The sequence below is a fragment of the Ascaphus truei genome, chromosome 18 (genome assembly GCF_040206685.1).
Source record: "Ascaphus truei isolate aAscTru1 chromosome 18, aAscTru1.hap1, whole genome shotgun sequence".
Classification (NCBI taxonomy): Eukaryota; Metazoa; Chordata; class Amphibia; order Anura; family Ascaphidae; genus Ascaphus; species Ascaphus truei.
In genome coordinates this window covers 23,477,632-23,765,989 of record NC_134500.1, presented here as the reverse complement: position 1 = coordinate 23,765,989, position 288,358 = coordinate 23,477,632, and the positions used below count along the sequence as shown (strand labels likewise).

General features: G+C 44.1%; 2 protein-coding genes across 18 annotated transcripts in view; both read left to right on the top strand.

Moving 5' to 3' along the window:
• The first annotated feature begins 54,197 nt into the window (after window positions 1-54,197).
• On the top strand, window positions 54,198-232,008 carry TRPM1 (transient receptor potential cation channel subfamily M member 1). 15 transcript variants are annotated; one of them, XM_075575877.1, is made up of 28 exons: window positions 54,198-54,331; window positions 157,837-157,916; window positions 160,247-160,442; window positions 162,203-162,416; window positions 163,809-163,933; window positions 164,880-165,051; window positions 167,976-168,150; window positions 168,464-168,587; window positions 179,278-179,350; window positions 181,418-181,518; window positions 182,795-182,965; window positions 184,540-184,674; window positions 187,165-187,215; window positions 189,882-189,917; window positions 192,529-192,669; window positions 193,763-193,792; window positions 195,434-195,726; window positions 197,485-197,713; window positions 199,732-199,854; window positions 200,207-200,338; window positions 203,711-203,839; window positions 205,170-205,421; window positions 210,105-210,297; window positions 216,981-217,001; window positions 218,510-218,654; window positions 226,490-226,692; window positions 227,918-228,050; window positions 230,017-232,008. In XM_075575877.1, exons 1-28 carry the CDS (start codon window positions 54,320-54,322, stop codon window positions 231,308-231,310), a joined length of 4,983 nt encoding a protein of 1,660 aa, XP_075431992.1. In that variant the 5' UTR covers window positions 54,198-54,319; the 3' UTR covers window positions 231,311-232,008. The 15 variants fall into 15 exon arrangements, with proteins under 15 accessions (XP_075431992.1, XP_075431989.1, XP_075431990.1 ...); XM_075575874.1 differs by lacking the exon at window positions 54,198-54,331 and adding an exon at window positions 79,728-80,046; XM_075575879.1 differs by lacking the exon at window positions 54,198-54,331 and adding an exon at window positions 149,718-150,321.
• A 15,358-nt stretch (window positions 232,009-247,366) lies between these two features.
• The window catches only part of MTMR10 (myotubularin related protein 10), an 86,410-nt gene continuing 45,418 nt past the window's right edge, over window positions 247,367-288,358 (top strand). For 2 of the 3 annotated variants that reach the window (XM_075575863.1, XM_075575862.1), the window contains exons 1-4: window positions 247,367-247,698; window positions 248,042-248,102; window positions 281,825-281,961; window positions 284,251-284,323. In XM_075575863.1, coding sequence (XP_075431978.1) covers window positions 247,642-247,698; window positions 248,042-248,102; window positions 281,825-281,961; window positions 284,251-284,323 — 328 coding nt within the window. In that variant the 5' untranslated portion in view covers window positions 247,367-247,641. Of the gene's footprint in view, window positions 247,699-248,041; window positions 248,103-273,264; window positions 273,323-281,824; window positions 281,962-284,250; window positions 284,324-288,358 lie in introns of those variants that run through there. The other variant, XM_075575864.1, reaches the window with a different exon arrangement.

Here is a 288,358-nt window from a genome sequence, read left to right as displayed (position 1 = left end):
TACATGCTCCGGTCCCATTGCGTACGTTAATGTGGGGTATGCCTGTATATGTATATATATATATATATATATATATATATATATATATATATATATATATATATATATTGTGACAAACGCCCCTCTTTTGTAGCGCTGACGTCTGTCTGGGTTCTTCCCGACACAGTCTTCTAGGGTTATTTATACAAAAAAACAGGATCATGCAAAGTATTATGCTGCTTAACTCAGGCTTCTGCCTGCTTTATTTTCACCCAAGTAAGGTACTGCAGCTTTAACAAGTGTAGATTAGAGGTACTCAGATACTTTCATTCAGCAGTTCACTTATTTCAGTGTTACAGTATTTCCCACACTGTTATTTTTAAGAAATAAAACCAAAATCATTTAAACAAAATCCTATCCCTTTCAGGGATCTAACTACACATCAGAATCAGTCTCTCTAACAGCTGCTGGCCAACTAACCTGGTTCCCCAGCTTAAAACAATGCTCTCTCATTTACGGTCACTAGATACAGCACAGTCTTTTAGCAACAGCAATAACCATTTGTTTTGTCTTATCTGTTCGTGGTGGGAACTCGGTCGCAAGTGTCCAGGCAAATCCTCTGGTACTGTGATACTTGGAGGGGCCGTCCACCCCGAACTGGATTCCGGGGAGCAGCGATACCCCCAGCCTCCAGGCTCTAAGGAGAGAGAGTGAAATGCAAAACCTCTCTGCTCTAAATACCTGTGCATGTGATTAGAAGAGCAGGTGAGGGAGAACTAGAGCCATTGTAATCTGTGGTCTGGATTTTCCATCCAGCTGCCTGAGTTAATGGGAAGCTGTGGAACGGATCATTTTGAACTATTCCTGCACTTTCTGACCTAAAATGGGGCAGAAAGCTGCCTAACATCTTTGGACTATGTCACAATATATATATATATATATATATATATATATATATATATTGTGTGTGTGTGTGTATTTGGGGGGTGGGAGGGGTAGTGTGTGTATTTGGGGGGTGGGAGGGGTAGTGTGTATGTGGAGGGGGTAGACTGTGTGTATTTGGGGGGGTCGTGTAGGTGTTTTGTGGGGTGGGGGTAGTGTATGTATTGTGTATTTGTAAAGGAAACTGTTTTGCACAGAAAAACAATGAACAAAATGAAATAAAGGGACTTATTATTGTGAGAGGCATTTTATTCCCCCACATATTTTGTCGTATGTTAATGCTTATACAGTATATACCTAATAGTGTGTGTACAGTATATGTATGTGTTTGTGGGGGTGTAATATTCATGCATGTGTTACGGCTCTCTGAATATTTCGGAGAAAGACATTTTTTATAAATTGGCTCTTCTTCCTTGAGAGGCTGCAGGCCCCGGGTCCAGGACAATTAGCGTGTGGATTAGAGATTAAAGCCGCAGTCCAAGCTGCTGTTTTTATTCTTCCCTTTAATATGTGCATCAATACAATCCACACAATGATAAGGAATTGGCTAAGTTGCCGATCGATCCGTTCTCCTGTGATCGATCGGCGAAAATTCGTCTCTGGGGTTCACTAAATGGCTGTCAGTGCAGCAGAAGAGGACCAAAGATGCAAAGTTGTGTGGGGAAGATCATGTGACCAGGCAGTCACTAGCTACTATTGGTCCACTGCTAGAGAGAGGACAGGACTCAAAAGGGGTGTGTCAGAGCCTGTTTCAGAAGAGGAAGGGGATGTGACTTTGTAAATGGTTACTATAAAAACAAAAAATACTTGTTACATTATAATGCATAAAAAATTCATTCAGAATTGTTTTTTTAAATGCTACAAGTATTTTCTCATGGTACAGAACAGATTTCTTTAAAAAACACACACATATAGGATATTGCTTAATCTGCAGCTTTAAGACTAAGGGGGGTTAAGGTTATGGTGTTTAGGGAAAGGAGTTAGGGTTTTTAGGTTACGGTTTGGGTTTTTAGGGTAAAGGGTTAAGGCAGGGGTCTCAACTCAGTCCCCGGTTTTGAACCGGACAGCCCGGTATTTTCCCCCTGCGTCCAGTATAAAATGAAAGGTTATACCGGATATGTATGTGTCCGGTATTACCTCTCTCTGAACGCACGGTGGATGTGGGGGGGCGGGCCGGCGGCCGGTCAGTGCAGTTGCCTCCATGTCTGACTCTCCCCCTCTGCAGGCTTCTCTCTCCGTGTCTGACGTGCGCCGGGACCTCTGACGTCAGCGCTGGAAGTCAGCTGGGCTTCCAGTGCGCGCCGGTGTGAGTGGGATGCCCAGAGCACGTCGGCCTCAGACACCTCGGCGTGCGATAGACAGGCAGAGAGAAGCCTGCAGCGGGGGAGAGCCCGGCATGGCGGCAACTGCACTGACCGGTCGCCGCCCCCGCATTCACTGTCCCCCAACCCTCCGCATCCAATGTCCCCCCCTCGCAGCCACTGTCCCCCCCCCCTCCGCATCCACTGTCCCCCCTCGCAGCCACTGTCCTCCACTCTGCAGCCTCCGGCCCCCCACTCCTCTCTGCAGCTACTGGGCCCGACCTGACACCATACCCAAGGTAAGTCTGAATTTTATTGAGGAGGTGGGGGTATTTTGTATATGTATTGGGGAGGTGGGGTATATTTTATATGTATTGGGGAGGTGGTATTATATGTATTGGGGAAGTGGGGGTATATTTTATATGTATTGGGGAGGTGGGGGTATTTTGTATATGTATTGGGGAGGTGGGGGGTATTTTGTATATGTATTGGGGAGGTGGGGTATATTTTATATGTTTTGGGGAGGTGGGGGTATTTTGTATGTATTGGGGAGGTGGGGGTATTTTGTATATGTTTTGGGGAGGTGGGGGTATTTTGTATGTATTGGGGAGGTGGTATTATATGTATTGGGGAGGTGGGGGTATTTTGTATATGTATTGGGGAGGTGGGGTATATTTTATATGTTTTGGGGAGGTGGGGTATATTTTATATGTATTGGGGAGGTGGGGGTATTTTGTATGTATTGGGGAGGTGGTATTATATGTATTGGGGAGGTGGGGGTATTTTGTATATGTATTGGGGAGGTGGGGTATATTTTATATGTTTTGGGGAGGTGGGGTATATTTTATATGCATTGGGGAGGTGGGGTATATTTTATATGTATTCGGGGGAGTAGGACATTTTTTTTTATGTATTCGGGGGGCGTGGGGGTCTCATCTTTTACCATTGTGTCCAGTATTTTTGGACAAGCCACCTGGCAGCCCTATTCTCAGGTCGTATTAAAACAGGCAGGGGTATGATAAGTAAACAGATTATTTGAATGTACGCTTTAGGAAATGTGCATTGTTTGCCAAAAATAAATTCTAGCGAAAAACAAATCTACAGCAAACCTGCCCCCAAAACATATTTCCTTTTCACTTAACACAAAATGGATGAGCGGTTTCCCAAAATATAGCCACATTGTCCTTAGTCTCAGGCAAAATTAAAAGAGGGACGGCAGTGTTGCAAACAAAATGGCCACCATCACCTTCCTCTTACGGGAGCCAATCAGTGACTCCGATAATGGGAGTACAAGTTGGTGATTGTAAGCAAGGCGATCCAATCAGTAACTGCAGACTTTTTCTGCATCAATTGAACTCCTGATAATAGCAATCTTTACATATATGTATCTCTGGAAATGTGGGACTCTTAGCCCCTTAACTGATTGTGTCATATACCTAAAAAATCCCTAGTGGCGATTACAACGATAAAAAAATCAAATAGGATTACTGTTTGAAATCCATCTCATTTTAAAAATGCATGTCTTTGCACTGAATTATTAGTCTCTGGTAAGAAGCAATCAAACAAGACTGGCAGCTCATTTGCTAAAGGACATTAATGCTGAAAAGAGCAAATGTCACATTCGTAATCATTTGCATGCTTGCTTTAATTAAATGCAAGAGCCTGAGAGAGCTTTGCATGTTCCTTTCCAGCACATCTATAAAGAGCGAATAACAGAAAACATTGTTCAGCTGCTACTGTAATGCCATCTGCACCAGGGCTTCCATTTACCCTCCCACACTCAGGGTCACATGTGGGTTTTACGAGGTCACACTTAGCAACATAAACTGGAGTAATCACGTCAAACACTGAGTTACTTCTAGTAGCTTAACTGTTATTTCATCATTTATTATATGTATCAACCCCACATTAAATCAGTTATGGAGGGTAAAAAAAAAAAGTGACATAAACCATACAGCATACAGCAAATAAAAATATCACTTGTGAGCACATTCACAGGTCTGCAGCTCTGCCTTTCCCCATTATCTCTAAGGCCAGGTCCCCGCTGGCTACTGCAGCGCCCGCTGTGGCGGACGCTGCAGGGACAAGAGCCGCCCCACAATGGGGCCGGGCCCGCTGCGAGGGGGGGGTCGCCGTGCGCCGAGTTTTTCAGGAACACCTGAAATGGAGATGGCGACGGAGAGCTAGGCCACGCCCCCGCAGCGGTTCAGCCGATGAGGACGAACCTGCCCGGTGACGTCATAGCCGCGCCCCCGGCACGCCCCCCTGTCTTTCCCCCTGCAGACCGGGGAATTCAACTGCACGCGCCGCCAACCCCGCGGGCGCGCGTGCAGCGGAGGCACTGGGGCCGCAGCCTTAGCATACAGTGCTTCCACTGCCACAAGGAATTCTGGGAAGTTACATGCAAATGAGCACACTGTGTCATCTTTTGCTTCAAATCCGTTTATATGTATCCAAACTTTAGTGCTAATAGCAACCAAAACATAATCGATTTAGTATATGTACTAAGGGGAAGGAGTAGATCAATTATAGTGTCACGGTCTGTAAGTGGGAGACCAGTGTAGCACTTACGCATAAGATAAGTAAGGCTGCAGCCCTGCTGCACTGACCACGCTGAGTGCGCGGTGCTTGCCGCTTTTACTTGCATAAATGTATATGTGCAAGTCCCCGCTCACGCGGTGCGCGCTCGTGCGCACGCCCGCTCAAGCTTGGCGCTTGAGTAAACAAAAAAATTTAACTTTCAAGCGTGCTCAACTTGCCCACAATGCCCCCCGCGCGCGCTTCCGAAACAGCGGGGACACCCGGCGCTCATGCTTGGAGAGCTGGTGACGTCACCACTCTCAAGCATGAGCGTGGTCAGCAGCCTAAGGCTAAGGCCCCGCTCCCAGAGTCAGCGCACCCGCATTGCTGACAGGTGGTGCGCTGAGATACACAGACCGCGATATGCGGTCTGTAGGGAGCGGGAGCCGGAGCGGGAGGTGGGCGGGGGGTGGGAGGTTTGACAGGGAGGGGGGGCGTGGCTTGAGCGGAGGGACCCGCTACTCTCCCCCCCCTCCCTCCACGGATCATCTATTCCTTCTGTTAACATCTTGGGGGGATTTTGCGGGTAGCCGCCAAGTGTACATACTCACTCTATGGATTTATTCACGGGATCATATATCTGCCGTGGGTCCGCTTCCACTACCAGCTGGGAATTGTCAGGTGATTGGACGTGATCCAAAATTACTCCACAGCACAGCCGCTCACTTACACTGGACTACGATGCTGCTGCTACATGCAGCAGGGATTTAACATATCAAATACATAAGGACAATATTCTCCCCCCACTCCCTCCACGGGCTGCAGGAGTGACCCGCTACTCTCCCCCCCCCTCCCCGGACTGCAGGAGGGAGCTGCTACTCTCCCCCCCCCCTCCCTCCCTCCCTCCACGGACTCGGGCTGGAGCACTCATACATACACACATACACACACACACACAGGCAGGCACTCACGCACTCATACACACACACGCGCGCACACACATGCAGGCACTCACGCACTCAAACACACACACAGACAGAGGCAGGCACACACATACACACACATACACACACACACACAGGCACGCACGCACTCAGACACACACACAGACAGGCACTCACCTGCTTTCACTCCACACTCCTCCCCGCTCCCCGAAGCCTCTCCTCCTCCCGCAGCCTCCCCTCCCCATTGGCTCACAGTCACACCACGTGACGCGTCAACGCTAGGAAACACCATTCTCTTGTGTCTCCTAGCGGCTGACGCGCCACAGCGTGTAGTCAGCTGTGCCGCCAGGGGGGACCGGGACCGGCTCGCGAGGATTCCCCTGCTGGTGGGGAACTCGCGACATGGCCGCCCGCGCCAACGATCGCAGCGGGACCGAGGCCTAAGCTAGAGTTTAGGGTCTCACAATATGAGGGGCCTCAAAAATGGAAAGAAATTAATGCATTTCAAGTTTTAAAATCGGTTGATTAATAAAAATACAAAAAGATATGGGGGAAAAAGAAGATTCTCTATAAATATGGACATTTTTGTTCAAATATGACCCGAAGCAAAATGTGCATCGGAAGTGACAAACTTCCTAGCTTATCATTTGAATACGTCATCAATGATTTTGCTCTCCCAAAATCACGAAAGAAAATGTTTTAATATTAAAATGAACGTGACGTGCAAACACTGTTCATTTATGCTTAACTCCGCCATCTCTGTACAGTATATAACAATGCTAGTATAATGCTTTCATTCATTTCAGTTTCATGTTTATATTTTCAATGGTCCCTTGAGTCAGAATGGGAAATCTACTTTACATTTTTGGGGCCTCTTAAACTTGACCTTGCTTAGGGCCTCAGAAGGTCAAAGTTCGGCCCTGGGATGAACACTCCATTAGAACAATCCTAGTGTCAACTGCTTGTGACCTTGGCCAAGGGACCATCTCTGTGCCTCAGGCTCCAAAATTATATCATAAACTCTAGCTCTTCTTAGGCTGAGATTATATTCACAGCGGGTGCACGTGAGTGGTTCACACCTCATTGGCTGAACCGCGGACGTGACGCGGCCGACGCTTGAAAAGACTAATTGTTTTGTCTTTTCAAAACGCGAGCGCGCGCCGTCATTTGAGCGCGCACTGTGGGCGCTATCGTAGGGATTGGTAAGTATATCCTTGTCGCGCCAGCAAGCAACAACGCGAGGAGTATAATCTCAGCCTTATACAGCGATACGTACACAAAATGTTGGCTCTGCGGTCTCCAAACGTAGAAAAAGTATCAGCACGGCGGAAATGTGCAGTTAAGAATTTGCACACAAAGCTTTATTTATTTCACTTTTAAACTGTATTTTTCACATACAATCTCTCATGCTCTGTTTTGAAAGACACTTTGTTGGTTAAAGCAGCAATTTCTTCTGCTTGCAATTATCTTCTTTAAATATTGACTTTTCACATTCCTACAATGCATACTGACCAATGCGAGAAAGCTCCTTTCAGGGAGAAGACATTCATAGAGCAGCATTAGAATGAGGGAAACATTTGCAGGGAGAAAGTTGCATTTGATACATTTTAAACCTCTCTCACTGACTGCCCCTCACCTCTGGAATGCCCTTCCCCTTAATATCCGACTAGCACCCTCTCTATCCACATTTAAGGCCCACCTCAAAACACGCTTAAGGAAGCATAAGAGTAGCTCCATGGCTGATAATTAACACCTCATACATTAACCTTTGCCCCTCTGCAGACGCACTTACCAGAACGCTCTATTACTGTCTCTGTACGTTTTTCCTTCCAACAAATTAGGTTGTAAGCTATTCGGAGCAGGGAATCCTTTTCCTAAATGTTACTTTTATGCCTCAAGCGCTTCTCCCCCTTATGTGTTATTTATATTATTTATTTATATGATTGTCACGTACTGTATATATTACTGCTTTGAAGCTGTGTACATTAATGGCGCTACTGTATATAAATAAAGACGTGGGCAGGTAAATGGCAGATGAGGTTTAATACAGATAAATGTAAGGTTATGCATTTGGGATGCAAGAATAAAAAGGCGACTTTCAAATTAAATGGAGATATATTGGGGGAATCTTTGATGGAGAAGGATTTAGGAGTGCTTGTAGACAGCAGGCTTAGCAATAGTGCCCAATGTCATGCAGTAGCTGCAAAGGAAACAAGATCTTATCTTGCATCAAACGGCAATGGATGGAAGGGAAGCAAACATAATTATGCCCCTTTACAAAGCACTAGTAAGACCACACCTTGAATATGGAGTACAATTTTGGGCACCAATCCTAAGAAAAGACATTATGGAACTAGAGAGAGTGCAGAGAAGAGCCACCAAATTAATAAAGGGTATGGACAATCTAACTTATGAGGAGAGGCTAGCTAACTTAGATTTATTTACATTAGAAAAGAGGTGTCTAAGAGGGGATATGATAACTATATACAAATATATTCGGGGACAATACAAGGAGCTTTCAAAAGAACTATTCATCCCACGGGCAGTACAAAGGACTCGGACCATCCCTTAAGGTTGGAGGAAAGGAGATTTCACCAGCAACAAAGGAAAGGGTTCTTTAAAGGGCAGTTAAAATGTGGAATTCATTACCCATGGAGACTGTGATGGCAGATACAATAGATTTGTTCAAAAAAAGGTTGGACATCTTTTTAGATGGGAAAGGTATACAGGAATATTCCAAATAAGTATACATGGGAAGGATGTTGATCCAGGGATTAATCCGATTATTGGAGTCAGGAAGGAATTAATTTTTCCCCTTAATGGGTTTTTTTGTTAGCCTTCCTCTGGATCAATAAGTAAGTATAGATATAGGATAAAGTATCTGTTGTCTAAATTTAGCATAGGTTGAACTTGATGGACCTATGTTTTTTTTCAACCTCATCTACTATGTAACTACTGTATGTAACATACATACAACAAAAAATCAGGGCGTCTACTTGATAAACACAGAGATGCGTCTACTATGTGTAGCTGAGCCCATTTAGTTTATAGAGTAGTCCAAATTTGCAACATTTTGGGGACATAAAAATAGCCACTAATATTCCTATGAATGAGGTGGGAGATGGCTTCATGTGCTTTGCACAGAACTATTCACGTACAATACACAGTCTGCTGTACCGGTGGTTGTAAAATTCCTACTTCTCAGAGTACATCTGTTTAGGATAAGCTATGCTTCTAAAGGGACAGGTTTTAATGTCACTTTATACTAAACATTTTATACTATCTTCAGTGATTCTTACTTTTCTTTTCACAATGTCCCACTCCAGAGATGTCTGGGTATACAAAAACTGTGTTATATATATATATATATATATATATTGATAAATGTTATGTTAGCTCAATATGCAGAATATAATTTCTATGGCGAAATTAACAGCAATACAAACAAGAGTAGTGATCATTTTACTTTCTAGAGCAGGAGTGGCCAACTGCAGTCCTCAAGGGCCACCAACAGGCCAGGTTTTCAGGATATACCTGTTTCAGCACAGGTGGCTCAATTAGTTGTTGACTGAGCCATCTGTGCTGAAGGTATATCCTGAAAACCTGGCCCGTTGGTGGCCCTCGAGGACTGGAGTTAGCCACCCCTGCTCGAGTCCTTCTACAAGACTGATTCTGGAAGTATTGCAAAGTGATGCGTTGCTACAAAAGGGTTAAAAAGGGTTGCGTTAAGCATGCTGACCAGTAGGATTAGCTGAATAGGCACCCAGCTTATATGTTTAATGAAGACATTCAAGTGTAAACTCCTGATGACATAATGTCGGTTTATGTGCCAGGTGCAACCTGACTATTTGCATTCAAATCCCCATCTGCTGTGCAGTCTTCTTACTGCCCCCTCCCTAAAGCAGATCCTAAATGTTCATCTCTATAGGGTCTGCACTCTGCGGTTAATGACAAACACAATGCTGCTTTTGTTACATCCCCGAGGCCAGAACGAGGCAGACGGAAGAGGGAACGGGAGGATGATGCAAGAATTGACTCAGTATCTTCATCATTGCAACAATATTTTGTGGTTATATTGATTCCCAGGCACTTAACAACTGAACTTCAAATGCAGCCACTTCTGGGGTGGAATGAGAATGAGCATGTAAGTAACTGAGGCTGGAATCAAACCCACAGGCTTATGTATTAAAAACCAACATTCCTATCACTACCCAGTGGCATCTCATTTAAAGCGGCAATCCATGCACTGCTTTTCAAATAAATATATATTTTAACATAGGATTGAAGCAAGGGACCTGCAGAGCTGAACCCCATTAATTTGGGGTGAATTAATTGTTTCTTGTCTAATTTTCAATCCAGGGGTCAACTCAAAAACTATTTGGTCCCCTGGATCAAGAGCCATTTAGCTTTTATTTTCCCACATAATTTGTATTCAGGAAAAACAATATTGCATTGGAGGCTAATATGTGACAACTTACTGTTAAAGCAGCAGTCCAAGCTAACGGTTTATTTTTTATATATTTTTTCCCTTTACTATTTTTAAGTAAAACCTTTGCTTGCTTTATTCATTGTAACATCGCCGAAAGAAGAGATCAGTGTATTTCAAAAGCTCGGACAAATAAAAGCATTTAGTTAGCCACAGAACGGTATCGTCTATTCATTTTTGATGAATATATATATCAGAATAAATGAGCACTTCAGTATTAGGTGATACCATTTTTATTTGGACTAACAATTTATGTCATATGTTATAGGACAAGCTTTCGACAAGCTTTACTGGTTTACAAGGAAATCTATGACTTAAACAGAGGGTTGGAAAGCAGAAAAAAACAGAGATTTTGATAAGGTAGGTGAGAAAGGGATGTTTGAAAAGGTGACAAGTAACAGCATGGAGGTGGGAGGGGATGCTGGGGGGGGGGGGGGTGTTGTGGATAAGAACATTGGCAGAGAAGCAGACAAGATGATTACAGACAATTGTGATAGTGTGTGTGGAAACCCCATATCCGCATTAAGTCCCCTTGTTTTGGTTTCAAAGAGTCTTATCATTCAGAGTGAATGACCTCCACAACTCCAAGTTTCATCCCACATACAAATCAAGGTATACACAGCCAGGCTATAAGATACCACTGCATATGCTCTGATACTGAAGACAGAAACAGACATCTCACAACCCTGACCAAATCGTTCAGACAGAAAGGATACAAGCCAAAGACTATTGCCAAAACTATTACATCTGCACTAAAAGCTCCATGAGAACACATGCTACAATACAGACAGAAAGAACCTACCACACGCATACCACTAGTGGCCACATACAACCCTACCCTAGAGGGAATACGAAAAATAATCAAAGATCTGCAACCCATGCTGGCAGAGGATGTGACATTAAAATAAATCTTCCCCAAACTTCCCATTCTTGCGTTCCGACAACCACCAAACCTCAAACAGAAATTAGTCAACAGAAAACTTCCTAACGAACTTAAAGACTCTGATAATGGCACAAAACCGTGCAACAACAAACGCTGCAAACTCTGCAAACATATATGCCAAGATCCCACGGCCAGTCACAACCATGGAACACTCAATGTTAAATGATCATACTGCTGCACATCCAGGAATGTGGTATATATGACTCAGTGCAACAAATGTGACCAAGGATGCTACATTGGGAACCAGCCAAAAACTTCAAGGCAGAATGAATATGCACAGACACTCTATGCCAGGGGTGCGCAAACTGGGGGGCGTGGGCGGTTGCAGAGCCCCAGCGCTCTTGCCCACAGCATTTAAATTGACCCCGCAGCGTAATTTGACACGGATACCAGGTGGGGGGAGGGGGGGTGGGTGCGAGAGCGGGACAAGGAAGAGAGGGGGGCGCAGCAGGAAATGTTTTCGCTCCCCTGCTCTATACAACACCATGAAGAAGGAAGATACTGCTCACCAGTGGGACATCATTTCTCACTACCAGATCATTCCATAAATGATTTTAAAAATCAAAATCCTCAATGGAATGTTTAAACGCACTCAAGAACGGAAAACATTTGAACTCAGAATGATAAGACTCTTTGACATCAAAACAAGAGGACTTAATGTGGGTATGGGGTTTCTCACACACACTATCACAATTGTCTGTAATCCTCCTGTCTGCTTCTCTACCAAAGTTCTTATCCACAACTCTCCCCCCCCCCCCACAGCATCCCCTTCCCCCTCCATGCTGTTACTTGTCACCTTCTTCAAACATCCCTTTCTCACCTACCTTATCTAAATCTCTGTTTGTTTCTGCTTTCCAAACTTCTGTTTTAGCCATAGATTCCTTTGTAAACCAGTATTGCCGACCTGAGGAAGAGAGGAGAACTCACAAAAGCTTGTCCTATGACATAAATTGTTAGTCCAAATAAAAAATGTAACACCTAATACTGAAGTACTAATTTATTCTGCACTATCGCAACTGGGCTAACATGGCTATTTCCGATATATAAATATATATATATATATATATATATATATATATATATATATATATATATATATATATATATCGGATGTATGTATGTATATATGTATGTATGTATGTATGTATATATGTATGTATGTATATATATATATTTTATATATATATATATATATATATATGTATGTATATATATGTATGTATATATATGTATGTATATATATGTATATGTATATATATATATATATAAATATATATATATATATACCACTATTAAGGTTATGGTGGGTAAAAAAAGTGACTAAAACCCTCCACAGTAAAGCATGTTGCTTTATGCTTTTCTGTGGAGGGTTTTAGTCACTTTTTTTACCCACCATAACCTTAATAGTGGTGGTGATTACCTACTCTGATCTCATTTGAGCAAATGTCAGCAAGCCAACCTCACAGTGATGATACCCATCAAGGTTGAAACATGTCTGTGAGTGGGTTAACTGACTTTGCATCTCCCAAGTCCTTGCTTAAAAGCTGTGTTTAAAGCAGCATGCATTGGCTAAGGGTTGCTCATGTAATGTGAGCATGAGATAAAAAGTGGCACTGTGTGCTCATTTGCATGTCATTTCCCAGAATCCCTTGCTGCAGTGGAAGTGCTGTTTGCTGGGTGATAATGGTGAAAGACAGGGTTGCAGACCTGTCTAAGACATGCAAATGAATACACAGGAATATTTACAGTTGCTATATATATATATATATATATATATATATATATATATATATATATATATATATATATATATACACACAGACACACACACACTACTTACTATACGGCAGCACCCTCAATGTAAAATATAATTTATCTATATTGTTAGGTGACCTATATAGACATACAGGTCACTTCAACACATCGGTTGTGAGTGTCTGGGAGTCTTCCTGGCACTAGATATTAAATTAGAAAAAAATTGGCATTGGTATTTGGCACGTTCTACTGATGCTCTGACGCCAGATGGATAAGTAGGTTGCACAATTACATCCTTTAGTCATGTTAACCCTTTCACTACTCCAGCAGTACATTGCCATGTAGTTACTTCAGTAAGATAATTAGGTGCTAATTATTCAGACACCATATTTTGCCATATTTACCCCGCTGCATTAAGCGATGCAGAAATGTATAGCCGTCTGCTGACCTGTGGACACAATACCCATGTACATCTGAGTGAGTGATCGAAATGTCGCGTTTAGTGATGTAAATGGGGAGTCATGTAGCGGACCCCCAAAAAATGAAACATTTTAACACTTTAGCAGTGTAAACGGCTTCCTTGAAAATGGTCAATCCCCCTTCACCTAATGATCAGCCCTGACACGGCTTAAGAACTTGTCCGGTCGGAGCGGTCAGCGGGATTGAAACGGAAGTGGAGCACCCTCCCCCGGTGTTTCCGGCGCCCGGGGCCTAGACACGTCGTGTTATATTAAGAATATCTGTTTTCCTTGTTCTTCGGGTCGGCTGAATTCATTCAATTTACCTTTAGGATTGACAGTGTATTTTAATTAACAGAGATTAGATAAAAACAACAACAAAGTGTTTGTTTACAAGGGATGTCTTAAGACCCAATTGTACTGAATGGTGCTATTTCACGAGACACCTTATGTCCCATTCAAATAAGGTTTCTTCCAGTGCTAGAAGGAATCGCATCGCTTAGTACATGCCCTAAAAGTTTTTAAACAATTATTTCAAAATGCATAATAGTCCGATTACATTTTTTACAGGTTATCAATTACCTATGTTCAACCTAATACATATCTCACCGTTATTAGTTCAATTTGGTCCTAGGAAAGACCACCCCTTTAACCATTGAGTGCCGATGGGGACATGGGACCAGAGGGCCACAGCCCACTCCTTGGGATCGATAACATGGTCGCCACATCACTTGTGACACAATCCGAAGAGTGTTTTATTCCGTTTGCTGTTCAGTCAGATCGCATTCAGCACTGATCTCCCCCGATAACTAGCAAAAAGCCCATGTTGTAGTAATATGTCGTAGGACCCCTGGAGTGCCAGATCTCACGGCGTGGTACCTACATCAAGGGGATTAAAGTGAGACTTCAAGATTGCGGACTGAAAAATTATGCTAATAGTGAGTGAGATAGTCTTCCAACAAGGTAAACAGAACCCCAACCTCATCTAATAGCACTTCTGTGATTAGATGCATTTTAAGGAACCCCAACCCTCTCTAATAGCGCGTCTGAGATCAGATGCATTGTAAGGAATCCCAACCCTCTAATAGCGCGTCTGAGATCAGATGCATTGTAAGGAACCCAAACCCTCTCTAATAGCACGTCTGAGATCAGATGCATTGTAAGGAATCCCAACCCTCTAATAGCGCGTCTGAGATCAGATGCATTGTAAGGAACCCAAACCCTCTCTAATAGCACGTCTGAGATCAGATGCATTGTAAGGAACCCCAACCCTCTCTAATAATGGCTATGAGATCAGATGCATTGTAAGGAACCCCCAACACCCTCTTATACAGTAGCACATCTGAGATCAGATGCATTGTAAATTCTTCTGTACAGTATTTGGTACAATTTTCAAATGACCTGAACATTGAACGGAAACCCCTTAAGGGATATCTGGAACCCAAGACTTCCCAGGAACCCTGGTTGAAAAACACTGCTGTATAGCCTAACATGTCAGTGTTCCTTTGTTCTTGTCCACAGTAATATTACATACAGTATACACGACATACTTTGCCTTTTCCTAATAAACTGAAGAGAGAGGCTTTAAACTATCACCATCTTGGTTATGGTCCCAACATGTTTCCACACTGTATATTGTACAATTCATTTATCTTGCATATGAAATGAAATGTACAGTGCTGTATAATCTGTAGTTTGGTAATAATGATTATCCTGTTGCAGAAAGAAGCCAACTCCCTCACCATAAGCGGCCTAAAAAAACGCTAATGGATGCAAATGCTGTTCTAAGCAGCCTACCCTCAAATAGGGAACCACAAAGCTTTTTGATTGCCTCCAACATAACCTCCCAATGAAATTGGCCTCCTCAAATCAAACCTTTGATTCACTTCCAACCCCTACTAGCTTCTTAACTAGCAAGTGCTTTGTGTGCTCCCTCCACCTAGTATACAAATGTAACACCCTTTCCCTATGCCTAAGGGAAACCACGGGTGATTACGCGGGCTGCTGTTACCTGTGAGGCTCACAGGAGGCCAAAGCCTCCGCTTCTGGAGAGCCTGGGGTACTATATCTCGCAGTGCAGCGCCTCCACCTATGAGGATTCCAGCGTGAGCGGGATGACTCCTCATAGGAACCAATACAAAGCAATTACCACAACACACACAGCAATAGTAATAACAATATCTTTTACCAGTACTGTATGTCCCTGCTCATACACACTAACAACGAACATACAATAGCAATAGCACCAGTGTAGTAACCCAGTGTCCCTCCCCCAGTCCCAGGAGCAAACCTAACCCCAAAGTGTGTGAAGGTAGCGCTACCCTCCCTGAAGTGTGGTGGTGCACGGAGGGTACCTTCCTGGCTAAACTCCCCTCACGCCTTACTGCTGGTTGCCATGTGCGGTTTCGTCCGAAGGCTACAGGTTGCTGCGCGGACATCTGTGTGGTGTGGTGTGGGTTGTCAGCCTCTACTAGGGAGGGTCCCTAGGACCTTCCCTACAATACTGGTCTCAGTAGGGATTGGGACCTAACTGGAGCCCAAGGGCAAAGTCTGGACTAGTCTAGGGTCTTACTCATTCCCTGGACACGTCCGTCCTCTTTGCTGACGACTGACACGTGGGCTCCTAGTCCACGAAGGAATTCCTGCTTCTAAGGTCCTCCTCTTCCGGTGTCACCAAACCCAACATGGCTGCCGCAACACAGAGTCCCATAGAGTTGCATGACGCCAATCCCAAGATGGCCACCGCAACTTCAACCCGATCCTCGAGAGCAACAGAGCAGTTTCCCCCTTATAGGAGGTAAGGAGGGGACCCTGCTACACAAATATAAAATTATATCCCACCAGCTGTTGCTCCATCAAACTGTCTGACACATGTTCACTAAACTTGGCTAGCAGGAAACTCACAGTAGCCCGAAAGTAAACTTCTTCGGAATCCACTCTCCTTGACATGCCCACAAATGTCTGCCACACCAACCAGGCCCTCACATACACCACCCATATCATAGGCGCCAATGACTACCTCCATCAGTCCTCGAAACCCATGTCATAGTCACCTTTACAACCTCCATCAGCCCTCGAAACCCATTCACCAATGCGAGCATAGGCAATCCAATCCCACTGAAGTGGCTCCTGGAACCAACATCTGGAACCATCAACTGGTTGAGGTTGCTCCCAGGGTCTTGATAACATATAAACCCCCATTCTTTTAGGTTTAAAGATAGCAAACACATTAACAGGCCCAACAATGACAACACTGAATATGTGTAACTCATACCGGACAACATGCTACATACTGTATTACAGTTATGCAGCACTTATCATCTGAGATCAGACTCCAAAAGACTGTTCATGGTTCCAAAGCTCACCAAAGTATCCGGCTGCTCCTCCTTCTCTTACCATGCACCCCACAACTGGAACAACCTACCAGAGATTCTCACATCCACCACCAGTTTAAGTTCTTTCAAAACTTAGGCTGTCTCACATTTTAATCTGGTCTGTAACGGTTACGTATGACTATAATATATATTTTCTTTAACTGTGCATGCAATGTCTTGTATATAATGAATATATACCCTGTTCATTTATGTAACTGTATTTGTAACCATGTATTAATTGTCTTAACTCTATGCCCAGGACATACTTGAAAACGAGAGGTTACTTTCAATGTATTACTTCCTGGTAAAACATTTTTTAAATAAATAATATTATCAAATGATAGGACTCCACCAGATTATTTTATAATTAGCTTACCAATTATAATTGACCCTCTTATCACACGATGCTGATCTTTCCACAGATGTGTGCACCAAATTATAATACCTTATAAATGGTCACCTTATCGTAGTCCCAAGTCCATAAGAGCTGCACATCTCCATGTTCTTATCAGGTACATGAACAAACGGTAGAAATATGTATAGTGGCATTAGATGTCTTTGTGCAGTCAACATTGTACATTCATTTGGGGCTGGTATATTAAGTAATTCTTAAATTCTGAAAATTTTCCTCTAATAAGGCAGTACAATATATCAAGTTAAACTGAATAAACTTGCAATTTTCAAGAAATTGCCTTAATTTGCTCCAACACACTCCCTTTACATGAATATAAAGAAACGTGTACGTGAAAAACACTAAGCATGACACTTAATAGTACAAAAAGCAGGATAGGACACACTTCTCATACATTAAGTGTACTACAGTATATTGGAACACCATGGCAAGCTGGAAGTGGATTGTAGCAACAGAAGGGCTGATCTGTTAGCATCTGCAATCTGAGCAACAAACCGCCTGAACTTTCCCTTAGCCTGTGGTATCTGCAAGTCAGAACAGAGTGCTCCCAAAAACATGACCAATGTGATATCCAATATGCCCTCTGTGAATGCCTTCAGATTTTCAAACTGCCCTTAAAATCCCTCAAATGCAATTGCTGCATGAATAATACTGCCAGACAGAACTCGGATTAATCACAAATGCCCCACAGCAAGCGAGCTGAAACTAGAGGTGTCCCTCCCAAAATGATTCTAATGTTGTGTATGTTAATGCTTGTGTATGTCCATCGCCCCCAACAACAATTGGCTCTTGCCCTCCTGGCCCAATGGCTTCACCCTACTGGCCCTTGGAGCCCTGCATTGCTCACCCACCAACCAACCAATGGTAAGGAAGCTACTCTTGCGTTCTTCTTATGAGGCGTCGGCACCCATACTGAAGTTACGGTGACCATCTTGCTTCCTGGCAATTGCTATTCTACTTCCGCCCACACTGAAGTTTCTGATGACCATCTTGCTTTCTGGCAATTGCTGTTCTCACTTCCGCCCACACTGAGGAGACAGTGGCCATATTGGTTAATGGCATCCTGCTGTGAGGATTGGACCTCGGTCCCACCCTCGTGACGCATTGGGTGATGCCCCTCACGCGAGCGCCACAGTACTCCTGCTGGCATCGAACCTAGGCTCCACACCCGTGCCACAATGCAGGACGCTCCTGTCTCCACTACACATCTGCATCGCATGACCAGAAACATTCGAGGGGTTAACAACATTATTCCAAAGCTGCGATACTCTCCGCCCCTGCCTATCAGTACACAGTCTACCGGTGATGACTCATTGCCTGCAGCCTTCCCATTGGCTCTCTGTTCTTTATATGCTCAGCTAGCCCTTAGGCAAATTGGCTGAGCATAAACTTGTGTTTATGTACTAGTGCTTGCCTCAAGCATCCTGCTGCCCTGCCGTTGCTCTGTGCATTCTGCTTGATCTCTTGTACCTTTTAACCTCAGCTTGAACCCAGACCTCTACATCCTCTACTCCTGGACCCCGGCAAAGCACAACGACCATCCGACTTCTCCAATCCTAGACCACGGCGAGTATAAAGACTATCCTGACCTCTCCTACCCTGACCCAGCTACACGACTATGACTCTGCAATCCGGACGCGGTTGTTGGTCGGTGTATTCTAACATCCCCACCTCAGCCTTCCCGTCCCGTCCTGTTTGTGGTGAGCACTCGTTACACCCGCCTATAAAAAAGGCAGTTCTTCTTCCAAAAGGTTGCCAGAGCATGATTTCATATATTCCTGTTTCTTTGCATCCAGTCTTGACCTCCACTTGAGTAAGTGTGTTACCAGCCTAGCACACCAAGGGAACAAAGAAATGCATTTTACTGTGAACATCAAACACTATATTACATGTAGAGTTACAGAACACGGTCATACATTGTAAAACACAGGTTTTTGGGCCAGATGAGACACAGGCAGATGGATCTCCAGGGGAAACCCTGCAGATCCATCAGATAGGTAGGGGCAATGGCTGGATTAACCTTTAATATGCAAGCCGTTTTGCCCCTACCATTCAATACAAAAGTTAGTGGCAAATTTGATTAACGCTGAAAAGTCAATGGGCGTTGCATTTTCTATTACTTTAACTTTCAAAATTCAATCGAACGTGTAAAAAAAAACAAGTATATTTTTGCCACTTTAAAAAAAGCGAAATACCAAAGATTTTAACAGTTTGTGGGCGATTTTTTGGAATTTTTGAAAGTTGGATCGGGAACTGCAGAGAAGCGAATCCCGGCAAGTTTGCACATCTCTATATTGAAGCCTCAGTGGTCCTCTGAACGTCAACAGTTTCACTTAAAGACAGTACTTTAATCCTTTCACTGCCATACTTCAAAACTGTGGATCAAGGCCTCTCTGGTACGGTTAATAATGATGCAGTGCCATGTGGGATCAAATAGAAATGATGATAGGTAATCTGTTTAAAAAGCTACAACTAGACTATTGAGGCTTTTAATAAAATCAGAAAAGTACAGTATAAGTATTTCAATTTTTTTCGAATATTGACAATATTCCTTTGTTTTCATTTCCATTGGTGACTCTTAATGAGCGGACCTGGGGCAATGCACCTTGATACATTGATGCAGTCAAAATGATGCAGTTTGCACCACGGTCATGAGGTAAAGAAGGGTATAGACGTACAGAAGACAAATATAGTTACAGCTACAACCATTTTAGTGCCAGAACGCAAATCAGTGGATTGAAGGCCCATTTATCATTAAAGGGGTTAAGCAGCATGTTGTTTGTGATATGCCCGGCCAACCCCTCTTGTCTGGGAGTACATCCCGTCTCAGGGATATTCTTAGACACACTGCGTCACCACAGAAGGGAGATTTCAGTGCCAGACACACGATGTGAAGCCTCACGGAGACAGCCAAGAGGAGGACCGCTGATCACACACACAGCAGAAACCTCTTCAAAGTCTTCTGCCCAGAGGTCCTGGCAGGATCCTTCCACATTTAGCACCATCTCATAAATATTAAAACATCCAACGGTTGTCCTCTTATGTGAAATTTTTTAGGTGTTTTACTTTTGTTTTTTAATGCGTGGCTTGGATGTATTAGGTGGAGGGATAAAGACTGATTGTTTGACATGTTCATTAAAAATAAATAGATATGGGGAAATACAATTTAAGGGGATTATTATTTATTTATTTTTAGATTGTGTTTTGTATGTGCAGGGTTTGTTTAGTATATGCAGGGTTAATTGTATATGGTTGCCACGGCCCAAGCATTTATGCGGAACATCAGAGGTTGGAGTTATGTTCTTGACATGGCGTGTGTGTGCAGGGCTGTGATTACTAGTGGAGATGGCAATAGTGGTTTCATCTTGGGCCTCGACATCGAAGATGTGTGATGTAGATAATTTGGGAAGCTATATAAAGTGATATTGTGATGATGATTCTTACGTGTGTGTGTATGCTCAGAGCCTGAAGAAGCACTGGAGAAGTTGTGAAACAGTACACGTCAAAACGAATGATAGCCTTGTGCAGCTGTTCCATGTCTTATAATATATTTTGTGTTATTTTTTTCCCCCAATCTCTCTTGAAATGCTATATACCCCCCCCCCCCCACACACACACACACTGCTTGAGATAAGATTAAGATAATGCATTGAACAATGAGTGTGGATGGTTCATTACTATTTTTGGATATTATGATTTCACTTTTTTTGTTGTATTTTTTTAAGAAGATGGCTGTTGTTTGGGCACCATAGATGAACTTTGGAAATATTACATTGTATTAGGGTCTGGTGGTGATCTGCTGATTAAACCACGTGTCATAGTTTTGCCCATATTAGGTATATCCTCAATCTCCTGGCTGCTCTAATTAGCTGAAGGTTCTGAGCTTCAACCAGTTGCAACAAGGAGACAGACATCCCTCCCAAACAAGGTTTTTCATTGTTTCTAAACTCCAGCAGACTTTGCAAAACAACTTTTGTATAATGCAAGGTAATGTCACGTGAAAGATCCTACTGACTCAAAGAAATCGCAAGTGGTCAGGCAATCACAGTTAACATCTTCAGTGCCAGAGGTATCTGAAATGCATTGCTTTGCTAATAAACATTTGCTGCAAGAGGGGCCAGCAACTCTTTAGCCCATATTTACTGAGCTGTGCTATTTCGTAAGACATCTTATGCCCCACTAAATTGAATAGGATGTAAGGCGTCTTATGAAATAGCATCGCTTACAGGGATTGCACTCTATTGCATCCCTCTTAGGCACTGGAGGGGTTAAAATGGCCGATATATGCAGCTGTTAGTACTAGGAAGCAGTGGTGTAGCTAGACATATGCGGGCTCCAGGGCTCCAGGGCTCCAGGGCTCCAGGGCTCCCTCTCATGTATTTCTCTCTTGCACTTCATTTTCTCTTTGTGTCGCTTCTTTCCTGTATTCTTCCCTTTTCATGTCTGTTTTTACCCCTGTGATTTAACCCTTCCCTCTCCTTCTCGCATTTCCCAGCCTCAGGCTGCAGCTCCAGCCCCGCCCACTGACCGAGGCCCCGCCCCTTCCCCCTCCCTCTCACCTTTCCCAGCCTGTCTCTCAGGCTGCAGCTCCAGCCCTACTTGAGGCTGCTCTACTTGAGGGCCCGCCCCCTGACCTAGCCCCCACCCACCTAAGGAGGCTCTGCAGAGGACTGAATTTCCCCTCTGTCCTCCCTACCTGCATCTCAGGGCCCCGCCCACCTGCAGAATAAGGGATTTCCCTGAGTGCTTCGTTCCTGCATCTCGGGTCCTGCAATGTGCCGCCCGACGGGGAAGGGGGGAGAGAGAGCGGGCCCCCAGACTGCCCTGGCTATAGCTACGCACCTGCTAGGAAATATGAAGTACGACTACTCGTTATATGCAAACCCACAGTGCTACGTCTTTTTTTTAAGTATTTCATTTATGAATGCTCTATCAATTTAGAGCCAATAGATTGTGTTAATCTTTCTAAAATGAGGTCCAATTAGCTTTTCTCTATTGTTTAACAAGTTTAGAATTGATTTAAATGAAAGACTACAACTATTTTCTTATTCACTTCGACTCCAGCTTATATGCACTATATTACATGTATGTACAGTGGTGTGAAAAAGAAAGTACACCCTCTTTGAATTCTAAGGTTCTACATATCGGGACATAATAACAATCATCTGTTCCTTAGCAGGTCTAAAAATTAGATAAATACAACCTCAGATGAACAACAACACATGACATATTACACCGTGTCATGATTTATTTAACAAACATAAAGCCAAAATGAAGAAGCCATGTGTGAAAAACTAAGTACACCCTTACTGCTTCCATAGGAATTAAGATGCTAAGTAGCAGACAGGTGCTGCTAATCAAATGCCCTTGATTAATTGATCATCAGCAAGTGTGACCACCTCTATAAAAGCTGAAGTTTTAGCAGTTTGCTGGTCTGGAGCATTCAGGTGTGTGTTAACACGATGCCAATGAGAAAAGACATCAGCAATGATCTTAGAGAAGCAATTGTTGTCTGGGAAGGGTTATAAGGCCATTTCCAAACAATTTAAAGTCCATCATTCTACAGTGAGAAAGCTTATTTAAAAGTGGAAAACATTCAAGACAGTTGCCAATCTTCCCAGGTGTGGACGTCCCAGAAAATTCACCCCAAGGTCAGACCTTGCAATGCTCAGAGAAATTGCAAAATACCCAAGAGTTACATCTCAGACTCTACAGGCCTCAGTTAGCATGTTAAATGTTAAAGTTCATGACAGTACAATTAGAAAAAGACTGAACATGTATGGTTTGTTTGGAAGGGTTGCCAGGAGAAAGCCTCTTCTCTCTAAAAAGAACATGGCAGCACGGCTTAGGTTTGCAAAGTGGCATCTGAACAAACCACAAGACTTTTGGAACAATGTCTTTTGGACAGATGAGACCAAAGTGGAGATGTTTGGCCAAAATGCACAGCGCCACCTTTGGCGAAAACCAAACACAGCATATCAGCACAAACACCTCATACCAACTGTCAAGCACGGTGGTGGAGGGGTGAGGATTTGGGCTTGTTTTGCAGGCACAGCACCTGGGATACAAAACAGATATATGATCACCTGTGCTTCATCCATGTTAGGAGCATGCAGCTAGGCAAAACAATTGGCCATACAAATGTGAAACAGAAAGTGAATCCCTGCGCTTCTGCCTAATGGGTTAACAATATATGTGAAATAAATATATATTCATGGTGTGCAAATCTATGAGATAAAGGAGACTTTTAGTTACATCCTTTGATCAAATAATGCCCAAGCCTGCCACCAAACGCCAAGGTAAGTCTCATAGGCAGGTCCCTACACTGACTGCAACTAGTGTTATGTGAAAATGCCCCAAATGGGGTTAAAATGTCCAAGCATGTGCTTATATATCTAGTGCAGTTAAAAACTGGTTAATACCAGTGAGAACACTTACATGTGAAGTGAATGGTGGTAATCCAGGGACCATACTGAGAAAATACCTGGAAAAGGGAGAGGTTAGTCTCCCACAGTTGCTTATATACACTGGCGACACACTTTATTCGAGCTCGGCTAGTCCCACGAATTCGGGTATACCCGGGTGTATTGAGGTTTGTGACTGTTTTCTGCCCGAGTGCATTGAGGTATTTTCCAAGCAGGGATTGAAGCATTTTATTCCCGCTGGCTGCAATACTGCACAGTATATATATATATACTGCATTACAATTCATGAATTTATGCCATCTGGTAGACACGCGAAGTATTGCAGCCTATTAAATCCTAATCATTATCATTTAACAGATCAGCCGCCCGTCAGCCAGGCATGAACCCAGGCTGGGAAGGCAAACGCAACGGGGCTTGCCAGAGGTGAGGAGCGGCGCATTCCAGGTATCTGCCAGGTACATACTGGGTATTTGCTCGAATAAAGTGTGTCGGTGCAGTATGCACTTGCAGGCAATTAGGCCAAATATATTTAACCAGTTTTTAACTGCACTAGATATATAAGCACATGCTTGGACATTTTAACCCCATTTGGGGCATTTTCACATAACACTAGTTGCAGTCAGTGTAGAGACCTGCCTATGAGACTTACCTTGGCGTTTGGTGGCAGGCTTGGACATTATTGATCAAAGGATGTAACTAAAAGTCTCCTTTATCTCATAGATTTGCACACCATGTATATATATTTATTTCACATATATTGTTAACCCATTAGGCAGAAGCGCAGGGATTCACTTTCTGTTTCACAGCACCTGGGAACCTTGCAGTCATTGAGTCGACCATGAACTCCTCTGTATACCAAAGTATTCTAGAGTCAAATGTGAGGCCATCTGTCCGACAGCTAAAGCTTGACCGAAACTGGGTCATTGTCACGGTGAGATTATGGCAGGCTGTATAGGTCACACATAAATATATATAACAGATGATATATATTTATCACTGGGTCTGAACTGGGACGAGTCTTAGATATAATAAAGTATATTTATTCCTTTGGATAGGTGAACACACGAATAATACAGTAACAAACAAGAAGTACACTTACTTTGGGGTTGGGGAATGAGAAGTATATAGCATAGCAATTCTCTCGCAATCAGGTAGCATTCAGATGATAAATTGAAGACCAAGGATACAGGGTGGACATCAGTTTATAAACCTTTTGTGCCCTATCCTTAACATTGAGTACCGTGAATTGGTTTTCAATTAACTCTAGTCAGTGGTTAACGTGGGAAAACTTTTTGACCCATGCCCCCGGCTAGTTGGTATATGCGCAGTAGAGCTCTGTGGTCCCATTTCTATAACCCCTCCTCTATATCAGGAATGCCAGCTAGTCTACCAAATGGAGTACCTGGCAGGAAATCCTTTGTTGTGAGGTGTGAAATGGAACACTTGAAGACTGCTCTGGTTTGAGTAGTCTCCACCCTCATGCAAACAGTGGAGGTGACAAAATCTTTTGAAACATACTCAGGTCCTAGACATTGGGTCGCCTTTCTGGCCATATGCTACCCTGGTATGCAAAGGGATTTCCTCTGAGTTTTACCCATATCTCGGAATACAGTATGTTGGATAAAACATGAACATATTAAAATATCCGGTTCCTTTGGGTCCAGCAGGTTCAAACTTCCCAGTTCTCAATGCCGGAACTGGGACACCCTATGGTCCAATTTGCGACCTGCTACGACCTGGGAAACCGGAGATACACAAATACACTTAAAACCGTTTTACATTTTAATACACAAATCTCCGCTGTAAATTAAATCACGGTTTTTCACTAAATCCCCATTGAAAACAACGGGTTCCGCCGCCATAGACTTTCAATGGCAAACCGCCGCCGTTGGCGGCTATGGGAATCCCCACCATAGACTTTCAACGGGGCGATGCCGCCGTTGAAGTCAATGAGCGTTTTCCGCCGTAGCCGGTCAATGGGGTTTGGCCGCCATTGGAGTCTATGGGAAAAATCCCGAACTTTCAAGGGGGTCCATACTCCGTCGGGTTGGTCCAAGAGGGTCAAGGATGGTTCTGCAGCGATGCTGGAGCAGTGGCTACAGATACCCCAAACCCCGACTCTCTGGACCCTCCGGAACCGGAGCTATGGAACACCAAATTCAGCATTTGACACTTAGCCGTTTTCCTGAGCTGTTTCTGCCGCCGCCATTGGAACCTATGGCGCGGCCCGCTCTTCTCGGTTCGACCTTTATCGGGGGTCCAGGATACGGGGACCCGGTTGTGGTCGAGTGGGGGGAGGTCTAGGAACTAGGGACATAAAGAATTTTATTCCTAGGGGCCCTAGAACTGTTTATTCCCACGCCACTTGTCGTTGAACTTTACTTGTAAGTGATCAAAGCTCTCCTATTGAAAATGTATCCGCTTTGCGATTTGGACGGCAGCCAACTCGTTCCTGGAAAGCTCTCTCGAGGATTTCTCCATTGAAGTCAATGAGCCCATTGACTTTCAATGGGAAACCGCCCATGACTTTCAATGGGAAACTCTCGGACGCCATCTGCTGGTCTTCTCAGGAACAGGACTCCACAGTAAGATTAGCCATTTTAAAGCATTGAGCCCTAATGGCGGCCTATGGGAACCTGCAAAATGGTGCCTGAAAAGGCGGGAAAGTTACACAAAGGGCTATAATCACTATACAACTATTAACCCTTGTGCTCCTGGATGGATCCCAGTGTGTGCATGCTGCAGACCAGATGTTACAATAAAACAGGGGAAACGGGAATACACATTTACAGGTTATAACAGGGTTTGAATCACAGTTCTGGGTCTCAGCCCAGTTAACCCCTTGTCTCCCTGGTGAGGTCAGGGGATGGACAAATGGGGTGTAACCACTTTAATCCCGGGCACCCCCTTTCTCCCTCTACAGTCATGCAACAGGACAATGATCCCAAGCATACCAGCAAATCTACAACAGAATGGCTGAAAAAGAAAAGAATCAAGGTGTTGCAATGGCCCAGTCAAAGTCCAGACCTCAACCCAAATGAAATGCTGTGGGTCGACCTTAAGAGAGGTGTGCATAAACAAATGCCCACAAACTTCAATGAACTGAAGCAACGTTGTAAAGAAGAGTGGGCCAAAATTCCTCCACAACAATGTGAGAGACTAATAAAGTCATACAGAAAACGATTACTTCAAGTTATTGCTGCTAAAGGTAGTTCTACAAGCTATTGAATCATAAGGTGTACTTGGTTTTTCACACATGGCTTCTCCATTTTGGCTTTATTTTTGTTAAATAAATCATGACACGTGTAATATGTCATGTGTTGTTGTTCATCTGAGGTTGTATTTAACTAATTTTAAGACCTGCTAAGGTCTTAAATGATTGTTATTATGTACTGATATGTAAAACCATAGAATTCAAAGAGGGTGTATTTCCTTTTTCACACACCTGTATGTATATCTTTATTTATATACACCTGACCTCAAAATATAACACATCATGGAAATAAGCCCTTCAGACATAAAAGTAACATTAGGAAAAGGAGTCCCTGCCCCAAAGAGCTTACAATCTAAGTTACATCTCAATTTACGCAGATACAATATAAGAGAGTCTGCCCAAAGTATCCTATTACCTGAGAGGGGATGCTGCAGACTCCAGATGCCATATACCTGTGACACTTCCCCACTCACTAGAGAATGTGTATCCGGGCTACCATATATCAGGCGACACCCACTGCAGCCTGAGCCAGAGGATGTGTATGTATTATGTTCATGTAACCCCTGATCTGGAGGATATCACATAACACTGAGATAAAACATACAATGGTTCCTCTCCAGATCTTTCCTCTTACTCTTCCCAGATGTTGGGCAACAACAAGTCCTGTAATCTGTCAGGAACTGTGAAATACCCCCTGGGACCTGGGTCACTAGGAATAATAACCATGTAGCTTTGTTTCAATTGAGTGTGAAAGGGTGAATGTATCTATACATTTTAAGAAGGGTTGCTGACAAGGGTGGGGGGGGTGGGGGAGGAGAGAGACGAGACAAGTGTCCCGGGCCGGAGGCTGTGGTGGGGGTGAGGGGGAGAGAATGGAGGGATGGGGAAGAGAGAGAATGGAGGGATGGAGGAGAGAGAACGGAGGGATGGGGAGAGAGAATGGAGGGATGGGGGAGAGAGAGAATGGAGGGATGGGGGGAGAGAGAATGGAGGGATGGGGGAGAGAGAATGGAGGGATGGGGGGAGAGAGAATGGAGGGATGGGGGGAGAGAGAATGGAGGGATGGGGGGAGAGAGAATGGACGGAAGGGGGGGGTAGAGAGAGAATGGAGGGATGGGGATAGAGAGAGAATGGAGAGATGGAGAGAGAAAGAATGGAGGGAAGGGGGAGAGAGAGAATGGAGGGATGAGGGGATGACAGAATGGAGCGATGGGGGGAGAGAAAATGGCGGGATGGGGGAGAGAGAATGGAGGGAAGGGGGGGAGAGAGAGTGGAGGGAAGGGGGAGAGAGAGAATGGAGGGATGGGAGGTAGAGAGGAATGGGGGGAGAGAGAATGGAGGGATGGGGGAGAGAGAGAGAATGGAGGGATGGGGGGAGAGAGAATGGAGGGATGGGAAGAGAAAAAGGAGGGATGGGGACAGAGAATGGAGGGATGGGGGGGACAGAGAGAATGGATGGATGGGGGGGAGAGAGAGAGAATGGAGAGATGGGGAAAGAGAGAATGTGCGGAGATAGAGAGAATGGATGGATAGGGGGGAGATAGGATGGGTGGGGGGCAGAGAAAGTGGAGTGATGGGGGGGAGGAGAATGGAGGGATTGGGGGGAGAAAATGGAGGGTTGGGGGAGAGAGAATGGAAGGGATGCGAGGGGGGATTGAGAGAATGGCAAGGTGGGGTTGAGAGAAAATGGAGGGGAGGGGGGATAGAGGATGGGGTGTGTGTGTTTGTGTGTGAGATGGGGGAGGGCAGAGAGGGGCAGAGAGACATAAAGGGGAGTGGCACAGTTGGTGATGTCATTTGTTTTATAAATATTTTTTTAATATGTCCCGGTTTTTACTTTTTAAAATCTGGTCACCCTACTGTACACAAAGGGAAAAAAAATAAATTCCTTCCTGTCTCCAAGAATCGGCAATCAGATTACTCACTAGATCAACATCCTTCCCATGTCAATTTATGTGGTATATCCCAGGTTTATTTGGTTTAGCAAGAGTTTGCTCAGCCAGAGCCCCTCTCTCTCCTCCCCTACTTATCTCTGTAAACCTTCTGATAAGCACAGGGTGGAAAATACTCCCCTATTCGAGGCCCTCAAGAAATACGACTTGTAATTAGGATCTGTAAGAGCGGCTGTGAGTAAAGTCCCTGACTCTGAAAACAATGACACTGAGTTTAATAGCAGGAGAGCCTGGTTTAAATCATGGTGTGATCTCTTTGGGGAAGTCACAGTGTCTCCCTGTGCCTCAGGCACCAATATTAGAATCAGGGCCGGCCTTACCTTTGGTTTTAGGGTTGCCAGGTGGCTTCTCCAAAAATCCTGGACTCAATGGTGAAAGATTCATCAAGTCACTATGTCTAGGAAGGAAAATACCGGACATACACATGTCCAGTATTACAGTACCTCTCATTTTTTACTGGACAGAGTATCCAAATACAGAACAGTCCGGTTCAATACCGGACACCTGGCAACCCTATTTGGTGGGCCCAAGGTGGCATGCCGCTGAGCCCCTCCTCCTGCAGCAACATCCCCCAGCTACACACACTCCCTCCCCACCTTTGGCTGAGCAGTACGGTCCTGCACTGGTTCCGGGCGCCGACAGGAGGAGGGAGCGAGAGGCCCCTGTGGGTGAGATCGCGATTTGCCATACCTCTGGGAATTACTGTTTTTTAACCGGTTTTTATGCCTCAAAGAAGGGGTGCACAAACTGGGGAGCGTGAGATTTTTCTGGGGGGTGCGGCAGTTGCAGAAGCCCCGCGCTCTTCCCCAAGGCATTTCAATCAAATGACGGGGGACCGCGTGAGGCCTCTGCAAACTAAACTTACCAAGATTCAGCCGGCTACTAGACGCGTCTCCATGGAAATGCAGCGTGAAATGATGCCGCGGTGGTCATGTAATGTGACGTCACAAAACCCGCCGCGGGTCACATCTCGACGCCGCACTAAGGTAAGGGGAGGGGGGTGAGGGCACGAGCACCAAGGGAGACAAGACGGGGGCGCTGCAATAAAAATTTGCGCACCCCGGCCTTAAAGAATGACCTGTGAGTGTTGAATATGGGGGGCTTCTTCAATTTTGATATAAAGTCTATTTGCTTTTAGATACTGTCTGCACTATTATTGTGCTTTCCTCTCTCCCGAGATCACCAACCCACATGAGATCACTTTGCCACTGATTGTGAGATGCGCATTTAACACCACTTACATGTGAGCAGAACCATTGGAGGTTACACAGCACTATTGTCGTTTCTCAACATTGCAATATTACACTATTTGTGTTCTCTCTGTGTCCCCTTATTTCCCTCGGTGCGGCCCCCCGCTCCCCTTTTCTGAGACAGTTTCTATTGTAAAGGTTGAGTGTAGGAGTGTTTTTTTTAAATATATTTTATATATTATTTATTTTACACACCTTTTTGGGTTTTGGCTTTATTGTCTGCCTGTGCACTCTTGTATTTCAATGTTTCTGAAGATTTATAGCTGCACACACTTGGGGCCACAGACAGATTTCCCCAGTCCCAGGACTAGTTACTTTTGGGGGACCCCGTGTCGGCAGTATTGCGAGCTCCCCCATTTCACACCTCACTAGCCCCCTCTATTTCCCACCTCTTCCCATGTATTTATCTCTCCTCCGCCTCACTCTGACTCCTTCTTTTCCTCACTCACCCCTTTCCTTACCCCCTCTCCTCTCACTCGCCCCCACCTTTCGTCAATTACCCCACTCTCACTCAATCTGCCCCCACAAAATACATACCAAAACTCCCCACCCCAATACATAATAAAAATTCCCCCACCTGCCCCCCAATACATATTAAAAAGACACTCCCCCAATACATATTAAAGACGCCCCCAATACATATTAAAAAGACACCCACCGCCCCAAAACATATTAAAAAGACACCAGCCACCCCCCCTCAAAACATTTTAAAAAGACAGCAATACATATTAAAAAGACACCCCCCAATACATATTAAAATGGCACCCCCCCGAATACATATTAAAAATACACCCACTCCCCCGAATACATATTAAAAATACACCCACACCCCCCCAATACATAAAAAATAAACCCTCCCCCCCAAATACTGTACATGTTAAAATGTACGTATGTACAGTTAGGTCCAGAAATAATTGGACACTGACACAATGGATTTGAAATGAAACAACCGAGATGCAATAGAAGTGCTGACTTTCAGCTTTAATTCAAGGGATTGAACAAAAATATCGTATGAAACGTTTAGGAATTGCAACCATTTTCATACACAGTCCCCTTATTTCAGGGGCTCAAATGTAATTGGACAAATTAACACAATCATAAATAAAATGTTCATTTTTAATAAAATATATAGAGTAGACTGCACTCTCAATGAGACCGCAGGGTGCCAAAGGAACTAGAAAGACCCAAAAACCCCTAACCAATAGTAACAAACAAAAGTCCCAGCACACACTGTCTAAAAGAACAGGGGTACTATGAAAATGCCACTAGAAAATAAGGATTTAATATAAACACAAGGTAATGCAGGAAGTAATGCAGCACAAATGTTTCAGAATCCAACAACAATAAAGTGGTGATTGGGGTAAACACAGTAGGGAATAAGGGGGGAAAAACACAAAACGAAAAGGGGGGTCAACACAACAGGGGTAGGATAATAAGGGGGGCAACGTAACGTTTCGGGGGATGCCCCTTTATCAAGCCCGTTCCCTCAGGTCTAAGAAGACCATAAGGTACACCATTGGAGACAGAGAGTTGTCGTGTGATCTTGTTACCAGTTGGTTTGAGCTTTGCTATTGCTGATTTATTTTGGTGTATTCAGGACTCGCTTTGCTTACTATTTGAGCTTTTCATTGACATTTTGTTTGGGTCTTTGAGGTTTGCTCCGGATATTGGGGTACTAGGGTAAAAGGGAAGTACCTTATGGTCTTCTTAGACCTGAGGGAACGGGCTTGATAAAGGGACATCTTTTTGTGTTTTACCCCCCCCTTTTCCCTACTGTTTACCCCAATCACCACTTTATTGTTGTTGGATTCTGAAACATTTATGCTGCATTAGCTTGTGTTTATATTAAATCCTTATTTTCTAGTGGCATTTTCATAGTACCCCTGTTCTTTTAGGCAGTGTGTGCTGGGACTTTTGTTCATTTTTAATACTTTGTCGAGAATCCTTTGCAGGCAATCACTGCTTGAAGTCTGGAATGCATGGACATCACCAAACGCTGGGTTTCCTCCTTTGTGATGCTTTGCCAGGCCTTTACTGCAGCTGTCTTCAGTTGTTGTTTGTTCATGGGTCTTTCTGCCTTAAGTTTTGTCTTCAGCAAGTGAAATGCATGCTCGATCGGGTTGAGATCAGGTGAATGACTTGGCCATTGCAGAATATTCCCCTTCTTTGCCGTAAAAAAAACTCCTGGGTTGCTTTCGCAGTATGTTTTGGATCAGTGTCCATCTGTAAAGTGAAGCGCCGTCCAATCAACTTTGCTGAATTTGGCTGAATCTGAGCAGACAATATATCCCTATACACTTCAGAATTCATCCGGCTGCTTCTGTCTTCTGTCACATCATCAATAAATACTAGTGACCCAGTTCCATTGTAATCCATACATGCCCATGCCATCACACTGCCTCCATCGTGTTTAACAGATGTGGTATGCTTCGGATCATGAGCCGTTCCAAGCCTTCTCCATACTTGTTTCTTCCCATCATTCTGGTACAGTTTGATCTTAGTTTCATCTGTCCCTAGAATGCTGTTCGAGAACTGGGCTGGCTTTTTTAGATATTGTTTGGTAAAGTCTAATCTGGCCTTTCTATTCTTGAGGCTTATGAATGGTATGCACCTTGTGGTGAACCCTCTGTATTTGCTCTCGTGAAGTCTTCTCTTTATGGCAGACTTGGATAATGATATGCCTACCTCCTGGAGAGTGTTCTTCACTTGGCTGGATGTTTTGAAGGGGTTTTTCTTTATCATGGAAAGGATCCTACGATCATCCACCACTGTTGTTTTCCGTGGACGTCCAGGCCTTTTTGTGTTGCAGAGCTCACCAGTGCATTCTTTTTTTCTCAGAATGTACCAAACTGTTGATTTGGCCACTCCTAATGTTCCTGCTATCTCTCTGATGGATTTTCTTTTTTTTGCAGCCTAAGGATGCCCTGTTTCACTTGCATTGAGAGCTCATTTGACCGCATGTTGTGGGTTCACAGCAACAGCTTCCAAATGCGAATGCCACACCTGGAATCAACTCCAGACCTTTTACCTGCTTAATTGATGATGAAATAACAAAGGAATAGCCCACACCTGTCCATGAAACAGCTTTTGGGTCAATTGTCCAATTGCTTTTGGTCCCTTGAAAAAGAGGGGGCTACATATTAAAGAGATGTAATGCCTAAACCCTTTCTCCAATTTGGATGTGAATACCCTCAAATTAAAGCTGATACACTGCACTTTAAGCCCATATTCATTATTTAACTGTAACTTGAATTTATTTTGGTACACAGCCGAATTAACAAAACATGTATCAGTGTCCAATTATTTCCGGACCTAACTGTATGTATGTATGTATGTATGTATGTATGTATGTATGTATGTATGTATGTATTTAGATGTCCAGGTAGTTCAGGGAGAGCGAATACATGGTACAAAAAAACCACACAGACGATTGTGCAATATGTTTTGAAGTGAATCTAATGAATAAACATCATCAGTAGTCCAATGAAATTTGTACTCACAAATTTCTCAGTATTATGGTGCATATAAAGGTTTCTTTGTAATGCAGTTCTGTGGTATCCGTGATGTCATCACATCTAGGAGCAGTATGTATGGGAACCCTCGTAGCATGGAACAAGAAAGGCGGACATAGTACAGACTGCTAAAAAAACTTTAATCTGCAGTAAAAATAGTAAAATGCACTCACATGGTGTTAGAACAATATGCGCATTTAGATCAAATGCTCAATGCCGACAGTTGAAGCTGTGGAGCGATCTCTTTGCTCTGGTGCACTGTAGCACTCGCGCCGTCCGTCCACCGCACTTCCGGGTTGACTCCCCGGATGGAAGACCACAAACGGCTATGGAGGAGCAGGTAACACTGCGTGGAGCCTCCCACTAGATCTTCACTGGGTACTGGATAGAAAAAACAGGATATTCAGCGCTCGTGCTGTGTGATGGTGTGGATGATCCCTTTGCAGCATGTACATAAAGCGTCTCCCCAGAAACTCTCAAATCTAGGTGAACCCCCCTTAGAAAGGGGGGAAGGCACCCTGAAAAACAAGATAATAAAAAATGCACAAATGCGCACCAGGGATTAGTGGAAGGTAATTTATAAAAAAATACACAAAAACTGAGGGGATCCAACCCCACCTCAGAACAGCTGTGCAGCTGGACGGCTAAGTACTACCCAGGAGAACACCTGATGGTGACTAAACCCTAAGCTGCACAGTATACAAATACAGAAAAATTTATATAAAAAACACGAAAGAAAAAAACAAACATGAAAACAACCTATCAACAGATTTGTATAGAAACCGCCATAGGGTTGGGCACTGGCAAGGGGAAACGGACACTCACACTGAGACAGTCAGCAGACTCGCGGTGGCTGCACAGGATCCGGATCTCAGCACCGCGGAGATGGATAAAACCGCTGCTGTCTCCTGCAGGCTCCGTCTCAGCTTACCAGCATACACGCGCAGGATGACCTGTCGTGACCTCTACGCGTTTCGTACCAAGTACTGCTGACTGTCTCAGTGTGAGTGTCCGTTTCCCCTTGCCAGTGCCCAACCCTATGGCGGTTTCTATACAAATCTGTTGATAGGTTGTTTTCATGTTTGTTTTTTTCTTTCATGTTTTTTTATATAAATTTTACTGTATTTGTATACTGTGCAGCTTAGGGTTTAGTCACCATCAGGTGTTCTCCTTGGTAGTACTTAGCCGTTCAGCTGAACAGCTGTTCTGAGGTGGGGTTGGATCCCCTCAGTTTTTGTGTATTTTTAATAAATTACCTTCCACTAATCCCTGGTGCGCATTTGTGCATTTTTTATTATCTGGGTACTGGATAGACTACGCATTTCACCTTATCAAAGGTTTCATCAGAACTCCTGTCGACATTGATCATTTGATCTAAATGCGCATATTGTTCTAATACCATGTGAGTGCATTTGACTATTTTTGCTGCAGATAAAAGTTTTTTTAGCATTCTATACTATGTCCGCCTTTCTTGTTCCATGCTACGAGGGTTCCCATACATACTGCGCCTAGATGTGATGACATCACGGATACCACACAACTGCATTACAAAGAAACCTTTTATATGCACCATAAAACTGAGAAATTTCATTGGACTGCAGAAGATATTTATTCATTAGATTCACTTCAAAACATATTGCACAATTGTCTGTGTGTTTTTTGTTACATTTTTTTTTTACATGTATTTGCGCTCCCTGAACTACCTGGATATCTAAGAATTACGTGGATTGGGGAAAGCAATCCATACACTTTATTAGATTTAAGCGATATTTGATAACACTCTTTGGTTTTCACATGTACAGTATGTATGTATGTATGTATGTATATCTTTATTTATATAGCGCCCAAAGTGTACTCAGCGCTTCACAAAGAATACAGTACATGGAATTATAATAATACAATAAGCGCAGCAAAATCAGACAATAGGAAAGGAAATCCCTGCCCCGAAGAGCTTACAATCTAAGTGGTATGATGGGAGACTTCCAGAGACAGCAGGTGAGGGAATAAGTGCAGTGGATGGCAGTGCTTGGCCACAATGGTTGGTAGGAGAGACTGTAGGTGTGGGACAGTAGCCATGAGTGCAGGCTGTTGGGATGCTTGATTTGTGAGGTGAGTTTTAAGGTTAGTCAGTATTAAATCAGAAGTTTAACACCATTTATATTGGACGAGATGGCAGGGAGGCGTGGGTGAGAGAAGGTGTGTTTATGTTCACTTCCCCCCAATAAATACAAAAATACCGCCACTCCCCCCAATATATATAAAAAATACCCCACCACCCACAATACATATAAAAATACCCCCACTGTCCCCCAATACATATAAGAATTCCCCCACTCCATATAACAATATCCCCACCCCCAATAGATATAAAAATACTCCCCCAATACATATAAAAATAACCCCACCTCCCTAATACATATAAAAAAATACCCCCCAATACATATAAAAATACCCCCACCTCCCCAATACATATAAAAAAATAGACTTGGGAATATTCAGGCCGGGCCCGTGGCTGTGGGGGGACGGACGGACGGCTCTCCCGCACCTGCAGGCCTCTTCCTCACTCTGTCCCACGCCGGGCCCTCTGATGTCAGTGTGCGCCAGGCCTCCCTCTCATGCTTACTTCCAGCTCTCTGATGTCAGAGTGGCCCGTCGCGCGCCAGCTTTGGAAGCTGGGCGTGGGACAGAGTGAAGGAAGAGACCTGCAGCTGAGGAACAGCAGGGGCCGGGCCTGCCCATTAGTTGGGCCCAACTTGCAGCGCCGGTCGGGCCCCCAGCAGCCACCGGCGGCCGTGTACACACTAGTTTCACTATTATCAATTAGTTTCACTTGAATATTTTTTGTGGGAGTGCCACCCTAGGAGTTTTTGGGTGTCACGCTGTGCTCACCACAAACAAGGCAGGACCACGGTGCTGAGCTGGGAAAGGATATTACGCCACCCACAGCCACGGGGACACGTCTGGAGTGTAGAGTAAGTTGGAATAGCCGGGTTGGGGTTGGAGAGGTACGGGTCGTCGTTATACTTCCCAGGGTCAGAGTAGGAGAGGTACGGAACGTTGCAGGTACTATTAGCCGGTCCGGGATTGGAGAGAGTAGAGTCATCATGGTCCATTTGCCGAGGTCAGGGTAGGAGAGAGCAGAATGGTCGTTAGTCCGGATGCCGAGGTCAGGTTTGGAGAAGAGCGGATGGTTGTGGAAAGCCGGGTCGGTACACAAGAAGAAGCAGCAAGGCAAGACAAGAAAGACTGTGGAGGCAGAGAAGAGATGAGTTCAACGCAACAAGAACTATGCTCAGCCAAAGTGCCAGTGGCACAGCTGAGCATATGTAGGTGAGCACCCAATAGGAAAAGTACAGCGTGGAGGTGTGTGCAAAGCGAGGCTGCAATAGGAGGCCGGGTAACAAGGCTCAGGTGAGCTCCTTGAGATGGAACTTGTGTGTGCTGCGCACGCGAGTTGCGCGTGCCCCCCGTCCTCGCGAAGGGACGACTTTAAGGGGCTGGAGCGGGTGCGCGCGCACCTAGAGCGCAATGGCCGCAAGAGGACCGGCGGGACCCGCGGAGGTAGGAGCGGGTCACAGGAGAGTGCTGGCCACCGGAGCGGGTGAGCGGGGAGGGCGGCGTGGCTCACCGAACCTTATATTGGGGTTCTTTATGGGATTACGCCTATTTAACAATTGTTCTTATGGAATAGCACTTCTTAGTAAATATGGGTCATAAAGTATGCACATTAAGAATAGTTATAGACTAAGGCCCACATTAACTTAACTGTGCTACCACCAGGCACCTCCGAGCATGCCAAAGTAAATATATAGTAATAATTAAAAGCAATAATGGCCCCAAAAGAACAATTTCATTATGCTCTAGCCCCCAGCTATAACACTCATATATGATCAAAGTCACAATTCCCGTGTAGTATAAATATGACTTTATCATGAAAGACGTGTAGCCGGGTCCCCCTCTGCTCGGCGTCCCCCACCTCGTTACCTCCATGCCGGGAGCAATGGCGAGTGCTGCCGGCGCCAAGCGGCAGACCCGCCAGAGGTTCTGGAGGGTGGGGGCTGAGCAGGTAGCGTTTCGGTGCGCCGGAGACTCCGCGGCGGCCCGACAAGGCAGGGCACCGCCATATCGTTCCTCGCGCATGCGCAGTGCGGCAGGTAGCGGCGGCGGCCCCTAGAGTGCTCGCGCATGCGCAGTGATCGCCCGAACGGCACGGCCAATCAGCAGAGGGCTCACAGCAGGGACTACATGTCCCATGAGCGTTACGGGACTCCACGTGATGCCAGGGAGCCAATAGGGCTGCAGCATCTCCCTGCAGAGGAAATTAGTTACATTTCGCGGGGTTTTTGCAGCGAGGGAGTTGGCGTCCGGAGCAGCTAGGGGAAGGAGGTAGGGTGCAGGAGTCAGTGACTCTCTGCACTAGGCCAGCAGCCCCCTAGGCCCCAGACAGCCCTGAGCCACCAGTAGTATTGAGTGTTGTAGGGATAGGCCCCAGGTTAGGGACCCTGCCCCCTTACTATCCAGAGCCAGTTAGGGACACAGCGGACGCTGCGCTTCCTTCCAGAGGCTTGGGGGGGATCAAGCCTGCTCAGCACAGAGAGCGGAACCGTACCAAGGGTGGACTGCCCTCACAGATCTTCTCACTGGAGGTACTGGACGTCGTCCTAAAGTCATCTGAAGTTTGAGCCACCAAAGAAAGCACTAGCCAAACCTACAGCTGCCCAACAGGCAACAATCAGAGGTAGGAGTGCAGAATCAAAGCCAGAAGAATCCTTAGCTGAAGAAGCTGAACTGGCGACTCCGTGGTGTGGAGAAGCTGCAGAAAGACCACTTCAAGAGCAGAAAACTCTAAGGGCTAGTCCTAACTGCTCTACAACTGTTGCCATACACTTTGTCTACAAAAAGAGGAGTGCCCGACGCAACAGAAATCTCAAGACCGCGCACGCGATAAAAAGACTTTCAGTGGAAAAAGTCCTCCTCGAGCGACTGAGGAGTGCTGATCTCAAGCATCTTCGGGAGGAGACAAAAATAAACTGGAGAAAGGGCTCCAATCCCAGCGGGACAGAGGGTTCTCTTCCTCCATCCACTCTCATTCAAGTCACAGAGATATCTAGAATGAGAGTGGAAGGATGGGCTCTGGCCGTGGTAAGCCCGAGCTTCCCACAAACAGGGGAGGTATGTAACAGGGGACTTATCCCTGTTCAGTAATGTGCCTTTAATCCAGCAGTGTTGTAGTTAATTACTAAACACCACCTGCCTGATTAGATTGTTTACAAAAGCCTGCCTTTGAGACAGGAAGTGACTCCTTAGCTCTGACTGAGAGCTGACCTTTGGTTTATCACAGTCACATGTCCATGGAGAGGAACCCGGTAGGGGGCAGTGTTCCAGTGTTGCTTGGCCTGCACAGGGATTAAATTTACAAGTCACAAAACGGCCACTTACACCCACGCAGCAGCCTGTGCTACATCTCCACTGTTGTTGGCCAACTCTAAATTGTCCGCCTTATGTCTAATACAATTGAAAATACAAGTGCATAGGCCATAAGGTGACACACAGTTTAACACCATCTTAAATATGCCCCTAAATATCTGCTGGTAATTGATTTGCAGTCCATGAGAAACTCACGAATGTGGCAACTTTTGCAGAAACACCAGAAGCTTAAAAACCACCGCCAAAAGTCACCTTCTACATTTCCTGGATTTTTTTGGAGGGGAATTTCATGCTTTTGGTGAAGTTTAATTTTTTTTTATCAACGTTCACTATTTGTGAAAAAAAAACAACAACTTAGTAATGTAGAAAAACGCACTAAATATCCATAAAAACGTTGGCAATAAGAAACCATGATACGTTTGCTGTATTAACACGCTGAGTCTCCGGATTAGAGAGACTTCAGAGGAAAGTTACTTTATTTAGGGAGAATGTATAAAGTAAATTAAACTAATTCAACTGAGTCCTTTGAGTGCCCCATGACGTAACCATCATGTCATCATGTCATGGTGTCCTGCACGCTAGGGGCCCGACGAGCTAGAACAGGGGTGGCCAACTCCAGTCCTCAAGGCCCAGCAACAGGTCAGGTTTTAAGGATATCCCTGCTTCAGCACAGGTGGCTCAATCAGTGGCTCAGTCATTGACTAAGCCCAGGGCCGCAGACCCAGTGTCGGTGGCCGTGCAAGATCCCCTCCCACACACCGCCATCTCTTCCCTCCCTCTCCCACACCCCCATCTCTCTCCTCCCTCTCATCCTCTCCCTCCTTCCCCTCTCCCCCACCCCTCCCTCTCTCCCCCACCCCACCCTCTCATATCCCCCTCTCCCACCCACTTCCCCACCTCTCTCCCTCCCACACCCAGCTCGCTCTCTCCTATACCCCCACTTCTCTCACACAACCCCCACCTCTCTTCCACCCACACCCCCAGCTCTCTCTCTCCTATACCACTACCACTACCTCTCTCTCACACACCCCCACCTCTCACACCCCTCCACCTCTCATGCATCCCCATCTCTCACACCTCCCCACTTCTCTCACACCCCTCCACCCCTCACGCACCCCCATCTCTCACACACCTCCCCACTTCTTTCTCTTTCTCTCACACCCCACATTTCTCTCTCCCACACTAAGCCCACCTTCCCCAATACACATAATAACCCCCCTCAATTCACATAAATACCCACATATACATACCCCCCCCATACACATAACCCGCACACACATGATAATGTCCCCATACACTCAATGAGTAACGACACTGACTGGCACAGAGTTTGAAGCAGGGGAACCTGGTTGAATTCCCGGTGTCGGCTCCTTGTGACCTTGGGCAAGTCACCATAAACATAGATTGTAAGCTCTACAGGGCAGGGACCTGTGTCTGCAAAATGTCTCGGTAAAGCGCTACATAAAACCAGCAGCGCTATACAAGAACATGCTATTATTATTGTAACACATAATAACCCCCCTTCCCCAATACAATAACACACACCTTACCTTTGGGATAGAGCCTCCGGTGTCACACCGATCCCGCGGGCGGAAGTTGGGCCCACAGCAGGGGACTGAGGCTGCTGCAGTTAGAGAGAGCGGGGGGCAGCAGCCAATAGAGGACGGCAGCTGGACGCGGATGTTGGGCCCGACCTCTGACCAGTGCCGGCCGGCTGAGCCCTCAGAACAGCTGTCCCCCCCTGTCAACAGCCCTGAAATGATCTGAGCGTTATGTCATTTTTTTCTAAATGTAACTCCACGTATGTACCAGTTTGCACTATTTCATATTTTATTTTGTACAAAATGCTGGAGGTTCTCAATCCCCAAACCCCTCCCCAGACTTTTTTGCGAAATAGAATATGAAATAGTGCAAATTGATGCATAATGTACGTGGATTTAAATTTAGAAAAAATTACGTAATGCTCTGAGCATTTATAAATAACATACCTCCCCACCGACATTTCGAGCGCGCCGCATTTTTTACCAATGTGTCCAGTATTTTTGGACAAACCACCTGGCAACCCTAGACGGCACATCATTGGCGCTCTGCTCATTTTCTAAGGGAGCACTGTACATGATCTGGCCAGAAGAGGAGGACTCACGTGGCCAGAGGGGCTGTGCCGTGGCCCCTACAGCACTCAAAGGGTGAACATACCAACTACTTGATAGGTCTTCCTTGTTTGTAATGTTTTCTCAAACACTGATAGAGACCATTAAGGGGCAGGCAAAGAGGGGTCCGGATCTGTAAGTAGCAAGACTCTTCATATTGAACATATACATTGTTATACTCAATGCTGCTTCATATTACTATCATTCCAATACAAACAGATTTGAGGAAGGGGACTTCATGCCGTTTCCTGCAGTATGGTTCTGGCTGCAGTTAGCTAGTGATGGAATGTGTGATATTTAAATTGGCTTCCACTGGGAAACATGGGCCTGAGATGGTATATCATCTGTTGAGAGAGTTAACATCTGGTGTACTGTACACACAGTAGAGTTGTATAGGTTGTTTAAAGATCCAGTCCCACTCCAGAAAAGATCTTGAATTTGCCTTGACTTTTCCTGTTCCCTCCTAATCACTCACGCTACTTCACTGCCAAGAGGGTTAAGAATTAGTCTGGTGTTAATGTCCCTGCCTATGACGTGGGAGCGCCGGGTTTAATTCTCCATATTATAGTCCTTGAGGCCACGGCCAAGTACTTTATCTCCCTGGGATTTGAGACGCCAAAAACTGTAATTGTAAATTTAACGAGCAGAGACTTGTGCCTTCAATATTCTCTACACGGCCCTGTTTCCCCTTGTTTTCTTCAATTTCAGGTATGTAATGCAGAGATGTCAACCACTAAGGAACAGAATCTGAGATTTTGGGTGTGTGAACCACAAAAATAGCATTTTAATGCAAAAGCATTGATTTGTTATCAGTAAACACCCATTGAAGTCTATGAGGCAGTGTTTGCTAAAAAGAAATCATTGAGATTGACTCCAGATCATTGAGACTCAGAAAATCAGTGACGTCTGAGAATGAGGTCAGATCCTTTTGTGCAGGGCCCGTTTAAAAAGCCAACATGAATTTGCTTTGGCTTCCCCGGTGTCCCACCCTTAATCCCTGCATCAGTCTTACCTCATTCAGGTAATTCCTTTACTGACCCGTAATGCTTTCATTATTTAATATGACATCAAAGTCTCTCAGCTGCAAAACTAGCAGAGGCGGAAAATCCCACTGGATTCAATGAGGAACATATTTTCTTGATACATTTGTTGCCGTTTCGTAGTCTCCTGTTTTGCAGCCGGGAGACTATGATAAGGCGCGAGCTACGTAGCTCGCGCCGAAACAAACACTAGGACTCCAATGCATGTGTGCGCACGCTTGGACGTGCACATGCGCTGCAAGGAGAGCGGCGCTTCGCAATACAAACAAGTTTGTATTTGAAGCGGGACACCGGGAGGAGGGAGCATGGAAGCAAATTCAGTGTTCTCTGTCTCTCTCACTCAGTGAGAGAGGTGTGTTCTATCATCTCCCCTCAGGGGAAGTGGGATGTGTTCTGTGCTGGTTCCAGGCCTTCCCTCCCGCAGGGGAGTGGAAGCACCTATCCGATACTCCACAAGGGCGTGTGGGAGACAATGAGAGGCACCTGGGGCCTCGAGCTACTGGAGTTGACTACAGGGACACAGAGAAGAGGTTGCTGTGTATGTCAAGATGCTGTTGATGTATGAGGGGAGCAGAATAAAGACCACTGTTATGTTATGCCTGGGGCTGCAGTCTTTCAGGGGGAGGGAAAGAGGTTTTCCTGCAGGGAGTGAACTATCTGATAGGCCTTGTTGGAATGGAGGCGCTACACCGAAGATAAGAGCTACAGATCTGAAAGCCTGTCCTTTCTATCCCCACTAACACCGACGGGCACTCAGAATCCTGTAAGGCTAACAGGTGAGCAGCACTACACCGGTAACCAGAACCAAATCTCCCTTAGGGTGGGGGAATAGGGGTTACATTTGGTGGCGCACCTGAGATCTGAGCAGCAGGCAGGCTTTGCCCTGTGTCGGTGGAGTTGTGCTGTTTTTGAGCACTGAAGGCCACCGTAGCCTCTGAGGAAAGCTTCTGTCATAGGCCTTGCGACTGGACGCGGGAGCAGGGGGCATCCTAGAGGAGCTAACACAGAGGTTTTCAGAGGCTGGATGTGTTTAACCCACATGTAAGTTCTGTATACTTACTTTTATTTATAATAAAGTATCGTTTTTAACACCTATACATGTGGATGTTGCCCCTATTCTGGAGTGTGTAAAGAATGACCACCCCATGAGAGGGATCTGCAGTTACCCATTACTACCCCAGACTGATCCTAGATGCTATGGGAATCGTTTGGAGGAGTGATTTAAAGATACTGTGATAGGAGTGACTCACACATGCCCGTGTGAGTAAAGCTGCTATTAGCTACTATCAGCTTTCTGTCTATTATTTTGTTATTTCCCCGTGTGTATGGTTGATTATTTAATTTGTATTTACTTTCACTTATATATATATTTTTTTTTTCATCTCTTGCCTATCCCTGTGCGCTCACCACATCTCTACAATCACCGTCTATTGAGGGTCAAGGAAGGATTCCTCCTTTAGGTTGAGCTGCAGTCCGGAGGTCACGGATTAAGGGATAGTATTTTATTGTTTCACTATTTATTATTTATTATTACTATTATTATTATTATTGTATCTACTAAGAGTTTTTACGGGAGCGCCGTAGTTTTCTATCTGTATCATGCTTTGCAGAAGAATGGATCTTCCACAATGCCAAACTGAGAGGTGCCTGAAAAACACTGTACCAGGGCCATATTTTGCGGAATTATGGGTAGTGTACCTGGGGGCTCTTGGGATCCGAGGGACCAGAACCCCCTGAAGGGGAAACTATCACATGAACATCCAAAACTCCCTGCCAGGCTGAGAGGTGCTTGATAATCCTTCTGGTTATCGCCCTGATATGGTGGTTATGTGTAGGGTACCCGGGGCTCCGGGGTCTCAAGGGACCGGAACCGCCTGAAGGGGACAACAACATGACTTTCCTCCTTGAAAGTGTTCACAGTATGCGCGGGTAGCGTCCCAGTGTGGGCTCTTGAAATTCGAGAGGCCAGAACCTCCGTTAAAGGAGCTGCAGCAATACAACAGCGGTTCCCGCCAAAACTGGGAACTACGTGGTAAGTTTTGCAAGGTGCAAGCTTTTCTCTGTAAACGTGTGCAGGGCTTGCTGCGAAAGCTGAAGCCGCGCCCCTGTAATGTGCTTGGCTTGGCATGAAAGCTGGAGTCGCACCCATCTTTTAGTGCCTGGACTCCTGGATCCACCATGGGGAGGAGGCACTGAAAGAACTTATCGCTGTGTTACCACCAGGGGCGTAGCCAGATGCAAAGTATTGCACCCTAAGGCTAAGGCCCCACTGCACGCGCCCGCACGGCCGCCTTGCTTGCCGGCGGCACGTGCAATTCACTGCACCGTGATCTGCGGTGATTTTTTTCCGTGAGAGGGGCGTGGCCAAAATGGGGGTGTGGCCAACATGGGTGGGGGGGCGCGGCCATGATGTGAGGGGGCGGGACCATCACACAGCCCCACAGCACAGCGCAGCCCCACAGACCCTCACACACTCAGCCCCTCACACACTCAGCCCCTCACACACTCAGCCCCTCACACACTCAGCCCCTCACACACTCAGCCACTCACACACTCAGCCCCTCACACACACAGGCACTCACACACCACACAAATACACATGGGGGGGGGGTGAATTGGAGCACGGGGGGATCAGAGCAGGGGGGGGATCGGAGCAGAGGGGGGAAATCGGAGCAGGGGGGGTGATCGGAGCAGAGGGGGGAATCGGAAGGGGGGATCGGAGCAGAGGGGGGAATCGGAATGGGGGGGATCGGAGCAGGGGGGGGGGATCGGATGGCTGCCTTGTGTGTTACGTGACGCGGCACTCGCCAAAACCACAAGCTCCTTGTAGCTCCGGCTGGCTGACACGTCACAGCACGCAGTAAGCCACGCCGGAAGGAGCCAGAGGGGACATCCAGACCGGAGGTAAGCAGTTTGTGGCTCGCGGCCGGCCGCAGCGGGACCAAAGCCTTAGATGCACGTGGTGAATCAACGGAGCAAGACCTACTCGAGACTGCTCCCTGTGCTAGTGCTATGATGGCTGAGAAAGCCGCTACCCAGTATACACTACTACAGTGGTGCGCAAACTGGGGGGCGCGAGACTGCCTGCGGGGGGGCGCGGGGTTTACAGAGGCCCCACGCGCTTCCCGAAGGCACTTAAAATAAGTGCCGGGGGAGCTGCAAGGCCTCTGTAAAACTTTACTTACCTTGGCTCCGGCGGCTTCCTTCCAGCGTCGCCATGGCAACGCGACGTCAAATGACACCGCGAGGTCATGTGACGTCACGTTGCTATGGCAACGTGAAGTCATGACGCCGGAGCGGAGGTAAGTGGGAGTGAGGGGAGGGCGCAGGAGTGAGGGGACCGTCGGCAGGGGGGCACAGGGGAAAAAAGTTTGCGCTCCCCTGCACTGCTACAAACTGACACACACACTGACACACTGACACACATACACACTACATAGATCTGGAAAGTGTCTCCGTGTAACACGGGCTGCTGACTAATCTCACTGACCGGGGCTTCCGTGTAAACAAACACGGAGCTCAGCGAACAGTCACCGAACATAGACAAAAAACAAAAGAACAAGGCGCACAACGCACATAGTGTATTAAAGTATAAAATGTGACTTTATGGTTAAAAAATAAATAGTTCTGCGTACATCAAGTAGGGAATAAACAAGCAGTTGGTATATAGGTTTACCACACCAGGAGATAACACTGTGCGACACCCTCAGATGGATCTCAGCATTCACTGGGTCAGCAGTCGTCTCATCAGTCTCTTCCAGCGTCCTCTGTTAGGGGATGGTAGGTGGATGAGTCCCTTGTAGAGAGAGCCCCACAGCATACAGCTCACAGGTAAGTAAAGACGCCGTAGGATTCAGCATCCATGGAACACTGCAGCATTTGCCGCCACTCCTCGTTGGGCGCTCGGCGATGACGTCACTGGTCGCACCTCTTAAAACAGATTTAATTCAAGTACATAATCGGCGCATGAAAAGTAGAGCTTCTGGAAAAGAAAAGCCATAATTAGATACAAAGCAATAGCAAATCTAATTATGGCTTTTCTTTTCCAGAAGCTCTACTTTTCATGCGCCGATTATGTACTTGAATTAAATCTGTTTTAGATTAAATGAATTTTATACAATGTTTGTTAATATGTTCTGTGAGACAGAGTATCACTAATCAAGAGCATTATGCTGCACCTGTAATTAATGATGTGGCAATTAGACACCGCATTTGTGATTGGGTGAAGTGTAGTATATATATATGTACATGCCCCTTCACTATGCATACATTCCCTGAAGAAGTAACCTAGTGTTACGAAACGCGTTGGATAAGAGGTGTCTATGCTCTTCTCCCCCCATCCTTTGTGATTCTGGACATTGTTTGGACACTGTTTATTAGTCATTTGCCTGGCGAAATATCTCTCCCCGCTGCCTTACAACTTTGGATTGACACGCACGCTGTGCGTTCCATGAGAAGCATTGCGGAAGCGGAGGTGCGACCAGTGACGTCATCGCCGAGCGCCCAACGAGGAGTGGCGGCAAATGCTGCAGTGTTCCATGGATGCTGAATCCTACGGCGTCTTTACTTACCTGTGAGCTGTATGCTGTGGGGCTCTCTCTACAAGGGACTCATCCACCTACCATCCCCTAACAGAGGACGCTGGAAGAGACTGATGAGACGACTGCTGACCCAGTGAATGCTGAGATCCATCTGAGGGTGTCGCACAGTGTTATCTCCTGGTGTGGTAAACCTATATACCAACTGCTTGTTTATTCCCTACTTGATGTACGCAGAACTATTTATTTTTTAACCATAAAGTCACATTTTATACTTTAATACACTATGTGCGTTGTGCGCCTTGTTCTTTTGTTTTTTGTCTAGTGTCTGGGGTGTCGAGCCACCCCTAAGAAAGGCTGCAGACCCACGATTAGTGCAAGACCCACGTCTAAGGTCCACAATATTGTTTGTTTAATCACGGTGCACTGTTCACTTGATATTTGTTGTTCACTAGTTATTAGCTGCGCACTATCACCTTTTTTTCCACTGTAGTCACCGAACATGCTGGCAAAGCGGCAGGGACTTCAGGCTTTATTTTTTTTCACTTGTGCAGACTCTTCTCTCCTCCCCTGTCCCCTCCCAGAGAGCTGGGACCAGCACCGGTCGGGCCCCCTGTAGCCGCTGGCCCCAGGATAGTAGTCCCAGCTCTCCCCCTGTTTGTGGCTCTGCTTTAAGGGATAACGCCTCCGACATGGCTGCATGTTCACTTGGGACATTGAGGGATGTTTTCTAGCACTAAAGTTTGATCCGGTAGGGGGTTCTTGATATGTCCTAGCTACAATACTAGGGCAAAACACTACCTAACAATAATAGAAACCACCGAATTTACAATACTTATGTGTTTCCGGCTCTTTAAAGGCCCAAATCTAACAGAAAAGAATACAGACCTAAGCGATTTTTTTAAAGAAGCAACACACGCTGCTCGCCATTTTTTTCTTCTTTTAATTTATCTGAACTGGGGAGTTTGCAAAGTGGATCCATGGTCCCCCAACTTCTGAGTACCCCCGAGTGCCTCATCCCAAAGAATACTTGCCTGGTGGACACAAAATAGCCAGGGGTCAGGGCTCGCTACTGCGGGCCAATAGAAAATTGCGGTCATCAGGAGGCGGCCATATTTGTAGTTTTTTGTGTCAAAACTGGCACACAAAAAAAAATGACAAGCAACTCGAGGAGCAGGGGGACCGCAGATGAGCTCTGAGGACCCCCTAGTTCAGTTAAGGTAAAAAAAAAAAACTATTTCAGGTTTTTGTCGCTTTAACCCTTTGAGTGCCGAAGACGTATCATGAACGTCATAAGGGCCTTATGAAGTATATGGCACGTCATGCTAGAAATGGGGGTGATCATGTTCACGCAACCAGAAGCAGAGTATCCTCCCCTTCCGTTCACATCCTTCTGATGCCCCCCGCGACCGCCTGATCGCTACACCAAGCAAAGTTCGTGCCACCACTTTTCCCCGGTGCTCAAAGGGTTAAAACAAAATCGTTTTTTGCAGTTCTCCAAAAGGACTTAGATGAACCTACAGTATGTCAGTGATATGGGCAGCCCCATCAATGCTAGTCAGGGCCTGCAATCCATTGTTGTTATCTCCTCTGGCACAGAAGGATTATTGGGTTATTTCTGGAGGATTAATGCTTTCTGCACATGCATCTCGTATTTTGACATCATATTTTGAAGTTAACTGGTAAACATGGTAAGCTGATACATTGGAGCAGGAGCGGCCAACTCCAGTTCTCAAGAGCCACCAACAGGCCAGGTTTTCAGGATATCCCTGCTTCAGCACAGGTCGAAGACTGAGCCACAGATTGTTCCAGCTGTGCTGAAGCAGGGATGTCCTGAAAATCTGGCCTGTTGGTGGCTCTTGAGAACTGGAGTTGACCACCCCTGCATTGGAGGGTTTGGGGAGGTACTGTATGCAGCTGGGCCTGCTCCCTGCACAGAATAAAGAAGCATTCACAATAACAGCAGGTACTGTATCTTGCCACGGGTGCATGTCGCTCCAATCAAGGAGAAGATTAATGCTAAAGATGAAGGAGATCAAACGACACTCCACTGGCCTTAGAAAAATAGCAAATGTATGTCTAGCAAAATATAGCAATGTTTCAGTCAGGATACCTTGCATCTATGGAGCTGCAGACAGATTTCCCGGGGCCCAGGACTACAGTTCTGAACGCCCCCCCCCCCCCCCTGTTGGCCCCATTTCACACCTCACAAGCCCCCTCTATTTCCCTCCCTCTTTCCATATATTTCTCCCCATCTCACTCTACCCCCTCCATCAATTACCCCACGCTCACTGAATCCCTGCCCCCCCGCCTCACATGTATTTCTCTCCCCTGCGTCTCACTCTTACTCCCTCTTTTCCACACTCACCCCCTCTCCTCTCCCTCCATCAATTACCCCATGCTCACTCATTCCCTCCCCCTAACACAATTCCCCCCACAAAATATATACCAAAAAACTTCCCACCCCCAGTGCAAAAAACTTCCCACCTCCCCAAATATATACAACCTCCCCCACCCCCCCAAATACATACAAAAAACCCACCTACCCAATAGATATAAAAAAAACATATAACCCCCTATACGTACATATACACACACACGTGTGTGTGTGTGTGTGTGTATATGTATGTATATATATCCCACCCAAATACAAAAATAAATTAAAAAATACCCCAATACATATAAAAATTCCCCCAAGCCCCAATACATATAACAATTCCTCCAAGCCCCCGAATACATATTAAAATACAAACTTACCTCTAAACGGGCCCCTCCATCCTACAAGGCTGGAAGGGTTGACTCCCTTTCCCTCTGTTTTGCTCACTCTGCCAACCCCAGGCCCATACCTTTACCCCCAGGCCTGTATACTGTACCTCCTATTTGCGCCCAAGAAATATGTTAGTGCTACAACTCCACTATTGTTAGTCAATTCTAAATTGGCCCTTTAGTGTCTATGGTGGAGCACTGCGTAGTAAATATGACCCTGTGTGTTCGGCAGAATTTGTCTGTCCCTCTCCTTACCAGATTCAAAGTACAGGTAGTCCTCGCTGTCCAACGCTTCACTTTACAACGAATGCCATTATTCGAGGCTGAATGCGTTATCCAAAGCTCACTGCCACTAATTAACATGGGACTCACTTTACAATGGTTTCACTATCCAACGCTACTTCCAGAACGTGTTCCGTTGGATAACCGAGGACTGCCTGTAAAGAAGATGAATCAGAGCACTACGGGTTTTCTTTATGCAGGATTTATTGTGCCAAAAAGAAACACGTGTTTCGGCCTGTAGCCGGCCTTTATCAAGTGAAAGTGGCATCCTCTCCTAACTGGACTTCTGTCACAGGTGATCTAAGGGTAGATAAAACACTTAACTGATTATACAACCTATCCCTCAAAAAGAAACAAAAGCAGGCTTCACGGGCGATTTACATTTGTTTAAGGAAACCGATTAATTATTACATCATTAAGTTATTTACATAATGCTTTTTGCTAATCTACGTGGGGGATGCCCATTTAAAACATGTTTCTATTGATCATTTCCTGAAGTAAAAGAGTTTACACGTTCTGTGTGTATTATTAATAACTTGGTGTCATTTGGAGAGGGAAAAAAGAAGAGTTCGTCTCCACCTAATTCTAACAGCCTACAGGTTTCAGGCTTTAGTATAAGTATGTCTGCGAGTGTCTGAGTTTCAATGTATGTGTCTGGCTGCTTCTGTTTGTATGAGTGTCACTGTATCTGCTGTTACTAACAACATATGAGCATTACTATGCGTGTCTGTCTGGGCTTGTGTTGGTACTGTATCTTTAGATTTAGTACAAATACAGACTGTACATATACACAAATGTGTATTTAACCCTGTGTGTATTTGCATAGACACAAAGGGTAATTTTATACTCAGACATAATTATTTTTTATTTGATGATATTTTCTTTTGACAGATCTGTGGAACGGCCATGGGCACGAGGTTCGCCCCTAGCTATGCCGACCTTTACATGGGTTTTTGGGAAGAACAATCCGTGTGGCAACATGCGGGTCTCGGGGCGGGCTTCGTGTTCTATGGCTGTTTCATAGATGACATCCTTATTATTTGGGAAGGTGAGGAGGTTGTTTTACAAAACATTCTTAGTTGATGTTAATGACCTAGGTTTGAAATTTACATTTGAAATTAGCTCAGCTCCATGGTCTTTCTAGACTTTGTATTATCATTTGACCAAGCGGTAACTATAGTCACTGATACTCATTTTAAGCCTGCATCGGTCAATAATTATGTTCCTGCTCGGAGCAATCATCATGATAAATGGCTAAATAATGTGTCTATAGGCCAATTTCATTGCATCAAAAGAAACTGTTCCCGGGAGAGCGACTTTCTCTCACAATCTCAGGTTCTAAAGAAAAATTAATAAAAATGTATTGATAAGGGCTACAATCATAAACTCATTGCTGATTCGCTCAGTAAAGTCCAAGCTTTGGATCGATCTACCCTACTCGCTAAATCTAGGGCTAAAAGAACAAGAAGTTTAAAATGTGACATCTCTAGAGGTCAAGAAAACAGGGGTCTCATAGTTCCTAAATGTATCACCACATTTAACCATATAGGTCTATACAGACGATTCTAAATAGGCACTGAAAAATACTCAGGTGTGATCTCATCTGGGGCCTGCATTGCCTTAGAGGGCATTTATTATATATAGAAAAGCTAGAAGTATAAATGGAGTTTTATCTCGAAGCAAAATCAGGAAATGTGTTGCACCTAACTCTGCCGCCTCTTTGAGTTCCTTTGGGAGCCACAGTTGTGGCAGAGGCTGCTGTATCACATGCAAACATTTAGTAACAAATTTTTGTTTGACCTTCCATAAAAAAGGTAGTACATTTAAGGTCTAGCAACATAAACTGTCTTAGCACATACATTGTGTACATGCTTTCGTGCAGTTCTCGCCCACAATATGTTGGCCGCGCTACACGACCACTTAGCACTCGTTACCTTGAACACAGATGCAATGTTCTAAATGGGAACAATTCACAAAGTGTATTGAGACACTTCAATCTCATGCACATTAGGGACCCTATATCGCTTACTATCATAGGATTAGAACTAATTTTTCCCTTCACGTTGGGAGGCAATAGATTCAAGTTCCTGTGCAGGATAAAATCATATTGGATCTACCAGCTGGGCACTCTGGCCCCTGGTGGATACAATGAGTGCTTAAACCCGAGCACTTTAGTTTGATATACTTCTGTTCTCTTCATCTGCTCATTCTGCCTTCTGATGACTATGTTTCATCTTATTCGTCAGTCTGACTCCTCTATCCCAAATATGAGCTACTTGCTATAGGTTATTTATAATCATCAAATATACAAAAATACTCTCTAAATGATTTACTGTATATATATGTTCTAGTCTAGAAGACATCAGGCATGTTATATATTCTATTGTCCATCTTCCCTATGCATTTAAAAAAAAAAATATTTTATTATGTATGATATACATGATATATTTAAACATATTAAGTTTTATTAATAACAGCAGGTGCGCAAATTTAATCAGGACATGGAAGAAAATAAAGACACCCAATAGTGCAATATTGTCTGGTTCAAGTATTGATGAAGACTCTATAGATTTTTCACTCACATATTAGACGTGATGATCAGGCAGTGTGGTTATTATAAGTTACCAACATTTCTCCAAACAGGTACTCCGTGTTTACACAGGTATTATCCCATGGGAAGGGAGGGAAAATCCACATATAGAAAAGATAACGCAAAAAAACATAAAGTAATGCACTTACATAAGTGACTTTGTGGTGAGCATTTAGACCACCCTGGGTCAATTTGGACGAACAGCACTTTACACAGCAACAGCTTCTGCTTCACGGCTGATACAGCATCCACTGGGTTAGATAATGCAGTCCTCCGTTTTCAATTTCCCCAACAAAGTGTCCTTCAGCAGTGCAAGACTCCACCCTTCACAGGAGCTTCAGCCAACGGGTGTAGCTGAACAACAGTCAACGGCAGTCTGCTCCAACGACGCCTTTCGCCTCCGCGTGGGGTGGACTCCAGCAGTAGCGTCCCACCATAGACAGTCTCTGAACGTAGGTGGTCTGATCCCAGACCACAAGTTACGCGTCACCGCGTGGTGTAGACCCTGTGTCCCTGATACTGTATTACTGTAGTAAAGCTCTATGTACATGGAGCGCCATAATATATACAAATCCATATTTTCTCATGTATAACAAGTTTTTTTTTTAAATAGATATACATGTGAGTTTTGTAATTTATTACATCCACTATTATCCACAGCAATAATGTGATGCACTTATATAGATGGAAAATATATCTAACATAATTTACTATGAAATCCGGTATATAAAGGGTTAACATGTGCTATTTACGTTTGGCAATCGGTTGCCAGGCAACATTTGGATATTTAAACACCACTTTAGATCTTCCCATCATCCTCTGCAGGAGTCGACATCTTGTGACGAAATGCATAAGGATTACGATATTACGTCATCGCGCATGAGCTCGACGAGGCCGGTTCCTGCTCGGAGTATCTGTGAGGCCGCGATCCCCGGGTACCTGTCTGCAGCAGGACTCTCACTTCACCTGACCGTGACATTTTTGGTTTGAGTGCCCAGCGGATCTATCGTCAATATTCACACTGTGAGAAAGAACCCGAGGACTGGGGACTCCTGATCGGAATCATTGCTGGCGGTGATATATTCACAAATTGCTGTTTTTAATTCTATCCTTGTGAGTGAACTTGTTTCCCTCCCCTTCCCCACCCATTAAATGTTATACTTTTTTACACTATGGTGCATGCGCTTTCTTATGTGTGTATATATAGTTGCATGTCATTTCCCAGAATCCCTTGCTGCAGTGGAAGCACTGTGTGCTGGGTGATAATGGTGAAAGGCTCGGTTTCAGACCTGTCTAAGACATGCAAATGAGCACACAGTAATATTTCCTTTTGGTGTGTGTGTGTGTGTGTGTGTGTGTGTGTGTGTGTGTGTGTGTGTGTGTGTGTGTGTGTGTGTGTGTGTGTGTGTGTGTGTGTGTGTGTGTGTGTGTGTGTGTGTGTGTGTGTCTGTGTGTGTGTGTGTGTGTGTGTGTGTGTGTGTGTGTGTGTGAACTTGGCACTTGAGGGCTATAAATTCAAGCATCTTGGCTAAAAAGCTAGGAAAACTCCCATTGCTTTTAATAGGATTGTTTTTTCTTTAATTAACCTTGTGCTGTATCTTCCCGATTTTGGAGCTGGGAGACTTGGAGAAGTATCTCCCATTGACCACTTGGTCTTTGCCTATGCATCTCCTATTGACCACTTGGCCTTTTCCTAAGTATCACCCATTGACCACTTGGTCTTTTTAGGGACAGAGGTGTAAAAGTTATTTGCTTCTTTTAATCACTGTTAAGACCTGACTGACCTGTGCTACAATATATCACTGTCCACACAACGCTGTCACCTCAGAAGTCGCTTTAAGATAAATAAAGCCTGTAGCAGCCTTTGGGAGCAGTGAGGCTTAGCTGAAGGAATTAGGAATTAGCTTTTCTTAGAACAGCAGCAGAGCCGGTTACTCTTTTCTATCCAAGAGTTTAAAGACCAGCCAGGAATTAATGGCTGCTACGATAATATTACTTTTCATCATACACCTTCTTAATGGATAGAACTAATATATCCTGAGGATATGTTGCTTTCTCTATGTCTGACAAGGTAGGTCTCTATCTTTATATTATAAAAGAATTCAATCTGATTTAGGCAGTGAGGTATAAACTAGTCCATATATACAAATGACTTGGGTTTAACCTGCATAAATTAAGGATAATTAGAAAATTCTGAAATTGAAATATTGTAGACATCAATCCATTGAATGTGGTTTTGTATTTTAAAAACAAACTTTTGATTATTTTCATGTCTGACTTTTTTTTTGCTGTGGTGTAGAGTAGCACAACACCAAACAAACACAGAAACTAGTGGTGTGTTTAAATGCCAGGAAGGGGGTTACACATAGTACATAAAGGAAAAATACAACGTGCTTCTTATGCTGAACAAAGTGAAATTGAAGCCTTCAGACCCCAAAATGTTTCAAGCGCAGGACAGAAAAAATTCTCCTAAAAATGTTCAGAACGCATTGTTTTGTATTCCCTCTAGAATTTTTTTTATTTGTTCTTTATAATGTAGCATTTTCATAGGTCTATAAATCGACTTCACAACCTGCATACACAGTCATGACCCCGCTCTCCTTTTCTCTCTGTAGTGCCCTTGTTCAACATGCTGTGAAGCATCTTCCCTATACTGGAGAATGTTTTAGTCCCATTCACAGCATATTCATTGCAGACCTATTTCTCCCAAAATAGCACTAAGGCCGAGCTCACGGTGGTGGAGCGGGGCGCGCGTTTCCGTGCGTGCCCCTGCGCGCATTCCTGCAGCCCCAGCGATCTGTGCGCTAGCTGCAGGAGATGGGTCGCGGCCGATCTGGGGCGTGGCGGCCGCATAACGGAGCTGGTTTGCCCTCATTGGCTGAACCAGCTCACGTGACGCGACTGCAGCCCGAAATGTCAATTTCGGTTGTGGCGGCAAAATGTCGCAGCGTCGGCGCGCAACGTCGGCGCGCAGCGCCACGGGCACTTGAGGAATTCGCATAGGCAATTAGGTAAGAGTCCTTGAAGTGCACGCGGATGCAAGTGCATCATTGTAGCGACGCCGCCACCGTGAGCTCAGCCTTAGATTGCATCTATTTGGGGCAGGGAGTCATTTTCCCCAATATTTACATTTGCCGATGTTCCCTGTATTGTGTCTAGCATAATATCTCTGTAAAGCACTGCATAGATTCTTAGATTGTAAGCTCTTCGGGGTAGGGATTTCCTTTCCTATTGTCTGACTTTGCTGCACTTATTGTATAATTATAATTCCCCGTACTGTATTCTTTGTGAAGCGCTGAGTACACTTTTGGCGCTATATAAATAAAGACATACAATACAATAGATAGTTGACGCTATATAACACAATATACAATTGACTTAAAATTACTTTTTTTACATTTCAATAGGGACAGTAAAAATGTACTTTCACTGCCCATTACCTATGAGAACGAACTGGCAGCCATTTCTTACACTCTTGAAAAACTTTGCAAAAGGAAACAATCTATGTGGACATAAGAAGCATATTAACTCCATCCCATTTAAATTATTTCCCTCTTAGAAACCTCCTTTACTTTTTTCATCCTATTTGCATGCTGTGCTGTACACTCCAGTCCCCTGGATGTTTTAAGAGAAATACTAATTGCACAGAATGTATGAGAGGGGAGCACTTGAATGTCGCCACCGATGGGAAATCTTTGATAAAACTGTATTATAACTCGACCTCAATCACTGCCATTTTGGAATCCTTTCAGTATTCTTGACTCGTGTAGGTGTGATCCCTTAACGAAGCCCTAAGGCTGAGGACCCGCTGCGGTCGGCGGCACGCACGGCCACGACACTCGCCAGCTCGTGACTTCCTCCCGAGCCGGCCCCAGTCCCTCCTCGCTGCACGGCTCACTACGCGCTGCGATGCGTCAGCCGCCAGGGGATGCAAGAGGATTGTGATCCCGAGCGGTGATGCGTCACGTGGTACGCTGGTGAGCCTATGGGCACCGGGGGCTGTACTTTCCTGGAGCTGTCAGAGCGTCCCCCACCTCCAAAAGGTAGGAGGGGGAAGTGTGTGTATGTATGTGTGTATATATATATGTGTGTGTGTGTGTTGTGGGTGTGTTTCGCATTGTGTATCTCCCCCTCCTATCTCACACACGGGGGGTCCTCCCAGACCCACACCTCCCCCCTTCCTCTCTTGCGGACCCCACAACCTCCTCCACCCCTCTCCCTGTGCTCAATGGCTGTGCCCACCCGTGCCGAAAAAAGTTCACTGCAGACCGCAGATCGCGGTGCAGTGACTTGCACACGCCGCCGGCAAGCAAGGCGGCTGTGCGGGCTCGTGCAGCGGGTCCTCAGCCTAGCAGTAGCACTATGTGCTTTACATTTAGGATGGGCGGGTTTAAAATCCGAACTTCCCGAACGTTGAAATTCGAACTCTGGAATGAATTTTCCACTGTGAGCAAAGTTTAAACCAAAACCTGAGAGACTCATCTTTGAATTCTTTCATTTTTTTCTAATGGACTGGGCAAACCTTTTGAGTTTGCGAATGAATAAACCCGCCAGCTTTTGCAAAAAGTTTTAATGTTTGTAAATGTATTAAAAATTGATTTAGGCTTTTTACATTGTTTTCCATACTCCTTTTCATTTGAGTCTTTCTGGGCAGCGACATTGCGTACCAGCGCACTCACCACGTCTTCCATCTTGTTTGGAGAGAAAAAAACTTTTTTTTTTCTTTCTTTTTAAAGTTCTTTAACCCGCAGACCTTTTAGTGTTCTGCCCGCATTCTCCACCATATGTGACAAACGGCTTACTCCGGGGCTCCGCCGTCTTTCCGGTACTGTTAGAACACGGTCTTTTAGGGTAGGTTAAATGACGAGACGTCACGTGCTGTTCCTTTAAACAGGCTATGTCTGGTTTATTCAGTCCCAGGCACTGAGACTGCCACAGTGCATACAACAGAAACACAAGCAAAACAAAAACCTGCTCACCTGAGCAATAACTTAACTTAGGTTTTCCTTGACTCAGGGTTGAAGTGGCTTTTCCACTTCCAACAACAAAATAAAGAACTTTGCAGTTTTTGGCAAAAAGAACAGAATGATTTAACCTGTTTGGGGAGAGGCTTTTCCCCTCTCTGCTTCCAGCAGACTTCCTGCCTCCAGGCTCTTGGGGAGAGGGGAGAGGAACCAGGAAATCAGTCTTAAATACCTGATTTCTAATTAGCAGGACAGGTGACAGAAATCAGGCAGCAGACAAACTCTGGTCTGGATCCCTCATCCCTCAGTTCCAGCACTTGCCAAACTGTGGGATGGAGTGCATGTATTATGAGGCTGCACTCCCAGGCCAAACAGGATAGAAACTGTTCAGTATCCTGGGAGCCCTATATATGGAATTTATTACCATCCCCTGGTTTCTGTCACAATATATATATATCTTGATGTGTGCTTTTTAGAGTTAGGCTTCAAGCCTAAATTGGAAAGCTTTTAAACATGGAAGGGCCACTGTATGTATCATCAACAGGATCCCCTTCAGAGGGCGAGTACGGGGACATTCGACCTGTTCTCCTGGCGAACAATGGGGATGGGGGAGCGGCAGTGGGGGAGGGGGAGATGATATTGAGAGGGTGATAGTGAGATTAAGGGGAGGGTGTCAGAGAGGGAGGGAGAGGGGTGGGGGAAGTGTATGAGAGAGGGGGGACTGTGTGTGTGTGTGTGTGTGTGTGTGTGTGTGTGTGTGTGTGTGTGTGTGTGTGTGTGTGTGTGTGTGTGTGTGTGTGTGTGTGTGTGTGTGTGTGTGAGAATCAGAAGTGTGTGAGAGAGAGGGGTGTGGTGTGTGTTTCTTTTAGAGGTGGGGGCGGGGGGGGGGACTCGCAGAACACCAACAGGAGGTATTGGAAAGCTTCTAACCCAACCTAACCCGGGTGGAGACTCTAGTCCTATTGGTGGCCCAGGGTAAAGGCAATTTTGTTATTTTTCTTTATGCGTCAATGTATCAAGCAATTTGCTCCACTTTTTGTCCTATTTATGTAAACTTGCGGTTTGGCATAGTGTAAGAAGAAGTTATGGAGGATGACAAACCGTTTATAATAAGATGTACCAAATTGTGCTTCTTTATCGATTTTTCCTTTTTCCTTATTCCATTGGTGTTTTTAAAAATATCAAGTAGACATTGGTGCAAATGTCTTCCTTCTGCACTAGTTGTAATAAACTGTTTCTTACATTTGATGCCACTGTGGTCCAAACAATGGTGCAATGCATCAACACACTTTCTTTTGTCCAACATTTACTTGATACATAGTCCATCATTTTGTGCCTCGAAAGAAAACATTATTTACTAAGTGATGCTATTTCATTACACACCTGCCGGAAGACACCTAGAATAGCACCACTTGGCTAATATTGGCCTACTCATCTGAAAAAAGTACATGTCATGAGATTTTAACTTTATTGCAAATCCTATACAGTATATGTTCCCGCTCTATTTTTTTTAAAATGAACATTTAAGTGCCCTAATGATGTACATGTTATAGCATGAACCCTGGCACATCATTGGCCCTTACGACCAGGTCATTTGACCCTTGCTTGTTTTCTAGGGGGTGATCGGGCTTACCTCTCCGATGGAGTAGCCGGCTCGATCGAAACAGATGTGGAGTGCCCTCTCTGTCAAGCATCTCGGGCCTGGTTGTGTCAGGTGATCATTACTGAAGCAATCACATGACCCGATGTTTTGGCGGTCCAGTGGCATTCTGGCTCTCACAGCACCCTACTTTTAAAGAGAAGTTATTAGGATACAAACCTTGAGGCTTTAGCCCAAACTTCCAGAGATGAGCAGTGGTATTCCTAATTTTACACACTACGGGCCACTATTTAGTACCTGGGATGCCACTTTCAATGTCTGTAACATGAAAAAAACAGGGAGACAAAAAACGAGCAGTGAATGCTGCAAGGAAAAGAATATATGAGGGTGAGGTGGGATTTGTAAGAATAGATGATAATTACAGGGTGTGGTTGAGATGCTTTAAAGGCAGGGAAGAGTTTTCAAATAAAGAAAGGCGATGAAAGCTATTGGGCACGTAAAACCGGAACAAAGCACTTTATATGTGTATACAATATATATATTTAAAAGGTGAATGCCTGCAATTGTGGGCATGGGATCAGTCTCCTCCTCCTCCTCCTCCTCCTTTATTACCTACTTACTCACTCTCCTCATCATTTGCAGTTACAAATACCGCCCCGCTGCTCTCCACCTTCCCTGGCATTTTCCCTTGGATTGCCCTTATTACTTAGCCATAATTTATTGTCAAGCAACGTCAAATCAACCACCTTCCCATAGACATTAGATGGGATTTGTAATATTGAGATCTAAGGAAGTCCCTCTGAAATGTGCAGAGTCCCCACATTGTACTAATAAGTGTATCCTGCTGAAAGGGTTAAAACGACTTGATTCACCTAGTTTTAACATGCTAACTATATCACTGACACGGTGCACTATGAGCCCGCCCACTCCCATTTAACTTAAATGAACAGACGGGAATACATTATCTGGTGGAAAAATCAAGCTCACAATTTTAATTATTATAGGCTGAAGCAGTAAAATTCCGGGCATTATTGAAAACCCTGCTCTCTGATTGGTTAAAATTCCGGGCATTATCCAATCAGTAATGCCCGGAATTTAAGCAGCTTGAATGTGTAGTTTTCAATGTGTTTATTTCCAGCCAATCAGCTTTCAGAACAGCTGAGACAGGGCAGGGGATTGGTCTGAATGAAGTAACAGCTCTGAGACAGGGCAGGGGATTGGTCAGGACGTATCAGCCACGGGTTGACTCCTCCCCCTCCCGAGCTGACTGAGATTTTCTGAGCAGATTCAGTTGAATTGGGGGTGGGCGGGGGGGGGGGGGAAGGGAGTCTACAAATAAGTAAGTGGCTGTCTACAGTTTCTTTGTGGCTGCAGTTTGTGTGTGTGTGTCAGTAGCAGTGTGTTTGTGCTGTGCTGTTGTATATCTGTGTAGAGGTGCTGTGTATAGAGCTCCAGTGTGTGTGTGTCAGTGTCAGCAGCAGTGTTTATGGGTGTAGCATGTGTGTGTAGCAGCAGTTTGTGTGTGTGTGTGTGTGTGAAGAGGTACTGTGTTGTGTGCAGAGGTGTTGTGTATAGAGGTGCAGTGTTGTATATGTGTGGGGTGTGTGTAGAGGTGCTGTGTTGTGCTGTGTTGTGTGTAGAGGTGTGTGTGTGTGGGGGGGGGAGAGTGCAAAGTTTAGTAAGTGGCTGCATTTTTTATTGTGGCTGCAGTGTGTGTGTGTGTGTGTGTGTGTGTGTGTGTGTGTGTGTGTGTGTGTGTGTGTGTGTGTGTGTGTGTGTGTGTGTGTAGAGCTGATGTGTGTGTATGTGTGTGTGTGTGTGTGTGTGTGTGTGTGTATAGAGCTACTGTGTGTGTGGTGTGCTTGTGTGTGTAGAGCTGGTGTGTGTGTAGAGGTGCTGTGTTGTGTGTAGCTGCTGTGTGTGTGAGTGTGTGTGTGTGTGTGTACACAGAGGGGGCGGCAGTGTGTTGATATAGATACAGTATCTGCAGTGTAAGCGTATATAGTGGTGGTTTCATGTATTTACCATTTTATTTTAATAAAAAAATCTATTTAACTATACAAAAGTGTCTATTATTTATGAAATAAGCCTACATTTAGCCTCAGGCCTTCAACTCTTTCAGCCAGGGCATTATTGGACAGTAATGCCCTGTTCTGCGGGGATTATTACTTAATTATAGGCTAAAGCAGTAAAATTCCGGCCATTATTGAAAACCCTGCTCTCTGATTGGTTAAAATTCCGGGCATTATCCAATCAGTAATGCCCGGAATTTAAGCAGCTTGCAATGTGTAGTTTTCAATGTGTTTATTTCCAGCCAATCAGCTTTCAGAACAGCTGAGACAGGGCAGGGGATTCCTCTGAATGAAGTAACAGCTCTGAGACAGGGCAGGGGATTGGTCAGGACGTATCAGCCACGGGTTGACTCCTCCCCCTCCCGACCTGACTGAGATTTGGGGCGTGGGGGAACTCTGCAAAGAAGTAAGTGGCAGTCTGCAGTTTCTTTGTGGCTGCAGTTTGTGTGAGTGTGTCAGTAGCAGTGTGTTTGTGCTGTGCTGTGTTGTTGTATATCTGTGTTGAGGTGCTGTGTGCTGTGTGCTGTGTGTGTGTGTGTGTATAGAGCTCCAGTGTGTGTGTGTGTCAGTAGCAGTGTTTGAGTGTAGCATGTGTGTAGCAGCAGTTTGTGTGTGTGTAGAGGTGCTCTGTTGTGTGTAGAGGTGCTGTGTTGTGTGTAGAGGTGCTGTGTATAGAGGTGTAGTGTTGTGTGTGTGTGTAGAGGTGCTGTGTTGTGTATAGAGGTGTAGTGTTGTGTGTGTAGAGGTGCTGTGTTGTGTGTAAGAGGTGGGGGGGAGAGTGCAAAGTTTAGTAAGTGGCTGCATTTTTTATTGTGGCTGCAGTGTGTGTGTGTGTTGTGCTGTTGTATGTGTAGCAGTAGTTTGTGTGTCTATAGAGCTCGTGTGTGTGTGTGTGTGTGTGTGTGTGTGTGTGTGTGTGTGTGTGTGTGTGTGTGTGTGTTGTGTGTGTGTGTGTGTCAGTGTCAGCAGCAGTGTTTAGGGGTGTAGCAAAACTAAGGCTGTCTCACATTTTAATCTGGTCTGTAACTGTTACATAAGCCTATAATATACATCTTCTCTAACTGTGCATGCAATGTATTGTATATAATGTATAGTGAATAAAACAGATAATGCGCTCATTAGTGATAAATATAGGTTAAGTGATATTGTGAACAGATTAATATACAACCTTAATAGGGAGGTTTTATGCTGCAGTTTCTGGGGGATGGCTCAGCTGTCCAACTAATACAGAAAAAAGAGAAAAACAGCGCAAAAAAAACCTCATGGTGTAGTATTTAAAGAATATTTATAGAATAAAAAAGGTGATTATTGCACGTACATCAGGATAAAGCATATAACAACAGGACATGTTTTGGACATGTTACCACTCTTGGAAACTGCTCCGTGTAGGCTCACTGTCTCTCTGGATGGTCCTCTTATCTTCAATAACCGTCCCAGCAAGGGGTGCGCACCTCATTAGGAATTCACCCCACAGTGTGAGTCTCTGGTCTCCGGCGGGAAGTTCAAACCTCTGTGAGCATATTTCCTGCACATGTTTTTGGACTTTTACCGCTTACATCGCTTACAACATCCGCGAGCAGGCGGGAGTGAGACCAGGACGCCGTCTGATGACGTCAGGACGACTGCGGCTCAACCCGGAACGGCCTGTGTGAACACAGCGTTTGTTGCAATCACAGCTGACGGGAGATCCCTCACAGAGGTTTGAACTTCCCGCCGAGTGACCCGCCGGAGACCAGAGACTCACACTGTGGGGTGAATTCCTAATGAGGTGTGCACCCCTTGCTGGGACGGTTATTGAAGATAAGAGGACCATCCAGAGAGACAGTGAGCCTACACGGAGCAGTTTCCAAGAGTGGTAACATGTCCAAAACATGTCCTGTTGTTATATGCTTTATCCTGATGTACGTGCAATAATCACCTTTTTTATTCTATAAATATTCTTTAAATACTACACCATGAGGTTTTTTTGCGCTGTTTTTCTCTTTTTTCTATATAATGTATACCCTGTTCATTTATGTAACTGTATTTGTAACCATGTATTATTTGTCATCTTAACTCTATGCCCAGGACATACTTGAAAACGAGAGTTTACTCTCAATGTATTACTTCCTGGTAAAACATTTTTATAAATAAATAAATATGTGTGTAGCAGCAGAGTTTGTGTGTGTAGAGCTGCTGTGTTGTGTGTGTGTGTAGAGGTGCTGTGTTGTGTGTGTAGAGGTGCTGTGTTGTGTGTGTAGAGGTGCTGTGTTGTGAGTGTAGAGGTGCTGTGTTGTGATTGTAGAGGAGGTGCTGTATTGTGTGTCTAAAGCTCCAGTGTGTGTGTGTGTGTGTGTGTGTGTGTGTGTGTGTGTGTGTGTGTGTGTGTGTGGTGTGCTTGTGTGTGTAGAGGTGCTGTGTTGTGTGTGGTGTGCTGTTGTGTGTGTGTGGGTAGCAGCAGTTTGTGTGTGTTGAGCTGCTGTGTGTGTCTGTAGAGGTGCTGTGTGCATGTGTGCGTGTACACAGGGGGGGCGGCAGTGTGTGGATATAGATAGCTGCAGTGTAAGTGTATATAGAGGTGGTTTCATGTATTTACCATTTTATTTTAATAAAAAAATCTATAGAGGCAGTCCTCGTTTTACAACGAATGGCTTAACCAACGCTATGCAATGCATACCTATATTCATTTTTACAACGCCAAAACGGCTTATCCAACGCTCATATGACGCTTTGCAAAGTTGTTTATGCGTACATAATATATATATTATACTATATTATACTATATTATTCTATATAATATATTATATTTTTATATTATATTATATATTATGTTATATTATATATATAATACGGTATATGCACTATATAATTTATGTGTGTGCTGCGTATCTTATTGCCTGCGTAAAATATTTTGTGTATTTTAGCATTAAAAATGCCTTCAGGACACACAGACACACACACACACACCCCTCAGCTTCGCCTCGGGCCTTCAACTCTTTCAGCCAGGGTATTATTGGCCAGTAATGCCCTGTTCTTTGGGGATTATTACTTAAATTTAACCATTCAGCTAACCAGCATGTGACTGTTGGGCTGCCAGTAACTGGTTCAAAGTCAGAGAACATAGCCATAGCTCACAACCACCACTGCTGTCCATCCTTGGGATAGCCAAACTGACCTGTCAAGCCCTGTTAAGGGTACAACCATACACCGTGTATGTGTGTGTGTATATATATATATATATATATATATATATATATTATATATATATCACCCACGCAGGAAACTTGGATAAAAGACACAGCACATGGAGTATCTTGAATAAAGGGACTTGTATTGTGGTCCAGAAATTATACCACAGTTTAAGTCCGCTGTGGGAACTTCATCAGGGTTGGTCCCACAACAGACCGAAACGTTGGTATAATTTCTGGACCACAATACAAACCGCTTTTTCAAGATACTCCGTGTGTTGTATCCTTTAACCAAGGCTCCTGCCTGGGTGATCTATATATGGTTGTATGGTTGTTCTTTATATGTGCATACACTGTACTCATTTTTTTTGTTGCTAATGAGTGCCCAATTCCATTTTGACTATATATATATATATATATATATACATACATACACACACACACACACACACACACACACACACACACACACCACACTATGTGCAGTGTAGAGGAGCGAGATGTCTCTGCAAATGTGCTACAAATTATAATGGGCGGGCAGTGTTGCGGAATATAATATTAAGTGTTTCTTTCCTTGAGAGGCACTACTGCTATCTCCAGAGACCATAGAGTTGATTGGAGTCCTTCTCTGTGAGGTTATTATCCTTATTTGGGAAGAACACCTTGGAAGGGACCAGCCAAGTATACCATACTGTACGTCTCAATGACAAAGGTGTCCTTTTATGGACTTGGCAGATGACGTCAGCCACCATATATGGACTAATAGGGAGTATCATAGCGCTGGGTGCTGATATTACATTGCTGCCACTTCTTGTGTTTCATTGTTATAAGCAGGATAGTGGAAGTGACTTGCAGATTGTATCAACTATAGATATTGATGGTAACATTAAGTTGAGTTTAAAAATAATTACTGTATACAGTATTACAGATAGGCCGTTCTTGCAATCTTCAAGGTCTTTTCATGAAAATGTATGGATATAGCATTGTTCCAACTATAACACAAGTAGGCTTATCGGGATTAAGGTTTCCTTGTGAGTGTATTATTAGTGCTACATTTACAACTCGCCTGGGAAGCTTGTTTTTAGTTTTAATATACTGCTTTGCACTTTATGGTTATTGGTAGTATAGCTTATATGCCGCTCCTGGTATAGATGGTGCGTATAGGATTGATGTCATTGCACTAGGGGGGAGGTACTTGATGGGTGCCCCTTTTTCAGACACTGAGGTATATTAAGGGCCAGATGGGGGTTGTATAGTCAGTCTTGAGAAAGGTCGCAGGGGGGACAGAAATGTTAATGTCAAACAGCAGTAATAAATACTGTATATACTAGGGTACAAAACGTCCAAAAAGTAATACAAAAACCAAAGGAAGGACGGCCATTCCAATCTGCTAAAAATGTGAGTGAGAGAGAGAGGGACTCTGACACTGACTCTGTAAACAATGACACTGACTCTGTAAACACTGACTCTGTAAACACTGACACTGACTCTGTAAACACTGACACTGACTCTGTAAACACTGACACTGACTCTGTAAACACTGACACTGATTCTGTAAACACTGACACTGATTCTGTAAACACTGACACTGACTCTGTAAACACTGACACTGATTCTGTAAACACTGACACTGATTGTGAATCAGGGGAATCTGATTCACTTTCCGGTGTCAGCTCCTTGTGAATTCCTGGTTCCTCTTTGTTTCCGCTGGAGGTGCAGAGACCGGTAACTTCTCCGGTAAGTATATTGGGAACTGGGGAGACCCCAGAGTGGAAGATAATGCTGTTCAGATCCTAGGGACCCGCTAGTTCCAACGATGCTGCTTTAATAACTATGCCCCATCATGTCTGTACGTATCATGCAGATGTTCTCATACATAGAGTCTCATAAATGTTTTTGTGTGAAACCGAATGCGTTGCCCCCTGTATTGCATGATCGTACATGGCTGCTTACATTAATTACCGAAATATAGACGTTTAAGAGGCCTGATGCAAAATGTAAGTCTACAGATAAAAGTAAAGTTAATTTGACAACAAGATTATGTTTAGCTATGGAAACATTTGAATACGCGATATGCAATATAAAGTCCATTGTTAATTACTCAGACTCATCTTTAGTATCCTGGAGCCAGGTCACATCCCATTGGAGACCACCTGTGTGTATATTAAATAATGTTTATGCAGCATATATACATACGGTCAATATGTGTATACCCATATTATGTTCATTTTTAAATTACAGAGCAATACTGTATATTCCTCCCTTTGTGCTCTTGCACTGTAATAAATATGTACAGTAGCTACCAAAACAGGTATGGATCACTTTATACTGAAATGAGGCACAGAACCACTATATTGCATAGGCTTTTATTCTTTACACACACAAGTCTATTTGGCTGCAGTCCAATGTTAGATCTGTTTACATTTACATTTCACTAAATCAGCACCCACTGGGATTTGATTTACGTGGGTCCTGCTTCTCATCCTCTGACGCACCTCGTATTTAATGCTCTGAAAGATACATTATTGTAGAGGGATCACGTGCTGTACTCAGAATGTTTCTCAATGAAACAAATGAGTAGTGTTTGACCCACAATGCCAAACTTCATTGGTTGAAGAAACACACATTTGGCACAGACACAAGACAAGAATCCCACCGTGTACTTCCATAAATATTTAGATTGTCTTGAATTACTGACATTGGTGCAGCTCATTGTGCAGTTTCAGCATCTTTAACATTACACTGTTTTTGTTACTGTTAAAAAGCCAGGGAAGAGACAGCAATAACTGTTCAGTGGGCAGCATTTCCAGGCCTTGATTACTCTTACAAGTAAGGGTTCTATACACTGCATTAGTCCAGGGAGCCCTGGACCAGTAGGAGGAGGGGTGTTATGATTTGTGTAGAGAGACCCCTCCCCTGGGGGCTGTGAGGTGAGGATAATGGGTGGGGGATCAGAAGGTTGTTTAAGGAGGAAAGCATGGGGATCTTACCTTTTCCTCCTTCTGACCCACCACCAGAGACATTCCCGCTCACCCTCCACTCATACACTGATTGCATTGGGGTAAGGATGTTGGGCGAGTTGGGTATTGTAAATATAATTGTCGCAGCTTTGAATGGATTTTATGCTGTGATGTAGTGGGGGGGAGGGTGGGGTGGGGAGACTCGGTCAGTATTGACTCCTTTAAATGAGATGTGTTTGGACTACCTAATTGGAATTGATGGGGAAGGCAGTGTCATGCATAGCTTGGGCGTTCGGAATGATAGTGTCCTTCCATGTATATGTAACTATGGGACATGTGGCTTGGGCATCTAGTGGCGATGTGGGTAAGAGTCAAGGGTATCCCTCGGGCTCTTGTGTACATGATGACGGAGGAAGCTGGCTGGGACCCTAGGCTCTTTTAATAGTTTGTTTAATATGTTTGACTTGTTTCTAATAAAGCTGTGGTTTATTTTTCCCAAGAAGTTGTGGGTCATGGTTTTTGGGAACCTGGGGGAATAAACCATGGAAAACACTTGTGGTCCAAAACTAGATGTTTTGGGCATTTTTTATTATTTTATGTTCCGACAAGAGCAATTTTATTAGAAGAAAATGATAGAGCAGATCTTCCCTGTAACAGCACTGTGTTATGAAGGGGTCTGGATCAATAATCTTAATTTCTTAATTTCCTGCTGTAATTTTTCTACCTTTTTTCTGTTACGATACAATTTGCCCAGTCTATATAACAAATATGCATTGAAACTAAATACGTTTCCATCACCCTCATTTGGAAAGTGGTTACTGTGTGATTGTTCTGGTCCAAGCACACCCTGATAGATGCGTAGGGACAGGCAGGTTAAATCAATCCCATATATCAAGCAATGGGACGTTCTTACTTGCTGAAGTGTTTATTTGGGGCAACAACATACAAATAAAAAGGGGGAAAAAGTACTGAGGGACCACTGGGACATGAGAGCAATGGAGGGGAAGGGAAGCTGTGAGGGAAGTGGGCTAAATGCAAGTCCCTACCGAGCAGTAGCAAAATCTTGGCATCTTGTTCTTTTGGCGGGATGCGGTCAGCCATTCCCCTAAGGGAATGGGTGATGATGTGCCACGTGTGTGTGGGAATCTCCGCCATGTGATTGCACTCTGTGACTGTAGGGAGCGGTATCTTTACTCTGCTATCCACGGAATGTATGGTATAGCCATTTGCTCTCCTCCCTGTTGTCTCAGTCAGTCCTGCGCATGTTCTGAGTGTGGGGTGAGGCATTGTCTTGTGTGTTGAACAAGCTAAAGAACTCTGACTTCACTAATGATCTGTTGCTTTGATAATCGATGATTGCGTACATCCTAATAGCCCTTTCAGGTTGTCCCTTGGGGTATACTGCAACAAGGCATATTTTGGAGCAGCACCTTTGGTCACGTCCTTCTTCGCAAACCTCAGTGCACTGGGATGTGACAGATGTTGACTTCTCTTCTCCTTCCTCCCCGCCATGCTTTGCCATGGAGGAAGGGTTGTTGAGTGAAGTGTCAGCGCCTCTGGATATAGAGATGTTACGTGCTTGTTACTGTTGCACACTGTACATTTGATGGCTTCTTTACAGTCTTTGAATAGATGTGTTATGGAAGCGCAGCACCTGAAGCAAACTCCAAATTCTCTGAGTAGGTTCTTGCCTCTATGGGCTTCATCCTAAAACCAAAACACCTGTTAAGTGGGTGTGTCTTCTTTTGTATGGGGCATTCCCTGTTTGGGTCCCCTGTCTCCCAGCATGGAGCGGTAGAATGATTGGGACGTGAAGATGATTTAGAAGACACATCTGTCCTGTGGACCAAGATAGGCTTTCTGGTGCTACCATATCTTGTCACCGGTCTTTAATTCTTTAGGTTGCTTGCACTGGGTGCGGTTGGTGTACCTAGGATGAAGCTGGGAGGGGCGGAGTGGAGGTGCGGCCTCAGCGGAGGCAAGGATATGTGGAGTGATGCAGGAGACAGGTGGGCGTGATGAAGGTAGTTGATGCGCAGCAGGGAAGTAGTGCACACGCGTCACGTGTGCGCGCCTTGCGACGCTGATGCGTGCTGCAAGCAGGGGGCGGAGCCAGACTTTGCGACATCCACAAAGCTCCTGCTTGAGCGCGCGCGCGCTGTAAGGACAGCGGGGTTGTGCAAGGCATCAGATAAGGAGGGAGTGTGCCACTGGGGACGCGCTCCCCGATTCCTTACAGTTTCATACTTTTTGCGGGCCTTTTGTGTAAGAGTAACTGTCCGCTTAGGCCTGGCGCCTTCTTGCGTCTGTTGCAGTTGTGTAGCGGCCTTAGCACCTGAGTGGTCACTCTCATGCATGGTGTCTGGTGAGGGTCTGAGTTCTGCCATGCTGCAGGTATATGTAGGCCTTTAGCCAGTGCATGTGGCGTGCGGTCTGTTACCTGCGTCAGCGATGGACGAGTGTCTCAGATGGTGCCGGTCGGTGTCCTGCAGCGATCAGTGTAGAAATAGCTGTTCTTACAGGTGTCCGTGGCTCTGACCCGTGTCCTGGTGGATGTCTGGTGTCATGGCCCTTGGCAGCTCTAGCCGTGGGGAGGTAGCGCAGGGGTAAGTGTGATGGCTGTACCTCACTGTGTAGCTGTGCAGAGCTGCAAACTCAGGCAGGATAGGAGAGTGACAGTGTTGTGTATAATGCACGGATCTGTGAAGCAGTGCTGCATCTTCTATGTCTGTGAAACTGTTTTTAAAGCTGTAGGCTCTGTATCGCTGTGTAGAGCTACTTGCTCTGTATAGCTGTCTCAGCCTGTCTCCTGTAGAGTTGATTTTTACTGTTCTGGCCCAAGCACACCCTGATAGGGACAGGCAGGCAAACACAGTCCCACATATCAAGCAAGGGAACCTTTTTTCTTGCTGGTGTTTATTTGGGGCAACAACATACGAATAAAAAGGGGGGAAAGTACTGAGGGAACACTGGGACGTGGGAGCAATGGAGGGGAAGGGGAGCTGTGAGGGAAGTGGGCTAAATGCAAGACAGGGATAGGTACAAATCAGTAACTTTACCAGGAAAGGAGAGATGTCTGCTCAAGATGGCTGCTGGTACTAAAAGACAGCATGCTGGTCTGGGCTGATGGGGAATTAACTGGGACAATACCACCTGGCAAGGGGAGGGGGAGCAGTCCATCTTTGTAAAAGGCAGGGGGGTTGCCAAGGCAACTGGCTGAAGCCAAGAAACCCACAAGGGATCACAACATTGTTGCAACAGCTAGGCTGAGGAGTGCTGGCAGCCTGAAGACAGGGAAAAAACACAATCATGTGCCCAGACAGTGATGGTACTACAAACCAATAGTCACCACCACTTATAATTTCTAAATGTACAGTTCCACTACAGTGTATCTGTTTAATGAACAACCACATATTTCTTTACACCATGAACATTGTACAAATCGTTCTAAAAGTTCACAGAAACAGCTGTCTATGAGTAGGTTTTCTGGCCATGCACTTCTTTATCCCAGATTTTGCTTCAAAAGCTGTTTAAAACATCAGGCATAAGCTTAAAGGGATCCACAAAGCTCTGGTAACTCACTTAGGGGCTTATTCTATATCCGCTGAAGTCCATGGGGCATTTCGTCCAAAACAGCCTGAGCGGCCCATTCCACGAAAATACAGAATATCACTCTAATGTGACATTAATAGAACTTAGAAGAGTGGCAAAGGGGTAAATAACATAACGTTGTCATGCTTTCTGCTGTAAAGAGCATTGCGTTAACTATAATGGCCGTTAGTGATAATCTTTTGTATCTGTCTGCCCTTGTTTGTCCTTACCTGGTATGTCATTTGTATCACTGTGTACCCCCATTGTACCAAGCTGCGGAATATGCTGGTGCTTTATAAATGAATGATAATAATAATAATAATAATAATGAGATGCATATATGGCGTTATAATAACATTGCATATTCGCAGAGGTCTGTTAAGGTTGACGTGAGGACGTAACGTTATGTTACTTAGGTCATACCTAAACTTGGCGTTCCTCAAATCCAGACCCTGAAAAATGCCTTTTATAGGGTGTGGATGGGTGTAGCACCACAGTTAGGCTTCAGTTCCCTAGGATAGCGTTATCCCCAGCATTATTCCCCCCTCCTATTCTCCTTCTTTGCACTTCAGCACAAGCCCTATTTCAGGGTCTGGTTCTGAGTTACGCTGAGATGTATTTCACATCATGTTACTGGAAGATAACACAACGTTATGCTGTAACAAGGTGATGTTCAGCCTATGCTAATGAGAACTGGCTGTGTTTTTGCATGTAATTAGCTTTTAGGTTATGCGTTCACCTCAGGGAGCACAACGTCCGTTCCTGTTATAACTTAACGTCATGTTATGATTCCTGATCTAACGGAGCTCCGTGGATCTGCACCAATGAGTGCTCATTTGCATGTCATTACCCAGAATCCCGGGCCGCAGTGGAAGTATGCTATGTGACTATGGGGTAAGGGAGGCTTAGTGACCTCTGAGATGTGAAGGTGCTCATAAAAGTAAAGTACGTTAGCATTGCCGTATATTTTTGTGAATTTGTTCAAATGCTTTTGGGCCTCAATTCCCAAAGCTAGTAAACATATATAAAATTATTTTAAAAATAATAATTGACCTTCCAGCAGTGAAGGTGTTAATAGAATCCCCACTGTATATGGCTAGATAGGATTGAAAACGTAAAACACCAACTCTTGTTTTTTTCAGCCAGTCCTTTTGCATTATCTACAACTTCCAGTAGGTGGTGCTATTGATATGCAAAATTTCAAGTTACAAAACAGTTTACTGTATTGGTCACATAAGGACAAGTTGGTACTTGGATAAGCATAAGACCATGAGTGATGTGAAATGTTATGTCTAGTACAGGGCGGTTCTAGACATATTGTGCTTCATCGGGGTCTCTATGTTAAACCCTATTTTCCAGTGTCTTGTGATTTTGTGAGCAAAGCTTGGATCCTATTGTTCAGTCATTCTGGGTCTATTTTTGTTGTTGTCAAACTTGCATAACACTTTAATCATCAGTGAGATGGCGAATCATTAAATAAAAAGGTTTAAATATGTAAAATTAGGTTTTGCAAACATTATATTAAATTTTGTAGAAAGTTATCAGAACAATGTCTACCACTTTAGGGTACCGTGGAGATTGAGAACAGGCAGGTAAAATATATCTACATAAATATGTGTCTGTATATCTGTCATCATCTTCAGCCCTTGTTGATCCACTGCTGGATGGTGGCCTCCCCAATGATTTTCCAAGTGCTCCATTTTCAATCCTCTCTGCTCCATGTTGCTCCAACAAATGTCCTAATTTAATCCTCCCAGCTTTCGTTGGTCATCGTCTTGGTCTTTTGATACCCCTCGGAATGCAGAAGAATACTCGTACTCGTTGCTGACCATTCCTTTAAAGAGGCAATCCATGGGAATGGGATGGATAGTGGCCTCTCTCCTCCTCCCCCCCCTGTTATTTTTGAATATTTTAATATTTGTTGTTATATCTCTGGGTGATCCCGGATATATTGTATCGATAAACTTGAGACCGGAGAGAAAGAACCTAGTAAGGGCACTCTAAACACATAGGTGGTATGGTGAACACTTTAAAACATACACTTTATTCAAATAATTTAAAATAATGGGTGATAAAATAAGAATTAAACGTTTAGATCCTTCATATGAACACTGAATGTGGTGTTCTGGATCAATGAATGCTGACTGCAAATATCCTCTATTAATGTATGTTGCAGTTTGGACCAGTGAGCATGGTGAGTCACTGTCCAAATGAACCAAAGCACCCTAAATGTCGCTGCTGTAACAGTATGTGCCAGTATAAACAATCCCTAATACGCAGAATATACAGCACTCTAGCATACATAAGGAACCCTAGCCAGGTCTGCCAAAAACAGTGAGGTAGTGTGACTGGCGGAATGAATGGGATCCTGGCTAATAATATAGCTAGTACAGAGCTAGGAACACTGTAGATAGATAATAGAACATAGGGGTTGTATATAATCAGCTCAATATCACTGGCTATGAATATAACCCTAGGAGAAGTGATTATGAGTCTACTGCTGCGACACACTTTATTCGAGCAAATACCCAGTATGTACCTGGCAGATACCTGGAATGCGCCGCTCCTCACCTCAGACAAGCCCCGTTGCGTTTGCCTTCCCAGCCATGGTTCATGCCTGGATGATGGGCGGCTGGTCTGTTAAATGATAATGATTAGGATTTAATAGGCTGCAATGCTTTGCGTGTCTACCAGATGGCATAAATTCATGAATTGTAATGCAGTATATATATATATACTGTGCAGTATTGCAGCCAGCGGGAATAAAATGCTTCAATCCTTGCCTGGAAAATAACGCAATGTACTCGGGCAGAAAACAGTCACAAACCTCAATACACCCGAGTATACCCGAATTCGTGGGACTAGCCGAGCTCGAATAAAGTGTGTCGCCAGTGTAGGGAGCAAAACAATAAGTCCCTAACCACAATGTGGGTATAACATACTAGGCTCACATACATAGTAACAACGGTAGGGCTGACTCAGATCAGGTAGGTATAAAGTCTGTTGTAAGAGTATGTGCCAGTATAAACAATCCATAATGTGACTCACCATACTCACTGGTCCAAACTGCAACATACATTAATAGAGGATATTTGCAGTCAGCATTCATTGATCCAGAACACCACATTCAGTGTTCATATGAAGGATCTAAACGTTTAATTCTTATTTTATCACCCATTATTTTAAATTATTTGAATAAAGTGTATGTTTTAAAGTGTTCATCATACCACCTATGTGTTTAGAGTGCCCTTACTAGGTTCTTTCTCTCCGGTCTGTTGTTATATGCACTTACCTAGGGAGCACCGACACATTTACATTTAGACAGTTGCGGGGGTTCCCTCTTTTGTTATCAATAAACTTGGCCCAACCAAACTGTCTTTGGACATCTATGCATATAGAATATGGACAGCTGCAAATTCCCGTGTCGGTATTGTTTATCACTGTTATTTTGTTTGTGTTCTGTATGTAAACATTGGGGGTTTTTTGCCTTTTAATTTGCCTTTTTTTATCTTATGCTGGAAAACTCAATAAAAATGTTTTTTATTCATTTTTTTTAAATACAAGATTGAAGCATGGGGGTTTTCGGAGCTGAACCCAGTTAATTTCAGCTCAGGGGATCTGCTTTCGGAGGTACTTACCTCGGTAGTGGGTGCCGGTAGCTACTCCATGGTTCATGCTATGGCGCTTTTCAAAGCTCCCGAGCCCTGTGGGCCAATAGGAAGCCGCAATGTCACCTGCTGCGGCTTCCTATTGGCCCATGTCACGAGGGAGCTTTAAACGGCAGAAAACTGCAGAGATACCGGCACCGCCTTTGGAGGTAAGTATCTCTAGAAGCAGGGGGTCCTTTATTTATGGAGCTCAGCTCCGGAGACCCCCTGCTTCAAACCTGTATTCAAAAATGAAAAGAAAAAATAGCCTGGATTGCTCCTTTTATGTTTTCTTCTGTCTTTCTTCTCATTAGGATGTTATACTCTGTGTGTGTGTGTGTGTGTGTGTGTGTGTGTGTGTGTGTGTGTGTGTGTGTGTGTGTGTGTGTGTGTGTGTGTGTGTGTGTGTGTGTGTGTGTGTGTGTACATATACATATGCTGTATATATTTAATTTTATAATAAGCCTTTCGTGGTGCTGCATTTTGGAACAATGATATAAATCTACAATAAATACAAAGTTTGATCTGGATCAGTGTTTTCAATTAAAGCTGCAGTTCAGTCTTTTTTTTTTTTACATTTATTTTTTTACTTCAATAGTTTCATGTGTGCAATCTCTAATTACCTAAAGAACTGTATAGCTGCCGGTCAATTCGTTCTCCATGTATTGATAGGTTGAAATTTGGGGACATAATTAGTGAAGGGATCTGTTTATATTCTGCTTGTCTGTTAGTGGAAGCTCATGAATATTCATGAGCAATCCTGCACTGACATGTGCTAGAGGGAGGGCAGGGCTGACAAAGGGGTGTGCCAGGGCTTGTGACAGGACATGAAGGGGCAGTGCCTTAGCAAATGGCTGTTAAAATAGAATACAAGAAAATTGGTCTTTCAAAGTTGTTTTTTTAAAAACAGAAAATGCTAAAAGTATTTTTTCTTACTACAGAACTGATTTATTAAAAAAACCACACATGCAGGATATTGACTGAACTGCAGCTTTAAATATATCAATCACTGAAAAACTGCTTTTATTTTGAGTGTACTTTAAAACCGTAAAGTTTCATGCAGTGCTGAGCTTGACATAATACCATATGAAGTTGTATTTTCCCCAGTGCAGAAGGAATATAATTGCTAATAGTCAAGACAGTAACCAGTGATTAAGATCAGAGACACTGTGCAAGTGCAAAGTTAATTGTATAGATTTTATTACAATTGTGTGTGTTACTTACAAGCTACAGTCATCTCAGGCACTGTTCTGTATCCTGTCATGCCACACTGCTGCCTGGCAGGGACGCCGACGGGGTGGGGAGAGAGGGCCGGTACAGCTGTCCTGCCCGGCCTCTCCTGACCCGGATTCTCCCCCATTGTAGCGTGTCTGGCCTAGTTGAGAAGTTGAGCTGCACATACGTGCCACCCCCGCGCGCACCGGAAGTTGCATCTGCCTGCAGCCAGCGGGATCGGCGTTGCACAGCACTCTACAGTCCAGCAGTCTCCAAAACGAGGAAGTTAAGGGTGGGGGTCATTGTATGTATATGTATTGGGACGGGACACGGTTATTGTATGTGCTGTATATGTTTTGGGGAGGGGGTCATTGTATGTATTGGGGGTTATTGTATGTATATGTATTGGATGAGGGGTCACTGTATGTATTGAGGGAGGGTTATTGTATGTATATGAATTGGGGGAGGGACACGGTTATTGTATGTGCTGTATATGTTTTGGGGAGGGGTCTGTAGGCGGACGCTCACAGAGGTATGCAAGGGAGTCTGGTTATAGTGAAATTAAATAAGCCTTTTATTGCGCCTTTTCCTTAACATCAGGAAACCATCCAAACAAGGGGTAAACAAAGCTTCTATTCACTTGGGAGTATTTCTAGTGAAATACTATGCGGTTCACAACTCCCTTAGATAAGCATGTCTCCCAGTCCCAAACGTATAGCATGAAATAAGCAGATATAGAAAGTCTCATAAATGAAAGTCTTATCTGTTCCTTGTGGTTTGGAGGGAAAATCTTCTCTGTCCCTGGTTCAGCTCCCTTTTCCCCAGGGTGTGTCAGCATTCAGGTTTAGAAGTTTCCCCTGTGTCTTGAAAGCAGCTCTGCTGTTTCTTCTGGCAGGGCTCAAGACAAGTGTCTCCAAGTTCAGCTCAGGTGTGAGCTAAGGAGTCTCACTTCCTGTCTCAAAAGACAGGCTTTTCTAAGCAATCTAATCAGGCAGGTGGTGTTTGTTAATTGACTACCAGCAGTTAACCACCACACTGCTGGATTAGAGGCACATTACTTGAACAGGGATAACTCCCCTGTTACAGGGTCATTGTATGTTTTGTGGGTGGGGGTCATTGTATGTATTGGGGGTTATTGTATGTATATGTATTGGATGAGGGGTCACTGTATGTATTGGGGGTGGGGGTTATTGTATGTATATGTATTGGATGAGGGGTCACTGTATGTATTGGGGGAGGGTTATTGTATGTATATGTTTTAAAACTACGAGAAAGGGCCCCCAAAGTCACGTGCTTTGGGGCCCCCGAGGGTCTTAATCTTATCCTGTCATATAAATAAACATTTATGGAAAACAAATACAAAAACCCTGCACTCCTCCTGCATTTTTGTATGTGCTTTCCTTTTCCATAAATGTATGGCCAATTCCCTTTCCCTAGCACCATACTCCATAAGGTGTTGACAATTATATAGTGCTATTGATCAATTCTGTAGTAGGGGTAGGCATGAGCTCACCTAATTCTGTTTTGCTATATAAAGAAACAGGTTATGATGAAAACGTTACCATCCCTTTAATAGGAAAAAAAATAAGTAATCAACGTCACAATGAAGGGCTACTTTTAAAATACACAGGGCCAGTCTTTCGAACATAATAATAATACCATGTCCTTGTATAGCACTGCTAGTTTTACGTAGCGCTTTACAGAGACATTTTGCAGGCACAGGTCCCTGCCCCGTGGATCTTACAATCTATGTTTTTGGTGCCTGAGGCCCAGGGAGATAAAGTGACTTGCCCAAGGTCACAAGGAGCCAACACCAGAAATTGAACCAGGGTCCCCTGCTTCAAACTCTCGGTGCCAGTCAGTGTCTAATCACTGAACCACTCCCTTTCCACGGACACATTATTTAAAGCAGCAATCCAGCCGAAAAATTAGATTTATATTGTTGTATCTGAATGGAGAAATTGCACCAGCTGCAAAAAAAATCAATATGGCTTCTGGGGCCATCCAATGGGAAGCTGCAATGTTATGCCCTAATTACATTGCAACTTCTTATTGGCTCACGGGAGTAAGGCTGATCTGGTGGCTATATTGATTTCCCAAGAGGAAATGATAAGCAGCAAATGTAAAGGCACATTTTTCTGGAATTGAGAAGGGTGTGGTTTACCTCTGGAGGATCCCCATGATCTGTTTATGAAAGAAAGATGATTCAAGTTTAATAAAGAGTATGGGGGAATGCTGCTTTATCAAAATATGATCACAATACTGGGCATTTATTATCAAATGAACATGACTTGCCCAGTCTTGGATTTTGTCCCCTCTTCCGAACCTTGAACAAACACATTGACACCAGAATTACTGGATATAAATTGTCACTGCATTTATTAAATAGGACATAACAACCAATACATCACTTAACATTTGACTTCCCCAGGGACCTGCCTGTTTTCTCTGAACACCACACACCAAAAGCCCACAGGATACTACCCGTTTTCTCTTGAACCCCAAATCGCCACCACGAGCCTGATCACACTGTAACATACACATTATTTGAGAGGTCACTCCCATACCTACCATATTAGCCTCGTATGACACCACCTCCCCCATTACTACACTACACCAGAAGTGGTTCACCAACCTCCACTAAAGAGCCAAACCGGCATGGTCCTCGTAACAAACATAACACCACCCCGCCATGAGTAAGGGCATTTAACTGCCTTAAAGTGGCCTTGCCGCTGCCAACAAAACCGCCCTTTCCAAACTGCCCTGCAAACTTAGATTGAAGATAAAACACCCAATATCCAAGTGATGCCCCCCATCTCCCCTGAACAAACCTGCCAAACTGCTCTCCATATCTTTGTGCCAAATCCATAATCCACCCAGCACCTATCCATTGCCTTATTTATTTTCCTTCTTTACCTCTCAACGGCCCTGTCATTCCTTGCCCCTGCGACACTAATCTTGGAGACATTTCAAACCAAACCAGGAATAGATTATTAGACAATGTATAATTCTACATTTACTCCTAAACTGGCAACCGTTCGGTGCTCCTGATCAGTGCATTCAAAAAAACAATTAAAAATGGCATTAGGAGTTAAAAAAAGAAAAAATACAAACGGTATTATCTAATACTACAGAACTGGTTTATTTAAAAAAATATGTAGGATTTGTCACGTTTTGCTGGTTTAACGGAGCTTTGTGGATCTGGGCCGTAGGCCGCGTCCATGCTTATCATGTGACCGCGCGTGCGGCGTGATCAAACACATCACAGTGTATGTGAACGTCCAGAGTGCGGACATGAGCGATGGCGCAGCTGGTTTTTCACAAGACAACGTTTTTTATTTTGTCTCGCGATGGCCGGGTTACGTGAGCGGTTCGCCCAATGAGGGCGAACCAGCTCCGTGACATCATGGGCCACGCCTCCGACATGCCTCCCCATCGGGAGGATCTGTAGTCCACAGATCGCTCGGCTGACAAGCGGTCCGGCACCTGCATCACGCACCATGGACTCAGCCTTAGATTGTTACATTGTTTACAGTATATTGTTTTTTGTCCTACTGCGTAAGATTGCACTTTTAAGTAAGAATGAACCTCTGAACAATGGGGGTTTCTTGTGCCTACACAGTGCTGCATACTCATGTCGTAGTATATGATATATTGCTGTTATAATATATGCATATCTCTATCACTCGGCATTAAACGAAGAGCTCCCTTGTTTGAAAGTATTTATGTATATCTTTATTTATATAGCTCCATCCAGGTACATTGCGCTTTACAGCACACATGACATATTATAACACAATGGGAATAAACACTTCTGACATAAAACAATATGAAAAGGAGCCCCTGCCCGAAGGAGCTTACAATCTAAGTGCGTGATACACATCTTGTCTTTATCAGTAGATCTGCTGTAGACACTTTCCCTTCACAAGCTGCTGGTAACAGGTCACTGTGCAGGCTCCTAGCTTCTGGCCTGAAGACCATCTGCTCCAGTGATACCAGCATTATTTCCATCTAACTGACCCATGTTTGTCTTCTGGGGGGGGAAAAAAAAACAACTTTTTGGGATGAAGCTTCATAAAGTAGATTTACCTTCAATCATCATTTATTAAATCTCCATCCATTAAAAACCATAGCTTGCTGGAGCTGCGTGCATTAAGCCTGATTATAGAGGCTGTAGCGTGGGGGGGTGGGGAGTAACAGCCTGTACCCATGTGTTGCTTGGTTTTGCTCCTGCCTCATGGTAGTTTATTACCTCCCAGCTATGTCTACGAGAGCTCTTATATTCGGGGACTTTTACATTTATACATAGATGTGATGTCCACTTCCCTGCGCTTCTTTCCATGCTTCCAGCCGGCTGAGCTGGCGCTCCAGTGAACCGCAGCTTAGACTGTGTGAATGAAACTGAAGTTACCCTCAATGGCTTGATGCTAGGTTAAACATGGAGGGGAAGGGACAAGGGGTTAAAAGAGCTACTGGAGCTAGAGGAGGGAAGTTCACAGGTTCCTTAAGAAGAATGAGTGGGTCCTTCAAACGCACATCGCTCAAGGGCTCTTCGTCTGGATCACAAAAGGTATGCCATTTATTCTAAGTAGCAACTGTGTGTATAGAAAGACATGGCTTGTTACTCACTGGGTACTTTATCTTGTAACATTTCAACTCCTTGTTGGTCCAATGAAAGGTATCATACCACCTACTCCCTCTCCCTCCTTTGCTACTACATGTGTACTTTTCGCAAACATGGAGGTGCCGTTTTCTCTTCCCCTCTATTTCCCTGTTATAAGTGGCAAATATGACTTATTTTTAATAACGTTTTTAAAACAAGGGGATCCTGGAGGCAATTGCCATTTCAGTGGAAACGTCTTTTTATAGTTATATTATTTTATTTTCTTAGTTATTACTATTGGTAAAGGACGTAACAAACTAAATGACACTACAGTATTATGCTACTGTAATGATGAATTAAGTATCTTTGCTGCATTAACAATTGTTTCTTTATCTACGTTTGTTTTCTAGTTAACTTAATGAGAAATTAGACGGGATTACATGATATGTTGTTGTTTGTAAGGACAGACATGTATTGCAATGTTCTCTTTGTGAAATGTTTTTCATAGCAATATATTTGCCATGATATAACAAGGAGTGAAACTAACAAGTGCTGTATTAACTTGTTTGTTCCACATGTGTTACATTATTTTATAATCAGCAAATAATATATATGTGTGTGTTTAGAATGGAATTCATATTCTAAAATGTTTAAATAGGTTATTTCCCTTCTAATATGGCTTAGTGACGTATAGTTACATAAGTCCATAGGGTTCATGTTGGGCCATATACGTTTTGGCTTTTAAAATATAAAAGCTGGAAATAGTCATGTCGTTTTTAACTTAATCAAATTAGTGGTTAGTACATGATGCGTATTAAAATGTGTGCTAATAGCAAAGAGAAAATACAGTCATACCAATATGTAGAAGTATTAGCTTCTTGTATATGGCACAGATGTTCGACTACCGTATGTTTTTTTTCCTGCTGATTCTGCAGCACTTATTTCATGGAAGCTCTTATCAATAACTCTCATACTTTGGTGTCAAATTGATTAATATTGTTGGAAAAATCTCCAGCCACTCCAGGCTTGTATTTTCAATACAAAATAGTGTTTATTTGACGTAAAGAACAAACAACGTTTCTGCCACAAAGGGCTTCATCATGTTAGTTTGATTGACATTAACACATGCCATAAACCTGACTAATGCTGCAAACTGCTGCAAAGCACAGGCACAAAGGCAAACAATGACCTAATTCATTGTGGTGGCTTCTTACAAAGGATTGCAATGTTTTATACAAGCCAGGCCTATGTGCCTGCTTAGTAATATCCTGAGCAGTAGACTCAAAATGGTTTAACATATTGAAAGGCCTTCCTCCCGTTCTTTTGCAGTATTGCACACAAGCTGAAGTACTTTAGTGCCCTGTAAACGATCATATTAATGTGTATAATATATATATATATTTTTTAATAGGTACAATATTGCAATTGGGTGACTATCAATGGAAAAATGTAATTGTTTTGCTCGCATCTGTGTTGCATATAGGTGCTTGCTAACCCACGTTTATTAGCCAAGGAGGTGAGAACAGCTTTGACTAAGGAAAAAGCAAAAAAATTATACTGAAATATACGTCCCCTTATCCAAAGTATCTTGTTTAATTCTCCCCTAACCTGTTCTTTTGACAACCGCCACATTTTTAGATGATGAAAGGGGAGAAAAACCGATGGTAAATACAGTACTTATTGATTTATTGATGACAAGATATATAGGATGAAAATGCCTCTTATTCTTAGGCCCCTTTTCAACAAAGTGATAAATATGTAAATACACAGTTAACAATGGATGGATTCGTACGTATTGCATGGAAGCTGATGTATAATTACCCTGATTCTCATCATATTCAAAAGTCGAGTCAGAGACAACTTAAAATGTCCTTGATACCCATTCCCCATTATTTTATATTCTCTAAATTGCACTTATTTTGTACCGTTTTCATACTAAATTGGATTATTATTATTTTTTAAATCAAAAGAAAGATTAATAGAGAGAGCATATTTAAAAGTTTTCCAAAACGTTACCCATATTCTGTAGTTCAGAGCCCTCTCTAAATTTATGATTGCTGCTTTGAGGCCCCTGTTGCAATCTCTGCGTTGTATCTCATTTTCATGGAGAACGTCAACCATAATCTAAACCAACGGTGCGCAAACTGGGGGGTGCGACCCCCATGGGGGGCGCGAGACTGCCTGCGGGGGGCGCGCGGTTTACAGAGGCGCCGCACAGTTCCCGAAGGCACTTAAATTAAGTGCCGGGGGGAGCTGCAGGGCCTCTGTAAACCTTTACTTACCTTGGCTCCACACGTGTCGCCATGGCAACGCGGCGTCAAATGACGCCGCGAGGTCATGTGACCTCATGTTGCTATGGCAACGTGACGTCATGATGCTGGAGCCGAGGTGAGGGGGGGGGGCGCTGGGGTGAGGTGACTGCCGGCAGGGGGGCGCAGGGGAAAAAGTTTGCGCCCCCCTGAATTGACATAGCTGATGGTTACAAGATTACAAAGAAGTTAGGGACAGAAAAAAGGTTTGGGTGGGACAGAAAAGCAACAATAGTCCATACGAAGGCCGTAATTCATTATACTGTAAAGCTGGTTTCATTGTGCTGGAGAAAAGATCAGTTCCATTCAAATACTGTATGTGACTAAATTCTACTCCAGGTGACACTGTGAGCTCATTTGCATGTCATTTCCCAGAATCCCTGGCAGCAGTGCAAGCATTGTATGCTAAGGGCTGTTATATAGTGTGTGCGGCCTTGCGCGCGCGCGTGCCTGTGCAAAGACGCGTGCATGTGCCGCACACGTTTTGTGAGTATACTGTGCGTGACTGTATGTATGTGTGTGTGTGAGTATGTGTGTGTATATATATTATATATATATATATATATATATATATATATATATATATATATATATAGTGCAGAATAAATGAGTTCTTCAGTATTAGGTGATACCTTTTTTATTGGACTAACAATTTATGTCATAGGACAAGCTTTCGAGAGTTCTCCTCTCTTCTTCAGGTCAAGCAATACTGATTTACACAGGAATCAATGGCTAAAACAGTGTATAGAGAGAGAAAAAAACCCAGATATTTACTGTAGATAAGGTAGGGTGTTAAGTGTTTGAAGCCAGGAGTAACACGGCTATTTTCTGCTTTATATATATATATACAGTATATATATATATATATATATACAGTATATATATGTGTGTGTGTGTGTGTGTGTGTGTGTGTGTGTGTGTGTGTGTGTGTGTGTGTGTGTGTGTGTGTGTTTTCAAATAAATAAATCCTGTAATAATTTTTTAAATAATGTTGTACATACACACACACATATACACACATATACTTACATTTTCAGCAGCGGTAGCAGCGCAAATTCTCTCTTTTTTTCATCTTTCCCCATGTCGGCCGGTTCCACTCTCCTTGTCGTGCGCGCTAGAATCAGCCTAAGAGATAAGGGTGAAAAGCAGGGTTGCATACCTATCTGAGACATGACTGTGCTCACAAGTGATGTTTTGATTTGCTCTCCAGGATGGGGAAGTGACTTAAAAAAATGTTGGATAGTGTCCCAGCAGTCATACTCTGCTTTTGGATATTTTTATGTGACATTCAGCTGTTTTATGCTTGTCATTGGAGTTTACAAGACCTTGTAGCCCAGTTTAACTAAATGGTGCCTTGGTGCACCTTAAAATCAACTGGGCTAAAAGTGCAGTTTGCCTCAGCAATGCTTAGTTAATCCGAGTTATATGTCCCTCTGTCTCACCAGAAGAATAGTCACCCTACAATGCTACAAGGAATGTATTGTATATATTGATAAGCAAATCATATTCCAATGTAAATCGAACCCAACAAGCAACAAGAGATGTACTTTATGAATCTGAACACAATATGCATGTACAAAAAGCAATATAGGGCGATTCAATCACCCAGGATTATCCTGAGTAGGTGTCTTAGAAGAGCCAAACTAAAAGAGCATTAACGTGCCAGTAAGTTAACCATGCAACCCCTACAAGAAGAAAACACAATGCCCCAAAGTCATCAAAGCACGATCTGCTGTTAAGCACCTGAATTAGCGATATCTGCCATTAAATTAATTGGATGATATTGCCCATTTCGGTGTGATACAGCGGATTGCACGTTGATAACTTCAGGAAATGTCAGAGTATATTGTAATGTTCTTGGTATCGGGTTTGCTGTTGTGTTTGTATATAAGATCATGTCCCCTATAAACTTATTAGGACATTCTAAAGTTTAACATTAATATATGTACTGTGTGAGCTGTGTTTTCTCTTACAAACTAAAACCGAAATACCTACACACACGCCAAGATTGGCCAAACTCTGATGTGCGGTATCACACTGCAATCCCACTTTAACTGCTATTACCTTGAATGGTAGTTGACGCAGGATCGTGGTGAGATGCATTGGCGCTTTGTGAATCTCCCCCATAGTTAATAAAAAAATGAAAGAATGGCGTAAACATGATACTGTAGCTAGACCCTAAACAGTTGAGGGTTTCAGAACAAAGTTGGTGCAACATTTAGACAAATATGGGACAAAAAAAAAACTTGTCCTGGAGAAAGACATTATTTTTAATTGAAAGCTATAGTTTGTTTTTGTGATGCAATGTGTGCCCCAGAATTGTTTAACTTTTGACACATTTACCTCTTTATATCTACTTGCACCATAAAACCCTCTGTACCTGACACAATGCACAGCCAATTAAATGATGTCCTCATGAGTAAAGCTGTGCAAACATTTCACCCAAGTTCGTGTATCAGTTTTTTTGCAGTTTTTAAAGATCGCAAGCAGATCCGAAGTTTGGTTCTGTAAGTTTGAACATCTCTACTCATGAGTTTAATTTCTACTACACATAAAAAAAGAAAGGTCTGATCAAATATCACTCTTTCCTTGTATATCAAATAAACCACACATATCCACCATAAATACATTGATTTATAAATACCTTTACCAGGAAATACTTCAAAAGGAGAGGTACTTCTCAATGTATTATTTCCTGGGCACAGAGTTACGTTGACAATACATGGTTACATTAAATAAACAGCGGTTATACATTCAATTTACAGATGTATCATGGACAGTTAGAGTGTAGCCAGAAAGTGTAGCCACAAGCCAGACGAGACCCCGGGACTGAGGTGGAAAGGAGTAATACCACACACCTAACAGTAAACGGGGGCACAGCCGGAGTGTGGAATAGCGTAGATGGTCCAGGTAACAAGTTAGAGAGGGTACCGTTCTTGCCAACTCCAGCGGGGAAGGTAAAGTCTGTAAGCCAATGGTCGTGGGTTGGAGAGAGCAGCGTAGTAGAGTGTCCGTAAGCCTGGGTCGTGGAGTGGAGAGAGCAGCGTAGTAGAGTGTCCGTAAGCAGTGTCCAAGGGATGTAGAAGTCTGCAAGGTCGAAAGTCCAAAGCCAAATCCAAGGGGCTCCAGAGAGCAGCGTAAACGAAGTCCAAAGCCAAAGGTCAATATCCCAGGGAGGTCAGCAGAATATCCAGGGACAGGAACAGGAACTGAAAGACAAGAGGGGCCAGGCAACAGCAGACAGCACCAAGGTACAGAAGCTATGCAGAGCAAAGAGAAAATGGCGAGGGGAGACTAAATAGGGTGCTGGGACCTATCAGGGGAAGGGGAGTAACGGAGGTGCGGCCCGAGGGAGGACCTGATAGGGGAGAAAAATCTGGGAAGCTGGGGCCCATCCGAGCAAGGGGAGGAGCAGAGGAGCGGCCCGGGGAAGGACCTGATAGGAGAGAATGGCCTGGGGGGCGGACCTGATGGGCAGGGAAGCGTGTGATGCGTGTGCTGCGTCAGAGGAGGCAGAGTAAGGCGCCAAGCGCCAATAAATTGAAGCCTGGGTCCGCGCGCGCCCGTAGGGGTGACGCGAGCGACCCGGAAGTGCGGGAGCAGCCGTGGAGGAGGCCGCGAGGAGAGAGGGACGCCACCAGGGAGCCTGGGCAGCATGGAGAACAGGCAAGGAGGCGCTGGAAGCGGGTTTACCCACAGCGCGGATCCTTACATAGAGATAATATATAATTATGGCTGCATGAAGCAGTTGCAGACAAGATGCAAATGTAAATTGCTTAAACTGTAGGCGGTTTTGAGAGTCTCTGGTAGGTTGTTCAAGTCGTGTAGTACACGGTAAGAGAAGGAGCCGCGGTCGGATTCCTTGTTGAACCTTTGGACCATGAACAGTCTTTTGGAGTCAGATCTAAGGTGATAAGTGCTGAGTGTGGTAGGGTTGAGGAGTTGGTCCAAACAGCCGGTTAGCTTGCCAAGAAAGACTTTGAAGGCAAGACCAGAAAAATGTATTTTGCGTCTGGCCTTAAGGGATAGCCAATCTAGTTATTTGAGCATTTCGCAGTGATGTGTGTTGTAGTTACGTTGTAGGACAAAGCAGCATATTGAATTGTAGAGGGTGTCTAGTTGGCTGGGGTGAGTTTGGGGTGCTGTACCACCGGTGCTGCACACCGCACAAAGTATTCATTGAATGCATTTGCAATGTCAGTGTGATTTGTCAGAATAATATCATCCTTTTGAAGTGAAACTTCTTTGCTGGCACCTACCAAAATTTCGCTTGCAGTAAATCGCCCACATGGTGACGGAAGTACAGTAACGGAAGTGACATCACTGCTGGCAGAAGAGGCCGTTGGCAGCACCAGTGTTTGCAGTAGCTGCCAGCATGGCGCGTGCAGTAGCCGCCGGCTTGGCGCGCCTTCGCTGTAGCCACCGAATTGGTGCGCATGCGCAGTAGCTGCCGGTTTGATGAGCCTGCGCAGTACCCACCGACAGCACCAACCCAGCCACACTTGGAGTCAACACACACACACACACACACACACAGAGAGACACACAAGGAATTCACAGTTACTATAAACATAGAAGTGCAAAACCTAAAACAGGAGTTGTGTGCCGAGCACGCGCGTTCTAAGTCAAACTTATTTGCATTTGTCACTGAAATTGTGTTTTGATTTTTAATTAAAAACATCACCATCACAAATACAATTTCTATGACAAAACAGTGACAAAAGACAAAGAAGTTTTACTTAAAATGCCCGTGCTCAGCACACACACTTTTTTTTTGTTTTTATATTTAATGGTTGTTGATGGCTAGAAGGCCAGAATATATTGTTGATGACCTTCCAGAAGTTTGCTGGATTTGATGTATTTGGTAAAGATTGGCCGAGTAATCTTGGGCTTTTGCTATGCTTGTTTGCCATGTTCATGTATTCCGCAGGCACCTGTAGTTAATATCCTTAATAATGCCAGTTACTTTGTAACTTTTCCACAAGGCATCCCTAAAATGGTAAATGGCCATAAACTCTGTTGTAACCCATGGAAGGTCCCCACCTCCCCCTATACTCTTATACTGCATAGTGGGGCATAGGTATCACTGAGTTTTAAGAACTCTGCTTGGAAATAAATAAGTGCAGAATCAGGGTCAGGTATCAGGTTGATTCTGTACCAAGGGCAGTTGGTAATATCAGCCAGAAATTGTTGTTGGTTAAAGTGTCTAAATGTTCAAGTGAGTATAACTTTTGGTCTTTACTTGGGTGGTTTGATTTTCCTTACACAGTAGACTGTTGCTTGGTCACTGAAAAATGTCCGTTAGTATACCAGAGGATTGGATTCTGTTGGGACATGAGGATAGAATCCATTCTAGCAAGGAATAGGAGCCAGATTTTAGATTTGCCCGTGTGGGTTGGGAAATTAGTTGGGTTATGTTTAGTGTCTTGAATTGTGTCCGGATGTTGTTGTTTTTAGGGTCAAGCCAATTGAGGTTGAAATCACCAAGAACTAACAGCTCACTCTTCCCATTCAGAATGAAAATTGTGCAAAGAAAATGAGTGGTATCAGTCAGGGACTGTAGTAGGGTTTTAGGGGTGTGGTAGATGCCAGCAATAAGAATAGACTTGGAGAAGGGGAAGCCATTTTACCAACTATGATTCTAAAAGACAATGGGCTTGGGGAGCAATTTAGCAGTGTAGGAGTCTTCAATATAAAATAACACCCCTCCTCTTCTCTTTGACCTTCCTTCCTAAAATGGAGTATCCCTTAACAGGGATAGATCCATCAAGGGTTTTAGGATTTAATGTTTTAATCCAGTCTGCACAATTTATTTTGTATTACTGCCCCGGTTATAAACAGGGAGACCATCCTGGTCATGGACATATTTCAGTTTTGTGATCCAGTCCCTAGGGATACTTGGGAAATGGAAATATGGCTGTTATCATCTTCCTTCTTGGTGAACCATGTCAGCAGAAGTTAAATGCTTTGCAGTGACATCACTGTTCCAGATGGGCATACCCACAAGAAAGTTGCCAATGGCCATTTTGTATTTAATGGCCTAACTTTTTTCATTTTTATAGATATATCTGGAACTTCGGGCTATTCCAGTGTAGCAGGGTCCCCCCTGACTACTATTTTGCCCAATGGGCTGGCAGTAAACCCTGGTACTATCAGGTTGCCAGTAGTTGGTATGGGGCTTTCCCCCTCCACTTTGGTACTGCACTTGAGTGACAGCAGAGGATGGTACATCCTGTTGTAGCTGGGACAACAGGGTGCCCGCCTCCTGGCTGTACTTATGGGCAGGACCGCCCTAAGGTTAGGTGTGCCTTCCCTCACTTGAGGAAGGCAGATCAAACATTGGAGAGGCTGCATATTGGGCCTACTCTATTCCTTTTCCCCTTGAGGGAGAGTGAGTGTGTACCCTACCTGCGCCTCCGCTATGGAGGTGGGGAAGAGCTAGGACGACTGCGGGTGCCCTTGGCCTGTAGTGACCATCTTCAATGAAAGCTGACCTGAGACTGTATCCGGCAGAAGACTGCCGTGTAGCTGTTACTGCAGAGTGTAGTAATAAACCCGTTCCTGTTTGCAATATATCTCCTGCCTGGTGCGTGACCTTACTGGGGGGAGAGGTAATAAGTTCTACAGTGGAAAATCACCTTCAGTTCCTGGAGTCCACGGCAGATGGAGGCGCTGCACTGCTAAGGAGATATGTGGGGTATGAACCTAAGAAGCCTGTTCCTGTGTCCCCACTACCATCGGTGGATGACTCAGCCCTACTGTTGCCAGCAGGTATATGCACCATACACCTTGTAATGGCCCCTATCTGCGATTGGGTGGGGGAAACACCGTTACACCAGGGTATGATCACAGTACCCAATCAAGATATGATCAAGATACTACCTCTTTAGTTCTGACTAAATGAAAACCGTGACTGTGTCCTAGCTGTATGTATGTCTTTATTTATATAGCACCATTAATGTACATAGCGCTTCACAGCAGTAAAACAGGTGACAATCATATAAATAACAAATAATACAAATAACAGATCATGGGAATAAGTGCTTTAGACATAAAAGTAACATTTAGGAAGAGGAGTCCCTGCTCCGAAGAGCTTACAATCTAATTGGTAGGTAGGAAGAACGTACAGAGACAGTGGAAGGGCGTTCTGGTAAGTGTGTCTGCAGAGGGACTAGCTTTATGTATCGTGTATAGTATTAGCCACGGTGCTACTTATATGCTTCTTTAAGCAAGTGTGTCTTAAGGTGGGTCTTGAAGGTGGATAGAGGGGGTGCTAGTCGGGTATTGAGGGGAAGGGCATTCCAGAGGTGTGGGGCAGTCAGTGAGAATGATTTAAGGTGAGAAAGGTTTAAACCGTAATTTGGCTCCGTCAACGCAGGAGGATAATATAGCCAGCAGTAGTGACGTTCTTGTTATAGTTTTGGCTAAGCAGTGTTAACATGACCATGCTGAGCCTTGTAAAAGTATATAGCCAGGGAACCAAGGGTATAATAAGGACCAGGGAGATTGTGGTTTGTGTGAGACCCCTGGAATCAGTTATGCTACAACTGTAATATTATTAAAGGAGCAGTGGCGCTTCTAGAGATCATTCTAATCTTCTCGTTCAGATCCCACAGCTGTCTGCAGCCACTGGTGCCGGTGCAAATCCGTAGTGCAGCGTCAGCACATTCTTTATATTACATCTACTGATGTCCCTGGGAATGTAATAACAAGGAGTGCGTGTCCCTAGAAAGATTATTAAAATAATATAGACATCCCAATGGCAATCAAATCATTGCCTTTGATACTCTGCAACCAATAATTTATTTCACAAGTCTACCCTGTAACTATGACAACTTAAATATATTGTTGCAAGACGCCCTCTCTTGTAATCAGCACTTAGCCCGTAGACACCAAGACCATAACTTTCTGGGAGAATTAAAGCAATGTTATAATCTTCTTTATAATAAAAAAAAGTAAATATAAACGGCTAAACTTAAAAATGCTACAAGCTAAAGGGTCTTTTATCAAGGATATTGTGATGCAAAACTGGGGCATTTTCAGCCTGCACCTATAGATGTAGCAGGACCACGATCATGACCGCCCACTGCCCTGTAGGACTACCGCCTTGGGGGGTCCGATCAGGAAGCATGGAACCCCCCAGCCCCGCAGCGATGTTGCTGCATGCTCTGTCTTCGAAACCGCTGCGTTTTTTTTTTTTTTTTTTAGCCACAGCTCTGGAGACATGAAATCCCAGGGCCGCAGACAGCTTTCCTGGTGCCCAGGACTAAAGTTTCCACCGGGACCCCCCGCCCACGTGTTGGCGGCCTTGCGAGGACCCCCCCCCCCTGTTTTCTCTTACACGCTGTAGGAGGACGTGCGCAGAGGTATGCAAGGGAGACTTGTTAAGGTGAAATTAAATAAGGCTTTTATTGCGCCTGTTTCCTTAACATAAGAAAATCATCCAAACAAGGGGTCAAACAAAGCTTCTGTTCACTTGGGAGTATGTCTAGTGAAACCGAGGCAGTCCACAACTCCCTTTAAGATTAGCATGTCTCCCAGCCCAAACATATATCTTGATATGTGCAGATACAAAGTCTTATAAAGGAAAGTCTTATCTGTTTTCTTGTAGTTGGAGGGAAAGTCTTCTCTGTTCCTGGGTTGCTGCTTTTTTTCTCAGGATTCAGAAGTGCTTTCCCCTGTGTCTTGCAAACAGCGTGCAGTTTCTCTTCTGGCAGGCTCAAGACATCTGTCCCTATGGTCAGTCCCACAACTTGTGAGACTCAGGAACAATCTCCCTTCCTGTCTCAAAGGGAGTTTCTTCTAAGGAACCTAATCAGCCAGGTGGTGTTGGTTAATTGACTACCAGCAGTTAACCACCACACTGCTGGATTAGAGACACATTTCCTAAACAGGGATAACTCCCCTGTTACACCCCCCCTCCCCCTTCTCACACACCTCCTCGCTCTTTCACCCACCTCCTAGCTCTCTTACCCCCTTTTATACTCCCCCATCAAACTTTCTTCCCCCCCTTTTACACCCCCATCTCTCCTACTCTCCCCTCTCACCCTGTCCCTCCCCCATGTATTTCTCCTCCCTCCCCACACTCAATAACCTCCCTCCCCAATACATATACACACACACACAATAAGCCACCAACCCCAAATTCACATACACACAATAAGCTCCCCTCCCCAAATACACACACAAATACAAACACAATAAGCCCCCCTTCACTCACACACACACACACACACACATACACACACACACAATAATTCCCCCTCCCCCAACACACACACATCTTAGGGGTTAAGAGGCCTGGGAGTGTGGTATAAAGGGGGCCTGGGGCATGTGGGCTTACCTGGAGCCCTTGGATGGGCCTGCTAGAGACACATGGCCAGTGCACAGGAGAGGCCTGCAGGACCACAGAGGCCCGCCAAAGTGCCTGGGGAAGGGAGGGATAGATAAGCGGTGCCGAGCGAAGGGGGGGGGGGGGGGGCGTTCAGCCCTGCAGCATGGACGGGAGGGACAGATGTGGGCGACCCCTTTTATTTGCCCTGCAAATACTCCATATCTAATTTGGCGTACGTCTAAAATTCTGCATCAGACTTAAAAAATTGTTCTTAACTCTGCTCCACAATAACTCGTAATATAACACAAACTCAGTCTGCTGACTTTATATATGAATTAAGTAGAAATAACCATGTTAGTCCAGTTACGCTAGTGCAGAGTATTGTATTGTATGTCTTTATTTATATTGCGCCAAAAGTGTACTCAGCGCTTCATAAAGAATACAGTACAGGGAATTAAAATAATACAATAAGTGCAGCAAAATCAAACAAGCCCGAAGAGCTTACAATCTAAGAGGTTTGATGGGGAACTTACAGAAAACGTAGGGGAGGGAATAAGTGCTGTACATGGCAGTGCTTGGAGACAATGGGTGGTCGGAGTGGCTGAGTGTGGGTGAATAGCCATGAGTGCAAGCTATTTGGATGCTTTTTAAGGTGAGCTTTAAGGTTAGTTAGTATTAAAATGAGAGTAAATGAGTACTTCAGTCTTAGGCGATACCTTTCTTTATTTGGACTAACAATTTATATTATAAGACAAACTTTTGAGAGTTCTCTCCTCCCCAGGTCAGCGATGCTGGTTTACAAAATATTCTACGAGTTAAACACAGATGTTAACATTTTACAATATTTGGTTCGCAAACCAACCCCTCTCCCCCCTTCACACTGCTGATGGATGCCTGGTCCTATCTCTCACTGTCCCTTTCATCCATTTATTGCCCTGTCTCATCTCCGATTTATATTTAGCGCGATGGCGCATGCATGGCGAACAAAATGCAGGACCGCCATGAGGCCGACCATAGTGCGCGCGAGCGATGAAGCGCGACCGTGCGGCAAAATTTTGAGCCGACAAATAATTTAGTTTTTTCGCGTCACGTGAGCGGTTCAGCCAATGAGGGCGAACCAGCCTGGTGATGCCTCCGACACGCCTCCATCTACTGTGCACACATTGCTCGGGTGACAGGAGCGCAACGGAGCATATGGCGTCACGTGCGCCCCCTATAATCAATGCCTTATCCAGGGGTGCGCAAACGGGGGGGCTGCCCCTGTCCGGGGATGCAAAATTTGCTATGGGGGCGTGGCGGTTACAGAGGCCCCATGCCCTTCCCCAAGGCATTGAAATTTAAATTAAATGCTGGGGAGGCGTGAGGCCTCTGTAACTCACTTACCTGTTGCCAGCCAGGTCTTCAGCGATGCATCGCTATGGCAACACGGCGTCAAATGACGCAGTGAGGTCATGTGACGTGACGCATCGCCATGACAACGCAGGTCAATTGACGTGGGCTCGTGACGTGATGTTACATGACCCGCGATGCCATTTTATGCCGGGTTGTAACCGAGAAGGGGAGCGGACGCTGGGGCTCCCATGCAGGGGGGCGCACGCCAAAAAAAATCTTAGTGCACCCCTGCCTTAGACTGTTATCTTGTTTTTTGTTTTTCTACACGTGTAATCAGTATTGCTGACCTGAGGAAGAGAGAAAACTCTCGTTAGCTTGTCTTATAATATCAATTGCTAGTCCAAATAAAACAGGTATCGCCTAATGCTGAAGTACTCATTTACTTTCGACTTTATATACACACACTTCCTTAACGAAGCATAGGAGTAGCTCAGTGGCTGATACTATACACCTCATATATTAACCTTGGCCCCTTGCAGACAGACTTACCAGAACACCCTCGTACTGTCTCTGTACGTTCTTCCTGTGCACCACTTAGATTGTAAGCTCTTCGGGCAGGGACTTTTTTCCTAATATTGCTTGTATATCTGAGGCGTTTATTCCCATTATGTGTAATTTGTATTATTCGTTATTTTATATTATTATGTCATGTTTATTATGGCCGCGAAGCTCTACGTACATTAATGGCGCTATACCCACCCTGACTATTTTTGTGATCTGTGGTATGCTTAACCCACTGAATCCTCTGTAACCCCTGTTTACAAGATTCACCCCCATCCTGACTATATTTGTGATCTGTGGTATGTTTAACCCACTGAATCCTCTGTAACCCCTGCGTTTCTTTCAGCCTCCTGCTGCAGTGGAATCCTGCTTCTGCGTCCGGATCGTGGGACTGTAGACAGGCTGCTTCCTGGAACGACGGTGGCCGACAGCGATCAAGATTCTTCCACGGGAACAACGCGTTTCGCATACATGATGCTTCGTCAGGTTCTCGTGGATCAGTGGGTATTGCGTTCTTTAAGTACTTGTGGATTGATTGAGTCACTTATTTGGTTCTCTTACTGTATTATCATACAGTCCATATTTCATGGTATTATAGTACAACTATGCGAAACGCGTTATTCCCGTGGAAGAATCTTGATCGCTGTCGGCCACCGTCATTCCAGGAAGCAGCCTGTCTACAGTCCTGCGATCCGGACGCGGAAGCAGGATTCCACTGCAGCAGGAGTCTGAAAGAAACGCCGGCGAGCCAAAACAAGCATTTCTAATTGTAAGTGCACAGATACTTAATTGTTTTTAATAATAAATTGTTTATTCATCGATCCATATTACTCTTCTTCTGTCCGTCAACACCGCACCGAGGGGACGCAGGGAGATAGAGGACAACACCAGGCTGCCCAGATTGGCCCAATGTAAAAGGCAGTCACTCACATACGGCCATGTGAATGGGATTTATTTATTCATTTATCCATCCACATTCCCCATACATTTTTTTGCCACCAATTCCAGCTCTCTCTCTGTTTCTGGGTCATACACGGAAGCAACGAAGAGACTCGGTGCTATATAAATAGGGGAAGCTCATTCAGCTACAGATCTCGAAAGACTCTGCTACAGATATACAAGCCACTCACACATGGCCGTGTGAGTGTTATGATCATAACTATTTTCTACCATAATTGGAACCACCCTCCGTCCCCATTCTAATTCCCTTTTCCTTCCTGCATCCATTGCATATTCACCTTGGAGTCATTAAAGACACACTCATTTTATCTACTTTTATTTTCTTTCCTTTTTGCGCTCACAGCTATTCCACTTTTATCCTGTTTCCAAACCTACTAACTTTCTCAAAAAGGGTTGAGGAGTCTCCTGGGTTTCTTTATTTTAAAGAACCCTTTAAGCTTCATAAAGTGACATGCTTCTCCTATCTACTTTGTTTTGTCTGGGAAGAATGTTTCTATTGTCCTAAATAAATCTATTCCTTCTCCCGAGGTCCCTCAGGCGCGTCACTCCAGCTGCCCGTCAGTGTTTTGGAAACTGGTTCTCGATAGTCCTGGGGTAAAGTCAGGGTTATTGCATAGTCATGTCATTGGGGAATCAGAGTGTGTAAGGCCTTTTCTAAGTGCGTTTAACTCCCAGAATTTCAAGGAGTGTGTTATAGTGAGGTATATGTCCTCTTTTTCTTTTCTAATTGATTTGCAGTAACCATAAAATGGTTTGAGTGCTTCAGGGACATATTAGGTACATTTCCAGCTGCACCATCGTCTGAGGTCTGTGGTCACATGCCAATTGATCAGGTGACTAGTTTGTGCCGCCTCATAGTAAGGGAGGAGGAATGGCTGTACTAACCCTCCTAATGCTGTCAGTAATGTCATGATTTGCTTGTTTACTCTGGCTCTTTTTCCTGACCATATAAAACTCGTGATTTTTCTTTGAAGGCTAATGAAAATCGCTGGTCACTAGGGTTATAGGGAGAGTCTGATATAGGTATAACAGATGGGGGCATAAATTCATTTGTTGGACTGAATTCTGCCAACCCAGGATATCTTGAATTTTGACCAGTTGTTTAGATCTCTATTTATTGTTTGGATTATTTCTAGGTAGTTTGCCTTATATAAAGTATCGTAGAACTGTGTAAGGTTTACCCCCAGGTATCTGATGATGTGTGGTCTCCATTTATAGTCGAAGTTGAGTGCAATAAGTTTGACAGTGTGAGGAGGGAGATTACTATTGAGCGTCTCTGATTTATTATTATTTATGTTGAACACTGAGTATGAGTTGAATGTACCTAGTTCTTTATAGAACTAAGGCCCCCCCTTCCCTATATTACCTTCTCTTTTCCTCCCCTTTTCCCCGGCGTCATTCCTTTCCTTGGTCTTTCCTTCCCCCATCCTTCCCTCTCCCTGTGTTTCTCCCTCTCCTTCCTTGCCATGTATGTCACAAGCTGATTACAATTGTCTATATTATCACAGGGGTTTTTGTTCTATTTTGTTCTATTTTTCTGATTAAATTAATTTGGCTTATCCCGTTTTCTTCTAGTCGTTTATGAGTGCTGAGAACATATTTTTAGTTTAAACTGATTGTATGGAGGAAACAAGGTTCCTCCTTGTTGCACCGTTTAGCTTGTTATTTTAGCCTATTGTGAGTGCTGTCTATCCTTTGTTTTGATATGTACCTAGTTCTTTGGTTAATAGGGTAGGGAGATTAAGGGTCTGGATATGGTTAGAATGATGTCGCCTGCAAATAAGGCTAGTTTATATTCAGAATTCATATGTTGATCCCCCTTATATCTCTATTGGCTCTAATTATGGCCGCCAATGGCTCCAATGATAATGCAAACACAAGGGGGGAGAGTGGGCACCCCTGCCTCATACCTCCATTGATGTTGATTATGTCTGATGGCGTTCCAAGACAAGACACTCTTGTTGTTGGGGTTGTATATAGAGATAATGTTGCTGTGAGAAATGGTCCAGGGTGGCTCTCATGTAAGTCTAGTCAATTCTGTCGAACACTTTTTCAGTGTTGAGGGCTAAAATCATCATGGGTATATTCTGTTTTTGGAGTATGCTATGATTCTATTGCCCTTCTAGTAATATCCGCAGCCTGTCTGGTTGGTACAAACCCTACCTTGTCAGTCTGGATCAAATCAGGTAAGAATTAATTTAATCTAGTAGCTAAAATGTTAGAATTTTTTTTAATGTCGGTGTTAATAAGCGCCAATATCTGTAATTAGGGCCTATAACTAGTACAATTTTCAGGGTCTTTTCCCTCTTTAGGTATCACTGAAATTCACGCCTGGAGCATGCTTGAAGGGAGCCGTTCGACCTGGAGGATGGGGTTCAGGAGTTTTTGTAGTTGGAGAATTAGTGTCTTAGCAAACTTTTTGTAATAAATGTTTGAAAAGCCACCTGTCCCCGGGGCATTACAGGGTTTCAGTGATTTGATTCTGTTCACACGAGATTGGTTTATTTAAAGAGACTTTATTGTGCTCTCTAAGCTTAGGTAAGTCTAGGGATGATCGGTATGTTACCGTTTTTTCCATCATATTATTTAGTGTAGTAGTGGTAAAACTCTTCTGCTCTGGGTTTGAGATGAGTGTGCCATTTTTCAGTCTAATAGATTATTATTATATTATTATTACTTATTATATGGTTGTGTGTTATGGTGTCTGGCTGCCAGTAGGGAATCGTCTATGTTCGCTTTTTCAAAAAACTTTTGATCCACATTATGGATTTTTCATCTTCCGAGGCTAGACACAGGTTCAATTCACCTTGAAGGTTTACTAGTTTTTTTAAGAATACAGTATTAGTGCTAATGTGCGTTTATGTACTTTTCAGCCTCTACTATCGCCCTTTTGAGAAATTTGTTTCTGCTCTAATTCGTTTTCTATATGATGTTTAATAGTTTCCCTCTCATGACAGACGTGTGGGCTTCCCATATGGTCAGGGAGGGGACACTGCCTTGATTGTTCAGAAAAAACTGTGTTAGTTCCAGGTCCACCTCTGACAGGATTTCGGGGATTTTAAGTAATGATTAGTTTTAACCTCCATGAGAAGTGTTTATTGTATGAAGATAGATTGCCAATCGTAATCTCTACTGAGGCATGGTCAGACCATGACATTTCATTTATTTTTGCCTGTGGTGTCTTGGGAACTAGCGATGCATCTATAAAAATCAGATCTATTAGAGAATATGACTTATGAGGTGCCGAGTAAAATCTATAGTTTTGTGTTTGTGGGTGTAGTTCCCGCAATATGTCCACACGGTTTAAATTACGTAGGCATCCTAGTAGGGTCGTGGTACAGTATCTTGTTTTCTATATTGCTGTTAAGATGTAGGTTTCGGGGGTGTTTTATCATGGATGCATTCAGGGTCAGATTGAAGTTTCCTCCCAGAATCACACTCCCTCTACTCACACTGCCAATGGTTAAGAAAAAATCCTCAAAAAATGTAGAGCTCCCTTCGTTGGGCGCGTATATGTTTGCTATTGTAATTCTCATACCATAAAGGGTTCCTGTTGCTATTATCTAGCAGCCCTCTTTGTTTGTTTTAGTCTTATCTATATGGTATGGGATATTTTTGTGAATTACTATAGCTAATCCTCGTATTTAGCTGAGGCTGATGATAGTAATACTGTAGGCAGTGTCAGATTTCCCGTTAGGCCCGTTAGGCTCAGGCCAAAGGTGGCAAAACTTGGGGGCGGTAAAAATTTCCGCCACCATATAATTTTTCCGCGCTCTCGGACCTATCGGACCTAAAGGGTAGGTACTTGCCTGTGCCAGCTGCCTCCTTTCTGCTGCCTCCTCTCTGCTGCTCTCCTGCTCCTTTGGAATCCCGGTGCCAACAACGTGACGGCACATGGCGTCTCGTTGCCATAGCAATGTGACGTCACAAAGTCAAATGATGTCATGACGTCGCGTTTCCATGGGCGGCATCATGGAAGTGGCAGATACAGGCAAGTGCCTAGGGCGGCAAATTTTGAAATCCGCCGCTGACTGTAGGTTCATTTTTATCAAAGAATGTATGAGGCTTGTGTGAGTTGAAGTGTGTCTCCTGTAAGAGAATGATATTACTTTTAGCTTTTTTATATTCTTTCGTGCCTAGTCGTCTTTTGTTAGGGCTATTTAGTCCTTTAACGTAATGTGACGTTATTTGTACAGTCATATTTTAGTTCCTACAAGTAGCTATTCTGACTGCACGGTCGGATCTTGAATGTTTTGCACTGAATAGTTTTCCGTATATAAAGTATATGTGGTCTTTTCTTTTTTGACTAATAACATTCCATAAGGGGGGGGAGTTAAGGGGAACAAAAAAATGGGGGGTGGGGGGAAGGGGTTACCACAAGATAGTTTGGTACCTTGTCGGCAGGCTGTCCGCTCGTCAGAGGGGAAACTTGAGAACCTTTGATCAGGAGGTCTACATTGCAAAGCCAGCACACCTTGTAGCCCAGCAGCTACTGCCTTAGCAACTGTGCCGTCATATCTATTAGTAACTGGTAAATATTAACCTCTTTATCTATAACCTTAACAATAACCTTTTAGTGGTTGAGTCTGTTATTTCTATGAGATATTTTTTTAACTTTTGGTCAGGAGCCTTGTTTTAGAGACCCTCACGGGCTAAGGATGTTGTGAGTGACGTGCAGATAGGGAGACAGATTTTGGGGAAATTAAACCATGGCTTTATTCAGCTTTAAACAATGCAGAAACCACAAAATAGATAAAACAGCCTATCCCTTTGTAAGGGCTAATCACTTCAAAGTCCTTTTCTGCAGGACTGGGAGGATATGCTTCCAACCTATAACCCACAAAGTTCTAAAAGGTACATGTAAGCAGGGAGCCCTTTGTGTCAGTCTCCGACTCTGGTTGGTGTCCGTTGCGGGACCAGCCTCTGGCAGATTCCTGGGTCCTCTGTGCCCAGGTCTGGTTCCTGGTGTCTTGATATCCTTCTACTGTCTCTGTATGTTCTTCCACCAACAAAATTAGATTGTAAGCTGTTCGGAGCAGGGACTCCTTTTCCAAAATGTTACTTTTATGTCTTGAGCGCACTTCTACTCTTTGTGTTATTTATATAATTTATTATTTATATGATTGTCACGTATTACTGCTGTGAAGCGCTATGCACATTAATGGCGCTATATAAATAAAGACATACATCAGCACAGCCTTGTGCTCAAGACATCATCTCCTTTGGCAGCACAGTTGCAACTGTGCTCAGGAGTCTCTCTTAGGCTACGGCCCCAGTGCTCACGACTGCACGCCATTGCGTCTGGCAGCGCATGCACCCGTTTCAGCCATGACCTGCAGTCTATAACATTTGCAAGTAGAAGCGCCATTCTATATACCCTTTTTTTCACAAGTCTGCAGTTAAAGAGCAGAAAATTTGATGGGGGGGTGCGTGGTGGGTTTCTACAGGTCTGATTAGCCAGGTGGAGACTGGTTAATTGTCTTTAGATGCAATTAACCAGCTCACTGCTTGATTCCTCAAACCAGTAGAGGCTTTCTATTGAAGCCTCATTTAGACAGGGTTAAGTACCTGTTACAGGGATCCAGAACACCCCCCTCTTAAGTCGATCTATCAGTCTGGGGTCTCGTTCAACTTCATTTTGCATCTGTCGGGGTCGATGCATTTGGGGCCAACCTCACTCAACCTATCTCAAAAGCACTATCCGTGTCAGGGTCCAGCTCAAAGGCAGTCATTGTCCCTGCTCTGGTTCTTGCCTTGATCCTGATTCCTGTGACTGGTCTGTCTCCTCCGAAACTGCCAAGGCACACAGCTAGAGCTGTGTTTCTATGGGGGCCTCTACCCACCTCCATCTAGCGTACCCCCCTCCTTCAAGAGAGGCAGGAGGGTGAGCATGGCCCACCACCCAACTAGATCGTGGACCCGGCTGTCACTTTGTGTTTGCAGCCATATTGGGGCCTACTAAATGTTGTACCTCAACCTCCCCATTGTTCACAAACTGCTAGTCAGCTCACTATCATGAGAATCCAGCAGCTCCCGCATGTCTTGCTAAAACATACCCCGAACATACAATAATTTTTTTCGTGTACATATTTCCGTGGCCTACACACCTGTCAGGGCCTTAGACTCTGCGGATCAGGATGGAGGGGTCGTCGTCTCCCGGTCCACGGTCGGGTCCCGCTCATTGTGATGAGCTTTTTAGTCAAGTCGACTCTTCACTCACGTGGTGAGGGCCCTGATCAACCGATCTGGTAGGTGGCATGAACACAGTGCCTGTTAGGGTGTCGGTCTCCAGCCATTCAACACTTGTTTTGGGAGCTGTCTTCTGTCGCAGATCCTCATGGCAGACACCCAGTCTTGCCAGAAATTCTTGTCTTTATGAATCTTTGACTTAGTAGGTTGCCCCCTCTCGTACCACAATTAACTTGAAAGAGAATCCCCAATGGTATCTTATGTCTCGTCCTCGGAGAACATCGGTCACAGGCTTGAGAGACCTCCTTTGTACCAATATGGTGGGAAATACCGGAAGTCTCACATTCACGTGGGCCAGGTTTTGTGGCGATCTCATCTGCGACCATAGATTTTCTTTCATCTTGAATTTATGGAGGTGTAGCATTATGTAGCAGGGTTTATCGCTGTTTGGAGGTTTTGGTTTTTGGTCTCTATGATATCGGTCGATCATCACGGAGTCAGCTTGGCTGTCTGGGATCAGTGTTTTAAACCCAGCTGACAAAGGCCTCTGGGTCTGAGATGGACTCTGGGAACCCTCTGATTCTGAGGTTGTTGTGCCGGCTCCTATCTTTCTACCACCTCTGTCATTTGGGTTCTTAGATTCTCCAGGTCTCTAGCTGCAGTATCCTGACCATGTATTGTCTCCTCCGTTTTTCTCTCCAGTTAATCCGTTTGCGTACTGAGCTCCGCGACCTCTAGCCTGGTCTCAGCTAGTTCAGCCTGCAGGAAAGATTTCATGTTCCTGTATAGATCTTCTATATCTTTTTGGGTTGTGTGCTGGCTGAAAGGCTCTGTCTCGATTCGGAATCTGACTGACCGTGTGTAGGTGAGTCTCCCATCCGAACCGAGTAGGTATTCTTCTTTCGAAAAAGCCAACCATCTCACACTGTGGGGCCTTTTTAGATGATTTTGAGGGCATCTCTGTGCTTTGATGCGCCTCTCCTGTTCTTTGTAAGGTTTTTAGTTGTCTTTTTTTACTGGTTTTCTTTGTTTTACATTGGTCTCGATCAGCGCTTGCTTCTCAGGTAGCCATGTTGCTCAGCGCTGCGCATGCACCCCCCAACTATACTTATTTTATTATACCAGATAAATCAGATACATAGAGTATTAAAAATATATATTGTAGGCCAGCGAAGTTAAACAGAGACAATTGATGTATGTATATCTTTATTTATATATCTCCCACAGTGTCTTCAGCTCTTTACCAAAGAGATAGCAAAGTACAGGGAATTATAATATAATAAGTGCAACACAATCAGACAATAGGATAGGAAATCTCTGTGAAATCTAAGTGGAATATGGGGAGACTAACGGAATCAGCAGGTGAGGGAATAAGTGCAGTAGAGCAGGGGTGAGCAAACTTTTTATGCCGAGCCCCCCTTTTCATCCATAAAATTTCTCGGGCCCCCCCTGCCTGATGTAATCAAAATCACATGAAGAAAAAAAAAAAAAACCCTTTATTAAACGGTATACAATATAAATCCAAATATGTTTAAATACTTACATATTTCAACAGCTCGCGCTTGCAAAATTAGGCTGCGTCCATGCTGCCGCTGAGAGCGGTGACATCACCAACTCTCCAAGCATGAGCGCAGGGTATCCTGCATAATTTTGCAAGCGTGGATCGGGGCTATTTGTGTGTGTGTCTGTGTGTCTGTGTGTGGCTGTGTGTGTGTGTATTGACTGCTGCTGAGCGCACATCAGTCAATTTTGTTTGTCTCCCCAAGCGCCAAGCTTGGGAGAGCGTATGTGCACAAAGGCAATCCTTTGGGGGGGCATTCATCCACCTCTTTGCTACCTCCCTTCCCTCTCCCCCCCCCTTTTGTTCTTCCTTCCCCTCCATGCTTTTTGTCTTGCTATCCCCATTGTCATCCAAACTCCTACCTACAGTATTATTTATTTTTTCCCGTTTTCAATGTTGTGTTTTCACAGTTTTTTTACATTATTTCTGTACATTCATAGTATGATTGATAGAGTGGCAGCCTACCCTTTCACTTGCAGAGGATCGCAGCGAAGCAGGCTGCCAGCGGAGGAGAGCAGGAACACAGCGCTATTGCAGGGCAGACACCGAAGGAGGGACGTTTGACTTCACCGTGCTCGGGCATGCTCCTCCCGTACCTCCGAAGCCCCTGCGCGTGCGCTCACACCATCACGTTGCCGCCACCTGCACTATCCTGTTCAGCCACCAGCACACATCTTCGGCTGCCCGCCCGTGCACATCTTCTTGGCCGCCCCTCGCGCACAGCGTCTGCCGGCCCGCGCACCCAGTTTTTGTCGCACACCGCCTGCGCCCCCCTAAATAATCTTGCGCCTCATTGCCCCCCTAGTTTGCGCACCACTGCATTACAACACACACTCTCTCAATAAATCACCACATACACACACTCACCACATACACTCAATCAATCACCACACACACACACACTCACCACATACACTCAATCAATCACCACACACACACACTCAATCCCCCCCCACACACACACACACAATCCCCCCCCCACACACAAACACCACACACTCAATCCCCACACACTCTCACACACACACAATCCCCCCCCCCCACACACAAACTCAATCCCCCCCCCCACACACAATCCCCCCTCCACACACACACAATCCCCCCCCACACACACACAATCCCCCACCCCACACACACACAACCCCCCCCCCACACACACAATCCCCCCACACACACACAAACTCAATCCCCCCTCACACACACACAAACTCAAAAACACACACATACACACACACTTTCACCTGGGGGGGGGGGCGACAAGCTCCGATCCCCCAACCCCCCATGCTGCTGAAAACTGGTGCGGGAAGCAGACAGAGAAGGAGGGGCAGTCTGTGTGCAGAGAGAAGCCCTGCCCCCTCTGCAAGACACAGACAAGCAGCAGCACGGAGCTTCTGCCCGCCTCCAGGTTTCCCTGCAAGCAGCCCGCGCCCCCCCTACATAATCTTGCGCCCCCCCAAGGGGGCGCGCCCCACAGTTTGCGCACCGCTGCAGTAGAGGACAGTGCTTGTTCATAAGGGTTGGTAGGAGTGACTGTGGGTGTGGGTCAGTAGCCATAAGTCTAGACCAGGGGTCTCCAAACTCAGCCCTCATGAGCCACCAACAGGCCGGCTTTTATGGATATCCCTGTCTTTGAGCCACTGATTGAGCCACCTGTGTTGAAACAGAGATATCCATAAAAGCCGGCCTATTGGCAGCTCTTGAGGACTGAGCTTGGAGACCCGTTGTCTTGGCTATTGAAATGCTTCATGTAAGAGGTACATTATAAGGTTTGACATAAAAGTGGGGAGAGAAGGTACTTGGTGTATAATTGATCAACCAATAATTATGCCAGTGAGATTTGTTCTGGTGTAATATAATACGACTGTAAGCTCTCACAAGCAGGGCCCTCGTTACCTTTTTGTATTGGTTTGTGCCTGCTTATCCTCATCTGTACATGGTACAAGGTTTATTCATTAAAGTGTTATAGTTTTGAATGGGAACCACACGTACTGCACAGAAACGCTCATTCGAGTCAGTGGTAGTTTCCATGTAGTAGCAGTGCCTGAGCAACATTATTGCACTTGAATGAATACCTAACACATACTGTATATAGGCTCTAGAGACTAACTGGTCAAGATTGAACTTGCAGGATTATTCAAAATTGTCTGAAGAGGGTGTTCAGGTCATTATCGACTGAAAACTCCCCTAATGTATTTATTGAATGATGCCCTTAGGTTGATACTTTTAGTGTAGCCAATGAAACTATCTCGAAGCCAGTTATTATTATCGTTGATTTGTAAAGCGCCAACATATTCCACAGTGCAGTACAGTGGGAGGTACAGAGATTTGATAATTTCACAAATAGTTACATACAAGTATGGACAAGCCTGCACAGATACAAAAAGGTAACGAGGGGCCTGCTCGTTGAGACAAAAGTTAAGTGGCTGCTCATTGTGGGATGGAGTATACAGCAGGATAGAGTATTGTCCAGCTGCAAAGCTAGTCCCAATAAGGTTGGGGGGTGTTAGGGTGGAGTTTAGTTTACAAACACACAGAACCCCAGCAAGATCTTTTTGGGAACCCCTGAGCCCCCACAAAATATTTATTTTTTGACTTGGGAAGTGGGGAGGGGCGGGATACTGTGTATTTTTGTCATATTGAATGTAGCATTGGGCTTCTCTGTCGCTTGGAGTTTAGTTTAGCCACACAGCATGCACCAATAGGGTTGGTGGGAGGGTGTTAGGGGTAGATAGGCTTCGTTGAAAAGGTGAGTCTCCAGGGAGTTTTTAAATGCCTGAATGAGGGAGAGGGAAGAGGGAATTCCAGAGAGAAGGGGCAGCACGGGAGAAGTTGTAGGCGAGGGGGGGGGGGGGGGTAGGTATATATTTTGGGATTCAGGCTGAGATGCAAGGGGGCGCAGCATTATTGAGAACTTTGTAGGTCACAGCTGGGGTTTTATAATGGACTTTGGGCTAAATTTAATAAGCGGTGCTGTTCCACAAGACATATTGCACTATTCGGCAGTTAGGCACCTGATGGTATATTGAATGGAAGGTTTCCTGAGGAACAGCACAACTTGGTAATATATAATATAGACACAAATAAGGGCCTTTATATTTTACTTGATGTGAAATTTCTGTTTCTCAATCAAGGGCTACAATATATTTTAGCAAGTGCCTCTTGGTCATGCTCCCACTGCTTTTGCAAAATCAAATTATTTTCATTTAAAAGTATTGCTTAACTCTGTCTCTTAATACAGAGGGATTGTATCTTAAACCCTTACATTGCCCTTGTGACAGTAAGTGAATATCACAAGGTCTGGCACAATGATGGCATTCAATGAACATTGTGCCATTTGGGTTCATGTCTATAAGCTGATGCAACCACAGCTGTTGTTGGAACAAGAAGATCAGGACTTCTGTTCCTGACATTAGAAATGAATCACAGCTAGAGATGTGTGAAACTTTTGCCCAATTTCGTGAACCACGAAAAACTTTGCGGCCTCGTTGTATTTCGCAAGTGATCAGCCTTTTTCCAGGACCTGAAATAGGGCTTTTGCCCTCGTCTCTATCAAAATCCCTATTACAGTGTCTGAAATGTTTTAAAAAGATTTAGCAAAACAGTAAATTCTCAGCAGAAATGTCTAATTTTGCTAAATGTTTGCTCATTTCCAAGCAATGCGCAATTTCGCAACTTTGGCAGAATTGACGAAAAACCCGTTTACATTTTTGAGTCAGGGCAATGTTATCAATACAGCAGCGCTTGCATGGCTAAGTCCATGGTGTGGGAGACCGCGCAGAGGCGTCCGCACAGGGCGCGATCAGATTGCCTTAGGGCAGTGATCGCGCCCATAGACCTTGCGGGTGGAGGCAGGAGGGGGCGCGCGTTGCGCAAGAAATCAGTTTAAACTGATTTCTTGGCGCCACACGCAGGTCACGTGAGCGGTTCGTCAAATGACAGCGAACCAGCTCCGTGACGCCCCTAGGAACGCCCGCCCATGGCCCGTCGACCATGGCCAGGGAAACCACCCGCTTTCCCACAGCCTCGGCACGCCTCAGCGCGGGTGAAGGAACAATGGCCCAGGCCTTAAGCCAGTACTCTGAGGAAGCTGGAAGGGTTAAAGAAATGGAGCCGTTTTGGTGTGTGCTATATGCACCAGGACTCTCTAAGGACTTCTCTAGCAATAATTAGTCTCCCGCCAGGGAAATACTGCTTGGCATTTTAACTGCACAATCAACACTGTCAAATATAAATCCTTAATCCATGAAATGTAGGGTCTTTTGGGCAAACAGCAAGTTTGAGCATGCAGTGGGCAACCCTTTTGCCTCATAAAAATGAAAGAAACAGAACTAACCATTGATTCATTGACTCCTTTGTGGTGCAATTTGTTGCTGACCCCGGTGGCAGGGAAACGGTTAACTGCAGTGACTGAAAAGTAGGGTTTAAGATTTAGTGGGTCACCTACATCTGGTCCAGTAGCGCTAGACATAATGTTGTGTAACCTGTCATTTTCCAGAGCACGCTGCTCCGAAGTAGCTCAAAAAGATTTCAGCTGGATGTTATGCAAAATGTTGATTTGGTACTTACAAGCAGCATGAAAAAGCAGCCTTCCTAGGCAAAGATTAATCTGTGATAATGGCACAGCAAAAGGGGTAACAGCTGGTGTGGATTAATATTCCTTAATATCTGCTTTCATGTGATTAATAGATAGATGGCTAAAACCTTTGCCTAGAGAAAGCCAGCAGCATTTAGAGTGCTGTGTCTCTGGCAACATTCATTATATGCAAGACTGTGAGCTCCTGTAACTTGTAATAATGCAAGCTCGCATCACTGCTCAGTATGTATCAGTCTCCTGGAAACGGCATGTGTAGGGTGTGTACGTTGGTAACAATGGTAACTATTTATTCAATTGAGAACTTTGAATTACTACCCTAATGTAGAAGGTGTAGGGCAGAAAGGAGGAGGCGCGTGCTACGGAGAAGGGAGTAAGAGGGGAGGTGGGGAGCCCCTGCCCCTGCCCCTGCCCTTGCCTCTATAGCCCCTGGCAAGCCCCTGCCTCTATCCCCCCCCCCCTTCCCATGTATTTCTCTCCCCCCGGTCTCATCACTCTCACCCCTCTCTTCCTCACTCCCTCTCTTACCCCCCCCCCCTCTCTCCTCTCACTCTCCTCCCCCCTCCATCAATTACCCTCCCTCCCTCAATCCCGCTCTTTCAATCCCCTCTCCTCACACTCAGCCCCCCTGACCACACACACAATCCCCCATCCCCCCACAATAAGTACCCCCTCTCACAAAATACATACAGAAACCCTGCTCTCCCAATACAAAAAACACAACCTGTCTTAAATACAAAACCCCTCCCACCCAAAACAAATCCCCCACACCAAATACATACCCCTCACCCCCCATATACATACCAACCCCCCCAACTCACAAATACATACAACCCCCCCCCGCCACCAGGGCCGCCAATAGGGGGGACAAAAGGTACGGGTGTCCCGGGCCCCGTGTGTCAGGCTCTGGCTGTTATATTTTTTTAAAAAAATGGCACATGCGCAGAGCCGAGGTCCCGCAGGGTGTCCTGCCTGCTGCCTGTGGTCCTGGCCCGGCCCGCTCCCCCCTTGCTTCCTCGATTCTTCCCCCCTCCCCCCGCTCCCAACGTGGGACGGAGGGCGGGGAAGCGCCATCCCTTCATCCCCCACTTGCGCCTCCTGCCCCATGCAGCAGCCGCGGGGGATGCTGCAGCCGCCTGCCAGCCTCGCGCCCCGCCCCCAGAGCTCACTTCCCACGCGCCAACCCAGCAGCAGCCGCGGAGGATGCTGCAACCGCCCGGCATCTCGTGCTCCCCCAACCCCAGCTGCCCACCTCCGGTGCGCCCACCGAGACCACCTCCTGTGCGCCCCCCAAGCCCACCTCCCGTGCGCCCCCCTCCTGTGCATTCCCAGTGCCCACCTCCCACCCTGGGCAGCTGCCAAGGGGACATCTGGGGTAGGGGGGGAAGCGGCAAGGAAGCAGCACCCACCCAGTCAAGGTAAGTCATCTACTCAACCCACCCCACCCAGTCACTCAACCCAGTCACTGTCACCCACAACCCAGTCAATGTCACCCACCACCCAGTCACTGTCACCCACCACTCAGTCACTATCAACCACCACCCAGTCACTGTCACCCACCACCCAGTCACTGTCACCCACCACTCAGTCACTATCAACCACCACCCAGTCACTGTCACCCACCACCCAGTCACTGTCACCCACCACCCAGTCACTGTCACCCACCACCCAGTCACTGTCACCCAACACCCAGTCACTGTCACCCACCACCCAGTCACTGTCACCCACCACCCAGTCACTGTCACCCACCACCCAGTCACTGTCACACCCACCCACCCAGTCACTGTCACACCCACCCACCCAGTCACCAACCCACTCACTCTCCCACCCAGTCAATTTCCCACCCAGTCACTCTCCCACCCAGTCACTCTCCCACCCAGTCACTCTCCCACCCAGTCACTCTCCCACCCAGTCACTCTCCCACCCAGTCACTCTCCCACCCAGTCACTCACCCACCCAGTCACTCACGCAGTCACTCACTCTCCCACCCAGTCACTCACCCAGTCACTCACCCACCCAGTCACTCACTCACCCACCCAGTCACCCACCCAGTCACCCACCCAGTCACTCTCCCACCCAGTCACTCTCCCACCCAGTCACTCTCCCACCCAGTCACTCTCCCACCCAGTCACTCTCCCACCCAGTCACTCTCCCACCCAGTCACTCTCCCACCCAGTCACTCTCCCACCCAGTCACTCTCCCACCCAGTCACTCTCCCACCCAGTCACTCTCCCACCCAGTCACTCACCCACCCAGTCACTCACGCAGTCACTCACTCTCCCACCCAGTCACTCACCCAGTCACTCACCCACCCACCCAGTCACTCACTCACCCACCCAGTCACCCACCCAGTCACCCACCCAGTCACTCACCCAGACAGACAGGCAGTCACCTGTCTTTTGTTGAAAATATAAAAATAAACAGGTTGCATTGTAATGTTTTTTTCTGTATTACAATAAGAAAACAGTTAAGTAAAAATATTTTTTCGCGGTAGGTGCGTTATGTGTTCGGGGGGGGGGGCCTGCTCCTTTCATTTGTCCTGGGCCCCATGATTTCTGTTGGCGGCCATAACCCCCCCAAATACATAAACCCGCCAAACCCCCCAACTATATACAAATAAAGAAAAACACTCCCAAAATATATACGAAAAAAAACAAAAACACCCCCCAAATACATACATAACACACCTACCTTGGGGATGGTCTTCGGCCTCTGGTGCCCCGGCTCTCCCCCAGCTGATATGCGCCTCCTGCCGGGCTTCTCTCTCTCTCCCACACTGTTCGGGCCTCTCTCCCTCACTTTCCCGCACCAGGCCCCTCTCTCTCTCATGCCGGTGTGCACACCGACTTCAGAGAAAGGCCCAGAGCGGGACATTGAGGGAGGCCCGCAGCTGGGCAGAGCCGGGGGCCCGGCAACAACAAGAGGACTAGCAACCACTGGCCGTGCCCAACTTCCAGTGACAGGCAGGCCTCCCAGGGCCCCCGCAGCCACTGGCCTAGGCCACTTGTCCTGGATCTCCCCCCCATGTCGGCGGCCCTGGGTAGGTCTACAGCAGGGGTGGGAAACTCCAGTGCTCAAGGACCACCAACAGGTCAGGTTTTAAGCATATCTCTGCTTCAGCACAGATGTCTCAGTCAGAATGATTGAGCCACCTGTGCCGAAGCAGGGACATCCTTAAAACCTGACCTGTTGGTGGCCCATGAGGACTGGAGTTGGCCACCCCATGTCTATTAAAACCAAAACATTTTTTTTGTCAGAATAATTATGTACTGCAGACTTCTAAACTGTAACGTGCCTACTCTCAATTACTGAGCACCTGGATTTTCTATGCTTTACGCTTCATTGTTCTGTTGTCTGTACTGCCACCTTTCCATAAGGCACTTACAGAACTGTTGTAGGATAGCACTGATATAACCTTAGGTGGTATTTTGGCTACTGTATATTTTGGCTACTGTATATTTTGTTTTTCAAACTTCAATTCAGGCCATAATGTCAAAAGAAGATACAAAACATGAATGGAATAACTTAATTGATCCACCACCCCCCCCCCCCCCCCCCGTAAAAAAAAATGCAATTTTTGTAACCACCAATACATTTCAGGTGCCTTCGGCATCGAAGGGCTTAAAATATGTACAAATGAAAAAGGAGTTGATTAATATATATATATATATTTTTATGTATTTACACTGCAGATTATATTGGTTATGCAGAAAAACATTGCAGAAATTTAAATGAAACCCTTGAACTATTTTTAGAGTCATTTACAATAGCAGGAAGATACTGAAAACAGGGTGGAAAGAGAAAGGGAATACCCAATACAACAATGACAAAAATCAAACAATGCACACCTAAATGCGATATATAATATAGCAAGAGGTTACCGGGTGCTCCTGGAAAGACAAGCAGCCACTTGTCGACGCATCATAGGAAAAGAAGAATTTTCAGAATTAAACTGTTCGCTATTGGAATAAAAGAATTTCCATGCACTCAATGTTCTATTTGGCTTGATATATAATATTTATTGTCGAACAAACCAATGTTTTTGTTTACTGTATGTGGGTGTTCAGCAGGCTATACAGCAAAAGACAGAAAAGCCCAATGCTACATCCAATGTGACAAAAATACACAGTGAAATACTTATATATTCTCTTGAATAAGGGTCATTTAGTTAAACCCCTTGGCCAAAGCGTTATAAGCCTGCAAGCCCCATCAAGGCAGGTCTTAACACTACCTACGGGAGGAATCCTTTACTAACTAGGTGCCGGTTCAGTAGACTTAGCCAGGAGTACTTCCATGTCCATAGGGATCTCAGGTCTCTCAGACCTCAGGGATGCAGTTCGCACCAAAGCACTTTCAAATCTTTCGCTCGCCAGCTCCAGTCTCAGTATCTCCAGCAAATCAATACCCACAGAAATACCCAGCGAACCAAGAGTCCCAGTGCACAGAGCAAGTTTGAATTTCGGATCGGCACCAAGCCTAGTTCTGGGGTGTCTCTGGCAAAGCCTCGGACCACACAGCTTAGTCAGCTTACATGCCATCTACATGACAGACTGTGGAGCTCAGATCGGCTTCTCTTTACATAGTTTCCCCATCTCCATAACAAAAGCATGGAAGACAGGGTTGCAAACTATCACGGCGCAGATGATGCCTGTGGTGGCCAATGCGGGCTGGGGGTGTGACTGTGTGGCCAGGATGGCCCCCAGTAGTGGGCTTACAGGAGAGTGGGAATTTCAAACCATCCAATTTAAACAGCGCCTACAGGGCTTATACTCAGCAACGGTTCCCCTGGCCATCCCAATATCTCATGCAGATAGGCTCCTCAGTGTCTGAGGCAAACAAAGACTTCGCTCTTTCGAATGACCTCTCCCAGACATAAGGGCCGCCCATCTCCACTCTCCTTTTGTACCCTGCACTGCATGGATGCAGTCAATCAAAGAGCGAGCTGTGTCGGTCAATCACAAAGTGAGGGCGCGCCTGTGATGGGCTGTGGGAGGTGACAGTACTTTAGGACAGCCCAGAGAGGTGGGCTTAAGGAGTGGGAAATTCAAACTGACCACTGGGAGTTTGTGTGAGTCAGTTGGGGCTAAGACACAAGCCTCGGATTCCAGTTTCAGCCATATACCTCCTGTGGAAATAGATGCCTCGGAGTCTGGGCTGAACAATGGTCCTGCTCTTAGTCACAGTTCTCCAGAGCTGAGTTAACACCCCTCCGCACTCCTACAATGCCCTAAGCAATTCACCCACCTACATTTACATAGTCATTGTGTTCCAATTACTCCTTTGTGTGCTGAGTGGGTACTTCACCTGGCAAAATAATAATTCCTTTGTGTGCCGGCTGGCCAGGTGAACTACCCACACAGCACACAAAGGAGTCATTGGAAGAAATATGCACCTTACATTGTACATGGGGGAAAATAAACTGCAACAGTACATTTAGAAACATACAGGCCAGTGTGGAGCTCCGTTGGCCATTGCTGGAACTTGGGCCCAGCCACGAGTCGGTCCCAACTTTGTATCTGGCTGCTGGGCCTCTGTGGCTCTCCCAAGCTGCGGCCTTCACCTCAAATCCTGCCCCCCCTCCCCCCCGTCGGCGCTGGAAGTTTGGGCCGTGCAAAAGTCGGGCCCAAGTAGCGGGAGCAGTGCGGCACCGGAGCCCTTCGCTTCGCTTAAGAAGGGGGGCATTAAAAACAGCCGTTAATCTAACTCTAAACTGGACACTAATATAAGCAGATGCTATTTAAAATGTCTACGCCCCTGTTGACCTCGTTTAAATAAATAAGAAATAGACACCCCTCCACTCCGACCGTCAAGTTGTTACATTAAAAAACCCCCAGGCAAACTATCTTTTGCACCAATGTTTGGCCAACTCTAAACTGGGGGCTTTTTTTTTAAACTTATATTTTTATTAAGATTTTCAAATATAAGGGAAGGGGTACAAAAAGCAATGGGGGGAGGAGGGGGGGAAATTTTGTGAATAACAGGAGAGCTCAGCGGGACTCCCTCAAGAGCGTAGTCAAACTTAGTTTTTTCCTCTCCGGGCTATCGCCCCCTCTGCCGATCGATCATCCTCTGTGTTATCGTCCCCAGATCTTCGCTGCTGACACGATCCATCCCTGGGAGCCAGATTCAACGCCGATAGAAAGGATGTAGATTCCTCAGGGTAATGGAGCAAGATCTGCCTGCCTTCATGGTTAACTATAAGACAGAACGGGAAGGCCCATCGACAGCGAATCCTCTTTTCCTGGAGTTCCGCTGTCACCGGTCGCAGTCTGTCTATTGTAAACCTGGACAGGTCCTGGAAGATCTGGATAGAGTCTTTTTGAATTCAATTGAGCCTCTATTTCAGCAGCCTTTTATAATCTCCTTGGTTGCATATTGATGAAGCCTCAGAACCACATCTCTGGTCATCAAATTTCGGGCCCAAGGCTCTGTGAGCTCTATCCATCAAAAGGTCGCCATCTTGTAGTTGAGGGTCAATTGACATAAAAAGTCTCAAGATATGGCTGGAGGGCCTTCGCGGACACCGTCTCATGGATATGGCGAATTCGTAAATTCTGTCTTCGCTCCCTGTTCTCCAGGTCGTCCATACCATCTCTCATGGCTCTTATCTCTTCGTTGAGACACAGGACCTCATTGTCAGTATTTACCTGGTTTTGTAAGGCAATGCCCATTTTATTTTCCAGCTCTATGTAAGGGAAATTATCCCAATCCTCAGGGCTCAGCTGTGTGTGGAAATGACTTGATTGAAGTCTCAATAGGCATATATCTGGTCATAGGAGCATGTATTAAGCTGTATGAGGCTCTATATGGTATAATACAATAATAGGTGTACAGGTATAACTGGAGGACAAACACAGAACTCTATATATACCATAAAGGCACTGTCTACATCCCCAGAAAACCAAAGTACATACCCATAAATGCTTGATGGAGCCTCAATGGAACAGCTGCTCAGACTCAGAGTAGTGCGTACATCACGCCTGCATCTCAGGTAAGTAGGGGGTGGTCCCGTGGGGTCCGTCGGCGGTGCACTGCTGTAGTAGATAATGGGGGCTGCACACCAATTCCAATAAAAACTGCTATATTAGGTGGTCATCAAAGGTATAATACAAACACTCTGACGCGTTTCAGGACTGTTGTCCCTTTATCAAAGAGTAACTGCGCGTCTGCTGAGTTCTCCATTATGTAGTATAACTCCCGCCCCCAACCGTGACGTCACACGCTCTGTTTCTATCGCGTGATTTGGTGAGACCTCTCTCCCATTGGATGCCCTATCGGCCAATCGCGCAAGGCCTGAATGAATAATTAAATTGTTAGAATAGCATTGGAGCCACAGACTCTTGCTCCCGCCTCCCCTGGTGACGTCACACGCTCTATGGATATCGCGTGTTTGTATAGTATAGCCTGCTTGTACAATAGTGGATAAACTAATAGCATATATAATAGGGAAATCTGGGCAAAGCTAAGGAGTATAAGGCACAATGGAGATACTCAGAGTAAAACAAAACACTGAATAAGTGGCATTAAAGACATATAGTGAACAGGTGAACAAAATACAAATTAAACAAATATAGTAAAGCGCAACGTTTAAAAACAAAGCAAATGAGATGGAAGATATATATATTGGACATGAGGAAATATTATCTTGTGAACAATACATACCAATTATAGAAGTATTTCACGTAGAATATCTTGTATATTCCTACTGATACAGTATCATTCAACTGCTCATTTGGATCAACCCTCTAATGATAGTAATCATTTGACTGTTCATATGAACTGGAACCAGTTAAGAGGGAAAATATCTTTGGCATTATTGTAGACAAGAGGGAAACACTATGATATAATTCAGAGTATATATATGACAATATCTTTGGCATGTACAAGAAGCAAATTCATGAGATTAAACATATTATTATACATATAAGTGTAAAGAGCCATGACCTATTATATTGTTACAAACATTCTCTCAGATATATCTCTCTGATATATTTTGCCAATATTCTATATACCATACCAACATATGAATAACGTAGACATATATAAATAACCTGTATATCAAATGCTTGTGCATATTACATAACAACTCAAGATTTTAATCCAAAAAATGTTTGAGTTCCCAATCTAGATTCATGCCCCTGGGTGCCAGCGTCCCAAGGGCATAAATCCAGAACATTTCTCTCTTGTTGGAGCTATCAGAAACATGGATGTGAGATACCCTGTTGCACGTCACTTTGCCAAATGCCAATCAGGTTCCCTACAGAATTTCTCTTTTAGCGCGCTTGAACACATAAGACCTCATGTACGTGGAGGAGACAGAGAATCTCTCCTCAACAAGAGAGAAATGTTCTGGATTTATGCCCTTGGGATGCTGGCACCCAGGGGCATGAATCTAGATTGGGAACTCAAACATTTTTTGGATTAAAATCTTGAGTTGTTATGTAATATGCACAAGCATTTGATATACAGGTTATTTATATATGTCTACGTTATTCATATGTTGGTATGGTATATAGAATATTGGCAAAATATATCAGAGAGATATATCTGAGAGAATGTTTGTAACAATACAATAGGTCATGGCTCTTTACACTTATATGTATAATAATATGTTTAATCTCATGAATTTGCTTCTTGTACATGCCAAAGATATTGTCATATATATACTCTGAATTATATCATAGTGTTTCCCTCTTGTCTACAATAATGCCAAAGATATTTTCCCTCTTAACTGGTTCCAGTTCATATGAACAGTCAAATGATTACTATCATTAGAGGGTTGATCCAAATGAGCAGTTGAATGATACTGTATCAGTAGGAATATACAAGATATTCTACGTGAAATACTTCTATAATTGGTATGTATTGTTCACAAGCTAATATTTCCTCATGTCCAATATATATATCTTCCATCTCATTTGCTTTGTTTTTAAACGTTGCGCTTTACTATATTTGTTTAATTTGTATTTTGTTCACCTGTTCACTATATGTCTTTAATGCCACTTATTCAGTGTTTTGTTTTACTCTGAGTATCTCCATTGTGCCTTATACACCTTAGCTTTGCCCAGATTTCCCTATTATATATGCTATTAGTTTATCCACTATTGTACAAGCAGGCTATACTATACAAACACGCGATATCCATAGAGCGTGTGACGTCACCAGGGGAGGCGGGAGCAAGAGTCTGTGGCTCCAATGTTATTCTAACAATTTAATTATTCATTCAGGCCTTGCGCGATTGGCCGATAGGGCATCCAATGGGAGAGAGGTCTCACCAAATCACGCGATAGAAACAGAGTGTGTGACGTCACGGTTGGGGGCGGGAGTTATACTACATAATGGAGAACTCAGCAGACGCGCAGTTACTCTTTGATAAAGGGACAACAGTCCTGAAACGCGTCAGAGTGTTTGTATTATACCTTTGATGACCACCTAATATAGCAGTTTTTATTGGAATTGGTGTGCAGCCCCCATTATCTACTACAGCAGTGCACCGCCGACGGACCCCACGGGACCACCCCCTACTTATTTTCCAGCTCTGTGGTTCTTTTAGCCAGTAAAGAGACTACTGCTTTAAATTCCTTTACAGCTCTACAGCTTTACAACTCTATCTACGGCTGACTGGAAGCCAGCTTGCATTTCTTTAAGCATGTTCTGGAGGTCCTGCTTTGTGATCACTGTGTCTCCCTCTGCCATGCTATTTTCCTTTTCCGTAGCAGCTCTCATCTCTGGCTCTTTACCTGCTGTGCCTCTCTCTGCTGAGTTTCTCAGCGTTGCCCTTCTCACTGAGGTATCCCCCTCTGGTCCTGCAGCTTGCCTCTCTCCTTTGTTGAAGCTCACTGCCGTGCGCTCACCTCGGCGCCATCTTTGTTTTTCTTTCCCTTCTCAGCTTCCGCCGGCTATCTGTGGCTGTAGCGGGAGAGATCTGGGGTCCCCGGTTTCGGGTCTTTCTTAATGGGGATCACAACCAGTTCCCCCGTCCTCCGCTATGTCCCAGGGCCAAAATACCGTGCCGATCAGGGGGTAATTTGAATCTGTCGATGGAGTACACAGAGCTTCCTTAGCAAGCGTGCATCTGCGCTAACGTCATGCTCGCATCCCCATGTGGTCTTATTTTTATGAGACGCTAACCTGCCATTTGTGCCCATGAAATTATTTTGCGCTATAAACCCACAGTCACTCCTACCAACCATTGTGGCCAAATACTGCCATCTACTGCACTTATTCTCTCACCTGCTGTCTCTGTAACTCTCCCAACATTCCACTTACATTGTAAGCTCTGGGGCAGGGATTTCCTTTTCTATTGTTGGACTTTGTTGCACTTATTAGAATTCTCTGTACAGTACTGTCTCTTTATTATAGTGCTGAGTACAATAAATTAAGATATACATACATACAACCCATTATAATAACATACAGAACAATTCTTAACATGGAGGGCATATTGTTGTCCAGTAGATTTAAACTCTAATTTCCAAGCAACTGGGAACTCTTAGATCGCTAAAGGTAAGACACATATAGCCAGCCTCATTGTTCCCCCAGATACACAAAGAGATGGCTGCACTGCTCAACAGTATTGCATCTATCAAAAGATAAATTAGTATTGCCTGATTGATATACAGTGTAGTGTATGGGTGTTACCTGCGCAAAGTAGGTAACTAACAATAGTAAAAGGGAGGTCTGTGATAGAATTCACAAGCCAGACAAAAAAAAAATGGCATCTTTTAGGTGCACGCCAAGAAAATGATAACATAACTTTGAATGAATATGATTAAAATAAGATGGCAATGTGAAATCAACACAATGTATTAATTGTGGAGATAACAGTGAAAAAAGTGTCCAAAAAAAGTTTAAAAAAAAAACATGATGGAGCAGAAGGTTTGTTTGGTAACCTGTTGTGGCTATACAAAGGCTAGTTAAACTATATTGATGAATAGTTAGCCCAAGGGTTAATAAACCCAATGAATGCCAAATGATTTGCAACAGGGACTGAGCCAAAATTGTGACACACCCTAAGGAAGGCCTGCACAACTCCAGTCCTCGAGGGCCGCAAACAGGCCAGGTATTCACGATATCCCTAGTTCAGTCATAATGAGCCACTAATTGAGCCAGCTGTGCTGAAGTAGGGATATCCTGAAGACCTGGCCTGTTTTCGGCCCTCTAGGAATGGAGTTGTGCAGGCCTGCATGGGTTAACGAACAGCAAAGGTCACCTTCCTAGATGTAAATGAAATAAAGGATTGTAACATAAGACCTGTGCATATAACAGCTAGGCTAGGTGCAGGAACAGGGGTTTAATATTAACCCTAAAGAAGGATAAGGCTAACTAACATAGTCCCCTTGGAATCTATTCATCTTTTTACCTCAAAAGTACAGTGCTGACCGGCTGCAAGTACCACTCAATACGGCAAGTATTGTTGCAGTTTGTTCTTGTATAGCGCTGCTAGTTTTACGTACTTCCTGGTTATGTCATCACATCATGACGCACTATGCGTTTTGCTCACAAACGGAGCTTTGTCAGGGGATGGCAAAAAAGAGGGGTACCTTGACGTGGTTTGCAAACTTACAATGTTTTGGCCAAAGAATGTAACTAAGTGACCCTCACGTATGAGAGATAAACAGATAAGTATTTAACTATATGATTTGTCATGTTGGATGTAGTATTGGATTTTCTATCTTGCAGCATATGGAGAACAACATCTATCTATATCTCCATCCATCCATCAATCTATCCATCCATCCATCTTGTATACAATATATATGTGTATTAATTGTCTTGTGTACAAATGGCAATTTTCAAATATAAAGAGAAAGGGTACAGAATAAAAGAAAAACCTAAATATAAAATAACATGCGGTACTGTAGACGAGACGATTAATATTTTATTTGTGTAGAGATGGTTACTGTTACTTTAAGTTTACCATGCATTAAATAGCCCTATTTTTACACTGTCATTTCAGGGAAGGTTTCAGTGCTACCCTTAGCAAAGGGTAATTTAGGTTAGTAAATTGCAGGGCTGTTGTGTGAGAAAGGGAGATTCTGTTCTAAATGGGATTACACCAGAGGAAAGCTTGAAAGCAATGCATAAATGATCTGATTCACAGTGATGTTTAAGCTGCGTGTGGAAGGGCCTGTATGGATTAGAGCTTTCCCTCCAGCTGACTTAAAGTGCTGGATTTGACTGTGCATGTTCGTTTACAAGAGGGAATTTCCTCCACAAACCGCTCAAAATCCACTTGGTACTTATATGTTTTTTAAACTCGTGGTTCCCTGCTTTAAGACTGGCTGAGGATTATTAAAAAGTTACTGCTTTTAGAACAAAATATTGTAACGTGTGTATAGTTTTATATATTCTCTCTCAATTTTAACTTGGGCCTCAGCAGTAGGTGTTGGTCTAAGTCCTCCTCCTATATACGTTACCCCTAGGGTTGCCAGGTGGCTTCTCCAAAAATACTGGATACAATGGTGAAAAATGCGGTGCACTCGAAAAGTCGGTGAGGAGGTAGAGTATGTTATTTATAAATTATCTGACCGTTATGACATTTTTTTCTAAATTTCACTCCACGTCTGCACCAATTTGCTCCATTTCATATTCTATTTTGTAAAACATTCTGGGAGAGGTTTGGGGATTGAGCCTCCCAGCATTTTTTTACGAAATAGAATCTGAAATGGAGCAAATTGGTGCATACGTGGAGTGAAATGTAGAACAAAATGTCATAACGGTCAGATAATTTATAAATAATTTACCGGCAGTCATACAGGGCGAGCAATACTAATCTTAATGCTTCTCTGTTACGCTTGTGCTCTCCTCACAAGCGCAGGGAAGAAAGGGAAGGACCCGTTAGCGAGGTGGGGAGGCCGCAGGAGATACGAAGGGAGTAAGTTGCCGCGCAGCTGGCGATCGGCGCACGTAGTCACGTGACCGCGCCGCGCGCATGAGAATGCACGACACGTCCGGAGGTGCGGAGCCAAGCTCAGAGACACGACTGATCCAGCTGCATGTGCGCGCATGCTCTGACAGCAAAGTGGAAGTGCGCGCGTTCTCAGGCACCAACGCGGGGGTTGCTGGGAGCCAACGCTTCAGCACGGGAGTCTGGAAACGGAAACCAGAAACATGATGCAGGAACATGGGCATGGAGTCCAGAGCACAAGGTAACATCCAGAGAAGGATTGCTTCTTGGAGAACGTCCAGACTTCTTAAAGGCATAGTGACAGAAACAGCAAAGTGCAGCGAAACTAAACATAACATAAGTGTTCTTAGTCTAATCCATTGGCCAAGGAATTATAAGCCTGCTACCACGTCAAGGTGAACCCTACTAAGCAGGTACCTACACTACCCGATGTAAACTAACCTCAGTAGTATAAGAGTGACTGTCCCAGTCTTCCGGAACCCACAGGAGATAAGTAAAGGTCCCAAGGAGGTCCAGACAGGAACAGTATGCGATGAGTACCAGCAGGCACCAGGGCAGGCAGCAAAACACTAATAGCAGAGAGAAAGTCAAAGAGAGGCTTACTTCCTGTCAGGAGGAAGAGGGCAGGGTTTGCCAGAAAGCAAGATGGCGTTGCTTGCTTCAGAATCCTTAAAGACACAGGATCTTGACTCGCAGCTAGAGGGCGGCGATCAGAAGTAAACAGGTAAGGAAGGGACACGCCGCAGGGGGCGTGTTCCGCGCATCGTTACAGTACCCCCCTCTTAAGGATCGAACTCCGAGCGATCCAAGAGACTTAGGGGCAGCGATCCATAGGAAGGTAGGCTCGCAGCTAGAGGGCAGCGCCCGCTACACAGAGAATCAACAGGGAATCTTGACTCGCAGCTAGAGGGCGGCGCACGCCATACAGGGAGACATCAGAGAAACTAGGCATGGGTAGAGAATACGCCACAAGGGGGCATGAAGTTGACTCGCAGCTGGAGGGCGGTGCACGCCGTCACGTGTACGCGCCACGCGTGAGAGAATGCGTGACGCGACCAGGGGTGGCCGGGCTCCGTGCTACGAGTAGGGAACCGCGGGTGCGTGCATGCTCTATAAGGAGAGCGGGAACTGAGATGCGGCAGGTAAGGAGGGAGCACGCCGCAGGGGGCGTGTTCCCCGATTCCTTACAGTATCCCCCCCTTCAGGATCGGACTCCGAACGATCCTTACTAGACTAGGGGGGACTAGGATCTCCCAACGATACAGGGGCACAGGAACTAGGAACATGGACACGAACATGGCATGGAACATGGAGGAAGGCGGGGCCACCTCTGGGGGTCCGTTTGTTTGGCCGAGCATAATGTTACGCTTGTGCTCTCCTCACAAGCGCAGGGAAGAAAGGGAAGGACCCGTTAGCGAGGTGGGGAGGCCGCAGGGGATACGAAGGAAGTAAGTTGCCGCGCAGCTGGCGATCGGCGCATGTAGTCACGTGACCGCGCCACGCACATGAGAATGCGCGATGCGTCCGGAGGTGCGGAGCCAAGCTCAGAGACATGACTGATCCAGCTGCATATGCGCGCATGCTCTGACAGCAGAGTGGAAGTGCGCGCGTTCTCAGGCACCAACGCGGGGGTTGCTGGGAGCCAACGCTTCAGCACGGGAGTCTGGAAACGGAAACCAGAAGCATGATGCAGGAACATGGGTATGGAGTCCAGAGCACAAGGTAACATCCAGAGAAGGATTGCTTCTTGGAGAACGTCCAGACTTCTTAAAGGCATAGTGACAGAAACAGCAAGGTGCAGCGAAACTAAACATAACATAAGGGTTCTTAGTATAATCCATTAGCCAAGGAATTATAAGCCTGCTGCCACGTCAAGGTGAACCCTACTAAGCAGGTACCTACACTACCCGATGTAAACTAACCTCAGTAGTATAAGGGTGACTGTCCCAGTCTTCCGGAATCCGCAGGAGATAAGTAAAGGTCCCAAGGAGGTCCAGACAGGAACAGTATGCGATGAGTACCAGCAGGCACCAGGGCAGGCAGCAAAAGACTAATAGCAGAGAGAAAGTCAAAGAGAGGCTTACTTCCTGTCAGGAGGAAGAGGGCAGGGTTTGCCAGAAAGCAAGATGGCGTTGCTTGCTTCAGAATCCTTACAGACACAGGATCTTGACTCGCAGCTAGAGGGCGGCGATCAGAAGTAAACAGGTAAGGAAGGGACACGCCGCAGGGGGCGTGTTCTGCGCATCGTTACATTCTCTCCCACTACTTCCAAGATTTTTTGCAACCCCCCTCATCCTCTCACCCTCCCCCCATCCTCTCACCCTTCCTCATCCTCTCACCCTCACTCATCCTCCTCTCATACCACACCTCTCCTTCTCCTTCGTCATCTTCACCCCCCCCTCCTCCTCCTCCTTCCTCACCACAACCCCCCTCCTTCCTTACCACCACCCCTCCTCCTTTCTCACCACCTCATCCTCTCCCCCTCCTGTATCTTACCTGTGAAGGTCCTCCTGGCAGACAGGGACACAGTGGCGCTCTTCTCTCCTCTCCCACATGCAAAGCTGGAAGGAAACTACATTTCCCAGCATGCAAATGGGGGAGCTGTGCACACTTCTTAATGATGTGGAGCCCTGACATTGGTTAGTCTTCTCCTTGGCCTCGAGCAGGTAGGGGGGGGGGGGGGTTGATGCCCACTGTTGCCCTGGTTAGAAGACACTGCAGCCTGCAGGAGACTCGTGCTGTTGCTTATGAATCAGATGTAAAAGCGGGGACCCTGCACCCGGCCACTGTTCGCACTCGCGTTGCCTGCACATCCAGAAAGGGAAAACACCGGACACATATATGTCAGGTATTACCTCTCATTTTTATGGGAAAACGGTGAAAGGACACAGCAGTGGCCTAAAAGATTCCTATTTGCACTCGCTAAACCAGAAATGCTAGGCTGGGAAAGATTCAATCCTTGGAGTAACCTCCATAGCCATACATAAACAATATTAAAATCACATTTATTTAACATATATACAAGAAATCTTAATAATTAAAATGCCACTATGTGGCTCAAGGGGGGGGCACAGAGAGAAGGATGAGTCGTCAGTGAGTGCTTATAAACTCATCTAGACAATGAGAAACTCCAATTATATTCAGGGCAATGTACACATAATATATACTCCTTCTTGAGCTCTCTACAACAATTCACTGTATGCTAGCAGTTCTGCAAGTACCCTATATACTATAAACGGAAGTCCACAAGGGTAGAGATAGCTGCTGTATTGGTAATCCCCTATGGGGCTATTTAATCCTTGTATGGCGTCACCCTATATAATATGCAAATAACAAAGTGTATGTACCCCCAGTTCTGACACTTTGTAAGCATGTATCAGGTATATGGGGTACCGTAATAGTAGTAGTATGTTTTTGCAAGTAGGCTAAATTAAGGCGCGCCGTCCAGTTTGCAGTTACCCGTCAGGGCGTCACTATCATTGACATGGCGCCGCCACTACTTTAAACAAGTGCTTCGCTGTGCCTGGGGGTTGGTGCAGCCTTTTGTGGCTATAAATACCAATGCGCAAATGGTCTACCACAGTGTTAGGCTTCTTCTTGTAAGTATACGACCTGATAGTCTCTCAGAGCTGTGTGCTCGCTCTCGATCTCTCTGTGCTCACGGATGACGTCACCGGAAGTGCGTCATCACGTACCGACGTACGTTTCACGCTCGTGGGCGCTTCGTCAGGGCAATGGGAGTGACTATTCTAATCTCCTCCCTGCTTTATGTACTGGAAGGTCGGAGGCGTGTGTCGTCTCTCGTCCAATCCAGTAAGTGTATAACTAGGGGGACAGGTGTATCTGGTCTTCCATGATGGAGTGTAATGATGGTTGTCCACCTAGCGTGTACTCATGTTGCCTTGGCAACTTGTCTGAGTAAAGAATGAGATGCTATGTGTTCTCATATACTGCAGGAGTGGTTTCACATAGTCAGTCTGGCATGTGTTGTGTGATTTCTGTAGTGAACACATATATATATATATTGAAATCGAAAGGTCAGGAAATGGCAGACTCTCAAGGATGATTATACATTTAGCATGCTATGAACCTCTATAAGTGGTAAGTATATGTGTATTTTGATCTTGACCATTTGTCATAGCAGTCCCAAATAAGTATAAATTATGGGGTTATTCATGTTAGATCTCTTTTGGTGTGTCAGTAGTGTAGAAATAATACCCTGACTAATGTCCACCTATAGAGTCAATATGGACGTCTTGAGCTTAAGACTCTATTTAACTAAAACTCCATCCGTGTCTACTGGGCTAGGTGGTAAAGTTATCACATATTCACCCCATAATTTATAATGGTATTGTGGACAACGTGATATCAGTAGTGTAGGAATGATACCCTGACTAATGTCCACCTATAGAGTCAATATGGACGTTCTTGATCTGGATTTCTCACCATGATAAACTCAAATTCTTTCTTAGAGATCACTTTCCCGTCTAGACCCTCACTCAGTATGTTCAAGAGTTGTGTTTTAAACACCGCTGTCGGGTCTTCATGTAGTACCCTATAGCTCATTTGATCTGACAGTAGTCTCCTACATTCTTTGGCGTAGTCTTCCTTATTAAGTAGGACTATATTGCCACCCTTGTCCGAAGGTTTAATTTCGATCAGGGGATCTTTCTCCAAATCTGTTAGTGCTAGGCGTTGTGGATATGTAAGATTTTGTTTTCTGTTGGTTTTATTCAACTGCAGAATCTCTGTCGTTACCAGTTTCACGAACACATCCACATTAGAGCATGACTCCGATGGAGGTGTGAAGGTGGATTGGTTCTTAAGATCTGTGAATGGACCCTCACCTTGCGGTCTATTTGATTCCTCCTCCAAATCATTCAGCAAGTCTAAGTTGTCTAGGTCAGCGTCTGTCAAGTTTTCTATTATAGTTCCCTGTATCAAGTTATGTCTCCTTCTCTGAAAGAACTTATGTAGAAGGAGTTTCCTTGAGAACAGGTTTAAGTCTTTTATACATTCAAATGGGACTATATCAGTTGTTGGAGAGAAGGAGAGTCCTTTGCTTAACACTTCTATATGGAATTTGTCAAGCTGTTTGTTTGATAGATTAACTACCTGTTTTTTCTCTTCCTCCCCCTGTAGGGTCTCCTCTGTTGGTAATACTTATTTGGGACTGCTATGACAAATGGTCAAAATTAAAATACACATATACTTACCACTTATAGAGGTTCATAGCATGCAAAATATATAACCCTTGAATAGGTCAGAACATCTGAGGATGACAATATTTAGGCTAACAAGGATGATTTGCAGGATGGCAATTGCAGGGGTACTTACCCCCAGCATGACCGTATTGACATATAGCGGTCTCCCCCAAATAAGTACACTCTTACTATACAGAGACAGTTAAATCCTCATATCAGGATGTCAACATCACCACTATTGATCATGGGGTGAGTGTGAGATAACTAAACCACCTACCTCAGTAGATACGGCTGGAGCTTTAGTTAAATAGAGTCTTAAGCTCAAGAACGTCCATATTGACTCTATAGGTGGACATTAGTCAGGGTATCATTCCTACACTACTGATATCACGTTGTCCACAATACCATTATAAATTATGGGGTGAATATGTGATAACTTTACCACCTAGCCCAGTAGACACGGATGGAGTTTTAGTTAAATAGAGTCTTAAGCTCAAGACGTCCATATTGACTCTATAGGTGGACATTAGTCAGGGTATTATTTCTACACTACTGACACACCAAAAGAGATCTAACATGAATAACCCCATAATTTATACTTATTTGGGACTGCTATGACAAATGGTCAAGATCAAAATACACATATACTTACCACTTATAGAGGTTCATAGCATGCTAAATGTATAATCATCCTTGAGAGTCTGCCATTTCCTGACCTTTCGATTTCAATATATATATATATGTGTTCACTACAGAAATCACACAACACATGCCAGACTGACTATGTGAAACCACTCCTGCAGTATATGAGAACACATAGCATCTCATTCTTTACTCAGACAAGTTGCCAAGGCAACATGAGTACACGCTAGGTGGACAACCATCATTACACTCCATCATGGAAGACCAGATACACCTGTCCCCCTAGTTATACACTTACTGGATTGGACGAGAGACGACACACGCCTCCGACCTTCCAGTACATAAAGCAGGGAGATTAGAATAGTCACTCCCATTGCCCTGACGAAGCGCCCACGAGCGTGAAACGTACGTCGGTACGTGATGACGCACTTCCGGTGACGTCATCCGTGAGCACAGAGAGATCGAGAGCGAGCACACAGCTCTGAGAGACTATCAGGTCGTATACTTACAAGAAGAAGCCTAACACTGTGGTAGACCATTTGCGCATTGGTATTTATAGCCACAAAAGGCTGCACCAACCCCCAGGCACAGCGAAGCACTTGTTTAAAGTAGTGGCGGCGCCATGTCAATGATAGTGACGCCCTGACGGGTAACTGCAAACTGGACGGCGCGCCTTAATTTAGCCTACTTGCAAAAACATACTACTACTATTACGGTACCCCATATACCTGATACATGCTTACAAAGTGTCAGAACTGGGGGTACATACACTTTGTTATTTGCATATTATATAGGGTGACGCCATACAAGGATTAAATAGCCCCATAGGGGATTACCAATACAGCAGCTATCTCTACCCTTGTGGACTTCCGTTTATAGTATATAGGGTACTTGCAGAACTGCTAGCATACAGTGAATTGTTGTAGAGAGCTCAAGAAGGAGTATATATTATGTGTACATTGCCCTGAATATAATTGGAGTTTCTCATTGTCTAGATGAGTTTATAAGCACTCACTGACGACTCATCCTTCTCTCTGTGCCCCCCCCCCCCCCCTTGAGCCACATAGTGGCATTTTAATTATTAAGATTTCTTGTATATATGTTAAATAAATGTGATTTTAATATTGTTTATGTATGGCTATGGAGGTTACTCCAAGGATTGAATCTTTCCCAGCCTAGCATTTCTGGTTTAGCGAGTGCAAATAGGAATCTTTTAGGCCACTGCTGTGTCCTTTCACCGTTTTCTAGTACATACCCTTCCTGTATGCACCCTATCTTTTGATTACCAGCACATAAGTTAAATAGGACACTTTAGGTGAGCGGTAGCCATTTTTCTGATTTGTAGTCTCTCATTTTTATGGACAGATCAGCAAAATACCTGTCTGTTCGGTTCAAAACCGGACACCTGGCAACCCTAGTTACCCCAGCTGTGGGCGTAGGTTAGACAAATGCCTTGGCAAAGTGCTCTGCGTAGCATGAAACATGTTGGTAGGGTAATGCCTTGCCATTTTCTCCCTTCATGACCAGTAAACATTTTTATGGATAACGCACTTTCCTTGTAAAATCTTTTCCTTGGATAATTCCGGTTGTGCTCTGCCATTTCTCTCTTCTACTAGACAAAGGGAGTCCGAATAGAGTGAGGTATTTATAAGGTAATTGTGTTCATATGCTATTGTCCTTTGTGGATACAGCATTACTCTAAAGTGGCTTAACAGAGTTTAGTGGCTATAGGCCTATGTTAACCAAAATAGGGAACAGGACATTATTGTCCCTGTGTTAACTTCATATTCACTAAGCTACTTCTGTACAAGAATAACTCCCATTGTTCAGCTCATTTTAATATGGATAACTAGAGTTATTTCTTCATGGAGCTGTAGTGGTAGCTAACACGTCTGCATGCAAAACACTCATGTTAACTGAGAGCTAATTCAGAAAGTCTTAGGCCGCGTTTATAGAGCCGCCGACGCGACCGATGACGTCACCCGTCGCCATTGGCGAAAGTTACACTTTAGTTTTCAGCAGCGTCGCTGGCGACAAGGCCAGTGACGTCACCAAGGAGGAGGGCAGCGCTCTATGATTGGTTTAGAGACAGTGGCAACTGTCCCTAAAAAAATCAAATGTAACTGGCTTCAAAATTTTTGGTCGCTCCGTCGCACTTACTATAAGCGCATGCGACGGATTCAATGGATTTGTTTTGGAGCGATGTTGCGTCGCCAGGCACTATAAGCGCAGCCTTAGGCCTCGGGCATGGTGCCTCGGGCCGCGCTGATCTGCGCTCCTGCTCTGCCTCGCCTGCTCAAGCAGGAGCTTTCTTGAGCCCTGGCAGGCGAGGCAGTGAGCGCGCTTTGAGGGCGGGTGAAGGCGGAGCGGAGGCGTGGCGGGAGGTGGGGCTAGCCCCTCGCTCCCATTGGCTGTTTTCGGTCACGTGACCGCTCCTCCGCTCCCCTCTGCACCAAATTCAAGCAAGCCTGTCTCCTCAAAATACCTGAGCCTCCGCACGCATGCGGAAGCGGCTGCTAAAGCCGCGTGATGACAGATGCAGGGGGTAAGTGCATCTGCTCAGCGCGGCTCAGCACGGCCTACTGTACTATGTCCCAGGCCTTAGGCTAAGGCCCCTCTCCCTCAGTCACCGCGCCCGCACTGCAGACAGGCGGCACGCTGGCAGGCAATTGACCGCTACCTGCGGTCTGTAGGGAGCGGGAGCGGCGGCCGGGGGGGGGGGCGTTGTTTGAGCGGAGGGACCCGCTATTCTCCCCCTCCCTCCACATGCCCTCTGCTGCTCCCGTAAATCCCCCTCCCCCCCGGAAGGCTGCAGCAGAGCTCAGATTCAGGGAGCGGGAGATACAAATTTTCTGCCTCTAGCTGGGCACACCTCCCTCCTTCCGAGCCGGCCAAAAGTTAACCACAAAAAACTCAAGACACACACACACAGCTTCCCTCCCTGCTCCCCTCCACTCACACACACACACAGGCACTCACACACAGGCAAATACACACAGGGAGGGGTGGGGGGGTGAATCAGAACGGGGATAAGAGCAGAGGGGGGAAATTGGAACGGGGGGATCGGAGCAGAGGGGGAACACGGATTGGCTCCCCCGGATTGGCTCTTTGTAGCTCCGGCTGGCTGAGACGTCACAGCACGCAGTCAGCCACGCCGGAAGGAGCCAATGGGGACCTCCAGAACGGAGGCAAGCAGCTGGTGGTCCGCGGCCACGCGCGCCGCCGGCTGCAGCGGGACCAAGGCCTTAGGCTTCATTATTCCTCTCCTCTGCCTAACTAAAGATATTATTGATATGCATATGACTTATTATTATTATTATTATACTGTGGAGTAGTGGTTTACAAATATAGTGATTTTAAGTGATGATACTGATTAAAGGTTAGCATTTTTCTGTAAGGGATAATTGTTTTTGGCGAATTATTGATCATTTTGTATATCCCTTCTAATATAACAGATCAAATACACATTTCTCCAATACCTCTACAGCAACTGTACAAACTTGTCACTAACCCCAAACTTAGGAAGAGGGGATTCTGGTCTAAAACCTACCCATCACCCTCCAGCCTATAATATTACTTTTATTCAGAAGAAACAGCATTACCGTATTTATTACATTACCATGTATATTATTCATGGTATTGCAAGCCCACCTGGCAGTGAGGGGCTTTACCGTTCAGTAAATCTGTTCCTATCTTATATACTATATTAGTGAAAGCACTGTATGCCTGTCCGGTGTCCCTAGGGGAAATCTCATTGGTCCCTTGGGCCGCGCGAGCAGCTTGCAGGGAAAACTGGGGGCACTCCGTGCTGCTGCTTCTATGTCTGTGTCTTGCAGAGGGGGCGGGGACAGAAGATCCGTGCTGCTGCTTCTATGTCTGTGTCTTGCAGAGGGGGTGGGGCCTGCAGAGGGGGCGGGGCCAGAAGATCCGTGCTGCTGCTTCTATGTGTCTGTGTCTGGCAGAGGGGGCGAGGCTTCTCTCTGCACACAGACAAGCCCTCCTTCTCTTCCTGTCTGCTTCCCGTTTTCAGCAGCATGGGGGGTTGGGGGATCGGAGCATGTCGCCCCCCCCAGGTGAAATTGTGGACTGATTAAGTGTGTGTGTGTGTTGGTGGTGGTGGTGGGGGGGGGGGGGGAGTGATTGAGTGTGTGTGTGGGGGGATTGAGTGTGTGTGTGGGGGGTGGGGGGGGGGGATTGAGTGTGGGGATTGTGTGATTGTGTGTGGGGGGGGATTGAGTGTGGGGATTGTGTGATTGTGTGTGGGGGGGATTGTGTGTGTGTGTGTGTGTGTGTGTGTGTGTGTGGGGGGGGATTGTGTGTGTGGGGGAGATTGAGTCCCCCCCTCCCTGCCCTTTGCCCCCCCCTCCCTGCCCTTTGCACCCCCTGCCCTTTGCCCCCCTCCCTGCCCTTTGCCCCCCTCCCTGCCCTTTGCCCCCCCTGACCTTTGCCCCCCCCCCTCCCTGACCTTTGCCCCCCCCCTTCCACTCCATGCCCCCTGCCCTTCCACGCCCGGCAACGCCGGGTATATCAGCTAGTAATTATATATTGATGATACACCTGTGTGCAAATTAAAGAATAGCTTCATTGTATCATGTCTATATGAACTACATGTACACATGTTGTCTCTGGGATAACACTGCTCAGACCTATTGTGGCGTAAGGCGTCACAGACCTGTGCTGTAAAGTTTAAAAATGCCTTCACTTATACTGTCTTCTCAATGTCTTTTCAAGGTCAACCCCTTCCAGTCACAATGCAGCGGTGCACAGTGTGGGGCGCGCCCTCAGGGGGGTGCTGGATTTGTCTGGGGAGGCGTGGGTGGTTGCAGAGGCCCCGCGCTCTTCCCCGAGGCATTTAAATTAAATGCCGGGGGATCGTGTGAGGCCCCTGCAGCTCTCAAACTTACCTGGACTCTGCCGGCGTTACTCGTGTCCATGGGAACGTGGCGTGAAATGACGCCGCGGGGTCATGTGACATGACGTCACACGCGTCAAATGACGCTGCGGACGTCACGTGATGACGTCACGTGATGAGGTAAGGAGGGGGGCTCAGAACGGAGAGGAGCAGGCAGGGGGGGAGCAGCAAAAAAAGTTTGTGCGCCCCTAACTTAATGTGACAGTCCCTAATAGGACAGGAGTAAATTAAGGACCGTGGCATGTCCAAAGGGGTTAAATCTGAGTGATTGATTCCTTTGTATCAAAACCCTTGTCATATAGGTATTTTAATAATGTATTTTCAAGTTAAAATTACAATATCTGCACGAAGAAGGGACCTTTGTGGTCCTGAAGGCTTGCGCTCTTTTTTTTTAAACCACTATTAAAGGTATCGCTTCTACCTTAGTATTGTGTGTCCAAGATAGTAAACTGAGACTTGAAGGGGTTTGGTTTATTCTGGCTGCTCCATTTTGTGTTATAATTGTGTGCAGCAAGAATTTGCACGGGCAAAACTACACTCTCTCCCCTGCCCCTTACCATCCTGGACTCTCTGATAAGGACCAGATGACACGAGGTAGCAGTGGGAAACGCTTCCCTACTCAGAATATATCAAGCCACAATAAAAAAGCACTCCTAGTGACAACCGGAGTCTCGAGGTCGGAGCTGAAACATGCCACCGCGATCATGCTGTGCTTTTATACTACATGTCTGTTTAACCTTACCAAATGTGAGAGAGATTGCCACACGTTACTGTGTATAATATATCTGTTTTTACTTGCCACACGATGTCTTGCTTTTTCTTATTTCGAGTGTGATTCAAGACGCCTATTAAGAGGAAAGAAAAACACCCGGGCCCGGATATACCGCCTGCAATGAGAGTCGACACTTAACTCCACGTGAGTGCATACTCACTCAAACTATAATTTTCACACACAAAAAAAATCACTTTTTTTTTTCACCTTTTTTGTGCTAGAACAATCAAAAAAACAAATCGGTTCCCCACTCAGAAGCCTTGGAGAAAAATATATAATTCTGCATTTCCAAAGAAAGAAAAGATGCCAAACATTTGCTTTATGTGTGGTTTTATTTATTTAGGGAAGAAAATGACATAGTTAAATATTTCACAATACAGCTTAACCCCGTTATAACGCGATCCGTTACAAAGCGAATCCGCTTATAGCGCGATGCGAGCGTGGCTCCCAATTTTCGTATTTATGAATACTTTACAACACGATTATTGGTATCTTAAATACTTTATTGTACAATGCATACAACTATACATTATTTCTAACGCGATCCGCTTATAGCACGATGTGATTCTTTGGACCCCAAGCACTGCGTTACAAAGGGGTTGAGCTGTATATTGTATGTCAGATATCAAGGTTTGTACCTTTTTTTAATTTTCTAGTTTTTGTGGAAAAAGTAATGCAATTAAACTAAATGGTAAAGCAGCTAAAATCGAAACATTTAATTTGTAGTTTGAGGCTAAAGGACAATGACACAATGTTTATTGCCATCTTGGCATATCGATGGGCACACATCCATATGTACCATGGGGAATATCATTCAAGTGACTTGAAAGGGAGTTTCCATGCAGTAGTGCCCAAGCAGCACTATCGTACTTCAATGAATAGCCAACCAAAACTCTAATGAAATCATGCGGGTAATTAATACTCTAAGTCCTACCCTTGTATCTTGGATCCTCCGGGAAAATGGACAACATTACTTGCTAATCAGGTTGTATGGTTGTCACCAGTCACTAGATATACAGTATTTTTATTTTATCCTGGCACTGGGCAATTATGCTGGAAACAGCAGGGAGGATCATGACAAATGGATTAGAGTGACAACAGTTTGCATTCATGACTTTGAAATAAATGCCCCAAAACTCTTGATATAATGGTGTAATCTCCAGCCATACACCACTGACTGACCCTGTGTAGCCCAAAGGCAAGAGGACAATGGTTGCAATGTCCTGGCACCTAGCCCAGGCAGCATAACTCTTATCTCATGCTTTGCACATGCCTTGTGATTCATCTGTACCATTTCCTGTACTGGGCAATGGTGAAATGGAAAATGCTGTTGACTGTATCATATAGTACAGGGGTGACCAACTCCAGTCCTCAAGGGTCACCAACAGGTCAGGTTTTCAGGATATCCCTCCTTCAGCACATTGATTGAGCCACCTGTGCTGAAGCAGGGATATCCTGAAAATCTGACCTGTTGGTGGTCCTTGAGGACTGGAGTCGTCCACCCCTCATCTAGTATAAGATCTGCCTGCAGCTGAGACGGTCATTTAGTGTTTCTAATGAAGTGTTTGTACAGTAACACAGCAACGTACTATGATAGCCAAGTATTAATCTCTCACACAGGCTTTCAAGTAATTTAACAAGTGTAGCCAGGTTCCTCTCTTACCTCCGGGCTGGAGGAGGAGGACGGCTGCAGGAAGGTTCCAGTGGGGGCTGGAAGTAGGCGAGCGGGTTGCTGATGTGCCGGCGAGAGCGCCGCCTTCTTGTTTTGTGCTGCGCATGCGCAGTACCAGTTCGCTCATGCGCAGTAGGATTGTAAGTGCGATGGCCATCTTGCTTCACCCTCGCGCATGCGCAGTAGGTTCCCAGTGATGGCCATTACACCCAAAAGCTCCGCAGGGGAACTACAATTCCCAGCAGACCCAGGGGCTGCTCAACACATGGACAAGCACATGGACAATTTTCCTTGCGTGAGGATTTTAGGAGAAACTCGCCATTCTAGAGCCAGATAGGTCTCGTTAACCTAATCGCGGATACTAGAATTGTACGAGTTTCAGAACCTGCCGATGAGTGGCTTATCGCTGCTCACCCGGCGATTTTTTTAATGACGACTGAAATTGTTGCCGATTCATGCCCTTATCGCCCACTTATCGAGGCTTACTGAATAGCAGTAGGCATTTTTACCGATAAGTGGCTTATCAACGCTTATAGCGTAGGCCCCAAATACTTTGTTCTTTAGCCAGTTTTTTTTTAACGAGAGACTTCTGAATAGTTTCTGTTCTCTGTTTTTGCACTACAGTTGGTGCAGATTTTCAAGACACCTTTTTATACGTTGGTACAGTATGTGAAGGAAGGTGTTGGCTGAGCAGGATTGTGCTCCGGGGTGAATCCTGTGATACCGCAGCCAAAACAAACTCCTAATCTGTTTGTGCAAATGTTCCCTTAAGCTGTTGGAGAGAGCAGGTACACAATGTAAAGGCACATATGCAAGTCTTCCTAGGAGCGTAACGGTGACAATACTTCATTATTATACAGACAGGTTGTTGGGGAGTGGGGGAGAAATAACATCACTGATCTACAGACTGTTCCGTGACCGACCTTAAATACCTTCTGCACATGTCCACTTAATTAGCAGCATAGGCTTCTGGGAGTTATAGTTCTTCTCATATACAGTATATTAATGATGGTAACATATCAAGCTCTTTCTGGCCTTTGCTCTGTGAAGCTGTGTAGCGACTTGACTGTTCTGGGGAAAAGTTTAGTCCCATTAATTTGATCGGAGCTGATCTCTTCTCCAGCACTTGGAAGCTGCTTCACGGCATATTGAATACTGGACTTTGTATCAAAAGATGTAAATAGCCTTTATGATAACCCCCATATTCCTCAAGCTCTGTTCATTCACTTGAACGGGAGTTAATGCCTGTTCAGGTGCATTAATCCGTAACAGAGCCTGATGCATAACCCCTAAATTATTGTTCCTTCCCTTTGAACTAATGTTTGCTGCTCTAGATCAGTGGTTCCCAACTCAATTTCAAGAACCCCCTAACAGGTCAAATTTTAAGGATATACCTGCTTCAGCACAGGTGGCTCAATCAGTGTTTCAGTCAATTTGACTGAATCACCTGTGCTGAAGCAGAGATATCCCTAAAACCTGACCTATTGGGGTTCTTGAGGACTGGAGTTGGGAACCACTGCTCTAGATCAACCTATGCAAAGACTAAAGTTTCACAAACTGCTTTATATATTGAACTGTTTCCCTATGATTTAGTGGTGACCCAAGTTGTTGAGCTAGAGGAGGGAGGGAGTGGAAGGGTGGCTGCCCAAATTAGATTCCAACTAATTCATTGTCAAGGGGAGAGGGGCCAGAATAGTGGCCTGGAAGTCAGGCTACGAAATCCATGGTCCGCCGGCACCCTTACTGTGCCGGCCTGAGACGGCTGTCCCTGTGGCCCTGCATTTATGTCCTGTTGAGCTGATGAGCACTCTACTACCTGTCTCCAATTGGTTAAAGCGATGACGGCAGCTTGAAAATCAATGACTAATTTGATAAATGATCAAAAGGTTTTAGGGGAAATAATTTTTGCTTTTTTTATATGACGTGTTATGGTTTTTTTCATAGGAGACGCTGACTTCCTTGTAAGCTCCTGTACCCCACCCATATTGACAGGGGAATCAAATTGTACTGTACCTATTTTCAAGTGCCCAATGTTGGAGGGCCTGAAAAAAGACCAAGGTACCTTGCTACTTTAGTGCACAGCAATGCATTTTAAAGACACTTTTCTATTGACTTGATACAGTACGTTTTAAGTTTGCAACATATTTTACTGTTTTATTACTTATGCTGATCCAGGTTCTTTATTCAAGCATGGCGACGTGATGATCAAAGGGAAGCGCAAACATGTGGAAATAAAAAATAATCTGATGGTTTCCTCAGAAGGGTGAAACGCGTAGAGTGAAGGTGATTCTCAGTCAACTCGCCAAACCGGAACTCCTCACACACCGCTGACGTCACATCCGCCTTGCTGGAACGCAGCCGTGAGACGCACACTGGGGAAGTAACAAACCCAAAGATACCGGAGGCGAGATCGATTGCGTATCTAAATGCTTTTAACTAGCAAATATCATGTGAGTGTATTGTAATACATTACCTCTTCAATACAGTTTATTCAGATCGCACGATGTTGGCTTTTCTGTGTTTAACCATTTAAGGCACCCACCCTTATATCACGGTCCAAGTTTATCCATCCTTACTGAAGAGAACCATTTAAAGATACCTTTATGTACATCTGCCTATCCTCACATTTGTGAGTATACTATTCTTACACCTATAGAAGAATATGTACCAGTTATAAGACAATATTGCACCATCAGATTATTTTTTTTCTCCACATGTTTACGCTTCCCTTTGATCATCACGTCGCCATACTCACCTGGGATTGAGAGAACAGTCCTACACTGGGTCACAGCAGCATTCTAAGGATTCGTTTGTATCACCAAAATTTTTTTCAATATATGGTTTATTTGTTAACATTTATTTAACACGTGTTTAGAATTAGAATTAGAGCGCCACGTTTGATATACCCCTGGTTTTGCATCTTTATTCAACTAACATGCTTCGTAAAGACTTTATAGCAAGTATAAGTTCAGGTGGAGTTCACGCAAAAAGGACTAATTCCACCAAAAATGTGTTAAGTCTGCTTTGCTTTCTGAAAGGCTTTATACCATGCATTTGCACTCAAGAAAAAGCAATAGAAGAACTGAGACAGGTATTGTATGATACACCCCAAATAAATCAGATTTATTAAAGCTGTACTTAGATTAAAACATTGATAATGAATACGATTTAGAGATTTCACATGCCTGCTAATAACAGTTAAATCTCTTCCGACCGGTATTTCAGCTTTTTTTTGTCCCACAAGGATCCACAGTTTATTTCAGTGCTTTTACTAGTTTTTGAGGGGGCTCTCTTTCACTTGGAGCATTAGGCCACGATTATAGTAACCACGAAGCGAGAACAAATCTGTGGAATTCAATGAGGACGGCCATAGTGTGTGCGAGCGCGGCGCGAAGCAGAGCGACCGCACGGCAGAATTTTCAAGCTGCAAATTATTTTGTTTTCTTTCGCGCGGCGGCAGCATCACGTGAGCAGTTTAGCCAATGAGGGCAAACCAGCCTGGTGACGCGTCCACATGCCTCCCCAATCGCTGGAAACTCGGTTCACACATCGCAATAGAACACAACGTGGGGACTCCAGAGGTCTTCATACAAAAAAAGTTAATTTAAAAGTGACAAAAGTTTTTAACCCAGTAAATTTACATTTTTTGTATGAAGACCTCTGGAGTGCCTACATTTTTGTGTTACATACTGTAGAATCTAGAAGAGGGGGCATCAGGGGCTGGAAATCTAGAAGGGGGCTGTGTGAGACATGAGGGGACAATAAGACACATGGGGGAGGCAATAAGTGCTATGATAGGGGGCAGTGAGACATATGAGAGGATCACGAGAGACATATGGGAGGAACTCTAGAGACATATGGGGGGATAGCGAGAGACATACAGTATGGGGAGATAGTGAGAGAGATATGGCGGGATAGCGAGAAACTTGGAATGAAGGACAGTGGGAGCTCGAGGAAAGGAGTGCCTTTCTCTGCCACATCTGTCTCCCCATAGAGTAGATGAGCAGCGGGTACTGTAGTAGAGGAGCTGAACTACTGTATGTTATACAGTGCGAAGGCAGGAAGAAGCTGCAATCAGGGCCGCTGACTGGGGGGAGAGCTGGGACAATTATCCCAGGCCCAGCCGGTGCTGGAAGTTGGGCCCAGCCAGAGGTCGTTCCCATCTTTTCCAAGTGGCTGGCAGATCTTCGGTTGCTGCTGGGCCCAAGCTCTCCCCGACTGCTGCTGCGCTGGGCCTGCCTCCCCTGCTGGGCTGTGCCGGACATTGGGCTCAACTATTGCGTGTGGGACCATTGTGCTACCGGAGGCCTTGCCCCCCCCCCCCCTAAGGTAAAATGTTATGTGTATAAATATGTATCTTGTGTGGGTAGGGTAGTGTGGATGTAGGGATATATTTTATGGGGTATGTATCATGTGGATATTGTCGGGGGGATATGTACCATGTGTTGTTGTATGTATCATGTAGTGTGGTATGTATCATGTGGGTATTTGAGGGGGGATTGTGTGTGTGGGGGGTATAATGTGCATGTGTGAGGGGGGAGGGCTGGAATTGTCTGTGTATGTATGTGTGTGTGTGTGGGGGGGGGGGGGGTGGAAGTGTGTGTGTGTGTGTCCAGTTGGGGAATAGGGCAGAGGCATTGAGGGAGACAGACGGAGGGGGTGGAGTGAGAGAAGAGAGGGGAGAATGTCAGAGTGAGTGAGAGAAAGGGGGGAAATACATGGGGGGAGTGTGAGAAGGGGGTGAGAGGGCAAGAAGCTGTGTAAGAGAAAGAGGGGGCAGGGGTCACGCAAGGTCACCGACAGAGGCGGCCTTGTGGAAACTCTAGTCCTGGGCCCAGGGAAAGCTGTTGGCGGCCCTGGCTCCAAAGCTTAGTTACTATATCTTCCACTCCTAGCATTTCAAGGGATTAGAGGCACAGACGGTGTGTGCTCCATGGGACACTTGGAAGGTTTTCCAATTAAATATCTCAGATTTATATGGTCTATTTGCTGATGCACCCCATCAATTATATTCATAGATGCATGTTAAATGTAATACAAAATCAACCATACATAGAATCACATCATATTTATTTTCCCATGGGGAATTCTTCAGGATTAATCTCTGTCTCCATCAGGTGACACAGAAACCTGTTTGAAGAACCTTACCAGAAGAACCGCTGTACTGATCCTATTAGGTTAATCGTTGGGGGCCAAACACTGCTATCAACATACCACTTCGGTTGTAAGCTCTGCGGGGCAGGGATTTAATTTCCTGTTGTCTGATTTTGTTTGTTGCACTTATTGTATTATAATACCCTGTACTGTATTGTCTCTTTTTTGTAAAGCGCTGAATACATTGTGGGTGCTATATAAATAAAGATATACATACATGTGCACCAGTTTGTGATGTGTGGAGTGCCTATTGGAGAGTTTAACCAGAGCACCGATTACAAAGAGATGTATCAAGTTCTGCATCTGTGCTGTGCCATTTTCCTTTTATTTGCACATAAAATCCACTAGGACTAGGGGAGAATAAATCTCTTTCATACCAATCTGTGTGAAATGTGAGAAATTGGACTGGCAAGGTGCATAGATTTCACACACCTGAACGAAAATACCGTTTGAGTTGAATTGATGCAAAGGGCCTACAGTTGAATGGGGCTTTCCATGCAATATTGCCGGATCAGTGCTCCCGCACCTTATAGAACAGGCCATTACCTTAGAGCTGTAGTTCTGTTCTTGATATACCATAACACTATACTACTATAGGTAGTGAAATAAAAAGTCTTCTGTATATGTGCAAGGGGTTCTGTTTCTATGTCATGCTGTATGTGTGATTGAGGATAAACGTATGGGCAGTTCAGGCATTTGTGCTGTTGTTTAACAATGTACAGCCTGCTGGTCTTCCCAGCAGAAGTTTGGGACGAAACCACTGGTTTGAAGCACTTGCAGACTCTTCATACTCTTCACTGCCTACTCAGTATAGTCACGCTGACAGTACCAGATCTGAGCCCTAAAGACACGTAGTCATTCTTTCCGTTCACCGTACCATCGTGCCAAGTCATTTCACTAAGCAAACTCACAGACAAATGAACCGCCCCATAGTTTGTGTTCAGTCACCCATGAGAGCACCTTTTGTATGGATATATTATCTCTGTCTGTCTTTTTTTTTAAATTATTATTCATCTGTGTTATTCTTGTGAACACTGATTGTGCAGTTTGGCCTGCAGGATAACGATGGTTAAACACTTTCCCACCGTATTGTTCAGCCAGCTGTATCTATCTCACAAGTTTGGTTAGGACTGTTGATATATGACATTGCAAAAATATTGTATACAGGTGTCTATTTCACAGTGCCATGTTCTTGTAACATCTTACCTTTTTTATTTATCAAAGGTGGTTAAAGTGCCTTCAAATGTAGCAGTTTGTGGTTTATTGCTGGAGAAAATAATGGTTTGAAACAAGAAAGCACAGCTATTAGTACGCATTATTATACATGCATATGCTATATTGATGATCTGAAAAGGAAGAGATCTCTTTAGAGCAGCAATCCCCTTCAGACGTATGTAGGACTAATTTCACATCATGATGCAGCTTTTTCCCTAAGCATTTTGTTTTCCCTTTCAAAACTCTACGCCCCATATTTACTAAGCAATCTTCTGCCATGAGACACCTTCTGGTGCTGAAAGACAGTTTACACTCCATTGACTTTACCTCCAGCATTGGAAGATGACTCAGTAAATATGGTCCTAAATATAAAGTTATTGATGGCTTTTTTGGCTTCATTGACCACTTGAATGGAGTAAAACTCTTCCCCAGCACAGGGAGAATGGCTTTACAACATATTGATTAGGGGCCATTGGGTTATATGGAAGTTCCTTTGCAGCTATTATATTCCATATCAGTTTATCTGGGTTGAGTAGCTCAAAACAGAATTAGAAAGGGCAAAGCAGCAGTTTTAAATGAGGCCAAAACAAGACCTGAGCATGTGGGTTACTGCTTTATAAGAGATGCTGATATTTGGGTTCATAATCCAAAAATGTGAATTGTAATAGGCAATGTTAAAATATTTCTTGTTCAATAAAATGCAAAAGTTGTTGCGTTTGCACTGCGCACAGTCCCCTTAACTTAACTAGGAACGTGCTAGTGCCAAATCACCATTATTGCAGTTTGTTGAATAACCCCCTTTGTGTTTGTTATGAATTGTTTACAGAGTACACACTTCAATGGGAGTTCCCACGTGATAGTGCTCGGAAAGGCACTGTTGCAGTTTAATGAATAACCCCTGATATACTGTGCTTCTACTATAAGAGTTTGGAAGGCAGTGCACATTCAGCCAGGCTCGTCTTCTCTCGAGCTGCTGCAAAAATAGTATTTCGACCACCGCCCCGAAGAAGGTGAAAGCTGCAAAGGGGCCACGGGTGGGGGTGGCCATTCCTTCTTATGGACCCCTCCACCGCATGAATCCCCAAGCTGGGGAATGCCACGATTGGGTTTGTGCAGCGTTACAAGGCAACGGGGAAACAAGTCTGACTAAACCTGTGGAAACATCACAAGATGTATTGATATATCATGCACAACATCAGACTGCGGCACCAAGGATCAGCAGGAAAATGCCATGGTGGAGGTCCACTCTCAAACATGGAAACTGCTGTTTTATATGCTTAAAGTTGTAGTCAAGTGATTATATCATTGTTATTATTTTAATTTGGTTGTAGATGGGACGGAGATTGAATGTGTTGTTACAAATCAAAATTGCCTACTGAGTGCCAATCCCTCAGAAGATGTCTTATGACTCTGGTGGCATGGCTACAACTGGTTAGTAAATAGGGTTTGAAAAGAAGACCTTTATAGGAATGGTCTGTAATGTACTCTAAGGCTTAGCGCCACTTAGTAAATATGGTCCACAGTCTCCAAGACCCCTTCTTCAATGTGCTTTGAAAACATCCTCCACATGTTGGAGAAGACTATTAGTCTGATTCCTTTGAATAGAGCTGAACCAACACCGTGACGAAGTCTGAACAAGTGCTATTTGTTTTACATCAAGCAACTTGTGAATAGAAACTTTAGTCAAACTCATGTGTTTAGTACAGTATATGTTTTCTTAATATCCTCTGACTGGGAAGATGGACTCGTGATCAGTGCAATCATACAAATAAAAATGTGCAAGGCTTTCATGGCCATGGTTCCTACTGGGAATGTTTTTGGGGATATTTAGAGAGATATGCTAATTTGTGGACGTGAACTGTGTTTTTTTAGTTTGTTTAAATGTAGATACAGATGTAACCAGTCTAACCGTTGGTGCTGCCGAGGGAGAGCCGGTGCGAATCTTGACAGCGGCATCAACCGCCATTGGGCAATCTCTCTGTTGGGGGTCCCATTTGGAAGAACAGGACCCCCCCACAGGCAGGTTTTTAGTATCTCCGGTGCCGTGGCGTTTTGCTTTACTTCCCGCAGCTGTGGGGACAGGAAGTCTGGCTACATCTGTACATGTGAAGTTTCGCCATCATTTTGTGTGAGAGTTACAAATCACCAAAACACGCCCGGAATCTGACATTTGGCCGTGGACATCTTGCCGCAATCAAGTCGCCGCTGGCGTTTGGCCACCAACAGACCCTTGGCTGCAGCTGCTGTGCCACTACACACCAGTAAGGCAAGTTAACATACTGTGTTTTAGTGGTAAGGGTAGGGGGTTAAGGATAGAGCTTTTTAGGCAAGGGGTTAGGTTTTTAGGATAGGGAATTTGGGTTAAGAGGGTTAAGGTTTTTAGGGTAGGAAATGAGGGTAAGTGGTTTTATGGTAGGGGGTTAAGCTTTTTAAGGTAAGGGGTAAGGTTTTTAGGGTAGGGGACAGCGTTAATATTAGGGATTAAGATTAGAGATTTTTAGGATAAGGGGTAAGGTTGGGGTCTTAGCTTGGCAGCGAAATGACAGATGGCGAGATGTCCCAGCGGCGAGGTGAATGGCGGCTAAACACTGGTGGCAACTTTTTCACAACAAAACGGCCGCAACCCTTTGTCCTAGACTGAAAACCGCACCCATGCACCACTTCTGCAGGCACTGTTTACGCTTTAATAAAATGAAAATAATTGCAAGCGAATTTGAGAATGGCAACTTCATGTGCAATTGGAAATGGTTGTAAAAGATAGCGGGGCTTGGCCATTTTTGGAAAACTTTGCCATTTTGTGTGGTTTTATGTGGTGACCAAAATTGAGGATATACAAATGTTTCACGCAGACTCTTCTACTGTTCTGATATTCTTTATAGAACAGCCGTGCAGTGATTGCTACAATGAAGCGGAGTGTATTATATTTTCTGTTGTAAAAAGTGGAGCAAATCTTTCACTGCTTCTACTACGGAAGGAACCAGTCTCTAAAATGTTATTGAGATCAGCGGTGCGCAAACTGGGAGATTAACTGCAGGGGGCGTAGGGTTTAGGCCTCGGCCATGTTCCCTGTTTGCTGGCGGAAGCGCGCTCCCGCTCAGCACTGAGCCCCTACAGCCGCAATTAGAGCGGCTTTAGTAGGGGCTCACCTATGCTTCCGCAAGCGCGCGGAAGCGTAGGTCTTAGGGGAATTTAAAATTCCCCCGCTTGCCGGCGCAACAGGCCGGTCAGGTGAGCGGTTCGCCCAATGAGGGCGAACCAGCTCCGTGACGTCACTGGCCCGCCCCCGGCCAGTGACGTGCCGCCCCCGGCCCGCCCCCTGACAGCGCGTGCGGTAAGCAACCGCAAGGCCAGGGAAAGCACCCGCTTTCCTGAGCCTCAGCGCGCCTCAGCGAGCAAGCAGGGAGCCTGGCCGAGGCCTTACAGAGGCCCTGCGCGCTTCCCGAAGGCACTTAAATGCCGGGGATGCGGCGAAGGCCTCTATAAACCTTACTTACGTGGTTCAGCCGGCATCTGGAGACGCGTCGCCATGGCAACGCGGAGCTAAATGACGCCGTGGGATTCATGTGACGTCGTGTTGCTATAGCAACGTGACGTCACGACGCCAGGAAGGAGGCGGGAGGGGAGCGTGCGGAGAGCAGGACAGCCGGCAGGGGGGCGCAGGGGGAAAAGTTTGTGCTCCCCTGATTTAGATGATAAAACATTTAAAACTACATCTCTGCGATATCCTTATGGAAGAGTAATTTTAGATACAATTTGATGAAGAATGTGGAAAACATAATTAACTGATTCGGTTTTAAATTAATTAAATTAAAGGCAGACTACACCCTCAAATGTTGACATATTCTTCTTTTTTATTTCTTTTTTTTTTTAATTCATATTATTTTTCAAAGCATTTTGAAGTTGTAAGGGAGAAAAGAGACAACAAGATAGTACAGAAAGTTGCCATTTTGAGGATTTATTCAATGTCATGTAATAAAACTTGCAATAATAATATGCACACATTATATAAGTTATGTTGGGTAAAAAAGTGACAAAAACCCTGCCCCGTACAGTGTACAGAAAATAAAAATATCACTTGTGAGCACATTCACATGCCTCAGACAGGTCGGTCGCCCTGCTTTTCACCATTGTCTCTTACAGTAGGCTGAGATTATACTGTGTGCGATGGCGCTTGCGCACACCAATTACAAATTGCAGGATCCCTTAGAGCAGGAGAACGCAAACTTTTACTGCTGTGCCCCCCTGTCTTCCCTGCCTGGATGCTCGAGCCCCTCCCTCCCTACCTTAGACCTGCATCAAATGTCACGACACATGATCCTGCGGCATCATTTGATGCCGCGTTGCCATGGCGATGTGTCACAGAGCGCCTGAACCTCGATAAGTATAGCATTGCAGAGGCCTCACGCGACCCCCTGGCATTTAAATGCCGTGGGAAGAGTGCGGGGCCTCTGCAACCGCCCACGTCCCCCCGGAAAAATCTCCCGCCCCCCCTATGGGGCGCGCCCACCAGTTTGCGCACCCTTGCCCTAGAGGCCGCCACTAGTGCACGCACAACTGTGCGATGGCGCAACCGCATTTTGAAAAGACAAAAATGTTGTCTCTTTAAGCGACAGCAGCGTCTCGTGAGCGGTTCAGCCAATCACGGCGAATCAGCTCATTGATGTCATAGCCACGCCTCCCACCCCCCATTGCCTGAAACAGTGTGCAGAGATCTCTTGAGCGTCGGCGTGCTCAAGCACACACTGCAAACTCAGCCTTAGCATACAATATTTCCACTGCAGCTAGCGATTCTGGGAAATGACATGCAAATGAGCACACAGTCACCTTTCACTTCATGCCCATTTTAACATGGGCCCCTGCAAACTTATGCCTGCTGCATTACACAGCTTTCAGCACATCAAGAGGAGCTTGCAAACGCTTTGTGATTATGTCTGATGTTGTTGTTACTTGGCCAGAGGAAAGAAATAGAGATGATAAGTAGACACCAGAATTTGTCAAGTTAGCTCAATACACCGGTTTACCCAAGTCAGAAATACAATCATCCCCTGCACACAAGAACTCCCCCCCCCATTTCTCCCCCCTGTCATATCCACGCCCTGCCCCCCCTACCTACTACAACCACCCCCCCACCCCCTCCCACCCCCACCATGAGAAGGCCGAAGCAATTCGCAAGCTGAAAAATGATTGGTATCATTTAGATAGAAATGTTCTGACACCAGGCCCTTAGCAACAATAAAGAGGGATGTTAAGTGACTTACATCTACAGAATAGTAAGATAGACGCTATAAACTTACGTGGTCAAAATGCATGTTTTCAAACAGTTTTTGTATCCTCCAAATGTATATGTGTTGTTGTAGTTAAATGTTTAAAGGACGCCACGCTAAGTGGTTTCCAGAAGTGGTTTTATGTAAGTTTTCTCAAAGAGGGTGTGGGACACTCTCTCCGGTCTCCGACCGTGTTCGGTGTACTGGAAGGATCTCTAGGGGTATTAAACCCCCCCCACCTCTTTCGCCCACATGAGAGAGGCTAACTCTTTAGGGCCACGTAAAGGCCCAACGATCCCCACCTTTGCTATTGTGTTCCCCCACCCCACCCCCCTCCGGGGGGGCGCCCCCCACCTCATCCACCCACCTAAACAAATCCATCCACTGTTCACAAGGCTAATGGAGACACGAGACCCGTTGAGCAGCCCTCTCTTGAACTCTAATGCTCAAGCCCTTACTGTGGGAATATTAAGGGCCTCCGAAAAATACACACACTATAAAATGTCAGACATAAAACTGATCACACTTAATGTGAAAGGACTTAACTCAACTAAAAAAAGGAAACTAGCGCTCAGGAATTGAAAAAAACAAAAGGGGACATCATATTCCTGCAAGAAACGCACTTTAACTCGCCGTTCCCCCGAATACATTTAAAAGTCTGTTCCCTCAGGCTTTCTATGCATCTTCCCTGAGTAAAAAAAAAAGGGGTAGCTATCCTAATAAGGAACAATGCCCCCTTTGCCCTAACCAACACACAAGCAGACCCAGACGAGAGATTCCTGGTGCTTCAGGGCACCCTAGCAGGCTCACCTGTAACACTGGTGAATCTATACGCCCCCAATGACAACCAGACTCAGTTTTTCAAAAAATTGTTGGACTCCATGGAGCAACAGGCACTCTCTTCCTTAATCATAGGAGGAGACTTCAATATGGTTGCCTCACACACACAAGATAAATCACAAATCCCAAAAGACCCGCCCAACACAAACCAATGCACATCTTATACTATCCAATCGCAAAAAAAGGCAAAAAAATTCAGGGAAATAATGGAAGAATTCTCCCTAGTTGATATCTGGAGGGCTCAGTACCAGGGTCAGCGAGATTACACCTTCTTCTCCACCCCTCATCAGTCCTATTCGAGGATCGACTACTTTCTAGGTACCAACAACATAGTCCAGGCCTCCCCCACTCCAATATTGGCCCAATTACCTGGTCGGACCACGCCCCGGTGGAACTCACCCTCTCACTACCCTTTGTCAAAAACAATCCCTACAAATTGAAGTTGAATGATTCCCTACTCAAATGCCCAGAGACAGAGACAAATATAAGACATAAGCTCTCTTCCTTTTTCCAAATTAACGCAGGTACTGTCTCGGCTCCGGCTATGCTATGGGAGGCACATAAGGCCTTAATAAGAGGAGACCTAATCTCGATTTCAGCCTATAAGAAAAAACAAAAAATTAAACTCCAAACAGAACTAACAAATAAAATCACACAACTAGAGCAACAACATAAAATGACAGCATCCAAAAAGATACTAAAGCAGTTAAACCAAACACGAGCAGCCCTTCAACAAACACAATTAGAAGAAGTAGAAAGAGCCCTGAGATGGACAAAAGAAAAATTCTTCGATAAGGGAAACAAGGCTGATAAGCTTTTAGCTACAAAACTTAGAGGCATCAGGGTCAAATCCCAGATCTCCAAAATCCGCAGAAAAACAGGGAGAGTCTCATATGCGGAAAAAGAAATAGCACAAGAATTTGCCGATTACTACTCGGACTTTTATAACCTACACCTACCGGACCAAAGCCAGACCCCTTTGGAGATTATCTCAAAATACCTTGAGCAGTGTACCCTCCCCTCCCTTTCAAAGGCTGAATTAGAAAAACTAAATAGAAACATCACGCTAGAGGAACTAACTGAAGCCATTAGCTCCCTTAAACCAACAAAAACACCGGGCCCAGACGGATTCTCTAACACCTACTATAAGACATTCATGCTGACTCTGTCCCCCTATCGGCTCGATATGTTCAACTCCTTCTTACAAGGAGAGCCAATCCCTGCTACCATCACTGCAGCAAATTTAGACATAATCCACAAAGAGGGTCGAGACCCGCTTCTCTGCAGTAACTACAGGCCAATATCCCTACTTAACTCAGATCTCAAAATTTACAGCAAGATACTAGCAAACAGGCTCAACCCGATTCTCCCCCGACTCATTAACACTGATCAAGTAGGTTTTGTGTCTGGGAGACAGGCCTCCGACAACACCCGCAAAATAGTGGACATCATAGACCACGTGCATCTCACAGGTACCAAAGCAATGATCTTGAGCCTCGACGCGGAAAAAGCGTTCGACAGGCTCAAATGGTCCTTCCTAGACCAAACAATGCTGAAGTTTGGTTTTAGCGGTCCCTATTTAGAGGGTCTTAGAGCCCTCTACCAAAACCCCACAGTATATGTAAAAATTTCAGGAGGCCTATCAGACCCAATTACAATCAAAAATGGGACCAGACAGGGCTGCCCGCTATCCCCACTCCTATTTGCCCTAACAATTGAACCCCTGGCATCCAAAATTAGAGAAGAAAAGAGCATCAAGGGGATTTCGATATCAGAAAAAGAATACAAAATTTCCCTATTCGCGGATGATGTGATCATGACCCTCGTTGACCCCCCACATCTCTCTCCCTAACCTACAAAAGGTACTCCCCCAATTTGGTACAGTGTCTGACTATAAAATAAATATAGACAAGTCAGAAGCACTTAACATATCCCTCCCAAACGCAACGTGGAAGCTATTGCAATCCAATTATAAATATAAGTGGAGCACCACATATATCAAATACCTTGGTATAAGAATCTCGAGCTCCTACGGATCCCTCTATCAACACAACTATCCCCCCCTGTTTGATCAGATTAAAAAGAACTTAGAGTCCTGGAAAAAACTCCAAATATCATGGTTCGGGAGAATAGTCTCCCTCAAAATGAATATTCTGCCTAGGCTGATGTACTTTTTTCAAACACTCCCCGTAGTCGTCCCACTAACAGCCATGAAAAATATACAGGCCCTAATGTTCCAATTCATCTGGAACGATAAAAGACAGAGGGTCCCCAGATCGGTCATGCTATCATTAAAATCAAGAGGAGGTCTGGGGGTCCCCAATGTGGTCAGGTACTATCTCGCAGTCCAGCTAAAACAAGCTGTAGTTTGGAATTGCGACCCGGCATTGACCTGCTGGCTCGAGATAGAATCACATTACGCAGCCCCATCCTCACTTCAGGTCCTCATGTGGTCCCAAGGAGGAAAAGAGGGAGGACCGAGGAGGTTTGAGCTAGGAGCAATGAGATGCACGTGGGATTCTTGGCTCAAAAGCAAAGGGAAGTATGGCCTGCTAAATACCCCATCACAAATCACCCCCATCTTTGGAAACCCGAACTTCCCGCCCGGGTTCTCCAAAAAGCAATTTGCCCAATTTCAGAGCCTTGGAATAAGGCTGGTTGCCGACTTGCTGAAAAACGGAGAGATCCTAACCTTCAAAGAAGTACGAGACAAAGACCAATCACAACACCTCCATCTATTCAAATACCTACAAATTAGACATTTTCTGCTTTCTCTCACTCAGAACTCCAAATTTCCCCCACCCAAAAGATTCGAAACGCTATGCAGTAAAGGAAGGTATCAAAGAGGCCTAATCTCTGAGATCTATAGGGGGAGCATCAGAATCAGAATCCCCAACCCACCAATACATGCAAAAATGGTCTGCGGACCTAAACATACAAATTGATAAAGAAGAGTGGGAGGATATCTGGGAGATGGCGGCAAAAACCTCAATCTGCACAGTAACAAAAGAGAATATCTACAAAATTTTATTCCAGTGGTACCTGACCCCGGCTAGACTGAGCCAGATCTTCCCCAGCACACCAGACTTGTGTTGGAGGGGATGTGGTCAAAAGGGAGACATGGCCCATATTTGGTGGTCATGTCCGGAGATACAGAGGTTCTGGGTAAAGATTCAGATGCTCCTCTATGAGACGACGGGGATCCCTCTCCCCCTGGATCCGCTGTCCCTGGTGCTGAGTAAACCATTTGACAACCTACCCCCACCAATGAGTAGACAATTCTCTGCAATTTTGACGGCGGCCCGGTGCTCAATAGCAGCAGCCTGGAAGCAGATCAAAGCCCCAGCAAGAAACACGGTCATAAGGCGTGTTGACGAGGTAATGTCAATGGAAAAACTAACTGCCATGATACACAAAAAAAGGCCGCAGTTCTGGAATACATGGGACCCATGGATAGGCCCCCAGGGCCTGGGATAAAGCGAAAACTGGATGGAGGACACGAGTTCAGGTTCAGAACCCAAACGCAGGTGGAATGGATGGGCCCCCTCCTCCCCTCCCCCCCCTCCCTCCCCAGCCCCCCCCTCTGTTTGTCTACCCCCAAATCCCCCACAGCCCCCAACCTCCACATTTTCCCGTCCTCTCTACCCGTACCCTCAACTATTAAAAATTATGTTGGCCAGTTCTCTCACAGTACAATCAAATTTAAAAAGATATATGTTGTTGACCATATTGTACCCATATCTGTAAATGTCAATGCCAATAAAAAAGATTGATACAAAAAAAAACTTGGGGGGAAAAATAAAACTAGTTTTTAGCCTGTTTCATAGAACAAAAATGGTAATTACTGTACACTGGAACATACAGTACAATATAAAAAGCACATCTTTATCCTGGGAAGAACAAGCTTTGTATTATTATAGTACAATTCTACAGAACAGGGGAGAACATTGATCACACGAGGCCTGTCTGGAGTGTTTCCTGTGGCATTTGATATCAGTTTGGCTCCAATATGTAAGTGCTGTATAACAAACTACTCTGAGTTACAATAGCGGAAGAAAAAACAAAGAGAGAATGGTCTATCATTAATCTGTTTGTGAACAGTGAGTGTGCATAGTGAATTCTAAGCTTTAACCTGCACAAAGACACGTCAGCAGATGCAAAATATAAATATGTGAGCGATGTGGACGCTTTTCCATTTGGGATGGATGGATTGTTGAGCGCTTTGGGGATTTCATGCAGAAATCTCGCTGAAGTTTCCAAATAGTTTTAAAAAGGCTTAGCTATAATTAACGCAATGTGACCTCCTTTCTCCATTTTCAAAGAACGAGTAGATTAATGAGGACCCCTGAAAAGAACCATTATGCCCAATTGTCTCAATTATGCAAATTAAAGTTGACATTTTTATAGCAAGGGGAAAGGCGCTTCAGATTAAAAATGTCAGGATCCCTTCCGCAACGCCTGAATTTTTCCAGTTACTATAGTCACACAGAAGGTTTAACAAATTGGAGATTTGAGGCATTATGAAAGTAGATTTGTTGTGCCTTGTTCCACCATGGGATGAAAATTCCCTCTGGGCAGGGAGATGGGTCATGAGACTTGCTAAAGGATTACCTTCAAAGGGAGTCATGAGATTGGCTTGAACAAAGAGACTGCTCACATGCTTATCATATGAGATTCTCTTCTTAAAGTGGTGGAATCCCCTCTCTTCAGGGATTTTGAGCAACTTCTATTTGGCAACTGAAGAGGCAAGACATACAGTATAGTGCAACTGGCCTGCTCTGCATTCTACAACCTGATACAGGACGTCTGGCAGTGTAAAGGTAAGGGGGTGTACATTCATATGTTGTCTTATTTATACAGTGGCTGCAATAGTTCATTGGGATTAGGGAGCACAAAAGAACTAGAAATGTTGTTTCATTTGTAGCACGTTACAAGTAAGTAATGTTGTTCCAAATCTTGCGTTGTGTCTGAAAGTTTGCAACAAATTGAAAATATCCTGTATGTGTATGTGTAATACTATGATTAGTGTGGTGTTTTAGTTAGTGACATTTAAAGTCTGTTGTAGTCATCTTTTATCATATTTATATTATAAGAACACCTATATGTATCAAAGTAAATCTGGGGCAAATTACGACACCAGATGTAATGGTGTTATTTCTTTGATACATTTGCAGCAATAATTTTGCTCTAGAATTGCAACACTTTAGTCTTGAAATGTAGACCATATAATGTTAATTGATATACGTTTTTCAGCAGGAATTTCTGTCTGTATGCATATATAATGGTAGCAGTGTTAATCTGCAATTCGCACGCTGTACACATATACATAAAATGAATTAAATTGGAGTACAACAAATACCACCAAAAAGAATTTTGGGCTACTACAGAATAGGTATATGGAAATTACAGATTACTGATTGGCATGAAAGAGACAATGGCTATGTAATACGAATTGCACATGGCTTTTTTATGCAAAATTGGTGCACATAAATGTAATTTATAGTGCGCGTGTGTGTGCCTATTAAATAACCTGACATTTCTTTATCTGCGCCATCGATGTTAAAAAAAATGTTTCATTTTTTCGGAGCACATAATTGGACTACACTAGGTGTACAGATAGAAATGACAGGAACTAAAGCCAATGTTTCCATTAGTAGCTGGAAAGGAAGATTACGTTTGCAGTCAAACTGTCATGATGATTAGCTTGCATTAAATGGACTACACATTATTATTCACCTTATACTACAAGACTTCTTTTTACTTCTAATGCCCTGAATTACAAGCTCTCCTGGCAGGGAAGACAGCCGAAAACAATACAAAATAGCATAGTTCTGAATCATATTCATGGAGGTTTTAATGCATAGCTGACATTTATGGAAATCGATTCCATTAATATATATTAATTATTCTTTTTAGGGATATATATATATTTTTTTTTTGTTAATCTAGTTCTTGTTTGCAGAGAATAAGGCCCAGTTACACATATAGATTGAAGTGTGTGAAAACCACATCACAGTTACTGTGAACTTGAAGGTATTTAACCATGAAACTTTGCAGGTTTACAAAGAAGCATACACCGTAGCATCATATGTACAAATCAGTTAGTGGGTCTGGCATTTAGGTGTCAAACACACGATGCAAGCAAAGATCACACCCTTTTGCTCTCTTGTCTAAGATAATGATATGTGGACATTGTTCTAACAAAACGACAATTAAAATGGGAAGTAAATCATTATGGGTTTGTGCCTGTGCAAACATGTATAATATAGAGCATCCCACCAATTGGAAATGCCAGAATCCTTATAGTAACTGTTTAAGTCCTAACCATAGAAAAGCATATGTATATATCAAGGTGTTTTTAATAGGATATGCAGTACCAGATCAAAACAAGATCAAATGTAAGCAGTGAAATCACACCATCACCCACCCACCTTAGCAAACGTGACACCCTCTACAATTCAATATGCCGTTTCGTTCTCCAATGCAACTACAACACACATCACTGCGAAATGCTCAAAGAACTAGATTGGTCATCAATTGAGTCTAGGTGCAAAGTTCATCTTTCCTGTCTTGCCTTCAAATACTTTCTGGGCAAGCTACCCGTCTATCTGAACAAGCTCCTCACCCCTACCACATGCAGCACTTATCATCTGAGATCAGGCTCCAAAAGACTGTTCATGGTCCTAAGGCTCAACAACAAAGTATCCGGCCACTCCTCCTTCTCTTACCGTGCACCCCAAAACTGGAACAACCTACCGGAGACTCTCACATCCACCACCAGTCTAAGTTCTTTCAAAACTAAACCTGTCTCACATTTCAATCTGGTCTGTAACTGTTTCATAAGCCTATAATATATATTTTCTTTTACTGTGCATGCAATGTCTTGTATATAATGTATACCCTGTTCATTTATGTAACTGTATTTGTAACCATGTATTATTTGTCTTAACTCTATGCCCAGGACATACTTGAAAACGAGAGGTAACTCTCAATGTATTACTTCCTGGTAAAACATTTTATAAATAAAATAAATAAACACCGTCCCCTGTAATTGGAAGGAAGCAGAGGTGAGTTAAGGAAATGAGCGAAGTTGTTAGATAACATGAGTTCCAGTTCGACCTTGAACTCCACCTGTTCACCAACTAGAATAGCCAACTCTGTACATATTCGATGAAGCAGCCTGTTCATTTACTTCTGGGCCACACTGATACTCTATGGTGATTCAAAGCTTTGTTTTAGGTTTTTTGAAGATTCAACTGCTAATTATGCAACAAGTATGGTTAAAACGTATGTTCACGGCAAGCAACCAAGATGCTGCCAATTCTGCCTTGCCACAACATATCACACCGACAGCAATCGGTATATATTCAGTTAATGTAATTATTCTACGTAAAGCAAAAGGAGGACACACTCAGGGGGCTAACATTATATGAGTTAAACTCACATGGGCTCATATTGCTCCATTAATATGAAATATCTTTAAGCAGGCACCTAAAACAAGGGAACTCCAGTGAATGCAACTCTGTTTTCTCCTCCTCTACGCAGATATTGTTTTTATTCCAATTTTTTTTGTTTCGACTGTTCTATGTTATAATGAGAAGTTGGAAACCTCAATGTGTGTATGGGATTTGTTCATGTTAATTAAAGCAGCAGTATCCCCTATTTATATTGTATTGTATGTCTTTATATAGCGCCATTAATGTACATAGCGCTTCACAGTGGTAATACATATGGTGATCAAATAAATAACAGATAATATAAATAACAGATCATGGGAATAAGTGCTTTAGACATAAAAGTAACATTAAGGAAGAGGAGTCCCTGCCCCGAGGAGCTTACAGTCTAATTGGTAGGTAGTGAGAACGTACAGAGACAGTAGGAGGGAGTTCTGGTAAGTGTATCTGCAGGGGGCCAAGCTTTATGTATCATGTGTTCAGAATGTTCACAGTGCTATTCATATGCTTCTTTAAGCAAGTGTGTCTTAAGGTGGGTCTTAAAGGTGGATAGAGTGGGTGCTAGTCGGGTACTGAGGGGAAGGGCATTCCAGAGGTGTGGGGCAGTCAGTGAGAAAGGTTTAAGGTGGGAGAGGGCTTTAGATACAAAGGGGGTAGAAAGAAGACTTCCTTGAGAAGAACGCACTGTTACATGAAGAAGAATGTCCGATGCACATCACAACCGTAATGATCAAATTAAAGATACGACAGTGGTTTTACCCACCTTCTTCTTGCACTGTAGTTCTCTCTAGTCTAGTTTATCAGTTGGGACAGAATAGGAGTCGGCTCTATCCAAAGCAATGGCTTAGCCTGTACTGGCATTCCAATTTCGGAACCTAATTTAAAAACTTGGAAGGACCTGACCTCTTTTGGTTATCTAGAGCCCGAGGATAAACCTACATGTATCTAGAATTCACTATAAATCTCTGTTACACTACCGACACGCTTTATTACTCTGCGGCCAGATCCGCAAGCCGGGAGATTTCCCGGCTTGCTAGTGGCCGCCCCTCGGCGTGCCGCGCGTCATAGACGCGCGGTCACGCGTCTTCGGGAGCGTGCGCCGCCTGCACGCGCGTCCAGGGGCTCCCCGAGGGAGCCCTGGTGTCCCGCGATCGCGGGACAGCGGCAGGGGGTTCCGGGGGACCCGGCGGACTCGGCAGCGGTAGGGAGAGCGCCCCGATCGGAGGGCGCTCTTCCGCTGCTTCGGCGCGCGCCCGTCACTCTCGGGCGCGCGCCAGGCTACTGCTGCGGCCAAGAACGGGCAAATGCTCGAATAAACTTGGCCGCAGCAGTATGTGGCATGATCATTTTGGTTGATTTTTTTTATTTTGTTAAAATACATACGTTACTAATGATCCCAAAGCCGCATTAGTGTGGCATTTATGGCAAACACATTGAATGGAATGGCTGTACATGCAGTGACGCTACGGTAGCACAGCTTTGTGAATGAGGCCCTTGATCTACTTCTGAATGTAGACATGATCATCATAACAATAACAATGTATCACACGTACCTATGGGAATCACTAACATTGGTTTCACTGCATAGCACAAATCTTCCTGTGTATCCAACAGCAGTTGAAACTTTTGGCACCTGTGTAACGAATGATGAATGTAATCATGATCTTAAATGCAAAGGTAAGGTAGAAAATATATGTTCAAATGGGCAGACCTACTGAAAAAAAGTATATATATATATGAGCTTCTCTGTAAACCAGCAAAAGTTCTGCTGTACAATATTGGGGCCAAAATGTTGATCCTGCAATAAATTCTTCAAAAGTGATGAGTACCTGTTTATTATGGGGACCAAAACAGATTGATTGCCTTTCAATAAATATTAAGCATTATTTGTACAGGTTTGCTGGTTCTCTCTCCTGATATATATATATATATATATATATATATATATATATATATATATATATATATATATATGTATATATATATATATGTATACTGTATACTGTAATATATATATATATATACTGTATACTGTAATATATATATATACAGTATATATATATATATATATATATATATATATATATATATATATATATACTGTAATATGTATCCACCCAGCACATAGCACAGTCACTTTCAGATATTTGAGGCCTCGTTTTACCAGTTCATATCTGTTGCATCTGTAGAAATGGAACAACATGGTATCAAATTTGACCCCTGTTGATGGCCACAGTGAATAGCTAAATTATATCCTGGACGATCACTAAGGAATTAAAAGAACATTTGTTAGTGACTTGATCTCACTGGTAAAATCTATTTGTCTCTTAGTAAAACCCTGTAGTTAATCTGCCGTAATCCTTGTTGAATTCTTCAGTTCAATGGCTGCTGGAAATGTTCTCTTTGCAAACTCATTAGACAATTTTTGGACTGGTATAGCTTAAGAAACCCAATTATTGTAATCCTCTGTGATATCTAAGCTTTTCAAGACTGTACAATGTTCAGAGAAAATACACACGCAAGGTGCACATTTTCAGCCTGCGAATGTCCGCTTATGTATCTGCACTGGATTATAATCAAGCCTTGAGTAAGAAGATTAAACAGACAAGGGCAGTAAACTTCAAAGGCTGACTGAACATGCTTTTGTGAGTGTTTATTCCACTGATCTGTAATGCTTGTACGTTTGCCTCTCCCTCATTAGTGCTAAGGAAAAACCCACCAGTGCTTGTACTATATTATTTGTACTGGGCTGATGTTGAATTATTATTGCAGTCAAAAAAGTTATCGGAGTACAGGGTACCTCAGAGTATGACTTGCCTATGGTCGGTGTGAATTAATGCATCCTGTCCAACTCTTCCACATTTTGTTGAGGGGTAGCTCAGTTCCTTTAAGATGAAGAATTCCCTTAACCCAACGATGGAAAGATGAAGAGATACCCCAAGTTGGCCTACCAGATTTTCAGATATTGGACAGAATGGATGAGCGAAGGTTTTATTGTTGAGCACTGCCTTCCATTCCTGCTGGGGGTATTTGTTAAACTTGTTTCTTGAGTCAAGTTCACCTTTTCAGGTTCTTTGCAAATAGATTAGATTTCCATTATCTCTCTACGGCTCCTTCTGCTTAACGTTCAGGAGATAGAACTAGTTAGAACTATTGGGGCAGTGAATACTTACTGTATGTATCTATTTTTATAGTTATACAGTGTGCAGTAGCAAGCTTTATTTTACTGATAACACAACATAACACGTTATAACACAGAATATCGCAGTTTCCATATGATTCAATGGCAGTAATAGCGCAGAATATCACAGCATATACCACCATAAGGCCTCAGACATGGTTGCGACGACCACAGGGAGGCGACCACGCGGGGCGCGCTCACATTGCCCACAGGCATTGATCGTGCCCATAGACCGCGCGCGCATGCAAAACAGGTGGGGGTGTGCGTTACGCAATAAATCAGTTTAAACTGATTTCTCGACGTGACGAGCAGGTCACGTGAGCGGTTCCCCCAAAGAGGGCAAACCAGCTCCGTGATGCCCCTAGGCACGCCCCCACGGTGCATCTACTATGGCCCGAAAACACACCCGCTTCACGGGGGTGACATCACAGCCTTCGCACGCTTCCGTGCGGGCGAAGGCTGTTTGGCCTTAGCCTAACGCGCCAGAGTAAGCAATAACCAACGCTACATCTGTAAATCAAATGTATCAGAAGACAGCTCAGATCAATGTTTTTATCAAAAGGAATGTACTGGGAGTACAAAGATTTTCTTTTTTTGAACGACTAAATACTTAAGGAAATAGTGACTGCAATTATCTTGGCTTTTAAGTAAAAATGGCCGCAGTAAAATAAATAAGGTGAGTTCTGCAGGCCACGCTTTGGTGTCTTACGATGTTCCCCTTATTTATTTTCTCACCCTCTATAACAAGAGTGGCCAACTCCAGTCTTCAAAGGCCACCAACAGGCCAGGTTTTAAGGATATCCCAGCTTCAGCACAGGAGGCTCAATTAGTGGCTCAGTCACCGACTGAGCTACTGAATGAGCCACCTGTGATGAAGCAGGGCTATCCTTAAAACCTGACTTGTTGGTGGCCCTTGAGGACTGGAATTGACCCGCCCCTGCTCTATAATGTTGCCAGTGGCCAGTTTCATTTGTGCCCGGACATTAGAGGTAAATATTTCTTGCACTGGGTGTCTCCCGTTAATGAGAATGTGACATTTCTGCTCCACGAGAGCCACTGCTTCAGGTAGCTGGAATTACTCTAAAGGTGGCACCTAAAAATACATTTGCTTATTTATTTAGCACTTGTAGGAATTGGGTAGGGGACAAGGAAGCCTTCTCAATACTTTCCAACAGGCAATGTGCCCCAGTACATATGTGCACATTAGATATTGAAAGTTCATCTCAGTTTTGTCTTTCTTGACAAAATATTTGAAATAAATAATTTAAATGGACTTTTCCTTTCTTATCACTGCCTCATTTTGGTTTGTTATCCGCTGATTACAATTTTCATGCTTTTCACTGCCACAGTGGCCATCCACGTGTTGACTCTTTCTCTGACAGACGGACCCACAATGCTTTGTGAACTGGTAGCGAAATGGTTAAGTATTATTAAATGAGTGTTCAGGCCATATCTAAATAACTAGAAAAGCTATTTTGCAACTAACATTGAGCGATGCTGAATAGCACGTTTTATTTTTATTTTCACCCACATGAGTATATCAAAGCGGGTATCAAGACTTGATCCATATCTGCCAAAGTTCTGGGAATTGCGTCCGCGTTGGCGGATATAGAATAAGTCTCTTAGTTCCTTGTTCTTACATTTGTTAAGATTGTGTTTTGTTTTATGTAACATAACCATTTAATTTCTTTCATTTTTAGGGTCAAAAGGCTTGGATAGAAAAAACATTTTCCAAAAGAGAATGCATCTGCATGGTTATCAACAACAAAGACAGCACCAGGTGCCAATTTCAATGTGAACTGTGTTTTTTAAAATAGGATTTATAACAGCAATATAGTTCGGGTGCACAAACTTGGCAGAATACCCTTACATTTCTGCTTATAGTAATGCTAAAAGTGAGGGAAGGGATTCCAATGTATACTGTATGTTCGAGCAATAATACACATCCACATGGATAGACAAGACATTTTGTCTGGTAATTCAGAAATATGAGCAGCCTTATTCTGTCTACTGTGAAGCAATGCAACATTTGTATTCAATTCTGCGCATGTTCAGTGGTCGAAGTTTGATGCTAATAGGGGCTACGGATTAGCGCTACTTTTTTAATTTACAAACCATAACATAACTACTAATTTAATTTACAAACTACTGTACCGTACTACTTTTTTATTGTCAGACTAATAATTTCACTTTTTAAATTTATTTTTTATTTTTAAAGAAATCTTCTCTTCCTTTCTACTTTCTACGGCTACATAGGGCGTAATTTTATATATATAGATATATATATATATATAAAGCAGAAAGTAGCCGTGTTAGTCCAGTTGCGATAGTGCAGAATAAATAAGTTCTTCAGTATTAGGTGATACCTTTTTTATTGGACTAACAATTTATGTCATAGGACAAGCTTTCAAGAGTTCTCCTCTCTTCTTCAGGTCAAGCAATAGTTAGTCCAATAAAAAAGGTATCACCTAATACTGAAGAACTCATTTATTCTGCACTATATATATATATATATATATATATATATATATAGAGGTATCAGTACCGTGTTAGCCGAGCTTCAATAAATAGATAACATTCCAATAGACACTGTTTATAGTATAGCTTTTGCTTGCTTCATTCATTGAAACATCGCCGGAAGAAAAGATCAGTGTATCTCGAAAGCTCGCACAAATAAAAGCATTTCGTTAGCCACAGAACGGTATCATCTATTTATTTTTTGATTATATATATATATATATATATATATATATTATAAAGTGGCCATTTTGCCCGTCTTCAACCGAAAATCCCAAATTGACTTCAATTATTATATACAAATCTTTCTTAAAATGGTCAGAATAGCTCAATGCTAAATACATGGAGGGTTTTTGAAGTCAGGCAAACGTCCATGACTTTTTTTTTATGCCACTGCATATAGCTAACAGTGATATTGTCTTACAGCAAGTGAAAAATGTATTACATTAATATCAACTTTGTTCGTACAAGTCTGTCCTGTGAATCAATTTTGCACGTTGATAGGTGCAGATTGAGAACACCAGGGGATTTATTTATTAAAGACCCCAGTCATGAAGCTGGGGCAAAACTAGTGAAAACACAGCATTATATTTATCAAAGAAAATGAATCCCACGGAAACCAATTGGAGTTTTCCCTTTTATAAATCTGGTGCCATTATGCTACAGCTGGCAGACTTTAGCAAATAATCCCCCTGGTGAACATGAAAGTACTTGCTCCCAAAGTCGAAGGATTCTGATTGTATTTGTCTTGCTTCAGAAGTACCTAGCGCTATTAAGCCAGAATCTGAGTGATGCGCGGCTCTGCTTAGCATTTTGCACATCACAACCTCAGTGTGAGGATCCTCCTAATACAAGGGTTCCTGCTATGCAGACTGATGGGCAAAGCTTCTCATCGCCCAGCTTGTGGACTCACTATGTGGTTTGGTTATAAAGCAAAACTAAACATGTATTCTAGATACCTTCTTTTGGGACCACTCTTCTCACTTATAGGAGCAATCCAAGCAATGTCCCCCATGTATGTGTTTTTAAATTAATCAGTTCTGTAGTATTAGATAATACCGACTACCTTTTTTTATTTAAAAATTCAAATCTTAATGTCATTTTTAAAGTTTTAATATACTGAGCATGGTTTGATTTCTATAGCCCACCTCCGCCAGCAGTGCAAGATCTTTGTAACACTTTCCTGTTTGTGATCATTTGTTGCCAATATTCCCAGCAGTTTGAATTGCAAACTGTAACAATAGATAATGTTACCTTAGTTATATAAGAGTACATTGTAGCTGCTGAGTTACACTGACTGATTCATTTGAAACGGAAAGGCTGCCATTTAGTGAACCCTGGAAAACAGGATTTTGCTGATCGATCACAGGAGAACCAATCGATCGGCAGCTTAGTTAATTAGTTTTCAATAAAGTTAATCAAAGGCTGCATATACAGTATTAAAACAATTTTTTTTTAGCTGCTTGAATTTCCTCTTTAATACGTTATGGAGGAATAGAGACATACTGTACAATAAATCGAAAAAGTTAAGGATTTTGTAATGCAATGATGTAGAGACCAGTTTATTACAGGCTCCCTTTTTATTTTTGGTAGGTGTTTCTGTGGTCAGCTCATTACTCAACACATCCCACTTCCTCAAAATGCTACGGCTAACAAGAATGGAGAAGAGAGCAAGCAGTTGGAAGTTGTTCCTGAAAAATGGTCAATCAGTAAACACACCCAGACAAGCCCCACGGATGCTTTCGGAATTCTGGAGTTCCAGGGGGGTGGACACTCAAACAAGGCCATGGTAAGATCCTTATTCAGCCATGTTACCTTACGTTACGTATGTGATATTCTCAACCTGGCTCCATGTCATCATGCAAGACAAAATAGGAATACGATAATGAACCCCTCAATAGCAATAGAGGCAATGGATTGCTTTGTAGAAAGTTTCAGCACAGGTGTAGCCAACATACCGATCCTCACAAGGACTTTCTTAGGGCAACATTTTACCATGACTCATGAGGACCGAAGTGTTGACTACTCCTGTGTCGAAACTTTCTACTATGCAGTACATTGCCTCGCTATATCGCATCTCTAGCTGGCTCTGGACTTTAGCTCCATGTTATCATGTGACTTTGGTCCAGGTGTCATATTACACTAATTCTAGCGATATTCCTGTCTATCTATGGATATTGGAGATATGGAAAACCAGAACTGGAATCTAGTCTCATGAAGACATAGAGCCAGGTAAACAATACTTAGAAGATGGTTTCCATGTTTTAACCCCTAATGCGTTGATTTTACGGTATTCTTCTTGATGATGATTGCATTTGTGGCTTTCAGGAGTCGGCCAAATTCACAAACGCACACCCCAAGCAAGATCTAACCCCATAACCCACCAAATCATATATACATGCCAATTAATTATAAAACACCAGCATAAGTACCATAAGAATACATAGAAATGTCCCACATAGTACAAGCAAAATCAGAGGTTAACCCTTAGCACACTGGTTCTGTGCAGAGGGGAGCAGCTCTTGGGGAACCCCAACATGCGTCTGTCCACCTTTGGGGCAACACAGATGTACACAGAAGGGGATTGGCTATAGTTGCCAAGGTGCTCTCCCATCCTGAGCAAAACCCTACTTATTTAGCTGGTAATTAGTTATATGATTTAATTGCATGTGAAATATATACACTTGTAACTTGATCACACCTTATTCACGTTCCATGAACTATACAGTACATGTACTACTTTTATAATATAAACGGATGTACTAAAAGATTAACTTGGCAGCTAAACTTGAATCGCATATATATTTCTGTGGTCAGGTATACTGTATCTCCCTTCAGTTTGCTCCCTTCATAACTGCACCTTACAAAAGACGTTACAAATGAACACCCCCTGGTATGAGCTGGCGGTTTTTGCAAAGTGTAATATCTTGGTGGTTTACTTATCAGCATTTAGTGAATCTGCATGGAATATAAAATCAGAGATACTGGGAATATCTTCGTACAATTACAGTACTGTACTTACTACTAATTAACCACCACAAATAATTCACAGATAAACAGCCTTATGGTTGATGCAAACCTCCTAGTTGGAATGTTCAGTAAACTGGTTGGAAGAAAACGATGCCTCAGATGTAGCTGTAATTACACCGTGTTCTGCTTACTGCAGTTTAGTGACTCTTCATCCCCCAATATGAGCTAAACAATAGGGTTCATTTCTTGTGTTTTGAGCACTGGGTAAAGTTTGGCTATTGACAAATTCAGCAAAGCTCATATGACAGACCGTGACTTAAGTAATCATCACTGAAGGACCGGGGAATACCTGGTCCTGGGTGGAAGAGTAATAATGGGCAGGTAATTCCCAGTCCTGAGTGGATATTACAGGGTATTTTTTTTAATCATTTTATATGTTTTTATATTGATCATGGTGCTGCAAGGTTTGATCTAACTTTATTTTCTTTAAAGAAGCTTTCATCTTTTATATTTTCATTGGGAGGAGGGTTAATGTTAATACTTAATTAGGTAAAATGAGAGACAATTGCTGTTTTTCAGTATATCCGTGTATCTTACGACACAAAGCCCGACTCTCTGCTTCATCTCATGGTTAAGGAGTGGCAGCTGGAGCTTCCTAAACTTTTAATCTCTGTTCATGGAGGTCTCCAGAACTTTGAGATGCAGCCCAAATTGAAGCAAGTATTTGGGAAAGGCCTAATCAAGGCTGCCATGACAACCGGGGCCTGGATATTTACAGGGGGAGTCAGTACAGGTAAGAAAGACTTCTTCATATAAGGCATCTTGGCCTATGTTTACTAAGTGGTGCAATGCCATAAGATAACTTCAGGAGCTGGAAGACACCTATCGGCCCATTCAAATGAATGAGCTGTAAGGTGTCTTCAGGCGTCTGAATACAGTATATGTCTTATGGTATTGCACTGCTACATGGCTCACTGTGTGTAATAACAATGTCAATAGCAGTGGTTCCCAACCTATTTTTAGTTAAGGAAACCTATCATTATATTGTGAAATTCTGAGGAAATCCAACTCTCTAATAGCGCGTCTGAGATCAGATGCAGTGTAAGGAACCCCAACCGTCTCTATTAGTGTGTCTGAGATCAGATGCATTGTATGGAACCCCAACCCTCTCTAATAGCGCGTCTGAGATCAGACACATTGTATGGAACCCCAACCCTCTCTAATAGCGCGTCTGAGATCAGAAGCATTGTAAGAAACCCCAACCCTCTCTAATAGCGCGTCCGAGACCAGATGCATTGTAAGGAACCCCAACCCTCTCTAATAGCGCGTCTGAGATCAGATGCATTGTAAGGAACCCCAACCCTCTCTAATAGCGCTCCTGAGATCAGGTGCATTGTAAGGAACCTCAACCCTCTCTAATAGCGCTCCTGAGATCAGATGCATTTTAAATTCTTCTGTATTTGGTACCATTTTCAAATGACTTGAAAATTGCAGGGAACCCTTTAGGGATGACCAGGGAAACCAAGCTTTCCTAGGAACACTGGTTGTAAAACACTGGCCTATAGTAATAAAAACGGGCTTGTTTAAAAATGTACACTATGTAGCCGTGTAGCAACATGAATTTATTGATACCTACGCTCCTAGTAACCAAGGGAAATCGCATTTTATCTGCCTGTGTCTCAGAAGTCAAAATTTAATTGTAAGCCAATTGTAGATTTTGTTCCATGTGCACTATGTATGAAAATATATTATCATCGTAAAGTGGATGAAGGAAATTCAATATATTTGTGAGTATCAGTTATCCAACATATTGTGAATAATATTAATACATTCTGTTCTTTGTAGAATAACACGCGTGAATATTTACACTTGCTGTTTAACTCAGTAACCCCATTGGATTCATTTGGGAAAAGTGTCTGATAAGCAGAAGTATAGCAAAAGATGCATGTTGCCGTGTCAGATTAAAGAATCTGCTGAATGAAGGTTTCTTGTGTTTAACACCGATTTTGTTTGTGCTGAGATTCACGCCAACCGAGTTTCCTGCCACAGATTAAATCAATCACAGCTCTATATACCATATTTGATTCATCCCATTAAAATGTTTTTTTTTTTTTTTTTTAAATGGAGTAAACCAGAGAAATTGTCACTTATCACTTTGGAGTAATTCCTTCATTTGGTATTGCAGGTGTAATTCGCCATGTGGGAGATGCCTTGAAAGATCATTCTTCCAAGTCCAGAGGACGAGTATGTGCCATAGGAATTGCACCGTGGGGCATTGTGGAGAACAAGGAGGACCTTATTGGAAAAGATGTAAGAAGCGAATGTGTGCAGGAGCGTACAGGTGTAGCCAATGTGGTTGCAGCAGTTATCGTGTGGGAAGGCACTGAGGCCAGGAGTCATCCAAGCATGATGCGGGGTATCGCATACCAATCTGGCGGTGACTGCCATTGACTTAAATACCAGCTATCGCCATATCGGGCGCAATATCCCGCATGACTCCTGGCCTTTATCAAATCGTGGCTCCATTGAATTGCAAATTGCATGATAACGCATTAAAACTCCCACTAGAGGGAATGCATTATAGTGTGATAATGGGTGCAATGGCGTTGGCTACATCTGTAGAAGCTATAAAAGCAAAAATCACAGACTAAAAAATGTTGCAGCACCTATCCCGTGTGATGATGAACTGCATCATTGTGTCTGCCTGTGTATCAGTGAGTGTTAGTGAATTTGTGCAGAGGAGTTGTAGAGCTTCCGGTGCTGCATTAGGCTGAGATTGTAGTGCTCGCGACGTCGAGCGCGCCTCTCGCCCGAGCGATGGGTGAACTCAGCTTCCAGCGATTGGGGGGGGGGGGGGGCGATGAAGAGGTATGGCGGACGCGTCACCAGGCTTGTTCGCCCTCATTGGCTGAACCGCTCACGCGATGCGGCCATGACGCGCCCTCCGCACGAAAAGACAAAATAATTTATTTGAAAAATAACTGCTGCGCGCCTGCTCTGCATCGCTAGTGTGGTCTGGTGCACTATGGGTGGCCTCATAAGGAAGAAGCATGTTCTCGCCACGAGCACTATAATCTCAGCCTTAGGGACTAGCAGCTATAAATGGCAGTGGACACCCATAATATTTCTGCTTTAAAGTATTTGCTTTTCCGGCCTTCTCTGCTGTAAGGGCCTTGTAACTATGCTTGCAAGATAAAATGTATGGACAAAGTAGGATGTCATTTTTCTTTATTCATGTACATTTTTTTTTTAACAGGTAACAAAACCTTACCAAACAATGTCCAATCCCCTGAGTAAACTTTCCGTGCTGAACAACACGCATACACACTTCATCTTAGCGGATAACGGTACGTTGGGCAAATATGGAGCTGAAGTAAAGTTACGGCGCCAGCTAGAAAAGCATATCTCTCTTCAGAAAATAAACACACGTAAGTATATTCAGGAGAACGGTTAACGTTATCTGCATGAACCCCTTTCCTGTCGGAAGATCCACAGCGCCCAATTCAAAGGAACTGCGAACATACAGTAATCTTCTTTAGAAAACAAGCAAAAATGTGATAACGATTTCTAAACGTCGATCGTGCCACTGGTACGAGGGGCTTTAAATTGGTTTGTTTGGTATTTCTTCATTGGCAATACTTCAACCCTTTTAATGCCAAAAGACTAGCGGTGTCCGAGTGCCACTGCTCTTATGGGATCGCAACCACATGAGCACTTGAGGCAGCGATGAGGGGGTCGTGACTGGCACAATTAAACCCAAAAACAGTATCTGGCAGGTTTTGTACTAGAAATGAAACCACTGATTCTGCTATTCACTTGCCCACAAGCAGGGGGCACTGTTGCTATGATAATTATAATGAGATAATGCTGCATTCATGTTAAAGTAACAACAGTGAAGAGAAAATAAGCAGTGACATGCTCAATGGCTAAACGATCACGTGCCATGATCCATTGTTGCAATAATATAGTACAGGGGTGCGCAAACGTGGGGGAGGGGGCGCCCCCCGGGGGGGTCGCAAGATTTTCTAGGGGGGTCACGGCGGTTGCAGAGGTCCCGCACGTTTCCACGAAGGCATTTAAATGAAATGCCGGGGGATCGCGTGAGGCCTCTGTAACTCACTGTGTCTGCGGCAACGCATCGCCATGGCAATGCGGCGACAAATGACGTTACGTTGTCATTTGACGCCGGAGATAAGGTAAGGAGGGGGTGCACAAGCAGGGGGGAGAGAAGGCAGGGGGGCGCAGACTGAAAAGTTTGCGCACCCCTGATATAGTAAGAATTGTGGCACTCCTAAGATCACATACAAGCAATAACCAAAAAAGCTTTTACAGCATGATACAACCACCTAGATCTTAGAGTATCCTTAGGAAGGTCACTGACTGGACATTGAAGTAAAACATTTTCACAACAGTTGAGCCATTTAAATTGGGAAAGAGATGAAGAATGGGTTCCCCATAGAGATCAAGGGCTTTGATGATCATGATGCCATCAACCGCTTAAGACCTTTTTGAGTAAGGCCCTAACAGGAAGAACTGAAGACAAGAAACATGCATTTAGAATCCCAAACTGGAGCATTGCTCCCAAATGATGCAGTTTGCATCATATTGTCTCTACGGCACATTGCGTCAGTGTAGGAAGCCTGGTTCCGATTTACTTCACTTTCTTAAGTGAGCAATTTGGGGAGTGGTTATGGTAAGAGTTAGGGGGAAAGAAAATGATCAGACTATTATAATACAATAAATCGCAGTGTGTGTGTGTGTGTGTGTGTGTAAAGTTGGGGCAGTTCTCCTTTCTCTTCGAGGACAAATTAATTTACCAGGTTTATGCCACCGTAACCTCTGCTTCTAAGGCTATGCTTATAGTGCCGGTGACGGCGACGTGACGGTCGCTGGAAAATCAAATAGAGATGAATTCCAGCGATCCCGACCAATCTGTCGCGCCGTTGCGTCGCGCTTACTATAAGCGCACGCGACGGTGGCAATGCATTTGTTTTGCCGTGACGTCGCGTCGCTGTCGCCGTTGCCGGCACCATAAGCACAGCCTAAGGCTGCGTTTATAGTAAGAGCTTCGACGATGCAACCACGTGACATCAGCCGTCACTATAGCGTTTCCTGCACGCTGGGACAGGAGAGGGCGACCGGGGGGGGGGCGTGGTGGAGGCATGGCAGTGAACGGATTGCCCTCATTGGCTGAACCGCTCATGTGCTGCCGACGTCATGCGTCAATCGCTGAAGAAGTCAAAAGCCTTTGACTTTCAGTGATCGCGACCGCGTGATGTCAGCCATCGCCGTCGCGCCCACTATGGGCACCCGCGATGAACTGCATGTACTTGCTACAGCGCTGCGCAACGTCGCAGTTGCCGTAGCCAGTACAATAAACACAGCCTTAGATATCTGCGCCAACTGCTGTGAAGCGCTATGTACATTAATGGCACTATATAAATAAAGACATACATACATACAACTGTAAAAATGGTAAGATTAACAAGTTTTATACAGCACTTTAAGGTGGCAAATTGCATCATCTTGAATCATTGATACTGGTGCCACAATATTCTGTCTCCTCCACGTTTTTGATAATGTCCATACCACTAGTAATTAATCTATTACACTTCCATCTTCCAACAACAATTGTACTGTTACTTCCAACAACAATTGTACTGTTACTATTCCTTACTAGACCATGTACCGTTGATTATGTGTACCAATAAACAGCTGATTTCTGCTGCTGTTTTACTTGCTTTCGATGTACCTACGAAGGACAATGACAATGTGACCCATGGGCTTCCCTTTGTCATCCTATGCCTGGGAATAATGGTGAGGCAGGGACAACAAAGGGATGTTCAGCTGTCATCTGCACCAGCTAACCAAGGCGGCTAACTATCATAATGATAAGACCTTATTATTCGGAGGGTTCCAGGTATATGACAATTCCATGCATGTGGCACCTGCTATACAAAATAATGTCTGTGATTGTGGTTTGGTTCTCATTGACCAGTATCCTAATGTCCAGAAAAGCATCATTGTATTGAAATCATTAGACATGTCAGATTCCTGTTATAGGTTTTCAAAGACACTGGTTTCCATTGTTATCCATTCACTTGACCTGTTTTCACCAAGTGTGCCAACAACGCATTGCTTGCTTGGCCCATTTGTCAGCGATGGGGTTTTGGTAACACTTAACTTGCACAATTGGCTTCAAATTCATGAAAGTACATGTCTAAAGAATTAATCAAATGCACATAATACATATTTGGCTTTAACGGGGGCCTAAAAATTGATACATAAGCCTTGTACACGTTGTTCTGAGGGTGCCCATCTTTAAATATTCATGGCTACGTTTATGCCCTAGGACTGGGGCAGGGAGTGCCTGTGGTAGCTCTCATCGTTGAAGGGGGTCCTAATGTGATCTCCATAGTCCTGGAATGTCTACGTGAAGAGCCCCCCATCCCGGTAGTGATTTGCGATGGAAGTGGTCGAGCTTCTGACATCTTGTCTTTTGCACATAAGTACTCGGAGGAAGCAGGGTAAGATTAGATTTTATTAACCCCTTTAGATCATAATGCAAGAATTATATTGCACAGCAATAATTGGATTAAGGTTGATTTTTGTTTAGCAGAGAGTTTCTTTAAAGTAATTATGCATTCTTCATCATATAAATGAATAATGCAATTAAATGTCCCACTAACCGTTCTGATAGGAACTCCTGTTTGCCAGAATACCTGTTTGTTTCTATATTTTCTTCAAACATTAACACAGGTCTTGATTGATATGCTTCTTTGACTAATTATAAAGAAAATGATTGCAGTTCTGGCTATTTCCTTTGGTGTGTATTTTTAGGATAATCAGCGAATCTCTTCGTGACCAGCTTCTGGTGACCATTCAGAAGACATTTAACTACAGTCGGAACCAGTCTCACCAGCTTCTCGTTGTCCTGATGGAGTGCATGAAGAAGAAGGAACTGGTGAGGGTCTTTGTCTATGGTTTAACCCTGTCACTTTACGAGCTTTCATTAATATTCAATTAACGCTTTTGCTGCCTTTGGTTCCTGCAACAGATAGCAGAGCAAAGAGTTAACAGCGCACGTGCGAAGTAGAGACATACCAAACGTTTTGCATGAAGTTGTCTATATTAAAATGAATTTGAAGCAAAAGGTGACACTGTGTGCTCATTTACGTGGCATTTCCCAGAATCCCTAGCTGCAGTGGAAGCATTGTATGCTAGGACAGCGGTGCGCAAACTGGGGGGCGCTAGATTTTTCTTGTGGGGGAAAGGTGCGCGGACGGTTGCAGGGGCCCCGCGCTCTTCCCCAAGGCATTTAAATTAAATGACGGGGTTTAGCGTGAGGCCTCTGTAACCTACTAACCGGGGTTTCAGTCGTCTGTTGTGCCGCGTCGCCATAGCAACACAGCGTCAAATGACACCGCGGGCCACGTGATGTGACATCGCATGACCCACGCCGTCATTTGACGCGGCATTGCCATGGCAATGGGGTCGTGTGATGTCACACCTGGCGTCATTTGACGCCGGTCAAACAAAAAGGGGACGTGAGTAGCTTCGGGAGAAGGCAGGGGGGCGCAGCTCAAAAAGTTTGCGCTCCCCTGTGCTAGGAGATAATGGTGAAAAGCAGGGTGAATGTGCTCGCGCTGTATTTTTATTTGCTGTATGCGAAAGAAAGCAGCGGCTGATTCCGACTTTGCAAGCGATTCACCGAGCATTAATTCAGAGTGCTTTGCAATTTCATTTAATAGGCTAATTTGCTAAATTCTCTAAAATCGACAGATTTTCTTAATGCCAATATAAAAAATACATAAATAGAGCACACCCCCCCCCCCATGTTTTACTTGCTGTCTGGTGATATATAGCCGAGAGCTTACTGATTTGGTGACATTATTAGTCCTTTGAGGCTTGGCAAAATGTTTTGACGGTAATCAAATTTGGGGAAAACAATTCTTAACATTGCGCAAATGCCTTTTGGACAGTTTCCCACGTCTCTAATGTAATAACTGTTTGACTTATTTACTATAAATATGATTATTGCAAAGTAATTATGCTGCTGGTGGCAAAACAAACAAATACTGCAGAAGTAAATGGTTTTAATTGTTCAATGATAAACAAAGATAATTTAACTTCTAAAGACCTGCATCATGTTATAGAGCTCGCGAGGTTTGAATGAATGACCTGCAGTACATGAGAAAATTATTATTGTTTTTCCACAGTGGAGCAAACCTCCACCTCTAAACGCCAAATCCAACTTTTCTTTATCCCACCTTGGATTTACCCTGCAACTTAATTCCCCTCTTGTTTCCTTGGTTAATTTGCACAATTTAATTACATTTTTATAGGTTATTACGTCCGTCCCAAATTAAACCATTAAATACCTCTCATATCAAACGCTGGGCCATCACAAGCGCTACTGTATAAACACTTTGTTAAAGGTGCAATCCCACATTGCTGACCATAAAATAACCCTTTGTTAACAATTTTCCAATCTGATTGGCTTCCTTACAAGTGTAACTATGCTAAAAGAGAATATTTTTGGAAAGATCTCTGTTAATGAATTAAACATTTTATTTTTAGGAGCCTCTATATGGGGAAGTGGATGGCAATCAATAATTTTCTTTAACCCTAGCACACTCTGTCCTAATCAGAGAGCCAATAAAGATAAGAGAAGGTTGACAAAGGGAGGGGGGCTCTGGCTGAGCAAACTCTTGTTGAACACACAGTGACATCAGAAAAAAATGGAAATCAAACCCCACTCAAGTCTCATCTCCCCATATTTACAAACTAACGTCAAAAACAATATAGGTGTCAAATTTTGGCAAAACAAAAGGCATCAATCACCCTGATGTAACCCCTTAAACATGCCACTTGTGTCCCATCACTAGCTTTTCTCAATCTTTAGTATCAGTGACAATGCTTTAAGACAATACAAACACCTGTCTACTCTAGAGATTTTCAAAGAGATGCACACAATATTTGATATCATGTGGCAAGCAAAGAACACACCGCTTGTGCACCCTCATTCAAGTGGTTTAGACACACAAAGGCATCTTGCTGTATTTCAATAACATCGTGTTGTTTGATAAGACCACCTTGCTGACAGGACCAGTGCAATGGTATTTGGCACCCTAGACAAACCTTCAGCCCTGCGCCCTTCCATTCTTTCTCACCCCCCTCCTCTTCCCCTCTCATCTAATCCCCTCCTATTCCTCCTCTCTCAATCCCCTCCTTCTCCTCTTCCTCTCTCACCCCTCCTTCTCCTCTTCCTCTCTCACTCACCTCCACTTCCTCTCCCACTCCCCTCCTCTTCCTCCTCCACTTCCTCTCTCACTCCTCTCCTCCTCCTCCTCCACTTCCTCTCTCACTCCTCTCCTCTTCCTCCACTTCCTCTCTCAACCCCTCCTTCACCTCTTCCTCTCATCCCCTCTTTCTTTCACCCCTTCCTCCTCCTCTCAACTGCCTCCCCTCCTCTCAACTGCCTCCTCCTCTTCCTCTCACCCCCTCCTTCTCACCCCCCTCTTTCTCTCACCCTCTTATTCTCCTTTTCTCTCTCACCCACTCCTCCTCCTCTCAACCCCCTTCTCTTCCTCTCACCCCCTCCTTCTCTCAGCCCACTCCTTCTCCTATTCTTCTCTCACGCCGTCCTCCTCTTCTTCTCTCACCTTCTTCTCCTCTTCTTTCACCCCTCTCTTTTTCCTTTCTCACCCGCTCCTCCACCTCTTACCTACCTCGCTTCAGTGAAGCAGGGCAGCAGATGGGAAGGACAGCAGGCGGATGGCAGCAGGAGAAAAGGACAGAGGAGGAGGACGCCAGGCAGCGGCGGGAGAAGAGGACAGAGAATGGCAGGAGCGGAGATGGCCGGCAGAGGAGGTGGTCGTCAGGCGGTGACGGGAGAAGAGGAATGAGGACCATGGGAGCAGAACACGGCAGCTGGGAAGGAGCACGCTGTAGCAGCAGCAGATACAAGAAGTCAGTGAAGTCTTCTGGTTTGGACCGTTGGGGCGCGCTCCTCCCCGGCTGCCCTGCTCCGCTCCTGCCTTCTTCCACCGCCGCCTGACGCTCTCCTCCTCTGCCGCCCTGCTCTGCTCCTGCAGTCATCTTCCGCCGTCCTCAAAATATGCCGTCCTGGGCGATCGCCTAATTCGCCTAGTGGTAGCACCGGCCCTGCTTGCTGACCTTACAAGAGGTGCCTTGGAGAAGTGAACAACAGCTTTTTTAATCAAGGATGATTACTAATTTCAAGTTTTGTTAACTTAATTTCTGAACCATCTTATCTAAGGGGTTATTTTAATGGAAGGCTACATCGTTTTGAAAATATAAGCAGTTATTTGCAAAGCTGTTTTTTTCCCACTTGTTATGTTGATCTTTTATTTATTGAGTAAACACTATTAAATATGTTCCCTTTCCCCTCGTAAAACAATACATGACCGTATTTGATTATTTATACAATTTGTGTTTCTTCTAAGGCAATCTACTTAGTGCGTCTGATGATAAAGTCTTAGTTAATTTTATAGTACTGCACTGTACAGGTTAATTAGCTCATACACCAAAGAACAAACTCTCACTGGGGACGAGGATAATCACACCAGGGATCAGTACACTAGACAGAACTGCAGAGTTCAACAAAAGTGAATTTATTGGAAAAAGTTTCCACAAACTTCCAGTACATAAGACACACTCGCAAACTCACCCAACTGGGGGAACAACCTAAAGTCCTAGGTGTGGGGACGTCCGTCTGGAAGCTTACCCAGCTTTACCCAGAGGTAAAGATTATGACATTGAAACAAATACAAACATATCATGAAACTGACTTTGCTTCTCCAGTGCTTCTGATGAGCTGATACTTTGGTGAAGTGTTACAGATTTGTTAATGTATACCACACGTAGTTTCGGATGAAGTCACTGCTTAAAGTCAAAGTGGGATCCATGAATCAAGGCTCAATATATAGAAATACAGTCATATGAAATCTTCCTTCAATAAACATGTTATTTCGTGCGTCCTTCATGATGTTATTTATTGTGTCCTTCATCAGATTGCCTGTTCTGTGTAAATTATCATTGCTTCATCACCCATTCCGTCGGTGCTCTATATATTCCCAATACTGCATGATAAGATGACAAACATGAGGAACTGGGTGCCTGTACCAGCAGAAACATTGCATCGTGCTCATATTAAAGGCAAATCCATAAAGTTAGGTACTAAACTGTGATTCACCACCACCACTGCTGCCATAATACTTACTGTATCCTAAAACATTCAACAAGCTGAAAGTGTGGTCCATACCCACCGCATATACCGTACAAACGTGAAGCTATTGAAATGATCCAAGGTTCCCAGTATGAAAGTCCAGTTCTAGTGATGATCTCCCCTTTCCACCACTGTGACACCCAACAAGTCTTAACACCGACGGTCCTACTTCTCTCAAAATATATTGAAAGTGTGTGTGCTGTATTACACTACAGTATAGGCACATTTTTTCTCTTTTATGCAACACATTGGAGCGGGAAATGTGCGCCCCTTATTTTTAGGAGAAGGTTCCTACATTACCAGTTTTAAACTGTGTCCCTTCCTCTACTGCATGGGGTGTGCAAACTATTTGCGCTGTGCCCCCTCCCCCCACCCCCCCCGGCTACTCCACCCTTTGCTCGTGCCCCCCCCTACCTTCCTTTCTGGCGTGCGGGGGTCAAATGATGTCACGCCATGATCCCGCATTGCCATGGCGATGCGTCACGCAGCCGGCTGAAGCAAGGTAAGTACAGTTTGCAGAGGCCTCATGCGATCCCTCTGCATTAAATGAAATGCCTGGGGAAGAGCGCGGGGCCTCTGCAACCGCCTGCGCCTCCCCAGCAAAATCTCCTGCCCCCCCTTGGGAGCGCACCCCCCCCAGTTTGTGCACCGCTGTTCTACTGCATGGATAAAAGAGGAAGCAAAACAAGGATGTAGGCCATAGCAGGGGTCCTTAACTCCAGTCCTCAAGGCCCCCCATCAGGTCAAGTTTTCAGAGTATTCCTGCTACAGCACAGACTGAGCTAATTGTGCTGAAGCTGGGATATCCTGAAAACCTGACCTGTTGGGGGGCCTTGAGGACTGGAGTTGAGCACCCCTGCTCAAGAGGTTCCCAACTCCAGTTCTCAAGGACCACTAATAGTGCAGATTTTAAGGCTTTCCTCTCATTAGCACAGGTAACCCAATCATTGTGACTGAACCATACTGTGTGTGCTTCTTCAGGGGTATCCTTAAAACCTGCACTGCTAGTGGTCCTTAGAGACCTCAGATTGTAGTCAATATGGGATGGGATGCGTTCCTAAGGGGGGGGGGGGTTCTTGTCTATTTCTAGTTACTGTATGATACCTCAACTCTTTTGGGACAGATTGTATTCTGTAATATAATATACACCTAGGTTGGGATTACCCATTCCCTGCCCAATGTGCTGAAATACTGTGCAGCTGCTTTCTTTGTAGAGAAGGTGATGTGTTGGATTAGAGACTATGGACAATAGTTACCAAGTGGTGCTATTCAATAAGATACCTTCCGGGCTTGGAAGACACTTTACGGCTCATTCTCCTGAAGGTGGAATTGCACCGCTTAGTAAATATGGGCCTAAATGGAATTGTTGCAAAATGCTCTTGGGGCTTTGTGTTGTCACGCTCATCAGAATACCAAAATGAAGACACACACTTGATTTCATGTGATGGCCCAATCCCAATATTTATAACTGCTGAATGTACTGCTTGCTAGTGACCCTCTCCAGGCCCCTTTAAATATCAGCAGACAAACTGAGCACTGAAGCACACCTACTTTTTGTGCTACGTGGCCGCAAGGGGGGTAGTTGTAATAAGGTGATGACCATACTGCAGATTACCGTCCACCCCACAAATAACCGATCTTGAAAGCAGATTATCAACCTTTTTTTTTTTTTTTCCTGGTTGGTTTTTAATGTCTTTTTTTTTTAATTTAAGACCCAGAACCCGTAGTAGAGTCTTCACATGTCAACTCCTGCTGTTTGTTCTCACTTCATTAGGCAGCTCTGAGCAGACTACAAAGGGTATTATCTTAATCTTCACAGATTTGGTTCTTTGACGCCTTCTAATGGCACAATGGGAGAAGATTTTAGCAGCCATTTCATTTTGGTTTTGGGTTTATTTTCCAGGAATAAAATACACCGGTTAAAAATTTAGTGAGCTGGAAAATTAGACTGGAACAGCACCATTAGCTCTTTAAGTGGCAGGCGACATTTAAAGTACGTACTCGCTTACAATGCTATTTCTCTAGAAGAAAAGGCTTTTTTTTAAAAAGCTATAACATGTTTGTTATCAATATATATATAATATATATATATATATATATAATAAAAACAATATGTCCTGGTTCAATCAGAGACTCAGTCTTGGAGCCACTGACTGAGCCACTGGTGTTGAAGCTGGGATATCCTTAAATCGTGACCTGTTGGGGGATCTTGAGTACTGTAGTTGAGCAAAACTGCTCTACAGGACATGACTGAGAGATACAATGTAACTAAATCATCAGGTGTACTGTAAAAGAAAAAGTGAACCATTACCACTACGGAAACTGAGACCCGGACCACAAGGCTCCAATCATTCACCTAACGTGACGTTCACCTAACGTAAAGTCCCGTTATGACTAACCGTGTATCTTCAAAGGACAATAACATTATCATGTTTTCTCCCATTAAGAGCATTGCGTTAACTACAACGGGCGTTAGTGATAATGAGATGCAAATTGTATGCACATGAGGTTTTATCATAACAACACATAGCCAAGTATTTTTTTAAATAAATCAGTTTTGTACTATGAGAAAATACTTGTAGCATTAAAAAAAAAATGTATTAATGTATTATAATGCAACAAGTATTTTTTGTTTCTATAGAAACTATTTGCAAAGTCACATCCCCTTCCTCTTCTGAAACAGGCTTTGGCACACCCCTTTTTGAGCCCTGCCCCCTCTCTAGCAGTGCACCAATTATATGTAGTGACTGCCTGGTCACATGATCTTCCCCACAGAACTTTGCCTCTTTGGTCCTCTTCTGCTGCACTGACAATGATTTAGTGAACCCCCGAGCGGAATCTTCACCGATCAATCACAGGAGAACGGATCGATCAGCAATTTAGCTAATCATTTGTCAGTGTGTAGATATATAGTATTAATGCACATATTGAATGGAATTTTTTTATTTATATATATTTTAAACGGCAGCTTGAACTGCTGCTCTAACTTTATGTTACATCGGTTAGGTCAGGGGTGCGCAAACTGGGGGGGGGGAGATTTGTCTGCGGGGGCACGGGCGGTTGCAGAGGCCCCTCGCTCTTCCCCAAGGCATTTAATTAAATGCCGGGGGATCGCGTGAGGCCCCTGCAACACTCCACTTACCGGAATTCAGCGGGCTGTGTGACACGTCGCCATGGCAACGTGGCATCAAATGACGCAGCGGGCCATGTGACGTGATATCCCATGACCCCACAGCGTCATTTGACGCGGATCCAAAGTAGTGGGGGGGGGAGGGTGCGAGAGCCGGGGAAGGAGAGACAGGGGGGGCGCAGCTTCAAAAGTTTGCGCTCTCCTGGGTTAGGTCATACCTAAACTTGGCATTACTCACATCCAGACACTGGAATGGGGCTGTTTTCCATTTTTTTGCATGGTGAAGCACCAAATCACACAATTTGCTATGCTCTGTGACTGGAACCACGGCAAGTCTGAAAAAACTCACCACATTGCAGAGTCTGGATCGGAGTAACGGAAAGACTGGTATAACGTCAGATTATTAAAAGATAATGTGATGTCCTGGCTGCTAAAATGGATACCGGAACAGCGTTACAGCGGGTGGAAGATGGACCCCTATAGGTGGTGTTCCCTAGTGCAGCCGAACCATCTTCCCATATAGTAGTTCCGACACTTTTTGGAGGTGTATTTATCAGTCTCCCGGCTGCACAATTGGGCAACAACTTAGGAGGAAAATTCAACACAATGTTTATTAAAATGAAGGAATCCCATAGAAAGCAATCTGATTTTTTCCTCCATTCGGGTGCAATTATTTGGCACTTGGGATTGCCACAATTTTGCAGCTGGGAGGTTTTGAATAATAGAACCCGTTGTATGAGAGGAAAAAAACTAAATTTCGGACGCTTTCCAAATGCTAGGAATTTCAGGTAGGTACCGAATGTCAGGAGTGCTACAATGTAGTTTAAAATCTATGTAAAGAGCACAAAAAAGGCTTGGGACAAGTAAGAAAATTAGTTTTGTATATTGAGAATTACAGATTACACAATTAAGAAAAAAACAAAAAACTGCGCACTAACCCGTGATTTTGTGATAAATGTAATAAATATGATGCAATCCAAAAATATATATTATACCAATAATAAATGATAAATAAAAAGTGCACAGAGTGGTTTTTAAAGAAACACAAGTTGTTTTTCTTCAATAGTGAAATAAGTGAATTATAATAAATTACATACAGAAACCTTTACTCATTTGTAGAGAGTCTGCAGCCTGTTAAAGTGGATGGCTAAACATCCCACAAGAATCATCATAATTACACAATGAATCTGAGAAATATATGAATATATATAATTATGTGATTTTATAGGAGTTACGTTGATTGGTCTAATATAAGTGATTAGAAAAAATAGCATCAGCACTCTCATAAACTAAGGGGGTAATTCAATGTACCGTTTCAGGTCATTATCACCTTAAGTCAGCTGGTGTTTTTGGCCCAAACAGCCGCTTCAGAGTATGTTTAATTACCCCCTAGGTTGCACGGTGTAACAGAGAATTGTATTAGATTTTATTTCTTTCACTCCATATATCTATAAAACAGTCCCCAAAATCAATGGTAGAATCAGGGACGTGAAATAAATCAAATGTACATAGTAAGGTGAAGTACAATATCATCAGAATATTGTGTTTTGTTTGCTCCTAAATATTTACCTTATGCCGTATGTTACTGCACTGATAATGCTTGCACGGGAATAGTACTTGTTTGGTATTGGCTGGGTTACACTACTGTAAGTGACCGCGTACAAACTTAAGAAGGGCAAGGTGACCTTGAAAACATTGTACTTGTGGTTAATCGACCTCTGTCCTTCTCTCTGTCATTTGATTGCTCCTGTCTAAAATGTATTTTCGTTTGTTTTTCTACATTTTTGATATTTTTTTGTTGAGTTTGATTCGGTTTATCTTTGCATAATGAAGAAAGTATTTAACTGAATATAAATGAAGCAGGAAAAAAAGGCATTTTCGATTTAGGTCTAAATACAGTACTTTCCCATGTATATTAAGTAAAAGGTGGTGTAGTATAACCAGTTGATAAGGATGGCATTATGTGGTAGAAATTAGACCTATAGGGATAACCCAGTTTTAAAAACTTTCAAAAACAATTAGGTCCTTATACATAGCCCTGTTAATAGATATATTGTTGTAGTCTGGGCCTATATAAAGTTTATAATTAAGGATGGGCAAGTTCAAAATCCGGTCTACGCAACTGTCGAAGTTCGTTCGGAAATTCGGAATGAACCTTTCAATCCTAGCAAAATGATATACAGACGGGCCACGCTCGTACGGCGGGTTCAGTTCCCGGGCGCCGCCGCGAAGCAAAAATCGCCGGAAAGCGGAACCGGTGATTTTCGGCTTTTGCGCATGCGCAGACATGCAGGCCCCGTTCTGCGCATACGCGACCTCGGACGTCCCCGTTCTGCGCATGCTCAGACATGGTGGCCCCCTTCTCAGTACCGCCGGAAAAACGTAACAAACGCTGAACGTAATGAACATAGGTATACATTGGGAAACGCCGTATGAGTGGAACGCTGAGAAGCGGAGCGCGGAAAAGCAGGGCCCTACTGTATACTGTTTGTCCTTAAATTGTGCTGACAGTGTGTATGCAGAACTGTACATTGAATTTTGCAGGCACAGTGAGTCTCTGCTCTGTAGAGTTTACAATTTCATTTTAGTGCCTGGGGCAAAGGGAGAGCGACTTTGTCCAAGGTCGAAATGAGCTAACAATGGAATTCGAGCTGTTACATAGTTACATAGTTACATAGTAGATGAGGCTGAAAAAAGACATACGTCCATCAAGTTCAACCTATGCTAAATTTTGTCCTCAATTGTTTGTTTTTGGGCTCTACTACAGTAGGTCTACTGTATGATGATTTTTATTATTATTTGCCTTTTAACATTGATTCTAGGACTTCATCACCACTGGATAAATACTAATTATTCTGCATAGGACCTATATTTGTCCAATGTTACATATCCACCATGGTACTGAGTAAATATACTGCATTTAGCTACTTTATCCACCTCACTCCCCCCTAACAACTACCCATCTTTTTGCGTTCTCCACTCACCATCTTATATCAATACTATATAGTTTAGACTAGAGGGCATGTTATCAGAGGTTCTATAAACACATTGTCTATAGGGTGTTGTCCATGCTGTACACGCTTCATTCGCCCCTTTTGCACTTACCTATTTTCCTTTTGCTGGGGTTGAGCGAGTACTTAGTGCTGTAATTCAGCAGGAAACACAGACTTTAGAAGCTATGTGATTAGCACTGTTTTGCTTTAATCAATTCTATGTTTGTTTGTCTCATTCAGTTACCTATTTGCTTAGTGCCCAATTCTGTCTCCATCATAGATCACTGTGTTCCGTATGGGATCAGAAGGCCAGCAAGACATTGAAATGGCTATCTTAACGGCTCTTCTGAAAGGTAAACTGAATAAAATTGATATTTAAACAAGTGCACTTACGCTGCTCATATACTCACACACATAATTATGAGTATTTACTGCACACACAAAAATAAGATTAACAGTGATACTTTTACTGTTGCTCCTTAGTCCCAGGGAAGACCCGTGTTTCTTCCAATACATCCAATATGATTGATGGACAAGGTTTCGGCCTGCTGGCCTTTCTCAAGCTACTTTACTTGAGAAAGGCCAGCAGGCTGAAACGTTGTAGTCTATGGTACAATAAATTATTTTTTTATTCAAATCCGTGTGCCCTTGTCCACCTATCATATCATATACACACATACATGAATCTTTAAGGTTCAGTTTTTGACAGAACGTTTTAATCCCAGATGGATTACCGATGTATGCGTTATTTTAGAGTAAAGTGCAGTAATGCCAACGTGTGCTAGTGGAAAGTCATATATAGTTAGAAGCATCATTAATAATGCTTTTATTACTGTGGTACGTTTGTCTGTATGCTTTTTCTGCTGCAACCATATACACTGTCCATTGCCGCTGGGAAAATATTAATGTTACTATTTTAACTAATTATACATCACGTCTTTGTAGTCTCAGATTAAGAAACTTGTTAAGCAATAAAATTATTTAAACATTGACGTCATTTTTGCATATTCCTTACCTGCATATTTTCCTGGTATAATTTGCCTCACCATGTGCAGTATAGATTAATATGTGTGGGGGTGTATAGGAAAATAGGCCTCTCCCTATTTCACCAAGGGAGATACCTGTGAAGACACCTGAGATATCTAGAAATGTAAATATACAAATAGGCTTATGTCCCAGGTATCTCATGTGTGTTCACAGGTATCACCACTTGGAATATGAGTGACCCAATTTGGAGGTATATAAGTCAATGTGTACTTTACTTTCTCAGGGGAGAAGGGAGGGGGGGAGGGGAAGGAAGTACCCCCGCTACTGCTTAAAGATAAACCCTGTGGTGCTACTATCTGGGGTAATGTGCGGAACTAATACTGGGAGAGAAAGAACCCCAATGGAGAGCACTCATACAGGTGCACAATCACAGTGTATAGGGAAGAGAGTATCTATAGTGATGTGGGGAGTGAATGGGTTAAAAACACAAATGTGTATAGTGTGAGCTTCCACCCTTGATGATATGTGCAGGGTGTAGCTAGATGAAAAGTCCTCCCACTGGGATCTGTATCTGCTATTGGAGACACAGGTGCAGTCACTTGCCTAGTCTATAGAATGCCTCTCATACAGGTAAGTATGAGTTGTGTAACAAACCTACTGGTGTAGTAGTCTACCTACCTTGTGCTTCTACACCAGTAGGTTTGTTACACAACTCATACTTACCTGTATGAGAGGCATTCTATAGACTAGGCAAGTGACTGCACCTGTGTCTTCAATAGCAGATACAGATCCCAGTGGGAGGACTTTTCATCTAGCTACACCCTGCACATATCATCAAGGGTGGAAGCTCACACTATACACATGAGATCTGGTATATTTTAACTTCACTGTGCTTTTTGGCTCAAGATTGAGTCCCACTTACTCTGGCAACCTAGCGTTCCATGTATTTTAGTTGAGTTATTACTCCAATAAAATTTGTGTTTTTAACCCATTCACTCCCCACATCACTATAGATACTCTCTTCCCTATACACTGTGATTGTGCACCTGTATGAGTGCTCTCCATTGGGGTTCTTTCTCTCCCAGTATTAGTACTTTACTTTCTCCCTCACTCTCTTCTTAATGAATAAGAAATGTCATTATTGTAGTTTAATGACTAGGCCTCAAAGTGCCTGATGCATCAGCACTAAGTGTAACACCTGCCAATTGCCACTCTTAGCCTCTAGTTATGTTCAGAAATGGACAGCGTTGACTCTTGTTTGTTCTAATGATATCCAGTGTTTTAAAGAGTTTCATTCTTTCAATTCACAAGAGACCCTTTTTTCAGAAGAATACACCGTGCAAAATGTGAACAAGATACATGTATTTATTTAATATTCATGCATTTTTGGAACTCAGAATTGTGTTCTAATTATGCCATTTCTTTCATACAAGGAACAAATGCATCCGCCCCAGACCAGTTAAGCCTGGCATTAGCATGGAACCGTGTTGATATAGCACGCAGCCAAATTTTTGTTTTTGGACACCAATGGCCGGTAAGACATACTACATTTCAGTTAATCAGAAAATAATAAGTAATTGTATGAAATATATGTAACCCCCCTTCTGGGATTACTATTGCTTTAAAGGGTTAACTATATGGGCTCAGGCAGAGTAACACCCCTAGCCTGTCATTTGGTATATGGTGACTGGGTATAGTTCAAGCCACGCCTCCTATAGGCATGGTGACCAGTGATGTCACTAGAAGGTATATATAGTGAGGGTAGAAGATTCTAGTTCAGGTTCCTGAAGGAGTGACAGTGGACGAGCCTCACTGTAAGTTATGTTTGTGTATAGTAAATGTAGTAAGGATGTCTTGTCACCATTATTACTTTATAGTTAGGGAACGTGCCCCTAAAAGTCATAGTAGAGGTCTGAGTTTGTTCGTCTGCCCTGAAAGAGGAATATGCATGGTGCTCGGGGGGGGGGGGGTGCTTTTGAATAAGGGCTCTGGAGCACCACAGAATTGGTTCCTTCTGACAAGTCTCAATGCAAGTATAACTCCAATATGTAGGGAAATGCATCAAATGACGGGATAGGAGTCCCTGAGGATAGGAGTATCTCTACCAAAGGTCCTGGCGGGAAGGAGGCAACTCCAAACGCAGGGCAGACCAATACAAATGGTAACAAGCCTAATATCTCCCTATACAGTAGTGAGAGCTATCAGGGAAAAATGTATATGCAACAGTATTATTTGGCGCTCATTATTGTCTAAAGAGAAGGTGTCTTTGTATGTGAAGCCTAATCAATGGAATGAATGAAGCTCTGGTTTTGTACCAATCAAGTTCCTGGCGTCCTTCATTACCAAACTTCTTAGCATAAACGCCCAGCCTGCATGAGTCCAGCACCCTGAGAACAGTAATGAGAGAGACTGAGGACCACTGCCACAGTGTAAATAAATCACCTTGATGTAGCACTCCTTTTGAGCTGGGTAAGGAGGGGTTACATATACCGTATCAAGGTGCCAAGCTATCAAGTGCTAGGTGACGTGACCTCACTTGACCTATCCTGAGTAGGAGAAGAATAATGAGCCCTTAAGGTGTGTTTGAGATGATATATTGTAGGGTAGATCTGAATAGTTTAATTTATCAACTGAAGTAGTACAGAAAGCCTCATTGCAGAACGTGGTAGAGCAAACAGGGCTTTCATTTCCCCGATTGTCACAAACATCTGTTGACATTGCATGTGACGATCTTTTGATGCCACCTCTTATGTTTACTATCTTGGTGGAATCATTGACGTCCGTTTTCTTGTGTTACTCTATGTTGTCAGCCTTTAGGAAGCCTTACAGCAACTGACGGGTCAGCGCAAGACAAAGAAAAGCGGTCACCCGCTGCCCAAGCTAAAGCCCCCAGAGGGAAGGGTAAAGGAAAGAAGAAAGGCAAAGGCAAAGAGGAACCCGAGGAAGAGACCGATCCAAGAAAGATTGAGCTTCTTAACTGGGTGGGTTCTTCTTTGCTCACTTAAACTGCTCTGTGTAGGGAACATGAAAGCCTCACTCTCTGCAGTAATTTATATTATACTGGAGATCTCCAGAATATATATTAAAATCTAATAGCAAGGGAATAACAAAAAAAGGTAATTAGTCAAAGAAAACATATAAATCCAGAGGCAAACAAATATATCAAAATATATTTTTATTTTGATCCGATTTGATATATCCGATAAACAGCTAACATGTTGATACCATTGTCCTGATGAAGAGTCACATGCTAATTTAGGTACTCTACATTCAATTACAAAGGGGGTTATTTACTAAAGTCTTCTGGCTGTCACAGTTGGGGCAAAATAACTGCACCAGATTGATTGAAGCAGGGGTGGCAAACTCCAGTGCTCAAGGGCCACCAACAGGTCAGGTTTTAAGGAAATCCCTGCGTCAGCACAGGTGTGGTTTTACTAATGCTTTATAAAGGGGCATAATTGCTGTATGTTTACTTCCCTTCCATCAATTGTCCGTTTAATGGAAGATAAGATCGTGTTTGCCTTTGCAGCTACTGCATGATTTTGGGCACTATTGCTAAGCCTGCTGCCTTCAAGCTCTCCTAAATCCTTCTCCATCAAAGATTCTCCTAATTTATCCCCATTTAATTTGTAAATTGCCTGTTTATTCTTGTTTCCCACATGCATAACCTTACATGTATCTGTATTAAACCTCATCTGCCATTTACCTGCCCAAGTTTCCAGTCTATTCAAGTCATTCTTGAGAGAAATTAAATCCTGCTCTAATTCAACTTCCTTACACAATTTTGTGTCATCAGCAAAGATGGAGACTTTGCTCTCTATGCCAATCTCAAGGTCATTTATAAACAAGTTAAAAAGCAGGGGTCCCAGTACCAATCCCTGAGGTACTCCACTTACAACTTTAGCCCACCCTGAAAAAGTTCCATTTACGACAACCCTCTGTTGTCTGTCCTTCAACTAGTTTTCAATCCTGGTACAAATATTTTTACTGAGTCCAACATGCTTTATTTTGTACACTAACCTCTTGTGTGGAACTGTATCAAGAGTCTTTGCAAAATCTAAGTAGACCACATCAACTGCATTACCCTGGTCTAAATTCCTACTTACCTCCTCAAAGAAACTAATAAGGTTAGTTTGGCATGATCTAGCCTTCATACATCCATGCTGACTATCACTAATAAAGTTGTTTTCCATTAGGTATTCCTGAATATTATCCCATACTAAACCTTCAAGTACCTTCCCCATTATTGTTCTTAGGCTTACAGGTTTGTAATTCCCCAGTTGTGATCTAGCTCCCTTTTTAAACATAGGTACCACATCGGCTTTATGCCAATCTTGTGGTACTGAGCATGTAGAAATTGAGTCCTTGACTATTAAGTATAAGATTTGACTATTACAGAACTTATCTCCTTAGCTCCCAAGTAAACCTTTTTAACAAATTGCATTTTCTTTAATGTACAGCTATTTAAAAATGAGTTATCACAGTGTCTCAGAGATGATCTGCAGTTTTTCCTTAAACTTAGTATGTACTTTCAAAATCTGTGTGTCTTTCCCAGGTGAATTCTTTAGAGCAGGCCATGATGGATGCCCTAGTTCTAGATCGAGTGGATTTTGTAAAGCTCCTAATCGAGAACGGAGTCAACATGCAACGTTTTCTTACTATTCCTCGTCTCGAAGAACTTTACAATACAGTGAGTGTGTTGCTGTGACTTAGCAAAGATTCATATCACAGTCCGAAGAGACTTTTGAAGGGCTAAACTCCCCCAAACGTCTGCTACTGACTCCCAGTAATACTTGCTATTGTGGGTATCCGCTAAATCAGGCCTACACAACTCCAGTCCTCAAGGGCCGCAAACAGGCCAGGTTTTCAGGATATCCCTACATCAGCACAGCTGGCTCCATTAGTGGCTCAGTTATACTTAGCTACTAATTGTGCCAGCTGTGCTGAAGTAGGGTTATCCTGAAAACCTGGCCTGTTTGCGGCCCTCGAGGACTGGCGTTGCGCAGGCCTGCGTTAAATCAAAGCGAATTGCTTGATACATTAACACTTAAGTGACACACCTGACGAATTACTCTCTTAGCATTGAAGACAAAGGTATATGTTTACTAACCTGTCCTATTCCACAAGACACCTTTGAGCATTGGAAGACACTTTGGGGCCGTAAGGGGTCTTCTGGCATGGGAAAGTGTCTTAGGATAGAGCACCGCTTAGTAAATATGGACCATAATATTCTTTGGCGTCCCTGTATAAAGAGTTTTATTTGATGCATATCTTCTCTAATTGCATTCAGTGTTTAATTACCTTCCAGTTTAATGTCAGTTTCATTTAGTAAGAGACTCTCACTGCAAAATTATTCCATTCACATCCATTTTATGTACAATCTAAATCAGAATTATGTTTTCTTCTCACTTCTCCTCGGTTATACAAGAAATAAATGTTTCTGGCTCAGATAAGCTATGCCTGGCATCAGCCTGGAACTATGTTTATACAGCATTTATAGAGCATTTTTAACAAAGTGTCCATTTTGGGCGCAAGAAAAGAAATGTGATTATTTGACCAATGTTGAAATAATAGATCCATCTTTTGCATGATGCCACATACAGGGAAAATACTTTTTGTGGTTTTAAAAGCAGACTTGTTAAAAAAAGAAGCCATATATAATTTTTCATATGGGTCCAATTAAAGGCATAAGAACCTGCTCCACAAAGGCCCTGCTCCACAAAGGCCCTGCTCCACAAAGGCCCTGCTCCACAAATACCCTTAGGGTGTAACTCAATATAGGAGCCACCGTTCATGCTGTAATCTGCCAAAAACTCACATTGACTTCACAGCCCTTCATACTATGTTGATTTACACCGATTGTAAGCTCTCTGTAGCAGGAATTCATATCATGTAGTAACAAAGGAGGAAGTGGGCGTAAGTGGTACAATATCTTTTATTGGACCAACAAGTAGTTGATATGTATATATGTAGGTATATCTTTATTTATATAGCGCCCACAGTGTACTCAATGTTTTACAAAGACAATACAGTATAGGGAATTTTAATACAATAAGCACAACAAAGTCAGACAATAGGAAAGTGAGCTTACAATCTAAGTGGAATGTTGGGAGATTTACAGAGACAGCAGGTGAGGGAATAAGTGCAGTAGATGGCAGTGCTTGGCAGGAGTGACTGTGGGACAATAGCCATGAGTCCAAGTTTTTGGAATGCTTCCTTTAAGAGGTTGGTTTTCAGGTTTGTCTTCAAGGTGGGGAGAGAGGGTGCTTGGTGTATACTGTACTAAGTGTGAGGGAGGGGGCAGTGAGGCAAAAGGATTTAAGGCGATGGAGAGTTGTAGAGGTGAAAGGGGTTGGAACGAGACAGTTATGTGTAGAGTGTAGGGGATGGACAGGGGCATAGCGAGACATCAAAGCAGATCTGTAGGAAGGAGCAGACGAGTGGAGAGCCTTAATGGTAAGGAAGAACTTTGCAGGTGATCTGAAATTTGATGGGGAGCAAGGAGAGGGATTTAAGGGAAATGTTACAAGCTACAATCATACCACCTACTCTCTCCTTTGTTACTACATGGAAGAAAGGACTGACACGGCTCCCACTGTTCTTTGCTTATAATATCATGTCATTTTATGTGTGAGGCACTTATTTTATTACATTTCAACGTATTCCAACGTCTGTTTTGTAAAACACTTGCACATTGCTGGTGCTATACACATCAAATGATATAAACTGTACATACATGCAGTGGTGGATTTCCCGTTAGGACGGGGCCTGAGGTGGCAAAAATGTCCGCCCCCATATACATTTGCTGCGCTCTGAGGCCTATCGGGCCTGATGGGAATGCACTTACATGTGGTGGCCGTCTCCTTGCTGCCGCCCTCCTCCTCCATTTGAATCCCAGCGTCAAATGACGCAGAGGACGTCACCAACGTGATGTCACAATGCGTTTCGGCGCGTTACTGTGGCAACACGGTGCCGTGCACCATCACATTCGTGACGTCCGCTGCGTCATTTGACGCTGGGATTTCAATGGAGAAGGAGGAAGGCAGCAAGGAGGCGGTAAAGTGCCTACCTGTGGAGGTAAGTACCGCTGCCGCAGCCACAGCCGCTGCCGCAGCCACAGCCGCAGCATGAATGTTAAGGGTTTAGTATTTTTAACAAGTTCTTTTTATTTCTGTTTCAGAGATTGGGGCCAACAAATACTCTCCATTATCTTGTAAGAGATGTGAAAAAGGTGGGCCGCGTAGCGCACTGAAAAACCACGGATACCGCCTTTTACACGTCAGAAAAAGACAAGTTGTTTTTGCAAGAGCTGTTAGAAACGTGTGATGTCAGAATTGTTCAGGGCAGGCTACAATATTTGTTTTTTTAACTATCCAAATATATCAGGACAAATGGGAAATCTGAGAGCTCCTGAGGGGTCTGTGCTAAATAATTGAAAGTGACGCTATATATATATATATATATATATATATATATATATACATACATACATTTTATGTTATGGTGGGTGAAAAAGGCAACAAAAAACCTCCACCGTTAGCATATAGCCAATAAAGAATATCACTTGTGAGCACATGTCTTAGACAGGTCTGCAACCCTGCCTTTCAACCTTTATCACCTAGCATACAGTGCTCCCACTGCAGCAAAGGATTCTGGGAAATGGCATGGAAATGAGCACACACTATGTCACCTTTTGCCTGAAATCCATTTACATTGAGCCCATATAAGCAAATGCAATGCTGCATGTATATATATATATATATACACTCCAAATATAAAGCAATGTAATCGAACAGCAGTGGAGATGCACAATGTAAAAATGATTGAGGTATTTTATGAACCAATCGTAATGCTCTTAAGCCTCCAGTGTTAAAAAGACAGCTCAAATCCATGATGATTGCTTCCTTAGAGGAGAAATATAAATATATATCACATTATATAGAAACATTGATATCTCTATTATTTTAGATTTGATTTTGTATAGTTCTCACGGTGTACATATGCATTTTTATTATGTGACGACTTTTTTTTTTCTAAACGTACGAAAATCAACTTGACAAATTCCTCCCATCCAGTGACCTATTTGTCGTTTCTATACATAAATGAGACTGCGAACCCTGAGAAATTAACCGTTGATTTAGCGTGATCAATTTTGCAAACATTCGATCGTGTCACCAAATTGTGGCCAGCGTGAGAGAGCGCAGCCCTGCCCAAAACTGGCGAAATTCTGAACAACGTGATACATTTGCGAAGATTTGTTTCGAAAACGTGACATTTAGTAGAAAAACACCGGAAAATGTTGCTAAGCAAATTTGACAACAATTGCTTATCTACAGTCTGAGCATACTTTCCTCCTAACTTTCTGTTCATCTGGTACAGAAATGACTCCGTTTTTGTTAAACCTTTCATTGCCTGATGATTTGCTGACCGCTCTGCGCCTGAGAGCATTTGGGGTTCGACTGCTGTAATTCAACAATGTTTACACAGTGGCAAAGCACAGGCAAAGATGGATATCTTTGACCTTTTTAATAATTGCCATTAATGACTCCGCTACTAACTTTCCCAAAGCTTTCGGCATTTACTAGCGAGATTGTGAAGATTGAAAATCTCACAAAGGTAGCACTACTGTATACTGTATAAGGCAGAACACAGCACGGACTCAATTCTGCTCTATTTGTATTCTCTAAAAAGTAAAAGAATTTTAAGTACATTTGACACTTGGGGTAAAATATTCTGTGCATCTTAAAGCAGCAATCCTGGTTTCTGGCTTATTTAAAAAAAACAAATGTTTTATTATGTACAGTATTCATTTTTTGGACAGTACTTCAGCTCTGGAGTCCTCCGGAGCTGTGCTGTCTTCAGCTGCCATGGTTTCCTATTTGTTCTCGGGAAACAAAATAGTCAGCAAACCGCGGGCCAATAGGAAGCCACAGCGGAGGACGTTGCGGCTTCCTGTTGCACAACCGCGGCTTCCTGTTGCACAACCTCGGGCCACCCCAATACCTCAAACTATAAGTATCTCGGGAACCAGGAGGTCCCCGGAGCTGAAAGTAGCGTGGTTCAGCGCTAAAGGACCTCTACGTTCCAATATTTTAAAAATCCATTTTTGGCAGGCTCTAAGCAGTCACTGAGATTGCAATGCTTCCTGGGTTGTTTTTTTGTTGTTGTTGCAAATGCTATAATACTGACAAAATAGTTACAACAATATTCAAGTTCTTGTCAGTGATACACTAGTTAGCTGCAGGATTTCCACTCTATTAAATGAAGTAAAAAAAATAACTATGGATACTTTAGAATGAAGGTACTTTATATGACTGAATGGTGTTTCCATTTAGGTTTCTACAATAATTAATACTTAACTAAGTAAATTCCTACTGATACTTGGGTGAGTGGGGGGATGTTCTGTATCAATGTACAGAAAGTTCGAATATACGTTTGTTTTTACACTTTGCTCCATTTTCTTCTATTTGACGCCCAAACGGTTATGTGCCTTTAGGCCGGGTGGATTGTTTTAACGCAAATACAAAATAAAAAAAAGACGCAGTTTGATACATTTTGATACATTCATATGTAAGAGGAAAGTCCATATTTGGCTTGATGCGTCAACCCCATTGTTCGGATACATAAGGATTCATACACAAAGGGCGGAGATGGAAAAAGGTTTTCCTGTTATCCAATATATGATTATTAGCATGATATATGTTTGCGTATATATATGTATTCTCCATTGCAGATCCAACATGTACAATGTTGATTGTGTTCATTATCCATGGCATTACTCATACTGTGCATTGTCTTCTGTGCATGAATTCTCGTCTGTTTGTCACTTTTCACCTGTGCCTGTTTAACATCTCCTCCTTGCTTTCCATTGCTCACCTGTGCCTCACTCTCATGCAGCGGCTGACTAGGGGATTCGGTTGGGTTAACACAGAGGTGAATTGCTTTATCAAGATTGTAGCATATAATATATCCAATGAATGCTTAGTACTTCCATAGGCAAGATATAATAATCATCTATGGCCCTCTGGAAATATATAGACACACACAGTCTTAGCAAGCACAAAACCCAAACCCACTGCATTATATATATACTGTGTATATATACACACATGGCTTGACAAATGCACTCGCCCGCACGCCACGGGTGAGAGCATTTTGACAGCTGTTGAGTGCTTACCTGCGGCAGGGTCCGGCGGCGTGGTGCGGTGATCTCTGTCTTCTCCCCTGCAAATTGTAATATTTCCCCTACAGGCCCTGAAAAAATGGCCGTGCGGCATCAAATTACGTCACGGCGTCCCATTGCCATGAAAACACTGCGTCAAATGACCATTTTTTCAGGACCTGCAGGGGAAACATTACAATTTGCAGGGGAGAAGACGGAGATCGCCGCACCACGCCGCTGGACCCCGCCTCAGGTAAGAGTCGTGAGGGGGATGGGGGAGTTACTTTTGGGTGGGAGGGAGTTACTTTTGGAGGGGGACAAGTGTGTTTTGCCCTAGTTTGTTGAGCTATATATATATATATATATATATATATATATATATATATATATATATATATATATATATATATATATATATATTCGTGTTGATTGGAGTGCTACTGGGATAGTGACCTAAAGTATACAGCAATACACAAAGAAGCCCATCTCATACATCCAATATAACAAATTATCAAGTTCATTACTATCTGTTTTTTTTCTTCTCAGAAGTTTGGGTCATTTGAGTGAATCCTTTGTCCAAAACATTTCAAGCCTCCAACCACATCAAGGTAGAGCTTTGTACCTTTACATTGTTAAAATCTTGACATGTTTTGGCCAAAGGATTCAACTAAATGACCCATACTTATGAAAAGAAAAAAACATATAGTAATTAACTATATCATTTGTCATATTGAATGTAGCATTAGGGCCTCTTTGTTCTCTGAATATACAGTATATGTCAGGTGTCATACATTTTGAGTGGGTGAATGGAAGTATATAATAATACTATTGCACTTACCGTAGTGTAGAAAAAGCAAAAGTAATGTTCTCGATACTAGAAGAGACTGTTGTATATTGCTGTTGTCCCAGTACTAAAGGATTATGGGCATATGGGACTATTAGTATTGTTGAATAAAACATACCACAGGATCCCACTATAATGTCTTTTACTCCATCAAAAGTCACCTTTGGGTAATATGAATCAATACCGTTTCAAATATATTTCAAATCAAATAGACAAGAAAAAAACATTATTGGGACTCTCCAGTGATTATAATGTTTAATGCTTTCTGTCCCCCCTTAGTGAATCTAACCTTCTTCAAATCCGCACGGCTGAAGTCCCTATGGACTCAGCCTAAGAAGGATTGGATGTGTATATAGGTACGTGGGCCATTGTGCTCATTTTTAGATTGGTTTTGAAATCTGGCCCAAACATCCAATTAACCTTTAACCCTTCAGCTGCCAGAGACTTCGGCGACATATTGCAATGCTGTTGAACAAATTGCAGGCCACAGAGGGGTTAACCATGTTATTCACCACTAGAGATCTGCTAAACTTTCACCCAAGTTCACAAGTAACTTTAGTCACTCGCAAACGATGTGCGAAGCATTAAGTCATAGGCCCTTAATCTGTACGGTGCGATAGTGCAGATGATGGGCTATTGCATGAAAAGCCCCGTTAAAGTCCTCTGTGTTGTCGCACCTTACAGAATAAGCGCCAGAGTGTATTGAAATACCACTTAATATGCCGATTTGCGAAATTCCTTAAAATCATTATGTTTTGCTCGCTGCCCGGCGATTTTTCGCTGAAAGATTGCGAAATGAAACAGTAACATCTCGCAAAGAAGCGAATTTGGGGAAGAAAACTGTAGAATGTTTGCAGCTGCATTTTGGATAGTGTCACACATCTCTACTCCTGAAACATCTCTACTCCTGAAACTGTCGTCTCGTCAGCACCATTTTTCATTATCATAGTTTGTCATACAGTAGGTTGACTCTCTTCACTGCCAGAGATGAAAGCACTGCGACAGTTAATTGGGCCCTGACTCAGGCATACTAGTAAAGAAACAAAATGCTTTGCACTATAGCACACTTTTCCGTGCAGTGATAGAGAGATCCCATTGTCTTTTCAGGCTTCATACGGTCATTGTTTTTTTAATAAGCAATATGACAAATATAACAGACCTTATTGTTCTCTCTGGTGTGCTATGTTGGGAAATATTCTGATATACTGGGCCAACCCTGGGTTATACTCTGATATGTTGTGTTATCTGGGAAAACACTCTTACATGTACATTAATAGTAATCTTATAGCACAATTTTGAATAGTTAAATATATGTCCCTATATGAATACCATCAAATAATCCATATACAATTATGGTGAATAGTTTTATTTAAGATGTAATGCACATATTTAACAGTTAAATATTCCAGTTAATCATAACATTGTTGCAAAAAAAAAAGATAGATTATTGTCATTTTAATGTAGAATTGTTGCATAGTAAAGAGTTATATATTAATCATAGGTTTATCATGTCACTGAAAAGATTGTGTTTTTGGCAGGGTAACCTTCCACCAGATTATCACGTCAGTTTGATTGATATTGGCCTTGTTCTTGAATACCTCATGGGTGGAGCCTACCGCTGTCACTATACACGAAAGACCTTCCGGACCCTATACAATAACCTGTTTGGACAAAAGAGGGTAAGGATAGCATTTAGTTCTGATGAGCCAAATCTCTAGGCTTCTGAACAGACTCGTAATTACCTGGATATGTCCACCCTGGCCAGAGTTTGAACTTGGGAAGATAAATGTCTGTACATAGAGCATTTATTAGCCCCTGTGCCAGGAAGGGGGTGTATATTCCTTTCAACAAGATTTTGTACAAAAACACGGGGAATTGGGTCATTTTAAAATATTCGCCCTCTATTTTGCTTTTACTTTGCAAATTACTCTATGATTATTCAGTTAATAAACCGAAAAGTTACTTCCTATGAGAGAAGTCATGCTACAGACTACAGCAGTGGTGTTCAACCAATCTTTGGCTAAGGAACCCTATAATTATATTGTGAAATTCTGAGGAACTCCGACCCTCTCTCATAGGGTGTCTGAGATCAGATGCATTGTAAGGAACCCCAACCCTCTCTAATAGCGCGTCTGTGATCAGATGCATTGTAAAGAACCCCAACCCTCTCTAACAGCGCGTCTGTGATCAGATGCATTGTAAGGAACCCCAACACTCTCTAATAGCGTGTCTGAGATCAAATGCAGTGTAAAGTCTTCTGTATTTGGTACAATTTGAAAATGACCTGAAAAACAACATAGGAAGGGTAGGATGGAATTGTTGTGTAAAGCATAAGTCTTTGAAGGATCCTAGTGACTGTATTTGTCTCACAAAGAGTAAGCTACTTCATGGGTTGGGATATCCATTACTGGATCGGCATACTGTATCAATCATACAAAGCTGTCTTCTGCATAAGCTTTCAAAACTGCAGAGGACTCTTCATTTGATGACATCTGCGGATCTCTGCAGTCTCGAAAGCGTAGGAAAAGCATAAGAAAAGCTTGATAAAAAGGTTAAATTAATAGAATTGTGTTTTTTTATCATGATTATGGATTGCACTTTTAGGATTAGTTTACAAACAATGGTGTAGTTATATGGATTTGTGTGGGTGAAATGGAGGTTGATTGCCTAGACTCGTCTTGAACATTCTGTAGAACTTTGGTTTAAAGAGGCAATCGTTATTTTATATTATTATTATATAGTAATTCAGTGTCTGTTTTTTTCCTCTTGCAGCCGAAAGCTCTAAAGCTTTTAGGGATGGAGGTAAGTTTGTTATTTTGAATATATTGAAATATTCTAACAATTTTCATTAGTGCATCATATGCATATAATCTTCAAGCATCATTTACATTGTTCAAGTATCTTTGTATTCAACCAATTTATTGCCATTAGCATTTCTAGCATGTTTTACCAGTATGATCAATATAGTAAATAGACAACAACTATTTGCATAAATAGTATAAATGCATGTGTTTACATATTGTATCAGAGCTTATAGAGTAGAATAATAAGATTCATGTACTAAGGCAATATTATAATGCAAAGAGGGGAGTTCTCATCCTCTGTCTCCTAGCAGCAATTTATCAAAATAGTTTATAGCTGTATACTTTATGGTCTTGCAATTACATTCTGCTGTGGTCCTGCTCTCCCATCAAGCCGTGGAGAAATGAAATCTCTCATTAGTATTGCCACCGCAATGGGAATGCAAAATGGTGTCGCTGCCATGGTCCCAAAGAATGCTAGGCTTGTTCTATAGTAGGTCCAGGCGCGCATGTGCGAAAGTGTGTACACGTGACGCACACTTTTTGTGTGTACGGTTCGTGCTGCTGGGAGCGACAGGCTGGGAAGGTACTGTGTGTGTGTGTGTGTGTCACTGGGTAACTGTGTGTGTGTGTGTGTGTGTGTGTGTGTGTGTGTGTGTGTGTGTGTGTGTGTGTGTGTGTGTGTGTGTGTGTGTGTGTGTGTGTGTGTGTATAGATTGTATGAGTTAATAATTTATTAAATAATATTTTTAAAATAGAAAAAAAAACGACATGTATGAATAAAAATTATTTTTATTGTACAATGTTTATAAATATATATACACACATACACATACTACACACATACACATACATACACACATACATACATACATCACAGCGGCTGTAGCGGCGAGAAAATGTACTTTTCCCTGTCTTCCCCCCTGTCGGGCGGTCCACGCTCACTGCCATGCGCGGCCCTATTATAGAAAGGCTGGCTAACCACAGCCAATTATAAGTGCCGCGCATGCGCACGGCGCACCAAGTGTGCCCACTATATTACGGGCCTTAATCTGGCTACATCTGCACCTTTCCGTATGTAAACTGTAACTCTCCCACAGTCTGTTTGCCTGTAATATTCAGTAATCCTTCTCTTGTTATTTTAGCATGCTGCTGTCTGTTGCCTAGATGCACTACGCTCTGTTAAATCAGGGCAAATAACGTCAGGTTACCTAAATTAGTGAAACCTTTCCTGCCCAGCTTCTAGGGAGTTTATTATACAGTGGTGGATTTCCCGTTAAACCCGGGCCGAGGGCGGCAAAATTCTCCGCACCCATATACTTTTGCCGCGCTCTCTGGCCTATTGGGCCTGATGGGAAGGCACTTAACTGTTGTGGCCGTCTCCTTACCTGCCACCCCTCTCCTCCTTACGGACCGCAGCATCAAATGATGCCTCGGACGACACCAATGGGATGTCACACGGCGTCTTGTTGCCATGGCAACGCGATGTCGCAACGCAAAATGCCATCGTGATGTTGTGTTACCATGGCAACGCGACGCCGTGCGAAGTCACGTTGGTGACGTCCGCGGCGTCATTTGACAAAACAATGCGTGGCAGTCCCCTCTGTCAATGAATGGGCTAACTCCAGTTTCCTTTTTAAAGGATGATGAGACTTCAAATAAAGGAAAAAAAAAAAAGAAGAAGAAAAAGGAGGAAGAAATAGACATCGATGTGGATGACCCCGAGGTTAGCCGGTTCCAGTACCCCTTCCACGAGCTAATGGTATGGGCCGTGCTGATGAAGCGGCAAAAGATGGCACTCTTTCTATGGCAGCGCGGGGAGGAGACCATGGCGAAGGCCCTTGTTGCATGCAAACTGTACAAATCCATGGCTCATGAGTCTTCAGAGAGTGAGCTTGTTGATGACATCTCCCAGGACCTAGACAACAACTCAAAGTTAGTGTTCTGTGTTAGAATCTTCAACATAATATTGTGTTTTTCTTGAACTACGTGTTTCATAAAATGTCTATCTTAGGGAATAATGTAAGTGGAATTTAGATCCTATGTCCACACTAATATGTATAGAGTTTCTATATCAAAGTCTCCAGACTTGAAAACTGAGAAAAAAACATAATACCAACTTTGTTAAAAAAAAAAAGTATAACACAAATCTTCATAACGTTAAATGGGATTTGTCTTTTGATAAGTCTGATGGCATTTTTAACTCACTTTTGTGACTACAGTAGGAGACGTTAATACATAGTTCTCAATATATGTAGATAGATAGATAGATATTATTATTGTTTATTTGTAAACGCCAACATATTCTGCAGAGCGGTGGAATGCGGGTACAGAGATTTGACCATTGCATAATAATTACATACAGGTAATCCTCCTTGCCCGGCTCTTAAGGCGTTTACATCACAGTCTATGCACCTGGCAATACTCAGTCTTGGTTACCTTGTTAGGGTGCAAAATATTTCAAAGTTATGGTGCTAATGTATTTTTTGGTACAAGCATAGAGCTGCAGAATGCTTGGGTAACATCTGCTCACTCATTGTTTTATTTTTATTTTTTTAAGAGAAGAGTCCAAAAGAATTATAAAAAAAAATTGTCATTTTTTTTTTTTAAACTGCATTTTGAACAATACGTAGCAAAAGTTTACCAACTTTATCATAATGATAATCATAATAATCCATAACGGACCAGAGCCACAAAGGTCCGTTAAATCAGGGTTCATAAAGTGACATTACCTAAAACAGAAATGGGCGTTATGTTTCCTTTATTATCTTGCTATCTTCAAAGTTAATTATATACAAAACAACATCCAAACGACATCTCATTTTCATAGACTTAACGTCACTTGATTGCATCATAACGTTGCGTTATCTTCCAATAAAAGGACGTTGTGCCAGTCTTGGCGTTACTCTTATCCAGACTCAGAAATATGGCCTTAGCTGAAGTGAAGTGAGAGGAAAAGAACATAACATTGAGAAATAATGCTATGTATTTTCAATTATACCTAACTGTGGTATAACAGCCATCCAGACACTGCCCTAGTTCAGTGTTCGGGTGGGTGTAATGGCAAGTTTAGGTATAACTGAAATAACATTATGTTAAGTCCCCACATTAAACTTTACGGACTTTAGTGGATATACAATGTTATGATAACTTCTCATTCGCATGCCATTATCACTAACGTCTGTTATAATTAACGCTATGCTCTCTAGAGGAGAAAATATGGCTTAGTGTTATGTTATTGTCCTTTGAAGATGCGCAGATAGTCTTAGTGTGACAATAAGTTAGGTTAACGCCATGATAAGTGGTTTAACAGCTTTATGGAGCTGGACCTAAATGTTTCAAAACAATCGGTCAATGTAAATTGATGTCACACTGCACTCATATAATTATTTTTATTAGCAAAGCCACAGTGAAGGCATATAGTATAGGCCCATTTTGGGACCAGTGCTACTCCATAAGACACCGACTGTTGCAGGAAGACACCGTATGGCCCATTCAAGTGAGGTGTCTTTCGGTGCCAGTCTTATCACCGATAACTAAATATGGGATGTATTGTTTGCCCTTTTGGCAGTGTAGGTATTAATGAATATGGTAACATTTAAAATGTTTAGTTGATGAAAATAATCCTTCTGGAGGCCACAAAGAGCTCCATGTAAGTGCTACTGTCTTAAGGCCAATTCTCCCTTTCTTTAGGGACTTTAGTCAGCTTGCTGTGGAGTTGCTAGATCAGTCTTATAAACATGATGAGCAGGTTGCCATGAAACTCTTGACCTATGAGCTGAAAAACTGGAGCAACTCAACCTGTTTAAAACTTGCTGTGGCTGCCAAACACAGAGACTTCATAGCCCACACTTGCAGCCAAATGCTATTAACAGATATGTGGATGGGACGTCTTCGCATGAGGAAAAACCCAGGCCTTAAGGTACTTTGTAAAACAAAAACTATATTCAAAAATAAGGGGAAAAGTCCAATCCCCTGATCTGCACTAGATTCTCACAGAGGATAAACTCTATCCTGTCTACCTCATTGTACTCCCGGTCTCCTGGTCTCCATATCACTTGTAGGTGGTACTCTCCTATCTCTGGGGTACTTGGTGGCCCCTGGTACACTATTAGAAGAGGTGAAGAGAGTTTGAGATGTTTGGAGGGAAAGGGAGAAAGGTGATATTCAGTTCCTCCACATTGTCCCTGATAAGAAAGGATGCTGACCTTATCTCTGCTGTGCCAGGGGATAATAGTGGAAGGATTAGGGTGGTGTCCACTTACTAAGTGCTGCGCTGCCATAATACACCTTCCTGCACCTGAAGACACCGTACAGCAGGAGCGGACAAAAATATATGAAGCTTAGGAGCCAGCCAGTTGAATGCCGGTGGGGGGTAGCATTTGGGGGTGAGACTTTGTGTGTGTGTGTGTGTGTGTGTATCTCTGAAACACACTGAGACACATAGACAGACAGACAAACACAGACACATAGACACAGTGAAAGACATACACAGACATACTGTAGCGACAGACACACACAGTGACAGACCGACAGACCCCCCACATTTTTTATAATGTAATAAATATATTATAATGTGCAATTCATACTAAACTAGTTATACTAAAATCAGGGCCCTTGCATCATGTGACATCACGTTATGGCGACTCAGTGTCGAATTGTCATGGTGAAGGGTCGTCACATGGTTGCAGAAGGACATGCTTGCACTTAGAGACCACGTGCTCTCCCCCGCCTCCCTCCTCCACTAGAACAAGAAAAGAACCCCAGTTTGAGCACTCTCTCGACAACCTGGATGATTAATGTATGGTTTAAAACAAATTTTATGTCAGCAAGGAATATTAAAATATTGGTTATTAAAAAACAACAAGGCCGCAGCTGTGATCCCAGGGAGAGTGCTGTAGTAGGACTCTGGATCAATATAGATGCGTGTGGTAGACAATCACCACTAGTATAAGCAAGTAAATTTAACTTGGTGCCCCCATAGATATATAGGGGATCAGGGAGTGAACAAAATACCAATACCCTATTTGAAAACGTATCTGGCTTATGATGGGTCAGTACTGGTTCTAACTGATGTCAACATAGACTCACTAACTCCAGGGAGTCATTACGTAGCCTTCAAGAGGCATGAAGAGCTATGCACGCGGATCTCACTGTAATATGTGACACTGATATACTCCTGAATCAAGGAAAACTCGTGATAACACGTATGGTGCTTTCACATGTATTGCACCCAGTATCTGAACACCTTATGCTGATAGGAGCATGTGAGCGAGGCCAGTAGCATAAAGACAGTGAATATATCAATTATTTTATCAGCAAGTATCCTTATGATGGTAAGATAATAGTGTATACCATAGTGAATAAATATTCTATAGGTCCTATATCTGGTGTAGAGCTATATAATATTAAGCATAAGGTGTTCAGATACCGGGTGCAATTCATGTACATTGACTGGACAGTGTTCAAACTAGGTTTCTTTTCTTGTTCTAGTGTTGATACTTACCTTACCTAGGGAGCACCACCGACTTTAGCTACCTCACTAGCTGTAGCGTGGGTACCTGTTTAGTCTATTAAGATCAAGGTACACACAGAATGAATCTCACCATCAAACACTGAGGTCTATTTACTAAAGTCTCCGTTCTGCACAAATACAGCAAAAAAATGCACCAGATATATCAGAGAAATGAAATCCCATTAAAAGCAAATTGAGTTTTTCCTTTGTTAAATCTAGTGCATTTATTTTCACTGGTTTAGACCTAGTTTTGTGGCTGGGAGACTTTAGTAAGTAATTCTGGTGGGTTCAATCCCCCCCTCAGAATTAAAGCCCTAATAAATACCCCCACTTTCCACCCTCCTCCAGATTAAAAACAAATGTGTTCTACTGTACATTCCTATGTCCTACAGTAGAATGATATTGTTCACACCTGCTGCATTTAGGTGATATTGGGGATTCTTCTGCCACCGACCATTCTGTTTTTGGAGTTCCGATCCCAAGATGACCTTTCATTTCATACGTCCAAGGAATATGAGGAAGGGAAAGAGAAAGAAGATGAGAACATGGTGAGAAATAAAATGTGTTAAACTCCAAGTTTCATTCAGACATGCTGTTAACCCCTTAGCACTGGAGGGAACAAGAAACTGGATTGCAATTGCCCCATAATGATCAAAAAGGTACATCATAAGGGCCTCCAGCGTTCCAGCCATCCGGGTGTCCAACATAAGTCCTTAGGGCACTAAAGGAGTTAATACAGACTAAACTCTTTAAAGCCATGTGCTGCCAGAGAGATCTTCACGGTCAGTCCCATTTAGCAACACACAATGGGCTTGCAATAAAGTAGAAGCACATTGTATAACATTTGTAAACGATTTACCATGTTAGTATCAGCAGTAACATGTATTTTGCCATTTATAGGATGGAAATGCTGACGCTAACTCTAGGAAAGGGGATGAAGAGAATGGGAATAGGAAGCAAAGAAGTATTCCGATAGGCACAAAGATTTATGAATTCTACAATGCGCCTATTGTGAAGTTCTGGTTTTACACTGTAAGTACATTGTTTACCTGTATTGCAGATCTATTGCATAGTCTGAAGAATATAGCACATCGCACAAGACATGCAAGTTATATTACAAGTCAAGCCAAATGTGAGAAATGGATCCCTGATTGGTGCTTCAAAAACAAAGTGGTTGAAATATATGAATAGCCAAGTTCATGACATAAATTCAATATACAGTATAGATCTCATATGGAAAGTGTTTGGAACTATGAGCAATAAATGGTGATGAGATAGATCTATAGTCTGTCTGTTGAGCCCGGTTTGTATGTGGGATATGCGGTAGCCTCCTCCCCTGATGTTCCGTGCGGAGGATGACAAGGGGAGGAAGAATCGTGACCTCAGCCGCCCAAAGAAAGGCCTCGCGATGGCGCAGCACCCCCCCCGTAGGGCGCGTAGGTCGTCTCCCGCTACTCCGTTCCAGGTGAGTGGAAATACCATGACCACACTGCCTGAAGATAGAATAAATCAGCTGTATGCTAGAGTAAATGGCAATACTCCCAATGCAGGCAATGCAGCCTGATTCCAGGTTCCGATGCGCGTGCTTCAATCCGAGTCAAAATATTGTGGGGAAAAAGGCTGAGCACAGCAAAAAGATGTAGGGCTGGGGGCAGGTAACATTAATTATTTATTAAATAGGCATAACCAAAAAATCGACAGACAAACAGGATAGGTCCTCTGATGCGTTTCTCACCTTGGAGGCACTTAGATAAAGCGCCTCCACAGCGAGAAATGCGTCAGAGGATCGGGATCGGTACTGGAACTTGTTTATTAATGACCTTGAGGTTGGGATCGAGAGCAAAGTCTCCATATTTGCTGATGATACTAAATTGTGTAAGGTTGTAGAATCAGAGCAGGATGTAATTTCTCTTCAGAAGGACATGGAGAGACTGGAAACGTGAGCAGGTAAATGGCAGATGAGGTTTAATACTGATAAATGTAAGGTTATGCATTTGGGATGCAAGAATAAAAAGGTGACTTACAAATTAAATGGAAATATATTGGGGGAATCCTTGATGGAGAAGGATTTAGGAGTGCTTGTAGACTGCAGGCTTAGCAATAGTGCCCAATGTCATGCAGTAGCTGCAAAGGCAAACAAGATCTTATCTTGCATCAAACGGGCAATGGATGGAAGGGAAGTAAACATAATTATGCCCCTTTACAAAGCATTAGTAAGGCCACACCTTGAAAATGGAGTACAATTTTGGGCACCAATCCTAAGAAAAGACATTATGGAACTAGAGTGTGCAGAGAAAAGCCACCAAATTAATAAAGGGGATGGACAATCTAACTTATGAGAAGAGGCTAGCTAAATTAGATTTATTTACATTAGAAAAGAGGCGTCTAAGAGGGGATATGATAACCAGTGTTCGACAAACCTATACATTTGCACGCCCTGGGCGAGTGGATTTAACATCGTGGCGAGCTCCTATTGGCCCAAGCAGCACACGTTTGGTACTAGGCGGCAAGTAGATTTTTTTGTGTGGCGAGTAGATTTTTTGGTGATTTGTCGACCACTGATGATAACTATATACAAATATATTCGGGGACAATACAAGGAGCTTTCAAAAGAACTATTCATCCCACGGGCAGTATTAAGGACTCGGGGCCATCTCTTAAGGTTGGAGGAAAGGAGATTTCACCAGCAACAAAGGAAAGGGTTCTTTACAGTAAGGGCAGTTAAAGTGTGGAATTCATTACCCATGGAGACTGTGATGGCAGATACAATAGATTTGTTCAAAAAAAGGTTGGACTTCTTTTTAGATGGGAAAGGTATACAAGGATATACCAAATAAGTATACATGGGAAGGATGTTGATCCAGGGATTAATCCAATTGCCAATTCTTGGAGTCCGGAAGGAATTTATTTTTCCCCTTATGAGATATCATTGGATGATATGATACTGGGGGTTTTTTGTTTGCCTTCCTCTGGATCAATAAGTAAGTATAGATATAGGATAAAGTATCTGTTGTCTAAATTTAGCATAGGTTGAACTTGATGGACCTATGTCTTTTTTCAACCTTATCTACTATGTAACTATGTAATATGTAACTATGTAACTATGCAAGAGGATCTATCCTGTTTGTTTGGCAATATTTTGGCTGGTATGCCTTTTTAATAAATAAATAATTCATTTTACCTGACTACAGCCCTTCTTCTTTTTGCTGTGCTCAGCCTTTTTCACCACAATATTATATTACAAGTCAGATCTTACAAAGCATGTTCTAATGCCTACATGGGGCAGATTATTAAGATAATAACACCATGAACATGCGTTAACTGCGGTCTTTTAGTTGGTCTACTAATTCTGTAATTCTTTGTCCCAGGATTTGTTGTGCAACTTGAGTAATGTGGCAGGCGAAATGCTAGAAATGCTAGAAATCAAAGTACTGACAATGAACTAAAAATATATGGAAAACATCCTAAGTTGCTAAGAAGTAGCAAATAAACATCATAGATCTAAAGTTTTGTGGGATACTTCATGGGTTTTGTTATACCTTTTAATGGACCAACATATTAATTGTCTCTGTATCAGATGTGATCTCTAAACTGGGGAGGCTTAAGTACATAGCACAGGTGGTTCATCACAGCAGGGGTCTTCATCTGTGAATGAGGTGTTCAGACGATTAGCATACTGTACTGGGGTATTATCCTCTGTTGTATACAGTATATACATGAATGAGGTGTTGAAAGGAAAAATATCCTGAGGCAGGGGTATGGTCCTCAAGTATTAGTGTAAACAGACCGAGGTATGAATAGGGCTGTAGACACCAGGTGCTGCAGGTGTTAGAGGTTTCCATAGTGCATTAGAAAATAAAGCTGTTTTACGCAGAGTCCAAAATACTTTTGTATTTTAGTTTCCATATCCTTTTCTCCAGTGTATTGATGAAGTTACCAATTAGAACGACAGTAACACAGATAAATCAGAAGTAGATGGCAAACGCTGCAAGCGCTGACCAACTGGTCTTCTGGTGTCAGGGTCAGATATTGTGTATCTGTGGTGGTTCATCTTTGTGTGGAGGGCTAGTTTGGTTTCCACCACATACTTCATATTAGGGCATTTCTTATTTTGGATAAGATATACTACATTGCTTGAATAGCAGATTAATGATCCTTTTACTTTTATGGTTCCTTGATGTGTTGTGTAGATGTTTCTGTTGAGGCGTGTTTGCAGGTTTCACATGACCCTGGACTCATGCAATGCCATCCACCCAACATAATAACAAACCCCACCTTATTGACAGCCCCATAGATAATACATACACCAGGTTGAAATTGGACAATCGGTCTCGGCTGATGTGGGTGAAGCCAATTCGATCACAGTGCAAGAGTATAAATATACGCTTTATTTTTTTTTTCCAGATTGCCTACTTGGGATATTTATTGCTATTTAATTATATCATCTTGGTGAAGATGGAGCGATGGCCTTCAGTCCAAGAATGGGTGGTTATTTCTTACATCTTGACACTTGCTCTAGAGAAAATAAGGGAGGTAAGAAGCATATTAGTGCCTATTGTGATAAGAAAGTCATAATTCCAGACACTTAATCAAGCAAGTAGCAAACAAACGTACATTTAATTGAGGAAATACAAAACTGTTAATGTTTCAGGTCCCACAGTGACCTTTATCATGGAAATATTACACACAGACCACAGTGTGTCCTGATCACCATTGACCCTCAGTTGCGATGTCGTCAACTGAGAATTTTATTATTTTTTGCTGTGTGTCAAAGCAGATTTTTTTTTTGTCTTTTATATAAACTCCTTCTGTATATCTCTCAAATGTTGTTTACATTGGATCTACATTGCACTACTGTTTTAAGCTGTACATTGGATTTCTAAGCTATAGTATGCATTCTTAGTTCAGCTAGTAACACAGGAACCTTAGCATTAACTTTTTCTGTTGAGTAGGACATGTGAATTGAGACCAGCACAGTCATTGCCTAAAACAGGGGTGGCCAACTCCAGTCCTCAGGGGCCACCAACAGATCAGGTTCCACGATACAGATCAGGGGTCAGTTTGGGTGTAATCACGTGACTGCCGGCACAGGTGTACAGTAGTAGGCTTCATTGTTCTCATATAGTGGATATATGGAGACTGGAACTAGTGCAGGGGTGCTGTAGCCTCCCTGGGGTTATACATTGTCAGGGGTGGCCAACGCCAGTGCTCAAGGGCCACCAACAGTTCAAGGTTTCAGGATATCCCTGCCTCAGCCCTGGTGGCTCAATCAGTGACTCAGTGAATGAGCTGAAGCAGGGATTTCCTGAAAACCTGACCTGTTGGTGGGCCTTGAAGACTGGAGTTCGCCACCCCCAGCCTAGAACATTGCACGATATACATAATTGTCCTGCAAATCATTGGGTGACTGAATATTTAGTCATAGAATTTAGTTATTACTTTAAACCTATATTTGTGGATCAGTCTGACATACATATTCCTCGTTCACACTGATGACCATAATGTTTTTTGCAGTGTATGCTTCATCCTCAGATTATCCCATATTGATTTTGAATAATATGTTCGATTTTACTCATCTGAATACATTTGTCCATGTTGAATATCATGTTCAAATATAATATTTTGAAAAGGTATCCAAGAAAGGGATGTTATTGTCTTGTACACATATTTTATAGGAAGAGCCTTCGTTTCTTTACTCCTGACACGTTCATGAACAATATAACCTTCAAACGTACTAATGAAAACATCCTACTATTTTTTTATATATAAAATTAGCTTAAGTAAACGGTTGATAGGACTTCATAATTCTATTTTTGTCCAAGAAGCCATACTTATCTGCCTGTTATCACTTATTTATCTTCAGATTCTGATGTCCGAACCAGGAAAACTGAGCCAGAAAGTAAAGGTTTGGCTCCAGGAATACTGGAATATCACAGATCTTGTGGCTATTTTAGTGTTTATAATTGGAGCAATTCTTCGACTACAAAACCAGCCCTACATGGGTTATGGAAGAGTCATTTATTGCGTAGATATAATTTTTTGGTACATTCGAGTGTTGGATATCTTTGGTGTCAACAAATACCTAGGACCCTACGTCATGATGATTGGAAAAATGGTGAGTACCTGCATATCATAATGTAATTGCATTATATTGTATTACGCTAAAAAAAAGTTAAGTAACATGTCTGAAAAACATATGATAAAGAATGCATTTCCTCTTTGCTGGGATGTTACCAAAGTTTTAATCTATATGTGTTAATAAAATAATCTTGGTATTTTCAGTGGTAGATCATACAGTAGGTTTAAACCTTGATTCTTTATCTTGATCTGTCTTTGTTTTTCTATCAAATTTTTTTTTTCACGTGAAGGAAAAGTGGAGCAAAACTTTAATAGACATTATTTTGACATTAGTGTAGATTTCTCATCTGCAGTACAAAGCTAAAAATGTGCAGTGGTCACAGAGACTGCTGAGCATTTTAGACCAAAAACATAATTAAAAAATCCACTTACAATCTGCAGAGCTATTAATACCATACAGAACAGCAACACTGCAAGGAGACCTACTACAGTGACCCTGAGCTTGAACTCTGAAAAGGCCTTTGACAGGGTATCATTGCAATTCATGTTCAGGGTAGTGAAAAAGATGGGTCTTGGAGAAGGATTCATTAAAGGTATTCAGGATCTCTACTCCAACTGAAGGGCCACAGCATCTGGTCACACTTCTAAACCTTCTACCATAACAAACAGTGCATGCCAAGGTTTCCCTCTGTCTCCCTTATTATTTGCTATGTATATCGAAACTCTAGCATCAAAAATCTGCCTATACTGTAGATGGCCATCACTGTGGTAACCTTTGGGGACAGTAATTACAAAATATCTGTTTGCCATGCCTATTCTCTCTCACCAACCCACAGAGATCTCTACTACATCTCTTTGAGCTCCTAGACGACTTCAGCAAACTTTCTAACTTTAAAATCAATCGTACAAAACCAGAGGCACTGATCCTACACCTCCCAATATAAGATATCACAATCCTTCAGAATTGCTTCCCATTTATTTGGAAAAAGGACAAGTTAAAGTACCTTGGGGTGTACGTGCCTAAAGCATATAATGAGCTTTACGACTCAAACTACCCGGCACTCCTAGAAAGGTCCAAAAAATACCTAAAAACCTGGGACTCATATCATATCTCATGGTCAGGCACGATAACATCGGTAAAAATCAATTTACTCCCCCACCTTCTTTACCTTTTGTGGTCCTCCCTACCTCAGTCCCAATTCCCCAAATAGGTAACCTAGAACAAGCAGTAAGAAAGCGCAGGGCATAGCACAGTATTCTGTAAATATATATTGGTAAAAAAATAGTAAGATATGCACGTACACAATTAGAATAAAAATGAGCTTTGGGGTATAATAACCAGAAATCTAGGTGGCAGGATATGCTCTCCACTTCCAATATCAGATGCCTGGGAGTCGCAGTGGACGTCCTCCCAGATGGCACTAGCACCTGTCTTCGCAACTTGATGTCCCCAAGATGGAGAGATCCACTCTAGTAGAAGCCCTCCAGCCGCTAGCTCACAAGCTGGTATGTGCCCGCTGTTATTGGCATCCTCAGCCACTCACCACCGCAGCGAGGGGGGCCATCCACCCAGGAGAAGGCAATCCCCCCCCCCAGCTGACCGTCTCTCTGACGTCGCACTCACTGGCTACGTCAGCGTTCTCAGCTGTTCAGTGCCGCAGCATCAACATCTTTCACTCGAGCACAGGGGGAGACACCACAGTTTAGGCATGCCTTGTATCGCACACCTGATGGCATCACTGTACTTGCAGGAAACGACATTTTATACCAGGCGTTACCTCACAAATTGGATCTCAGTGAGCAAGCCTGGAGGAACGGCGACAGGCCAAAGACATTCCAGGAGTTCTAATCAGAACATAAGATCCCTAACAAACATCTATTCCAATATTTACAAGTGCAACATTACATATATTCACTGCCAAGCAAAACAGATATATTTAGACCACTGACGACCTATGAACACTTCTTCTCAAGAGTGGAATACCATAAACGTACGATAGCTCTGCTTTATCAGCTGCTGATATCGGGACTAAACAAGGCATCTAACCAAAACGTAATGAATTGGGAGAGAGACATGGGCAGGAACCTAGAGGGGGAGAAATGGGAAGGCATATTAAAAATGGTGGCCAGGTCCTCCAGATGCTCATCTGTCAGAGAAACAAACATTAAGGTCCACAGATGGTACTATACCACAGCACGCCTTCATGTATTTTTCCGTAAGTCATCTCCACTATACTGTAAAAACGGTGGGCATATTGGCATCTAATGATCCTGCCCCCAAATTACCTCATATTGGAGGAAAATTAAGAGATTGATAACCTAGGTTACGGACATAGTCCCACCCTGGGATATGGGCACCTTCCTTATTAACAAACCCATAGTCCAAATATACAGGAATACTGACTCCCTGATTAAACATATGCTTCAGCTGCCAAAGCGGCGATAGCTAGCCCCTGGAAGCAAGACAATCCTTCTGAAATCAACATAGCCCGGAGGCTGTCGAGGGGTCTGGCCGGCTGGTGCTGGAAGTTGGCCTGGCCCAACTTCTGCGTCCAGCTGCCGTGCCTCTAGTTGCCGCCATCAGGCCCCGCCTCCCGGCTCTCCCCAGCTCCTCTGCCTGCCTCTTTCCATGTGTCCTCTCTCTCCCACCGGTGTGCGCCGGAAGCTGGGTGCACCTGGAAGTTAGGCCTAGCTTCCCGGATGCACTGCATGCAAAGGACCACTTGGGGTATCCCTCTTAAAGTGTATCCCTCTATGTGGTATGATACATGTCTTTTGAATGTATGAATGTATAAGCAATGTATTACCCTGGCACCTGTTCTAATCCCTTTTCCCACCTCCCCTATTATTTTCTGTGTCCCTACCCCCGTATATACAAAATCAATAAAATACAAAAAAAAATTAATCCACATAGAAGAAAATATATATTTTACAGCAGATAAGAACCACTTGGCCCATCTCCCTAGTCTGCCCATATTCCTATTTGTTGTAAAACTTCAGGCACTATCTCATCCTTGGCTTTCTTTAGTGTATTTTTCTCTAACACCTCTTTAGGGAGACTATCCATAAATCCACCACCCTTTCCATGGAGAAGTACTTCCTCAAATTTCTCGTATGGCTACCACCCTAACGCTTGAGCGCGTGACCTCTTGTTTTTGGGTTCATGCACGTGAAAGTCCCACATTCAGATGCAACTGCTGGTTTTAGACTACTTGCCTTGGAAAATCTGTGACCATCTCGCGGTAACTCGTGAGATTGTCCACAGAAGGCTGTACTAGCCCATCGGATTAACACAGCGGGGGTCCCTGCGTTTGAATGTGACTCACATCCCAGGCAGGATTCACACAGTGCGAGTCCCATTCAAATGCAGGGTCCCCCACTGTGCTAATCCGATGGGCCATTAGTCTGACTGCAGAAATCTCGCAGCATTAGATTTGTTTTAGTGCAGAATTCTCAAGGCAAGTGTTCTAAAACCTGCAGCTGCAGCTGAACATTTCTTATTTCCTGTATCAAAGTTAACACCACCAAGTATTTCCTATTCACCAGCAGTACATACAGTATGTGCTAAGTAATTTCCTATTTTCTTTACTTATAATTTATTTGATTAAAAAGAATGCTAATCTGGATGTGACTTAATACAATAGAACTGATTCAGTCTATTCTGATGACTTTAGTCATGTGGTAGCTTTGTTTCATTCTAACTTTATTGTACAGTAAATAAAAGTACTGTACCACTTGTTGGTGCATTTGAATGTCTCAGACAGGTCTGTAACACTGTCCTTCCCCGTTATCGCTTTGCAAACAATGCTTCCTCTTTAAGAAGTAAAGAGTGACACACTGTGCGCATTTGCATGTCATTACCCAGAATTCCTGGCTCTAGTGAAAGCTCTGTTTGCTAAGCGATAATGGGGAAGGACAGGGTTACAGACCTGTCTGAGACATGCAAATGCACCACAAGTGGTATTTTTATTTACTGTACACTGTACGGTGGAGGATTTTTGTCACTTTTTTAACCCACCATAACTTTTGTAATAACTTTATTGTATAACTATTATTTTATATATAGAGGAGAACACTTTAAATAATAGGAATGCCAAGTAAAATACATGTGTATATTAATAGCACCAGATATTCTAGTATATACTGGATACAAGTGTCCCGAAAAAATCTTTCAGTCTAGTTTTGTAATATATTAAGTAGTATATTTTGAGGCCATTTCTAAGTTTGTATCAGTGATTCCCAATTGTTTTCCAAAAAGGGCATTCCCAAAACCACTTATTTTGCTTTTGAGATCACCATTTTCAAAATATTTGGTGGTTGGGAGGCCCATCGTAAATTAGTTATTGATGCAGAGAAACTGCCTTCTTTCCCTTTGTTACTATATCTTTTTCTCTCTCTCTATCCCTCCCTGTCTCTTGTTGCCACTATGCACCCTCCTTTTTCTTTGCCTCTTTCTGTATCTTCCCGTGTTTATGGTCCTCCCGTCCCTCTTTCAAGTGCCCTGAGCCCCTTTGGGAGGCGGCTCTCCAAATTAGGAAACATTGATATATTTGGTTCTCATAGACCTGAAGAAGGGTTGAGTATGAACATGACATATACATATACCATAGGACTACTATAGACAAGGAGCCTTAAATGAAAAAGGTAGGAGAAGACCTGTCTTTCTGTTATGATGATCTCTCCTTAGCAAGTGTTTTGTGTCATTGTGTTCTCTTCCCAGATGATTGACATGCTATACTTTGTGGTCATCATGCTTGTGGTGCTGATGAGTTTTGGAGTAGCCCGACAGGCCATTCTGCACCCAGACGAGGAGCCGTCTTGGAGACTAGCCCGCAACATCTTTTACATGCCCTACTGGATGATCTATGGAGAAGTGTTTGCAGACCAGATAGACCGTAAGACTAGAATTCATAGTAAGACTCTGTTTCCTGATCCTGAAGCAGATGATCAGTCCAAATTAACAGAATATCTGTTTCAATTTGGTTACTATATAGTGGAATACATTTTATTTAAGTGTACAAACTGTCCTACATAATAAAAAACCCCTTTTGTTTAAGTTGCTTCTAATACGCACCTTTGGCCACCGGCAGGGAGGCGAGTGTCTTGGGCCTGGTGAAGGAGGCAGAAGTTGGGTCTGTCTAAATGGAAGTCGGGTGCAACTTCTGTGATTGTTCAAATAGGCCCCTTCCTCTACGGTGCCCACAAATTATGCACGACACAGGTGGGCCCCCCACTCGACAGTCCTTCTACCCACACTCCGCAACCCACCTGGATGCTCCCACCCTTTCCACAACCTTTCTCTCCCCCCAAATTTTACTATGTCTCACTTTATTAATGGATTTTAGAGCATTATACAAGTGTAAACAAAAGGTAAAATGTGCAAAAGAGACATTTAGCCCATTTATTGACGATGATGATGATGATGAATTTGTGTCTGTAACTAGAAAAGAGGTTCTGTATAGCACACTCATAGGATGTCTTTACTGTATTGGCTGTGTGACTACCATTTCTTTCCCCCATGCTGGTCTGTACTGGGCATCCTGTCATGGCGTGGTATTACTCCCAGTACTTATAGAATAAAAAAAGCCACAAACAGGAATTCTGCCATTTCCACAGTTGTGTACCGCACTTTATTCACTGTCCCATGGGTGTAGAAAACAAAAGTGGACACAGCATTTTTTTTGGAGAGGTGTTATATTAAAGTGAGCCAAATGTACCCTTTATAAAGAATACAGGGTCCTGAACCCAGAAATAAAACAGTGGAATACACAAGTTAAGTTTTACGTCACTCAGGAGTGATTGTATGCTTAAGTCACTGAAGAACTGTTATCGTGGGCACTGTGGTGGTGAGGAGCCCGATCATCGTCTTCATTGTCATCAAGTTCCGATCTCGATAATCAGGCCAGGTGGCCAATAAGGTCACCAGCACAACAGGTGGGACTGACGAGAGAAAGAAGGAAGACGACACGTTGTGGCTGTAAGAAGAGACCATCCACTCACGCATGTGAGATAACTGACCTCATTGTTACTATCTTTTCCAAATAACTGTCGGACACTTAGAGACGGATCATTAACAAATGTTTGGCTCAGGCTCATATTATGACTTTAAAATAGATTTCTGAAAGTTTATGAGGTGCATTTTATGGAACATAATGAAGTGCTTAACGACACCAGAGATGAGCATATGCAGTACCATTTAAAAAGAAAAGTGACTTGATACCACTGGTTAACAATAGCTCTTCAGTAGAGATGCAGAGATGGGCGGAACTATTAGAATACTTTTCCTCAAATTTCCCGGTCTTTCCATTCCAAATCTGTTCCGCTGTGTAAAATCTGTAGACGGATTGTTCCAGTTTCTATCCGTAAAGATTAATCCGAAACCGCCATTAGATCCAAGCCAATCCGTGGATTCCACAATCTGTTGCCGGTTTGTAAAACATCCACACACTGATTCCACAATTTGTTGCCGACTTGTTAAAAATACACACACGGAATAATCCACAGAGAGAGGGGAAGCGAGAGCGAGATCCCCCTCCCACGAATTTAATACGAGTGCGAATTTTTTTTAGCAATTCAACCTCGGATTATTAATCCGCCATGTGGCTTGTCAGTGATAGAAAAAAAAAAAAAGGCGGATCGCCCTTTTTGAGACTGAACCGCGGAAATCCACAGACCAAAGGAACTAGCCAATCCGAGGCACATCCAAATCCGCAAAATTTTTTTGATTATCTCTACTCCAGACACTTTTCAAAATGTGGTTAACATGGATGTTAAAAAAAACTATGGGATGTAAAAAAAAAAACATTCAATGTTTTACATCATGAAAACACCAGATATTACACAAACTTAAGAGAGATTGTCAGGAGAAGGGAAAGTCTCTGTATATTGCACTCAGATGTAACGTAGAATTGGCGATAATAATATAAAAATGAACTTTTAATACATAAAGTTAAAATGAAGTCAAATTAGGGAACCGAAACTTGACGGTGAATATATACAGTGACGCAAACGAAGTCCCAAATTTGGTGTGCAATAAAGTATACACACCAATTGCCAGTGTAAATAGTAGATACTAAAGATAGTGATCACTGGTATTGTGGAAATAACCCACTCATAGTTTAGTGGATAAAGCCCACTAGTGAAATTAGGTAAAGCTTAGCTCTATTGAAGCTATTTAGTCAGGACTAGACTATGTAAAAGTTCATTTTTATATTATTTGATTTTAAAATGATCATAAGTGCAATACTTTTTGGACTTCAAACTTAGACCATTACGTGTTCAAGCTCCCGTTTTTTTTTAACTTTTTTTTTACTTCAATAGTTTCATGTGGGCAATCTCTACTTACCTAAAGAACCGCATAGCTGCCGGTCAATTCGTTCTCCGTCTATTGATCGGCGAAGTTTGGCGACATCTTTAGATCTGGGGAATGTAAATGGTTGCTATAGGAACAAGCATGCTTGTTAAAATAGAATACAAGAAAATTGGTCTTTCAAAGTTTTGTTTTTTAAAACGGAAAATGCTAAAAGTATTTTTTCTTACTACAGAACTGATTTATTAAAAAAAAACACACATGCAGGATATTGCTTGAACTGCAGCTTTAATTGTGTATGTGACAACTTTATGTAAGGCATCATTCCCATACAGACATTGAGTGCATGAGATAGGGATCCTTTCCGTTCAGTGTGCCTGTGCTCCGTCTGGATTCTCTTTTTTTTGTCCAATAAAGGAGTACTTGGAATCAAGCCCATGAAATATGCATGTAGACTTTCACAGTGCATGTAGCTTACTGCTGCCTGTGGCTACATCTGATGACAGAGGCCTGCAGTACTGGCAGGTTTGTTAGCCAGAGAGGTTTAGTTTATACTTCACTCTGATTTATCCAAGCAAGGAAAGTGCAGAGAGAAGTTTGTTTTGATGTATGACTTGTGTTTGCATCAAATGCATGAAAGTGTTTCCAATATGTGACACAAATTCTTAGCCAGAGAAGATTACACCTTTTGAGACTTGGCAAATTAGTTTCATGCAAATAAAAGATAAAAACAAATGCAATATATAATTTGATGTTACACGTTATAGTGTGCGCCTCATCTAACACCTCCCCAACTTCTCTTATTGACACTCCCAAAATCATCTCACACCTGCAACAATCTACCAGAGACTCTCCAAGCCGCCACCAGTCTAAATTCTTTCAAAACGAAAACTGTCTCACATTTTAATCTGGGCTGTAACTGTTTCATACTTCTATAATCATATATTATCTGTAAATGTTCAAGCAAGGTGACTAAATATGATATATAACTCTGTTAATTTAATGTTACCATGTATTTGTAACCATGTATTTGTAACCATGTATCTGTCATCATAACTGATGTGCCCAGGACATACGTGAAAACGAGAGGTAACTCTCAATGTATTACTTCCTGGTAACACATTGTATAAATACATAAATAACAAGGTGACACACATTGGGGCACATTTTAAAATTACAATCAATGTCCATTTTGCTCTAAAGGGCCTTGATACATCACTTCCATTGTTTTCCCTGAGCTGTAACCTCCCCAGTAATACACTTTTTCCTTTACTGAACCATAGTATTTTCAGCTTCGGTAACCCCCTGGTTCCTGATTTATTCAGATTTTTAATTTCTACTAAGTGAGAAAGAGAAAAAAAAAACCTTTGCCATCAGGATTAACCAATAGGAGTTCATGAAATCATGTCCCAATGACATCACAGCTTTCTATTGGGTCACCAGAATGAGGCTGACTTGATAACCGTATTGTTTTTTCCCCACACCGGAAAATACTTGGAATGAAACTTGTAATTTTCACAGGAAATGTGGAGGTTATAGAGCTCAATACAGTATATCAGCGGTGTGCAAACTGGGGTGCGCACCTTCCAGGGGGGGCGGTAGAATTTGTAGGGGGAGCGTGGGCGGTTACAGGGGCCTCGCGCACTTCCCCATGGCATTTAAATTAAATACCGGGGGAGGCGTGAGGCCTCTGTAACTCACTTAAGTGCTGCCAGTCGGGTCTTCGGCGATGCGTTGCCATGACAACGCAGCTCAACTGACGCGGTTGGGTCATGCAACGTGACATCACATGACCTGCGATGTCACTTGACACCGAGCTTTTGGGAGTGGGGTGGGGGGGAATGCTGCGGCTCCCAGAAAGGGCTGCAGCTCAAAAAGTTTATATATTTTAGAAGAAAAACGAGCATCTTGGATTGCTGCTTTAAACCTAATATCTACATGCGACACACCTATTTATTATGAAACATGGGGAGATAAAGTCTTTGAGCTGCAAAGCTGGAGCAAAACATTGCACCTGATTTATACAAAAATCAGTTCCCATAAGATACAATGGGATTCCTTGTTTCTGCATACGGTGAGGACTAGACTCTGAATGTTAGCACACCAATCACACACACAGTAGTTAGACTTCTTAACTCAAAGCTGACAAGTACTGTGACACCACTAATGTAGGTCTTCGCATTAAAGCTGCAGTTCAGGCAATATCCTGCATGTGTGTTTTTTTTTTAATAAATCAGTTCTGTAGTAAGAAAAAATACTTTTAGCATTTTCTGTTTTTAAAAAAACAACTTTGAAAGACCAATTTTCTTGTATTCTATTTTAACAGCCATTTGCTAAGGCACTGCCCCTTCATGTCCTGTCACAAGCCCTGGCACACCCCTTTGTCAGCCCTGCCCTCCCTCTAGCACATGTCAGTGCAGGAGTGCTCATGAATATTCATGAGCTTCCACTGAGAGACAGAAGGAGAGGAAAAACATATGCCAGCTCTAAAGATTTCGCCAATCAATACATGGAGAACGAATTGACTGGCAGCTATACAGTTTTTAGGTAATGAGAGATTGCACACATGAAACTATTGAAATAAAAAAAAAGACTGAACTGCGGCTTTAATTCATTGTGTTTCTTACCAACACAATTTTAGCAATCCAAAGCAGAGTCATATGGCAGGACATATATGAACCCCATTACAGCAATGCTTAGATCTGTCGAGCAGTAAGGGGATTCAATAATTGAACTGCTTTATTTGTGCACAATTTATTAGGGGAATAACAAAATTTAGTTATTTTCCCTTAGCATTCAGATTTACATCATTTCAGAAATACAATGAATAGTTTCTTATAAATCAGTGCTTCTGTTGTACTTATTGCACACTATAACCATATTACCATAACTATTGTGCTGCATAATAATGATCAGCTGGTACCTAAGCCATCAATAGGATCTCTGCAATTCTCCTGTGCTGGAGGGGGCATTACGGAGACTGTACAGTATTACTACAGCAACTGCATTCTCAGTCCCATCTTTAAGCAGCAAAACAGGAAAAATCCTACTTGTTTATTTTTTTTAAATAAATCAGTTCTGTACTATTAGGTAAAACTGTCTTCAATTGTTTTTAACTCCTAATAACATTTTTAATGATTTTTAGTAATGTACTGTCAATTTTTTGGTTGCTACAGAAACCATTTAGAAAGTCATATACACTTCTTCTTTTGAAACAGGCTGACATGCACCTTTTTGAGCTCCACGCTTTGGCAACAAAGTATCACAAACAGATCTGTTGCTCTGTTCCAAACAGCAGACTGTCTATTACTCTGAAAGCTGTAACAATAACGTGTTACACGTAGTAATATAATGTTACATATCAGCTGCAGCATTTCAGACTGCAGCACAGAGTCAGAAGGCGGCCATTTCGTTAGGCACACAATCAGGATTGTTACAGATTTATAATGTAGGAGCACCAAACGATTGCCAGCTTAGGTTAGAATGTAGAATTATACATTGTCACATGCTTTACATATAAAAAATAATAAGAAAAAAAGGTGGAATGCAGTATTGCTGATAATAATATGCCTAGCCCGGTTACAGTATTTAAAAAAATATTTTTAGTACCTTGCAAGCAGGGCTGCCACTTGCTTTACAATGATAACCTAGAGCTTTTTTTCCCCCCCAACGTTTTATTTATATATTTAACTGTCTTACCTTCTCCGGCGCCGGCATCTCCCCCTGCAGGGTCCCGTCAAGATGGCTCCGCGACGTCAAATGGACATGGTAACCCGACGCTATTTGACGTCAATGAGCCATCTTGACAGGACCACGCGGGGGAGGGGGGGAGATGACGCCGGACGATGCCGTCGCCGGCAAAGGTAAGAGCCGACGCCCTGCACCTGTCTCTGCACCAAACATCCCAGCAGGCCCTGCAGTAATCTGGAGATTTCATATCTCAACCCGTAGCCCGGTGATACCTAGCCAAAACCCGTAATCTCTGGGTCAAACCCGGAGTGGTGGCAACCCTGCTTGCAAGCCTGGTAGATGCCCTCTGCCCTTGATAATTGCATTATTATAAATTGATCATCTGCCGGCATCATATTGTAACTGTTTTCTTGCTTCATATCATGTCTAATTTTGTTTCTTTATGATAAAATACTGATATTCAATCTGTGCTTGGTCTTGTATTTCTGATCTGACTTGTTTTTTTTTTTTTAACCTGTTTATTTATTCTTTGTTCATTCTCATCTGTCTTTTCTATCTTTCTCTCTTTTTTATACGGGCCTTCTCTTTTCTGAGCAGTCTATGCAATGGAGATTAATCGTAAGTCTAAGTGGGGGATCCATTTTAATTGCTAATTGCTGGATGTGTAATGACCTATTGTAATGAAAGTCAAAAGGGTGCCTATTTTCCACTAATGTTAGATTTTAAAGGCCGGAAAAATATATATATATATAGTGTGTGTGTGTTTGTATTTGAGTAACAGTAAGTCTTGTTCCATTACATGGTCCTCTCAATGACATTAGGTTTCTAAGGAGCATGATAATTGCTCCTACTTTATGTTTTAGTTCATGAGGAGGCATTCAGGTTGTTGCAGACATCCTTAAATCTGAGATATACAGTATATAACTATATATATATATATATATATATATATATATATATATATATATATATATATATATATATATATATACAGTGTTCGACAAACCTATACATTTGCTCGCCCCGGGCGAGTGGATTTAACCCCCGGGCGAGTAAATATTGGCCCAAGCAGCACACGTTTGGTACTAGGTGGCGAGTAAATTTTTTTGTGTGGCGAGTAGATTTTTTGGTGATTTGTCAACTATATATATATATATATATATCATACTGATCACTACAGAAAAGCTTGGCTATGATTGTGCAACCAGAATACCTCCTTATGAACTGAAACATTAAGTAGGAGCCGTTATCATGCTGCTTAGGAACCTGATCGTCCTATCTCCGAAGTTAAGCAACATCGGGTGCGGTTAGTTCTTGGATAGGTGACAGCTTGGGAACAGTATTTTTTTTTAACATACATTTTTAAATCAAAGATTTTTCTAAAAACACAATTGTCAATTTCTGGTTTTTTTTGCACAATAGTATCCACGCTTTGCTGTAGCTTAACTTCAGTGATCGGCCAAGAACTGGTGTGTTCAACATGGTATGGCCATTGCCAGCAAACGTATTAATATTTTGTAATATAAAGCAAAGTGTTAGGAAATGTTTATAAGATCGTGATGTGGTTGTATAAAAAACCTGACAAATTGGGTACATACTGTACTTATATTATCATCATACTGATCACTACAGCAAAGCGTGGATACTATGGTGAGTGATGATACTGCTGATCAACTTGTATTCCCGGAAGAATTCTGAAACAGTCTTACCAGAATCCCACTCATTCCATCAGACACAAATTTACCATTCAGTTTCGAACAAAAAAAAAATTCACATAAGATTGGCTTTTTCAATGACAATCATAAGTCACAAGGCCAAACGTTGGATAAAATATGCCTTTACCCACCTAAGCCGGTTTTCAATCATGGACAATTCTATGTTGCGATATCAAGAGTCAGATCGTTTAATTCACTTAGTGTAGTGTTGGAAAAGAACCCAGACATTGGCAATTGAGTCTTAAGAGAAATCTTTGATTAAAAAATATAAGTTAAAAAAAATGAATGTATGAACATTTAATTAATAACCTTTAAGATCTGCTAGATCGGCGTATGTTACATCGGGTACAGCTAGTGGAATATAATAGTCAAATAGGATATTGATAGTGTTTTGCTATGTATTTTTTGCAGCTCCCTGTGGTGATAATCTGTATGATGAGGATGGAAAACGCCTGCCTCCCTGTATACCCGGAGCGTGGCTTACTCCAGCCATTATGGCGTGTTATCTTTTGGTGGCAAACATTCTTCTGGTTAACCTGTTAATTGCAGTGTTCAAGTGAGTTCACAGTTCTGCAATATTGAGAAATAAATAGCAACCTTCCACCCGGCTGATTGGGAGACAGGGGTATCCATATTTACTCAAATGTACCGGCAGCACTTATAGTGAACGGCCTTATTTCACCTTTGGGTTATTTAAATTAACACAGTAACCAGTAGACAGTAATGTGGTTTTGATTAATTCTAGTGTAATACATAAATAATAATAAAGCCATGGGGTCACCTTAGACAACTCATGATAAAACTAATACTCTATAATCCCCCTGTTCCCTGAAACAAGCTCTTATGTCCACCCTTCAATAAAGTACCTTCATCAGCTCAAATTCTGATACAGCACAGCTACCTAGTCTATAAATAACATTGTAGCAAAAGAAAGTTCTAACTTCATTACACAAAGCTCCCCTGTCTATTATGTTCAGTCAACTCTCCTTGTGACCTTGGGCAAGGTCATTTATCGCTCGGTGTCTCTGGCACACTAATTAGATTGTAAGCTCTTTTAGACAGGGACTTGTTATACCTGAAAGTTCTTTGTCAAGTGCTACTCAAGAAATAATACTACTACATATTAATATGCAAAAGAATGAATGAGACTGATCTACATCCGAACATCTACTGAGTAAATCCAAATGAGGGCACGTATAGTGTAAAATAGATGTCATAGCTGCTCATTACATTAGGGACACGAGATGCTGACATGGATTTTAAGATAGTAAATTGATTCTAAAGGAGTTATTTATTTACATAGAATACTACCATTTGAGTTAAGTTCAAAATCATTGAGCATACAACCACTATTATTTTTGCCTGGGTATAAAGTACATTTATTTTTATTTATAAAAATGTTTTACCAGGAAGTAATACATTGTGTGCTAAAGCAAGAAATGTAAGGAACAACAAATATTAGTTTATAGTTTATTTTCTTTGAAAATAATAACTAATGACTGGAGATAACATTTCTGGGGAAAAAAATGTAATAATTTCAGATGGAGGATTTGAATAATTTTTGCAGATAGGAGCCAACTGTTAGTCTAACAGCATTTCCTAGAATTTGCTTGGCGACCTTCAGAAGACAAACAGTTACTGTTTAAGGAAAAGCAGATGGTAATATAAGCTTATTAAGAAAGCAAAGCACAGCCCAAACTAAGCCTACTCCTTCTAATGAAGCAATTTCACATGGCAGAAAACTACGCCCATGTAGAATTCTGCCATCTGGTGTCTGTGTTCCCGGGTTGAAAGGAGCAAAATTGCAGAAACATGTATTTACACGGGTGTAGCTAAACATATAAGCAAAAAGCAGTCTAATCATTTCCACAGCACATAACAGTATGTAAGCATGTGTAGGTCTGTGGGAATTTTGATGTATGCATGGATGGTCCAGTGTGTCAGTACCAATGTATATATCAGTGCGTCTGTGTTTAGACTGTGAATCAGTGTGTCTATACTGTATGTGTATCAGTGTGCTTATGTGTGTCTGTATGTGTATCAATGTGCTAATGTGTGTCTGTATGTGTATCAGTGTGCTACTGTGTGTTTGTATGTGTATCAGTGTGCTACTGTGTGTCTGTATGTGTATCAGTGTGCTAATGTGTGTCTGTATGTGTATCAGTGTGCTAATGTGTGTCTGTATATGTATCAGTGTGCTAATGTGTGTCTGTATGTGTATCAGTGTGCTAATGTGTGTTTGTATGTGTATCATTGTGCTAATGTGTGTCTGTATGTGTATCAGTGTGCTAATGTGTATCAGTGTGCTAATGTGTGTCTGTATGTGTATCAGTGTGCTAATGTATATCAGTGTGCTAATGTGTGTCTGTATGTATTTCAGTGTGCTAATGTGTGTCTGTATGTGTATCAGTGTGCTAATGTGTGTCTGTATGTGTATCAGTGTGCTACTGTGTGTCTGTATGTGTATCAACGTGCTAATGTGTGTCTGTATGTGTATCAATGTGTTAGTGTGTGTGTATGTGTATCAGTGTGCTACTGTGTGTCTGTATGTGTATCAATGTGCTAATGTGTGTCTGTATGTGTATCAGTGTGCTAATGTGTGTTTGTGTGTGTGTCAGTGTGCTAATGTGTGTCTGTATGTGTATCAATGTGCTAATGTGTGTCTGTATGTGTATCTGTGTGCTAATGTGTGTCTGTATGTGTATCAGTGTGCTAATGTGTGTCTGTATGTGTATCAATGTGCTACTGTGTGTCTGTATGTGTATCAGTGTGCTAATGTGTGTCTGTATGTGTATCAGTGTGCTAATGTGTGTCTGTATATGTATCAGTGTGCTAATGTGTGTCTGTATGTGTATCAGTGTGCTAATGTATATCAGTGTGCTAATGTGTGTCTGTATGTATTTCAGTGTGCTAATGTGTGTCTGTATGTGTATCAGTGTGCTAATGTGTGTCTGTATGTGTATCAATGTGCTACTGTGTGTCTGTATGTGTATCAGTGTGCTAATGTGTGTCTGTATGTGTATCAGTGTGCTAATGTGTGTCTGTATATGTATCAGTGTGCTAATGTGTGTCTGTATGTGTATCAGTGTGCTAATGTATATCAGTGTGCTAATGTGTGTCTGTATGTGTATCAGTGTGCTAATGTATATCAATGTGCTAATGTGTGTCTGTATGTGTATCAGTGTGCTAATGTGTGTCTGTATGTGTATCAGTGTGTTACTGTGTGTCTGTATGTGTATCAACGTGCTAATGTATGTCTGTATGTGTATCAATGTGTTAGTGTGTGTGTATGTGTATCAGTGTGCTAATGTGTGTCTGTATGTGTATCAATGTGCTAATGTGTGTCTGTATGTGTATCAGTGTGCTAATGTGTGTTTGTGTGTGTGTCAGTGTGCTAATGTGTGTCTGTATGTGTATCAATGTGCTAATGTGTGTCTGTATGTGTATCTGTGTGCTAATGTGTGTCTGTATGTGTATCAGTGTGCTAATGTGTGTCTGTATGTGTATCAGTGTGCTAATGTGTGTCTGTATGTGTATCAATGTGCTAATGTGTGTCTGTATGTGTATCAGTGTGCTAATGTGTGTCTGTATGTGTATCTGTGTGCTAATGTGTGTCTGTATGTGTATCTGTGTGCTAATGTGTGTCTGTATGTGTATCTGTGTGCTAATGTGTGTCTGTATGTGTATCTGTGTGCTAATGTGTGTCTGTATTTGTATCAGTGTGCTAATGTGTGTCTGTATGTGTATCAATGTGCTAATGTGTGTCTGTATGTGTATCAATGTGCTAATGTGTGTCTGTATGTGTATCAGTGTGCTACTGTGTGTTTGTATGTGTATCAGTGTGCTACTGTGTGTCTGTATGTGTATCAGTGTGCTAATGTGTGTCTGTATGTGTATCATTGTGCTAATGTGTGTCTGTATGTGTATCAGTGTGCTAATGTGTATCAGTGTGCTAATGTGTGTCTGTATGTGTATCAGTGTGCTAATGTATATCAGTGTGCTAATGTGTGTCTGTATGTATTTCAGTGTGCTAATGTGTGTCTGTATGTGTATCAGTGTGCTAATGTGTGTCTGTATGTGTATCAGTGTGCTACTGTGTGTCTGTATGTGTATCAACGTGCTAATGTGTGTCTGTATGTGTATCAATGTGTTAGTGTGTGTGTATGTGTATCAGTGTGCTACTGTGTGTCTGTATGTGTATCAATGTGCTAATGTGTGTCTGTATGTGTATCAGTGTGCTAATGTGTGTTTGTGTGTGTGTCAGTGTGCTAATGTGTGTCTGTATGTGTATCAATGTGCTAATGTGTGTCTGTATGTGTATCTGTGTGCTAATGTGTGTCTGTATGTGTATCAGTGTGCTAATGTGTGTCTGTATGTGTATCAATGTGCTAAGGTGTGTCTGTATGTGTATCAGTGTGCTAATGTGTGTCTGTATGTGTATCAGTGTGCTAATGTATATCAGTGTGCTAATGTGTGTCTGTATGTATTTCAGTGTGCTAATGTGTGTCTGTATGTGTATCAGTGTGCTAATGTGTGTCTGTATGTGTATCAGTGTGTTACTGTGTGTCTGTATGTGTATCAACGTGCTAATGTGTGTCTGTATGTGTATCAATGTGTTAGTGTGTGTGTATGTGTATCAGTGTGCTAATGTGTGTCTGTATGTGTATCAATGTGCTAATGTGTGTCTGTATGTGTATCAGTGTGCTAATGTGTGTTTGTGTGTGTGTCAGTGTGCTAATGTGTGTCTGTATGTGTATCAATGTGCTAATGTGTGTCTGTATGTGTATCTGTGTGCTAATGTGTGTCTGTATGTGTATCAGTGTGCTAATGTGTGTCTGTATGTGTATCAGTGTGCTAATGTGTGTCTGTATGTGTATCAGAGTGCTAATGTGTGTCTGTATGTGTATCAATGTGCTAATGTGTGTCTGTATGTGTATCAATGTGCTAATGTGTGTCTGTATGTGTATCAGTGTGCTAATGTGTGTCTGTATGTGTATCTGTGTGCTAATGTGTGTCTGTATGTGTATCTGTGTGTCTGTATGTGTGTCTGTGTGCTAATGTGTGTCTGTATGTGTATCTGTGTGCTAATGTGTGTCTGTATGTGTATCAGTGTGCTAATGTATGTTTGTATATGTATCAGTGTGCTAATGTGTGTTTGTATGTGTATCTGTGTGCTAATGTGTGTCTGTATGTGTATCTGTGTGCTAATGTGTGTCTCTATATGTATCAGTGTGCTAATGTGTATTTGTATATGTATCAGTGTGCTAATGTGTGTCTGTATGTGTATCAGTGTGCTAATGTGTGTCTGTATGTGTATCTGTGTGCTAATGTGTGTCTCTATATGTATCAGTGTGCTAATGTGTATTTGTATATGTATCAGTGTGCTAATGTGTGTCTGTATGTGTATCAGTGTGCTAATGTGTGTCTGTATGTGTATCTGTGTGCTAATGTGTGTCTGTATGTGTATCTGTGTGCTAATGTGTGTCTGTATGTGTATCAGTGTGCTAATGTGTGTCTGTATGTGTATCAGTGTGCTAATGTGTGTCTGTATGTGTATCAGAGTGCTAATGTGTGTCTGTATGTGTATCAATGTGCTAATGTGTGTCTGTATGTGTATCAATGTGCTAATGTGTGTCTGTATGTGTATCAGTGTGCTAATGTGTGTCTGTATGTGTATCTGTGTGCTAATGTGTGTCTGTATGTGTATCTGTGTGCTAATGTGTGTCTGTGTGCTAATGTGTGTCTGTATGTGTATCTGTGTGCTAATGTGTGTCTGTATGTGTATCAGTGTGCTAATGTATGTTTGTATATGTATCAGTGTGCTAATGTGTGTCTGTATGTGTATCTGTGTGCTAATGTGTGTCTGTATGTGTATCTGTGTGCTAATGTGTGTCTCTATATGTATCAGTGTGCTAATGTGTATTTGTATATGTATCAGTATGCTAATGTGTGTCTGTATGTATATCTGTATGTGTATCAGTGTGCTAATGTGTGTCTGTACGTGTATCAATGTGTTAGTGTGTGTAGTTTACGTTCTTCAGTGTGTCTGCATGTGTGTTCAATCATTTGTTTATTTGGATTTAGGAGATTCAGGTGCTGGTAATGAAAAAGGTCATCTTTAAATTCGTGCTTCCAACAAAAAATGCAAAAGAAACATCAATATCATGATGATGGAGTCAGGCTGGTAACACCATGTATAACATATAACACCTATTTAATAAATGTTAAAAAAAAAAAAGAGTCTTTTTTTTTTTTGCTTTGAATAAAAAAGTAACTCCCCAAAACTTAAAAAATACATGAAAAATATCCCTGGTGTGCAAGATAACAGAATAAATAGAAAGGAAAGGAAATACTTATGGTGAAAAATATAAAAACTCTAAAACTTTAACTAATCTGGTAGCACATATTTTGTTTATTTGAAAACAAAATACAAAAATATGTGAATAAGTAACATTTACGGCAACTTTTCTATTCAACTACAGTATTTCAATCTTTGTCAGGCTTTCATAGTAAGGATCTGCGGTAACAAATACTGTATGTGTAGTATAGGCACAGGTAATAGTTCAACGTTCCTGTTGCATTGAGTTTTGAATACCGTAGGTTGTGACCCGACTCAAGACTCTGACAGGTTTCCTGTGCAAACCCGCATTCTGTTTTCACTACTTCCCCACTCTGGTCCCTAAAAACATGGGAAATATGTATGTAGAGTTATATTGATCTAGTGCCAACAGTATACACAGTACAGTACAGGAAAAATAAAGTAGAAACAGTGGAAATAAGAGCTGCAAGTAAAATGTAACATAAGGTAAAGGGAGTCCTGGAGGAGACTCAATAGTACGCCAGGGACCCATTTGCCACAGGGAAAGCTACAATGGAATTTCACACATCCCATTGGAGGTTATCCAGTCTCCAAACTGGTGAAAAAAACAGTACTAGGTTTATCAATGGAAATAAATCCCATTACTTTTTCTATGCTAAATCTGATGCTGTTTGCTGGCATTATATTGCCACACTTTCGCGGTATTTAAAAAAAATAAGTAGCCACAATTGTTATGCATTATGTATGTATATCTTTATTTATATAGTGCACTCTGCACTTTACAAAAGAGACAGTACAGTACAGGGAATTATAATACAATAAGTGCAGCAAATAACATCATACAATAGGAAAGGAAATCCCTGTCCCAGAGAGCTTACAATCTAAGTGGTATGTTGGGAGACTTACAGAGACAGCAGGTGAGGGACTAAGTGCTGTAGATGGCAGTGTTTGCCCACAATGGTTGGTATGAGTGACTGTGAGCGTGGGACAGTAGCCATGAGCATAGGCCAGGAGTCTGCAACCTGCGGCTCTTTGAGTAAATACATGTGGCTCTGTCAGGGGATTAGGCCAGTGCTGGAAGTTGGGCCTAGCCAGAGGTCGGACACACATTGGCGTTCTGGCTGCAGGGAGCGAGTCCTCACCCTGTGGCCAATCCCTCCCTCACCTGTTTACCTTGTCGGCGCGGGGCACTGCATGGCCATTCCAGCAATGCGGGACCACAGCAGGCCTCTCACTGTGCCCCAAGGTAAAAGACTTGAATTGAGTGAGAGGAGTGAGGGGAGGGAGAATTGAGTGTGGGTGGCAGAAGAATTGAGTGTATGGGGGGGAGTGGGGGAGAGTAAGAGAGAGGAGAGGAGAGTAAGAGAGAGGAGAGGGTGAGAGGAGAGAGGGGGAGAGGGGGAGAGTGAGAGAGGACAGTGTGTGTACAGCATATGTATGTATCATGTGTGGGGGTATATTCATATTCACATGTGCTGCAGCACCCAAATTAGTTTGGTCAAAGAAAAAAAGAAAAAGGCTCTTCTTCCTTGAAAGGTTGCAGACCCCCGGTCTAGGCTAATGAAATGCCTCATTATCACTGGTATAAGATGTAATCATAAATACTTAATGTTTCTGTTACCATTAGAATTTTTAGTCCACATACTGTATAGTAAACCTATTTGCAAATTGTATTGAATAGAATTGGTCATTTGAAATGAATGAGAGTATTGGGATATTTTTGACGTGTAAAGTGCTGAACAACACTCAGGACAGTAATGGGAACTAACATTATATTTCTATTAAAACATACTCTTCTTGTTCTCAATATTATGACAAGATAATGTATGATATTATGACCTTCATTTATCTTTCTGCGCTGGACGACACCTTACACCCTATTGACTTGAACGGGCTGCACGGTGCTGTCCAGCACCAGAAGGTGTCTTATTGCAGAAGACTGCTTAGTAAATATGGCCCTGTATTATTAGTAATTTTGACACAGGGCATAGGGCATAGGGCTCTCCCACAAATGGCTATTTATCAGAGGGAAAGACTGGCGCCCTGTTAACATATTCTACTTTTTCTTACAGTAATACCTTTTTTGAAGTAAAGTCCATTTCAAACCAAGTGTGGAAGTTCCAGCGCTACCAGCTCATCATGACTTTTCACGACCGACCTGTGTTACCACCTCCCATGATTATCCTCAGCCACCTGTACATCATTCTGAAGCGTATCTGCTGCCGCTGCAAGAAGAAACGGGAAGGGGACCAGGATGAGCGCGACAGGGGACTGAGTATGTGATAAAGGGTCTAATTAAGGAGGCAACATAGCCAACGTTCTGAGACGTCAGTGTAGGTTCAAATCCCTTTTGTTCCACGTAAAATGTGAGAAACTTCTTAATCATGTTTCCCACATTTAATTCTGAGCACATTCTAGATTGTCAGCTCATTGGGGCAGAGATGTCCTTCCTATTGTCTCAGTTTGTACTCTTTTGTCACACAATGTCCGTCTTGATAACCAATCTACAAATAGTGGCACAGGCCTTGGTCTGCTCCAGACTGGATTTTTCAATTTCTCTGCTGATGGGTCTCCAAAAATATTATTTCAAAGCCCTGCATTTGGTGCAAAACGCCACTGTCCATCTTATAGCAGGTAAAGCACGGAGAGATCACATCGGTATTACAAGATCTGTACTGGCTCCCGTGGAGCAAAGGGATCATTTTAAGATCTTGACACTTGCCTTTAAGGCTATCTATGGTCTTGCACCACTTCTCCCCTCTCCCCCCCTTAACCTTCAGAACTGCCTGATCAGTAACACCCCTTAATCGGGCCCTTAGATCTGCCATTGACTCTCAACTGATTGAGCCTCAAGGTCAATAAAGCTGGAGACAGAGCTTTTTCAAGAGACGACCCAAGACTATGGAATAAGCTCCCTGAAGCTTTAAGAAATCAGGATGTTTTGCTTCCATTCAGAAAGGAATTAAAAACCTTCCTTTTTAAAGAAATCATGGCATCCAGACCCTAATATTCTGGCAGCCAACCTTCCGGCTCCCGTTTGTGTTTTCCGCCCTTTGTTGGTCTTCCTCGTCATTCCCCTACATGTTTTCGTTAGGTCCCGGCTTTAGGTCTGGGATGGGTGATCTCCCCCTTGATCCTACACGCGCTCTAGTACAGAGTTTTCTTGGTGCGTTACAAAAAGTTTGAAATAATGTTATATTCCTCCCTCCCCAGTTGTACTGCGCTGGGGAATATGTTGGTACCATATAACTTAAAGATAATAGCCAAAGATGTTTATAGCCGCTCAGAGTAGGTGTTTTTTTTAAGCAGGGGAAAATTACAACCAAAGGTATATAATCTGTTGGATCCCATTACAACGTATGCCTCACCATTGCTCCCTCAACTCTTCCTATAGCCGTATAAAATGTTTTCCCCTCCCTAAAAGGGTATATGCAGATTGAAGAATTACTAGCATGCACGGTACCCGTATACAACTGAATATGCTTTGCAATTCTGCACAGAGTTGTTCCTAAATGACGAGGAGCTGAAGAAACTGTATGAGTTTGAAGAGCAGTGCGTGGAGGAATATTTCCAGGAGAAGGAGGACGAGCAGCAGTCTTCCAATGATGAACGCATCCGAGTCACATCAGAAAGGTACTGTGTGGCTGACTGAAGATTCTGATTAAAAGCGCAGTGGCGGAAACTTCTTAAATTAGTATGGAAGATTTAAAATTTTAATTGGCTGAGGCTTATCTGGCATTACTCCCATTAAATAGGGGGTTTAAAATAAAATAAATGGGTGCACTTTAGAAAGGAGACCAACCTGGACACTGAAACAGGTTTTTCGATCAAAAAAAAAATGTGCTTTTTATAATGAAGAATATTACAGTTGTACGTGTGCCACAAGCCTGTGGCTTATTCCATCTTTTTAGTACTTGGAACACTGTGTAAGTGTCCTCATACCATTGTTTTTTGGCTCTATAGCAGTAGACCGAAAGAGAGACGAATAGGATAAATAAGCAGTACAACCAGTCTGACATTTATATAATCTGAATCAGATAAAAACCTTTGACTCCTTATTTCCAGGAAGTTCAAAGTTTCCAGGCTTTTTTACCGGAAACATCCTGATGCCCAATATAGTTGCTTGTCAATCCGTGCAGGAATGCTATGCATCATAGCAGTGTTCTTCTCACTGACTTGCTGGCCGGTATTGTTGCATCCGGCAGCCATTTTGATTTCCTTAGGACTTGACAACTGCTGAACCTACTGTAAAAATCCCTTATTACAAAATGTCTTTGGTCTTGCTATGTGGGAAGGAACCCATACATGCTGACCAATTCTCATTATTTATGAGGGGGATACCCTGCGTTTTATCTGAAAACGTTATTATTTATCTGCTGGCTCCGAGAAAATGATTTCCTAATCCCAATTTTTTTTTTTTTTACAAATCTTCTGAATTTTCATCTATGAAAGTAGCTGTCAAATGTTGGTCAGTATGAACCTACATGTAACACCTCCTCCCCCAGCTGCTTAGGAGTGTACATCAGAATAGATTATATGTTGGTGGTGCTCAGTCTTTCATACCATTCAGGGTGCTGGATCCATGCAGGGCTGGGCTGAAGGCAATTAGGTGAAAAAAGGGCATCAGGTACTTTTATATAAAAACACACGCTTTATTTACATACTTGGGGTTACACAGTTCACGTTGGACACCCATGTGGACAAATGGTGCGTTACTTCAGGATTCATCACTGGTAGCTTTCATTCTACTCTAGGGAGGCATATTCTTCTTAAGCTTTATCCCCTTAGCAGCGCTTACTACCACACAGGGGAGGCACATTCTTAGTCATTTACTATCAAGCTACTAGTTGCTTCTCTGCCGTTTGTTCAGAGTGCATTTGTCATACTGTAGGTAGGTGTGGGCTCATCCTCCGATCCGTAAGTATTTAACTTAGGCCAGATGGACTGGTCCTAATGCCAGCCTATCTATAGTAGTGCAATGAAACCCTTGTGCTAAAGACCCTCTATGGAGCACCATGCTTTTGCCTCCCACTTGGATGAGACCCAATGTTGGCCTCTACTAAGGGACCTAGTTACAGGGGCATGTTCCCTAACTAAACACAATAAAGTTGACAGGGCATCATTATTACACAAAGCTATACCATTGAACACGACTTACACTTAACTGTGAGGCTCCTCCACTTTCTGTTACCTACTGTAACCTGATTCTAGAAACGTCCCATGATGTCACTAGATACCTTTCAGAAAGTGGGCGTGGCTATAACTTGCAAAGTCTCCGTATACCAGGTGACCTGAAAATGAGAGTAACTATACCAGTTAACCGAGGGGGGGGGGGGGTTAACCTCTTAACCGCCATTGGTTGTCCCAATGAAAAAGGGGGGAGCTACATACAGTTGAAGTAATTTAAGAAGCATGTATAAAAGAATTCAAAATTAGTAGTATTCCTGCTTCAAGCCCCACAAACCATCTGTACAATCAATTCCTTACAATCCAGCACCATTTTACTGGATTTAGGAGCTAGGCTGCAATTTTGTAGTATTTTTAACTGTACATTTTAGTTGTGTCTGTGTATTGAACCATTTCACATTTCACTTTGCAGAGTTGAAAATATGTCCATGCGGTTAGAAGAGGTGAACGAAAGGGAGCATTTCATGAAGGCATCTCTTCAAACTGTAGACCTTCGACTTTCTCAACTGGAAGAACTTTCCGGAAGAATGGTGAATGCTCTGGAAAAGCTTGTGGGCATAGATAAATCAGAGCTGGTCCATGTACGTTCACGAGCATCTTCAGACTGCGATGCAGCCTATCTCCTCCGACAAGGAAGTGTAAACAGCTCGGATGGCAACAGCATCTACAAATACCATGTGGAGGCAGATGAGGTAACATGCGATGACAGCACAGGTTCTATGTCACCAGCATTGGGGTTGCGTAGGAAAGCCTACTCTTTTGGAATGAAGACCGAGAAAGGTGGAGAAGATCAGAAGACACAATTAATCCCACAGCGACAAGGAAGTCTCCGTTATGCTTCGAGCACTAATGCTGTTGGTACAAAAGACTTTAATAAGGTTACCTTAGGGATTGTGTCACAAATTACGAGGCCGATTTCCTGTTTGGATATTTGTGTTGCAGAAGGTGATGAGCAGCATATTAACACGGAAGACTCAAGTAACCAAAGTTTAAAGCAAGCTGATGTCATCATGAATGGACAGTCGGTAGCAGGAGTTACTAACACAGATTTTGCCAACTCTAATTTCACAGTAGAAAGGACGAAGTTGGAAGCTACTATATCCTACCCTTTGGAGAAGTCAAAAGCTATGCAGTATTATCCTGGTCAGTCATGTAATGCCTGTCAAACAACCATGACCAAATCTAGAAGTTTTATATTTACACAGGGAGGAAAACTGGTTGGTGGGGTTAACAATTGGACAGCAGAATACAGCACAATCATGGACCAAGTGTGTCCCACCACACTGGAAGAGTGGGCCGACCAGTGGAATTACCAAGGAGACATTTCTCGCAAGCAGAGTCCAGAGCTTCCGAATATTGTATCAGAAGCTGCGATCCACGCAGAGCTGAAGCCTTTATTAGCAGACACAGACGATGACTGTGACATTGGGGATATAGGTATCAGTGCTTCTTATCCCTATACACCCTTCACAGAAAGGACAAAGACAGAAAACCTACTGTCTGTAATGTCAGACAAGACTTGTGGAATTGCTTCTCCAAGATCGAAGAGTTTACATAGCTACTCCAGAAAATCGCGGTCGTTAATGGATAAGTTAGAAAGACCCGGGCAAGCTAGCAGTGTCATGAACATTGTGGTGGCATGTGGTAGCGTAGTAGAGGACAAAAAAACAAAGCAAGACAATGCCTCTACAGAAACAGAGTGTTAATATGGAAGATCCTCTCAAATTGTATGCTATCCATATAAAGATGAAAGCATGTTGGCAATCCCAACTGACGCAAAAAGCTTGGGTTTTATTTAACACCCCCAACGTCCAGCTGCTATCAAATGAAGTTCAGTGGTAACAATATGGTATCCTATGTTGGTAACAATATGGTATCATATATTATGAACATAATGCTTGGAAGTCCACACCTAAGGTGCAGTCCAAGCGGTGCTACAGATGGCAAGGTGATGGTAATGTGCAACACTCTTGCATCATGTTTGAAGCAGCACTTCCCCTGGTTTATACAATGCTTTTAGTTTTATTTACAGAATCAGTGTGGTCTTGGCCTGAAATGTTCCGATTGGTGATCCTGGCATAGGTGGCACCATTGATAGAATGTGCTACTCAAATTCACACATGTTCCTTAAAGCAAACGTTGGTCAGGACATTTTAACACACTACATGCAGAAAACGTGCAATTCTTCACCTCGGAGGGCTTATAGACCCTTATTCTGATTCTGTAAAGGAAGAAATGTGAAGTTTTCAACAGAGGCTATTGTTGCTCTAACCCCTTAGGTGCCAATGTTTTGCTGGCCCCTCTGGCATTGAAGTACAGTACTTAATAAATGTGTGACAATACGTGTGCTGAATTACAATAAATAATTAGAACATTGGTGAGCCACAGGCGGGGGGGGGGGGGGGGGGGGTGGGTTCCTGTGGTATATATAAAATCTTTTGTGGGCTTGAGGGCTACACATGTGGCCCCTTAAGTATACTGTGTCATGTTGCCTACCACTGACTTAGAATAAAATTATTTAAATTGTATCATTTTGGCATCTGTGCCTCTGAAAGCACTGTGAAAATGGACCTTCTGAGTCATCGGCTTGTTTGAGGAATATTAAAAGTTATTTAAATGAAATATTGTGTCCAGTACTTTGAGTTTGATCAAATAAGAATGGTGTATTCTCCTTTCTGTCTCTATACCTTTTGTTTACAGCAATTTAGTATTTGCTTCAAGAACAGATGCAGTACGGAATCCTTTCAGCATTCATGATAGAACCTATTGCAAATCCCTCCATGGTTGTCACGGTAATGTTGTAGTGAAGGGTTCGGGCCTACGTTTAAATTGCTCTGAAAATGCCACATTAATTAGTGCTTCATGAAAATGTCATGCAACAATAATTATATTTTATTACATATTCCCCCGAAGCCAAACGTTTAGGGCTTCAATAAACCAGGATTGTATTAAAATGAACTTGAGGTCAATAAAATTAATTTGACAGCAATCAAGAGCTTAAAATAGTTTCTCTCGTTCATCAGGGACAATTTACCAATTAAGCAGCAGATATGGCAGTTTAACTGGAATATAAAACCAACTCATTTGAAGAGAAGTTGGTTTGTATTACGTGGACAGGCAAAAGTTCTTCTAAATTAACATACTGTAGGTCAAAACCTGATGTGTAGTCCACATTTCTTCTTAGTTTGCAGTAGCATTGGAAAATGAACTGTTCTTATAGGACCTTCTTAAAATAGGGTTCATACCAATGGTTTGCTTGTACCTCGGTGAACGGGTTTATATAATTGATTGCAAACACATTGACACAGTGCAGATGCAAATAGTCTTTTGCATTTAAGGTCTAACTTTTCATGAAAAGCCCTCTGAAACCTCATTAAATGTGTCAACCACAGATTAAAGGTATGCTTAGGTTATGGTTTATGAGCTCCGCCAGAAAAATTACATCTGTTCTGTTGAAGAAATTGCAGGATAGTTAAAAACTTAGCATTTCCTCTCAATTCCTAATAGTACATACAGTACTAATGTATTCATATTCAATTAAAGCAGGTGTAGCCAACTCCAGTCCTCAAGCACAGGGAAATGTGATGATAAAACTTCAACTGAACAGCACCAATGATTCTCTCAATAATGCACTCTCGGCAAAGAGTATCTGGGTCCTTGGATTCCTACGTGATGAGGACACTGAAACTTGTAAGGAACAGGGGTACTTCTACCCACGTTTGAGATGTGCTCTCTGCCACGGACCTCGGAAGGTCTCCTAGATGTCCTGTCCTCCTGCTATCTTGCTAGCTAGTTGGCCACTTGCTCAGTTCACTTGAGCTTCTCGCTGGGTCCAAGTCCTTACACCTGGTCTTCTTACTCCCTTATCATTCCTGCTTACAGCTTTCCAGTTGCAGCTCACACCTAGTTACAGATCTTTGGCCAGTTACTTTCTGCATACTCACTAAATACATACATAACTATTTACGCACCATCAACAGGGGGGATCACCGGGACAAGGAGCCTGGCAGGGAAGGGGAGCCTGATGCTCTTGACCCAGAAGATAGGCCACGCTGATAGTCGGCCCAACGTTTGGCCTCCTGGGCTGGCCTCTCCCTTCCCACCAAATATGGCCCGGAATCCCACTAAAAAATGAGGGCCCCTGGTCAACAGCTAAGACACCATCCCTGGTCAGCAGCTAAGGACGTGGACCCCCACCCTTGGTTAATAGGGCCCCAGAACCCACCTGGTCAGCAGTTAGAGTTTCTGCGCCACTCCCCCCTCCCCCCAGTCAGTTCTCTAGACCACTCTTAGCCAACAGTTAGGGCTCCAAGACCTCCTGCTGAACAACTTGTCAGCACCCGCTCAACAACCAGTCCAGCCAGCACAGCTCAACAACCTGGGGCTCGGGTGGAGACTCCAGTCCTGAGCCCTGGGAAAGCTGTAGGCGTTCCTGACCACTCCCCTTAGATACATCTAACTATGGGATAAGCGCAAGGCACACATGTATCAAGTTAACCCCACAGAAACCAGACAGGTGGTTACATATTCCCTGGGTCTAACGTACCATGTCAAACAACATATATACAATGTACAATATTTACATGATAGGTTTCTTTTTTTTACATAATATAATCCTTTTTACTATTTAAAATTCACATTAGCGTTTTGTTTTTCGTTAATGATACATTCTGCGAATGTAACAGCTCAGTTACAAGTGACAGCTGTTTTTTTGTTTTTTGTAATAATGGAAAAAAAAATAAAAGTTTTAACTGAAAAGTAATGTAATAGACTAAAACAACCCATTTGGGGTATGTTCGTACAAACACTATAGTTCAAGGAGGCAAGTGATTATTTTTGTTAAACTTGGACATTTATCTACCGTATAGATGGTGGTAGAAAGTAGTCCATAAACCTGGCTAACATTTACTCTAAATTGTGCTAAATTATTGCGATTGTATAAACCACGTCCCCTTTTTGTGCATAAAAAAAATATATATTTTAAACCAGGGCTGGGGCAACTCCAATTCTCAAGGGCCACCAACAGGACAGGTTTTCAGGATATTTTGGCTTCCGCACAGGTGGCTCAATCAGTCAAAGACTGAGCCCCTGTTTGAGCCACCTATGCAGAAGCTGGAATATCCGGAAAACCTGACCTGTTGGTGGCCCTTGAGGATTGGAGTTGCCCACCCCGGGTCTAAACAATGTCAGCAAATCATGTACAGACAACACATGCAAAATATCCAGCTCTCTCAGCCATCCCATCCCCGTCCCCGTTTTGCATTTGCTCATTGCCCCTGTTATAGTTCTACATGTAAATTCATGCAAACATTTTTCATGTATTACTGACCCTTTTAACAACAAACGTGAGATTCAGTGTAATGATTTAGAAATTACAACTGTAAATCGATGCCAAAATATAATGCCCACCATGGACTAATAATAGCAGAGCTGGCATTAAAATCAAACATTTAAATGGCCATTTTTCATGCCTTTTAGCGTTTTAACGCTGACATGTTCCCATACTACAAACAGCTGGTTTCTAGCAGATAAGACTGGAGCTGCAGTTGAATTATGAGTTTTGACGTCGATTGAAAAGTATTTGTCATGAATCTGAAATACAAGAGGCTTAAAACCCCATGGGAAAAAAATGACCGGACTAGTTCTTCTATATACTGGAAACCTCCAGATTGTAAACTCTCATTATGTAGGGCCCTCATTACCCTCTGTATCTGTTTGCGTGTGCCCGTATTTATGTCATTCTGTTTATGTAATTGATGTCACTCGTTACCACACTCCTCTTGCATGCTGGATGGTGGGGTGATGAGTTGCAGAGCAGCAGATAAGGCTACGGCCCCGCTGCCTGCGCTGCACGCGCGTCTGCGAGGCAGGCGGCGCATGCAGCCGAGTCCCCTGGTCTGCAGTGAGCTGCAGGGGGAAAGACAAGGGGGGGGGGGGCGTGACGGGAAAATGACGGGGGCGTGGCCGTGACGTCACCCTGCAGGTTCGCCCTCATTGGCTGAACCGCCGGGGGCGTGGCCTAGTGCTCCGTCGCGAGTCCTGATCTCAATTCTCTTGAGATCAAGAGTTTCTGTCGGCGCAGCGTGCTCGGCCCCATTGTGGGGCGGCTCTTGTCCGTGCAGTAGCCAGCGCGGACCTGGCCTAAGATGATCTTAAGATCTTTTCTACAGAATCTTACCACAAACAAAGTATTCACAGGTTACATTGTAGCTACAGGACTCCTTTTTTTCCTCCTGAAAGGAAGTACCAATCGTAGGCCTCGGCCAGGCTCCCCGCTGGCGGCGGGCCAGTGGCGTCACGGAGCTGGTTCGCCCTCATTTTAAAATTCCCTAAGGCCTACGCTTCCGCAAGCGCGCGGAAGCGTAGGCGAGCCCCTACTAAAGCCACTCTAATTGCGGCTGTAGGGGCTCAGTGCTGAGCAGGAGCGCGCCTTAGCGTGCCTCCACCTGCAAGCAAGCAACATGGCCGAGGCCTTATGTGGGAACGGGCAGAGAAGGGCTGAGGGCCCGAGATGCAGCCGCCCCTCTTGATTTTTGGATTGCGTTTTCCTTTTATCTTTTTTTGTATTGTTGCCCTTTTGGCAGTGTGTAGCACCTTTTTTTGCACTTTATTGTGACATTTGTAGAGTGTAGATCAGTGTGTTTGTCTTCCTTGTCCCCCGTCCTCCTGGGTTTACCCCTCCCTGGGGAAGTATTTGTCTGGGTAGCTGCATCTTGACAGTGCCCTGTGTAATATGCTTTGTCTATGGGATTTGTTTGCCCTTTTGCGTTAAATTGCTTTGTGCTTGACCTCAATTGGTGTCACAGCTGTTTTTGAGTGCTGCAGGAATATGTTTCACACTGCGGAATATGTTGGCACTTCGCATACATACATCTACATCTACTATATATTTGTGAAAGCACTGTATGTTTGTCTGCATGGCCTGTGTCCCTAGCGGCAATCTCATTGGTCCCTTGGTCCGCCCGCCCACGCACACCTGTCATTGGCCTGAGGCGGAGTGACGGGCCAAAACACACACACACACACACCGCTCATCGTGACCCCGCGCACCTCCTCCTCTCCCCGGGTCTCCCGGTCTCCCGCGCTTTTTCCTCCCCCCACCCTCCCCCCCGGCGCCGCTACAGTCAGCAGGGGAGCGGAGCGAGTGCCCGGGACACAGCGGGGGACTCTCACCTCCCCACGGCTCTCACCACCCATAGGCCACTCCCTCACCCCCCCCGCTCACCCCCCCACTCACCCCCTCCCCCCCCACACACACAGAGCACGCGGCACTCCCTCACCCGGCGCTCTCCCTAACCCCCCCCCCCCCACACAGAGCACGCGGCTCTCCCCTCACCCGGCGCTCTCCCTAACCCCCCCCCCCCCACACAGAGCACGCGGCTCTCCCCTCACCCGGCGCTCTCCCTCACCCCCCCACCCCCCACCCACACACAGAGCACACGGCTCTCCCTCACCCGGCGCTCTCCCTAACCCCCCCCCACACACAGAGCACGCGGCTCTCCCTCACACAGGCCGCTACCCGTCCCCGCGGCTGCACCTCCGGCTGTCTCCGCCTCTCCTCCGGCTGTCTCCGCCTCTCCCCGCGAGAGGCCCAGCACCTCCTCACCGGAGCGTCTCAGCCTCACCGCGGAGGAGCCCGAGGTGGAGGAGGAGGGCGGCCGGAACCCAGAGGAAGAGGAGCGCGGCCGTGTGCAAGGTGAGGAAACGCAGGGGAATGGGTTATTTAACGCGTCCCTCCCTGACTCCCCCTGCCCTTTGCCCCCTCCTTGCCCCCCTGCCCTTTGCCCCCCCTGCCCTCCCTCCCCCTGCCCTTTGCCCCCCCTGCCCTCCCTCCCCCTGCCCTTTGCCCCCCCTGCCCTCCCTCCCCCTGCCCTTTGCCCCCTGCCCTTTGCCCCCTGCCCTCCCTCCCAATGCCCTTTGCCCCCTGCCCTCCCTCCCAATGCCCTTTGCCCCCTGCCCTCCCTCCCAATGCCCTTTGCCCCCTGCCCTCCCTCCCGATGCCCTTTGCCCCCTGCCCTCCCTCCCAATGCCCTTTGCCCCCTGCCCTCCCTCCCAATGCCCTTTGCCCCCCCTGCCCTTGCCCCCTGCCCTCCCTCTCCCCTTGCCCCTGCCCTCCCTCCTCCTGCCCTTTTCCCCCTGCCCTCCCTCCCCCTGCCCTTTGCCCCCTGCCCTCCCTCCCCCTGCCCTTTGCCCCCTGCCCTCCCTCTTCCTGCCCTTTGCCCCCTGCCCTCCCTCCCCCTGCTCCCTGCCCTTTGCCCCCCCACCCGCCCCTCCCTGCCCTTTGCCCACCCATCCGCCCCCCCTGCCCTTTGCCCCCCATCTGCCCCTCCCTGCCCTTTGCCCCCCCACCCGCCCCTCCCTGCCCTTTGCCCCCCCACCCGCCCCTCCCTGCCCTTTGCCCCGTCACCCGCCCCTCCCTGCCCTTTGCCCCGTCACCCGCCCCTCCCTGCCCTTTGCCCCCCCTGCCCCTCCCTGCCCTTTGTCCCCCCCCACCCCTCCCTGCCCTTTGTACCTCCCACCCCTTCCTGCCCTTTGCCCCCCCCACCCCTCCCTGCCCTTTGCCCCCCCCCCCACCCCTCCCTGCCCTTTGCCCCCCCGCACCCCTCCCTGCCCTTTGCCCCCCCCACCCCTCCCTGCCCTTTGCCCCCCCCCACCCCTCCCTGCCCTTTGCCCCCCACCACCCCTCCCTGCCCTTTGCCCCCCACCACCCCTCCCTGCCCTTTGCCCCCCACCACTCCCTGCCCTTTGCCCCCCCACCACTCCCTGCCCTTTGCCCCCCCCCACTCTTCCCTGCCTTTGCCCCCCCCACCCCTCCCTGCCCTTTGCTCCCCCCACCCCTCCCTGCCCTTTGCTCCCCCCCACCCCTCCCTGCCCTTTGCTCCCCCCCCACCCCTCCCTGCCCTTTGCCCCCCCCACCCCTCCCTGCCCTTTGCCCCCCCGCCCCTCCCTGCCCTTTGCCCCCCCCTGCCCCTCCCTGCCCTTTGCCCCCCCCTGCCCTTTGCCCCCCTGCCCTTTGCCCTCCCCGCCCTTCCACACCCCTCCCCCCCCGCCCTTCCACACCCCTCCCCCCCCGCCCTTCCACGCCCCCCCCGCCCTTCCAAGCCCCCCCCCCCGCCCTTCCACTCCATACCCCCTGCCCTTCCACGCCCGGGCAACGCCGGGTATACCAGCTAGTTATATATATATATAATCAAAAATGAATAGACGATACCGTTCTATTCATTTTTGATTATTAAGCTCAGCTAACATGGTACAGATATATATATATATATATATATATATATATATATATATATATATATATACACACATATACATACATACATAAAGACGTGAATGTGCTCACAAGTGATATTTTTATTTGCTATATACTATACGGTGGGGGTTTTTTCGTCACCTTTTTCACCCACATGCAACATTGGCATATCCTGTATTCATATAATACATCTAATACAGTGTTTTGAGCGCTGGTTATTTATTCCATGTATATATGGGGTGGGAGTTCTGTTGTGATTTAACCTCTGAATCATGCACCATTTTAATTATAGGGAGTGCACTGGATCCCAGAGCACACCTTGTTAGTTTCATTGTTGTAGGTTATAAGGTACCGGTGCTCTCAGCTCACTGCCATAGTCTATATTGGTGCATCAGCGATACACCATCCTGACTCTTGCGTTCTGCTCAAGGATGTCTTCTCTCTACCCCGCTTATGCCTATATCCCTCTCCCGCCTTAAACCTCTCTCACTGACTGCCCCACACCTCTGGAATGCCCTTCCCCTCAATATCCGACTAGCACCCTCTCTATCCACCTTTAAGACCCACCTTAAAACACACCTCCTGAACAAAGCATTTGGGTAGCTCCAGGGCTAATACTATACACCTCTTACATAAACCTTGGTCCTGCCGATGCACTTACCAGAACACCCTCCTACTGTCTCTGTACGTTACTCCTAATTACCAATTAGATTGTAAGCTCTTCGGGAAGGGACTCCTTTTTCTAAAGGTTACTTTTATATCTGAAGCGCTTCTTACCATTATGAATTATTTGTATTATTTGTTATTTATATGATTGTCACGTGTATTACAGTTGTGATGCGCATTTATGGCGCTATATAAATAAATAACCCTCAATGACACAATATAAATCTAGTTTGTATCTAGTGTGTATCTAGCTGCTAACAGGTAGAAAGCAACAAGAAAGGGATGTTGGCAAAACCTGTTTTATTTATTTTTGCACTAGAAGGCTGGTGGGGGGTCAAGTACATTTGCAGTACAGGCATACCCCGCATTAACGTACGCAATGGGTCCAGAGCATGTATGTAAAGGGAAAATGTACTTAAATTGAAGCACTACCTTTTTCCCACTTATCGTTGCTTCGGTACAGGTAGGGAGCCGGCATTGCTGTCCAGGACGTGCTGACAGGCGCATGCCCGGGCTCCCGTTTGCCTATTGGGCGAGGGGAATCAGTGCGTCACTACTACTGTAGTGTCTGTAGGACAGAATAAGTGTCCGTACTCGCAATGCGAGCGTACGGACACAGTGGTATGGGGCTATTGAAAATATGTACCTATTCGCGAGTGTACTTAAAGTGAGTTTCCTTAAACCGGGGTATGTCTGTACTACTCTTTCTCTAGGGTCCCACTCATTAATACATTAATATGCATATTTTAGGGAAACGAATCCCACAATCAGTGCATCAAAAACACTTATCATAGAGAACACACTGATATGAATATTCAAACAATTGTGTAAGTTTGGGTGGAGCCATCTATTTAATGACCAGGTGGTATGCTGTCCGTGTATGATATCACAAGTAAGGTTCGTGGTTATGTGAAAATCTCCTGCATAGGGGTGTGGTATTCAGTACTGGAGGCTGAGTTGTCTCAGATGTAACATCACTAATGTCCTGAAGTTCACCCGTTGTATAGCCAAGTGGTTTGTTTAAATCAAAGCAATAATTGAGTATCACCCGTGGGATGGGTGTATAGTGAGTGCTCACACAACCACTGTCCTGTGCGGCGTTCCGTTGGCGTGCTCCCGTCTAGATACGAAGGTACAAGAAGAGGAAAAGCAGAGCTTTAGTAGTACAATTCAATCTTTATTTAGGTCCTCAGGTATGGGGACACCTCACACAACACTCGACATATTTGTACGTTGCTTTACATACTCTTGGTTACTCATAGACACTGTGCCTCCCTGAGTGACCACTCTTAATACTCATAGGGAGGTGCATTTACAGTACTTGGATGTGTTACTTGTATTGGACCCGCCTCCCCTTCGGAGTAGCGTCCATTATACCCTGTATACTTTGAGCCCTTACGTGTGACACTGATCCCAAGGACACACATATACATACACACTGAGCCCCAGCCCACAAAAATACACACTCACAATGAGGCCCAGTACACATACACACACCCCCACACTGAGCCCCTTCTCACCCGGGACTGTGGGCTGAGACAAGGAAACTGGGGCAGTCCCATAAAGACCAGGCCTGTTGGGCGGAATAGTATTCTATAGTGGTTCTCTTCTATGAAGCCTCTTCGACTTGCCGAGCTAATTACAACAGAGTGAAAACAGGCCACAGCAATGAATGTACCAATAGCCGCACTGCCCTATCTCATACAGCATGGCAACATAATAAACATGACATCTGTGTATTTTGGACTATCTTTGACAAAATTGACAATTGCCAGTATCTAACTCAGGGATCAACTTGGACTTCTAAACTTGTGGACATTGGCAACATTTGCGAGATTTTGTGTTTCACAGAGTTTCTCAATATTGCACAATTTTTGCAAGACTCTTGGCTGAACTCCCTAATGCTGCCGATCCATTAGCCGTGGGCACATGGAAATGGTGCACTTTAGTTCTTCAATGAAAAACTTAGATTGTAAGCTCTTTGGGGCAGGGACCCTTTTCCTAGAGTTACTTTTATGTCCGAAGCACTTATTCCCATTATGTGCTACATCATCATGTCACGTGTATTACTGCTGTGACGCGCTATGTACCTGGATGGCGCTATAGAAATAAAGATATACATATACTATAGGACTTTTTAAGCAAGTGAGAACCAGTCCATATGCAATTTATTATATACACAATTTATTTTACCAATAAAACACCTGTATTTTTGGATTTGTTTTCATAAACCCATATATACATAAAATAAAAATACTGTACTAGGGATAACTTCCCTATAACAAGCTGATCAATTATCATCGATTTCTAAGCTCCCAAGCTTTTGAGCTTCAGCTAAATAGAGCCAGGTACTGGTGCTCTCAACGGCTCTCAAACACAGGCAGAAATAGCTGCCATAGGTACAAGACATTAAAAAGAATAGGCACAGCTCTTGCTGAGTAGGTGGGAGCGTATAATGCTGTTTACTGCATGTTCTTTTATACTAATAAAAGAATAGTATTTCATTTATAAAAAAAATAAACTGTGTGAATGTTAAAAAAAAAAAATGTGTTAATCTTTCCGCTGTTGATGGAATTTCTCCATATATTCACAAGAGTGAACTGGGTCAAGATAGCACGTCTGTACTCCACAAGCCGCGTCCATGGTGAGCGCGTGGCCGTGCTTGTGCTTGCGCCATGCGCCTGTAGCTGCAGTGATTTGCGGCCTAGGGGTAGACGCGACCGGGAGGTGTGGCCGTGAGGTCACGGAGCTGGTTCGCCCTCATTGGGTGAACCGCACACGTGACTGAAACAATTGTGTGAAGCGAGAACCGCTCCCGTAACCCGCCCATCGCGCGACAAACACATTTATTGGTTTCCTCATGGATCGCGAGCGCTGGCGCTTCTAATCGCGGCCGCGCACTCTATGGCCTGCCTCATTGAGAAACAGCATTTTGAGCGCGCTGCGCGCCCCATCACACACATAGTCGCGCTCACCATGGATGCGGCCTAAGGAAGGTCAATGATTTCTGAAGCCCAGCTCATGTATCCTAAACATTCTACTACTCCATGGAGGTCAGTTTATTGATTAAACTTGTAGCTTCCGATATACAGACAGTCCTCGGTTATCCGACACAATGCGTTACTCAAAATGGCGTTGGATAGCGAAACGTTGTAAAGCGAAACATGTTTTCCGACAGGAACACTGTTTAAATGAAAGGTTCCGTTCCTGAAGGCATTTTTAATGCTAAAATACACAAAATATTTTACGCAGACAATAAGATACGCAGCACACACATAAATTATATAGTGTATATTCTGTATTATATATAATATAACATAATATATAATATAATATAAAAATATAATATATTATATAGTATAATATAATATAGTATAATATATATATTATATACACAAACAACTTTGCAAAGCGTCGTAAGAGCGTTGGATAAGCCGTTTTGGCGTTGTATAAATGAACATACTGTAGGTATGCATTGCACAGCGTTGGATAAGCCATTCGTTGTAAAGCGAAGCGTTGTAAAACGAGGACGGCCTGTACTTTATAAAACATACTTTTTATAACGCAAGATCATTACATGACTCCATTGTTAAGGATGATATAGAACTAAACACATTAGGACGGCTGTAAAGGTAAAATATACCACCTTTAGCGATTTTTTTGCTGTAGAGGATCTAGTGTTGACAGGGCCGCCAACAGCGGGGAACACAGGGCACGGGCGTCCCGGGCCCCGCCCCCAGAGCTTCCCGCGCGCCAACCCAGCAGCAGCCGCGGAAAATGCTGCAGCCGCCTGGCATCTCGCCCCCCCCCCCCCCAGCTGCCCACCTCCCGTGCCCCCCCAGAGCCCACCTCCCGTGTGCTCCCCGAGCTCACCTCCCGTGCGCCCCCCAAGCCCACTTCCCACGCACTCCCCCCCTCCCATGCCCACCTCCCACCCCGGGCAGCTGCCAAGGGGACATCGGGGACAGGGGGGGAAGCGGCAAGGAAGCAGCACCCACCCGGTCAGGGTAAGTCATCCACTCAACTGTCACTGTCACCCACCACCCAGTCACTGTCACCCACCACCCACTGTCACCCACCCACCCACCCAGTCACTGTCACCCACCACCCAGTCACTGTCACCCACCACCCAGTCACTGTCACCCACCAACCAGTCACTGTCACCCACCACCCACTGTCACCCACCCACCCAGTCACTGTCACCCACCACCCAGTCACTGTCACCCACCACCCAGTCACTGTCACCCACCACCCACTGTCACCCACCACCCAGACACTGTCACCCACCCCCCTGTCACTGTCACCCACCCCCCTGTCACTGTCACCCACCCCCTGTCACTGTCACCCACCACCCACTGTCACCCACCACCCACTGTCACCCACCACCCAGTCACTGTCACCCACCACCCAGTCACTGTCAAAGTCACTGTCACCCACCACCCAGTCACTGTCACCCACCACCCAGTCACTATCACCCACCACCCAGTCACTGTCACCCACCACCCACTGTCACCCACCACCCAGTCACTGTCACCCACCACCCAGTCACTGTCACCCATCACCCAGTTACTGTCACCCACCACCCAGTCACTGTCACCCACCACCCAGTCACTGTCACCCACCACCCAGTCACTGTCACCCACCCCCTGTCACTGTCACCCACCACCCACTGTCACTGTCACCCACCACCCACTGTCACCCACCCACCCAGTCACTGTCACCCACCACCCAGTCACTGTCACCCACCACCCACTGTCACCCACCCACCCAGTCACTGTCACCCACCACCCACTGTCACCCACCACCCACTGTCACCCACCCACCTAGTCACTGTCACCCACCACCCAGTCACTGTCACCCACCACCCAGTCACTGTCACCCACCACCCAGTCACTGTCACCCACCACCCACTGTCACCCACCCAGTCACTGTCACCCACCACCCACTGTCACCCACCACCCAGTCACTGTCACCCACCACCCAGTCACTGTCACCCACCAACCAGTCACTCTCGCCCAGTCACTAACCCACTCACTCACTAACCCACTCACTCACTCTCCCATGCACTCTCCCACCCACGCACGCACTCTCTCACCCACGCACGCACTCTCCCTCCCACGCACGCACGCACTCTCCCACCCACGCACGCACGCACTCTCCCACCCACGCACGCACTCAACTGTCACCCACCCAGTCACCCAGTCACCCACCCACCCACCCAGTCGCTCACTCAGTCACCCACCCGCTCACTCAGTCAAGTCGCTCACTCAGTCACCCACCCACCTGCTCACTCAGTCACCCACCCACCCAGTTGCTCAGTTACCCACCCAGTCACTCAGTCACCCACACAGTCACCCACTCAGTCACCCACTCTCACCCACCCAGTCACTCACTCTCTTACGCACCCAGTCACTCACTCTCTCACCCACCCAGTCACTCACTCTCTCACCCACCCAGTCACTCACTCTCACCCACCCAGTCACCCAGTCACTCACTCTCTTACCCACCCAGTCACTCACTCTCTCACCCACCCAGTCACTCACTCTCTCACCCACCCAGTCACTCACTCTCACCCACCCAGTCACTCACTCTCACCCACCCAGTCACTCACTCTCTCATCCACCCAGTCGCTCACTCTCTCACCCACCCAGTCGCTCACTCTCTCACCCACCCAGTCGCTCACTCTCTCACCCACCCAGTCGCTCATTCTCTCACCCACCCAGTCGCTCACTCTCTCTCCCACTCGCTCACTCTCGCACCCACTCGCTCACTCTCGCACCCACTCGCTCACTCTCGCACCCACTCACTCACTCACTCACCCAGTCACTCACCCACCCAGACAGGCAGTCACCTGTCTTTTGTTGAAAATATAAAAATAAACAGGCTGCATTGTAATGTTTTTTTCTGTATCACAATAAGAAAACAGTTAAGTAAAAGTTGCGCGCTAAAAAATATTTTTTCGTGGTAGGTGCGCTATGGGTTTCGGGGGTGGGGGGGGTGCTATGGGTTCGGGGGGGGCACTATGGGTATGGGGGGGGGGTATGGGTTTGGGGGGGGGAGGGGGAGGACTGCTCCTTTCATTTGTCCCGGGCCCCATGATTTCTGTTGGCGGCCCTGGGTGTTGATCACCAAGGTTCAGCAGGACACAGGGAACTGCCCTCATACATCAGTAAAGACACGAGGAGGGGTGCAGAACAGAAGAGCAACAACTAATGTGTTACCTCTTTAAAGGGGCAATCCAACTTAGCCCATATACAATCCCTCCTGGGGATGGGGGTCAGTTAATTATTTCCTTTAAACTTTACCTCACCTCTATCAAAGGAACACATTCTCTAGGATTTTGCAGGGAAACATTCCCCGCTGGTATTTATTTGGGGCAGGGTTGTGAAATAACCTGATTCAATTTCTTATGCATTAATGTGATATTTGATTAATTTAAATGCAAGTTTTTTACATGATTTTTTAAGTAAATGTTAAATAAAAAATGTACAGAGACCATCACTCTCTTACGCACCCAGTCACTCACTCTCTCACCCACCCAGTCACTCACTCTCTCACCCACCCAGTCACTCACTCTCACCCACCCAGTCACCCAGTCACTCACTCTCTTACCCACCCAGTCACTCACTCTCTCACCCACCCAGTCACTCACTCTCTCACCCACCCAGTCACTCACTCTCACCCACCCAGTCACTCACTCTCACCCACCCAGTCACTCACTCTCTCATCCACCCAGTCGCTCACTCTCTCACCCACCCAGTCGCTCACTCTCTCACCCACCCAGTCGCTCACTCTCTCACCCACCCAGTCGCTCATTCTCTCACCCACCCAGTCGCTCACTCTCTCTCCCACTCGCTCACTCTCGCACCCACTCGCTCACTCTCGCACCCACTCGCTCACTCTCGCACCCACTCACTCACTCACTCACCCAGTCACTCACCCACCCAGACAGGCAGTCACCTGTCTTTTGTTGAAAATATAAAAATAAACAGGCTGCATTGTAATGTTTTTTTCTGTATCACAATAAGAATCCAACTTAGCCCATATACAATCCCTCCTGGGATTCAATTTCTTATGCATTAATGTGATATTTGATTAATTTAAATGCAAGTTTTTTACATGATTTTTTAAGTAAATGTTAAATAAAAAATGTACAGAGACCATTAAAGCATCAATACTACATAACCCCCCCCCCCCCCTTGTTTTCTTATTTAATATATAAAGCATGTGACAATGTATAATTCTGCATTCTTACCTAAGCTGGAAATCGCTTGGTGTTCCTGTTATATATCTGTAAAAATCCCGATTGAGTGCCTAACATAATGGCCGCCTTTCCATTTCAATTAATCCTTCAGTCAGTATAACAAGTGCTACAATGTATCCGGATATTACTAAGGTAACATTATCTATCGTTACAGTTTGTAGCTCAAACTGCTGGGAACATTAGCAACAAATGATCACAAACAGGAAAGTGTTGCAAAGATCTTGCACTGCTGGGGAGGTGGGCTAAAACCTGCTATAGAAATCAAAGGATGCTCAGTATATTAAAACTCATTTAAATGGCATTAGTTGTTTTTTTTCTTTAAACAATCACTGTTATCTAATACTACAGAACTGATATTTTTTTTTAAGTATAATTTTTCACACGTTTTGCTGATTTAATCCTGCATTTCCCACCATGCCCCTCCTTTATAGATGTCCATAATAGTTTTGTAATAAAAGAAAGTCCCTTAATCAAGCAGAAAGCAATGGAATTGCCATACCCTGTGTGGGCACTAGATGGCGTTACAGGGCGTCACAAGCAGCAGCCCCCTTGGTTCTGCACATGGGCACAGCCTGTGTAAGAAAGGGGACAGACCCACAGGAAATCAGTGAGAAAGCAAATACAAAGTGCGTGTGGGAGTGAGAGACACACAGAAGGGAGAGGGAAATGCCTGAAAAGAGAAGCAACAGAAGCCAGGGGATCCCAAATCATGGAGCAAGCAGCAGAGGATCACTTTGCTTGCATTAGGATCTAGTGGATCTCCGGGAGAGCGCAGCCTGCTGCTTCCTGGATCAGCAGGGGGATCAGGTTTTAAATATCTGTACTAGGGGACACTTGCATGTGGATCAACAATGTTCTCACTGAAGCCACCCAGACCTACATTTAAATCCTACCTTCTGCCATGCCAGGTAAAGGGGTTGTATATATATTATTTAGTAATAAGGCTTGAGATACTGTACATTAGTTGCATTGGGGAGGGGGGTTATGCATTGTGCTGGGGGTCTTTACTATTGTACAATGGAAAGTGAAGGCCTGTGGTTGGTCTATACAAGATGTCTACAAAACTCAAAGGGGATCTTAGCTTTCAGGGATTCATTAGGAATGCATTGCATGTATTAGGTGCATATCTGTGTAGAATGCACATGTTCTGTGTCTCAGAAACTGTGCAGATATATCAGCAGCACAGAAATCCTGTATGTATATGTGCAATATAAAAGGGGTTTTATGGTATTTTTTTATTTTTTATTTTAGCCTGAAGACAAATTAAGTCCCGAAACCAAGATTAAAAAGCTGAAACCTGTGCTTCTACCAGGTAAGAAACTGCAGCCGAACAAATATTTCGAATAAGCATATAAGTATCATTGATAAAGTTGGCAGGTCAAGTATGTTTTTTAGTCAATGAGTTTCCTGTCCACATGAAGTGTGATAATCAGGTCCTGGTCCAAGGGACATTTCCGCAGAGAGCTGGTGGATTTTTTCTTAACGTTAATTGGATAAAGATTATGGACAGACTTGTAGGACTGTGCGCATACCAATAGAAAATATTTTGCTTATCTCCTTCCTATCTCTTTGAATTAACACTCCCCCAAATTACAAGAGGGTGCACATGATACAACGTGTCTTGAAGTGCCTGGCCCTTCCTTATTAAACATGCGGTGAAGCCGTCTTCTACTTGTGGAGAATATCTTAGTTCTTTTCATTTTATTGTCTCTCAAGTAATTGTGAAGCGAACTGAAGCAGTTCCACATTGCATCTTTGAGTGTAAATGTTCCCAAGGTACATTGGTCTCGTTCTGCTTTGTACAAACCAGTTTAGTGCAAATAACATTTCACCTGTGCACATAAAATGGGATTTAACCAGTTCTGTACACTATTTACTTTTCTTTGCACCAGAATATTCACCGGGTTTCAGGTTCCATATATCTCCCCCGTTAACAATCTCCGCCACATTGAAGAAATACAACGGAGAGCAGAAGACCCTTAGTCTTCCCCCCCCCCCCTTACATTGATACATGTGCCCCATTTTAGATCCATGATCCACATACAGTATACATAGATCAGTGTCATTTTAATAGAAATAACACAGCTTTTGCTTTAATAGGCAACGATTTATTTCATTTTTCATTGTGCTTGTGCGGCGGCATAAAGAAAATCATGACTCTGTTTAGCAGAGGAGCACATTTTGCTGAACTGTGAGCATACATTTTCAGTCTCATTTTGCAGACAGGCATTGGTTAGTGCTGTGGTAACAGGGTAAGTCAAGGTGCCTCCTAAAATCTATGGTCCCTATTTAACCTCTTCAGTGCCCTAATGATGTAACGGTAGACGTCAAGGATAGCCTCACCCGGGGCACAGTATGTCCATTGGCCTCTGCGCTTCTTTTTTTAGAGGCTGTAAGTGATTGTTGATCATGTACCACGATGACGATGATGATGGGGGGGTGGAGCCACATCTGACCTGATGGCCGAAAAACCGAGATGTGATCACTCTCGAAAAGCGGTCACGTGATCAGGAAGTGCCGACGGGTCGGTGGCCACGGAGGTGGCAGGACCCTCTGCCTCTGTAAGGGAATGGGATGAAAGCGGTGAGCTGCTTTTTCCCAAGCCAGAGAGGCTCCATGTACATAAACGGATGAATAATCTTGTCTGGCACGGGGAAGCGGCGTCACCGCATGCTGAATGAGGCCTGTGAGATTTGACAGGACTTCAAAATCTTGTTTCCACATCAGATAGCAAGTTCCTAACATTGTTACCTTATTCTGTTTTGCATAAGGAGGTGTCTATATACAGGTGGGCGACACTATAACCTTCTCCCTGATTTAGCCGGCACTGATTTTCTCCCAGGTTATCAGGCCTCAGGCAGTGCTGGCTAGGGTCGGGACTAGACATATTAGTGTTGGGTAATGATCATGCTGAACCCGTCTTTTATCCTGTTACCGGTTAAACAAGGCTGAACAAGTGAAGTAGCCTCTACCTTTTGCAGAATGCTAATGTCATACTATAGAAGTATGTGCTGTACCTAATGCTTGTGAAGTAAGTGGTTGAAGAGTATTTATAATAATACTAAGGGATACAGAGTAACACCAACTTCCCCTTTGCAAACTTCCTCTTTAAAGCACCTGGATGTATTTTAGACTCTCCATTCCTCTTCTAGATGGTAAATATTGTCTAAAGCAGGAGTGACCAACTTCATTCCTCAAGGACCCCCGACAGGCCAGGTATTAAGGATATCCCTGCTTCAGCACATATGGCTGTCATTCTGATTGTGCTGAAGCAGGGATATCCCTAATACCTGCCCTGTCGGGGGTCCTTGAGGACTGGAGTTGGCCACCCCTGGCCTAAACCTTTCTTAATTGCAGTTCAGGCCTGTACCCCAGTATTTAACAAGTGTAGACATTTTTGTAATTCATAGCACCACTACTTGTTTTTAAGCCACCTGACCATTGGGCGATGGAATACCCCAGTGTTGAGGGCAGTGTCTTTGACATGGAACAACCAAATACTATTACCTTACTATTATTTTAACGAGTTCAGTGCTAGAGGCCGTGTATTTCCCGGTTACTCCAGCAATAAGTGTTTTTTTGTAAGCTATATCTGCGTCTCCAATACCAATTCCGAATACTGCAGTCTCTATTTTGGAAATACGCTGGCTACATTGCATATAATTGCCTATGCATGCACAGTTTTTCCTTATTGCTTTAACCACCCGATGATTCATCTCCACAGAATTAAAGGTTGTGCTGAAGAAGACACCAGTATTTTAGTGGACAGACTTAGCTCAGAAAATTCTGTTCTGTATGAGATTTTACATAGTGTTTTCCTAGTACCCAAGGCCTCTGACATGAAGGAAGGGTGTCGGGGATTCCGAATACATTTTACATTTCGGCCCCTAGTCTTAGCAACAAACTTCTCTCTTAGGCTTTGCCTATAGTGCCGCCGACGGCCCTTGAAAAATGAAATTTTGCCGGCGGCGGGTTTTCGCGACGGTGGCGTCTCTTGTCGCCGTCGCGTGCACTATAAGCGCACGCGGCGGCGGCAATGCTTTTGTTTTTGGGCGAATTCGCGGCGCTGTCGCCGGCACTATAAGCGCGGCCTTATCCTCATTAAAGCGTTGGGACCAGGTCTGGATTTTCTTTGACTGTGCAGTTTTCAGTGAAATAAGAGAGGTTTTAGAAGCAGAATCCAAACGGGTGACTCGATAACGGGGGTAGCCAACTCCCATCCTCAAGCTACCAACAGGTCCGGCTATCCCTGCTTCAGCGCAGGCGACCCGACTGAGCCACCTGTGCTGACGCAGGGAATTCCTGAAAACTGGACTTGTTGTTAGCTTTAAGGACTGGAGTTGGCCACCCCTGCCCTTTACTGACCCAGTATTTTGCAACCGGAACCATCTGGGGTTAATATCATGACCATTGGTATTCTATCTCTAATGTAATGAAAATTGGCAAACCGTTATGGGATGTCTGATAACCCAACCCCCCTGGTGTTTTATCATTAAACGTCAAATCAAAGACTTGAAACATTTAGATCTTTTTGAGTTTATCCTTTTTCGTAGAAAAGCAAAACGTCTCCATAGTATATCGTATTTAATGTCAAGCCTCCATGCTCTGGTAGGGGTAACCCATTTGAGGATCAGGTGTGTGTCGGGTGCCTGCAGCTCCGCATTGCTGAAATGCTTTTGCATTGACTTCAATTTTTGGGCCATGTCCAGCACAAAGCTCCGTTCTGTCCCCTAAGGCCGCGATTGTAGTAGCCGCGATTGTAGTGGCCGCACGCGCACCGCGAGCAAGAGGCCGTGCCTCCGAGGCAGGCCAGAGCGTGCGTGTGATTTTTGAAAATACAATTGAATTAGTTTTTTTTTCGCGTCACGTGAGCGGTTCAGCCAGGTGAGGGCGAACCGCTCACGTGATGTCATGGCCACGCCTCCCGCCTAGCGCATGTTTCGCGCGTGATGTCGGGCGCACGCCGCAACTCTAATTGCGACCTTACGTGACGTTAACACAAATGGTGTATCTTCAAAGGACAATAATATTTTGTCTCGCGAGGAGCATTGCGTTCACCTTAATGGCCGCTTGTGATAGTGACATGCAAACGAGCTGCTATCCTAACATTGCATAGTCCCAAAACTCTGTTACGTTAGTTCATAGCTAAATGTGGCGCTACTCCCGCACGGACCCTCAAATAGGACTTTAACAGGGTCTGGGCAGGTTGATTATGGTTTAACGGTGGTGCTCAATTCCAGCCCTCAAGACTGTGAGCCACCTGTGCTGAAGCAGTGACTGGCTGAGCCACCTGTGCTGAAGCTGGGATATTCTGACCTGTGGAGGGGGAGGGGGGGTGAGGGTCTCGAGGACTGGAGTTGAGCACCTAAGTGTTGTTTTTTTCCCTCCCCTCTCTTTGTCAACTTGCGTTAAAGACCCATCTCAGGGTCTGGACCGGAGCACCGCTAAGGCAGATAATGCGACGCTGTGCTACAATTCTGTGATCTTAAGCCTGTGCAAATGAGATGCAGAACGGACGTTCTTGCATATATAATTAGCTTTGAGGATACGCGTTAACCTCATGGAACATAACAACCGCTCCTCTCTTAGGCAACGTCCTGTTATAAGCCCTGATTTAGCGGAGCTTGGCGAATCTGGGCCCTTATTCTGGACGGACATTGCTGCGGGTTTTACTACCATTTCCTTTCAGTGTAACTGAATGGATTATTACACCTTATTGCATGGTAATACTTTTGAGAATAGAACAACCTACAGGTAGATTGCTAATTTGTTTTTTGAACAAGAAGTATCGGATAAAAAATGTGTAAGACCTATTGAAAATAAAATCACAAATGTTTATTACATTTTTGAGGCAGCCAATAACTGAGATAAGTGATTACATTTTTACAACATGCAGTGGACGGCCTGATTTAATATAGTTTCATGTTATGAACATTGACCTTAATTTGGTACCTTGGAAGCTTCCACAGAATCTGGTGATGTTTTTGTAGGGGGGAAAAAAGATGCCGAATCCCTAAGCGAGAAATTAATTTGTCTATACTGCAATAAATAATGCAGCTTTAAGGGTTACATCCAACAGTCAGCCACTTAATTTCTCAGACGCATCTGAATGGGGAAGGGTTTGTCAATCAAGTGTTTTTTATCCCCACCCTGTCCTGCAGAGACTCAAGTTAAAGCAGCAGTTCAAGCTGCTGGTTTTTTTTCCTTTCACTAAGTGGCTGTCTGTGCAGCAGAAGAGGACCAAAGATGCAAAGTTCTGTGAGGAAGGTCATGTGACCAGGCAGTCACTAGATACAATTTGTGCACTGAGAGGGCAGGGCTCAAAAGGGGGTGTGCCAGAGTCTGTTTCAGAAGAGGAAGGGGATATGACTTTGTAAATGGTTACTATAGGAACAAACAATGCTTGTTACATTATAATACATTAAAAATGTAATTCAGGGCTGTTTTAAAAAAAAAAAATGCTACAAGTATTTTCTCATAGTACAGAACTGATTTATAAAAAAAACACTTGTAGGATATTGCTTGAGCTGCAGCTTTAAGGGGATGGGGGGACTCTGGCCGTCCTGCCAGCTCACGCAAAAGGGGAACAGAACCCCTCCCTATTCTAACTTTTAAAAATACTTATAGGTCTCAGATTTGGGTAAAAGGGGTATCAATTACCCAGACGAGACCCCTTAAACACGTCACTGGAATGAGTTTACTTCGGTCCCTTTTAAACAAGGAAATGTCCCTCGTCAGTATTGCAGAAACAATCCTTCAAATTTATAATAATTCCTTTGTATTACATATGGTGGTTTTCTCTCAATAGGACACAGAACGCTTCACAATTACAATATAGCGCGCAGACACCGTTCCTGGCCAGAGGAGCTTAGGCCTCGTCCAGGGTGACACTGAGCGGGCGGGCGCACTGGCCGCGATGAAACGCATTGTTGCAATGTGTGTGGCCAGCCTGCGCATGCTCGGCGCTTAGCTGCTTGCAGAGGCAAGCAAATTTTGAATATGCCGTCCGCTGGCACGTAACGTGAGTGGTTCGCCCATGAGGGCGAGCCAGCTCTGTGATGTCATGGACACGCCCCCCCGAGCGTACCTAGCTGGCCATAAATCGCCCGGCTGAGCGCGTGACGTCACCGCGCACGGCTCACTCCCTGTCTGGCCGCAGCTTTAGTCTGGATTTTTGGTGCCTGAGGCATAGGGAGACAAAGTGACTTGCCCAAGGTCACAAGCAGCAGTCATTGTTTGAACCAGGCTCCCCTGCTTCCGTCCGTGTCCTTTTTCTCAGTCGGTGCATTGAGGCGCTCTCTCAGCATAATTATATGGCCTTTCTTGTTGCGCTCTCAAATAAATAGATAAACTAGTTGACTTAACTTGGTTCCTATAAGTTCTGCTAAAATATCCATGCGGCCTGTAGGAGGTGCCGGTAAGTAACGAGTATCTTGTTATACTCGAGCGTTGGAACTGTCTTGGCAAAAGTGGATTATATTAAAAATCTTTTGTCGCACAAAGATGGCGACAGGTGATGTAAACAGTTGTGCAGCTCACTAAAAATAAATAGACAAGTTAAAGTTTATACTTTTTTTCATTTCCTAGGGCAGCCTGCTAACTACCTCCTGTTATTTTATTTCTGGGGGCAGGTGTTGCTGCTTTAATAAAGTAATACTGTATTTGGCAGGTATGTGCCAGTGAGAACATGGATACATGAGACAGCCTTCCAGGGGTGCGCAAACCTTTTGCCCTGCGCCCCCATACCTGCTCTCCCCCACTGCTCGCGCCCCCCTAACCTAGTCTGAAGCGTCAAATGACGCCGCGGGGTCACGTGACCCCCAGCGTCATTTGATGATGTTTCGTCCAAGCCGACTGAGTCACGGTAAGGGAAGTTACAGAGGCCTCGCGGCGTCCCCCGGCATTTCATTTAAATGCCTTGCGGAAGAGCGCAGGGCCTCTGCAACCGCTGTGCCCCCTCCCCCCCCCCCGAAAAAAATGCAGCGCGCCCCTGTGATAGACTATTGAAATATCCGTTCCAATTGCTCTAGCCAAAATAAAATTGCAATTGCCAGGCTTCTATATTAGTGTAACCTTCTGATAATTAAAGATTATTCTATGGCAATGCACACACAATAAAGCAGCTGCATATGATAATTGATGTACTGTAATGTCAGGAGAGTGCCCGCACGCTGCGGAGGGATAATAACCGACAGCCTGAAGAGATTCACGGAGAGCTGCATTTGGCAAAGCATAGCGCACGGCATTGTGGGGGCAATCCTGGTCTGCAACCCTGCCTTTCCCCATTATCTCTTAGCATACAATGCTTCACTGCAGCCAGGGATTCTGGGTAATGGCATGCAAATGAGCACACACTGTCACCTCTTTGCTTCTTGTCCATTTCAACATGGGCCCCTATAAGCTTATGCCTGCCGAATTACACAGGATCACTGCCTGGGCTTAAGAAGTGCAAAGCCAGTTAACCTACTCACAGACAGCTTTTCGACCTGTTGCGTCTGATCGGTGCATGGCTGGTTAGACAGGCTTTGCAACGTGAAGCTGCCAGTGGCTCTGTGCATTGGATACACAGAGGCAAGTGAGTTTTAGGGAGTTATTCACTTGCTAATATCATTTGTGTGGGCACAAAAGTTTAGCAACTGCAAATCCTGTTCTGCACCTGGCTAAGGAACGGATATTAATATCAGGTGGTGATTGACACTGGAAAGCTCTCACGTAATTGTAGAGAGGGCTGTGCGTCCGGACTGCATATAGTTTTATAGGTAACTACGGTGCAGTTTCATTTTAAATGTTCATTCTACAAATTTACCTTTTAGGCAGTGGCAAAACAGCTGTAACCCCCCCCACCCCCCCCCCCAACCCAATGCCTTTAGGGAATAGCATCAAACTAAAAGAAAAGGTTCTAATTGGTTTCCACCAGCTGGAAAGCCATTAGAGCCCAGCTGTAGATGTCATGTGGAATATATCTTCAAAATAATGTATTTTTATTCTGATCACGTGCTTTTTTTGTAAAGTTCTGCAGTCATTTTTTTCTATTTTCAATTATTAATAATAATAATGTTGGATGTTTTTAGAAACCCCTAGGGCCTTATTCATTAAGCTCTAATAGTGCCAAGCATTCAGGGCCTTATTCATTAAGCTCTAATAGTGCCAAGCATTCACGTCAATAGCAGTTGTCGTGTGATCTTGTTGCGATCTGAACTTTTTGAAGCGTAATGAATAAGACTTCTTAGACTTGTTGCCAGCTTATACCATTTAAAGCTGCAGTTCAGTCTTTTTTTTATTTTTTATTTTTATTTTTTTACTTCAATAGTTTCATGTGGGCAATCTCTAATTACCTAAAGAACTGTATAGCTGCAGGTCAATTCGTTCTCCATGTATTGATCGGCAAAATTTGGTGACATAATTAGTGAAGGGATCTGTTTATATTCTGCTTCAGTCCGTCAGTGGAAGCTCATGAATATTCATGAGCACTCCTGCAGTTACATGTGCTAGAGGGAGGGCAGTGCTGACAAAGGGGTGTGCCAGGGCTTGTGACAGGACATGAAGGGGCAGTGCCTTAGCAAATGTCTGTTAAAATAGAATACAAGAAAATTGGTCTTTCAAAGTTGTTTTTTTTAAAACAGAAAATGCTAAAAGTATTTTTTCTTACTACAGAACTGATTTATTAAAAAAAACACACATGCAGGATATTGACTGAACTGCAGCTTTAATAGGAGCTCTTCACGCAGCTTTCTGATTGACGCTGTTCTTGTCGTCCCATTTTGATCTATTTTAAAAGTATCGCAAACCTACAACAAATCTACTACTCCTCGTCAGGTCCAACAGTTATTAGGAGTAGAACCTCGGAGTGTGATTTTCTAAGGCTAGGCCCCAGTCGGTGCGCGCGTTGGAGCACCTGGGGGCGTGTCCACCCGTTTCTGCACTGATCAGTGGTCTTCTGATTGCTCATTGGGGGGGGGGGGGGGTTGCGGCCATGACGTCATGCGGATTGTTCGCCGTAATTGGCTGAACCGCCGCCGTGACGTAGCTATTGCTCGTCCGCCGCGCCCATAGACAAATTTCTTGTCTTTTGGAAATATGGTCGTGCCATCGCTTTGATCGTGCCCCCGCACGCGTGGACTGTGGCCGGCACCATAGAGGGCCATCTCTTTGTACGCGCTGCGCACGCCGTCGCGATCCCTGGGGACGAGGCCTTAAGCTTATCTACAGTATGATCGCAGGCATCTCTGCATCATTGTTTTACTCGCCCATCAGAAGATGTCTGTGTTGTGTATTTAGTAATATTGGTTATTGAAATTGAAAAGTAGCAGAGGAAAGACCAAGAAAGTGATCGTATACTGCCGCACAAAACGAATGACATGGCACATAGGGTACATGGATTTTGAGGGCAGAATAACCGTCTCAAATTAAGGATGTTTTTGTGTCCCAACCAGCTGTTTCGTGCTATTAGGTTGGAGGAAAGGAGATTTATCCAGCAACAAAGGAAAGGGTTCTTTACAGTAAGGGCAGTAACAATGTGGACTTCATTACCCATGGAGACTGTGATGGCAGATACAATAGATGTCTTCAAGAAAAGGTTGGAAATGTTTTTAGAAAGGAAAGGTGTACAGGGATTTACCAAATAAGTAAACACGGGAAGGGTGACGATCCAGGAAGGAATTTATTTTCCCCTTATGAGATCATTGGATGAAATATCAAGGTTTTGTTTTTTTGTTTGCCTTCCTCAGGATCAATATACTGTAAACACAAATGTACGATAAGTATGTGTCATGTAAACTTGGCATAGGTTGAACTTGATGGACACGTCTCCTATGTAACTATGTAATTGACTCCACTTTAGCTAAACAGCCCCAAGCTTACCATCAGTGGCCACCCTTCAATTTCTAAGGAAAATACTTATCGCTTCTGTTCCTGGGAAATAATAGGGCTAACGCAGTGTTTAGTGGTGTTGGAGAAGCACAGTGGGTAGTCACTGTAGGGTAAGGCCGAGTCCATAGACGGACAGGCCGTGCTGAGGCGTGCGGACGCTCCGCGCTGAGCCCCTGCATCCTCAATGAGGATGCCTTGAGAGGGGGCTCACGCGAGCGTCCGCAGGCGTGCTGTGGCGTTGGAGGTTTCAGCCGAGCGCCAAGCTGTTTTTCAGCACGCTGTCGGCTGAAAACCTCCAATCACAGCACAGCAGCGTCAACGTCACGGCGCTGTGACGTCGGCGCCGTGACATTGACGTCAGTGCGTTGCGGGCGATTGGCCCAGCGACGTCACTGCCCCGCCTCCAACCACCTCCCCCCGGCTCCTTTCGTGCACGCTGGCTCGCCTGCAAGTCCGTGCAATCGCGCTGACTGAAGCAGGCGAGCCTCAGCGTTAGCGCGCCTCCGCTCTCCCCACCCCTCTATGGCCCGGGCCTAAGGCTACGGCCCCAGTGTCTGCGAGGCAGGCAGCGCGTGCAGCCGACTTCCCCGGTCTGCAGTGAGCTGCAAAGGGGGGGGGGGGGTGTGACGGGGGCGCGGCCATGACATCACCCGGCAGGTTCACCCTCATTGGCTGTGGCATGGCCTAGCGCTCCATCGCTAGTATTGCTCACAATTTTCCTGTCTTCAGGAAAAACTGTCCACCCCTTGCAGTGGGCCCGGCCCATTAGGGACGCCTCTAGTCCCCGCAGCGGGGACCTGGCGTTAGGGGCTGTCCTGTGATGCTGTGGCCTTTCCACTGATGTTTCAGGAATTTTGTACGTGACAGGTGAGAGGCAGGCAGCTGAAAATGGATGAGCTTATAAAAAAGCATTGTAACTATTGCATGTCCTCCTTTTTTCAGGGGATTTCTGCTGGTTGGCAGTGATATTGCTCTTGGCAATGCAAGGCCCAGAAAGCCTGCCTGTTGTTTGCCTTGTATTGTACCCTAATGAGATAATAATACTACAAGTTAGATTTTAACCTATTGGAAGGGATCGTTCTATATAGAATAGCCCCTAGTGTAGCAACCCACCCCCTGACGAAGCGTTGTGACGTGAAACGCGTTGAGGTGCTACAGGTCGTCACGCTATTCATGCAGGACGCCGTGATGTCAGACGCTCGGCGTTGTCGTGATTCCACGAGGACGCTACTGGGAGCTCTGCAGCGTTCTCCAAATAGGACTTCAGTGCGGCCCCTTCAGTGGATTCGGGTTATTCCGGTAACATCTTTTTGTACCTAAGGGACCTCACGGGACCACCTTGTCGAATTATGGAAGGGACCGTGTGGATTATATTCACTCCTATGTGATAGTGTAAGTTTTTATATTGATATAAAGTGGTTTTATTTCATAATTGGTACTGTCCTTTTGCGCTCCCTTTTTGTTTGTATGCTTTCTGGTGTTTGACAGTGATACTGATCTTGGCAATGCAAGGCCCAGAAAGCCAAGAATTGCCTAAACAGGCGGTGCATGGAGGTAGGGGGGGAGGGGAAATAATCTAGATCCTATAACAATTAGGGGAATCGCTGCTTTTAAAATGTTTACATGATTTTTTCTTTTTGGGTAACTTGATGTGGCAGGAATAATTTCACAGCAGTGTCCCTCTACACCAGGAATGGCCAACTCCATTCCTCAAGGGCCACTAACAGGTCAGGATTTCCCTGCTTCAGCACAGGTCCACTGATTGAGCCACCTGTGCTGAAGCAGGATCTCCAGAAAATCTGACCTGTTGGTGGGTCTTGAAGACTGGAGGTGGCCAGCCCTGCTCTACGCTGTACCTGCCATAGTATACAGAGAATGAAACAAGTGTCTGATGTGCGCAGTTCTGTGACTATAGTGCGTTCGTTGTCCGTGCAAACAAAAAGCTGTTTGTTCGATCAGGCTGAAGGAGGACTGTGGCTCATTGGTAATGTCACAGCCTGGAAGCTGGGTTCCAACCCCAGTGTATGCTCTCCATGTGACCTCGAGCAAGCATCGTAATCTTCCAGTGCCTCGGGCAAAATATCTTTCAGACATCGTACAATCCATATTCAATAACAGAGGCTGGTTCCTTAGCACCAGTGCTGCCAAAGTGGCCAGCAACGGGATTAAAGGAACACAACGTCATACCACAAATTGATTGGCTTGCAGAAAATCTTTTTTAAACGTTGGGATCCTGTGATCTATTCTGGGTACCAGTCTGAACACCACGTGTTTTGGGTGCAAAGTGGGCACTTGAACATAGCATCCGTCACACAGGGAGCAGGTTGTGTATGCCGGATTTGACTCCCTGCAGAGTGCCACTCGACTAGTTACAATAATGCCGCTTCATTCATTGGCTCCGTGGGGATGGGATTTAGCATGGATTTGAGGACGTTGCGAAACCAGACACAATATTTACAATGGCCCTGAAATTACAAAGAAAAAGCCAGAGTCAAAGGTGCAGTTCATCATGGGACTGAGATGTACTAAAGCAACTAACATGTGGTTTTTATTACTTATATTTTATTGTTGAGTTTGATTTTGGAAAAGGGTTAGGGATACAGAAAATAAAAAGGGGGGGGGGCAGGGAGTAGCAAGTCCATTGTGTGTGTGTGTGTGTGTGTGTGTGTGTGTGTGTGTGTCATACATTATTTAAGTTTGGTGGGTGGAAAACGCCACGAAAAACCTCCACCATTGTGCTCACAAGTGATATTTGTGTGTGTGTGTGTGTGTGTGTGTGTGTGTGTGTGTGTGTGTGTGTATATATATAAAAAAACATTCTTCAGCTGTACAATTATTTACAAAATGAAATCACACATATTACTTCAATACTTTCATTTAATGACCCAGGACTTTTTTTCTAATCCCTATCTGCAGGTTACCTGTGGATCCAAGGGTCCCGTGTTTTATAGAATGTCTTGGCGGTGTTTTCTTAGGAAAGCGGGAAGTCTTCCCATTATCATTATTTTGTTTGTAATTTGCCGTCGTGCAGGAGCAGTTTGTTTTTTCCATGTGTTTGCTATGGAGCATCTTGCCGCTGAAAGTTTGTGATATAAGCCGACGCTGATGGGGACTTCCTCCCTCTATTGGCAAGGCTAGGATCATTGTCCTTGGATCCAGCGGTATTTTCACCCCTGGGGTTTCTTCGGTCACGGACATGTTTAAGGTGTCACATCCGGGTAATTCATGCCCTTTTTTTTTTTTAACCGAAATTTAGAAGAAAAAAAAATGCTAAGTTTGTAAACGTGGTGAGCGGAGACTTTGGAGGACTTTGATTTCCTCCGTTACGGCGTCCCGTAGGCCCGCTTAAATACAGGGATGTACAGTACCAGTTTTACCGGTAACTCTCTAACACATCTCCGCTCCGGGGATCTTCTGCTTCCTATCCAGGTAAAGGAAAGAAAAGAAAAAGAAAGGTGGGAAGGGGGAGAACTGCGGCTTAAAGCCTCAAAACCCAACCGTGAAAAAGTCCAGTGGCAAATATTAGAGACTATACCACACATTCCACTTCCTTTCGGTGCTTCTACCGCAGAAGAGAATGCCTCAGCAGTTACAACGTTTTCAGGGAGTGCCGGAGCTTCAGGAGTGGGAGGTGCTAATCCGGTTGGGTCTGAGGCACAGCTACATGGGTATGAAGCGGCTATTTTTGAGTGCTGCGGCGGTGTGTATGGCAGATACTTTACCTGGCTACTTGAGTCTTACCTGAGGCACGAACTTCATCTGTTCTGACTTCTGCCCCCCTCTCCCTGGCGTATTGCTCTTCAGTATTTTTCTAAAATGTGATTAATAATTTGGGAAGAAGACCTTGAGATGCGTTGTTGTGAGCGAGTTTAGAAAAGATGTCGCTGCACAAAGCTCCGTTATAGGTAACATAGGTATTTAACGAGACGATAGTCAAGTCATACTTCCATCCAGACCCTGAAATATGAGGAGAGAAGAGTCCTATTTTATTAGGGTCCCAAGAGGCTTATATACCACCCGAAAAACACCTTTTATACAACATGTGGAGATCCACCTGTGCACAAAAAGGCACACACCTGAGATACCTGGGAAACCTGCTGGTTAAGCCATTTAAATACTCTGCATAACAAAATGAGTACATATACCTTTTTATGTGCACCGTTATCTCTCCACATGTTTGAAGGTGGCGTTAAGTCCATGCTAATGAGTTAGGTAGCAGTCATGGTTTTGCAGATAATGAGCATTGTGGATATGCATTAACCTTGGCGAAAATAAGGTTGGTTAATGATTCTGAGAACCGTACGTTATTAGCACTTACCTCTGGATGAGAACCTAAGTGTGAGTTTTATTCAGGGCTTGTAGCAACTTATCTCGTGGTCACAAGAACTCACAGGCAAGTGTAACATTTTCTGGTTGGTCCCTTGAATATAAACCAGTATTTCAACTGTTCTTGAAAAAAAACAAAAAAAACAACCAAGTTATAATTTACTGAACTATAATTAACATTTTGTGGACATGGAAGTATCCTATTACACATCTATAGTAAACAAGAGAATACTCCACATTCTCTGCACCAAAGTGAATGTGTGTTATGTAATTTTTCCCCCCTAAATAACAAACTACATTTGTTAGCATTTTTATTTAAAATGTTCACATTTATTACAATTAAAGCCGATTACATATATGTACTGTAGTAGTTGGCACTGTCCGATTTGTGCATAGAGCTTTAAAAAAGTGAACGTGTTTTGTTGTTGTTCTCTTCCCCCCCTGCCCCCCCCTCAAACGGTTTATTTTGGTACATAAAAAAGATAGGGCGGGCCATACAAAAATACACAAAAGGGGAACTGTTACATACATGCGGTGGATTGCCATCCTGGCAGTCCCATTGCCTTCAATTATTTTCCCAAAATAATATCTGTGGGGGGAGGCGTTTGCGGTCGTTCTTAATGGGTATGTTGGTTGGGTGGTGGCTCACCTGGAGTAGGGGACAGATCCTACTACTTTAGGATCTGGCCAGGTGGTATGTTATGGGTGTTTAGTGGTGCTGCCTTGCGGCGCCGGCATGTGGGGATGGTAAGGCCACTTCTGGTACTATGGGTGCTAATGGGTTGTCAATTTTCTACTTTGAATTAAAACACTGGGATAATAAAAAAACAAAACTTCTTGTGTAGTGCTGTAAATATAATTTTGCAGGCACAATTGCAATCTGTTTTGAGGTGGCTGAGCATTGAAAATGTATTTGCCTAGATCAGGGGTGCAGTTCAGCCCCCAAACCCCCCCCCCCCCCCCCCCAACAGGACAGGTTGTAAGTGTATCCCAGCTTCAGCACAGGTGGCTCAATCAGTGGCTCAGCTACCTGTGCTGAAGCAGAGATATCTGTGAAACCTGTCCTGGAGGTGGGGGGGGGGGGGGTCTGGAGTTGAGCGCTACCTGCCTAGATCCACAAATCTCCATTAAATCAGACCTTCGAAGCGATTGTTTTTGTGCAGACAGGCCAAGATACATGTCTTTAACATATGGTTAACATCTCGTTCTGTTAGGATAAAATGATGTTTTGTCAATCTTCGGAGTCACTCCGATCCAGACTAAAATCGGGCAATTTATTTATTTGAAATGGTGATTTTTTTTTTGTCCTGGCTTCATGCAGGCAAATAGTGCAGTGATTTACATAATTGGGCGAAAACCCGGCAAAAGCCCTATTTCAGGGTCTGGATGGTAGTAACGCCAAGGTTAGATTAAGCCGTAGCGGACTTCAGTGGATATGCAATGATCTGATGCTTCATTCGCATATAATTTGCATGTCATTACCAACGTCCGGTATAGTTAATGCTATGCGCTATTCAGTTGAAAAGATGACTTAGGCCGCGCTTATACTATGCGCTATTCAGTTGAAAAGATGACTTAGCCCGCGCTTATAGTGCCAGCGACGTCACGCTGCCGTCACCGGAAAAATCAAATTTGTGACATTTCCTGTATCGTCACTTGAAAATAAACTTAGTATTTCAACTGCGCTCAAAAACTATATACATTTAAGTATCCCGTTCTGCATATGTAGTAAACAAGAGAATATTCTACACTGCACCAGGCTGAGCAGAGCATGGGGTATGGGTCCTATTTGTAGTCTTGGCATTGAAGCAGCAGTACGGATTTCATTTGATTTATTTTTTAATACAGGATTGAAGCAGGCGATCTTCAGAGCTGAACTGTGTTAATGTCAGCCCCGGGGGCCCCCTGCTTCCCGAGATACACCGTAGTGTCTATGTAGCCAGGGAACTGTGTGCTTAATGAAATGGCGGCGTTTAAATGTCACGCGGGCCAATAGGAAGCCGTGATGTCATCCGGTGCGGCTTCCTATTGGTCCGTGTGACTGAGGGTTTTAAACTGTGCAGATACCGGCACTCCCTTTTGGAGGTCTCCTAGCATGGGTTCCCGGAACAGCTGATGCTCCTTGAAATGATAAACAGATGAGAAGGCAAAACCCCCCTTTTTTTTTGTTTTGTTTTTAGGAAATTAAGTAACAAAATGGATCAGCACAATTTGAGCCATCGGGTTATGCTGTGACTGTTTTTTGGGGGAAGCTTTATCTTGAATAATACCTAAAATCAGCAGACCCCCTGTGAGCGATCACATGGCGATGCTGGTAACAGAAGTTGAAGTGTCTCCTGTCCATCGGAGCGGGCAGCCCGATTTTGGCCCCTAGAAAACGAGCAACTGCTCATGTCGTATCTGATACGTCATTGGGGCAATGTTTGGGGTAAATGAATTCACTTGATCAGTTTGCCCAACAAATGTACTGTTAGTGTAGGACATTCGGTCGTGGCCGTTCCATCGCGACCAAATGACCGCTGGCGCTTTGTCGCTAACCCCCCCCCCATGCGCCCCCACCCCCCCATGCGACCTTTCGTCGCTAAGCTAAGTCCCTTTGTTTAACCCGTTTTACCCTAAGCCCTGACTCTAAAACCCCTTAAATTAACCCCTACCCTAAAGGCTAAGACCTCTTGAATTAACCCCTACCCTAACCAGTAAAACTTACCTCAGGCTACGGCCCCGGTGCACGCGCGCCTGCGAGGCTGGCGGCACGTGCAGCGAATTCCCCGGTCTGCAGGGGGAAAGACAAAAAGGGGGCGTGACGGGGGCATGGCCATGACGTCACCCAGCAGGTTCGCCCTCATTGGCTGAGCCGCCGGGGGGCGTGGCCTAGCGCTCCGTCGCTTGTTCCCCCTCACAATTTTCTTGCAGGCTGGAAAAACTCACCGCGCAGCGGGCCCGGCCCCATTGAGGGGCGGCTCTTGTCCCTGCAGCGGGCGCTGCAGTAGCCAGCGGGGACCTGGCCTTGGAAGCGGCAGGCGGCGGCGAGTTGTCGGTCTGTGGCCGAACACCGGCTGTCTTTAGTCTCGTCGAAACAGCTGCGACCAAATGTCCCATCCGGTGTTCGGCTGCCGGCATATAAGTGTCTCCAGTACTATGTAGAATTCTTATGTGCGCATTCTGCAACCCATCAAAGACATTCCACTAATCCTGCTGCTAAATGTAATGTGTTATTTATAACGCCGTTAAACTGGACTTCTCCAGATGTGTGACCTGCCGCGTTTAAAGACCCAGGAAACTGAGCATCGACGCAGAGATAACGTGTGTTTGGGTGCACAGATGCTTCATAAGTAAGAATAGTTTTGATGTGGTGCTAAATATTAGATTTGGGTCAGTTGAGACCTGGTGAATTTTTGGGTGCAAATTAAGTGGAGGTTTGGGGGGGGAATGGCATGCAGGATTTAACCCTTTTGAGTGCAGGAGGGGTGGCCGTCCTTTGGCACTCGTGATCACGTGACTGCTTCCCCAAATCGGCCATGTTCTCGCTGTGTCACTGATTGATTGGGACGCAGGGGGAGGAGCGTTTCCGTTTCACTTGGTGACAGATCGCGTTTCCCGTAGGAAATCGAGCGGTGATTTTAGGATGGAGGCCGCATGACAACGTAGCTACGTCCTTAGGGCACCCAAAGGGTTAATGCATCTTATCTGTGCAATGTGTAGCGCCCACTGACACTTCCCACGTCTGACCTGGGGCAGCAAAGGGCAAAAATAAAGCAAAGTCCATAAATGCAGGATGAAACTGCCCCAGCTTTGCACCAATATTAATATATAGACCCCAAGACAGCGGTGCTCAAATTTGGTCCTCTAGGACCACCACCTGTGCTGAAGCAGTGATATCCTTAAAACCTGGCCTTTTGGCCCTTGAGGGCCGAGTTTGAGATCCACTGCCTCAAGGTGTGTCCCAGTTTTGGACATTATTTAAGCCTCGCAACAATCCTCATGTAGTCACCTTTTTAATAGACCTAGTATAAGGGATTCTTCTGAGTCAGACAAATGTGTCTTTTGAAGGTGTTGGAAAGATAACTACAGTAATGTAGTCAGACTGTGTGGGACTAGGCAGTGTAATTATAGTGCGGTAACTCTGACGTTGATATGTCCTAACTTTTTGTCTGAACTGCTGCTGATTTGAGGGTGTGGTCGTGTGGTTTGAAACATTGGGCTGTGTCCATTTGCTCTGTCCCCAGTTGAGCAAGTTACTGAATTTGAATAGAAGTACCTGTCACTTATGTGTTCCTTGTGCAAACACGGCGGCTGCTTTACAAATATATAATCCAAGGGAGATACTTTTTTTTGGACTCAAAGAAGCAAATCAAGGTGTGTGTGTGTGTGTGTGTTTATACACCATAAATGAGGATGATGCACTGTTGTCTTTAAATTACTGTCAGTGTCCAACATGGAAGCCACTAAGACCAATATTGCCAGCACTGCGTTGGAGCACTTATCTCAAAATGGCATGTAGTCGCGTTGCAGGCCTGTGAAACATTTGTGAGGTGTGTGTGTGTAATACACAAAGGATACTTGAAAGTTGTGAGAGGGGGCCTACCGGCTGTCTGTTATCCTGTTGCACTTTAACAGCACGGCTAGTATCTGAATGTCTCTTGCTGTGGGCTCTTCTCCTCTGTTTCTCTGTGTGTAGAGGATGTGTTTCTGCTGCTGTCTCTCACTTTCTCTCTTCTTGGTTAGCAGTCTCCTACAAGCCTCCTCTTTCACCTGTGAGTGTCAGACTGTCTTTCTCTTTAACCTCTCTCTTACTGTCACTTGGGGTGTTTCTCGGTCTGCCTCTCAGACAGTCACTCAGACTGTTACTACCTATCTGTCTCAGACCGACACTTCTTAACCAATCCTAAATCTCCTGTCATATGTTGCCAGGCAGATCAGGGGCAGTGTCTCTTATTTCTTATCACACCATGTGATCGGTGGAGCAGATTAATTCTGTATTGTCCACAGCATACACATATTTGTAGCAGGGGCTACATGTACAATAAATTGGCTTTAAATAAAGATATGGAACCCTCCCTGCCCGGCCCCTAGTGCATTTACATTAAATGCCTGTTAGCTTGGCTTGTTAAGGGTTAATTACCTTGCCAGGGTGCAGGCTGGGTGCTGGTAATGCACAGATTGGCGCCAGGAACTTTATTCATACAAACAACATCTTTATTAATCACCATTGGTTCAGTATGTTATATCGTGCACGTTACTTAGTGTATAGTTTCACCACTGTTCTCTGTATGTGCCGTCTGTATCTTCTTCCCTAGCTGCCCCTATCTCGGCTCACTAGGAAGGTGCTTGGGCTTTATCAACTCCTGCTACCCAAGCGTTCCCTCTGCTGTGCAGCGTTGATAGTGCTCCATCTCCTTTGGGACGGTGACCGGGGTGTGTCCCCTGTCTGATGGCTTTACTGCCTGTTGAGTTCAGTGGGGATCTGGTTAATCTCAGCATGATGCAATTGAACAGCTCCCACTTGGCTCATTAACAGACTTTAAAAGCCTGCTGGACAGCCGTCTAAGGTTCTCTCTGGTCTAGACACACGCACTGAGCCGCTATAGAGAGCATTCAGCTGTGAAGAGAAACCCTAAACAAGGACTTTCAGACCCCTACCCCAGCCGAAGGTAACTGACCTCCGCCCTATTTTGACATTTGTTGTTGGTAAACGGCTTAGCCCCCCAACCCCTATACAGGGAGGTTATACTGTGGTTAGTTAGCGCTCCATTTAGGAGTTAGGTCTTGTTTGTTTTCCTTTTTCCCTGTTTTACTTATTCCAAGCTGTTTATGTTTTGAAGGTTCCGGCTAAGAAAAGCCTTTTGATTTTTCCATAAACCCCTGTCCTGTATTAACCTCTGCACACATCTCCTACGGGGCCTTGTACTACGCTTTGCTGCCCATATTCCCCCTCTCGGGTACTGAATGCCATTGCGGGGCCTTCTCGGTGAGACAGATATGGACCCTCCGATGGAGCTTATCCAACTATGTCTCGGGGCTGCGATCTGGGGAGCCCCTTCTGGACATAGGCTGCCTCTCTGTGAACCTTTTTTAAGTGGTGTGGGCCATTTCTGGGGTCGCGATCTAAATTGGGCACTGTCTCTAACTAGAAAACAATAATGGGACCCTTACCATATTCTATACATATCTATATTATAACTCTATATACACTAGTCGCAGTGTGATGATCTAGAAGCCTCTCCCATCTCTCTCTCTCTCTCCCATCTCTCTCTCTCTCTCTCTCTCTCTCTCTCTCTCTCTCTCTCTCTCTCTCTCTCTCTCTCTCTCTCTCTCTCTCTCTCTCTCTCTCTCTCTCTCTCTCTCTCTCTCTATCTATATCTCTATCTATATCCCTATCTATCTCTCCATCGATCTAGCTAGGATGTCATATCACTAGGCAGAAGTGGGCGGGACCTATGATTCTGCCTAATCACCCAGCACCATGTGATATGGAAGGGGGGGGGGGTATTCTGCGTGGGACCACACTTTTAACCTCTTATGGCAGTGTTTTCGAAACCTCTCATTGTGACCCACATTTACACCAGGTTTCTGAGACATTCACCTGGATGCAAGTGCATTGGTTATACCCAAAACCTGGTGTGGCTATGGGTCACGAGGAGAGGTTTGCAAAACACTGCCTTAAGGCCATAGTAATACCAAAGGTGGGTTACAGATATGAGCGAGAAAAAGCATTTCTATGCTCCGGATTCGTTTGTACTGTATATGGAGTTTCTTGTTGATCTCTAAAAAATGCGTCAGAGTGTCAGAGTGTCAGAGTGTCAGAGTGTCAGAGTGTCAGAGTGTCAGAGTGTCAGAGTGTCAGAGTGTCAGAGGGTCAGAGGGTCAGAGGGTCAGAGGGTCAGAGGGTCAGAGGGTCAGAGGGTCAGAGGGTCAGAGGGTCAGAGGGTCAACTATTTTTGGCGCTTTTCTACTATGTAAACATAGTCTAGAATAAAACTATTTAGTGATGAGTGTAAAATGTGTGAGACTGACAGTGCTAATATAAGTTATAACAGTATCTAATTATAACAATATATTGTGCAATATGTAAACAATACATTCAAAAGAGTGCGCTCCCTGCTGGATTCTTCATACTGATCACCTGGCAGGCTTCGGCTACGGCCCCAGTTCTCACTACTGCACGCGCACCTGGCATCCCGGCGGCGCGTGCAGAGTTTAAAGCCGCGGTCTGTAGGGGAGCGCGGGGGCGGGCCCATGATGGGGCATACCTGGCCTTCCATTGGTGTGCGCCGACCACGTGATCGCATCGCTGCACGGCAGACACAATTCTCGCCTTCCTTGCCAGCGTGCGCGTCATAGCGCTTTGCGCGCCTGCACACATGGCCACTGGGGGCGGCCCCTTAGAGGGCTGCGCTGTGGGGCACGCACGCAGTAGCGCGTGTCGCGGCGGCCGCTGGGGACCTGACCTTACATGAAACACATGGGGAGGAATGGGAAAAAAAATAGTATGCGAAGAAAACAAAGAGAAACAATAGAACAATATGTTATAAAAGTTGAGTACAAAGTAACTCATCCAATGGTCCAACGTACAATTTTCACCTTCTTTTTTTTAAACAATCTTTTTCCTTTATTGGGTTCATGCAAGAAAAGTACAAATAGTAACAACAGTCACAGCAGTGCGGAGGGTAATGAGTCATAGGCACATGACTGCGAAACGTATTCAGAAAACCAATAAACCATTTTCCCTTTGTATTTTGAAAAAGAGAGGGGGGGACAAGGGGCGGGGGATAGGTGGGAACGACGAGGAGAAAGGGGGGGGGAGGGGAGTTGTCAGGGGTGGTTTGGTGGTGTCTCTGGTCCCTTCTGTACCGTAGGGGGTCAGTTTTGGGCCAAAACCGGCAGGAGTGACGCAGCACCAGTGCCAGGCCATGGTTCCCAAGTTTTGTAGAATTGATGCATTTTCTGTTTCAGCATGGCCGTGAGCCTTTCCATGTTCACAACTGTGTCTATTCTGTTTACTATTGTTCTCCTGGAGGGAGCTTTTATTGGTTTCCAGGCCGCCGCGACCGAGCAGCTAGCGGCCGTTAGAATAGCGGAGATCAGCCTGGCTAGTGGGGCAGGGAGGTCCTCTATTGGTTTCCCCAGCACGTACGTCAGAGGGTCCAGGGGGATTTCCAGTCCTAGGGTTTCAATCAAGAGTCTGTGGACCCTGGTCCAGAACCTCTGGATCTCCGGGCATGACCACCAAATATGGGCCATGTCACCCCTTTGACCACATCTTCTCCAGCACAAGTCTGTTGTGCCAGGGAAGATCTGGCTCAGTCTGCTCGGGGTCAGGTACCACTGAAATATGATTTTATATATATTTTCTTTTGTGATGGAACAGATTGACGTTTTGGAAGCAGCTTCCCAGACATCCTCCCAGTCCTCCAGGTCCATTTGTAGGTTTAGGTCAGCGCTCCATTTTTGCATATAAGTATGGGGGGGTGGGGAGCCTCGATTTGTTCTGTAGATTTCGGAGATTAATCCTCTCTGATATTCGCCTTTTAGGCAGAGAGATTCGAATCTGGTCTGCGCAGGGAATTTGCAATTTGGAGCAAGAGCTCGCAGGAAGTGCCTTATCTGCAAGAATTTGAAGATGGGGAGGTCGAGGGAAGAAAATGTAGTTTTGAGTTCTTGGAAGGACAGAACTTCATCACTCTTCAGCAGGTCTGCAACCATTCTAATATCTAGGTCCTGAAATTGACCAAATTGTTTACGGGAGGACCCAGGCGGGAATTCCAGGTTCCCGAAAATGGGGGTGAGTTTGGAGGGGGAAGAAGATAGGCCATATTTCCCTTTGGTTTTAATCCAGGTGGACCACGTGCATCTCATCGCCCCAAGCTAGAGTCTCTGGGGTCTCTTTTCTTTGTGTGTCTGGGACCATAACATTACCGGGAGGGGGGTGGGGGATGCATGGTGGGACTCTATTGCCAGCCAGCAATTGGAAGTCGGGGAGTTATTCAAGACTACCGCCTGTCTCAGCTGGGCTGCCTGGTAGTATCTGACCACGTCTGGGGCCCCCAGTCCTCCTCTCGTCTTTGAGGATAGCAACACTGACCTCGGGACCCTAGGTCTGCGCTGTTTCCATCAAAGTCACATGCCTAGTCACTTGAGAAAGACCTATTGGTCGAAACGTTGTGTGGCACAATAAATCACTTTATTTAGAAAAACGTGGAGCGTTGGATCCTTCTCTCCACTCTCTGGGTCATGGTTACTAGTCTGGATCTTTTTGCCTCTTTTTTTAACATTTTTTATGGAAGAGTTGAAGGGCCTGGACATTCCTACCAACGGCTGTCCAATCCCCCTGGTCCTGCGGCCCAGCGTGGGATCCCTTCTCTCACCCCCTGTCTTATATCTGTCCGCAGATGTTTTTGCCCCCTCCCCTGCCTCAGATAATGTTGCCCCCCTCCCCCGCCGCCTTCCCTCCCGCACTCAGTTCGTCACCACACCTCCCGCAAAGATGTTGCACCTTTTAAAACACATTTTGCTTTGTTTATTTGACTCTTTCACATTTTGTGATCTAAAGTAGACGTCTGCCACCTCCCTACGGAGGCCCCTATAACATTCAACACATGGCTGTTTACAGGTGCAATTCACCTAAAATGGGAGGGGGGTGTTAGATAACCGTGAGGAGGAGATAAGCAGAGGATTCTGGGAAAGGAAATATTTTTCTTTTGAAAAAAATCTAGTGATGCTTGGCTATTGTATATGTTAAGATTAAAGCGGATTTTTTGCTAGGATTACACCTTTTTAATCTTTTCCCTTCAGGTTTGATCCAATATTGTTGTGTCGAGGAGTCAGGGAGCGCAGTACACAAGGGTGGGCATAGAACGAAAAAGCATAACACAGATAATAGTGCAACACTGTATGATAAGATGGTGTATAACCTGTAACTGGGATAGGAACAAAGGGAATAAACAATAAAGAATGGCTACACGGATTGTAAGGACATAAAGTGGATTTAGTGAGCAAACATCATGGAGCACACAGATGCAATGGGGACTTACAGGAAAGCCCCAAATTCAGGCAGTATGAATAGAGCACAGTCGGTGTCCGTTGTGAGAGGTAAAAAACCTGTGAGTGATGAAGCTATTGCAGGGGGGTCAGGCTGCGCGGGCGATTCCTCCACTGACATCACGCGGTCACGCTCACGCCGCAAGTATAATCGCGGCCTAATTTTTTTAATTTTTTTTCTAATTCATGTTTATTTTTTGACATATGTATTATTAAAGCAACAGTCTCTGCTTATTTGGTGGTTCCTGCCATATTGAAACTTTTTTTTCACCAGCAAGGAATACTTGCTTGGTAGAGACAAAATGTCTGCCGCGTTCAGCTTCGCTCCGCCGGCCAATAAAAAGCCACATCATCAAGAGATGTCGCCGCCTCCTATTTGTGACCCCGTGGATATATTTATAGGTTTTTCGTGTCGGAAACAGCCACAAAAAAACAAACAAAAAAAAAATATATATATATTGATATATATACACACACTCACACTCACTCACTCACTCTGGTCAGGGGTCGACAGACCAACTCCACCCCTCTCACCCCAGTTCAGGCCATGGTTTAAGGCAAACAAACACAGTCTAATTATGGGGACTGCTGCTGTTGTTGTTTTTTTTAAATCCAGCCCAACGTGTTCTTGCTCCACTTCTGGATTCCACTCCCAGCATGCACAGGAAGACACAACGCAAGGATCTAATCCCAGTCCCCCGTAATTCAATTAGTCACTTATTTTGTTGGGATCCTGTACCGCTAGCCAAGGTCAAACAGAGAATGGTGTGTTCATGGACCTTTTACGAGGAGGAATGTTGCTGGCACCGTGTTACACTGATGACTAAGAATCCGTGCATGTGTCAGCCTCGCCGCCTGTCAGCCAGTTAGGAATGCGAGCGGAAGAGTTCAACAAGATGATTTTGTTTTCCTGCAGTTACATTTCAACATGGTTAATATATTCATCCCCTTTTTTGCCAGTGGGGGAAATTGCTATGGTACAGAAGTACCACTACTTTATATTTGGAAACCAATAGTACTACTACTTTTATTGACAAGCTCAAAGTCCCATTTTAACATGGTTCTCTTCCCTTTTCTGATTTAATATCCTAAAAATGGTATGAAGCAGGGGAGTGCAAACTTTTTGAGCTGCGCCCCCCTGCCAGCTCCCCCTTGTGCCCCCCCCCCCTCCCTTCGCTTGTGTGCAGCGGACGTGACCCCGTTTCCATGGAGACTGCCGTGTGACGTCACCCCGCATGACACTGCGGCGGGATTTGATGCCGCGTTGCCATGGCGACGCGTCACAGCATCTGAATCGAGGTAAGTTTTATTGTTGCCGAGGCCTCACGCTATCCCCCGGCATTTAATTTAAATGCCTCGGGGTAGAGCGCGGGTCCTCTGCAAGTGCCCGTGCCCGCAGAAAAAAAGTCAGGCGCGCCCCCCACTTTGTGCACCGCTGGTATAAACCATGCCAAAAATGATGCCAATGTCAAGTGTAGCATTTCTGGAAATCTGGCACAGTCCCACTGTTTAGGGCCGCAGTGAACCAGTGACAGGGTTTGCAAACCACGCTAAATGTCTTCCTAAGTTAAAAAATTTTTTTAAAGGCGCATGTCAGAGTTCACAAGCAATTCGCCAAGTCGATGTGCATTGCAATTTGCTACCCGTGGGGTGTATCTTTTTGCTGGTTGTGTCCTTTTGCGACGTTATTTGCCCTTTCGGGCTTGGCGTAATGCTTTTGCAAGAACGCTAAATTGAGTATTGTATTGTATGTCTTTATTTATATAGCGCCATTAATGTACATAGTGGTAATCAAATAAATATCAGATAATATAAATAACAAATCATGGGAATAAGTGCTTCAGACATAAAAGTAACATTAAGGAAGAGGAGTCCCTGCTCCGAGGATCTTTGAATGCACTTTGAATAGTTGTGTAGAGGTCTAGTGATGGTTATAGCAATAGGAGCGTTATTTCTTGGAGGTTTGAAGTTGTGTTTTAAAAGGCTTTTATTTCAATTAACGTTGAACTACAAGACACTGCTTGTTGTGTGGCCTGGAACGGACGAAGCCCACACACCAAGCTATAATAATTGCAGCTAAAGTAGAAATTGCTTAGGCTACGATTATACCAGATGCCGCTGTGCGGCAGCGCGATCCGGTGACATCCTACTCGCGCTGCCGCCCAGCGTGAGACACGAGAGAAGCAGAGGAGACTGGGAGGTGTGGACGTGAGCGGTTCGCCCTCATTGGCTGGAACCGTTCACGTGACGTGGCAGTCGCCTGGGTAAAACAAATTTGCATGTCTCGTCACCAGTCTGCCGCCTTGCAGTTCGGCGCTGCGCGGGCGTGGGAATAGGTATCTTTGGTTTCATTGGTTCATGCTCTTTGTTTTTCAGCCGTGGCGCGACGCCGCTGTGCGATTTTAGGTATAATCACGGCCTCAGAGCGGCTGGGTACAACACACGGCATCTGTGTGTCAGCCATTAAATACAGCTACATACTGTCAATGTTTCGTGTCTTATCTTCATCAGGATGGTTCTGGTGAAGGTATAAAATAACACCCGGAAACGTTGTTTTCAATCAATACATTTAGTTTTATTTTTATTTTAAGACTGGTATGATGTTGGATTTTATAGTGTGGTCTCCAGTCAATAACAATCTGATGTGAGTCCTTGTAACAGGCGGTGACGCAAACAAAAGATGGAAGAGTAACACACAGGTCTCCATTTACATGCGTTATGTAAAATACATTCTCAAGACAACTCTGAAAAATGATTTTCAAATGTATTTAATTGTCCGCTCCTGTTAAACCTGTGGAAGGCTACAGCACCAGTGTTAGCTGCTGCACGTGTGCCTGGCGTGCACAGCTTAAGCCGCGCTTAATCCGCGGTTTGTAGGGAGCAATGGGGGCGTGACCAAAACGGGGGGTGGCACGACCATGACTGAATGTTAGTCTGCATCCGGCCTATTCTGCATCTAGCAGCAGATACAAACACTCAGGCTTTTTTTTTTTTTATACAATTGTTCCCACCCCTCCCCTTCGCTGCCATTGGCTCCTCACACACCACGTGACCTCGTCGCCGCACAGGAAGACAGAATTCTTGTCTTCCCTGCTGGCTGACGCACCATCGCGCTTTGTGAGTGCCCAGAACATTAACCGCTGGGGCCTGCCTGATAGAGGTATGTCTGGAGTGCGGCGCGCAGGCCCTAGCACGCGCCACCGTGACCATCGGGGACTCGGCCGAAGGCTGGCGCTCCAGGCACCAACATTTAGAGCGTCAGCTCTATAGGGACAGGAAGTGGGGAAAAATATCATTTGAAACCGCAGGAAGCTGGCATTTATTAAAGCAGGAAACCTCCACCACGCCCAAGAGTTTATCTCATATAATGTCTTGCCCTTTGAGCAAGTCCTGCTCCTTTAATTTTTTTTTAATGTTTTTATAGTGTTAAAAAACAAAGAAAACATGATTTTGTTGGGCTGCAACTTTCAAGGTTACCACAGATAAACTTTATACTTCATTTTAACCTCCATATTTAAAAGGAAAGTAAGAAATAAGTGCACATTTGTAAAATACCCCAAAAACTCAAAATGGCGGTCAGAGCAGACGGCTTTTAAAAGGCAAAATTACAGATAAATATAGTATATCTTTTAAGTTATAATGGCTAGCAGAAAATAAATCGAATGACACAATGATGTGACACCACACAGTGCGGATCCTCTTATTAATCAAGTTCTTCCTTCAATGCAGACTTCTCTGTGTTCGGCATTGTGTCCAAATGGGCTGTTATTGTTCATGTCGCATGAAATTGTTGACTGCAGCTCTTTGTCTGGGAGACTTTGCAGCCATTTGCTGTAAACAGGACAATCTGCACTATTGATACATTTTGCATAGAAAAACCACACTGCTTTAATATAAAAGACGCAGTCCTATATCTATATATACAGTACACAGACAGTGTGCGTAATCTGTGACATTACCTTTTGCAGAAGATGTGAGGTTCCTGGGTAGGGTGACCAGATTTTCAAAATGAAAAACCGGGACACAATAAAAAATTATTTCTAAAACAAATTACATCACGTGACGCGCCCCGTTGCCATGACAACGAGACACTGACGTCAGGCGGTGACATGTTGCCATGACAATGTGGCATCACGTGATGCCTCGGCACCATAATGCGCCCCGTTGGTGGGGGCTGCGGTGTGTGTTTGTGTGTATAGGAGGTGGGCCCTGCAGTGTGTGTTTATAAATAATGAAGACATTAATTAAAATTTAAATAATTAACAAATTAAAATTAAATAAATACTTAATTGACAAATTAAAATTAAATAAACAAATGTAGGCATTAATTAAAATTAAGACTTTTAAAAATGTGACATTCCTCACCTTGTGTGTATATTACACTTTGTAAAATAGGGTCTCTTGCTCTCCTTGTGGCAGTCACTGTCACGTCAGTGACATCACTGCCATGCAGGGCTGCAGACAGCTTTCCTGGGGCCCAGGAACAACGTTTCCACCGGTGCCCCCTACCCACGTTTCGGCGGCATTGCGAGAACCCCCCCTTCTCACACACCTCCTCACTCTCACCCCACCTCACACTCCCCAGTCACCCATTCCTTCCCCCACTCTCACCCCACCTCACACTCCCCAGTCACCCATTCCTTCCCCCCCTCTCACCCCACCTCACACTCCCCAGTCACCCATTCCTTCCCCCCCTCTCTCTTACTCCCCCAACCCCATGTATTTTTCTCCCTTCCCCACACTCAACCTCCCTCCCCAATATACGTGCACACACAGTGACAAACACACACAGCCCCTCCCCTCCTCATACTTCCCCCTCCTCTCCTCATACTTCCCCCTCCTCTCCTCATACGTCCCCCTCCCCTCCTCATACTTCCCCCTCTCCTTATACCTCCCCCTCTTCTCCTCCCCCACCTCTCCATATACCTCCCCTTCTCTCCTCATACCTTCCGCTCCTCATATCTCCCCCATCCCTCCTCATACCTCCTCCTCCCCTCCTCATATCTCATCCTCCCCGCCTCATATATCTCCCCCTCACCGCCTCATAACTCCCCTCCTCATATCTCCCAATATCTCCCCCACCACATCTCATATCTCCTCCTGCCCTCCTTATCTCCCCCTCCCTGTCTCATATCTCCTAATACCTCCCCCTCCCCTCCTCATATCTCTCCTCCTCTCCTCCTCCCCGTCCTCATATTTCCCCCTCCCCTCCTCATATCCTCCTCCCCTCCTCACCCCATATCTCCCCCTCCTCATATCTCCTAATATCTCCCCCGCTCCTCCTCTTCCCTCCCCATTCCTCCTCATATCTCCCTCATCCCTCCCCTCCTCATACCCCCCCACATACCTTCCCCATCCCTCCTCATATCTACCCCATCCCTACTCATATCTACCCCATCCCTACTCATATCTACCCCATCCCTCCTCATATCTACCCCATCCCTCCTCATATCTACCCAATCCCTCCTCATACCTCCCCCTCCACATACCTTCCCCTCAGCTCCTCATATTCCCCCTCAGCTTCTCATATCTCCCCCTCCCCATACCTTCCCCTCCCCATACCTTCCCCTCAGCTCCTCATACCCCCCCTCCACATACCTTCCCCTCAGCTCCCCAAGACTTCCCCTCAGCTCCTCATATCTCCCCCTCCCCATGCCTTACCCTCAGCTCCTCATATCTCCCCCTCCCCATACCTTCCCCTCCCAATACCTTCCCCTCCGCTCCTCATACCCCCCCTCCACATACCTTCCCCTAAGCTCCCCATAACTTCCCCTCAGCTCCTCATATCTCCCCCTCCTCATACCTTCCCCTCAGCTCCTCATATCTCCCCCTCCCCATGCCTTACCCTCAGCTCCTCATATCTCCCCCTCCCCATGCCTTACCCTCAGCTCCTCATATCTCCCCCTCCACATACCTTCCGCTCAGCTCCTCATATCTCCCCCTCCCCATGCCTTACCCTCAGCTCCTCATATCTCCCCCTCCCCATGCCTTCCCCTCAGATCCTCTATATCTCTCCCTCCTCTCCTCACAGTACACACAGACAGGACACACACACACACATACTCTCCATCCGGCCCCGGTACTAAACCCCGCCCCCGACATACTCTGACCTCCAACCAATCCCTGCTTCTACTCTCTAAGCCCAGCCCCCCCCCCCGGCATTCTAACATAGAAAAAAATACTACCCGGCTGCCGCATCCTCCTCGGCGCCGCCGCTCGCTCCCCCCTCGCATCCCCCCCACACATCGTCGCGAGGGAGAAAAACCGGGATATTCCCGGGACGGACGGGCAACCGGGACAACCCAGCAAAAACCGGGACTGTCCTGGCAAAAACCGGGACTGTCCCGGCAAAATCGGGACAAATGGTCACCCTATTCCTGGGAGCACATCAGGGCCCCAAGCTGTGTGGTTGCTGTGAAATAGCATTTTCTCTCTGTGCCTTTTGGGTATTCAGTTCAATTCAATGTCTGCCTCGTCACCTACGGATGGGTATAGGCGACTTCCACGGAAAACTTTACTTTAAAAAGATCCATGGAAGTTGTGTAGCTGGATATACCCAAGGGGACGCTAGGCCCAAGGGTCGACAGAGCCCATTTTGTTAGAAACGAGGGGTGCCAGTGAAGGCAGGGTTGTCAATTGATAATGAGAGGCTCTATATTTGCATCAATTATCCTTTCCCCCTCCCTTTTGGGTATTAATGATGGTCACACAGGTACTCAGTAAGCTCATATATGAGCTTACTGGGTATCTGTGTGTTTATTAACTTTGTCCAGCTGGTCTCGGCTGTTTTGGAGGTTGGTGGCCCCTCCCCCCCAGGTTTTAAACTCACCCCTCCCCACTTGCCATATGTACGAGTCTTTTCATGCAGCTGGTTGTGACAAATCCAATGCAGATCATTATTCCTGTAATTAAGCTAATAATAAGCAGCTCTGCTAAAGGCAGATAATAATATGAAGTATAATCTATACAAACAAAGATCACTGAACTCAAGCAGAAATACCCTCAAGTGTCAGAGTGGTTCCAGGTGAAAGAATCATACACCCTTCCCCTATCTAAACCGGATTATACTTCATTTTGATATTTGGTTCTGTTGCTAGCTATACTTATCTTGCAGGCATGATTGTGATTAGGGGATGTCCGCAGACAATTTTTGTGTTCTAGATATTACTGAATAAATGTATTATGTTTTGATATGCTTGCGTAGCGTGTGTGTGTGTGTGTGTGTGTGTGTGTGTTTGCTGCTTTTATGGTGACTTATTCTTTTAAATTTGCTTCAGTAAGTAAATCCGTTAACAGAAAGTTGAAACATTTAAAAAAAAAAAAAAATGTACATTTTCATTTTGGGAGATTTAAAAACGTTGGTTGGAAACCACTGTTAATTGGCCTGACTGATACAAATCCGTCTCATTATAATCAACAATCACAGAGAGTGGTCTCCTAACTCCGTACTAAACAGAACTCAACCACCCTATCATACTCTACATCTTGCTCAAACTATAATAAAGCATTTTGAAAGTCCACTATACCATTAAAGCCGCAATCCTGCTGGCTTAACCTCCCCACCCCCCCCTTTTTTTTGTTGCTTTTGTAGGATGGGTACTGGTGGTTCCTGGAGCTGTACCGTGCTATATTCAGCTTCGGGAACCCCCTGATTGCCGAGATACCAGTGACGATGCCAGTATCACTTTTTGGTTTCACATTGGGATTTAAGTGTCCGTCTATTTGGAAAGCAGCAACAGATGAAGTTGTGGCTTCCTGCTGGCCCACGTGACTCGGGCACTTTAAACCACTTAGGGACTGAAATGCTGGTACCTTTATCTGTCAGCATCTCAGGAACTGAAAGTAGTGCAATTCAGCCCCGGGGACACCCTTTAAAAAAGAAAGGGAAAAAAAAACCCCTGGGATTGCTGCTAAATTTCTATTGCAATTGGGCTCCATGTGTATTATTTTGGGATGGTTGACTATTAACCATTTTTTATAACATCCTGTTCTTTATTCCTGAATGTTTCTTTCCCAGTTCTTCCAGCATTTATACTCGGCCCAAGGTCAAGCCTCCATAACCTCATGGGGAGCAGGAGTGTCCCAACACCATCACAACCAAATCACCATGTGCTTTCCAGCAGCTGGGTTGTGTAAGCACAACAGTGTGTGTGAATGGCAGATGTGATGTCATCCAAGTTTACAAGGAATGAGTGAATATAAATAATTTGCCCAGTTGCCACGCATCCCAGTCTCTATATATAAATAAGCACAGATGTGAGTCACTTTCTAGTAATATCGGTGGAAGTCCACGAGTAACCATAACGTAACCAGGAAAACCACAATGTTACAATGGGTAAAGGGTATCTAACAGGGAGATGCTACACACATTTAACACAATTATTCATGTTGGATAAATTGGAAGCCGACACCAAAGAGCTAAAGACGGAAAGACTATTTAAAAAATGGGAGCCCTTTATTGAAATTATTGAAATGTTACCAGACTGGGACAAAGGTTGTAATGCGGATGTTTGGTCAAACGTCATGGTATTTACTAAGCAGTCTGATACGTGAGAGGCACAGAAGGTGATGAGGGGGGAAAAGAATAAAACATCTATGGCCTGTTATCCTTAATAATAATAGGTTCTTGTATAGCGCTGCTAGTTTTACGTAGCGCTTTACAGAGACATTTTGCAGGCACAGGTCCCTGCCCCGTGGAGCTTACAATCTATGTTTTTGGTGCCTGAGGCACAGGGAGATAAAGTGACTTGCCCAAGGTCACAAGAAGCCGACACTGGGAATTGTACGAGGTTCCTATGCTTCAAACTCTGTGCCAGTCAGTGTCTTTACTCACTGAGCCACTCCCTCTCCCTAAATAAGATTAGGACCTATAGCAAAAAAACAAAGGGAACTGTGGGTAAGGGGAGGAAGAGGTACAGAGGGAAAAACAAATCCATGATGCAATGCAGATAGGGCTGACTCATCGATTTTTTTTAAATTTAATTGAGGTTTTTGTTTGTTATTTTCTAAAGTATATGTAGTTGTAATATATTATTTACTGATTTAGTGTACTGTTAAATGTAAAGGAATATTGTAATCACTGTAAAACTGGTATTTTGTGGTCTTGTTGAAATCTGTTTTGTTATGGAAAACGTAACAAAAATGTTCAACGAAAAAATTAAATAATGGTCTTTGTGAGGTCACTATGGACATGTAATTGTGACTAGTGATGTGTGAATGTCTGCAAAGTGCATTGTAAATTTCCCCAAAACGGTGAGTTTTTCGGGAACTTTCTGCTAAAGTTTACAATGTCCAAAAATGAGCAAAACGTTATACACCAAAATTACAGTTTAGTGTACAAAGTGAAGTTGTACATTAACCTTTTCAATACCTGGAAAATAATTGTGACATTGTGAGTATGGTGGTGTTCTTGTTCTTTCGTAGATTTGAGTTGTATAATAGGACTTCACATTAGCCTCTTCGTGACTTACAGCTCTTCGTAGGATGCGTAGGACAGTGACTTGCATTCACTGGTTAAAACAGCCTTCTAATAATTCTGAGTAAGTTGTACATACAGCATGTGGTCCGATTCTGACAGCACTCGCATGTCTGAGAGACATAAAGTGACATCCCCAGAGACTGCGGGACATCTGCTCAGCCTTCATCTTACTGCCCTTATAATGTGTGATCAACGGGAATGACTTCCATCTTTGCAGTCCTAGTCCTTCTCTTCTACTTAGGCTTTCTGAATGATCGCCCATTACTGTTCACGGTTTATCTGCTGCTGTCTTGACTGATTTTTCTTTTCTTTTTTCTTCCTAGGTGAGATAATCGTAAATGAAGTGAATTTCGTCAGGAAATGTATTGCTTCAGATACAAGTCAATACGACCTGTGGGGGAAACTGGTGTGCACCAACTTCAAGATTTCTTTCATTACTGATAACCCCATGCCCTTCCAGGTGTGTCTTCATTGTATCTCTGCGTTTGCAACCATGTTTCTTTCTCTTCCTGTTGGTCTTCTTGGAAACATCATTATTTCTTCAACGAAAGGTCCCGATAACATGTCCTGCTGTTTTGTATGAAGTGGAAACACTGAATTTAGTGACGCTCGCCTAAGGAGAGATGCTTATGTAGATGGTGAAAACTAACATCTTTTATTTCTCCGTAACCAACTGGTATCATCGAACACTGGACATTCAATTCTAATTGTATTCCTGATTTTATTAGGCTGATTAGAAAGGTATTTCCACTTAATAACATGAGTCATGTTGCTAAGTAGAAGAACTGCTTTAAAGGTAGAATCCTGCCTATACAAGATTTGTTTTTTTTTGTATTTAATTTATTGAAATGGAGTAACTTGTTACCTTTTGAAGTAAGTGAACCCTGGTTTGAATCCCTGCCTGTCCTTCTTGTGACCTTGGGCAAGTCATCTTATCTCCCTGTGCCTCCAAAATTAGATTGTACGCTTTTTAAGGCAAATATTTTGCACAGTGCTGTGTAGAATAACTAACGTAACAATCAAGGATTCTTATTGTTTTATTTTTTACATAACTGGATTAAAAGGCTACTATGTGTCCCAAGATCATATTTAGTATCATAAAATAGCCATCATTATTGGGGTACAGATCCCTTTCGTTAAGACTTGAAGGTCATGGGTACATTTTAACCATCTAGAAAACAAAATCCTGAGTAGACATGATTACCCAATAAAACAAAAACCAAAAAAAATTGCTTTATAAATCTCCAAGGTCAAAAGGCCTGAGGATTCGGGACTCCACATTATTGTATTGTATGTATTTATTTATATAGCGCCATTAATGTACATAGCGCTTCACAGTAGTAATACATGTGGTAATCAAATAAATAACAGATAATGTAAATAACAGATCATGGGAATAAGTGCTTCAGACATAAAAGTAACATTAAGGAAGAGGAGTCCCTGCTCCGAGGAGCTTACAGTCTAATTGACTGTATTATTATATTTGAATGGCAGGTCAGCAACCCGTTTTAACAGCACACCATTTTACAGTAGCTAGGTTGCTGCTTTTGTCATCTCTAGGCATCCAAAGAAGTCTCATGACATCACAGGTCTCATCATATAGAAACATGGGCAAGCCTACTGATGTCACAGACGCACCGCACGTGTGCTACTTCCCACCATTCGCTCAGCAACATTGGGGAACACTCGCATGCATTGGGAATTCTTATTCTTCCATTTACATAATTTGCAAATACAAATGTATACGTTCATTACAATTGGACAATTGTATAGCTTTCATTTTAACATTTGTGTTTATGCAGGTTATTAAAAGGTTATTAACATTATACGTTTGATACGGGATTGGTCCATATTTGGTATTTTCACCACTTTGGATCTGTTGGACTTTTTAATTTTATTCAACAAAAAAAAAGGGCGAAAATCGACCTGCCCAAATTAAAGAAATTATACATCCTGTAGATATACATCCTATAATTATACATCCATATACTGTATGTGCACCAAGTAATTCTTCCCTCTTTTTACCCTGTGGGTACAATATAACAGCTACTTCAAGCACCAGCCTGTGCCATTTTTATTTGCATTTCATTTTACTTTAAGAAAACTCTTTTTGCCCTTTCCAACTGTGTTTTATTTTTTATTTTTAATATCTGATGCTTCATACACGAGATACGAGTTTAAGATATGAAGGAGGCTAAAATGAAGCTTTGCCCAGAATCCATTGCAGTGTAAACTTGAGACGTTTACTTTCGATGCTAAACTCAGGCGCTCGAGACTAAGAAAATCATTTTTTTGAAAAAAAAAATTTTAAGGACAACATAAAAAAAAAAAAATGATGAGGACATTACACAAGTTAAACTTGTACAAGCTTCGAGGGGGGGGGGGAGGGGGTGTGGGATGGCTGCTTTAAACTGGTTATGCCGGGCAAACGGGCGTACGGTAGTTTGATAAATTGATGGTAAGAGAGAATATTACTTGGTGGCGAGTCAACAGCGACGGTTCCTTTTTTTATTTTTATTTTTTATGTGAAACTTACTCTTTTGATCATTTATTTATTTATTTATTTTTTTAAACTTAATTTTTATTAACATTTTTAGGGAGAGGGGGAAACTAAGAAAATAAAAGGTGGGGGGAGGGGGAAAAGGTTCCTTTTTTTGTGTCTTTGATACGTGGCACATTAAATGCGACAGATAAGTAGAAATGCAGAGGCCTTGTTTAATACTGAAGTGTGCTAATCTTCTCGTTCCAGAAATTCCACTATAGGAACCTCCTTCTGGGTGAACATGATGTGCCACTGACCTGCGTAGAGCAAGTTGTTGTAGGTATGTATTATATAATTGAATAGGATTACAGCTGGGCTGAAAAAGGAATCGCGTCTCCAACTGTAGAATGTCCGGCTGATATCCATAGGTACATAGGCACGTTTCGTGGACTTGCTTTTTGCCTGGGCAGCTTTTTAAAGGCGCAGTCTCACAAAACATTATTTGAAATAACCTTGCAATGTCATTAGCTCCCATAAATAAGTGAACTCCTGATAAACCCATCGGCAGCCGAGTCCGGGTTCAAGGCAGAAAAATGCGCTGGACATTTAAAAAAAAAAAATGAAAGCGTGTGTGTGTGTGTGTGTGTGTGTGTGTGTGTGTGTGTTAAAATAACAGGCACACCGGGACCTAAAGAAAATATGCACTATTTAATGAAAAACATGATCAACATTTCGTCTCTCAAATGAGCCTTTTCTTGAAAATGGCTCTGTTGACAGACGAAATGTTTCAGTTTTTTTCTTTAAATATTGCAGATTTTCTTTAAATCCTGGTGTGCCTGCTTTTCCCCCCTTTGTATACTATGTTTTTGCTCCCAGACGGTTTATTATTTTTTGTGAGGTATATGAGAAAAAGCTCGTGAACCCCTTCTTAGGATTTTCACATTTTTCAAACCTAAAATGTTGTTAGATCTTAATCTAAGTCCTAATAAGGCTGCGGCCCCAGTGCAGGCGTGCGCCGTGCGTTCAAGCACCGCCCCCCCAGTCAGTCCGGTCCCAGTTATTACCTTGTCGTGCACATTTCCCCAGCGGTGCGCGACAGGTTTTCAGTAACGACTCTGAAATTGGGTTGAGTGTATATATTACTACTTTTATTATATATGTACATATTAAAGTATAGGGGTAGAGAAATGGATAGACCGAGTGCAGGTAGATCTTTTTTCTCAATACTATATATATATATATATAGATAGATAGATAGATAGATATGTATATATATCTATCTATCTATATATATATATATATATATATATATATCTATATAGAGGTAAATATATATATATATATATATGTATCCAGTGTTCGACAAACCTATACATTTGCACGCCCCGGGCGAGTGGATTTAACATCGTGGCGAGCTCCTATTGGCCCAAGCAGCACACGTGTGGTACTAGGTGGCGAATAGATTTTTTGGCGATTTGTCGACCACTGTGTATAGATATAGATATAGATATATATATATATCAGAATTTTTTTTTGTCTTACCTGTCCCGCCACTAATAGGTTAATTGCCTAGCTAGCCACAGACCAACCGTGGGCTGCTGGGTCCTTCCAAGTAGTTAAACGTAACGGATTCTCGGAAACATAACGGGTTCTCTGCATCAAAGAACAAAACATGATCTTGCTTCTAAAGTGATACCAGATGCAGTTTTTTTTTTTTGCCCCAAAATTGCACCAGTTTGCCCTAATAAACAGACCCTAAAGAACGTGGAGCAGTGTTTCATGCACAATGGCCGCTCTTTATCACGCTGTGACTCTCTTTTTTGTTTTTCAATTGCCTGTCAAAGCATAGACACAAAATGTCACTGTTTCCCACCGCTTATAACCATCTGCAAGGAGTCAGTGTCACGCCGCTGTCCGAGAGATGCAGGTGACAGCCCTGTTTAACAAGCGAGACTAAGTTCTCACTGTGTGTAGAGACTTAAACGACGACTTGAATTTACTGTCCTGTAAACCAGGGGTGCGCCAACTTCATAAGCTGTGCCCCTCTGCTCGGGAGCCACAGCGTTCGCGCCCCCCTTCTACGATGACTCTGCGTCAAATGCTGAAGACCCGGCTGGCAGCAGGTAAGTGAGTTAGAGGCCTCACGCCTCCCCTGGCATTTCATGTAAATGCTGTGGGGAAGAGCGTGGGGCCTCTGCAACCGCCCGCACCCCTCTAGAAATTCTCCCGGCCCCCCAGTTTGTGCAGCGCTGCTATAAAAGATCATGGTTAACTCCTTCATCTGATAAGGCAGGGACCCCCTCTCACAGTGGGAGGCTGACATGCAGTCTTGCACAGTGCACCCCAGAGCTGGTTGCATAAATGTCATTGAAGTATCATTGTAAAGTTCCCCACCTCCTTATGAATTGTCTATATCACTGCAAAATATTAATTGCCTCTTCTACAGTCCCAAAGTATTGAAATTTACAGAGACGGAGTATATCGCTGGAAGGGGGAGTTCGGGGGACAACAGGAGACAGGTGGCTGATGGGAGGGGTTAGGGCACAGGGACAGCAGGAGTGGCATTCGGAGTAGATCGCTGGGGGGTGGATCACTGTCGGAGAGGAGTCTGGGAGATAGTACACTACAGGTGAACTGGAAGGATTGTGTGTGTGTGTGTGGCGCTTTATTGCTTAATCATTCTTAGATAACTTACCCACCTGCCAAACCCCACTCCAGCCATTGAGACTAAAGAGAAACATAAGCCGCAATAATACACACCACAATTGCTGTCTGAGGACAGCTGGAAGAAATGTGCAGCTAAAACCACGGTTCTGTTCCTCATTTCTTTTACCTATTTCTCATGCAATGACAACATTGTTTGCACTCTACTAATTTTACATGTGGTTGGTTTAAGAATCAAGTGAGCAGCATACCAATCCAGTTTTCTGGCGGACACACACAAATACTGTAACTCGGAGGCACAGCTCTCTCGTTTTAAAAATGGATCAGGTCACAGCTTTGCCATTTCATACATCTATTTTGAAGCAGAGATATTAATAAAGGCAGCATGCAGGAAAAGGGTTGAGGGTTCTGTGGTTTTGGCCGCAGATTTTCTGCAGGCTTCCTACACAACCACTTTTTAGCCTAAGTCTGATTCAGAAGCTGCAAGGTTCTCACCATTACTGCGTGAAGGTTAAAAATCTGCTCTCTGGCAAATGGTCCATAATCTTGAGCAGAATCAAGCTACACAAATGCACAGTATGTGAAGGCAGCTCATGTCCGTGTACCTAGACATACAGTTGAAATGCTGTGTTCAATTCTATATACATAATAAACACTGACATCCTCTATATTTAGAAACATGAACATTATCAACAAAAAAATGTCACAGGATACACAAGATATATTGCTGTCGTTTCCATTTTGTCTTCTACTATCATTTCATAATATGACTGGTTATTATTCTACACCAGGTTGTCTATAATCTTTAAGATGTGGTGTCATTTACTGAACCACTTTTGGCAATGGTTTGTGATTAGAGATGTGCGTTGCACTAGCTCGAGATCGCGACCCATGCCATATGTCAGAGTTGAGTCAAAAGAACAGTCAAAATTATGGCTTTTGAGAGAGATGATGATGTTCATAGGTGCTGTATCTCCCATTTTACGAAACGTTGAGCCCTTAGTAGTTCTGCGAATCGATTCAACAGCAATCAGTTTTGGTCCCAAATAAATGTCAAACCAATGTGCGGGTGCATTTTGGAAAGTTTTTTGCACATCTCCCCGTGTGCAAAAGGTGGGACTGCAGCAGGGTTTTTCTGCGAGAACTTGAAAGATATGTAATAACATTTGGGTTAATATGCGCATAGTACTCTAGGGCAGTGGTTCTGAATCATTTTTTGAGCAGTGGCGTCCTTCAATGATTCTTTAAATCACGAGCCACCCCTGCTCATCATACCTCACTTAACTCTTCCTCGCTCACACCACAAACAGACTCCCACACCAAGCCACCCTACTCACCCTTTCATTCACCACACTCCACACTGATCCCCCTTCTCACACAGCACTCACCCCCTTTCCCCAAATTACACTCCACATTCACCCCCTCTTCTTTTACACCACACATCTTTCCCCTCCGCACTCACCTTTCATCCCCCTCCCCACACGAAGTCATCACACCTCCTGCCCAAACTAAAGCCCTCACTCCTCCCCTTTCCCCTTCTCGCACACCTACAAAATGTCAGCTGCTCAACGGGTGCATCTCATGCTGTCTGGAGATAGAGGAGCTTCTTTCTCTACTCTGTACTAGGTTGAGAAAGGAGAGGTGGGTGGATCACCACCTCCACGTCTCCAGGTAGTGTGTGTTTCCCCAGAGGGCTGCGGCACCCTTGGCA

Bases quoted from the DNA above. Each gene is read 5' to 3' on its own strand.
- TRPM1 (XM_075575866.1), top strand. From the start codon at position 151,870: ATGCAGTACCAGATCAAAACAAGATCAAATGTAAGCAGTGAAATCACA. The intron at 162,417-163,808 runs GTAAGAAAGACT...TTGGTATTGCAG, and splicing joins TACAGGGGGAGTCAGTACAG to GTGTAATTCGCCATGTGGGA. The intron at 189,918-192,528 runs GTGAATTGCTTT...TGTTTTTGGCAG, and splicing joins TCGGTTGGGTTAACACAGAG to GGTAACCTTCCACCAGATTA.